This window comes from Contarinia nasturtii, unplaced genomic scaffold (assembly GCF_009176525.2).
Source record: "Contarinia nasturtii isolate CC-2019 unplaced genomic scaffold, AAFC_CNas_1.1 Cnas_scaffold_928, whole genome shotgun sequence".
Classification (NCBI taxonomy): Eukaryota; Metazoa; Arthropoda; class Insecta; order Diptera; family Cecidomyiidae; genus Contarinia; species Contarinia nasturtii.
This window is the reverse complement of record NW_022198275.1, coordinates 4,109,706-4,398,063: the sequence shown is the minus strand read 5'-3', so window position 1 is coordinate 4,398,063 and position 288,358 is coordinate 4,109,706. Positions and strand designations below refer to the sequence as shown.

The window sequence follows — 288,358 nt, the reverse complement described above, 5'->3', positions numbered from 1 at the left end:
TTCGAACACGCTGTGGCCAATTCGAACCTATTTCATTTCATGTTGTTGTTTTTTTTGCACAAAATAAAATTAAAAAAAAAAACAATGGCAATAAACTGAAAAGAAAGAAAGGCAGTAAATACAATTCCAGGCCAATAAAAACAGAAGCATATCACTTTGGTTTGATCTATGAAGACTTGAGTTGATTCGCGTATGTTGTCCCAATGAGATGAAAGAAATGTGTGTATGTATTTGACACATAAAATCGAGTAACATTCATGCAAATTTCATTTTCACGGCACCATTCTCTATTATAACGTATATTTCCCGTGTTTGTCGAATTACGATGGACAGCAAAGAAAAAAAAAAGTATATGATAAACGATCAAATAACAGCAAATCGCGCTGTTTTTCTTTTCAAAATACAATATGAAGTTTTATCATCATTTTTTATTACCAAAACTATTGCCGGCATTTTACTAATCTTCAAGATTACCGTATGATTCTTGGTGTGAATAAAAAATAAAATTTTCAACATATAAAATTTCATTCTCTCTCATAAAATGTGTAAGCAATGATAAAAAATAAATAAATATGAGGTGCGATTTCAAGATTTAGTGTTTTTTCGCCTCATGACCTTTCTTCCGTTCTCCATTTTTGTAATAATTTCAGCGGTTTTTATTGTTTTGTTTGTTTGTTTATTTGTTTATTTGAAATTTGATACTGTCCGTTCCGTCTACAATCGATTTCGTCGGGTTTTACGACTTTTTCCATTAACATTTTCTATTTATTTGAAACGGAACACAAAAAAGTATGCTTATTTAGTCTATCGATTCTATTCGTTGACGTCGCAAAAAAAACACATAAAATGTGTTAAATGAAGAAAAAAGACCCCCCAAAAATTCAAGGCTTTTGCTTCTTAGTATGAGTGTTTTTTTAAAATATCAAATGGAAACCAAGGAGTGAAATTAAGTGTGTCTCACACTCTACGATTCGACCTGCTGCTATTTAAAAATAATAATAGACAATAAAAATGGCATTAAAACGTCGGAATAATTGCGATCAGCGGAGGCGGTAAAATGATGTACCGTTCGAAATATTCTTTTAAACATAATCATTTTGCTAATTAGAAACCTTAAATTATTGTTGAAAATGTTGAGCAATAAAAAAATTTACGTCTTCGTCGGATTACGATTGCCACCAATCGACAAGTTAATTAAAGATAGTTTGCCGCTGCAACAAGAAAGCGAATAAGACAAACAAATAACTGAATGAATGTGCACGAAGGAAAAAAGTCCAAAACCCCATTGTTCAGAATCAAGTTTCCTTTGGTATGGAAAGACACACTTGGATAAAAAAAAAGAAATGTTGAAACACACGATTATGGCTTGAGCGATCGGCTTCCCAATCAAAAATGACATATGATTTGAATAATAAATTATTTCATTTGTAACCGCACAATGACATTCCGGGCCAATCCAAACAGTGTCGCATATATGCAAAAGGATCAAAAGCAAAATATAAAATTCTTTCTCATGTACAGACGTTCGTCTTCTCTTCTTGCTATCGTCAAATCAAACCAAACATTTCCATATGTGGGCTTATTAAATTTTGCTGCTTGCTTTTATTTTCGGCGGAATAAAAAAAATTGTTGTTCTACTTTTCGTCTGGGAAAATTTGGATTGTTGATTTGAAACCACCAAGCTTTAAGGAATTTCCTAATAACTTCTTGAATTTGATTAAGAAAAAATGAACGAATCACGCGACCTGCAAACCATTTGGTTACTTTGGACAAAAGACTGTGAAAGGAAGACTATACGTTACATTTAGCATTGGTATCTGATAAATCGTAACACAAACAAAATAATGCATTCGTTAGTTATGTACGAAAAAAAGCTAGTGATTTATTCAAATATTTAATGCGGTAATAATGCAAAACGAAGTAAAAATGCGTATAAACCATGCTTGATTGTTTGTTTCGTTATTCGTTTTGTATACACGTATGTCGCGTGCATGTATCAAAATTCATGTGAGTGTGTATGTGTGTGTTTTTTTTTGCCGGCGGAATATTGAGTGAGGACAATAACTAAACGTAACTCAAAATGGAAAATGGATGTATTAATTGAAACATTGAATATGTAATAAAATATAATTTATAAAATAACGACAACCGCCAAATGGAATAAAATGCGATATTTGTGTCTTTATTTTGGTAACAGTTCACATTCGGTTAAATCTATCTTCGAACGAATATTGCAGAAAAAACAAGTTGTGTGCAAAACAGACAGAGAAAAATTTGAAATGGCTTCTTTGCACACGACGACGCTGATAAACAATTTTTGTCGTTGTTGTTGTTACTTGCATTATAAGCAATTCCTTCGTAATCATAAAAATATTTCATTTATAAAATTATGATATGACATGGACCTAAGAACAATAACGATGCCGGAAAAATGGCCATAAATTATCCACAATGGCAATCACACATATCATGCAAGCTAAACCGCCACCATTCAGACTTCATTTCGTGTGATGTGTTTTTGACATTGTAAAATGTGAATTCTGCGTATTTGAAATGACGGCATTATTTTTCTAGTGCACATGCTATGTTGTTGTTGTTTTTATTTAAATACTAATTCCCATCAAGTCGGTTTAATTATGATTTGCGCAATGGGAAGTGGATTTGATGGAACTTAGAAATGAAGTGAGAAATAATGTGCTCATTGTGCTTCGTTTTAAAACGGGCGATGCAATCGGATTTTCTTTTAGTGTTTGCACATTTCTTTTTATTCGACCATAAAATAAAAGCGTTGCACTTTGCATAAGTTTAAACTCCGTCTGACAACAAGTGAAATTGAGTGAGTTGAACGGTTTCGATTCGGTTAAAAATAGTCATAAATAAATCATTCTAAATTTGGCGAAGTAACGGGAAGCTCGAGGCTTCATCGCACTGACATAAATTCAATAGACTTTAGCGTTACCGAAGCATGGTGGAAAGGTGGATCATTTTCTGCAATACCATTAACTCTTATCATTGAATTTCATCGAAATGTTTTTTTTTTTGCTTCACTCTCACTTTGCGCGTACCATTTTATTTATTGACCTTTCTTCCATTGTTTCAACTCACCGGTGTGTGTGTTTTTTTGGCAGTTTTGCGAAAGTTGTTCGCTTGAGCACCCGAAAAAGAAATACACATTCAATTAACAACTTGAAAACATTGTGCCTGCTCAGCTAACGCTAGTTTCGTTTCAAATAATAATTAATGCACGCGTGTACAATTCCTCATGTCTAGTCTATTTTATGCAACTTTTATTTTCTTTACTTTTGCCGTATGCTGTTTGTGTAGTTGTTGTTGTTTTTCTTCACATCGTCTCTTTTCCTATTCAAATTAATTAGGCTAATTTGCATTTTTGAAATCATGGTTTTTCTTCAAACGCGTGTGGCGTGTGTACATTTTTGTAACTTATGTGATGTTGAGCGTTTGCTGCCGTATACCATGTGTGATTGCCACAAAACACGAATATGTGTGCCATTTTGGTTAGAAGAATTTTGTCGGAAGACAACCATTTGTGTCTTTGTGGGTTCAACACCTTTAAATTTTTGTTCCCAAAAACTACAACAAAAACAGTTGTTTCCTTCTGTGCTGATTCGGATTAGATTTCGAACATGCCGATTAGAGCAACAACAACAATAAAAACACGCACACTCTTCTTTTTTGGGGTCACCCATATTCACCTCGAAAACACTCGTTTTTTTGCTTATTAAAGTCGCTTAAATTTGTTTTCAACCGAAATTACAATGAACATGATTGTGTCTCTGGTTTATATAATACCATGGATTGTTTGCCGAATTTAATTACGTTGAATGTGAATAAACAACGTGTTATATCTATTTGCAGTGTGTGAACAATTACGTAAAAATCGACTTATCGCCAACGCTGGTGCAAACAATAAACGACCAAATGACAACATTTTGAATCAAATCGATTCAACTTTTCTGGTGATATTTACTTGCTAAATACGATGCATGTGACCAGCACAAAATTTAACCAAACAAACACAGGGTATTAGAAACGATTGAAATCTAAATTTCTTTGCTTGGTTTTAAAAGCGAAAATTCTTTGTAAATTCGTCTAATTATTCGCAATCGCAATCTCTTTGGTGAGTTGAACATTATAAACGAGAATGATTGTTTAACGCTATAAAATTAAGTCATTGTGCATATCTTAACTGGGTGTTGAGATGATTAAATTAAAGTTCCAACCATATGAAATTGAAATACAACTCAAATTAACTCATTTTGCTTAAGCTTGCGATTGAGTAATTTTGCAAAAAAAAAAAATTACCCAAGATTTGAGGTGTTGATTCTATGCTCATTAAGAAAAAGGAGATCAACGAAGTAAAAAATACGGTGTTTCGGTTAACTAATGCTCAACAGGGGGAAATTTTTTTCTTAGGAAAAATGAAATGAACTTCGAAAACTATCGAGTCAGTTTACATCGATTTATCATAAATGAGACGATTTATCATCGCCAAAAACTTTGTTATTCGCACTTGTCTTACAAAAATGCGGAAATGTTCTAACACTTCAACATAATCGTTGTGTGTTCTCCCCCTTTCCGTCCCTCTGTTTCACTTGTATGAAAAATGATTGGTCATAAGCATGAAAGTGACATCAAATTTACAATATAATCAAAGTACTTGAACATCAACTTGAAATATCATTTATTTGCGTTTCTCTCTTTTTTTTTCTCTGAAAGAAGATGAAAATCATTTAATATTTTTCTGTGTATTTATTAGTTTTTCGTATTCATTTATCTTGTTGCTTTTGTCATGTTGACGAACATCCGCTCTTCAAATGCGAATGCAAGAGAAAAAAGCACATAATAATTATTATGAGTTTTGTTGCTGTTGCGGTTGCTGTTGCTCTGTTTTTATTCCATCCAAATCGACTTTTATTTTATTATTTTTTTGTTTGTTTTTGTCATTGTTTGAATGTGTGTGTGTGTGTCGTGATTCTTGACCATTGTATTGACCAACACACAATTAAAGCTGGAATGTAATAGAGTAAAATGTCATTTTTGCGATGGTTTTCTTGGTATAATTAATGTACTTTAATGCGATAGCAAAAATGATGACTTTCGTTTAATTTGTGCAATAGAAAGTTCAACAAAATATGAATGCGATGTTAAAGTGAAACGCAACACTGTTGTACAATAAACATATGCCCTCCGGCGCAGCATGAATTCGCATATCTTGAAACAGTTTAGTTTAATGGGTTTAGATATCGATCATGAGTGCATTTGTTTAATTTTCTAATCCATTAAAAGGGCCATTATGTGTGTGTGAATGAAAATTGACACAGTCATCAAAAACCAACGACATTTTTCGATAAATGTCATTTACTCAAATCGAAAATCAACATTTCAACATGCATTAGATTGAACAAAAAAAAAAAAGAAAAAGGTTCTACCAAGCAAGTGCGCGCGCATTTGCATCGTTCATTGTAAAGTTCTTTTGTTTTGAGAAACCATATAATGATTATTATTTTCGTTAAACGAATGTGAGGCAAGCGTAATTAAATCGTACATCCAAGTAGAATCAATCGTAGTGAATGCCGGTAAATTAATACACTTGCCGTTCGTTCGCTCATTTGTTCGCGCGAACTAAATAACTGAAGCGTACAAACCGAGAGAGAATGAAAAGAAAACGCCAAGCGCTACGAGAAATAGAATCCAATGCGCTGCATTTAAACTTAAAAAAAAAGAGGCAACAGTATAAACTAACAATGTTTTTGATCTTATGCTTTGCATAGCGGCAAACGCATCGAACGGCAGCTCCCACATTGTGCTACCATTTTTTTTTTTCTAGTTCGTTCATTCGTTTGTTTGTTCCAAAGATGACGATGTGTACATGGCATGTGTGTGCGCGCGCGCCATCGTCGTAGTAATTTGTACATAGAATGGTTGAAAAACATTAACATTTACTAAGTAGAATAATAAAGTAATATAGCATCGGCAGAATCAAGTTGATTCCGAAATGATTTTCATCCAGCTTAGTACCCAGTAAACGGGGCCGTAATGATATTGCACGACATAAACTTGATGAGCGTGCTCGTTCGTTCGTTCGCTCGCTGGCGCGTTGCACATGCACAGACACACTCACATAAACACAAATACACACATTGAAAAATTATATGAATCAAAGTAATTTCTTATTCGCATTTTAATGCTGTGAGCGCGAAGCAAGTGTACACTTAATCATTGCTTTGAGTCGCCATTAAAGCGGTCTTTGAATGGTTCACATCATGGAAATAGTCTATGTCTTGTATGTGTATGTGTGCTTGTTTGTTTTGTTTCAATTGTGGTTATATCTTGATTTCTTTGCTCGCTTGACCTTTTTTCAACAATTAAAACCGATGCATTGAACCTCGGGCAAGAGAATGCGAACACTTTGTCATATGCGAACTTTATCGATGTTTTGTCGTAATCAAGGCCGATATAAAGCTGTGTGTGTGTGTGTGTGTGAGTGTGTTGCAATTCGGATATTTACTTATTATCACTTATCATCATCAACAGCAAAAGAAACAACATCATATTGGTCGTCATGCTGTGCAAAGAATGTATACGGTATTTAACATCCATATTAGGGCAACAACCGAGAGAGCGCGAAGCATCGCAAATCAATTTCAACATTTTTATGTTGTGTTTGAAAACCAGTGTGTGTTTCTACTCGCCATCATACATTATTCACATAATGTGCTGAAAACAAGAATTGGCATGTGGCGCACTGCAAGCCATTTCCATTCTGTTTGGTTAATTTAAAAGACTTATTGCATCTCTTGAGAGATATGCTGAATCCAACACCATATTTGGTTTGGTTGGACGCGTGTTCAAGAAAATGATTGATGGAAAATTATTCAATTATTGTTGTCAAATCATACAAACACACAGATAGACTAAGAAAAAGGAATCCATCTCAAATCAAATAATAAAGTGAATGAAACCACACTAATACTTTGCACACATTTACAATTGCATACACAAGAGTGAAGAATGGAAATCAAGATCGTATTTTGAACGCTGGTTTTTACACACATTCACAACATCTGTTCTGCCTACAACTTTGATTCGAAGATTGAAGTTTATTATTCGGTTTTTTTTATTACGTTTTAATGTGTGTTCATTGCATTCATTAAGCACATAATACATATGTTTCAACGAGATGATTATTTATCGTTTTTTTAGTTTTGTTTGTAAAATTCTTTAACTGAATTTTGCAATTCACCCTTTGATACAGTAACGACAATTTTTCTTTTTCTCGCTCTTTCCTTCTATCCCTCGAGTATTGTGAATGCATTTCACTATCATCATCGCATATATATATAAATTCATTGAAAAAAAAGTACTTTAAAACCATAGCTATAGCATGTCGACTGGTGATTCGAATTCACAAGCCAATTTGATTTTAGTATAAGTTCAAGGACAATTTAATTACTCTTCGTATGTATATCTGTAGTTATTTTCAGTTGATTGCGTTCGTCACGAATGCCAAGGGTTCACGATCTCTTCGCTACCGACGTCTTTTTCCGTGTGAGTAAACGTTTTATTTCACATTTTATGACAGTTTTTTGTACGGTGCTCAATGATGATTGAAATCAACAGTAAAAATTATTTTAATCATCGCAAATTCTTCGGCAAAGTTATTTTATATATGCTACTTAAAGTTGTCAGTAAAGTTTGTCCAAACAAGATATACAAAAAAATGTTTCAAACAAAGACATCTTGATTTGCATTCGACTTTTCGACCAAATCGATCAAATTCGAATGAAAAATGCATAACATGAAATTAAATGTTTAAATCGCTTTAAATAAATCAATTCAGTTGATTACAGAAAATAAATTGTATGCAAACAACTTGAAATTAGGACGATCGATTTGTGTTTTAAAATTAAATACAAAATCGTACCAGGCAGCTACAAATTCCATTAGGAAATATGTTATTGGGACTGCAAAAATATAAATAAATTGATGAAACATCGTGTTTTCACTACAAAATCGAATCCGAAATTAGAACTCACGAAATCACTTGGTATCGAATTAAAAATTGCATGCAAGCGACACACATGCTGCGATGCACGTCAATTGAATGTGTTGCAAAAACAAAAATCGTTGCTACACATTGCAATTCGTTTAATTATAGTCAACTGAATTTGTCGCATTTTATTGATGAAATTGAATGTGGAACGCAACCCATAACCAGGAGAAACAAGAGGAAGTGTATCACACTTTCAATCATTGGCCCATTTTTCGCCCAAAACAATGAAAAAAATGTGAACGTTTAAATGTGCCGTATTTTCGCGGCTTCCGTTAACGTGATTTCATGAATGGAACTTTAAGCATGAAACATTTTTTTTCTTTGATAAAAATGCATATCGTCTTCGGGCGTCGTCTGAATCCAGTGTGTGAATGAACAAATATTGTTCTTTATTTTGCTCTCTTACATTGTCGGGCTAGAGTGACGTGCACGAAAAATCATGTTATTGCTGCTCCTTTGCTTGTAACACATTTTTTTTTTGTGAATGAAAAGCCGTGGAGCCCTTAAGCACAACGTGACCATAGTGAACCAAATTTTCGGTCGTTGTGATCATTTTTCGCTCTCATATTCCCCTTCGATCATCATCCTTTGTGTGTTTACGGCATTTTTGACAGTCGGAAAACATTTATCAATCGAATACTAAAACATTTCAAATTTGCCACATGCTACTAACCAATTAACCAAAATAACTAAGAGAATCGACAAACAGGGAGACATTTTTTATGACGTGGAAGAGAAGTTACACCGCACCAATGACAATCAATCAATCACATCGAATTTGAACATTCCACGGTGAGCTAATTGTCATCGTTGTTTGTGACTGTCTGTGCGGCAAATTGAACATTTTTTTCTTTTGGTGGATGCGATGATTCATTTGTGTTCATTGAAATGGAAGTTGGCACGTTTCATTGCAAGAAATTTGCATAAAAACTTATTTCGAAACAAATTGAGCCGGCCGATAGTCGCCAGTCGAGGGTCAATATGACGATTTCTTTTATTTTACACTCAATGCACATTTATGAGTGGACAACAAAAAGGATGACTTCTTTTATATTTGTTGAAGTGCGTTTCCTTTGTGGCACTGCCTCAAAAAGTGTATGTCTCTTGAACCTCAACACATACGCCATTCACTGAAGCTATTGAAGTATTTTAACGAAAAAAAGAAAACAAATGTATAAAATTTTGTCACAAGAGCTAAATTGTGATGCACAACACGTGCAGCCATAATAAGAATTCGTTTTTAATGATTAGTACTAGAGTTGCAAATAACGAGGGTCAGTGTAATTTACAAATTGGCGTCATACATGCACATTTAATTTTGTTTCTCTTCTCAATTGTGGCTTTGAAAGTGATCGCAGTGCAAAAGATCAATGTTTAACAATGTTGCTGCCGCGCCATTATAGGCGCGGTTCTAATTTAATAATAAACAACAGCCATTCTCTTTGAGAAGACACAAAGACTCTGTAATAATTTTGTAAATAGTAATTTGAAAAATTTACATATTCGATTGACTACTGAATGTTGAGCATCGAAATTATTATGAATCTACCATTTTTTGACTGCATAATTATAGTCAGACAGAAAGAAATAATATGAGCTATTCTTAAAAGCCGACAACAACAACAAAAATCGAAGCGTGCATTTAATTTTCGGTTCTTTGAACCATTCAATCGATGCACGGACAAAGATATGTGATGAAGGCGATGTTGGAAAAAAGATGTTGCAGCAGATGTGCGTGTTGAATCGAACGATGCACACGTGCGTGATTTGCAAGTGAAAATATTTAGAACGATTTCGTGTGGGTTTTTAGCATTCCGGTTTTCTATGATTATGATGCACCAAATAATGGTTGAATTTTGTTTGCGTTTGCTTCTCTTTTTTTATAAGAAGAGCATAACATACTTTGTCTTCAAATCCGAGATGCATGGGTACGACCATTGACATTTGTCGCGTATTGGCATCAGGTGCGCCAATATTTACTATATTTTTTCCATCCGCTGCACTGCGGTCACTCAATATACGCTTTACACACAACCATCAACCGCAACATGTCTAGCATTTGCGGTTGACAATCGAAAAACGTGCAGCAACTAATGTACAAATTTCTATAGTTCTTTCAATATATTTCTTATCAAAAAGAAGAGTCGTCTGCTATTGTTGACATTTGAATTGAAACCGATAGATTTTTGAATGTAAAAAGATCAAATAAAAACGTGAAAAAAAGTATGACATTTAACTTACCTGATACACCGGCTAATGTGAATAATACAAATATTGGTATAAAAATTGCTATTTTATGAAGCCGCGTGCCCATATGTCGTCGTCGGCCTGTAATGAAACAAAACGAAAACATACCGATTAAACATTGTCATTGACTCATTATTTTGTATTCAATAAGGGACAACAACGAGTGTTAAAACTACCTCCCAAATTTGCGGCCATTCAAACAATCACATTTCATATGATCGTCGAATCATATTATTTGAATGAATAACCAAAATTATGGAATATATTAACAGGAGCTTAATAAAATGGTAATCTAGTGTCATTTTTTTCGGGTAGTTGTTGGCATGAAGCATGTGTTAAACAAGCATCTCGACACAACAACAACTCGAACATACCGAAGCCAAAGTAAATAAATTTCAATTTTCAAACTTGTACACATTTCTTAACATATACTGAACTGTGCTTCCCCAAAGACTGTAGTGTCATTGCTATTAATCTCTTATACATACTGAAAAAAATATAGGCGCGCGCGAGCCGTTTAAAACCAAAGTGGCAACCGATGTGATACTCATTTTTTCTCTTATGTTCGTTTAGACGAATCATTTTAATATGCACGACAGCATACGTACACCCAACGCTTTTTCCGTTCAAGCGCAGTCAATACGCTTGAAAGAAAAAAAAATCGTTTACCAAATAATTATTCGGATTATTACCATTTTTTTTCTATATTTGAATTTCATTTATTCAAGGCGCATTTCTCACACTCACACTCATTTCAGTGTGGCGTGGTGTTTGTTTTTTTTTTTTTCGTCATAGTTTCCTGATTACGGAGAATTTCGGGGGATTCAATTTCACATTCTCTTTTCATTACTATATCATCCGTAGTATATGATCCACGACCGAAATTTATTGTCTGATGTGGGAATGTTTCTCATCTTCAATTTCATTATGAGAAGAATTTCTGGAATTTCATTAAAATGAATAAAACCATAAAAGTGCATTTGTGTAAATTAAAATCGAATGATGAATGCGTTTTAACGGTGAAATTGTTGAACTACAATAAAATTGTGCTAAGATGGTTTGTCAATTGCCACGCGAATTTCTGCATATGTTAGTGACGAATTTCTTCTTCAGCATGAGCTCATTTCTTAAATATTCAGTATTTATGACTTTGTTGAATGTGGCCCATTCTTGTTATGACTGAAGAAGGGTGTTTGTTCTCTTTTATGTTTTGCGCCGTCATCAATAACAAACAGAAGTCTTTACGAAACATTTACAAACAAGAAGTGATTTGAAGTACCAATTATATATGAACCACTTTAAATTAATTTCTGTCAACCCCATCGATTCACAGTCATAGCGCAATTTGTATGCATGTACTACTCAATTTTATGATACCCTTAATATTGGTGAGTGCAAACAATATGCAGATGGTTGTTTGTAATAAATTTGGTGAATAAGTGTTTTAACCTTTCCAATGGATATGCGTCATTAAGACACTCGCCTGCGATACATTTTACACAATGTACTCGTGGTGTACACCAATTTGACAAAAATGACTTTTTATGCTGTCAATCAATTTTCGACGAACCCCTGGCTGCAACGAGAATTTGTCAAAATAGAATTCAAGTGTTTCCCAATATTTTGTGTCTATGGATTTTACTTCGCATTTGTATATGTCGTATTAGAAAACAATTATTTCAATATCCAAATAGAAATCCATTTTGGTTATTCAATTCAATTGGTTGTTCGATTCATATCGCATATGTGTATTGGAATATTAAGTCGGAATTCGTCGATGTATTTTTGGTACTGGGCACAAAGAAAATGAAATCCGACATATCAAAAAAAGGAAGAGAAATGAAATGAAAAGTGAATAGATTTCGATATACATATAAATTTTGTCGGTCGACAAGAGAGAGAAATGTATACTCAATAAAAAGAACGAGCGGAACAAGGAACTAAATGTTTTGTTTGGAACAAATACAGGACCAAATCAAATGAAACGAAGAAGAAATGGCAGACAACAAGAAAATGCGTGACCGATAGCAGCATATGTGTTACGGGACGTGTTGGTAATGTTTGCCTATGTGGTGCTGTTCCGTTGAATTTTGATTATAGATCTTTTGGGAATGATTTTTCGACGTTCATCCTCTTTTTTTTTGTTTATGTATGTATTTTTATTTTCTATGATGATTTCTTGGCCGAAATCGCTACCCGGCTGCCGTTTCATTTCCCTTTCATTTTTGGACTTATCTCATTATTACCTCGGATTAATGTGCGATGAACTAAAGGCACATATGCGCCTATTATAACCACAAATATTAGTAGATATCGAACTAATGGCTGTATACAATGACTCTCACAGGTCGGACAGAAAAAAATGCAAAGATTAAATTTTATAAGACACATTCACACGACCAAGAAGGAATCGCTCCCCCCAAAAAATCGCGACGTCGACAAATCGAAAGTAAAACCAAGTTCGCATAATCATTTACAAAAAAATAATCATATTTTGTTTGTAAGTAATCCGTTGTTGTGTATTCACGAAATGTATGTAGAGGCGCGCGCGACAGATGCGATTTTGTCGACACAGACACACAACCAATTTCTTCTTCTTCTCGTCTTAACCACGATGAACATTGAAAAATCATATGCATTCAGTATATGTGTGTGTTTTTTCCTCCTTTTAACTTGGTATTCCATTCGTCAATCATCTTCTTAGAAAATGTTCAATGCATTCGTGTTGAATTTTTGTCGCCGCTTAGGGAACTGGCGCTCTTCCATCTCCGCACAGCATGACAGATCAGTATTCAAACCGACAAAACGGACTTTATTTCTTCTTTATTTTAGAGTCTTAAACAAGTTATCATATTTATTTTCAAATAAAACACCAAATATTTGCCAGCGATTAAGCCAAAAATCGCACAGCATGAAAAGTGTTTTAAGACGTTGCCAAAAAAAGAGCCGAAGAAGAACAAAAAATTGGGGTTCCTCGAAATAAGTATTCGACTGGTTTCAAGATTTGTTGCTTTCCGTTCGGAAATCGGTCGGTTATTCAATAGTTCATGACCTCACATGACTTATTTTTTTTCTACCGAAATTCAGCTGTGTGAGAACGATCCAAATGAAATGCCACTGCAGACATCCACAGCCGTGTATGCAGATGATGAATCAACGAAATGCAGAGGAATAATGAATATTATCAATGTACTAAAAATAAGCAAAATAACGGGGCTGGTTTTCAAATTGAATTTTCGTCGAAAACGCAAACTTGAACGTTGCGCGCAAAGAGATGTGTTTTTTTCTTCTTTCATTCGTAAACCACATCAAATTAAAATAAACGTAACGATTTTTACACTTTGTATTTTGCGCCGGCATAAACCGCAAAACTGTTTCAAATTTGACACTATTAGTTGTGTGCGGAACGTTTTCATTACATGAGCTTCTTCATCATTTTGTATTGTGGATATACATTGTGGAGAGAAGGTTTTCGGCAAACGATTTTCAACTGAAAATGATGTGCTCATTTTTATTTCAATGGAACTGATTGTCCGTGGTTTTGTTAAAAGTATCCTTCTGTGAGGCGAGGTGTGCATGTGAATTTTCTGTATTGAAATGCTTTTTTAAAGTACAATGAGTAAATATGTTCATTAAAATGTTTCGAATGTTTTTTTCGCTCTTTTCGATGACGGTCATAAGTTAAATAGTTATAGCTTGTAACTAAAGATGTGAAGCCATTTTCATATACACACATAATTTCACCCGAAGCAAATAGTTTCAACCTTCCAATGACAGTATGTATCTGTGATACACGGAATAAGGGCCGGAAGTATTTGACATTTATTTTTAGAAAATTAGAGTTCAAATATGCATTATTGACTGTTAATATTGGATAAGTATTTGGTTCGGCTCATTTTCCTTTCCGTTCATCCATACACACACACACACCGGCTGATGATCGACTGACGTAAAAACACACATTTTTTTATTTTTTCATGATGTTTTTTCAATAAATATAGGATGTTTCTATGTTCACGAATGTTAATGGGCGCAAAAGGTACATTCATAAATGTGTGTACATAGGATACTTTTCTCTCTTTCTCTCTATTTTTTCTTTTTTGAACGCTACCGTTGAAAATCTATACACTCATAATGTGCATGGAATTTGATACTTTATATCGTGTTGTCTAATAACCGAATGTTGAATGGAGAATAAGAACGTGCTACTCTGAATTCCATTCGGAAGCTACCAAATGTGTGTGTGTGCATTTTTTGGGAAATTTTGGCTTGAAGATCATGGATGATCAGGATGATGGGTGCTGTATAAGTAAGGGTCAAACAATTACAATTGACCGATTTCATGGTAGTGTGCTTTGTTTGGCCCGCAAATGGATTAGACACAAAGCCGACTAAATGGCCAAAGACATTCAGAGATAGAGAACGAATCGCAGCAAAAACTGCATTACGATGTAATGCAAGAAGTATTAAATGGTAAATACACTCGCACACGGATACACAATGCAGAATGGCGTCGTAGTGTGAGAGCGCTAGCGACAACGAGAGATGGAAAAAGAAAGACGATCAAAGCTAAGGCACAACAAAAACCTACTCAACATAAATGCAACGAAGAAATAATTCAGTTATGTGCGGTGCACATAAATTTTATCCAATTCTTGTACCACCTGCTCATCTGTTATGTCTCTTCTAACTAAGTGTATTCTCAATATATATAAAATGCGTTCGTTGCATTCGACAAAAATTCCAATCGCATCGTCGTTTACCGATACCATGCTGGACTCTTGCTCGCTCCATTGTACATTACACACATATATATTAATACACACATTTTCCATTCTCGATACATTTACAAATTACACACGATGACTCTTTCTAGCCGATCTGACGGTGTATACCTCTTCTTCTTAGGCTGGTATTTCTGTAGTTTTCACTCTTTCTCTATCTCGTTCTCTATCTGTCTTCTCGTATGTACGCGCATTTTCGTCATCATTATCGTGTCGTCTTTTTTAGTTATTTCATATTCAGAGACACTGTAGCCGCACGGGAATCCAATTCGAATGGTGATTTTATGCTCAAAGTGACTTTATTCTGTCAGAAGTGGTTTTATTTTCTTTTTCATTTTATTTCAATGATCATCAGCAACAACAACAGCAGCATCGACAAGAACAACAGTTCAGTTTCAAAATGTGCAATTCTCTTCATCATCATCAACATGCTCATCGTACTCCAGAAATGTTTATCCAGTTTTGTGATTCGCACACATGCCCGACAATGATTCATTTGGTCACAGATTGCAAGCACACACAAATATTTAGCTCTCGCTCTCGCTTGCTCTGGATTCGAATGCGTCTTTTTTTGCGTTCGCATTTTGTTTGGTTAGATTCGTGAAATCCACGGCACAAAGTATATACACTTTATATTTGCGTTTTCCGCCGAATAAATCAGCCAAGCGAACGCAGATTTTCTTTTTGTCTGTTTTTAGTACTTAGCAGGAATTTCAATTGAATCATTACATTTTTCGCCGTTTGTACATACAAAGTGTTCCGAAATGAAAATAGCACGAGAAAAATTTCATATTGAGAGAAAGAGAGAGAGAGAGCGGGAGCGGGGAGAGAGAAGAAAGAGATTTGCATCTATGAAAATAGCAGAAAAATCCATTATTTTAAATAGGAATGTTCATTTCACAATGCTTGACACTTGCCCACAGAAAAGCAATGTGAATTTTGTTTTCTAACGTGAGAATGGGCCGTAAAATATGATCATAAGTGCAGGCGCAGCAAAAAAAGACAGAAGAATATCTTCCAAATCAAAATGAAATCAAAGCAGTGAAAAAGAAGATATGTATTCTTTCTTTTTGTTTTCGGTATTTTGCGCCTCTTCAAAAAAAATCACTGCTGCTTTAAATAGAGTCTTGGCTCATCACTCGAATGTATATCAAGAAAAGCAGCCCCATATAATTGTTAATGATATAGTTTACAGCCCGTTTTATTTGAATACCAAATGCAGAATGCAAAATCATGCAAACACACTAAGAAAGCACAAACATTCCAATGCGTTGATTTGATTTTCGTTTCTGGTTCGCTCTTCGTCGTCGTCATCGTCTTTTTTTTTTCATTCTTCTTTGTTATTTTTTTTTTCTCTGTTGAATAATAATTCTTTCACGTGCAAAACGATCACTGTGTTGTCGTCGTGTGGCAACACTTGAGCCCAATGATCGAACGATATTCAAGCGAAACAAATAAATTCATCAACAACAGAGCAAAAAAAAAAAAATGCAGAGCGCAGGCAAAAAATTCCAATGCAAGATGCAAGTAAACGTATAAAAAAAGAATGAAATGCGTAGAACGTATAATATCGATATTAAACGATTCGTTTTTCGGGCATTGTGGAAGATAGTGCGATTTCTCAATATTATGAATGTATAATTAGAATTTTATTACTTTATGTAATGAATTTAGCGAGCGAGAAAAAAAGCGCAAGCATACGTTTAGTGTGATCCTGGCTCTATTCTTTCATGTAGACTTCTTCATCAGCATGTGTATAGAAAGGAATAATAACGATGATGGCAAGCGGAACGATTAAGAAAAATGCAACCGTCTCAATGAGTGGAGAAAAAAATGAATATAAAGAAGGATACAAAATTAAAACTGATTTGGAAACAATCAGTGCACATATATATGCATAGATTTATGGATGCCGTCGCATAAAGATCCACCATTTCAGTTGATTCGAAAAATCATTACCTGCACACCAACCAGAAAAATGCTTTGCAGAAATAGCAATTTGTGTTTGTGTGCGGTGCGCGGTGCGTTAATATGGTAAATGCTTTATGAATATTGCCTCGTTGGTTTTTGCATCACAGAATGTAGATCAATAAAATTGCGAGCCAAACTCAGCTCTCTCTCTCTCTCTCTCTCTCTCTCTCTCTACGTGTGCATCCCCAGACAAAAATACCATTTCTGTGCATGGACATGCACACAATCATTCGAGCAATTTTATTTATGTTTATGAATCTTAAACGCCAAAAATCAAATGCAATTTGAAAGAAATCTCTTGGTTTCGTGTTATCTTCATTTTTTTTAAGAGAGAGAAAAAATGAACGCTACACATCTTTGAAATCGGCTTTTTTACAGTATGTGTACCGAAATTGATATTCTTCTTTTTCGGCCAAACAACACAAGAAATGTATTGGGCACGCGAAATTAAATGCTTTTTTTATTTTTATTTTTTTCTGTCGGATCTTAATTTGCCGTCTGCTCATATATATTCGTAGAGAATCGAAAGGTGATTTTGTTTTTACTTAGCAAATTAAGCTGACAGAAAGATAAATTACACTGGGAATGAAGAGAGAGAAACCGAAAAACATGCAGACAGAAGGAGCTGAATTACAAATAGAAAATTTCAGGCAATTTTCCGAAATGCGGGCCCAGTGATTACGTGTTGAAGAATTGTTTTCGCATATATATATTTTCAATAGAAATGTTTGTTATCGGACGTGAAAAAGTCATGTTCTATTAGAGTTTTAGCATTTAACTAGCAATTGAAAACAGAAGGTCCAATGAACGGTGTGCATTTGTGAAAGAGACATAAAAAAGGAACTTGCAATGAGAAGAATGAAGAGAGATCGAGCGAGGGAGAATGAAAGAGAGGGAGAGAGAACACAAGCCGAACCAAAACAAACGAACAAACGACATGACGACCGCACGCAGTGCAACAAGACATGTTGTTAACAATGAATGAAAAACATTGCTTGAGCTATACGTTTGTGTGTATGATTTGCTTTCTTTAATAAATAACACGGCGTGCAGAGAGTATTGTATTACTTTCGGTGTATTTTTTTTTTTTGGTGAACGTTCTTAAAACACTGCAGAAAAACTGCACGACAATCAAACACCAGAAGAAGTGAAAAAAACGGTCCGTAATGTGTATAAATAGCTGTGCGCGCATATACAAAATCTTGAACGCAATCCGAGAATACTATATATGCGTGCTTGGGACAAAAGCCAAAGCGAATGAAATTGTTATGTATGCATACAAATCTCACATACTGTGTGACACTAAATAATGCCAAATCAACAACACAACGGTGTAAGAGAAAAAAAAACCGTGAAAAAAATAATCAACGTGCGAAATGGGAACGAGCTGGCAAACAGCAGAGAATACGACGACAACAACAAAAAGCAAACACACACCAAGAACTGCATTCATATATCAACATCTTAAACGTAAACAATAATACTAATGTAATAATACAGTTTATTGAAGGAGCAAAATGATGATGGTGATGATGAAGATGGAAAGAGAGCCCATAACAGAGCAACGACCATAAGCAGCAGCCGCAGCATCAACAGCATAATAATCAACGGCTTTCGAACCGTGTGTGCATAAATTCGCACAAAATTTCGCGGTGACAAGCTTTCTTTTCTCTTTCTCTCTCGCTCTTTCATTTTATCACTCAACCAAAGCGAAGAAAATCACACACATAATAATTGTGAAAATGATGTTTTCTGTGGCGTTAGCCACATATAATCCCAATCAGTAAATCTTTCACTAGATTGCATTGAAAAGGCAATGAATACACCGAATTTGTATTTACTTTCGCCAATAATTTCGTTTACCATTTTCGTTGGTGTTGGTTATTATTGTGCAGCGCTGTCATTGCGTTTTCGGAATTTATTTTCGCAAATACGGTTTTTTTTTCTGGTTGGTGTGCAGGTAATGATTTTTCGTTGAATAGAAGGCATTGACAGAATGAATTTGTTACTTGATTGGACTAAATGCACAAATTAAATGGAAAGCGATTAATTTCTTAGTCGAATGCATTATGAAGAGAGCAAAAAAAGGGAAAATTCCGATGATCAACGCATTTTGAAATGAAAACCGAAGTTGAAGAAAAATTAATAATTTTTTTTTTCATCTGAAACGTGATTGCATGCTTTTTCTTTGGACGATTTGTTGTTGATGTCGATGAGTGTAGAATTTGAATGCAAACTAAAAGCGCAACGAACGTTATTAGACTGTGTATACCATGGTGGAAGTAAATTGAGTGCGATGCACCGAAATGCATGATTGCACTATATTAAATCACTTCGAACCTGCTGTTGACCGTTGCCGAGTGTGTATTATGTGTAACAGTTTGTTTGGACTGTTGCGCGCACTTTGGAAAAAATGCCGCAGGCATAGTTATTAAATGGTTTTTAGCTATATGTTATAAGAAATTTCGCCTTCGGGCCAAATAAATGTTTGTGTATGTATCGTTTTGTTTGGTTCGGTGCTTTGCATTCTGTTGTTGTTGTTGTTGTTGATTTTTTTTTCTCTGCACTTTGATGCTACGTTCCGTTCAGTCACAATCTAAACGGGGCACGTACGGTGTATTTGTGTGTATGAGATAGAGAACGTGTGTATTGGTCGCGCGTATATGGATTTTTGCATTCGACGCGACAATGGTACCAAGCTATCTGGCAACTGCCATTGTCTGATTGTTTTGTGCATGTGAATTTTTTTTTGTATTCCATCGTATTATAACACATATAACATGAAAAATAATAGTTTGGGCGGTCACCAGATTGCACAAATCTCCACATCTCCAACAACAATAACGTGCTGGGCTGGCATTTTTAGTTCTTTGCTGTTATTTGGTTGGCATCTTATAAGCATACAAATTGGAATACGCACCGAAAAAAAGGAGAGTCGCTCGCACATTCAATGCGAGAGAGTGCATGCATAAAATTGAGAACGACAGCCTGCAATCTGGACGAAATGAATTGGTTTTTTATAGACCAGTAAAAGAAAAATCTCGAATAATAATTTTTCGTTGGTGCGAGAGACAAACCAAGTAATCAAGTGAAAAGTACATGCGTATTAGATTGCTTTGTGCATTCTTTACCTCTCTTTATTTATTTTCTGCAAATGCAATTCATGAGTTCGAGTTCCAGAACCGTAGTACTTAATGAACGCATGGATCGTTACACCACTTGGGAAAATTACTTCAATTTTAATAACATGTCGTTCGGATTCCTTTGTTTGTGCGCGCATTGCATACCACAGCATTTGCCAAGTGCGTCTTTTTATAAAAACTAGTTCTGGTGGTAATTTCGAACGACAGCAAGAAGATGAGAATGCTGCATGCAGCAGCAGAACAAAAAATGTATGGTGCACACACTTGAGATTTCATGTCATCTTGTGGTATTTACGTTCAACACGGACATTTTCATAAGGATCAATCCCGAGACCGTGTGATTTTGTTAAAGCCCAAAAGAATGTATTCAGCATCGGTCGAAACCAATAATTCCATGGTGAAACCCATAATTGGCCATGTGATTGGCCACAAATTAAATGCTTATGATTTGACATTCAAAGCGTTTGTGCTGCGCTTTCGTTCTTTATTCGTTGGATATCTGGTTGTGTCACATTTGAAATCTATGGCAATTTTATATCACCCCGGTCTTTATTTAACGCTCCTGTCCATAATAATCATCATTGATTATCATTGTAATTTGTACATCAGTACCGAAAATCGATTGTGACGATAACGATGAACACGTTGACTATATTGTTGAACATAAAAACAAAAATGTTTACCATAGACATGTAGCAGCATTCTTTTCATTTCACTGTGAACAATTTAAGGGCGGATTCAATCGGTGTAGAAGCAAAGCACTTATCTACAGATTGCATACGCACCACAACAAAATGGCAATGATCATTTACGGATGCATATTAAACAAACGAAATGCACGAAATTGGTTTCGAGATAAATACTACTAAAATAGCCTCCGGCACCGATGTTGTGTACTGTTCGAAAAATAAGCACATTCAATAATAATGAAATTAAGAAAATTATCGTTGATGACTTTTGAGTGTATTTATAGTTTATAGCGGTGTGTATCTGTGTATGATGCGCCATGGGAAACGGATCGCTACAGTCACTTCCACACACAAACACACAAAATCCATTCACCGATGACGTATGGCTTTGCAAAAATAATTCACAATATTAAGATTATCTTTTTAAAATCCAAAACGATCACCATATTTTTTATTAGTGCTTACAGCTATTCCCACCATTTGGTCTCATACGGTGATCGGTTGTGTAATCTGACTTGTTTTATTTAGTAGCTCGTCGAAAATACATTATATTTATTTTTCATTACCCGCGGCAAAAGAAGCAAGACCATTTTCCAAGTGGAAATGCTTTGGATATATCGCTGTTCGATGTTAACTTTAATTAATTTTTCATTTCGATTGGTTTTCATTTGTTGGCTGGTTTATGGAAGCGACAGCATTTATAAAATCTTTCGTGCAATTCAAAGCAAATATCGTTGTAATCTAGCGCGTGTGTCTGGTTTTATGTTCTAAACGGTCATTACCGTCATAAGCTTGAATTCAAATGCGTTCATCAGTGAATTTATTTCTATTTGTTTTTTTCCGTTGCTTTTTCGATTCTATCTTTCACACAAATTGTGTTCTGGCAAAAAGAAATTGAAAATTTATTTCGTCGAAAGCAACGTCCAGGCCCAGGCATTAGCAGCGCACTTCATTTTATACGTGTTTATGAGAGTTTTGAATGTGAGAACAAAAGAGATGAACAATTGTAATACGGTGTAAGTAGTAGGTTCATTACACTGAAAATTTAACGTAATTCCGTTGCGCACACTAAATGTATCTCTCTTGAATGATGTGTCGAAATGTGGCTTCGAAAAGAGAAAGGTTATTACGAAAAAAAGAAGAAAAAACAATTTTCAGGGAAAAAAACAACAACATAGAAAATGAACAATGAAAAAGTCTGCATCGCGACACACAATATAATCAAATCATTGATTCGATCGCCGATGAAGACGACGACACAGAGATGAAAAACCAACGACATGGTTAGATCAGAGCAATGGACTTTTGCGACACTTGTGGCACACTAGTGAGCAAACAATTGTCAATTGTATTTTTTTTTACTATGTTAGCGTCCCATGTTGTATTGTGTCTATTTCGACAGTTTGGTCGTTGCTCACAAATAAATTTACTCGTAGACAATGCCAAACGAGTAAACTTATTAGAACAAAACCACACACACATAAAATGCTGCGATATTTCCCAGTTAAATGACTCTTGAACAATAATCATTTTCAAAATGGTTGATTAAGTTCACCTGTCGCTATGCGCGCGCACTTCGCGGTTTTTCTTACAATCGACTAGTATTCGATTTATTCTTTTTTTGTTTCTCTCCTTCCTTCTCTGTGTGTGTGTGTTTCATCACAACATTTTCAATTTACATGTAATCGTTTTTGAATGATTTCTATCGTTTGTTATTTATCTTTCTTTAATTTTTGGGGGAGCAAACTGACCGCTCAACCTTACACGTGCAACATGAGCTTCAATCGTGAAAATCACAAGGTGGAAATCTTCATATTGTACACATGGTATTGTAAGTGTGTCGTTTATTTCGAATTTCTCGTTTAAATAGAAAATCACGAATGTGCAACAGACCTTTACTCGCCGGCATTCATCGTATCACTTTGTTGAAATTGATTTACTTTTTGTTGTCTTCGTTTTCGACAGTCAAGTGCAATCAATGTGTGGAATTCAACAAGAAATAATAGCAATTTGTTTAGTTTAACCATTCCAAATTCCTCGAAGTGTGAACAAATTGAATATAACGAGAGAGAGAGAAATAAAGAAACGCCACAAGTGAATGGTGTGTGGCTTTGTAACCGGACTGCGATGTTGTTGTTATTTTTGTTTTTCTTGATATTTTATCTATGGCTAATTTTGCATGATTCATTTTGCACATTCGTGATTATGGCCAATAACGACGCTTGCAATAAATGTGTATCAAACACATTGCACATGTTGGATTTAAATTACGCAATATAATTGCTATTATGGTTGGCCAAAGCAAAATATGCGACCTTTTCAAACCAAAATTGACCATATTTAATTGGATTGTTCTTGATTCATGCTCAGGTGATTTATAATTTGACCGCCATTCCCTTTTTCGATGCAAACGATACAACAAAAATGGATTTGATTGAAAGTCGCATTGAAAAATAAGAATCAAGCCATTTAAATAAAAATCGATTTAAATGTGAAGGATTTGAGATCATTTGTTTGTATGTGAACAATAAACTGATGATCAAATCATGATCTAAGGCACCCACTTGATTGAAATACATTGCCAATATAGGAATACGAATCCATTTCCTTAATACATCTCATGTTTCGCTGCTGATTAAAAAAAAACATTTTGGTCTATTTACTTGACTATTTGCAAGCATACGAATGAGATTACGCAACATCCTCTACCCACCGGCTTTTTACGTCCATGAATATTTCATTCAATGGTTTACAGTCTTTTTCTGCCAATGGAACAATGGATGCGTTTGTCTAAAAAGCGATTTCTACGGGCGTACGTTTATGTATCGAAATAACAAAGAACTCAGATGACTGAAAAAGGAAAGCAGCTATAAACATGTAAACGCAGCAATGGAATTGCCACTGAAGTAGCTTCAAGTATCTATTCAATTCACTGTATGTGTATCCGCCTGTAAATGGGCGATTAAAAACACTATGAATATCGCAGCAATATTGTATGGGTGCTTTTGTTTTGTTTTCAGTCATATTTTTAATTATAAAATTTTAATTAAGCCATATTTCACATTTATCGTGGTGTAAATGATAAGTGATTTTTCAATTAAAAACCGATTAAATTCATTTATGGCTAATCTTCTCCGATGCATAACGACAATTGTAATTTGTAATTATTTTATTGTACCATCGATGTGATTTTCCATCTTCTTCTTTATCCACTTTTGTTTACAACATTGAGAATTTCACACAAAATGTTACAAACTTGGTACGCTGTGTGATAATGAATAGATCACATTCGTGTATGAATTTCAATTCGTATAGACTTTTAATGCTTGCACATTTCTAACCAATGTGTGAGAATCAATGGTTTTCTGTTGAATTCTGTGTGTGGGTTTCATTTACATGCAAAAAGACACATTTATTAATCGAACCGAGACTCCTTTGACTATATTCTTATCATAAATCTCAGATAATTACATACACATACACACCAATTCTGATAATATATTCATGCAAACGACAACCAACCACACACACACACACACCAACGAACTACGAACCGGATTTACTACACGGAAAATAATTGCGGAAATGTTGTTGCGGAAAAATGCTTAGACACTGAATCATCTGCAATGTGATGCAGACACAATGTATGTCATCGCGCTGCTCGATAAAACCAATTTAATTGTCAGCTACGAAAATATGATCGTAAAGTTTCATAAAAAAATGAAGAATATTCATCGAAGGCGTAATGTCGTCTGCATTGCACACACAACGCCATACATTTCTACAATTTGGCGTCAACTTTGAATGCGAGTTTTTTTCCATTTCAGTGTATGTGCAAAACTGGAACTTACGAAAAACACAATGAAAATAACCGCCTCAATTTAATCATAACAGAATTGTAGAGAGACGCAACAATAAGACACCACCGATATACTCTTGCAATCATATATGCTCATTTTGATGCTATTTTGTTGCATCTCTTGCCTCGTCTTTGTTGTTTGTTTTGTTCAGTTGCATTGCATTTTTGATGTGTAAAATTAAACGTTTCCGCTTGAGTGATAATTATGACATGATGTTATGTGCTCGCGCTCTAGTAATGAATTTTTGCATTTTTTTTTGTTCACTAGCCGGAGTCTCAATTTCTTTACTGGCAAAAACATACAACGGTGTGCGGAATGTGCCATGAGTATTTTTGACGTATTTAGAGTATTAGTCCAAACTGTATTTTGTTACTATTATGAGATCGATTTATTTATCTAACCGAAAAAAAATGATCAAGTAACACTGTATTTACATTTTTGAGTACATTTTTAGTATCCAAACATGTTTGTTTGTTTGACGGTGAATTTCGATTTAATATCGAAAACACAGATGGTAAAAAAAGTAAACTGTTCATTTATTAGAAATCATCGATTTTTTGTTTACATATTTCGAGTGATTCCAAGAATATCGCTCTGTCAACTTTTCTCACACCGATGCGAGTCCGCCGTTTCGGCATGAAGAACGTAAGAATACAAGCGATATATGAAAAAAATGGATCGATTAAAAGAATTTTATTTACGTATTTTAAACAAACTACTGTTCAGAGAGTGTCTGGTACGGCGTGTGAAATGATGTTCAGTTGAATAAAGTGCAAGAGAGAGTGAACGAAGTGACTTGAGTAAACACAGTGAGAAAAAAGGAATGTCAAAACGGTAGAGACACTAGGCTCCGTGTAACATAAATAAAGGAAAAGACGAAGAAAAAAAACCTGTAAAAACACTAAAGAATTTCAGAAAAACACAAAAAAATGTCACCTAATCGAAACGATCACAATTTTAAATGTGTGTACACTGCACAGCATATGAAATTCCATGGAGTTATTAGTAAATTGATCAAGGGACAAATAAATGGAGATGAAGAAAAAGAAAGAATGCTGCAAAAGACAGCACAATCGAAGTGCATGGCCACAGAAAATGCACAAGCGAGACAGACTAAAAGAGACTTTGAAAAGTTGAACGTGTGGGCGTCGATGTCTTGCATAAGTAAATATCACAATAATATTATAGCCCAACGAATAGTGTCGCTTTTTTTCTTTCTTCAATCGAATTTTTTTTTAATTCAGAAGAATCACACACACACAACGAAAATATACACAAGACATCATTTCGATCGCTGATCGCAACTCGAGCTAAACACCAAACCTGTAAAAGTCTCTTTTAAAAATACAATCACAATGAAAACGATGAGTGCGATCAAAATGAGTTCGCTGCTCTAAGTCTATAATACAACCGAGTGCAACTTGCTTGTTGGGTGTTCGAATAAAAAAAAAGAAAATCTCGACGTGTCACAATGAACATTGTTCTATGCAATTGCGACTATGAACTTTTTATCCTTTGCATCATTTTGTTCGTCTTTTTTTGTGGCTCAGTAGAGTTTATGTTGAAATATGATTTCTGCATTTGTTTGATTTGTGCGAGCCATTTCAGAATCGATTACACACGAACGTCAGGGATGTGCTTGTTCAATTGGTTTGATATTTACAGCAATGTTGCATCTCATTTGGACGAGTGAACGAGAGACGGAAAGAGAGAGATTTGCATATGAATGACAGAAAGCGCACAACTAATTCCGGCTGAACTAACATTGCGGTTGCATAAATGTTTTTTTATTATGATCACATGTGAAAATAAACACGAAAAGAAGAGCACAATTTGAATTACAATGTGAAATACAAACAGTAGACATTGTAGATAAACAGTAAAGTGAGAAGTAATGTGTATATTTTTCGTCTAAGCTAAAGAGAATTTCATGCCATGCCAATGACATCGTCGATCGAAAAAGTCATACAATGGCCACTTATTTGACCTCTCAATTGTATATTTTCCGATGCATTCGAATGAAAATGTATCAAACCGAATTCTTGGCGCTCAAACCAAAAATTGCTCGACATTTTCGTCGCTTTTGATTGCTTAAGCATATTCTTTTTGGTTCGTGTATTTGTTTAACTTTTTTTCTGTCTCCTCTGTTTGCATATAAACAAATGTACATAATCAAACGAAAGTGAGGAGAAAAACCATCCGAAAAGAATTGAACAGACAATCAATAGATGGGAAAATATTGGAAATTTATAACATGGTTAAACATTTTACACGGGTATCTTCATTGTATCACACAAAATGATGCTTTCACACACACACATATATACACAGTGGCTGACAATTAGCCCGAAGAATCTTCAATGAAAATAGATAGCACAAAAAATAAAGAAGAAGAATGCCAAGCAAATGAAATAGTTTCTGTTTACTGACAACGATGGATATATATATATAAATTTTCTGCTTAAATATGTTTTGTGTGTCTTTTCACGTTGTTGGCATTTGTTTTGTCATGTTTATGAGGTGATTTTTTTGTGTTCATTTTCTTTCTCTTAAGCGCCCGCGTTGTTTGCATTTTTCTCTCTCTTCCACTTGATACATTTTGAGCCACAGTAGATGCACACAGCAGTTTGTTTGATTATCTCATGCTATATTTACAGTTTTTTTTATTCGATGTGTGTGTGTGTGTACTATTCTTCTGTGATACAGTATTCGAAAAGAAGAACATTTCCATGTGGCATGGAAAAAATGGAAATAAATAAAAAGACACGAACGAGGGAAAAAAGTGCACAATTTTAAATGAAATGAATACTTATAACTGGCGTCAATGTGACTTGGGAAATGAGCCATTTTTTACCTTTATTTACAACAAATTAGATACCTTTTGAAACCAATACCGAAGGTTTTGCATTAGAAATGCAGTTTCACTGGGAATTTCAATTGAGTTTTGAATTTTTTACAAAACAAAAAAAAAACAGGCAAAATAAATCATTTTATTCATCAATATTGTAGTGGCTGTCAGAAAATCAAATATATTTGTTTGATCGATTTTCTGTCAAAACAACCGCCTCGATTTCGTTTGGGGTAATTTTATTGCTTTGGAATTATTATTGGGTAATTATATTCAGATGCGTCTTCTTCCGAAAGAAAATAACAATGCCGTCATTTGAATTTCCGCCGATGACAGCCAAATATTGGGGGTTGACACCGTTCACGTCTGTATCAAATGATATATGATTAATTTGTCAGCTAATGCCTGATGGTAAGAAACAAACAAAACAAAAAAAAAACGCAACCGATTGAACAATTTTTTGTTATAAACGATTATCCGCGGCACATTCTCGAATCGACGCGTAAAAAATCGATTTATGAATGAGCGCATTTCATGTAGCATTTAAAAATAAAACGATTCGATATAATTGGTGCTTTATGCGAAAACAAGCAACCGAATCATCGGGAATTCGTGTTTAAATTAATAACTTTATATGCATGGTAATAAATGGTTTGTGAAAGTATTGCCTGATGGTTTTTTCCTTGCTAAAATATTCATTGTAATTGATAATTTTATGATGGTTTAATAGTATATAATTCCATTGTCAAAGAATCTTTTATGAACATTGAAATGTGCCGATTATTACTTCAATTGTCTTTCGTTGCAATTTGGTGAAAGTAGCGATCAATGATAACACAAAACAAAAAAATAAATTCGTCCATTTCGAATGTGTGTGACGCGAATACAAAAAAAAACCTCCACTTGATTACCCCAAGAGTGTCTAGCAAAATGGTAAAACGTTCAATGGTCACACCGCATGCAAACAAACTGTTAAAATTTTAATTTTCCGATTTGATGAAGGTCAAAATCGTAATTAATTCAATGTTTTTATTCTTTTTGTGGTTCTTTTTCTATTCGCATGTCGTTATTTTTTGCGCTGAGCCGAATCGATGTGTAAACTGAATTGCACTTACTATCTATCATGCGACTGCATGAGCTATAGTGTACTACAATGTTCCAGTATCCAGTGAATATTGCATTATCATGTTTTGTTACGGGTTATTCACGCCAAAACTCTATGAATTATAAATTCGTTGATATTTTCCGTCGTTTTTTTTTTATTTCGGTTTATTGTGAAATTGCATGCCTGCCAGTAATTAAATTCATGCAATGAAAAACGTGGATCGGAGCAGCGTAAGATTCGAGCCAGAGAAAAATAAATTTGTCTGCATTTTCTGATAGTAAGTAAAGCACGTCTTTGGTGCGTGCGCGAATAAAGTGCGATCGATTATAGAAACGTGTGCCGACACATTCTTTTTCTGTTTCGAGAACTCGAATGAGCAGCAAAAGAAGTCATTACACAAATATAATTTGTTTTAAGAGGCGTTGTTTTCCATTGGTTCGCACTTAATTAACACGTTTATTTCGACTAATATGTTAATGAATCGACATCAAAGGCAAATAGATTATGTTTCTCTTTCGCTTTCAGAGAATTGTGGATAAGACGAAACAAAATCTATTTATTGATCTAATTGTCGGTAATCGTTTTGTAATAAAAAGCAAAGATTTTCCATTTAGTTTGCGATCGTTGCTATTGCTGTTCATTTCAAGACGCGTAAACTGATAGGCGCCATATAGAAGCGATTCAGCGAAGACGATAACGCTGACGACGACGTTGTCGACGATGACTGCGACCACCACCAATGCCATTAAGTAGATATTGTTAATGTGCAATACTAGTATGTATCCGTTACACAAAACAATCGAAACATAAACAACAAATCGAATTGGACTTGAAATCTATGGTTAACAACAAGAAGCAAAAAATATCAGAACAAAAAAAAAACAACAACAACAATGTTCACCAGTTTCGTTCGAATGGAATTGCATATGCGAATACTCATAGACTTCAACAGATTCACAAATTCAGTTGTAAAATTAAGCTAGGCAACAAACAACAGTTCTAATTACAATGTAAAATGCCTAGTTTGTGCAGTGCTCTTTTCGCACTGTTCATTTTTTTTCTGTTCGCCTTCTTCGTTTTGTTTTTCTCTCACTTCTTCAGCTTCTATGCTCAAAATATGATGTTGATATGTGAGTATGTGTGTGTGTGCGCTATAATAACGTCAAATAAACAATATCAGTTTATGAATAGAGTTGGCGCGCGAGAGATTGCTTTGCTGCGCTTCGGTAATGCTCACTTTGTTTCGTGCGCAAACCATATTATTTGTCCGTTCGCTGTGCTGTGCCAATGCTTGCAAATGTGCGACGGTATATATATATTTATTTCATTCTTTCCATCTTCATTTCAACATTATTTAATTAGATTTTGATGTTATTGTTGTTGTCTGGCTGGCTAATTCCGCCGTGCCTCGTCTTTAATTTCATTCATTCACACAAATATTCATGCGGCAAAATGAAATCGAAGCGCAGCGATGATGTGGTTGTTGGAATGGCGCAACTGATAAAATGTTAGTGAACTATATCACGTATATGTGGTCTCCCATTTCATCTCGATCATAATGTTTGCGATATACGATAGGTGTGTGTATGTTTGTGTGTATCTTTTCGCTCACAGTTCCTCTTACTACAATCGCATTCGGAAGAAATGTAAACACTGAATCATGCACATTTAATTCGATATTAATATGTATGGTAGCCGCGCTCTTTATATCATATGTTTCTCTCCTTCCACATACGATATTTTCCAAACGAACAAACAAAAATTGTATTTCTTTTTCTGCTTTACTTGATATATATTTTTTTTCTCCATTTGATGTTATCTCTTTAATTAGTGTAATTTTACAAATTAATCATTTCTTCTTTTCCCTTTACAATATTGGTATGAAATGTGTGTGCCGTAAGCAACACCATACCGCCGACATTGATTATCATCTTGCACTAAATTCCGTAATACATTTCATTTCATGATGAGCCGATCAAATCAATATAAGAACCATTTTCACATTTTAAGCTACTCATTTATTCTTCTGTGGCCAGATTAATTTCTTTCAATTTAATTGCGATTTTTCACAACACAATCAAAAGTAGCCCAATTAAGTCACTCCCATAGACACATTTAAATCGGATTAATTCAGTAGTGCAATTGAAAACATTTTTCATTGATTTTCTCTTCTACGCGTACGCCTTTTGTACGTCAAATTGCATTTTTAATTGTAATTTTTGTGCTGTGAGTAAGTGAATGTTTCTTGTGTTCCACTTGAGATGTTCGGGAATTGGAATTGCACTAATGATCATGTTTGTCAAGTAGATGACAATTGCATGTGAACGGCTTTTGTTTCGTGCAGTATATCATTTTGGATATGGTGCGATGCATTGCAAATCAGCCTAGTGGAATAAGAAATCATCAACAAATTCAATGGCAACCATGCATTTCGAATTTTTGTACAAATAATCTTGAGTATGCAACGAAACTGTTAAGACAAAGTGTGTGACCAAATTTCACACCAAAATTCATGTGACTTATACATTCACCTGTCACATTGCGTGAAATGAGAATATTATGCCTATCAAAATATTTTATCAAAATAAAAATAAGGACATTGTTAATCGCTTATGACCAAAACGTAATTCTATATCAGAAATTCCCATTTTGAATGCTCCCGAAGAACAATGCGTCATTCAATTTTGCACTTTGTCACATACAAACAAAACTGGTTCGCCAAGCGACCGAAAAAAAACAACAACAACAATAAAACTCGAAAAGATATTGGAAATGAAACAACAAGTTGTGTATGGGTCGAATACTTTTTATGGACAGAACACGAATGAATGATACATGCATACATGCTATGGTCGCACTCATTTAGCATTATCTCACAAAATGTGTTCTTTTCTCATTTTTACACATTCGCTTTGTTCTAAGCACTTTAAAAGATAAAAAAAGACCAAATCGATTGTTCAGCTTGCTTACGCGTTCGCACGGTTTCCCGCATTCACGATACCACAGTATTTTGAATAAAAGGTGTTATTTGCTTATCGCTGACTATTTATTTGGCTTTGCGATAAAGGAATTGATAGCACTGACACAAATTTAATAAGATCGTTTTTCTGCCTTTTCGCACGCCGACCGTGTGTGCCTTATCCAATACAGATAATTTGATTCAATGGCTATTTTTTTTTTCTTCACACAGTAAATGTGTATTAAGTGACTAAATCAAGTCTTATGACAAATCAAGTTCAGTAATGGACACATTTTTCCATTGGAAATATGACGTTTACGTGATTCATTTTACAAAAGTCTGTATTTTTGAAGGTATCAAAGAACTGATGTGTTTTTTTTTGCTTTTGTTGAGAATCTTTCGTGTTCCCAAGTAATCAACTTACAGACGGAAAAAAGATGAGAATGTATTATTTTCCATTGAGTGCCGTTTAAAAATAGAAGAAGAAAAAAACAAGCAGAGATTCAATTTCAATTGTGCATGAATATTCATTGGGAATGATTGCATAATATAATTGAAATCGGTGCATGTGTGTGTGTTATGGTCTACTTCAATTAGTTAAGTTTCCAAAGAATGCACTTCGGTGCATATTTTACCGTAGATAAGCGGCTAATGCAATTTCGGTTCGTGTCCATCAAAATCAGGAGATAGCCGGAGTTTTGAAAGCATCACGCGACCAATTTCATCCAACGAAAAAGAAATAACAAATTTAATCCAATTTTAATAAAACACCTGAATGCTTCTTGCGTTTTTTCCATTCTCTCCCTCTATCGTAACTTCATTTTTTTTTAAATACCAAATCTGTTCAGAATAAGAAGCGACTTAATTCTGCTTTTTTTGATAAGCGGTTTTATGGTTCGCTAAGTAAGCTCTTTCGAAACGTGTCGATTAGTTTGCAAAAAGTCAAAAAATGACACTCTTTATCTCAACGCAAACAGCTGATAGAATCCTATCATTTAGTGTTATGAATAGATTATGACGGTGTAATGCCGTAGAAATTCACATGGTTTGAAGTTTACGGTGTTTTTTTTTTTAAACCGAATGCTTTAATTGGCAATTGGAACAGGTGAGAAAGAGAGGGGTAAAATAGCTGAAAGGAAGTTATCTTAATTTCAAGCATCATAAACATCGCTTTAGTTTCTTTTATTCAAGTCAATAAATAAAATTTGTAATCTACAAAATGGGCTCGTGAAAACATCAACATTTTTCGGGGTTTTTTATGTTTTACAAAAAATAATAATAATGATAAAGTGAACATTTTCACGTCGTTCAATCCGTTGGTTACTTTTGAATAAAATGTATGAATGGATTTTTTAGTTTCATTCATACATTCGCTCATTCATTTAAAAAATATATCAAAGAGTTTTTTTTTTCGTCAAGCACTGATCCAGTTCATTATCACTAAATGGATGTATCAGTATAAAATGAATTGGCTTTGTTTCGAATTTCTCTGTTCAATTCCCATTTTTTTTATATTCTCTGTAACTATACATGCTTTTAAAATAAATTCAATCCGGCTATTACATTCGTTAATGAAAAAAACTGCATGCAATTTCGACAAAAAATGAGCATTTTTTTAAGTTGAAAGAAATTTCTTTGGACTTAATGCAGTAAAGCCATCAACATAAAAATGAAACAATTGCAACTGCATCGCTGAACCAAAAAGAAAACGAAAATGCGAAGCGATTTTTGTGTTCTGGCCACTTAATATAATATGACGTTTTTAATTAGTTTGACATGGTCGGTATTGTTTCGAAGTGTTAACCGGCACCGGTGATTAATGGCAATTGAAGTCATGAGAGAAGGGAACAAAAAGTTGCACAGTAATGGTGTGACCACACATCAACGTGTCGGCTTATCAATAGAGCTAGAGTAGTGGCTGAATGTATGGATTCAAAAATGAAGAAAAAATATCATTGAAGCGTATAGACACATTTGGTATGATGGTATTTTCTATTTTTGTTTTGGCCTTAATGTTGGATGATTGGCCAAAATGCCGGAAAATCGTGCACATGTTTCGATGCATTCAATGTATTTCGATGTATTCAATTTCTGTTATTTCGGCTTCGGATTTTTCAATTTAAATTTTCGAAAAGCGTTAAATTTTGTTGTTACATCGAGGCGTTATGCATGGAAGTTGCACGGCATCAGGTGGTACAGTTGCATGTAAGAAAAATAATGTGAACCGAAATGTTCACAGTGAGTGGAATCGAAAGAGAGAGAGAGAGAGAGAGAGAGAGAGAGAGAGAGAGAAAGAGAGAGATAGAAAAAAATCGCTCAAACACCTCGCTTTCTTCCCTTGTCGATTCTACGGGTTTTATTTTTCGGCACGGTCACTTCGCCGAATGCTCTAGTGTCAGTGTGTATGTAGTTTATTGTACATTTTCCATTTGGTGCGATCGGCACCGTCTTAGATGATAATTTATTATATTATTTTTCGGTTACTCTTTGGATCTTGTTTTCGTATTGTTTTCATATTAATTTACCAAACGAAAATTATTACAATCCGAACACCAACGAATAATGCTGGCCAAAATACCGAAACTGTAACAACCAACTAATGCGTAATAAATACTGTCGACGCCGAAAATGCACACAAATTTTAACCAAGAAGAATAAGAAACGAAGTGATGAATGCAACGGATAATTTATTTTTATTACATTATTAATTGACGCCCTCTCACGTTATTATGTGTCGGAATCACAATGCAATGGCAATCCATTTCTTGTGGCAGTGGCAGTGGCAGTATATTTTATTTGTTGATGTTGTTTGCTGTTGTTGTTTGTGGTCATGTTTGCAGCTTGGTTCCGCGCTCACTCTTCAAAAACGTACCAAAGTGCTAGAAAAATCAATTGGCCCAAAGTTGAATGGCGGAAAACACACTTCAGCTGATATGGTCATTTGAATTTTATTTTAAAATAATTGGTTATTCTTGAAATGTTTATGTCTGCAGAATTGTTGAAATAATCTATTTTGACATTGAATTGTATTTTTAGCATTTTGAAAATATCCAAAATAGAGTGTCGCATACAAATCAAAGCAAACCCTTGCCATACATTGTCGTTTCTTTTTTGTCCATGTGTCGTCGCTTCTTTTGGTAGTCTATTTTGAATGAAACGAAATAAAAAAAGAAGGTGAACCAATGAGAAAAGAAACTGAAAAGTTATTTTTTCGTTAATCGACATTCCTTTCCAGCTAGTGCACAGTTGCACACAATATTTGGTTCTAGCTCATTAACTCCCCTTCTTCGTCGGGGGAAAAAACACTCAAAATACCAAATAATTTTTGTGTATAAAATTTGTTTGTCATAAATTGTGATGCATTCGATTCCAAAAATATCATACCAAATTATAATGGTAAATTGCGATTACATTGGCGGTCAAAATAAAAACTCATTTGGAAGTGGTGTTATTTTAATGATTTTCTTTTTTGTTGAGCTTATGTCTTCGTTCTATTGGTTATACACCGTAAAGCAAACAATCAAAACCATTTGTAATGGCATGCAAGTAGACAAGCTTTTACTCGGATAGAGTGTTGAGTTTAAGCGACCACAACAAATCTAACGGTTATCGCAAATATGTAATTTCACTTTTTAAATAAATATTTCTATCTTAATAGAAAATCGATTTTAATGTGTTTTTTTTTTTATTTCAATGTATAAAAAAATGTATATGTGTTTGTTCGTGCACAAATTTCAAGAACATTTCCGTGTATTCGTTGACCCAATCATTCAAGTTTCACGGTTTGAATGTACCGATAATTGAAAATGCGTAAATAATATATCAACAAAATCAATCGAGTGTACGACCATCTCATAAAATGAATGTATTAGTTTCACATTGATGATATGTGAGCGTTTGAGTTGTTTCATTCTACATGTTCAAAATGGCCAATCCATTCAGCATTGTTCGGTCGGCTTCTTAATCTATAATATGATATGTATGCATGTTTCAGCCGACAATTTGTAAGAATTTTACGCTTTCATTAGTCCGTGGAGCCCATAAGAAAAACGCCGACAACATCCACTGAAAATGTATACGTGAGAACCCAATCAAAGTGAACTGATACGAGAAATTCATTCTTGGAATAATAACATAATTCTAAAAAAAAAAAACAATTTACGTAAAGCATAAAAAACTAGAGTAAAACAAAGATAAAGACAAACAGCCAATGGCATCGATATCAAAATGAGCGGGCTGTGAGAAAAGTTGACGATTCCATAACGGTTTTTGGAATAATTTTTATTTGTTAAATTCACGTTGACTGCGACACATTACCGTTGCTTTGTGCTGTTCAAATTCTGTTGACTGTAATCACATTTATTAGTGTGGCATTTGTTTCACTGTGAGCCAATTTTTTCCCCGTAGACAAACACACCGTTTTTTTTCTGCCGCCTACGCCGCCGCCACCATCATTGCTGCCATACAACTCCGTTCAGTACGTGCGTACATGTGGCGTATTTGCTTTTAGTTATCGTTTATTCAATTGGTACATATTCGATAATTCAATATTGTTTCAGCGATAAGTTATCGCATTCATAGAGCAAAACAAGCACTTTGTTGTTTCAATAACAACTAACACTTCTATATGACTTGGCCCCAAATATGTATACATAATGGATTGTAATAAAGAAATACTCGTGAACAATTTTTAATTGTATTCGCTAGAATTTTCAATGCGTAGTGCATCTAATGTTTGAACAGCAAAACAACAAAAAGAACGAACCAAATGAAGGGAAAAAAATGAACATTACGAAAAGTGACAAAATCATACAAAAAAATATAGAGATATGTATTTCTTTGAAATACCTGCTCAAAAGAGTCACTCTTTGTTAAAAAAAAAAAAAAAAAAAATTTACGTAATTGTCACTATTTGTTTATATTGGCTGATTGTATTTTGCACTTGCTATGACCATGCTTAAAAAGTGACTACTTTGGATGTCACTGGTCTTGTGCTTACGTCATGTTTTCTGACATCTATTACAAAGTGACGACATTGAACTCTCTCTCTGCTATTTTCTAAAAATATGAAAGCAGTGAAATCATAAATTTACTCAAATTGCACAAAATATATTGAAATTTAAACGAAGCAAATAGTTATACGATGCGTTTGAAATAAGCAAGAAAAAAATGCCGTGCATTTTCGAGAACTCAGTCATGTGGAAGATCCCGACTTGATGTGCCATTGAATATTGCATGGGCCACTTTGAAGATAGTTTTTCCAAGTTGTCGACAGTGACGAATCTGATGTTGCTGCTATCAAAATGCAGATCTAGTAATATTTACTTTGTTACACTGCTTCCAATCATAAACGCTAGTAAATGTACAATTTTCATCAGCTTGATTCTATCTTTCGCTCGTTCGCGCACCAAATAAAATTCCTAAAATATACTCATGGCAATTTTATGTATGGATTCCGACAGGAAAATCTCCAGATTAACCGAAAATAGCAGTCGTATTGATATTGTTGTTGTTGCTGTTATACATGCATCCAAAACATCAATACATTGCCCCTGCCTTGAACCGTAAAAAAAGGCACTTAACAACAGCGCACCCGAAGAATAAAGACACATGCAACATTCATACTTTGATATGACTAGTTATGGTGAAATAAAATTTGAATATGCTATTTTGGTGTTTTAAAACGAAGATGCGATAGATTGTCATACAGCATAAATGCCAGTAAATTTACTGCCACAAGCCTGCTGCTAGTAATTTATGTCTATATAAAAGTGTGTGTGTGTGTGTGTGTGTATGTGGAAATTAGTGAACCGAGAAAGTGTCAGTATTTTTAGTTGAATAGTTTTGATACATGGTCGTTGGGTGGAGAGCACAATTTCGCGTTTTACAAACACTTTTCTATATATCGGCTGGTTAATTTTAACGTGACAAGTGCCATATCGTATTATTTTTTTTTTAATCGATTTCTATGGCAATGAAGGTCAATGAATTTTAGTTGCCTTTTCAAATTATATTCCCTTAGAAAATCGAAACGTTTCATGAATTATTCAAGAAATAGACGTGAATTTTGGTAGTTCTCTTCGAGACATGGAAACATTACACCCATAAATGAAAATCGATCGATCGATAAAATTCTACTCAAACATCGATCTAACACATCACAATACGAATTTTTTTACGCTCAATTGTTATTTAATTCGTTCAAACATTCGATTTGTGAATAAAAAGAGAAATCCAAGTCGGCGAATGAAAAAGAGAAATGAACAAAAACGATTGTTTGCTGCGTTTTCTTCTTCGTTACGTGCTCGAGCATTGCGAAATCTAGTGAATGCTCAAAGAAAGTTCTTAAAATTGCAACAAGCATAAACATATGCACAGAAACACTGGTGAATGACACTCGGAGAATGTTTGCGCACATAAAATTGAATGAACGGAAAATGAAACGGGAGCTGATTTGTTTTATGGCTTGTACGGCGTCGAACGTTTTAGACAATATTTAGCAATATGATGTAATATTTTTGTAATGTAAACTGAGGCAGAGAGAGAGAGAGAAAGAGAGAAAGAATTTCAAAAAAATAAACATAATGTTACAATAAATGTCGACTTTTTTATGATCTGGCCTACTTTGTGCCATTTATTAGTTGTAGCTATTTAAAATTTTCGCATTATATTTGTAATTTGACGAGGAAAACCATAAAATTCATGTGAGAAACTTACCGTCGAAATTGGCTTCATAATTTGATCACTCGAAATTCAATCAACAAATATGCCGGAGCGAGCATTGCGTATGTATTTGAGGCGCCAATTCAAGTATGATGTATGGTCAATAGGCATTTATATGATCTTTTGACCTGCGAGTGAGAAACATTTGCGAGCATCGTTCTCATTTTATTTACTAATTGACTGTATCATTTGCTTGAACACTGCTTACGTACATTCATTTTTTCGTGGGTGGTTATTATACGGTATTCGCGAATTGATCATGTTTTTTCAAGCCTCGAGTGTTACTGCTTTGGTCGAATTTAATCAAATTCTCACTATCGATTTGGTTTTTATTTGGATTGGATTTTTTGAAAAATTTGCATTCATTTTTGGCCATTGTTTATGAATAAAAATGGTTTTTTTAGCCAATTTTGTTACCGCTGGCAACAGTTTCAATTCAAATTTATTTGAACAGAAAAAAAATGCATGACTGAAAATTACGTGATCATTCTATTCTGGCCAAAATTAAAAACTGAGCTTCTTGCCAATCTCCATATTATGTGAAATTATACGGTTCTCCATTTTTAGTGTTGCAGTCATTTTGCGAACGATCATGTATAGAGCTCGATCGCTTGAATGTGTTGACATCATAAGAAGCTGTTTTGTTAATTGGATCATATTTTTTTATATAAATCCACCAAATTAAAATTTATTTGATTGTAGCTACCAATTAATTTTCAATTAATTTGATTACTTTAAAAAAAACTAGACTTAAAAGTTATGCAAAAAAGAAAAACGTTAATTGAAACCCATCACCACTTAAAAATAAAATCCATCACCATTTTAAGACTCAATGAAGAGTACGAGAACTTTCAAAAATTGATTGAGTTGATTCTTTGCTTTGTTCTGGACATTTGAAATCGATATCTCACCTGAAAACCGTGCCAGGAACTTCAACAGTCCGTTTCTGTTTGATTTAAATATAGATGGTCGTTCCATCGTAAAGTGCTGCCTAGTATTTGTTTTAATCGGCTGATAACAACTGCAGCTGCTATCATCCATGGAACTGTCTTTATATGTGTAACTAATTTACGCTGTCCAAATCAAGTCTCTCTTTACGAGACACTTGTGCACTTTTTATTACGTGTTTATGTTTTTACAGTCGAACGGTACTTTTTCTTTTGGTCAAAGAGTTTTTATGTTTTTTTCAACATTTTCGTATTGACTTTTAATTTGGATAATCGTACAATTTTACGAGTATTGTACTGATTTCGTCGGATTTCGAAATGAATCTTCGTCGCTTGGGTTATATACGGATGATACAAACATTGTTCGTCCGTTTCGGCACCTGTGTAAAAGATGTAAAAAGGAAATTGTTAATTTTCATAAAATATAATCAATAATGAATTTTTCGAATTTCGAATGATTTTTTGATTTGTCAAATGATTTGATCTCAAATTTCACAACTTCAGATTATTACTCAGGCAAAATAAATGGGAAAAAATGCAATTTATTTGATATATTTAGTCGAATCACGTTAATCTGATATCGCTGAATTTTCTCTTTTTTGACGGTATAAATCGTGCCGTATATTCAATTCAACTTTCAAACAATGTATGATTCATTGCTTAAGACTTCTTTTTAAAACCTGCTACTGCCGCCAGCACAATAAACCGTAATGAACAACTAGAGAATATTAAACGATTTGTTTTATGGAGAAAAATGTCAAATGACCATCATGCGACAACCATCTGGTGCGAGACATTATCATTGAATTTAAAGGGTTTCAGTTGTGTTCGTCAAATTATCCGAACATTTATAACCCGATATCTCTGAACACACACGCACACACACACTACAAATGTTCAGCTTTAAGGGTCGATGGCACTTTAAAATGATATAAATTCAAAATTGGATAAATGTAATTTCATCGAAAGCAAAAAGAAAATCAATGCATGAACAATATTGATTGATGTGTGTGTGCGTGTATTTGTAATGCTATAAACATATATGGCACGCATTCATTCGTGTCTGTAAACTACATATATGTATCTCATAAAATATGAATGAAGTAATAAGATCAACAACAAACAGCGTGTAAAACCTTAATCAACCGATTGTAAGGTGTTTGGGATTTTTGAAATGAAAGCAACAGCGTAAAACAGTCGGTCCAGTTGAAAAAAAAAATACAACACCGATATTAAATTGCGGACATATGTTAAAGCCGCCAGAAATTTGAAAGTACTCTGACTTTTGCGTCAACGGAATGCAGAGCCGAGTTGTTGCGATGTGAGCGTTGTTTTTTTTTGCTTGCAAAATAAAACATGCGTTTTGTTTCGGTCAAAAACTCACAGTGAAATTTTCGGCACACGAAAAAAAAGACCAAAACCGATAAAACAACTGTTTGAAAAGGACTGAAGGCGAAAAAACCGACAACTTCGAAAGAAACAATAAATTCATTGTACGGGTTTATTTTGTTATTCCATAATGTTTTGGTTTGAAAATCGAGTAAAGAAGATAAATGAAATGGGAGGGAGAGTACGCACACCATTGCCGTCATTGTATGAAGAAAGAAAAATAACATCAACAACATTGCCGTTCGAACCCCAGTCAATGCAATAAGATACGATTCATCGTTGCAATATGCGCGCAGCAAGTGAAGTAAAGTGAATTATGCACATATGCGAATTACAGTCAGTTTTCGATTGTTGAGTTTTCATTAATTGAATAAAAAAAAATATACACACACAAACGATCAATGGTATATTTCCAGACAGTGACGCAAACGAATGTACAAAACACGAAAAAGGAAACCTACGAAAAACTACGCCGTTGCCGCACACCGACACATACAATTTCTAGTGGCTTGAGCCGTTAAATATAGATATTGGCAAAGCGACACCGACGAACCAAACAAGATCGAGTGTGTTTTTTTTCTCTTCTGTTTATATCTGTGTAGTCAAACCCGAACAATGTGCGTATGGTTTGTCTCTTTGAAAATTGTACAGGTTCTTGAGTTGAGCGATTTTTTTGTTGGTTTTTATGACTCGAGTTTGTGAGCGGTAATCGAGCGACCGTCGTTGCTGTTATTTCTGTTGTTGTCGTCTTGAGTTTTGGTGTTGTTGCTTTTGTTTATATGCAATCGCAATGGCACGTTGTATTTTTGCAGTGTAGACACCCGTTAACAGTGTGAAATCATCGGGACGGTGTTTGCGTCGATTAAGTAGCGTTTTAGCCATTAATGTCTTGTCAACGACACTCGGTTACATGGAAACATTTTCACGTTTCCTAACGAAACAAAAAAAATGGCGATTGACGAAGCTATTTAAGTGCAAATCCATTGCAATGATGCCGTTCTTGATTCTTTTTATGTGTTTCAAAATACGCGCGCTCACTCATTGAGCATTCACTAGCGCCAACCATAATATTTAACTTTTCGGCCCGAAAAATAACACTTGTCAAGATTCTTTTTTTTTTATTTGAAAGCGCTCGTGATAAGCTGCGATTATTAACTCATTGCCAAAAAAAATACGCTGTGCGCATACAAATAAAACCGTTTTTTATTAGCCAACCTGCCATAAATTTTGCGATTAAACATAAATATCATGAGGATTAATTTGCTTCGAGCAAATTTCAAACTGGCAAATGAGTGCAGCCCAATTCATGCTTGAAACACAAGGAAGTTAAAAACTGTTTGATGGGTTTCGGTTTTCATTTCGCTCCAGTTGGTGCTTCATTATGTACGATGTGTATACAAATGAGTGATTGCACTGCTTTTATTTTTTTTATATATTTTTTTTTCAGAGCCTGCGGTGGTATCGGAAGTGAATAATGGAACACAAACAAAACACACATGAACACCAAAACAATATCTATATCATATCCAATATCGAGTCAATGTCTTTTTGGTCTGCATACAAACACATTTATGGATTTATTTTATGTGTCATGTATGCGATGCATACAAGAAGAAGAAGAAATAGTCATAAATTCAAATCAAATCGAAAATGTTCGGCACGACGAACAAATTGTATTCGGTCGCGTGAATGTCAATATTACAATAATAATTTAAACCGTTCGGCTGAACAATTTTTGACACTTGAAAAACCAAATGCATGACACTCAAAACAATTGAAACATATGAGTGCGGTACTTTTCTTAATTTCGATTGAACAAAACAAATAAATGTTCATTTTAAATTGATTTAAAGATTCTTTTTATTCCGATATGTTCAAATGTATACAACGAATTCTTTTTTTTATCGAATGGATCCCATCGAATCGTTTGTAGAATTTGTAATACTCACAGTCTACAAGTTTATACTTCCGCAATTCATTTCTGGTAAAAATATTTTTTTGATTGTTTTGTATGGTCACTTATAAAAACTCAATATAAAACTTTTTATTTGTCAACAAAATAAAATGCTTCAGATATCGTCGTTGAATAAAATTCTGAACATTTAATTCGCTTGGTCAAAGTTGATTTATTAAATGCGTCATTTCCACTTCCTTTTTATTTTTGCACTGAAATTGGTGTTGCCTGTAACTTCAACATTGTAACGGAATGTGTACAATCCATCTATTGTAGAGTTTTTGATGTCAAGCAAATTGAAATATAAACACAAAGTGACATGCGATTTGTGCGTGTGTGTGAATTTGAACTGAATGCTTCAATTTGAACAAAACGTGCTAATCAGTTTTCATTTTTGGCAATATTGAAAGTGGCCGTGAGAAGAAAAGTGTGACCATAACGAAATCATCAACGGCTAAGCATAACTTAACCCAATAAAATGTTTCGTTTCGATTTCGAAGAAACGCCGATTCTGAATTTCAGTTCTCTTTTTTTTCAATTGCGTTTGTGTGCTCGTCAAATTACTTCGGTACGGGTCAACGTATAGTAACCACACATTTCGAATACAATTGATCTGTTGCTCTCTCACATTGATCACCAATTCGATTCGGTGTGTTGTAAGTTTTACAAATGTTTACGTAGTAAATTTTAAACGCACAACTTCTATTCCATTAATATTAGTGGCCATTGCTTCTTAGTTCTTTCTCGCTCTCTTGCCCTCTCTGTGTCGTATTACCTTACGACTATTTCGAAAGCTCATAAAAAATTAAATGATTTCTCAATTTTCATTCTATCTTTTGGTCTTTTGTTTGTATTTTTTGTGTATTGTAACTGAAATACATTTAAATTCTCGAATACATTTAGTTTGGGTATTGAATTTCGTTCTACATTCATTGCAGTGATTCGTTTTCGGTGGAATGAAAAAAAAACTGCACGAATTTTGTTGAGGTTAAAAAGATGCACGAAAAATGCATATTTGCCAAAAAAAAAAAAAATCGTTTGGAGCAAAAAGTTAAAGGGATCGGCACGATTCGTCTTCAAAGGTTGGAACAATAGGTTGAAGGTGTTTCGGTTTTTTTACGTTGAGCCAAACAATAAACTAATTGCGGTGATGATCGTTTGCACTTTATCCAGATTTCAATTAAAGAAAACTTTTCAGTCGAAATAATTCACACGGACACACGTGCAATTGGTTTTAATTCATTGTTTCCATTGAATTTCATCGGTTTGTTGGATTCCCATGTAAGAGAACGAAAAATTCAATTGAATCGATGATGATCGGTGTGTTGTGGTCGGCATTTTAATTAACGTGAAAATTCGGTAAAGTGAGAAATGTCTATATGTTCTTTTTTTATTTGGTTTCGCATTTGATTTCAATTGCGTATTCCATTGAAATGATGGAGTACATATATTTGTTTGAGTATTTGGCTGATTTTGGGATTATGGATTATAAAAGGTTTTTGACAATTCTTAGAAATATATTTAATTAACTCACCATTTACAATTTAAGTGTAATGATTTAATTCTCGATGGTATCGATGCGTGCGTATGGTTGAGATGTGTATTTGCACAAATCGGTGAATTGAGAGAGGAAAAAAAAATTATAAGCGTTTATTTAATCGGTTTTTATTTGTTTCGGCTTCAGTCTTTGTTTCTTTTCCTTCTTCTTCTGCCCGGTTTTCTACTGTCAATTCCACACTCTTTCAATAACTTTCTTCAATGAAACGCACAAACACGCATGAGTTTTTTATTCTGTTTGAATGGTACAGATTATCGCCAACCGAAAACTACAATACATTCGGTTACTTTACTACTAATTTGTAACTAAACCACGTACAATTAATTTTATTTCATACAAAAATATTGTGTATGACTTGTTTTTTTTTTCTTCAGCAGTGTTCAGGTGGCTTTTTTTCTCTCTCTTAGCTGAGTTGCGTTTGCTGGTGCTGCTGATGCTTCAGTTTGTATGTTGTTGTTTTTTATTCATTTGTCTTCTGTTTTGTTTTAGCTGTTTAGTTTATGTTTTTCTCACACAACGAAAATGCACATCACTTGCTTTGCGCTGTTATTTCATTACGCGCTTCTCTCGTAGTTTTTTTTTGTAATTTCAAACAGAAATATCTATGTGTGTTGTTGTTATGTATTTTTTTTTACTCTTCTGCGGTTATTTCGTTTTTATTTCGAATATTTTTCTATGCATACTGAATTTGTTTTTTTTTTCCTCTGCATACGTTCGTATTTTCTTCGGGAACTTTTTCCTCTGAATGTTTGATGCAAACACATAAATATAGCAACAAAAACATGAAGGAGATGAAAAAAAAACTACACAAATAATGTATCTTTCTCTCTTAGTAATAAATCGAATAGATGCTTTTTTCGCTTGTTCTCTTCACTTACAAATTACACAGTAACTTCAAGGCGCACAACTTGCCTCAACTTGCTGAGATAAATCGGCTGGTGAATTGTAAAACACTGGCGGCACACGAAGTCAATGAGAGATAGTATATATGTTTGTGTCTGTCTTTTTTGTTTTGGTTTTTTACGGATCTTTTTTGTTTTTTCGTTGCTCCGTACGTGTATTTTTTTTTCTGTACTAATAATCGATGGTGGATAGTAAACAGTATTGAGTGTGCACAAACAGTGGTGATCTGAATTCAAAAGGTTCACTACAACAAACGCACTAAAACGGCAAGTTTTTCTCTTTCAACAGTTTGTGCCTACACATGTGACTAAATTCCAAGACACATTTTTTTCTCGCTCTCGATTTTGCAAAAAAGGGGCGATGATGATAAAAGAAACGGCCAATTTTGAATCATTCAATTATCAATGTTATTGTTCACGTTGTCAGTTTTTTGTAACTTTTTATTTGAACTTTTGGTCTTTTTGTCTCTTTTTTATATGAAGAATTTCAAATTCTTGAAGCTGATTTCGATTCGAATTCACACTGGTTTTGCGAAAGAAATATACATATATAACAGCACAAAAAACACATGCACAAATAATAACACAATAAAAAAACGAACTATTTCATTAAAGAAATCAAATGCACATGAGGCAATTCATCAAGATTTTTTTATTTAATTGAAATGTCAATTCAAAATTTCGAAGTATCGAAGAGTTTATTAATTTTCGTTCGATGTATGAAACTCGAAATGAAATGAATTAAGCGAATACTATGAATTGTAAAGAGGAGACGCACTATAAATGAGACGACGTTAGTTGCGACGATTCAACGATGTTACCGTTCATAATAATACTGACGTTCTGTTGCACGATTCCAACCAAAAACCTCCATCAACTATCGGAGCACACCAGCACAAGAAGCGAAAAGCAAAGCAGCAGCAGCAGGCAATCAACTATTTCGTTTTGCACCGTTCGCACATGTAGCTTATGAAATCGCTTTGTCTCTGTTCCGTACGTGTTTGAATTGTTGTATTTCATACCAATACCAGTACGCATACATACATGTTTCACTTCTCTGTCACACTCAAGTTGTGTACCATGTGTTAGCACATTTCATTCTTCCACTCCTGTGTGTCGCACTCTATCATTCCATTCAATTGGCTTTTTTCGGTGCGATTACATTAAAATACATACGGTCGACAGCGACAACAGCAGCGGCGGCAGCAACAACGACAGTAGTAACAATACATTCAAACAACATTCCATGCCAAATATACGGCATATTCGGTCTATTGCTTTATTTGGTTCATTCGGACTGGCTTTATTCGGAGTGAGAGTGAGTTAGTGTTTGTATTTGTATGTGTGTACGATGTTTTGTGCGCTTAGTAGTTTCGTTGATGGCGTGAATTCGTAATACTATTAGTAGTAGTAGGCGAATGCATACTGAAATGAGTGGCAGCGTAAAGTGTGCTGCTCTGTCTTTCGCTTGTATTTGTACCGCACACATTCTGGCGCTATAATTTCTTCTCTTTCTTTCTCTCTTTTTCTGTCTTGCTCTTCCGTGCACATATATATTGTCGTTTGTAAAAGAAATGTGTTTTATTTTATTCTTCGTAAGTTTGTTTCGTTGATGGAAACAGAAGAATTATCGGAAGACGACAAACCAAATGAAAATCGTCTCTCTTTCTAGCCTCGTAAACCATATGCGAATGTGCGATGGATAGCAACAACTTCAAAGCCGTTTATTTTTCTTATGCGATGCATTTCATCTTTTGAACCGGGTACGGTCCCAATGTAAACGCACACCAAAGTAAAACTTACAAACGGAAAAGATGTATTCATTTCTTTTTCGGGCAAGATTTTTGTTTTTATGTTTCACGGCATCATACGGTGTATGCTTGCGTGCATGTATGTGCTATGCGTATGCTGCTTTGAAATTGCATTGGCTATATATACAAAAGACAAAATTCGATTCATAGGTGAGGAAGCCTTGTTCATTGGTATTTGTGTGGAAGTACTTTATTACTACGTTTTACGTGTAAAACAATGAACGAACGAAAGAGCATTAAACATTACGAGAGACGATGAAAAAAAATCAAAGGAATGCTGTATATTTATGCGCTGTCACTGTCTTTATATACCAGTGCACTTCACACGCAATACATTGCACATTATGAGCTCATATATCGTTTTTCAATATTATACACCATAAATCCACAACACATGTAACCGATTGTCTCTCTCTATCTCTGTCTGTCTGTGCATTTCTCTTTCTTTTACAACCTAAAAAGAACCTCAATGAATTCAAATGCAAATTAATGAAAATGATCGTCCTTTTCTGGACACAATTGGCTTATTTCGAGATGACGACCTGAATAAAATCAATCTCATTGACGACTTTAAATATATGTGTGCTTAATCCCATTAATCTCCGATTTTATTCAGGAATTATTTAACCAGAACAACAAGAGACGACGAAGCATGTTCGAGGATCGAACAAGTCACATTTCCATGCAGTGATCATGAGTAAACACATTTGTGTTCATTTGAACAGTGCATTACACATACTCATACATTGCACATGTCAGAATGTTTCGATGGTAATAACAGCAGCAATTATAAAATTCCATCAGTACATTCTGTGTGCACGAAGCGAAGTGTCAGCATTTAATAAATGCGCTCACTTAAGCAACATTGTGGCTCATATGATGACCAACTAAAAAGAGCATATCATGCACAAGAGATGAGAACAGGGATTGAAAGTGCTTGCAAGAAGGAAACAAAGAGTGCAAAGACAAAAACAGCGCAACCAATAAGACAAATCGCAATCGTATGTGTTCGAATGTATTCTTTCCGGCAAAAAAAAAAACAGAACTGAGCAAGTACTTTGCAAGTCAGCATACCAAAATAAAACTTCAGACTGGGAAATGAGACTTTGATTTTATGAGTGTTTTCTTTCGAAACCACATTCCTTGCAACATTTTAACTGGATCAATGTCGAAAATAGCCCCATATGCTCCAAAGAAAAATAGAGGGTGGCATTTCTGAGAAATCGACACATTTTCTGGATAAAGCATTATCTCGAAGATTCGTGGCGACAATAAAAAGATATCGTCACGCATCGACATGATTTATTATTGATGTGCTTGTTTCATTCATAAAATGCAAGACGACTACAACGACAAAAAATCGATATATTTTTGTTTTCAAGCGAAGACCGAATCTTCAATTAATTGAAAAATAAAAAAACTGCAATCAAAATTCAACTGGTAGTAATAATTTCTTGCATGAATCAAAGTTCGAGCATCTTGGTTAACTGTGACCAGTTGGTGCATTGTGGCGAGTGAGACTCATTCATATATTCGCTTGTACAATTGATTGTGAACTTGTAAAGGTGCACACACACAATGACTGACTGAGTGACACACACACATACGTACACCGTTTGAAATTTACAAATTCCCCCCAAACACTGAAGAGATTCAGATATAAATGGTGATATGTGAGAATAGAATCAAATAAAAACATTTTTGACAGAGTGCATTGCATGAAATTGTGTTTTGCCGACGATGGCTCAATACAACGATGCGCATAGAGAAAAGAAGAATTAGAAATGAAAAACCGAACGAATTGAAAGAAAGGAAAACCCATCGAACTATACTCCTACACGTATACCATTTGATTTAGCTTTATTTCAAATACATTTAAAAGAAACGCATTGAATAAGAAACAACTACATCGATACACGATTCGAACAATTAAAAAAAATTCTTTACAAATAGGAAAACGAAGAAGAAGACGATTAACATGAAAGGTATGAGCATGTGTGTGTGTGTATTTTTTGACATCTCTTTCTCTCTGTCCATCTCGTTTTTCACCTTTGATTCATAACTCGACGTGCACATATTCAGTTTAATGCACGATCAGCGACCAACCACACAGAGCAGCACCGAAACAGAGACTGAATTACTACGATTCCACCTAATGCCATTCAAACTTCGATATTTTTTTTAATTATTGACGTTGTGTACAAATCGACTACTCATTCACTCTCCAAAATGCATAGCGAACACACACACACATGTAGACATGGAAGAACGTCACCAAGAAATGAACGTTAGATTTCCTTTTCAGTTTTTCTAATATACTCTTTGTAAAGTTGCATATTATGCTTGTTTGTTGTTGCTGCTTTTTTTCTTCTTCTCTTCATTCGATTCTATGGCGAACCATTCTGCGGCCATTCTTTTCCATTGTTGTACATCGACGGTTAACTTCTTGTGTGTGCGACATCATATATAATTCATATTTGTTTTTCCATCTATGTCTTCGTTTTGGTTATGCACATTATACACGATGTTGGTTTTTTTTCTTCTTCGTATACTTTTTCTCTTTAAGATTCCCTTGAATACTTTTACTTTGTCCGTGTGTGTTTTTGTGCACATTAAATTAGTATTTGGCTTTGTTCGGCCGGTGTGTTTGTGTGTGTGAGAGAGAGTATTTGGTTTTTATTTCGGTTTATGTCAACGTTGAATAACTAATCGTCATATGGACGAGACATAGGCGTTCAATGAAAGTATAAAAACCAATACACACACTCCTCTCCCTCTCTTTCTCTCTCTCTCTCAATCACATTGATTGGAGGGTTTAATGCCGTGCCGTGGGCTAAGCAATCGCCACAATCACGCCATTAATATGCATTTCTTTCGTCGAACGGGGCATATTACTGAAATAGAAACATCGCCAAATAATTGTAAATAAACGCGCATACACCGTCTGCATAGTAAGTCTAGTGCAAGGACATCAATACAACAAATAACCACAAATCACATGCAACGTGAACAATGAAATGAATAGAAAGAAAAACGTACATTATACAATTTCTGCAATGCAGTCACCGGACCTGTGCTACACACAAGCGTAGCAGCAGAAAGAAAAAGAATAGTCGGCGCTTTGCACTGGTTCCGTTTTTCGTTGCCTTCAAATGGATTAGAATGTTGATAAGAGAATTATAAAACATAGGGTTCAATGCTGTTTATGGCTCTTGTTACGACTCACACTTGATTTATTTCGAGACGATCGAGGATTATATTATTCCTTACATAATAGATTGAATGATTTTTATTAACGGTGCAATTTTTATTTTGTGATTTCAAGCACGGAATTGCATTCAATTGAATTGAGTTGAAATTTAATTGAACGTTAAATATCAAACGCATTCCGGATATTAAACCGTTAGAGGTGTATGGATACCTGATCAGAAGTATTTATATAATGATTAAAACGTAATACGTTTTCACCAATGCTTGCTATTTAATCAAACAAAATTGTGCGCTATTGAGTCATGTAACCGTATTCGGTCGATGAATTGGTAAAATCTATTGCATTTCCTATGTATCATGGGATACGCATGCACAAGTTCCGATTTCAACTTATGTACCTCTTTCTCTGTCGTCGATCATACCGAAGGACGAGTGTGAAATAAGGACGAGAGAAGTGGTGATAGACACAGCTCCAATCAAATACAACTGAACACCGGGTAGATTTCTTGGAATTGATACAGCGTGTAGACTCTTTTTTTCAAACTCGATTTCATATATGATTCACTTTTCATGCATTTGCCGGCTAAATGTGCTCTCACTCAAAACCAATATTGTATTGAATCTGTGTCATCCATATCGACTTAACAAAAAAAGAGAACCTTTTCAATCCCTGATGTTAGTAAAACATTGGTAAAATGGAAAATAAAATCTTTAATATTTTTCGGATTGGTTTTGGTCTTCGATGCCATCCACACTGCTAGATCCCATCAAACTGATGTTACTTTTTTTTATATGACATTCTATGTTTGACTAACGATCGCAGTAAATAATATTGTTCGGAAACAAGATATCACAAAGTGAATAAAAATGTTCACAAGAGAATCAAGGAAAAAAAATTTATATATTGTGAAAGAATGACGATAAAATGAGTGAAAGAGAGCGAGAAATGATGAGGATAAGAAAGAGGAATGCCATTGAGAACAAAATATTCATGTGTAAATGTAATACACAGCCAAGCATCCGAATTGAATAGATGAATGGCCGTAGACACGCATCCAAGGAAGAAAAAGAAGAGGAGCCTACAAAGTGTGGAAAGAAATGAATCGATGAATAAACAAACCGAGAAGAGCTCAAGAGAAGAAAAAATAAATGTTTATTGAAAAGAACATTTTTTTAAAATAGAATAAAGAAGAAAAGAGACTTCTTTTGATTGTTGTGTGCACATAAACATATTGCATTTTCTTGTATGCGATTTCCAGCCGAGGATATGAATGGTACATGATCGGAACTAATATAGAGAGAAGAAGAAACAAACAAAAAATGAAAATTTATTCGTCAATAAAAGGAAGTTTCACCTGAATAGAAAATGCGTTTGCATCTTTCTCTCCTACGTTTTAAACGCTTTGTCTCTTTCCCATCCATGTGTGTGTCTGTGCGTTCAGCGGCCACTTTGATAATTTGTGCATTGTAAGTGTCTCAAGTTTTGTGGAATTCAGAACGGATACAACTATAGAGACGGAACAATGGATCAGTTCCGATTCATCATACTCAACATTTTCGAAAGTAGATATTTTTGACAATAAATACGCGCCTTTTTCAAAACGCATTTTTTTTGCACACTTTCGATGAATGAACGTGTGAAATGGTTTAAATTTATTTGTAAAGCCCTTTTCTGATCGCAATTTTGCTATTTCTTTCTCTTGCTCGAGATTTTTTTTTTTTCAAATGCAGAAACAATGCAGCACAAAGCATTGGTTTGAAGAACTCCCAAAATGAGAAAAAGTAAAATAAAACAACAGCAGTGTATATTGCAATAAACGTGTTAAATCTTGAACATTTGTTATTGTTTCAAAGAAAAATGCATTTGTAATGTACGGACAAACGCTAACAGGTTCTTAGAATTGAACTCATTTCCGAAATTCACGGAAAAACAAGTTTGGAACGTGTTTGAACCAAAATGCTAAAATAATGGACCATTCATCTTGTGCGTTCCGATTGAAGTGACAAATTCAAACAGATTAACGAGAAATCGACCATTTTAAACGATATTCGTCATTGCAAAAGCCTTTTGTCAATTTGCCGCACAATCAAAACATTCAATATGAACATCAATCTTTCGATTTAATGTCTATGCATGGAACGAATTAAAATTATGTATATCCAATATAATCCAATGGAGGATCAAAACATCTGGTTTCGTATATGGATCGAATTGCTCTAAACCCAAAAAATAAAACATTGACATTAACCGATTATTACACTAGAGACTTGAGACTTTGATTTGATTACGTTTCAAACATAAAGTTGTTTCATTGGATTGAAGTATCGGTTAGAAACCGAAACGCTTTATTAACTTGAATTTACGCGTTTTTCATTTGAATTAATGTTTCAGGTTGTTCCATTAACAAATAAATTATTAAGGCTACTTCATTCATTGATGTGTGGGCATCAAATGTGATGCGCGCGCACTTTTTTCTTTTCTTTCGATCTTTTTTTTTCTTTCTCTTAATATTTTACGAAGCTTAACATTAATTTCAGTTTCGTTTCAGAAAGCATAGAGCTCAAAATTGGATGAATAAAAACAGTTTGGCATTTTGATGAAATCAAGTCAAATCAAATTGATCGGAATTGGTTAGAAACAGAATTTTTGATTACACCATCATTTAAATGAAATATTTCATTGTAATTGTTCGTTTACATGCTGGGGTCAATATCTAAATTGAATATAATTAACACACACTGACCGAATAAAATCGAATCAAGCGTTCAACGTTTATTTTGGCTGGTATTCGACAAATTAATCTCATTTTTGAGCACACAGAAAAGCTACATCATGTTTGTTCATCGACTGAACAACTGAATCAACTGTAATAACAACAATCCTTCGTTCGTTCTCAATATCTCATTTAGTGTATTTTGGACGAGCAAATGAGGTCATTTTTCATTCAGTTCACTTGAGATTTTCATTTTTTTTTAAAGAAATATGAAAAATATCCGACGGCATCGGAATTTTTCCACATATTTACGATGTACTATGTGTTAAAGGCGTCAAATTCCGCCACTAATGCAATTGAAAAATTGATTCGAAAAGAGGAAAAATTGATTGAAGAAAACATTCTTAATTCGTTTCAGTTGCACCGCCACTAGAAATCGGTTGGAGTTTTGTGTTCGATTGCCAAAATGTAGAGAAAAAAAATAATAATGCCAGAATTAAAATTAACGATCGTATCGAGAGTTGTGTTGTTTGTTTAACCGTCGAAATTTTCAACGCTCCTTAATTTTCGAATCATGTTTTTGTTTCTATCTTAATTGCCTTTGTCATGGTATCTTTCTTAATGGTGTCTTTTTTGTCTCATGGCGATGTCCGAGTGTTTTTTTTGTCTGTACGCTTTTTTTTCTTGGTCTTTTTCTTTTACCATATCGTTCATTTGGTGTATTTACCGCACGGAGGATTCTTCGATATTATAAGGTGTCGTTCAATCACATGCCTGAATACCTGTATTCAGATTGCCTGCTATGCTATGGGAATGATTGGGAATGGCACGGCACGCTAAAAAAGACATAAAAAAGTGTTCAAGAATTTTCGGTATGTCCTAAACGTCACATACATACACACAGATGCGCGTGTTATTCAACTGATGTATGCAGAACTTTTCATTTGCTCCCTTTGTCCCCGTTTTACCTTTTACTCTGGTCATTTACGCTGAACGTATTTTATCCATTTCATGGTGTCTGTTTTTATTAGGCCGATTCGTTAGCCGATTCGAAATATAGTATGTGAAATCACTTTAAGACATTTAAAAATGAATTTACATTTTTGTTTTCGTTCTCAACGCGATTGAGAGAACAACAAGGGAGAGAAATATGTGTATGTGAGTGCACCAACGACAGAATCAGATAAAAGTATACAGACACAATATCGAAAATAAAAAACAGAGATATGCAGAATAATCACGCTATGGTTGTGGCTCTTTACTTATGCTTCTTTATGGCAATCAAATGACGACCATATTGACATCATTATATATCATTATTAATCCATTATTTTTGGATCGCATTCATTTCGGATTAAAATGATCCATCCAGTGAGATAGAGATTATTTTTATCGGTGCTGGTGTGACACATCGTAAAGATACATGTGATCGAAATTGAAAAATCATATTTTTTCATTTACCAACGACATCGATAAATTCATAACACAAACTCCAAAAAGACGAGATAAAAATCCCAAACGAAAAATGTCTAGTTTAGCCACAGAATCATATTCAATATTACGAACAAAAAAGAATACATTTCAATAAATTCTAAACTGATTGTTCTCTTATTCTTATTGGGTGACTCGATTTGTGTGTGTGTGTGTGTGTGTGTGTGTGTGTGTGTGTGAGAGAAAGGGATGGACTACGTAAGATAAAGTCATCGACTGACCGAGAACGATATGCGCGATGTTAATTTGAATCTGTGAACAACATGCATATACATTGATGATGAGTTCAAATATACCTTGATGATGTTGTTGTGTCCACTTCATTTTCTCATTTCGTTTCGGAATTAATAATATATCGATTTGATTTTTCCTTTTGAAGATGTGCTCTGTGCTATGTTCTATACTGAGTTCGCGTCGTTCAAACGATGGGAATACATTAAAAAATGCGCGCACACGGTGCAAGAGCTCACTTTAAATAACTGTTTGGGTGGTACACAATCGTAGAACAACAAGAAGAGAAAAAAATAAGCGCATCGTCAAAAAACGACACTGAACCAACGAACAAATGAAAGAGCGAGTGAGCAAATGCTGTCGATACGACACACGACACAAAAAAAATAATATTATTAAAATCGGTTAGTTCTTAAAGTGTGTGATTTATAGTTCAAGAATGGAAGTCGCGCGTCGGCATCGATGCATTCAATTTAGTAATATCATTACCACACAATATTCTATCTTCAATATTTTTTTTTTCATATCGTTCATGTGATTAGAAGTGAGCGAAGAGAATGCTCACAAAAAAGGCGACCGAATGATTAAAAAAGACGATATGAAACACCAAAAGCGACAGCTAACCGCAACACAAACCATATAAAATCGCCAAAAAAAGCACATCAACGACGAGCAAAACGTATGAAATGCCGAGACACGAACTTTAGAATCATCGCTGAAGCAACAAAAAAAAACGCAAATAAACATTTTATTTGTGGATTTTATGGTGGTGGCTTGTTTACAAACATTTATATGTCGATTTGAATGTGCGTGTATGTCTGCGAATATATTGGCGAAGGATGCCATTGTCTGTTGAAATGTACATAATTTCTTCCTTTTTCGCGTCTTTCTCTCTATGTTCCGGTCTTGTGTGTGTGTGTTATGTGTCGGATCTGTTATAGAAAGTACATTTTTGTCTTGAGAGAATAAGATGTTTCCCGTGGAAAAAAAGGAACACACAGAGCTAATCGGCAAAATGATTGGACGGCGCTGAGCAACACCTATTAAAAGTAACAGCGGCATCGCAGAAAAAAAAGAACCATCGACAAACAAAAATACAACGAACACACAGCAGAAAAAAATAATAATAATGAAATAATAATAATAATTGTATTGATGGTCGGAAGATATCTAAAGCTGTTTGAATCGCATTTTATTCCCGAGCATCAACAGACAGCCGATCGTGTGTATCTGCTTGTGTGTGATTTCAATTCGCTGATTTGCTACGTGATTTATTTACTATTTAATTTTTTTATTCGGTCATTATTTGTTATTGATGTAAGCCGTTTAGACACACTGGTTATAATATTATAAAGACGGCTCTCTCTCTTTCTGTTTCTCTTTGGGCGAATTAAAGATTGCAAGCGAATGATTAAAGCTATGATGAGCTTATACTGTGTGTTTTTCATCACCCAAATACGATCGATATAATTGGGCAAAATCAGCATCAAGTTATTTTGTGTGTGTTCGGTTTTGTTCGACGCCATCTATCATATCATAAGGCGGTGAGCATCCCTTGCATGTACTATAATTCTCTAATGATTGTAAATTTTATATAATACACATGGACATCGGTAATTGTTCCTTTCTCCGATTTGTTCAAAGGGAAGCGGCTCAAAATCAACACACATACGTACTCACACCAAACCGAATCATTGCCGATAATTTTACGATGCAATTTATACCCTCGAAACCGCTATTTAGACACCATTTATTTTGGCATTTCTGATCTTTTGTGTCGGCATTTCAGTGATGAACGAATCATTCGGCGGATTCTGATTAAATAAAAAGACGAAATAAATTATATCAGTTGTGAATAAAACAAATATACCGATGGAATTTAAGCAAAAAACCCCACACACAGCGAGACACAACACATCGAATTGGTTTGCTGTCAAAGTCAAAACGATGAAATATCACCGGTCAATTTATTTTTAGGTAAAGAAAAAAAAACATTTTTATAAAACAAATCGTTCTCAAATCGCTAGGTTAACTTTCATCAAAGCTTCTATTTAGGCCATTGCAAAGGCTTTTTAGCATTCTTTTATGATGTGTCGCAACTGAGATTTAACATCCTTGCCGGCTAGTAATTTTCGACCAGGAAATATTACCACTTACTCTTTTGTGTGCGCATTTTGTTTGCACAACGCCCGAAACTCGGAACAAAAACAACAACGATTCAGCGAAGAAGCAAAAAAAAAAAAAAGAACCGAAAAATCATGAAATGAATTAACAACAACAAACCATTTCTATGATGCGATAGCATGTGGTTCATCGGCATGTTTTCGGAGGTGTGTGGCCGAATGCAACGAACGATTTTTTGAGTGCATCAGAAAAGGATGGAATGAAAAAGAGAACAAAACACTAGTTGACTAGTGCTATACAGAACTTCGAACACCCATAAACACGTCTTCCACTAAAGAGACATAAAAGGGCGGCCAAATACAAACGCACAAATTGAAAGACCTTTAATTACAAATCGTTAGAAAATCATATCATCGGCAAATGGAAACTAAACCAAGATAAGTCAGAATGAGATGGATACTGAACATGAAACGAGAAAGAATCAAATAAAACGCCTCCAAACACACAAGATAACGATTACCAGCAGTCGAAAACCAACGTACGATGACGATTGAAATTATTAGCTGCGCTCATTCTCGCTCACTCATTGAAAATGTTCATTTGATGAGATACCCGATGAATGGCTTTCAACGAAAATAACGAGCCATAAACATAAAAAAATGACAGAACTCCATTCCCAAATCTCTTGTTAATTGATTTGTCAAAAACAAAGAGAAGTTTCACATTTCAAAATTGAAATGTATTTTTATTTATACACATTAATGATGTTCATAATGCGTTGGAATTTAAAAGGCAGGGGTGGCGAAAATGCCCGCCGTCGTGGCTCTTATCGAATGTATATCTCGATCGATGATGGTGCGAACGATGATCGCGGTATTTATTTGTTTATTTTCTCTCTCTCCCTCTCTCCATCCTTTTCTATTATCGTGATCAATGAAATTCGTCAGAAATTGCAAGATTTACCCAACAAATTCGACGTTTCTCTCGCTCACTCTTTCTCTGTATAATCTTAATTGGCAATCGGTTGTTGGTATCGATTTCGTTTTTGGCAGCTCTTTTTCAACGCGTTGTGCAAAATGCCAAATTACATTTTCGATGTGTTGAAAAATTCTCGAATTCTTTGTCTTAATCGGCATCGTTGGCGTCGAATATCAGGTAGTTGGTGTGATTTGTTTTTTTTTCTCTTGCGATTCAATGCACAAAAATTCGTCAAGTTTGGTTCATTCTCTCTCTTATTTCATTTCGTTTTTACACACAGACGATATCGGAGTCTACCTTTTTTTTTTGTTTTTTTTTTTTTTATGTTTTTGCTCGTTTTTTGTTTTTTTTTTAATGTTTGCTGTTTTATTCGTTGGCTCGATTCTGCAATTTATCAAATGTGAAAAGTGACTAAAACTCCGAATGTTCAAAGAGAAGAACATTGTTATTATGCGGTTCACATCTTCTGGCCCATATAATTAGGAGTTATTCTTGGCCGGTACCAAGTAGAATTGGTATTTACCAATACGGCGCTCATTTTCCTCCCTTATTTTGTACGAATTTGCTGAAATTTCTCCCATTAAAAATCGGAAAGAGAGAGAGACTACGAGAAAAAAAGTAATTTTATCGCAAGTTAAAATCAGTAGTTTGTATACTTTCGTCTACTTGGTAAACGAGTCCTGCTAATGAGTCAGACAATTTTACCGCACAAAATGTTGATGCTGGAAATGAAATGGCAACAAAAGAGAGAAGAAAAGAAAGAAATTTGTAGATTTCAACTGATAGATAAATATTGGACATAAAAAAATCTCTTGTTAAATTTAATATCACTGTTACAAACAGAAGGAAAGTTATGTTAGAAAAATTCTGATTTTGCAGCTTGTTGTATTGTTTGCGTATTGACGATAACCATCGATATTTTGAAATCAGTCACAAAATTGATATATACCATGTTCGGGGTGATTTGTGTATCATTTGTCTGCGATCGCGTCTGCCAATTGCATAACATTTCATTTTCTCTTTTCTACAATTGGACTATAAATTAAACGTTGTCTCCCGTCCAAAAATTGCCAACTATTTTTCTCAGATCGTAAATTGTTTTCATATCGAGATAAACATGTCAAACACAATCGTGGCTCACATTAAAAAACCGCGGTTCAACCAAGACTCTCTCGCCAACTGTTAAGCCACTTTTCAATTTTTCACTTCAAATAAATAAAACAAAACCCAAAAGAATCAATCCAATTGATTGCTACATTTTCAGACGATTATTCAGAAATCTCAATTACCAATAATGATTGCTTTCGATTGAAAAATCATCATTTTTCGAATTTGTTAAACAATTATTTTGTTGTTCCACGTTGCAACATTGTATTTTTGCCTTTTATTTCGAACTAGTTATTTATTTAACGAATTATGGGCATTATATTGTGTGGAAGCAGAAGAGAAAAATAGAGAAAATGTATCTGTGGTGGTAATGATGATGTGCCGAAGAATGTTCAATTGAGAAGAATGAAATTCTTTCACGTAGGCGGCAAACAACAAACGCATGTAACGCATTGAAAAGCAAAAAAAATCGTAACAATGATAAACAAACTTAAAAGTCAAAGAATTGCGCGCATTGCCGATGGTCGATCATCGAGCGCAAGCGAGATGGATGAGGAAGAAAAGGAAATGAACACCGACAGCAAAGTGGGAAGAAAATCGTCCAAAAGGAAAATCGCCATACAATTGTGCAGCGTCATGTCAAAGTCGATTTATTTAGACCGTTTAACTATAGATTATTTTGTGCATAATCATTTTTGTTTTGAGAACATCAACCACTTTACTCGATATTCGGGATTTGAGTTTTCACAGTCATTTTTGTTATTTTTTCATTGCCGCCAAAAACTGCTTCGAAATTGATTGAAATAAAAATGAGTGGCAAATCGTTTTTGTTTGATGTGAAAATTGGGTGTCGACCAATGGCCAATGAAAGGCATCGTCAGAGTTATTTTTTCACATCCCGATCGTTAAAAAAAATACTTGATTATGTTTTCTTCACATTTTCCGTTGAACTACTAAAACAAATTTCTTATCCTTTGGAATTTCTCCAATCGACTTTTCTCCAACACCAAATCAAAACACAATTAATGTTTTCATTTTTTATCGACATTTTAATATGATGATTTTCAACCACACAACAGATAGTAGTAAATATTCTGAATTGTAAACAAAAGTGTTTTTCAACTAAAATGCTTATTTTATTAACATCCAAATGGCTCAAATCAATGTATGTAAGCCATATCACACATTGCAATGAAATTACTTGGAATGCGGTGCATCGATGCTGTCGCGGTTATAATCTCGTCGTGAAATGCACTGTAATAGATGTGTATTTTGATTGCATTGAAAACACGGTTTTTTTTCTCTCTTGTCGAACACATTATGGAAAACACATTGTAAACACATATATTTGAAATAAACATAGGCGCACGCACACGCAGAATCAATATAACATCTTGTGTAGCCGAATTTTTTTTTTTTCGAAAGAGACAGAATGAGAAAAAAAACGGCAGATGTGTTAAATGCGATGCATCACCGTTAACGGCAAAACAACCAAACGGTAAGTGATCCTTTTCTCGTCCATTCTTTTCTCGTCTCTATTCCTCGACACACGAATCAATGCTATTTTACATGAATTTCCATGTTAATCAACTGTGTATATTGTTGCGCTATTTTCAGCTTTTTCCAACCAAAAAAAATCTCTCTAATAAGATAGGAAAGTTCACAAATATAATTGTAAATAACCCAGTGTATTGAGTAACTAATCAACACTACTTCACACTCTGCACATCATAAATATGCGTAAATAAGTTGATGACTTTTCTTCTTTTCTCCGGCTCTCTCTATCTTCGTTTAATGAATTTTATGTGTGCTCCGGTAAAAGATCAGTAACCGTTTTGTGTTCCATATTGGAATAAATGGCACCAATACACCATAAACTAACCAATATCCTTCTCGTGCCCGAATATTAACACAGATCGCGTTCATGCATCGGGTTGAGCGATGTCAAACGAAATTAATTGCTCAAACGACACATTTGAAAACTTCAAAGAATTTCCACGCAGTTTTTTTTATAAATATACTCAAATTCAGTGGAGCTTTGAATTTGTGTGGTGCGCATTCGTATCATTTCAAAATTTGAATGTTTTGTGACTATTTGTCAGTTTTTTAATCGCTGACAATTATTCACAATTGAGCGCGTTTCGAATTCGTTCCATTTTGATGAATCAATCAAAATGCTCTGCATATAATAAAATGCACCATATGCAATTGCGGCAAAGTTAAATCTTATGGAAAATAATGCGTTACAATTCCGTCATCCTTATGGCCGGATAAACCTTTTTGATTTTGATTAATTTCTGTCGACGAACAGATGATTAACCACAGAGAAAAAAAAAGAATTCATCGATCTAAATAAAAGCCAAGCGTTGAAAGTGCTAAGGTGAACATATTGGAATTGAGTTGTCGATTCATGTCTGTTTTTCGATCAATCGAGTGCACAATATGATGAATCGATGAAATTTCACGATGCTTCAAGTGAAACGAAATGCACTCAAACAACAATGTCGTCAGCCACACAACAGATGTTTTCAAACCAAGATTTTGCTTGGAGTTTACTTACCACCAAATCTCAAGGGTAATTTTCATCTTTTCTAAAACGCAGCCTTGAAACAACTTTGTTTTAAATACATTACACCAGAAACAATTTACTCAACGAAATGTTATTGTTTCAGCTAAAGAGAATGCGTAAATTTCAGGAAAAAAAAGAGAAAGACATGAATGTTTGCACTATTCATTGAAAAGTGTCAATAGTAGGAGCGTGAGAACTCAATCCTCAAGTTTTTCATTTTCCTCAATTTCCGAATTTTATGTGAAAAACGTAACGTAAAAAAACTAAGTCCTGGGAATTTGTTTAATATTTATTTGCACCAAGTGCAAGAGAAAAAGAGATTCGTACTGTGCGTGAGAACCAAACCAAAGTTGTAGAGATACATTTTTACGATTGTTTCTATATTATCTCACCCACCGATGTACACAAAAGAAAGTTTCGAGTTACAGCCATCAACAAGTGCGTAGCTGCAGCAGTAACAACGAAAACAAATAAAATAGAAATGGGCAAAGAATCATTGGTGATTCTTTTCTGTGTGTATGTGCATAAAATTATTATTAAAAAACAATAACACGAACACAGGTATTTCAGGTTCATTTGTATCGGGGAATTTCCCCATTCAATTCAAAGGTGGCATATTTTTATGATGCTGTTGTCGAACGAAAAGAAGAGATTTTAAGGGTGGCAAATCGCAAAATCGGTTTGTCAAAGTCACTTCGATGTGTTTCTTCTTCTATTTTTTTTGTCTACATTTTTTTCGTCTTAGTATTTAACCATTTCACCGGCGTTGCTGCTTTGCTTCAATGGAATCAATCGAAAATATTTCTTTTCTATTGAATTCTCATATTTCGAGTTAGGCTTTTTTCATGTGCATGTTATTTGTTTATTTGACTGTTGAGTCCTTTGAATGATATTTTCGAAAACACCAAGATTCTCACGTTCAGTGTTCTTTTTTTGTTATGTGTTGATCGGCTGAGTTGTACGATAAACTACGTTCAAATGCCCAAAATTGTGTGTCGGTGATTGAAGATTTATACTTTATATGCACATCAACGGCAGAGTAGTTCTATTTTTTTTGCTAGATAGTTCATGTTGTTCAGTTAAAAGGCCATCATAAATTTCGTCTTTGCTTAGCTCTCTATTGCTCAAAGGCGATGAGAAAATTCCGTTCCGAAAAAATATTGTTTTTTTTTTTTGTACCGAATTTCGGAATTTCAAAACGGAACAAAAAAGGAATGTTTAATAATATCCTTACAATTTCGAAACAATTGAAGAATGAACGCTTGTTTTGGGGTGGATTGAAAATAAATTCAAAGCCAATTTCAAATCCAGAGAAATATAATTCCATTGTGATAATCACGTTCAATCGAAATAACACAAATGCATACTGAACACTCGCTGACTGGATAAATTCTTGTTAATATGCTCTATTGTACATTCCGAAAAATTGGCCGACATGAACGTGAACCCTCTTAAGATGATAGTTTTGACGATGACGACGATGGCGGTAGCACGTTTTTCTCTTTCCACCGTCGCCGACTCGTGCATATGTTGATGCAAACGGTGAATTTTTCCTCGCCTCAACGATGGCACGACTAATAAATAAATCTCGTGACGTGATATAAATACCGGCAAAATACCAATGGAAAATTTATTCGTCGAAAACCATTTTTGATGAGACCATAAATAAATGCTTCATGACGTTGCAATATTCTAATTTTAGCCATGAGCATTGCATTCCAATTCGCAGCCGACTCCTGTTGAGTTATTTCTCGTAAAAAAATATTATGTTTGCTAACATTTTTCCACAATTTTGTTGCTTTTTAATGTTTACGGCAAATATTCGGTGTCTTATGAAATCGAATCACCTTTTAAATGATCAGAATCGTTCCTTGAAAACTATTTGGTTAACTAAATACTGCTGACATCTGGTTAATTCAACCAATTGCTTGTATATTGAATGATTTAAAGCATTACATTTCAATTTGTAAAGTTGTTGCCTTTTTTACACACAAAGTCGTTTGTCGTAAATTTCTTTGCATCAAATTAGGTGATTATCTCTTACATGCCTGACATTGGGTTTATTTATTATTGGCAAATATTTTCTTTCCGCGAAATGAGATAATAAGCTCATCGTTTGTTTTTCGATTTGTCGGATTACCTCAAAATCCCAATCTCAGCAGCAGCACTTAAATCACAAAAGTGATATTTCTATTTCCAGTGAAGAACGACGGTTAACAATGGACAACATTTTTACAAAAAATAATTTGTACCATAAAATACAATGAGATCAATGTAATACAAACAAAAAATGAAACTGTAGAAGAAGAAGAAGGAAAGAAAATCGGTTCCAAACTCATTATTTCTATTCATTCATGGTCTGCACAAATCAACCATTCATGAGAATGAAACAAAAATACTCACCTGAGTCGAGGCATTGCACGTTTTGTCATTTTACCCGTTTATTTTTGCTTGTTATGGACAGTGCTATTTTTTTTCTTCGTTCGTTTTTCCCTTTAGATTGAGATCCGTGACCAATAGGATAGGTGCAAAATTTTGGATTTATCTGATTTTCAGCAAACAACCCAAATTTTCTAATATTCGAATATACACAATGGACAAATTGCCAAATATACCTGTTCTTGTTTTTTAACCACTTTGAGGCCTTTTTTATTCATTGTATTTCAAGTACATTTTGAAGGGAGAAAAATGAAAATTGATTCTATTGAAATTGATCTTGTTGATTGACCTAATAAATAAATAAACATTTTCACTTGAGAAATTCTTTTATTTATTCGAAGAGAGATTATTAATTATAATTTTATTTTCATTTCCAATCAAAAACAGACATAAACGAACTTTGCTCCGTCTGTTTGAAGTGGCGCCATCTCTGTCGCGCTTTTCAAATTCCATTTAGAGTCGAAATGAATTCGATTGTGGCAATACTATTGGTGAAACTCACAAATTCATTTCTGATTGGTTGTGACAATTGCATTCCGAAGATTCGAAACACAAAAAAAAATCCATTGGAAGTCAGAGTGAAGCTTTTCGTGTTACAACCCAACAGAATTCCATCGCCGTGCATTTTTCGACATTGTTCACAGTTGTCACAATGTACTGTCATCAGTTGAAGTCTATAAGTACGAAATGAATTGTGTATAGTGTATGGCGTGTTATATATATTTTCTTTCATTAAATTTATGCGATAAAAAAAGAAAAGAAAGACGGCAACAAAAACTTTCGCAATCTGTGTAACCGGAAGCGAACGAAACCAAATAAGTGAATTTAGTATTGAGTGCATCATTGAGTCAGAAACAATAAAAATCTGTGTAAAAAAATATGTCGAATTTTGATGACAATCCATTTGGAGAGCCAGCGGTCGATAATCCGTTCGCTGTAAAGTGTCATTTTTTTCTATTTTTCTCTTTCATGTTTCCATATTGTGTGTTTGTGCAGTATTTCTTTTTAGTTCGTCTCTGTCACACTAGTTGCTTGTAATGTGATCAGTATTATCTGAATCATTTATACGGCTTAACTATTTGTTGTTTCTAATTACGTTGTCATTTTTTCTTATCGCATATTGTTTGTCATATTTTCAATTAAAAATAGGATCCTGCTGTTCAGCAAGCCGCTCGAATCGCCCCAAAATCAAATATTTTAGAAGAATACAATCCATTCGAGGATGATAACCCTCATACAACAATTCCAATCGGTCAACAACAACAACCGCAACAGCAACCATTTCCAGCCTACAATCAAAATAGTCAAACGAATTCGGCATATGGAAAACAAGCACCACAAATTTCAACAGAAGAGCTTCAGGTGTTGTCACAATTTTTGATTTGATTTTATTCAATATTTAAGACGACATAAGACAAACATTTACATTTTACTTAAAATTTCTTTGAACAGAGAAGACAAGAGGAATTGGAACGAAAAGCACAAGACCTTGAACGGCGAGAGGAACAATTGCGAAATAATGCGGCTGGTATTCGGCGCAACAATTGGCCACCATTGCCAGAGCAATGTTGTTTTCAGCCATGCTTTTATCAAGATATAAATGTTGAAATTCCACCCGAATTTCAGCGCATTGTTCGACATTTATACTATTTATGGGGTTTTTATGCCCTTGTCTTGTGCTGTAATGCATTGGTCGCATTACTTTTGGTACTATTCCATGGCACGGACTATATTGGTCATTTTACATTAGGCCTAATCTATGGCACACTCTTTACACCAGCTTCATTCATGTGTTGGTGAGTCATCCGTTTCTTTTTACTGTCAATATTTCATTATCTTTTTTATTTGGAATCGTATCAAAGAAAAATGGAACTGCCATTTCATAGTATGATAAGATTTTTTTAAAACAAACAAATTAATCGAAAATTGTATGTTTCCAATAGGTACCGTCCGGCGTACAAAGCCTTCCGAAGCGATTCAAGTTTCAATTTTATGGTGTTTTTCTTAATTTTCTTTTTCCAATTTCTAATGTTGATTTTACAATCGATTGGTATCACCGGAAGCGGTTACTGTGGCTTCTTAACGGCAATTAGACAATTCAATGGAACTTTGAGTGGAATTTTCACCGGAGTACTCGCATTGGCCGTGGCCACTTCGTTTGCTATTTGTGCCGCTGGTAGCTTTCTCCTTTTGACAAAGGTATTTTAAATTCGATTATTCAGCTTTGATTTCATTCAGTTTGCCATTCATTATTCATTAACAACAATTACGCGCTGCACTGTCTGTGACGTCATTCAAGCCATAAAAAATTGATAATAATGGTTTTTTTTTTGTTTGTAAATAGGTGCACGCGATCTATCGTTCATCGGATAAGGTCAGTATGGATAAGGCTCAGGCAGAATTTGCAAATGAATTTATGCGTAATCAAGGCGTTCGACGAGCGGCAGCAACAGCTGCACAAGCTGCAATGTCATCACAATTTAATAATCAAGCACAAAATGCAAATCGATACTAGAACTTATCGATAGATGATTTAATTGATCCACCATCTAAAAAGAAAAGAATTAATTAACATCAACAACAGATGCTAATCGAAGACATAAACAAATTCATGCAAATTAACACAGAGCGTATGGCAAAAAAAGAAACAGAGGATTGATAAAATACGCTGAAACGAAGAAATTTCATTTGTATAAAATAAACAACAACAATAACAAACAAAAAAAAACACAAAGAAGAATTAATGGTGGTTAGCATTAAGTGAAACAAAATGTGAAAACAAAATAAAATGGAAATCAAGTATATTTTTTATTTAGTTAAAAAAAAAATATGTCAAAAATTCAGATTAAATTCGCTGCTAAATCCGAAATAATAATCGTGCTTTAACGCTAACATATGTTGTCCAAGTGGGAAAATTACAAGTGAACTATGTAAAGTAAAAGAATATATACGAAATGTTTTCAAAAGTCAACTATCGAGATTCTATTTGCCAGATACAGAAAAAATGTCGAAAACAAACACAATACAATATAATTTCTACACACTCTCTAGTGATTAATCAAAATGCCAGTTCGAATGTCATAGAAATCGATAAATTCAAATCAATTTCAATCTTTTTATATGTACGAACGCCCTCCTGTCCGTATCGAGTCACTCATGACTCATACACATACACCGAAATTCAATTAAACTTCATTCGATTAAACACAAAATATTAAGCGGTTCCCTTCTGTTTCGCAAAATGCTTAAGGCAACAACAAAAAAAAAAAGAATTATTTTCGCAAATATCAGTAACACTGGTGATATGAATCCAATTTAGAACTTTTGTGTTACGGCACGTCGACCGTGTGTTGAAGTCAATTGAACTGATTTATTTTTTAATTATGATATCATTTTGTACTATTTATTTGCGTTGATTTGCATGAGAATGTCTTAATCTAGAAACCAAAATCTAAAAATAATTTTGATAGTTATAATAGTTTCAGTTTTCTTTGTAGATGTTATCACACTCAACTCTTATGTTTATTATTCTTCATGATAATTTGTATCACACACATTATAATGATATCACACTGCAACAAATTTCATGACATGATGTTCAAGCATAGGTTCTGACAATAGTAAATTTAGGAGGGGGTCACGTCCGAAAATCGACGGGGGTGCCCCGCTCTGAAAAACCCTAGCAAAATGTAATGTTTTTGAAATTATGAAAATCTCTAGTAAAATGGAATGATTTTATTCCTTGTGAAAATCGAGTATTTTCTCAAAATTCTGGGGGCCTCAATGCGACCTATGCGAACTATGTCAGAACCTATGTGTTCAAGTCACTCAACATTTTTGGCACTTTTTGACAGATTTCGATGGCGAAAGGAAAGGTAGTTCCTACCTACATTCTTGCGTTTGATCGTGAATTTAAATGTGTTGCAGTGTGTTAATTATATGTTAAAAAATGTGGCTTTATTGATTGATAATTTTGATTGAAATGAAAACAAAAACGTCCGTTTGAAAAGAAACTTAGCTTTTTTGTAAAAAAGTGTATTTTATTTTGAGAAATGAGTATATCAATTGCACATATTTCATGCAAAACGTTCATCATTTGCGGCTGATGTTTCACATTATGATTTACAATGTAATTAACAATGTGATTAAGCACGCGTACGAAAGATGAAGCAAAACAAATTTCTATTCCAATTTGAATGCGTCAAGCCAACATTTTTTAGTTAAAACAATTAAATACGATTTATGATAATCTATTATCGTTCCATTAGCCTAATCATTCATTAACACAACAACAATAAAAAAAAATTATTTAGAAATGGAAAGAGAAATGTACGAAAAATAAAAAAATAAAAAAATAAAAATTCTAAACTATGTTAACAAATGCATTTTTATATACACTATTTAAACTCTGTGTACGAATAATAGTACTTATCGCATGTAGAGTTATTTTTTTATTCAATTGCAATTTGTGCATTGCTTACTTTCATCAATAACAAGCACGTATTTCAACTAATTAAATAAATCATACACAATATAGTAAATCAGAACAAATATTATTTTACCATTCAAAATCGACTTCATGAAGTGGCGTGTATCTGTATATATTTATATACAGGGTGACGCATATAATAGGGCCACTCTTAGGGGGTGGAAATTTTGAAAAACCCTTTGGGGGGTATGTTGGGGAGTAAAAAATAGAAAAGAAGCCATAAGAAAACCATAGATTTATTGCCTAAAACGGTAAAAAAATAAAATTCACATATAGTTGGCGCTGCATTCTATGCAAACTTGTTTTCCGTTGCAACGGACTAAGTGGAAAGTATACGCTTATTACATAGAATGTAGCGCCAACTATACGTGAATTTTAATTTTTTTATCATTTTGGGCAGTAATCTTATCGCTTCTTTCCATCTGAGCAGAATTTTGAATTTTTCTCCAGGGGGTGGGTATGCCCCCAATATTGCAAAATTCATGGGATGAAAAAATAATGTACTACAAAGTTGTTCAGAATGACGAGAGAAATATTTTAGGTACCCTGCCCTCCAAGTCCCCCACCCCTTAAGTGGGTCGGGGGGTAAAAAACCCCCAATATGTGATTTTTTTACCTGAAACCCCGAAATTCGGAATCAGCATGCAAAAATAACCCCAAAGGGTTTTTCAAAATTGCCACCCCCTAAGAGTGGCCCAATTATATGCGCCACCCTGTATATATAAACAGAAATCTTCATTTTAATCAATTTCACAAATATATACGGCAAATGCAGTAGTTATTAGATAGTAATGAAATGAACACAGAGAAGGCAATACCACATGCATATTTGAAATGCATGTCTATATTATGTATGTGATTCGTGAATTGAATTATTCAAGAATCGATAGCTTTAAAATATACACACACATTTATCGATTTATAGAACGGATTACATCGGTATGCCGATGAAATAATACTTGTTGTAATTTTAAACAAAAACACTGTCTTCGTTAAAAAAAACTGGATATTTGATATTTGAAACCGTATATCATGATTATGGTATAACTTATTGCATTTGACTGATGAAGTTCAAATGAATTGCATGAAGCGTTCCTCTTCATGTTGCCATTGGAATCGATAAATTTTATGACAGCTCTTGCTTAGCAACCGATAACAAGAACCACAAAGAAAAAAAATCACATGAATTACCGTAGAATTTCGTTGAAACAAACATTTCTGAAAATTTGTGTGCAAACATTTCAAATCCTCATTTTTTATTATTTAATCATAAAAAATGTTCAAAAAAAGACCAATTGCTACACTGGTGGCAAATATAAATGGCAGTTCTATCTTTAGACGCTCCAAAAACCAAAATAAAAATTACATGTAAGTATTTGTTGTGCATTTAGATTTGTCTGTTCTTGTTTTACGTTAAATTATTGATAGAGTCGAGCCAGAATGGGACGTACAACCAGTCGATAACATTATAATGTCAAAAGTTTTGAGCGATCGTAAAAATGCTGAAGTTATAGAACAACAGGAGAGAATGCGTGAGGAAGTAAAAGATAAAGGACGACGAAACAAGAAACGCCTCAAAGAAATCAGAAAGATGCAGAAGGAACTACGACAAAAATTCATCGAAACAAATGATTTCATCAATGAATGTGAGCATAAAGAGGCTGAAGCTGACAAAAAAATCGCAGCTGAAGTGAAACTTCAAAACAAATTAAAAAATGATATCGATGATTATGAAGAACGCATAAGAAAATTGACGGAATATCATGAAGATGAACTTAAACCAGCCATAAAAGAGTTGAGCGTATACGAAAACGTACTGCAAGAAGTTGTCGATGATATGGATCTATTCGATAGCAAAGAAGATTTTCTTGATCGAGTCGAGGCACTATGTAAGTCTAACATATGATATGATTTTTCACCTGCTATTAACAGAGCATACCGCACAATAAATTCATCCGATATATTTCAAGCTCCAAAGAAACAAATTTCAATGGAGTACTGGAAGATTTCACGATTCCGTCAAAAAATTATGCCTTGATGTGGTAGTGCAAGTGAATTAAATCTATCTGGTGATGAATTCATCCGTGGGATAGGCACTGTTGTCTAAAGATTTTTTTAAATGTCTCACATTATCACTTTCTGTAGTGCTCGCTCAAGATGAGGTATCTGAAAATGATTCAGTATGTTTGGAGAAAATCGAAAAGATGCAAGGTGATATTGTAAAAACATCGAATGAAGCGACCTTAATGATTGCCGGTTTGGAAAATCGATTAATTGAACTTGAGGTAAATTCTACTAGAGGATAGAGGAAAATATAATGTTATACATTTTACGTTTGATTCACAATGTAGAAAAATTATGAAAATGTAAAAAGCGAATGCTTGAAATTCGAAAATGTATTACATCCAGCAAAAGAAATCATCACGGAAAAAGAAAAGGAAATGTTTATGTTGCTGGATCAAATTCAACAAATGTATCTATTGCTCTGTGCCCGAAATTGCGAAGAGCCCAAATTTAAGCGTGAACAAATCGATGAGCAATTGGCGGGGTATACTTACTTTAAAAATTACTATTCCATTATTGAAGAATGCTATCCATTCTTTCGATTATTTTTCCATTACGTTCCATTACATATTGATTAATTTCCATTATTTCGATTCTTTTCTTTGTGATTAACCCTAGGCAATTGGACTATATCAAAAGAGAGATTGAAATGATTTTGGAAACAATTGACTTAGCCCGAGAAATGGAAGCGCTTGAAATGAGATCTGACATTGCGTCATATGGATCGGGAAAAAGCGGAAAACCACGGAAATAAAATAAAAAATATTTTCTGTTTTCATTAAACACATTAAATGAACGCATATTATTCTTTAACATCAACACATGTTAATTTTTACAATAAAGTATACAAATAAAAATTATTCCCTTTTCAGTAATGAATTTCATTATTCAACGTATACTTTCTCTCTTTGAATAACAACAAGAAGTTTGTGCGTGGAAAAACAAAGTCATTTTGAAATTGACTATTCGCGAATGAACAAAATTTATTGGTTGTAGATAAAGTCGTCATTTTAGTAAGATAATTTAAGCAATTCGCAAACAATTCGCAAAAAGTTATCACAATTTGATACATACAAAACATACAAGTTTTGCGAATTGTCTCCATTTTATAGCGAATTGTTTTTTAAATCGCAACTTTACTGGCCCATCGCTTACAAGTCATTTCGCATAAAATTTGCAAAATATCGAATAATTCGCTATGTAGCGCTGATCGAGATCCGATCCCTTAGATGTAAAGAATCGAAAATTGAAGCAGTTGGATTAGTTTTTATTTTTCCAGAACTACATTTTATAATGCGATTGGTTTTGTACAGGGGCCGGAAAAACTATGTAATTTACATATAAACGAGTGAACCTGAAATATATGCTTCTTCCCAAACAATAGATACACACTAACAGTGAGACGGGACTAGGTTTCGACTTTCATATGTGCGGACTTTCGACTATACATCCAAATAAGTGGTGAATATACTACGGCCAGATTTCGGATATTTGATTTTCGATGTTGGCATTATTAATTTTATGATGCTATTAGCTTTTCTCATTAAAGCATAAAATGGAAATTTTGAAAGGCCAGCAATAAAATCTCCTTTTTCTTTTATTATTAATCAAGTAATAGTATTCAAATCAGACTAAATCTTCAATATATATTCGATAATAGCTGAACTAACTGTAACTAACCCATTTTTCTAATTAGAAATAGCCGGTATTTTCATTTTTCTAACTTTTTATTCATAAAAGGTTCTTTGAAATGGGCCAATACTACACAAAGAGCAAATATTCACTTTCATCAGTATCCATGTTCGATTCCCCTTTTATTCAAACTAATCCTCCAAGTAGATAATTTCGCTTGAAAAAGCCCTTACAATTAAAACTATAGCAAAATCATTTATTAAATTTGAATATGAAATTTGCGGTATATTTTCAAAAAAATTCAAACAAAAACGAAATAACGTCTTTCGGATGTTTTTATTAAGTATTTCTCGTTTGCGTATAATCAATGATGTGGCAACAGTTCAAAATTTAATACAAACATTTATAGAATAGATTTTGAAAACATGAAAGATTTTAACTTGGTGAAAAACCATATTCGTATAAAAAAATATTTCTCAAAAATATGATATAATTAAACATTTGTCTCTCTCAAAGATTTTTAGACCTGAATTTTCAAGACATCATCAACGGCTTTAACGATATGGCGAGCTGAAAGTCCGAATGCATCGATGAGGACATTTGGTGGTCCTGAGCGTGGTACATTTGGTACGGCCAAATGTTTGACAATGACACGTGGCTCTTCAGCAACGGCATGCATAACAGCCTCACCCAAACCGCCTTCTTTGTAGTGATCTTCCACAACGACGATGCGTCCACCAACAGCTTTAGCATTTGCAACAACAGTGGCTTGGTCCAATGGTTTGATTGTGAATGGATCAATAACACGAGCATGAACGCCAACCTTTTCCAATTCAGCGGCAGCAGCAAGGGCTTCGTACAAAGTAATACCGGCTCCGAGCAACAAAACTGTGTCCTTGTCTGATTGACGAACAACATGGGCCTTGCCAACTTCGAATTTCTGGGTGTTTGAATAGATAACAGCTGTGTTTGGACGTGAAGTACGAATGAAACAGACACCTTGTGTGTTGGCGGCCAATTCAACGGCACGCTCACAGCTCACAGCGTCTGATGGATAGAAAACAGTACTGCCTGGGATTGAACGGAACATAGCCAAATCTTCCAAAGCCATCTGACTTGGACCATCTAAAATAGTAAAAATGTGTAACCGGTTATAAGAATTTATTTTTTATTTAATACGAAAAAAGTAGTATATTACCTTCACCAATGCTGACACCACAATGTGAACCGACAAAGTTAACGTTGGTTTGTGAGATGGCACCCATACGGATTTGATCGAATGCCCGAGTGAAGAATGTGGCAAAGGTTGAAACGAATGCAACGGTACGGCTACGGCAAGCAGCACCAATTGCAACACCGCACAAATTCTGTTCAGCAATGAAGCATTCGATGTAACGGTCTGGGAATGCCTTCTTCAATTTGTCGGAGTAAGTTGAGTTCTTGGTGTCTCCATCGAGAGCAATGACACGACCATTGTTGGCAGCAATTTTAGCTAGAGCTGTTCCATAAGCAAAACGAGTGGCAACTTGTTCGCCCAATTTATATTCTGGCGGTGTGGCCAAACGAATGTTTGCAATGTGCACTTTAACTGCATCTTCAACTGGTTTTGGTGGTGCAATTTGGAGTTGACCTTTGTTGTGGATTAAACCGTTCAAGTTTTTGACGACAGCATCAGCTTTGTCACCCAATGGTTTGCCGTGCCAGTTGTCAGCGTCTTCGATTTCGGGGAAGAATTTTCCTTTGAATGTTTTGGCAATGATAGCTGTTGGTTTGTCTTTAGTAACGCTTGCTTCATGGAAGGCTTTGCATAACTCTTCAACATCATGCCCATCGACAACGATAGCATTAAAACCGAATGCATCCAAACGTTTGCGGTAAACTTCAAGATTGTGTTGCAATGAGGTTGCTTCTGATTGACCCAAACGGTTTACATCAAAAATAACGCACAAATTGTCCAAGTTATAGTGACTGGCGAAATGTAAAGATTCCCAGATTGAACCTTCAGCCGATTCACCATCACCAACAATAGCGTAAGTACTGTAAAGATACACAATTAAAATTCCATCAATTTTTTTTTTTCGATCAAGAACAAAAGAATAAAAAAATCAATTGTTCCGACCAAAGTTTTGAAAGTTTACTCACCGATAAGAGGCTTTGTCCATATATTTACCAATGTATGCCATACCAGCAGCAACCGCAACTCCTTGGCCTAATTACAGAATTTCGGAAATGTTTTATTATTAGTATTGAATAAAAAAGAAATCATAAAGCATTTACGTACCTAATGATCCGGTACCGACATCAATGAAGTTGAGTCGTGGAGTTGGATGACCCTCCAAATCCGAATCGAATTTACGCAAATTGTTCAAGTCTTCAATTGGGAACAAACCAGCCTCTGCCCAAGCGGCATACAAAATGGGGCAAGCATGTCCTTTCGACAAAATCAAACGGTCCGATGATGGATCACGTGGCTCTGACAGCTTGTAACGCATTGTGTTGAAAAACAACACCGACATTATTTCAGCGATTGAAGCACATGATGTTGGATGTCTGCAGAACAAAACAATATTATTCTTTTAACATTTGCCAACTATTCCATTTGAAAGTCTGTATGATTAATAAAATTTGATTAAGGACAAAACGACATTACATCAATAATGTTCAAGTTATCGTGTGATTAAGACACGTTTTAGCAATTCAATTATTCACAAATTATAAAAAAATACTCATACGTAAATACTCAAATATTGTATTTGTATGATGACTTGTTAGTTATTTTCATTGTTGTTATAATTGTGCGTTCTCGTATGTTCTCCTAGGTTTTATATTGCCTTCAGTAAGGCCATTGCTATCACGCATTCATGTCTACCTTTCTAAAATATTTTGCTATAAACATTATATTATCGTAATAAAAAAATACACATCAACAGCAGAAAAAAAACTGTATTGGGTCAATTCAAAGGCAATTTGAAGGAGTTCAATTTCAAAAAAAAAAAAAATGTGTGATTAAAACTTGGCGATTTTGGCATTAAATAAATCTTATCTGAAGGTAATAGGTGAAATTGATAAGAAGCGCTTACATAAGTGATCGCTAAAATCACGGTACTATCGACGCACGATTTGTTAAGTATATACCACAAATTAATTTCGCACGACACTTCTAACTTCCCTAAAATAAGTTTGATTTAAAATGAACTCCAATAATGAACCAATAGAATACAAAACCGGCTGAATATGACGTGTACGTATATCACTAACAAAGCATGCGGTTCTTCACAACTCTTATCGCAACTAACATGCATTATACTTGTGCAAGTTTTTAAGGTTGTAATTAGACATCATTTTGTGTATATGTGTGTTAACCATTCAAAAAAAGTCGTATTTTTTTGATTATACTTATTATATAATTGCACACGCATGCCAATTGTATGTATATTGTAACATCACTATGACACTCTTGTAAGAACAACAAGTATTCCATTAAATGTCTTTTTTGCAGGAAATTGTTGATGACTGATTGATATACTTGCAATAAAAGTGTTAGCGTCACACATCTTCAACTGAACAAAATGATGTGCAAAGAAATCTATAAAATATTTTTCGACTTAAGCGATATATATGTGTTAGGAGGAATCAGACTATTTCTACATATAATCGCGGTTCAACGCGACAAAGAAGACGAACAAGACTAAGAAGAAGGGAAAAAAGGTTCTTTGTACGAATGCAGCGTTATTTATTACAAATTCATCGAAGGTCAAAAAGGACACGAAGCCTATGATACACTTTTTTCTAATGCTCACAATACAAACTAATCAAATGCCTTTCGTTGACATTGACACCGATAATTAAAACATAGAAATCAAAATATGCCGATAGAATGATATATTTAAAATGAAGACCGCTTGGTTATTTTCCATTACAACTAATCATTTTTTGAAAAAAAAGAAGAAGAAAGCGATACCAATTCAATGAATGCTTACCCAGATTTTGATGCTTGAGTCGATGTAATTGAGTGAATACGCAAACGTTGAGCAATGTCACGCAATTCTTGAACAGTTTTCGTATCTACTTTATGATAGTTCACCATTTTTGATGTCTTTCTTTAACGTCTTCTACTTTAAAATATAAAAAGTGATCAAAAGTTGTGCCAAAATATTCGAAGAAAATTTCACTCCAAACTCTACGATGTATTAAAGCTGACTGAATGAATATCAAGTATCATGCGTTCATGGTACGATGTATAAGGGTTTCTCTTTCATCCAGTTGACACAACACGCGATAACACACGCAATGCGGAAAAGAGACAACTATCCAGTATCGTTCCAGTAATACGCACACTGTTATATTGTATATTTCAATTTCATTTCTGACCACACGGCCGGAGCTTCATTCGTTATTTGCTTTGCTCTCTCTCTCTCTCTCTCTCTCTCTCTCTCTCGCGCGCGCCTCGTATTCGTGTGTATATTAGCGGCTTTGAACAAGTGATCCAACGAACGAAACACTTTTTGCAACACATTGTCACGAAAGTCATTGTCACTGGAATGGTTGGAACGAATATTGTTTTAAGATAAATCTGTTGATTTGATGCTAAATTGAATATTTCAATTTTTTAAATTTAAAAATTATTCCATTAAGAATTAAAATGGAACATTATATAAAATATCACACGCAACGATTAAATTGAATGCAACCGAGTTGAATAATCCCTATTGAAAAAAATATATGTAAGATGTCAACTCCACTTGGAGCAAATGTCACGAATTCAAATGTATGATGGAGAAAACAAAACAGTCAAACGGTAGAGACAACGGCATTCGTACACTTTACTTGACTTGTGAAATTCTGTTCGACAATCTTACACTGACGACTGAATAAACAAAAAATCATAATAAACTTTTGAAAACAATTTGAATCGCATCATTTCAATTTCTATTCAACTTTATTCGTTCAATAGAATAGTTCAATGCTCGGTTAAATTGACCGCAACAGTTGCTCCAATAATTTCTTTTAAAAAAGTGAAATCAAACAATTGTTTTACATTTTGAAGCAGGTGAGCGTCAATTTTTTTGATTTTCGTTTTGGATGTTTTTTTTTTTCAATATTTGTAGACATTCATTTAATTCATCTTATTCTGCGTAAAAAATGTGCTTACGTTTTCGGAAATACTTATTCGCCATCATCAGGCGAAACTTAAAATTGATTTAATTTCACAATGGTTGCTTGTTGTGAAGGGTAATATTCTCCTGACGATTGAAAACGTTAGCATTTTTTTGTACAATCGTTGAATGGCCTGTGTAACTTTACATCATTAATTTTTGGACGCTATATTGGAATTTTCGCGTAATTTTTAGTAATTTTATACGTTTTTCTCATTGAAGTTTTCTTGAAAATTGAAAAATGCCGCGAAAATACGGAAAGAAACATCACAACAATGCAAGTCACAAGCGAAATAATCAACGACATCCAGTGGATTTGAACACACCTGTTTTAACTCTTTATTTTTTTCCACTTGATCATCCAGTAAGTTGAAGACTCATCGTCGCTTTTTTACGACGCAATTTTATTTAGAAAATCTCATTTATTTCATTGTATAGATGACACATTATTCGATTTATAAATACTTTCGTCAATTTGGTGATGTCGACTTGGTTAAGCTACACGATGTACAAGACCTCTTTTCCAAAGCTCCGAAATATGGTTTTGTGCAGTTCAAGGATACAGCAGCAGCATTGCTAGCTTTGTCACAACCTGAACATGAAATCGATGGCTTGAAAATTAAAGTTAATGCAGCGCACCGTAAGCATCAGCCACAACAATTGACTTTGAATGCACAACCACTCTCCACTGGATATGAAGCACCTGGCTCAGATTCGCTATCGAATATACTGAATGGTAAAAACGATTTTAAACTACTTTCAATTTAGTTATATTCACTGCTAACTTTGAATGAAATAATCTTTTACAGCCTTAAACGACGTTTGTCTTCGCAAAATTTTCTGGTATTTGACAGCAAAGGATCTGTGTGCCACTGCAAATGTTTGTGTGCGATTCAACGCAAACGCCAAGCAAGTGTTCGCAGTCGAATACGACGTGCTTGATTTCGAAGACGTGGTTGTTGAAGAAAATCTCACTTTTTGCGAACTGGAATCGCTGTTATGCACATTCAACAAAGAAATAAAGAGCGTGAATGTGGTAAGTATCAATGTGGTGAGATATGAAATATATTTTATATATAATGGTATAATATTTTAATCTAATTTTCTACAACAGGAAGGTCAATACAAGGAAACAATTGTTTTTCTATCTATGTTGAGCGAGCATTGCAAGAATGTCAAGGAAATCGAGTTGACAGCCTTGAATCTTGATAAGCAAGAATTTGAAATACTTCGTCCATTGTTGAAGCATTTGGAATCGCTCAGAATGTTTGATAACATGTGCTGGCCACCATCGCCGACAAACTTCATTAACGAAGCATCAAACTTGAAGATTTTTGAGTACGAAGGTTTGCCCAATCATTTTCGATTCCCGGAAAAAACGTTGCACAAATTGCATGAATTGAAATTGAATGGCATCGGAAATGCGACAGTGTCATCGTTGAATCGATTTTTCGAGTTGAATCCGAGCTTGGAAAAGGTTCACATTTTATCTGGTGATCCCATCGATACAAGTCGTATATTGCGCACAATTAGTGACGCGCTGACAAATCTGAAGGAATTGGTATTTTCAACTTACAAGTCCAAACAGTTCACCATTGAGAAAGACCTCTTGTTGCTCGCGAAATTGCCATCGTTGACAAAACTGGATTTGAGTTTTCACCAACTGTCGATTGCACCATTGATGAAAGCACTCCAGAAGACACCAATTCAGAGCTTGAAAATTGTCGAAGGATTGATTGACGACGCCGGTGTCGAGAATCTATCAAAATTGGTTGGCATCACCAGCATGGAATTCATACGCTGTCGTGATCTACAAAATGGACATTTGATCAAGATGGCAAAGAATCTTCCAAATTTGAGCACACTCAGCATTATGGACGCCAAACAAATAACAACATCTGCGATCAAGGAAATGGTGAAACATTCAACGAAAATGTCGTTCATATTCTTGCAACGCGTTCGCAAGGTGATCATTGGTTCAAACGATTACAAGGAGATTTTGAAAATGGTTAAAAATCAAACGAAGCTCACAATCGAAATCTATGGAAGTGGTGGTCAAGTTAAAGTTTCTGGTAAAGAAAATTAAAATTAAATCGGGAATGTGTCATTTATGAGATTTTTTTAAAATTTAGATGCGGTTCTCAGCGACTGGTTGATCATCGAGGAAAATTAAATTGTTTTGAACAGAGCAACTCAGCGTCAATCAAAGACGATTTGTAGTATTCAAACATTTTATTTTGTACCGACACCTGACATTTGAAACAAAAGCATGACAGCATGACAATTCAGCTTGAATTAAAAATAATGTCCTTCGTTTAATTAGTTTTTCGTTCATTTTTATTAGAATTTTTACAACTTTTACCTTATTCATAACATTTAAAAAACGTTTAGTTATTCAACATTATACTTATTACTTATCCGCATAATAAATAAAATATGAAATTTTAATTCTTTTTTTGTTAAAGGAACATACCGATTGATTTGTTCTCATTTAACAGAATTGTGTTTTTTTACCACGTCAGTTTTGGATGAACAAACATTTCAACGGAAGATTAGTTATTACCTTATTCGTACTAGAGGAATTTTAAATTGGTTACATATTTATATATAAAGTTATTACCAGGAAGAAATCCTTGTACATTTTGGATCCACTTTAACTGTTCCGAGAATCTTGCTCTTATTTCTGTGCTTATCCATATACTCTATGTTTAAAAAATGCATCGCATACTATGTTTGTGTAGTGCTGTGTTCTTACTTTTTTCAATGCTCTTACTTTTTTCAAGCGCGGTTGTATGTTACGGAATACATATTTGTATTCGTTAAATTTGTTAAAATGAATAAGGGATTTTATCATATTCACCCAATACTTGTTTGCAATTCAGTTAAATTCAATTTAATCATATGAAAGGAAGAAAAGACAAGATTACGCAATATATCAGATTATGAAATTTTATCATTTTCGTAAATTTTTGATAAGAGAATTCACAATAGGGTAATAGATTGAACTAACAATTCCCCATTAACCTATACATGTAAATTAAGAAGAAGTGATATTCCGAAATTCGCACTAATGTTGTCAAAAAATAATTGTTGATTATTCTTGTTGACGTTTCACGTAAAAACACGGATACCCACATTTGGCATATTGGACGCAACTTGTTTTTCTTTGCATTCTTGTTGTTATTCATTGATGCTGAGTCAGTTGTTTTGTCGCTGTTCGAGTGAATGGATGCGATTCAAGTAGTTTAAAAGTGAAATCTGTGATATTTGTGACTTTATAGAAAGTGTACAACGGTTTAAAATGATACACTTTGATTCGTACAGCATTTATTTGGTTCTTTTTTATTTTGTATCACAACAATTTTGTGTACATGGAGCACTAATTCCAAGTAATTCGATATATAAACTTTCAACAATAACTTTCAATTGTAAAACCTATTTTTGTTTAAGAAATGCAATCGGCGAATGGTATTACTTGTTTTCGAAAGATTTTAATAAACTTTCAACGAACTTCTAATTAAAACATTGACCTTTTCTGCAGATTTAATTGAGTAATCAAACTTTCAGTTATGTAAATTATCACACTGGAATTGCGATTGCACGATGATTACTTACGATAATTGAATGTCAATGTTATTCAAAGTCTGTAAATATCAATGAAATGTTTTTAAACCACAAGAACCGGTTCAATATTTTCATATCCATAAATGTGCATGAGCAAGTTGTGCTACAATCCGACAATACCACATTTACTCTCCGTATTGATAATAACATTAAGTCGTCAATCTTAGCGCAATTTAATCTCAAATATTTTTAAATTTCAATTTTTTAGATCCATCAAGTCAATCACCAAACTGTGGTGTGCAATTATTTGAAGATCGGGTAGTGTGAATTCATGAAGATTTCGATGAAATTTCAACTGAAACTTTTTTTTTATATTTTGAGTATAGATTGTAGGTGGAAATGTCACGTCTTTGTATGACTACCCCTGGAGCGCTATCATACGATACCATAACGCGAGGAAGCGATTCGATTCGTGGGTAAATAATAATAGATTTACTAATGGAAAACAAACAATGTTCGTCAATTTAAATCACAAATTTTCAATTTCCCATTTGAAATTTCAGGGTTGTAGTGGCTCGTACATTGGTAAAACAACAGACAAGATTGAGAAAAATTTGAAATGAACGAATTTTTATCGTCTTCAAATAGGTGGACGAACAGTAGTGACTGCAGCTCATTGTGTGGACAGCGCAAGCAAACGTGACTTGGGTGAAATGTAAGCTATTTTATTATTATTAATATAAATTCACTTACAGAAGAGTGTATTTTTAGAGTATTTTTAAGGTTAGGTGAATATGATACAGAGAACAATCCCGATTGCATTGGTTATGGAGATGATAAAGCTTGTAACGAGACACCATTTGATTCTCCTGTAACAAGCAAGTTTCATTTATTTTTTTCTACTGTTGAATGTGAATTCAATATACTTAAATGTGTACGTTCATTAGGAATTGTGATCCATCCAAAACGAAGCGATTCATCCAAAGAATACGACATTGCTATTATCATATTAGAAATAAAACCTCCATATACGGGTAAATCTATTACAGAACATCCAACTTGAGATAATTATAACATTTTTTTCTCGTCCAATAGATTTTATTCGTCCAATTTGTTTACCAGATTTAGCAGAAAAAGACCTAATCGATACCAATGAAATATTATATGTAACAGGATGGGGTTGGACAATTGGATGTAATTTTAACTTTATTTTTCTTATTTTAATACGTTCATTTATGAATGGATACAAAAAATTCGTTCTATACTCATTAGACGTCCGTAGTCCGAGCAATATAAAACGACACGTGCGAATTGAAGCTGTTCAGTATGACATCTGTCGACAACAGTATGAGAAAATTTTATTGAATCCTGTAAGTACTTACATTTTACAAACATTTAAGTTTTTGGCTAAATAATGGCTGTTTTAATCAGAACTCCCAGCTGTGCGCTGGAGGCCAGAGTGGAATGAATCCTTGTCGGGGTGACAGCGGTGGTCCACTAATGAGGCTTGTAAGAGGCATTTATTGGCAACTGATTGGCTTGGTGTCATTTGGACCGGGAGTATGTGCAATCGAGGGGGTGTCTGGCAAAGCGGCTGTTTTTACAAAAATCAATTATTTTATTCCGTTTATTGTTGAAAATTCCCTGTAGAAACATCCTATTTCTATAATCCAATAAAAATAATAATTTCGATTTTATTTATTCTGTCAAAAGAAATAAAATACGATCATTTCAATTTTTTTCCATTTTGATTTTATTTTGTTTTTAAAATTATAAAGAACTTTAACTTACATTCAAAGGTTTATAAATAAATTTAAGAAATTCAATAATCATCTCCATTTTTTATAAATTTATCTACATGCTCTTTTTTTGTCCGGTTGATAAATGTCAAAAATGGTGCAATCAATAATAATAATAATAACAATATGAATATTTGTTGTTTATTGGGTTTTTTTCTGCAGGAGAAACCATTCAATTATCGGCATCGCTACTATGTTTCCATTTTGTAATGGATTTCTCATTATTACTGGGAAGATTTGGGCTATTCATAGTTTTAATTGTGTAAAATTGTAAAACTGGTTGATTTTTATGTGTGGCAAAATACAGATTTTAACTCTGGCAAATTCCGTGCTATGGAATATTTAAAATGGATTCAACACGTTTGTAAAAATCGAGAAAAAAAATATTTCTATTGTCAATGTGTGAAAAATATGATAAACATTTGCATTAAATAAATTTCATTTCCTGAGCTTTGGTTATCTCTCGGTCGGTGATATGGTTCGGACAATATATAGTGTGTGTTTTTTTTACTTGGAAGAGTTGGACAATTCACATTCAGCAGGTTTATTGGCATTTCAGGCAATTTGTTTTTTTTTCTGGATTAATTATACGTGAAATGATCAACTTATCATAGAAGAACAATGTCTTTGAACTACGATTAGGCCATTTTAATTGTATTAAGCGGATAAATTTTTAACAGTGAATACTACACAATATTTTCGCATTTTCTTCGTTTGAAAATTGTTCAAAGAAATACGTTTTTTTTGTGGTGGTTTTGATGGCAGTTTTTCTCCAGCACAAATTGCCTTTGACATTAATTTTATTCTCTTTAAAACATTTTTTGTTGTTGCAGAAATACTAAATGATGGGCGAACGGGCGATATGTGTTAACTTTTATTGGCATATTTGTTTGTTTGACATTTAATTATTTAGCGAAAATTGCCCTGGTCATATACACACACATACTTAACAATGCAATAAAATTTGGAAATAGTTTTGTTTAAATATTATTTTCTATAGAATACATATATATAAAATCCAAAAATTCATAAATGACAATTCTCATGCAATTGGTTTGACTGGTCGCAACTTATTATCACGTTCACTTTATAAATGGAACTGATTACAATGAAATAATCGGAGACAAAGATATTCAGATAATTGTAATTATAGATTGATGTGATACACGATTGTTGGATACACGATTCAAAAGCCTTGCCATGGCAAAAATGGGAAAAACAAAATCGACAGACAAAGCGAATTGGATATTGTTCTTTATTTTCATTATTATTATTTATTTTATATATAAACGACAGGAGGATAAATCATTCGAAATAGAAATGTTTATCAGAAATTCTTGTGATATAGTTTAACTTAAAGATTAGGATTCAATCCATTGTTATCAATGCTTGCGTGTTGAAAAACTCAAAGGTCGCTTTATTTATATACAGCTATGGTCTATGGTAGTATATACATATACATAAGAGTTGAGCAAATAGAGTTGACTTTTATTAATATTCAACGCGCTATAAATATAAATATGATAGATAATAATAACAGTAATATGACCTTCTGGCGATACAATTCACTCCATCCATTTCGTTATTTCATGTTCAAGTGAACGAATTGAACTTGACACTTTGAATTTGTTTTCGAAGATTAATGAAAATGAATGCCGTCATTCAAGACATTTTAAATTCGGTAATTGGTTTTCGTTCGAAATCAGTTCTTTTGCCTTTTGCACGATGAAATTGGTTCACGAAAATGTTTGCCGTTGTTGATAGCTTTTGATGTAACACATCGTTGACAAGCCATCATGCAAGTCCATCGGTCCATTAATATTTTATTAATATAATCATCATGAGTGGGGGAGAGAGAATAATAGTAATACACCGAGTGGTTTTTGAGCATGCTCTTGCACTCGTTCACCCTCACTCGAAATAAGTAATACTTGATTTGAAATATGTACGAAATCAATTCGTAGAGTGACATAAATGATAATCGTATTATCTGATTTGTGACAAAAGTCACAGCATTTATTCTTTCGAATGAAGAATTTCTTTTTATTAAAGTTTTATTTTGATTGATTTGTTGATTCAAAATCGAAATTCACAAGAAAAGTGATCGAATTAATAATTAATCATGATTGATACAAATGAATGCAGAAAAAATACTATCCAAATTTGATATAGACCAGCTATAAAAATATATGGGCGATATAAATCAATATCAATCACTGGCTGCATTATATAACTTGTTCGGCTACGCAAAATGTCCGCTATTTTCAAACTTGCCACAAAAGTAGATGATTTGTACTATCTTCACGGCCAGCAATATCGCTCAGTGGATTCGATCCGGAATTTCGGAATTCTTCAAATCCATCGCCACCTGATATAATCAATAAACCACTGTGCTCCGATGACTTTGATGTCGATGCTTGTGATTTATTTGTTGAATTCTTTTTCTTATTAGATGTGCTATCGACTGTATCGCTTGAACTGTTGTTATTTGGAAGCTTTCCCAAATGATCGACGCATGTGATGAATCGCACATGTCCAGTGTGTCCGTATGGAATTCCTGAAATAGTAATTACAATATGATGGTCGAATATTAAATGATATGGTTGTCATTTGGTTTCTCTCTGTTTTTTTTTTTTTGCAAATTTGAAATGTTTGTGGTTTTTCACTTCAAAAACTCAAATTATGGATCCACAATCGATATTCAAAATACTGCAATGTGTCCATATCCATAATTTGAGTCATTTGGTTTCGAATATTTACCAGTGACAATCGGCTGATCGAGGCCGCTATTGTAAGTGGCATTGCCGGTTGTTTTGCACGTTAAAATCACACCGGCACTCGTACCAATCCAAATTAAATCTTTGCACGCAAGAAGCGATGTTACACGAAGACATGCTGCCTTATGCTGGCGAATGATATCATCACAATTGGAAAGCATTTTGTTAACTGAAGGCGCCAAATTCACTTCGAACAGAAGTGCAAGGCTAAAAGGAAATCGAAATACATTTATGAATTTTGGTATTATTAATTTATATTCGAAATAAATGCATACCTTTTGGAATGAAAACATTTGATTTGAGCGGAATTTTGCACCGATATCCATACTTGATTATTGTACACGGCCATATTTGTTATTGGTTTTATGTCAGATGAGATTTGCAGTTGATTTTCAATTTGCTGTGTTGAGCTGTTCATCACTTTAATTGTACCTTGTACGGAACACCATAATTTACCGTTGACATTTAACAATTTAGAAATTGGACTCGTCGCCGAACCCAATAGAATTGTTTGTGGAGATGTTGTATTCCATGTACCATCTGCCAAAAGAAAAATTCATTTAATTAAAAATCTAACATAAAATTCATGTCAAATCTGATAAATTACTTTGGTCTCTTGAATAAATGACTAGTTCACCATTTGCCAACGACACAAACACTCTGTTATCAAGATATCTATAGAAGAAAATAATTTTTTTAAATATCAAACTAAACAATTTCTTTTAATTTGTTTCGGCAACACTTACAATATTGAATATATTGCGCTGACAAGTTGTATTTTAATTTTATTCTTTTTGGTGCGAATGTTATCGGTACAATTGTATACATGAATGCATCCATCTTCAGTGCCTAACCACATTGTCGGTTGATGTTGTTGATTATCATTTGAACAATCGTCAACCGTTTGACTGTGGTCATTGCTTGAGTTTGGTGCCGACGTTGACAATTGTGGTGTTGAACTTGCTTTGGTTGAATTCAATCGACGTAATGGTTGATTTGGTTCTGTGTCGTCATCAGAATCATCATCCGAACTACTTGAATCAAGTTGAATATCACGTTCATTTCCACTGCTACTGTTCGTACCGCCGCTTGAATCATTCGAAGCAATTGATTTTGTGCTAACATTACTCGTTTTCTTTTCCAAATTTGAGCTACCGTGCGATTTTCGACTAGGTGACGATGATGCATTGCTACTCAACGATGCAATACTGTCGTTTAATTTTCGATTACATGCGGGCACCGATGCCAAACACAATATGCGCGCATTACAAACGCCATTACAACTTGTAACTGTTGGTTCAGGTGATAAGCTCAGCACACACACTTGACCCACGTATCCATCACTATTGCACACCCACACATCTTTTTGTGCGCCAAGCGTTGCCGCTGCGCACGTGAATGTAAGACCAGCACGCGTCTTTCGTATAGATACTTTATCTGAAATAGAATTCACAATATTGGTTTATCGAAATGCCCTTGGAATTTACACGTGCGTAAATTGAACGCGTATATTTTTCGTGTTCATGTTTATTACCAATAAATTCGGGAATCGGATGATGATCGAGGGCAGCTGTTATTTTCATTTTAACTTCGTTAAACATTTTTTCCCATTGCGTACGCTTTTCTGACTTCGGAAATACAACAGTTATGTGTTGCAATTGACCACCACTATTTACGGAGAACAAAAAAAAAATTCCGATTGAAAATGTCTTTAGTTTCACATTTAATTCGACTTACGATTGAGTCAGTCCCAATTCCAATAAACACAGTTGTGAGTCGTTTGATTGTCGTTCACTTAATTGTCGCTGCAATTCTTTCTGTAATTCTCGTACATTTTCTTCGATCGTTTGATGCTGACATCTAAATTCAAAAATGAAAATTCCAAACATTAATTTTAGGTTCGAGGGGAAATTTGATGATTTTAAAAAAAAGTGCTAACCGAAGACTCAATGTGATATCGAGCACCTGCTGCAATTTTGTGCAATCTTCTGTTAAATGTTCGATTTCTTTCATGATTTTTCGCACATTTTCATCTTTAGCTGCATGAAAAAAAATCAATTTTAAACATAAATTGTTATTTTTTTGATATAAAAATTGCGGTGTACGATAATTTCTTGAAACAAAATATATCTTACCCTTGATTATATCTAAATCCTCTATGCAAATTTTCATAAGCAGCTTATATTTATTTGTATCGAGAGTTGAAGCAACGCTCATGGGGCAGGTTCTAAAACAATGTTCATTTAATATTTATATAAAATGCAGCTTCAAAATAAAGTCAGTTTCTTTGCTTGCTTGCTTAAACACTTACGTGCTGGGTTTTTTAATCGTTCCACTGCGTCGTTTGATGCTAGTAATAATGAGCAAATCATTAAATAAAAAGAAACCACGTTCCTTGCGACCACCTTGAACGCCATGTGGCATTGAAACTAAATCAAACGATAAAAATTGTCGATCGCTTGACACCAAATCCGAAATGCCTTCGATGACACCCTGAGAGAAAATAAAAAAAAACGGCAAATGCAAATGACGATTTGATTCAATGTCAATAACGCATTTTCTTACTTCAAGTTCACGAAGAGCAGCCTCGCGTTGGTCATTTTCCAATGCTTCACGTTCTTTGCAATTCAAATGCAATAAAATGTCATGTACTAACTTCAAAGCTTCTTCCAATGTCTGTTGGTCGGGATGCTCTTTGTCTGTGTGCTTTATCAGTCTTTGAAACATCAATTCATAGCTGAACGAAATAGAAAAAGAAGTTTCATTTCTTTTTCACTCCACATTTATGTGGTTCTGTAGAATAAATTGAATTTTTTTACTCACTTTGGAAACTTTTGTACTGGTTTGATTAACAAATTGTCCAATGTTAATTTGCCTTTGTGTTCGCGTGCCATATTTTCGAGAAATCGTGCAAATGCTGGCCGATGATTGGATGCCGTTCGAATGGCAGATTTCGCACGATTTACATTATTTACAAATAACGTATATGTCTCCAGTACAGTTGACGTTGAGAACTAGAATGTAAATGAAATGCCATTAATTTCGGAATGGAATGCATATACAAACACTTGAGTTCACATACTACATGAACGAAAGCATCTCCAACACGTTGCAATGGTTCCCAGCTTTCCAACCTCCTTCGTAATGCGTCAAGAAATTGTTGATGAATGCCAAGAATGGTTGGAACCATGAGAAAAATCTCATCGACTGTTTGTGCTTCGATAAGCGATGCATTCTCCTGTGACTTCAGCGGATTTAGGTATTTCTATAGCAAAATGTAAAAAAAAGAAACCAACAACAAAATCGTTTCAATTTATTTTGTTTACAATGCATTAATGCGTTTATCGAGAGGAGTTTTAAAATTGCATTACCTTCACTACCGTTTCCAATGATTCCACGTATGATTTTTCTGTGTTGAATAGTTCGACAACGATGTGCGTTCGTGTATCCTGCCATGATAAAACAAAAAAAAATGAGCAAAAAACAGTTCGGACCATTAAGTTACTAGGCTTATTTTAATGGAATTTTGTGATTTCAGTATATTTATTGTCGAATTCAATTTTCTGTATAAAATGCGCTGAAACTTTAATCGGATTTAAATTCATGTGCGAAATGAAAAAGCCCATTGCGCTGAGAAAATTGCAGCCACATTCAATAGATTTCCCATTCAATTTAAATTGAAATTGCATAAAAAATTGACGATCGATAAAATTTTCCTATTTTCAATGCTCTTGTACACCCTACTTGAATTCTGCACGTTATACTATCAGAGTTATGCTCCCTCTTTTTGGATCATTTGAACTGTAACATGAACTGACATTATAGTTTTAATGCGCTTCGATTGTTTGCCACCGTAAATATGTGTTGGTTTACACCATCATGTACTACACGGCACTGAATCCATCCACTTTCATTTATTGTAGTCAGCAAAAGAGAATAATTGATGAGTGTGACAATAACTAAATATTCCGTATTTCCATCATCATATGCAACATTCACACTCTTTATTTCTATCTCGCTCTAGCGTTTGCTCATCATTCAAGTGGAAAATTTGTGAAAATTACTTATATGAACGAACGACAGAATATACAAAACAACCAGATCGACGATGTGGATAATAATAAAGATTCTGTATTTGCGCGTTTATGAGTAAAATAATGAACGTGAAACCCACAAACAGTGCCACGTTCGTATAAAACACGATTCATCCATCGCACGTACAAAATAACGAGGAAGCACATTGAAACACCAACAATAGAAGGCATCTTTTCGGGTTTTTTTTCTCTCTCGACATTTTCAATAGAATATTGTGAACAAAAATGATTTCATTTGCTCGAAGGAAGAGATTCAACGGCAAATGCATTTTATGTCATCCCAATCGAAATATTTATAACTTGAATACCAATTCTTTGGAATTGTTTTTCTTCATTTCTCTCTCTCTGCCTCTGAATGTGTCTCCCGCCATTTCTCGATCATTCTTTACATTTCAAATTGCGTTTCGCTTTGGTATTTTAGGTATTTGTTTGCGTTACTTGCTTTTACTGACGTAGAAAATGCGCGCTGGCCACGAAAGGATTTGCAGTAAAATTTATTCATGCCTTAATACACAAGTGAATGTGCATGCACACATTGTTTACACACTGCATATTCATTCGATGACGAGATAGAAATTTTATTTTATTTTCATCGTGAACAGAAAAAAAAAATAAAATGTCTTACATCCGTAAGATGAATTTTTCCGCACTGTGATCCACGACATGCATTTATTACAAATCTTTTACTCAAATAATTCACGAGAAAACTAAATCTGACATAAGTTTTAGATAAAAATAATTTTCGAAGCACTTTTCCTACAAAAACTACTAAAGATGGGAATTTTTGTATCGGAGCCATGCCTATATGATATCGTAATCATGTGAAAATTTGCAGAGGTTATTTTTTTCACAAAAAGTTAACATTCTGAAAGTTTGAAGAAATTTCAATGCATATTAAGAGCGAAAAATCCAAAATTTTGTTCGGGAGGTGCCCCTAATATTCGTTGAAGCGTCTTCAAACTCTCGGAATGGTATTTATGTGTGATAAAAATAACCTGTGCAAAGTTTCAGCTCATTACGATATCATACAGGCATGGCTTCCATACAAAAATCCAAATTTTTTGAATTTTTCGTATAAAAAGTGTGTCGAAAATGAATTGTATCGCAAAACTAACGTCATATTCGGTTTCCTCGTACCCAAAAACCCCCCAATACACATTTTTGAGTGTTTAAGAATACATTAAATATCACTTTTGGAAGAAAAATTGAATTTTTCCCATGGATGGACATGGGCATCACACCAGACATGACACTTTACCCTGTCAACCAAAGTCGCTCAAAATGTAATGGTTTCTATTCCTCGGCACCCCCAATCATCCTGTGAAGTCAGATTTTGAATTACTTTTCTTGTTTGAAAGTTATCGTGTTAACAAATTTTTGCGTACAGGGTACAGGGTACAGGGTACGCACATACATTCGGACATCGAAAAAACGCTAGATTCGTGTTCCCTGGCCCCAAAAACACCCAGAAAACACATTTTTTATGGGTGTTAATTTTTCGACCGATTCCAATACTTTACCTTACACACTAGGTGTGTGCGGAAAAGTAATATATATATAAAGACAATTCCCTCTGGTTTTCGAAATGGCGTTTGCTCCTCTCATGTCTATCGAGATTTTTATCACAATGTTTACGTCTTTATTGATTTATTTTTTGTTTTAATTTTAAATGTGCCTCAATAAAACTGGACGTGAAAAAACAATAATAGAGTTTGCCCTTTATCGATAAATGCAAGCTCATAAAGCCATGAATAAATGTACCATTTTGCTAGTTCAGTAGTAGATGATTACCATATTATTATAATAGAGTGCACATTTTCTTCACAAGTGTGTTCGGAAACCAAACAATCGCTTTTTTCAAAGTGGAACAACTTGTTCGATGGATGTGGACTTTTTAATTAACTTTATAAAATGTTGTATATACAAACAGTGAACGACTGAAGCTGAAACGTGATTTTTCGCTATATTGATGCTTTTGTGGTGTTTTATAATAACGTCATTATGTTTATTCGTTGAACATTTTTTCATTCGCGAACAAACAATTAGATCACAATGATGATGATATTTGTGTAGATTGCTTAAATTTCGTAAATGCTTGCTGATTTCGGATGGGGAAAATATTCAATTTTAATTTACCATTTTAAAAAAATCGATATCACATAAACAATGCGTCATTTTCAAACACCAAATCAACTTTTCATAGATACTTTGATTGATATATTAAAGGCATTTGGTCTTTAACGCAAAGTCTCTTGTGTAAATCCAGTGATAAGCTTTGAATGAAGCAATATCATTATAATCCATAATAATGTTTGTTAAAAAGGGAGAGAAAGAATTTGCGCAATTCTCTATTGCCGATGTAATTAAAAAAAAAAAATCGTGCATCAATTGATGTTGTACATTCCTAAAAATAGTTTATCGGATGACAAATGAAGCCATTTTACATTAATTGTGTGGGTCGAATCTATTCGTTATGTCGTCATAACAAGAGGAAATTATTCGATTTACACAGTTTATTTTACACGTAATATTTATTCAAACTGAATTCTGCCAATGACTTTGCTGGGATTCACACATTTTTCGGTTTATTTGGATTTTTTTCATTTTCTTATCGGCGCAAAAATTCTCTTTATACAAAGCAATATTAGCAACTGGTAGTCAATTAATGCGTTGAGCCACGCGATTTAACAATATAAAAAGTGTTCATTTCTTTTTCGATCGGTGGGGTGTACTTTTACAAAACATGGAAAACAAATCACCGTCTAGAATATACCTGTTGATTGAAAAAGAAGAATGAAATAAATTAAAACGCAAAACTCATACAAATACAAAATCGATACGAAGGCATTGTGTTGTAATTGTGTTTTTGCCACACTAGAAGCCAGTGCGTACTATAACAACATCATCACCATAACCGTTGTGCGTACATATACGATCCCGCGAAAACATGTCCATCAAAATCGATTTGATGGAAAACAGATGATATATGTATATTTCAGTTTTGTTTTGAAGATATATTATTACCGATATAAATGGTTGAGCTTTGTTTACAAAATACGAAGACGTTGTGTGTTTCAAGCACATTTGTTTTCCTTGTTGAACTCATTGAATATTTCACGCATCAAAATTTTCCAATAATTACATGTGAATGGTTTTAAAATGTATAAAATCAGTGAAGAACAGTATTGGGTGAATGGGAAAAATAAAAAAAATGGAAAACGAAACGAGAGAGGGAAAAAACACACACACACCGGAAAGACCAATAATTAATATTATCATCATTACACATTTTGTTCGGTGTAACGCTATTTTTAGAGGAAGATGGAAAAAATGCCATTTAATTATAAACCAACAGTTGCCTTTCTACCATCGACATCGCCTTTGTCCATCGAGAATGGCATTTAAATAAGTTAGTTTGTTAGTGTTTGGTCATGGATCGACTTCTATTCGTACACCGCTGATAAGAACGGATATTTCAATTTGTGTGTTTATATATATTTTCTTTTCTCTCTCTCTCTCGAATATTTCGGACATTCTAATTTAGGTCATTTGCCTTTAAAACCGTCAACTCCGTATATCGATTGGACGAAAGTTCAATATCCTACTTCTATCCCATTTTGTTTCAATTAGAAAAGGGAAAAAGAATCACATCAATCATAAAATCATGACATGAATATTTCATAAGCTTGAACGGAAAAATACGATTTTCAAATGAGCGTACAACGAAGCCAAGCCTCATTGCGTGCTGACTAATTAAAAGCAAATGCTTTTATTGTACCATAATTTTAATTTAGTCGTTTTTCGCAATTATTGCTGTTAACCGAATAACAGCTTAGTAGTTTTGATATTATTACATTTTTTTCTGTAATCATCATGTTTCGTTTTAGATCTGTGGGATATGATGTTGATTTTTTACGAGTCTATCGAACTTCACGAAATTGAATACACTGACTTAATTCAAACAGTTTTATTAATTAATTAACCGTAAAAGGATTAAATGATAATGAAACATGTGATGTTTTAGTTTCACAAAGCTTATGACGATTCGAAGACTTCAATGTTTCAGATACGCTATTTTTTGCCCACAGATTGACTTTCAATAATCATTTAATCTTCTATTCGAAATCATATATCATCGCATAGTTATTTAACGCATGATTTGTATCATGATGAACGACTGATATGGAAGTTTTTTTAACTTACAATATTGTTTCAGGTGTTGTTTATTCATCAATAAATAAAATATTTAATGAGCTTTAAAACGTAATCTAATGTGAGAACGATAACAAAAAATGAGATTATGTTATATGAATACGAAACGTGAAATGATCTGGTTTTGATTTGCTGCATTCAGTATAATAGTTTAATTTGTGAAGTGTACATCTTATATTTTCCAAAAAATGTTAAAAAATCGATATTTCTATGCCATATTGGCATTGGTTCTGGTTGTCTTGGGAGTCGTAATTATATTTAAATTCACAAGTGTGAGCAATGAGATTCATGCAAATGAAGTGCTTGGCACAACAGCAGAGGTGAATTCAAATATAGCTGATAATGTTAAAGATCAATGCGCCAGCTTAACACAGGAACTCATTGATGAAATCAAAGCATATCAACCACTTGTACATGAAATCGCAAACGCCATCGTCGCTGGAAAATATTCGGGGGATACATGGAATGCGTAAGAATAGAAATTTGAAGAAAAACATATTATTCTTATTGGTTGAGCATGATTTTTATGTAAATTATTTAGATTGGCTGAAATGACGGACAAATTTGGTGGTCGAATGTCGGGATCAAAGAGTTTGGAAAATGCAATTGATTACATGGTTGATGAAATGAAGAAAGCTGGATTAGACAATGTTCATACGGAGAATGCTACTGTGCCTCACTGGGAACGAGGTTATGAAAATTGTCAAATGTTAACACCGAGATGGACAAAAATTAATATCATTGGATTGGGTAGTTCTGTCGGTACTATAAGAGGCGGTTTGTTTGCTGATGTTGTTGTTGTCGAGAGTTTTGAAGAATTTGATAAATTGACCGAGGCGACTGTACGTGGAAAAATTGTACTATTCGTGCCAGAGTGGCAGGGATATTCCAAAACTATGCAGTATCGTTCACAAGCAGCCTCAGTTGCATCGAAAAAAGGAGCTGTGGCAGCTTTGGTTCGATCTATTACACCATATTCAATTGCATCATTACACACTGGCTCGCAAAAATATTCAAATGACGTTAAAAATAAAATTCCAGTGGCAGCAGTTACCGTTGAAGATGCATACATGATGCTTCGAATGTATCGTAGAGGTCAAAAAATAACCTTGCATCTGGAAATGGATGACACAAATCTGGAAGATTTTGTGTCACGCAATACAATTGCGGAATTAGCTGGCGAGAGAAAAGCTCCAGTTGTAGTTGTTTCGGGGCATTTGGATAGCTGGGACGTAGGTGTTGGTGCCATGGATGACGGTGGCGGTGCATTTATCGCATGGAAAGCATTACACTTATTGAAACGGCTCAATTTGAAACCAAAAAGAACAATTCGTGCAATTCTATGGACTGCTGAGGAGCAAGGTCTTCATGGCGCCAAAGCATATGAACGAGAACATAAGCCACATGAAAGAGAAGAATTTAATTTTTTCATTGAAAGTGATGTAGGCACATTCACGCCACTTGGTCTACAGTTCAAAGGCAATAAAGAGGCTGAGTGCATTTTCAAGGAAGTTTTAAAACTGATGTCGCCATTGAATGCAACCGAATTTGATACAGAATTTATGGGTCCAGATATTAGTCTATGGGTCAATCGTGGATTCCCAGGTGCAAGTCTTTTTAACAAAAATGAAAAATATTTTTACTATCATCATTCGGTCGGTGACAGTATGCTCGTCGAAAATCCAGATGATCTTGATAAAAACACTGCCTTGTTTGCTGCCGCCGCTTATGTTATAGCCGATTTAAGTGTTGATATGCCAAAAGATATCAAAGATTAAATTTTTAATAATAAAATAAGACATATGAATGACAATATTTTTAATTCTTTCAAGATGTAGATTAACTCAAAGATTAAACAAAATGTTGACACAGTTATCAGTTTGAAACAAAAGAAATTAAAAACTGGGAAATGATCAATAAAAATACATAATTATTATAACGATTGTGTTGTTTTTCTTTAAATTTTACGATCTTTCGAAGTGATGAAATTGGTTTGCAGTGTTGTTAAATTCTGAATTAATTTTAGTCCATTATATTTGAGTAGATATATGATTTTTTTCTGAAGAGAACTTCAGGAGAGAAAATCTTCTGCCTGCCCTCAATTGCTTTGTACTCTGTAAATGTGAACATTTTTCCGAATGATTTTTTTAATCAACTTTTCTAAGGTTCAAAACAAGCGAAATTTCCTCGTATTTCACAAATTCCACATGTAAATTCATTCATTCAAATATCGTTTGTATTGTAAGAAACACAAAAACGTTCATTTCATTTAATTTCAATTAAACGTGAAATTCTTTTTTCTTTGAAAAAACAAGTTGAATTCACTTACTTCTTTGTAATTGTTAAAGATCCATCTATGTGCGCCAAGATTTCGTGTGGTACGGTCGAAATCCTCTTCAGTATCTGAACATTGGTCAGACATTGAAAATGGCGCATTTGAATTCAGAACAGTAACCGTTGCAGTCATGGGATTGATATTGGGATTTGTTGCTGCTGGCATTGTAGTTGCTGTTGTTGTTATTGTTCTCGGCGTAAAATTTTCGTTTTTCTCTCGATTTTCACTAATCTTCGTCGTATCATTCGATTTTTTTTCGTTAGAAAGATTTTTACCAGCGTCAATTGTATTCAAAGAGTTTGTATTTAAAACCGACATTTTCCATCAATCGTCGAAGATTTTATTGAAATGTTCACCAATTAAAGGGACTTTTGTGGGCTTTGGTTTAATATACCATTTCTTTGTGATAGAAAAAAAAAACAATATTTTTTAAAAATGGATCATGTTGATAGAGAAAAGAGATTGCATAAAGATTTTACAAAATTCTTTTGAAAATATTTCGAAATTATGACATAATCGAAGGACGGAACTTTTAACTTCCGTACCGTAAATATTTTCGACGGCATAAAGGGTACAGAACTTTCAAGATCAAAAGAAGCCATGGAATTTGTATTACTAGAAAAGAGTTTCTTACGAAGAAAATATTCACAAAATTAATGTTCAGGGTCAAACATATATGTTCATAAAGTTTACAAGCTCTTAAACATCATCATTCACACTTAATATTCACACTCAGTTATAGAATAAAAAATAAATTTTGATAAATGGATCGTCTGAAAATGGCATTTTTGTCATTTTTTTCGAATTGGCATTAATTGCTACACTGAACCGATAACATTGCTGTATACGAATGTCATCGAATTTTCAGTTCAGCGGCTCACGCGCGCGTTCAAAGCCAATCTAAAAATAGGATTTATTTGGCAACTTCTTTAAGTAAAGTACCGACCGACACACATACACAACACAAGCGCACATTTGCAAATATTTTACAGCACACAATTCACATCATCACATCCAAATCGAACTGAATCGAGAACAGATGTTCTAAATAGTTCTTTTTTTATTATTTTCTTTTGACTGCTCACGAATTGTTTTTCTTCGTTCAAATTATTTTCGTTTTTCGCGGGACAACAATGAAAATGGTTTGTGTGTAAAACTAACGTGACATACTGATCATTTCAGAGTCATAAACCATTCAAAACATCATTAATCATAAAACTAATGCCAACAATGTTCAATTCTTGAAACGCAGTTATTTTTTAAAATATTGATGTGACATTTTCCAGTTTTCCATCTAATATTCTTCTATTATGATAGAATAAAATGAATAAACTTCAACGTGTTTGTCACATCAAAAGGTCACTATGAAATACGCAAAAAGGTAATAGATTCAAAACCAATACAATACAACTTAATTGACAGAATATTGGGTGTTTAATATGATTGAATGACCGAATCGAATTGTTCGTAGTTGTGGTTTGTTTGTGTATATGCTTGTTGCGTAGTTTTCGAAACCATACAAATTCACATAAAACGAATGATGGAAATGCCATTTTATGAAGTTACTTGAATGAAACAAACGCTTTTATCATAATATCGAATCGATGAATTTATTTTTCATATGCCAGATAAGACGGAAAAAGCACTCGAACCGAAGCGTAATTTAAAGCAATATTGAAATGTTTTTGTGTTATTGTGTGCGCGTTTTGAATTCAACGCAATAAATATAACGATTGATGGGTATTTTCCAAATGTTTTCTGTAAATGTATTGAAATTGGTGTTGTTGGTGCTGATGCTCGTTCGATTAATTTCCAATGAATATATTCAATTTACGTAAATACGATTGCTTAATATTATCACAGCTGATTGGTTTTTCCATCATATCGGAAGAGAATATCGCACAAAATAAATAAACCATTTAGATAAATACACCTTTCAGCCACGGTGTGAAAAAAGCCTCGGAAAATATCGAAGAAGAAAATTGTGGCTTATTTTAATGAAAGCAATTCGATTCCAAGTAGATGAACCGTTGTGTTGATTGACACACGTTCTCACTAGTGATTGCTTGTATTTAAAAAAAACATACGGCAGTATGTGTGACATTTTTCAACAAGATTATTTGTTTACTAAACATTAAATGTATACAAACGTTGTGCCTTAAAGTCTCACTTTAATCTCAGAAGTTTTTTCAATCATTTGAATGACAATGAGAAGATGGCGCATTCACAGTTTCAAGAGAAAATATTTACTGTTTTCTATAAATCCAATTGGGGATGAAAAGATTTATCACATTATAATCCCTTCTCATTGCGAATAGAATTCAATGAATACAGGTATAAAAAAAAACAAGTTAAAACGATCACAGCAAATCCAACGGATATACATTATTATTATGCGAGCCCATCAAATGGGAGAATCGAGACTAACAAACGGGAAACAAGCGTTCACATATATGAAAAACGTAACACGCGTGAAACATTTTCTAGGCCAAGCACCCACACGCGACATGGTAAATAGATACTAGATAGTAAAGCAAACGACACACAGCATACAGTCATATGCATTTATCGTAATATCCAACTCTACCCTCTATCTCTAGCTTTGTACGCGATACGTTGACTTGTGTTACTCATTTTATCTCTCTCTCACACACACTCTCAGTTCTTACTCTTGTTGTCGTTATTTGTGGCCTGACGTGACGCCGTTGGAGAGTCTCACTTGCAATGTATTTTATTCTAAGTTTGCACAACACACACATACAATACAAAATATAAAAAAATGATACACGCATCCAAAAGAAGAGAAGTGTGTAAATCGCAAAAGAAACATACAATTTCTTCACATATTCACATCGTGTCTATAGTAAAATATTTTATTTGAAATAAGCTCAAATCATTCACCATTAAATAATTCTTTTGCGTTTTAATATCGATTTATGTGTGTTTCTACTTGTGCTCTTCAGAAATCAAGAAAGAAAGGAGAAAAGTAAATGAAATGAATTACGAAGATTTCGTACATGCGACACATGAATCAAAATTATTGATTTTATGGCATTTTGCGTGTGCTGATCGAATACAGCTCACCAAAAAAAAAAAAAATGGAAAAGAGAGTGAGAGTAAACTCGATTGATGTAGAAACACGCGCGCACTGTTTCTTATTACATCTTCCATCCATTAAACACGAACAGCAGGCTTTCCATAAAACCACAGCATTTTGATAGTTTAAATGGAGATGAAGCAGACAATGTGAACTCAAGTTAAAAGAGATAGAAATTCGGTTTGGATTGTTCTTCATTATATTCATTTTATTCCTTTGGAAGATAGATATTGGAACATAACAGCCATTGAATATCGATATTATCAAAAACCACAAATCGATTAACGGGATAAAGAAGAACCAATTGACATTGGTAAGTAGAGCCATACACAACCGAAATTGCAGCACAATCATTTGCGTCACACGGGCATTTGTTGTTCAACAAATAAGTTTCATTGGAATAGCTAATCAATATAATGTGCGCATTTTCATCGAGAAAAAAACCGAACGAAAGCACTTTCACTGCTAAGACTTTCATCACATTCGTCGGTAACATGTAATAAATTTATGCAATCTCTTTGGTAATGATTTTCGTTGAAAATCTTCAACAACTCCTTCGCAATGCTATACCCGTACATTGTGCGAGGTATTCAAGTTTGGCAAAAGTGTATTATAGATTTTCTTTGCCAAGGCGTTTTTGTGCACATTCCAAATTATACAACGACTTTTTAATCACTTCACATATGTATACCACAAAACTGTGAATGAAACCAATGAATATTGCCACCGCAGAAATGAGCAATTTAAATCGGCAATAAAATGCTAGCCTTTCTGGGATATATTGAAGAAAAATGTTCACAAATTTCTATAATATTTCATCTTTGCAAAATTTTGATTTCTATTCATAGAACGTATTTAAATGAGAGTTTTTGTCACTTCACGAGAAAAATTCTGTTCTTTTTTATACATTCAATTTGATTTGCGAAATATTTTCACTGTTAGCAATCATTTGATATATGCTTATCGTTGATATAGACACTGTTTTTTGGATTCCATTGAACTCGCTCAATAACACAAACTATGAACGGGTGAATACATGAAATTATAAATGTTCTGTCGACGCGTAGTGATGCCCAACTGAATCCAATGTACGCTTCCTGCAAACTTTCTACTGATCTGGATGGTCGACATTTCCATTGAGTTAAATTCAGAAATAGAAGAAAGCTTCCCAGTCTTAGATTCAAGCATACAACAACAATAACAACATGAGTTTTCACTCATATTGAGTGAAAAATGGTCAATTTTCTAAACAAGATGCTTTTCAATTAGAAACACGTTTTTCCACTCATTTTGATTTGCTCGTTAAACGCACACGCATTGCGTGTCTCTTTTTATCAGCTTCAGCTACACGGAAAATGCTTATCATTTTTATAGAGTGTGCGTACACATGTTTTTTTTCTGGGCGCTTCTGAGCTCTGTTGGAAACGACTAATTTGAATTTTTCCCTTTAAAATCTACACGTAAACATGTCCCAAAAAAAGTTTTCATTATCAAATAAAATTGCAATTTTTGATAAAATTACGAATTTCTCTACCAACAAAAAAATATATTCCATAAATGTGGTAAGGTGAAAAAAGAGCATACACCTCAAGCACCCGCCAAGACATTTTTTAATGTGTTTATCAGCGTGAAAATAAAAGAAGTCATTCCACCAAAGGTCGAAGGCGCATGTGCCGAATGGAACGTTAGCATCTATTCCAATCGAAAAATTCAAATCTAAAATATTCACTCAGTTTTCCCGGCAATGAGTCAATTTGCTCAAGCCGTTGGCACGAATTAAGCCAAATTGTTACAATAATTTCGCTTAAATGCTAGTGTTTATTTATCGTTTCGGTTTCATTGCTTTTTTCGCGCAAACATTTTCATCACACATAAAATTGGCCCAAAAATCATCGATGACTCATTCTCATTGCATTTGCATGAAGAGCACACAAAATTTAAATGTTTAATGGTATACGTTTCACAACAGTTGCATCATATAAATGATATAATTTGCAATTCTCAATGCAATTTGATTTCACTAGCTATACAACTTTTTTTAAATATCAAAAGAATATGAACGAAATTCATACGAAACAATTTTAAAAAAAGACGTCCGCAGCCGAACAAGAAAACGTGTATGTCGATTCATATTTGCGAACGTAGAATAGGTCATATTTGTTTGTACTGATTTACAAACATTGACTATTCTATATTTATTTTTCTAAATGAAGGTTCAGCTGTGCACGCTTCGTACTATTGTAACTGGTTTTGTGCGCTCCGAAATGCGAACGAAATACACGAATTGAAATCGAATTCCAAACGATATTAAAACTATAGTAAATATATACATAGTGTAGCAGTAAACGCTTACCAAAAATTGTTGTACAGCCATTGGAAGCGCATATGCGTCGGTATGTACCATTTTTTTATTTCGTTCACGTTCGGATGTCGTCATTTTTTCACTGGAACCTCTTAATAATTCGGCCAAAAGTTCCGGACTCGCTTTGAGTGGCAATGATTGATTGTGTTTCATCGGTGATTTGCCACGGTCATCGTGGCGATGCGTCGATTTTTCATTGCCAACATTCAATAATGAAATGGCTGCCGGTGATGATGCATTTCTTTTGGTAATTTTATCTTTTATCTCGGATGTGGCACGTTTACTATGGCGATCGTCTGCATTTCGAACGCCATAACTATCGGTCGAGATTCTTTTCGTATCTTTTCGCGATGATGTTTCGACACAGCTTGGAAATCGTTTATGATATGCATGAACGGCTTCATTTCGTGGTGCCTCCATATGGGCTGGCGTTGACGCAGCTCGACAATGTACTGGAATCGGCAATGAATTTTCCGTTTCACTGGATTTTCGTGACGATATGGATTTACCCAGTGAAATGCTACGTTGCGTGAACGGTGGCACTAAATCATCGTACGCCAGTAGATTTGAATCGCGTTGCTTTGCTGACAACATATACGGACTGAAATGGAAAACATTCAAATCATTCATAATTAATTGCATAAATATTTGAAATTTATAGAGTTCAATTACCTTTCGGATCGATTCAATTCTTCTAATACACCGTCATAATTTTGTTTGGCCGGTTTTTTCATTTCGGCTTCGAGTAAAATACCATATGGACCTCTTAGTGGACGTTTTGAATATCGTTTTAAATCATGATCTGGAGCAGGACTTTGACTCGTTCGATCTCTTGGCGGCGGTGTCCTATCGCTCATTTCATTGTCTGATATTGAATCGGAACGTAGTAAAAATATTTTACTTCTCGGTTTTGATGGTGGTGGCGGTGATGCTAGTGAAAGTGATTCATCTTTTTCCTCGGAACTTTGTAGCGATAAGCTTTGACGTCGAGTTTGAGTCGTACCTCTTTGTGGCCACACAGGTTGTCTACCACAATCCGAATCAGGCGTAAACACATCACAAGAGGCCGATATTGGTTGAGTTTCATCACAACTAACGCATGGACTTTTGCCGGTACTATCCAAATGTGATCTTGACGACGTAAAAACTGATTCGGGTGAGGTTGGTTCGAGTGATGATAAACTATTTAAATTATTTTTACGCATCTTTTCTGGACCTTCAAGTTGTAAATGGTCCTTTCGATGATATGCACCAATGGGCCAAATTGGTTGACCATTACTATCGATTTCAGGCACAATTCGTTCACACAAATCATTTGAACTGTCGCCAACTGTCCACGAAACTGCATTTAATTCTTTATTGTGTTTGTCGAGAGTTGCCCATTGTATGTACATACCCTTTCGTCGTTTTGATTTGTCAATTCGACGCTTTTCATCGTGACTTTTTGGTGAATTTGTACCAGATGTTGATGTAGATGGATTACTATCGCTGCTCTTATCTTCATTGCTGTAACGCTTACGAACTTCAACTCCATAGTCGGATGCATAGTCTGATCGTGGTTGTTGCGATTGTGATTGTGTAGATGCATTATCTATTTCTTCAAATGAAGACCCACTTACGGTGCTAACACTCGAACCAGGCGTCACAGCAATCGCTGGTAATGTATCTATGTCCAATGTTGGACTTTGAGCTTTTTGTCGCAATCTATCTGATAGTTCGTCCACATTTGAATTTCTCTTACTATGTTCGTCTTTTTTAATATCATTATTGGCCGAACTCACACCCACATTTGATTTCATTTGTTCGGATTGTATTTCCAAAAAAGCCGGTATATCATCATCATTCGGCTCAACAATTAAAGTCTTGTTTGATAGTTCATTCACATTTTCACTGTCTACATCACATGTATTTATCCATTTATCACCAAGATGTGAACATTCAAATACGGGTATTGGGATCAAACATGGATTCACCGTTTCAAAATAGTTATCAACACCTTGCACGGCGGCACTTTCATCACGCGGTGAATCGACGGTCATTTGTGCGGCATTGATTGTATTGAATGGCAATGACGTTGGTGACCAATCACTCTTTTCCACCATCGATGTTTCGCTCTTACTTGAAATTGGTGAGTGTTCACATTCTTCTTCCAAAATCATATTGGCTGTGGCCGAAGCGTCTATTAAATCTAAATTCAGATCGTTTCGTTTATCAAAAGGTCCTTTCAATGGAATCCAAATGTCTTTGCATTCGTTCAGTTTTGCATCTTCTGGGCTTGAACTTTCGCTGCGTTCTTTTTTACATGAAAAACTCATTGGCGGCGATTTTGCTTTGCTTAACGACGCTTTCAATGCGCCCAATGCTGAACGAATGTATTTTCCCGACGAATAATCAATTTGCGAAAATGATGCACTACGAAATGGTTTTTGTGAATTTGTATTTGAGGCCGATCGATTTGTTTGCGTCACTTTTTCGGTTTCTTTGTGTGCATTTTCTTCGAGAAGTGGTAACATCGGTTTTTCTTTATCACGAATTTTCAAAATACTTTCAAGATTTGATAAACTCGTATTGGGACGAAGTTTATTGATTAATGAACTCGACGGAGGTGGTGGTAATGGCGGCGGTGTTGGAACATGAAACAAACTCTGACCGATCGATGTTGTATAGGATGGATCATTTTCAGTGGAATGATCGAATTTTGTGCTTATTATGGGGCTACTAGACTCTGATGCCGATGTATCGATGAACTTTTCAATGCTGCCACTGTTTCGATGCAGCGATATTCGAGGTTTACGTGGCGGCGGAATTGGTGGCACATGGTGACTTGATGCTTCACTTTTACCCACGGGGTTTTGTGCATTATTTCGTGGACCTTTTAATAACTCAGTTATTTCACGTAAACGTTCTAATTTATCACTTGAACGTTTGCTGGCCAATTCCAAATCGTGATTTGATACTTTTTTATCTTCTGGTGGATTTGATGCTGATCTTCGACCAAAACGTAAACGCTGCCAACGATCCAACGTATTATTACGCTTTTCCATATTTTGTTGCTGTTGACCAGAGAGAAACATTTAGAAAAGAACATTAAAGATTAAATCAATTCGATGTTGCTGAAAAATTTATTTAAATTCTTATTTTCTTCGATTTTCTTTGAAATATTCAGCAATTTAATTGCCAAAAAAAAGAACTTGTCTCGAAAAATGTTCAAACTGATTGAGATTCAATGAAAGGTATCGGTTTACAGCACAAGTGAATCACAAAAGAATATGAACATGACATGTTCAACAAGCACACAATGTTTCATTGATACAAAATTATTCAGGACGCGATTAGATAGATGTGTTCTCATATATTGTAATATATGCCAACAAAAACTTGTTTGTAAAATTATTCTAGTGTCTTGGTTGGTTGACCGACATTTTGTTCTGGTTTGTGTGTTATGTCGTATGTCATGATGATGATGATATGCGATGGTTGTTTCTTTGTGTGAATTTTTGGCTTAATCATCATCATTCGTCCCGATTGACAAGTGCACACGAGATTGACTTGTGTAATTTGTAAAATCGTTGTATCTTGTATCGGAACTTGTTGAGACAAATGAGAATTTGGCAAAATTGCAACCATGATGTTAGTCTGCGCAATTGGATTTTATTCTGTATCTCAGATTCAAATGAAAGTGAAAGAGCTGATTGTGGGAGTAGTAGCGCGTAAGCAATGATCACATTTCATTATGTCTACGCCAAACGAATTAGCAATATTTTTTTTCTTCAACTCGGACAGATGAAAGAAGAGCCTACATCAAAAGCCTCAATATTCATATACACGAAATCAGTCTGAATGTGTGAGCGCTGAGAATTTATGCGCGCGCATCACGTTCATTCGCTTCGTCATTTTGTTAAATGAAAAAATTTAAAAATAATTTTCATGAAGAAAAGATAAAAAAAACACACCGAATTCAAGTGAATGTTACGTGCCGCTTAACAAAATACTTTTAGTTCTGTTGAGTAAATGCTTTGCTTTTTTTTCCTTGAGTTTTGCTCAATAACCAAAAGAAACTTCTGTTTTTTCTCATCATCAAAATTTTCTTACATGAAAAAATGAAGCAGTTAAGTAAGAACACAAAAATCATGTCATTTTTTGGTGAATTAAGTATTACACTTTGGGCGATATCGATTCAATTTTCCATATTTTTCAGTCAACGAGCTGTCGAGTAATAATTTTGTGGAACACTGATTTTCCAGATATTTACTTTAACAATGTTTGTTTTTTTTTTTTTTTTTTTGGATGAAAACATCAGTTTTTGGCAAACACTTTTTGCTCAATGGAAAAATTCGATCGAGTATTTTTCGATTGATGCGGAAGAAAACTGTGAACTATTCATTCGAAAACAGACAAATAAAAAAACAAGATGATAAAAATGAGATGATTCCTTTGCTGTGGGAATGTTGTTTACTTTGAATCGCTCATAAAATGGAATAGATGCAAGATGAAAATCGTAAAACTGAGGAAAAACATTTGATTTCAATAAAAAAAAAATCTGGGAAAAATAATACACATAAATAATTATGTTATTATATTGGTAACTTACAGTATTTGGGGTCAAATAATGGGCATATCGATGATCAATATTTTGAATGTAACGAAATCGGTCCGAAATAGAGTCAATGTAACTGCGATTTAATTTCGATTGTCGGTCGAATGAATATCCTTCACCGCCGCTGCTGTTCGTTCGACGATGGTTCACAAAAATAGTAAGATCTTTTTCGATTGAATTATCAAATGAAGCGCGTCGATTAAAATTTCGATTTTGACCTGCGGACGACGATACAATGGGTTTATGTTCAAAAAGGATGCACTCTTCGTTTGAAATGTTCTCCGTTTTTGTATTCAACACCAAATTATCATCAAGTAATACATTTCCGTTTGAATTACGGTCCGTATTTTCATTATCACTTATATTCAATTCACACTGAAATTCGTGAGCGTTGCCACTCTTCACTGTATCTGAATTTGTTTCAAAAATATTGCACTGATCACTTGACGAAACTGCACTTTGATCCGTGCATGCAATCACGGTGTATTCACTATTTTGTTTTGATTTATCCGATTCGTATTCCACTGTTGTTAATGATGGAGCAGCTGTTGCGTGTGTTGTTATGGCGCCGTTGTCGTCTGGATACGTTGAAGAAATGTGTGTAATTTTTTGTTTAACTTGTTCAACGGTGGCTGCTGAATCAGTTGTATTGGCTAAATTTAATTTTTCCAAATGACACAAATAATCGTCGTCGACGTCGTCGTTGTTGTCGTTGTCACCGTTAACGCCTTCGTGTTTGTGTTGCTTCTTATTCACCAAATTCAACCGTTTATTCTCATCACAATCACTTTTCAAATGTTTATGCGTACGGCCAGAGCGAATTTTATAATTTATGTTTTGATTACAATCCGTATTTTTTGAATGAGATTCTTTAGCTGGCGAAATTGACGTCAATCGAATTTTACTGTCAATGGATTTATAGGAACCACCATTTATCGTTCTATTATATTGCGTTTTGAAATTGTTGTTATTATTATTCACTGAATTTTGGCACGTGTCGACTAAATCATCATCGTGCACAAGTTCCGATTTATCTTTAAATTTTGGTATGCTTCCAATTAATGTGGAGCTATCATTGCCAATCATAAAAAGTGTTGCCGTTTTTTTCTGAGCTGTGATATTTCTTGAGCAACAAACCAATTTGCTCTGTTGCACATCCTGCGCCAACCGAACGTTATCCGGAAAATGTGACGAACTTTTTGGACAATATTCAGTCGATTGAAGTCGCTTTATTTGCTTAATAAAACGTTTATCCAATTGTCCAATGCAATCACTGCAATTTTCGTTAATCGATTGAACACGCCGTAAGTAATTTAAATGAGATTGTTTTGGCGTTGGTATTGGATCGGTTTTTCGTTTTTGAATTTTTGCACATTTATCACTTTGAATGTTACAATTCGCTCGTATCGAATGATCGACATAAAATTGTGTCGAATTTTGATACGAATTATCATGTGTTAGACACTTTTTCGGGTCCAAAATATCCGTTTGCGTTGTTGTATCCGAATTACAAAATGAATTTTGATCATTATTTTGATTTTTATACAATTTACAATTATTATTCAAATGTGATGTGTTCACATTTGTATCACTACTACTGATGCAACGAAAATTCGAGGGATTCACTTGAAATTGAGCGCATTCAACTGATTGTTCATCACATTTATAATTGGCTTTAAATCGTGGGCCTTTTTTACAGTCACTGTAACAACAAAAACAACATTGATCACTGTGTTCGTAGTCCAAACAATGGAATTTCGATTTATTTACTTGAAAATCACTGGCATTAACACGATTTGCGTCAACCCGCGACTGATCTGCAATCGAATTAATAACATTGCTATTGAATTTATGGCCAACATTGATTATTTTTCGATTTTCAAGTGTGTGACACGGTTTTGCTGTGGCATTTTCATTTGATTTTCTCGCTTGCAACGAACACTCGCACTCGTTTTGCTGCTGCGGCTGCTGCTGTTGCTGATGATGTGTAGGCGATTGACGACGATTTTTACGTTTATTTTTCCCAACAACATCCAAATGTGCGGACGATTTTTGCTCGGTGGATGTGATTGATTTATGACTATTATCGATTTGATTTGCTGAAATATAACAGCAAATTGGCGTTGAAAACGATTGACGATTTTCGCCTATTTCTACCACAGAAATATCGTCAACAACACATGAATTCACCGATGTTGAATTTACGTTTGAAGATTTGTCACTGAATTTATTCGTTTCATAGTTGGAAAATGGCTGCTGAGATGAAACATTTGCACAGATGACCGATTCAGTCGGCTGATTTCGGTCGAAACCGATTCTATTCTTGGCTGGAAACAAAAATAAAGAAAATCATCAACGAAACACACAAAAAAGAAATGCTCCTTCGTGACTACACTACGGCGTAAGATATATGACGATGATGAATCAGATTCAGACCGCACACGCACACTCATTCGAAACGATGATCATAATGCACATTTTGTGAAAAGTTCAAGCATGCGCTGTGAACACAAGACAGATAAACATACATCATCAAGTCAACCGAAGAAGATGCTATACAATCACTGTGTGTGTGGATGTGTATTTTCCGCGCAAACGGAAAATCGACTTTGAGAAATGCCAAACGAAGTGTGAAAAAGAGAAAGCAAATTTATTTTTAAACAACCACACATCGTCTGCTATTGTGTTGAAATGTTTGGTGTGCATGTGTTTGCATATGTTTGTGTATGTGTGTGCGCAGATATGTTTATTATATTCACTGTTCCGTTTGCCGTTAAGTTAAATAAACATCTATCATTAAAATTATTTTTGATTCTACGATGTATATATCATAAAATGAGGTGATTTTTTTAACAAAACATTCGCTCAATTATTACTCAGACACACCCACTAACCCGAATAATTTTGATATGATTTTTGCATTTCAGTGGACTTACGTAAATCACTTGGTCTCGGATAGTCCACCTTGTTAATCCATGGTAATGAACATTTTGTTGTATTCAAACAGCAGGAACCATTTACCGATGTAACATCACTCAAACTATTATCACTGTCGCACACATTTGGCATTGACGTTGAAGAAATCGATGAATTGTCAATGTATTTCTGCAAACCGTTTACATTCCCTGGCTGTTGATCATGTTCGCTCCTCATTGTCGAATGTGCATTTAATGTGGATGGCGAAAATGTCCCCGAAATGGGATCGACTGTGCTAAGTGAAGACGACCGGAAATGTGTACAGTTGGATGGAAGGCAGCCCAATCTCACACCATATCGTATTGTGCCGAGTGTAATATAACCAGCCTCTGGTATTGCTCTACATGAATTTGAAATGAGAAAAACGCCGTAAATTAGGCAAACCATATAACATTTGAATAGTTTTCATTTTTTTTAAACGCAAAACGGTTGCTCTCTTTGCTTTTATTTACCTTTTCCATTCTTTGCCGTTGGAATCATTTATAGTGCTCGATTTGTTCGATGTAATGGCGATTGGTGATTTGGCAACTGTATCACTTTCATTGGTAGCCATGTGTGCTGTCGAATAGCCGTATGAAAAGTCCATTATAAATTCGAAACGTTTTTGCCAGAAAAGCGAATGAAATCCACTATCCCAATAATCATGTCAAGAACCTGTAATTTGCGAGAAAGAAAAAAATCAATTTGTAAAACTCCCATTGTATTGCGGATTGGTAGCGGCCTAAACGTGATCTGATTAAATATTATGGTTTCACAACACCGTTCGATAATATGAACATCAAACTTAGTGATTCTAAAAAGAGTGAACTCATTTTTGTGAATTTCAGTTTCCACCTTTGATGCGAAAATGAGTTCATATTTTCACAAATAAAAGAGCATATATTTTTGCGCGGTCATTTTGTTTTGACGCTTCATCCTTCTTTTAACTTTGGCGCAATTCATGCGTAAATTATAATAACAAACTCAATTGAATAAATTCCATTGTTATCTGAGGAATGCAAATCAAAACAGTACACAACTGATGGATGTGATAAATGGAGATAAGATAAGTTTGGAATATGGTACACGCTGCAAAAAGTGCAAAAAAGTTCTATAAACGGCTCTTCTCAGTAAAATTTCAAATGCAAAAATTCCATAGCACACAGATTAAGTTATTTTCGTGAATTACTCATTCATCGAGTATTTCTGCACAATGACAGGAAATAACATTGTAATTAACGGGTTTTAACATATCGAATACCTGGTGTGCACAATTAATATTTTGGAATTTATAAAAATTAAGCTTTATACTGAAATTTTGTGGAAGGAGCAAAACGAATTATGCATACTATAAATCTAATTGCTTTTCCTTTTTATTTCTATGCGCATTTTTGAAGTTTATTGCCTGAAAATCGTAAAAATATACGGCAGTAGTTCAGAGACGGCGGCATTTTTCAATCAGTTTTTCATTTTCTGTTTCACAATCAATACACCAATTACGTATATTTGGTAAATTAACATTATTTTCTATGTATGTGGGCATCAACTTTCCAAACCATTTGAATGTTTGATTCACAAAAAGCCCGATTTGAACAACACAGATTCCAAGCAATGAATGAAATCATTATAAATGTGCGAGTTGAAGATCAATGAAGAAAACCAATTTACAAAAGATCTATTTCTATATGCAAGAGTTTTTCAATAATCATCAATTTCGCAGACGCAAACAGTTGTGGTGTGTGCATGATAGTTGCAAAGAATACGGTAAAGTGTTAGTTTTTGTGCACAACGTGCATTCAACTTGAATTTAACAACGTACATTCAACTTGGTGGTAAAAATACGCTGTATTGATCTTGAGAAAATGTGTGCCAAATTTCGGTGAGCAATTTTAGTTTTATTCATTTTCTCGTATACAGTGAGTCGTGATAAATTGAATTGAAATTTCTTTTCACCACACGAGACTTTTATTGATTCGAACCAACGAATGAATTGTCAAACTGTAAAAATACAAGTGATTACATCGTCTTTCGCCTATTTACAGATGCAAAAATCAATAAAATAATGAGTACCAAACATCGATTTTTCTTGACCGTTGAATTAATGCCAAATACATTCCAATTAGGTGATGTGTGATTTTATTGCACGATGATAAATATTATCGAGAATTTTATTTAGACACTTTTCTATATGCGAAACGAATGTTTACTGGGAATTTTTTTTTCTGAACAAATTACTTTTTTTGTCGAAGAAGAAATGATTTTTTTATTTTATTAATTTTATCAGCATGCTAAAGCATACACCGCGAACGAAAAAGTTCTGTTGCAATGCGTAAGGTTGGACTTGATTATGACGTGAGACAATTACGTTGCCATAATTGACGTATTTTTGAGTTCATCAGCTATATCGTTTGCAAATCAAAGAATAATTTTACAAGCATGGAGGAAAAAAAAAGTACACAAAGTCTTTACTCAAGCGCAACACGCTTTTGCTGTTTAAAACTGATTGTTGAAGGTGCGAGAGTATGTTATTGTTCACGCAACGCATCAAAGAGTCCTCCATATATAATCACTTTCACGCACCAATCGAATGGCCAGCAACCAAACACTCAATTACATGTTTTGATTTTGTGTATAAGTTTTTTGTTTTGTTTTCGGTTCGGCCAGAGTAACATAATCTGCACAGACAATCTGTTCCTTTTCGATGGTCTTCTTTGTAATTTCTTTCGTTCTTAGCCTTCTTCATTTTGGCATTTTATCTTGCAATCGGCAATAACACTCTCTTTTAAACCGTATGAATATTATGCGAATATCATTGAGTTTGCAATGTTTTCATGACGACCAAAATCGAAACAACCAAAAAGGAACAAAACTTTTGTATCATTTGGTTTGGATGTTATTTGTTCATTCAATATAAATCAGGCACCGTCATTGTATCGACTTGCGTAACGTATTTTTTTTCTTCTTCATTTGCAACACTTCAGACAGCGCGAGAATCGTGCTTCTCTTCAAATGGTTTGCATCACATTTTTATGCGATATATTTGCTTCGTGCACGCATCAATACATGCAACATGGAAATTCATCTACAAATTTCCAAGAAATAACGTTCTTTTCACATTTTTTCCCCTCATATAATTGATTAATTGACATTAGGTGGATTTTATGGACTTTTTACATTTTAAAAAAATCGTTTAGTCTTCAACAATGCACGACTGATGACTCTTAAAAATTTGATACTTTCATCTTTTGCTGTTTTTGTGTGCAAATTTGCCTAAATATAACTTTTCAGCGAGTTTAATTAGTTGAAATTCGTTGAACAATCATTTTCGCTTTCCAGTGGCAGTCGAACCTTTATCGATATCATCGTTTACAAAGTGAAAGCAAAAAAAAAGAAGACTTATTGAGTGTTGATTTTGTTCACATATCGTAATGAAAAGAAAAGAAAAAATGATTTTTTAATCAACCGATGATTTAGAAGCACCTTTTGCATCTCTTGTCTTACCCATATAAACGAACCAAAAAGAAATTTCTCATTTCATTCGACAACAAAATTTAATAAGTATTTTTTTAGTTTTCGTCTCTTGCGAAATACCGAAAAAATCGCGTTTTTTCTTCTTTGGGACTAAGTATCAGATACAGCTCATAAATTTTCGTAACACAAACGAAACAAAAACGCCAGCAACAACAAAGTGTTTTATTTTTGTGTTTCATTGCACTTTTGTTTTCAGTATTAATCATACATGATATATATGCAGCTCTGTTTTTTATATGGTCATCAAACAGTTGAGTGCTGCCACAATTACTCGATTTATTGCATATCCGTGTCCCGAATATGAAATCGAACAAATGAAGAAGAAAAAAGCAACAAGCCCCACAGAAAAACGACACCAAATGAAATGCATTCAAGTCAATCTCAAATTCAATTCAATCTTTTTACACTGAAACTCCAAGTCACTTTGGCATCCAATTACTTCGTTTTCATCGTTCTTACACACACACACGCACACGTACACTGTTCATTCTGGGCGAGCGAAAAACAATCAAAAACATGAATTAAAGGAATACCATCGCAAATGCGCACACACTCTTCAAATTTACAATAATGATCAACGGTAAATTTTCAGATTTACTATATTAAATCCATACTCAACATGCATACTCAATGTTAAAACCACCTCTTGAGAACTGTTCTTTTTGGCTTTTACACCGAAAAAATGGCACCGAATGCAAAATTTCGAATAAAAGGAGAGAATAAACAGAGCAAAAGCATTGGAAAACTTGGATCATGCATTTTTAATTGCATCACGTTCATGAATGCCCAGTTGGCGCACCAAGATAAAACTGAAAAGAAGACGAAAAATATTCTCAAGTGGAAGTAAGTCATCACACGGTTCCATCCAAACATTTTCGGCTTGCCAAAATGTGTTGATTGCGTTTGTAACCAAAAAGAACGGCACTCCTTTTACTGCCAGCTAAAACGCTTTTGGCTCAAATGTGTTGAAAACACAGCAAAAAAAAATGGATACACATTGCACGTGCAAAAAATCGTTGAAACCATCGTCGCCTGACTTACATTGTTTAATGCTCTTTAGTTTATGCTTCCGGATACGCATCGATTTTAATTTTCACAAATTCAGAGTGACATCGCAAGACAAGCGGCAATGTAAACAAATAGATGTGCGATCAAAATGAATATACGAACATTTTCTTTACATTATGAGCTCGAAAAGAGTGGATGTTTATATTTATGACTCACCCGTTGCGAATTTATTGTGGCGTGAATTTTAATTGGTTTTTTTTTTATGAAAAAAATTCTTAATCATTTAAAGCACTTAAAACAGTATGAAACACCCCCACATACAACAATAATGTCCATTAAGGATAGTTATTGTTGATGAAAACAATAATAAAAAAACACATTGTGGCACTCATCAAAAACACACTCAACTGATAAAAGTTCTTAATTTTTGATCTTTGCTTGAACGAATGCCCGAGGTGTCCAGTCCACCGGAGGCCTCTTTTCGATCTGAGCAGTAAATTTATGATTACTTGCAATCACGTTATGTTGTCGCTGTGTTGACCAATTTGTGCGCATGTTTAATTAAAAGGATCGATGAAATTATTGTAATTATAATGTATGTTGAATGTTGTGGTTGTTATTTATTTTCTCAGCTCACCGATTTAAATACTGTTATTTCGCCACACACTTTAGGCACTCGGCTTTTCTGTTTGTGAAAATGTTAAGTATTATTTAGTATGTAACGGTAATTGATTGGCAATAAAAATATACGCAAATTGATAAACGTGATTGTGTTTTGTATGTGAAAAGATTTTTTTTTGTGTGTCACCGAATATGTGCATATCTGAAATGCAAATACGTGCAACATTTGGACATCGCGACATTTGTAATCGTTTTGTTACATCGCACGCAAAAAATGTCATGGATGTCATTTGGTAAGTTTGCGTGATTCGCCAAATTTTTGTTCTTCTCCTTTCCATTTGATAATCTCAACGGCACAATTCGTGGACATTGGACTTAAATCACATGCACATAAGTCGATATTAATTTGAATATACATCACATTTCGATGAAACCTTTCAAATCGAATCATTTACACAGCAACTACTTCCCATACTTTAAACATATCTGACTTTCAGCAATTGATCACAATTAAAGGTATATCTGTGTAAGTGTGTGTGTTTTTCTTCTGTTCACGCATCAAATGAATATATTATTGCATCCGATCTAGATTTCCTTTTAAAAGATTTATGGCGGTAATGAATTGAGAAATTTCCCCTATAAAATATTAACAAACTATAGCTTTGGGCCATACATGAGTCAGACTTCATCTCACGGCAGGCGGTCGTGAAAAAAAATACATCAAATCCCAAAAATTACACACATTGGCTTCAATGCGCCGATCCGACAACAGAGATACGCGATGTGCATCGTTGCTCGTCGATTTGACCGCTTCGAGGTCGTTTCGTATCTCAAAGGTGGCGTAATAGTAATAACTTTTTGCCAATGCACTTTCTTCTCAATCTCGCTGACATTGCCATTGCTCGCATTTGCGGCCAAAATGAGAGAAAGTCAAAATCAATAAACACCATGGATAATGAATGCACTTCTTTTTTTTGTGCTGCACTCAATCTTTGTCTGTCTGTCTTGCTTTTTTTAAAAAAAAATGTTTTTCCTTTTTTAAATCGGTTAATAGTTTTCCGATGCAAATGTGAATACAGCGTGCGCACATAATTTTTTTTTTATCAAGAACGATCAACACGCAAAAAAACACATCGTGTTATTTCGATCGATTTTATGTATCTTGTTGAGAGCATTTTTTGTCTGTACACTTTTTTATTGTTGAACGGCTTAAAAAACGAAATACATCGATTTTATCTGTGTTTTTTTTTGTTTCTTGTCTGCAATACACATAAATTTGTTATATCTTTAATTTCAATAAAATGGAGTCGAGAGCAGATTTTTACTTTTTTTATCATGTGTTTCAATCGATCATCAATTATGGCTGTGCGTGCGGTAAGAAAATTGAGCGTGAAATTCAAAGGTAAAACTGATGCATAAAGAGGAGAAAAGGATTTCGTTTCCAATGCAATACACTTTCAATTATCAGCGGAGGAGGTTTCACCATTTTTTCTTATAAATATTTGCCCACTGCTTCTAATAGCGACAACGAAGATTTGCAAACATACTTTTAATTGAGCAATAACATGCCTCATTTATTGTAAAATCGCCACCGGCTATGCGACAAACATGATTTTGACGATAGATACACGTATAATACATTAAAAAAAATAAGCGAGTCCAGAGTTGGAACCTGCGGAGAGTGAATTGCACGACTTGATTCATCATTGGACAGAAGCGTTTTATTATATTCATCAATTAGCAGCCTTTTCTTGGTTTGTTATTTATTACTTTCGCTAATTGCATTATTGTGGCTGGCTTTTCCGTTGTCCATGTTTCTCGGAAGTCTATCTGTCTGTGTTTCAAAAGCAATTGCACATTCGATTTTTATCGGTGTAAAATTTAATTGCAGAATAATGATGATGAAGATTTATTCTTTTTCTGTGATTTTTGCCTTTAAAATATGCTTTTTTTCGAGACAACCAAGGAGAGTGTGATCGAGAGAGAAAGAGAAAACCAAATGAAACAAAACCTATCTTCGTCGATTCAATTTACATTCAACTTAACGAATCAAACACTTTAGCAAAAGCCAAAGAAACGAAATACAAAAATATCCACATTAAATAAAAGACTATTATGAATGTTTATTGAAGCCTGTATGATTGGGCCGGCGATGATGACTGCCACTTTTTTTCAGACCTCTGAAGGAACAAATAGACAGCCGTTTTATAAATGATCCTGTGGCAATTTCAAATAGACTTTTTCTATAAAGCAGAAAAAAAACCGAAACAGTTTCGCGAACCATCAATCCATCGAATGATTTGTTTTCCCTTTTTTCTCATTGCGTTGCATTTATGGTCTATGTAAATGAATAGCCAGCCAACAACTGGCCAAATGAATAACAACAGCAAATATTTAACGAGTCTGATAAACGATCGAATGTATGCGATAACAATCGCAACCAAGCAAAAAACAAACTGGCAAAAATTCTATATGTATACGCACATATAGCATCAAGAGTTATTAATAGTTTGCGAATGTTGATCATTTATATGGCAGCATCTCCTTTGGCTTTGAATTTTGAGTATGTATACATTGCCAAGCATATATGTAGCGTAAACCACAGAACGTGAACGGAATGCGTACAGGAATGGAGGAACGACAGAAAATAGCATGCATTCATTGTCTATATTTAAAATTTCACTATCTGCTCCGGTTATTCACGGAACAACAACAATAACTAGCAAATTCATGCCAATAACACTTTTACTCGATCATATTTTAAGGAATTTTTTTGATCCCTAATGATCATTACGAGTTTTTCGTGGGAAATTTATATAATTGTCCACTTGACTAATATCGATGATAATACACACTGTTGACGCTTATATTCATTTTGCTAAAGGGTAACCGAAAAATCGGACGATTTCTTGCGAGTGGACAAAAGAAAAGTACCCGTTTTCAGCTCGTTAATTATATTAAAAAGAAAAACTACGCTGTATTCATTTCATTCATTGTGTTGACAGACAATTCATTAAGATTTTCGTATGTTTTTCTTTTAGTAAAAGCCACTAGACTTCTCGATTTTTTGCGCTCATTTCCGTTGGTGATGGTAACGCACTTTGTGTTTGTGAATTTTCGATGAACCGTTTGTACAGCCGCAGCACTCTAAAATCATATTTCATTCTTCAAGAAATTAATCGAAAAACAAACACCCTTCAGTTCACTTTGTGTTTACTTGTTTCAATTTCACACAACATAAATTTTATATAAATTTTTTTTCATTTGAAAAAACATAGGAAGAACATGAAAGTGCCAAAGAAAAGAGAAAAAAAATGTGTGTGCCTGTGTGTTATTATTCGGAAATGTTTCTGCGAACGAAAAAATTCGGAACTGTGAAGTTCTTTTCTTTGCCAAAGTGTGTTTACGTAAAATTCTTGTATGACGTGACATTGAGTTGGAATAAATATCGATATTAGAATTCAATTGTCATTCAATAAATTGGGTACAAATTTGATTGGGCGTAAACATCTCTATTTTTATTTGAGCTCGGATGACAATCATTCCATCACCATACACATCGAAAATGACATTCGAATCGATTTTCATTTCAAACAGCAACTATATCAAACGAAATAATGGTTGCCAGGCCCGTTCAAAAAACACAAACGATATCTTAGATTTGCGGCAAGTGAAAAACGAAAACCAGATTCATTGAAATTGTTGTCTTAAAATTATTATTATTGAAATTATTGTGCGTTATTATACATAGACTGTGGTTGCTGTGATGTTGAACATGTTTGTTGATTTTTATGTAATCGAATCGAATCTGTTGTGATAAAAGTTGTGTCACTTCATTTAATTATAATATATGAGCGCCGCAATGATTTGTTTTCTCTTTGCATATAGAATGGCAAACAGAACAGTTATTGCTTCGTTATTTAATGCATTCAATTATTTAACGCGCCTGATACTTCCCATTTAATATTTGAAACTAATTCATGTTGTCGCAACACAAACATTACGATTATTATAAGGGGCAACAAAATTGTGTGCGATTGATATGCGACAAAATTTTTAAAATTATTGCTCGACCCAAATTCAGTGTGCAATATGCATTTACTGAGAACCAGATGAGAGTGTTTAGCAATAGCCTGTTACGATGACTGCACTAAAACAGCAGCTGGCGCACACAAATTATGACACGCATCTTTAGCGTTTTGAATAGTTTGACTTGAATAGAAGTGATGACGAGATTAAAACAGAAAAAAGGCGTTTGCCAAAGTCAATTGTCGGGAGAAACGATTCCATCGCCGCCCGAATCAAATGAAATAGTGCTTGTCAACAATGAAACATTTTTTTATCTAAGTATTCTTATTAGATTGTTTGCCAGCCACCTCAAGGCACATTCAAAACAACAACCACATGTCTTTAGAATTGCTTCGTGCTTGTGTGTGTGTGTATTTAGTGCGGTGTAAATTTGAAATAGGATCTTTAAAAGGTTATTTTCAAGAGATAGAAAGAAAACACTTGCACGCAGTCAATTATAAACTACTGCACAAATATAAACACTGCATTTGATATCGATTTCAGTAATCGTGTGTGCACAATCTCGTGAATCTTTCAATTGACATTTTAATTTCGTCAGCAATAGAGATGAAGCTGTGAAACACCATTTGAATTGATTCAGACACTGATAACTTTTTCACTTCGTTGCTTTTTTTGTACAACTCTCTCGAGTGCTCGTTGCATGCTATTCATTCGATACAATAGAATGAAAACAATGCCATGGGCATTTTTTATAGACACCAAGCAATAAAGAAGAAAGTGCAAACAATTATTTCACTAGTTTTCGTTGTTCACCGTAATGAATATCCTAAATAATAAAATGCATCGTCGAGTTTTTGTTTTTTTTTTTTTAATTCAAGTGTCTACTTTTTATTGGCGTTGTTAAGGCTTTCGCTTAACATTTTCCTCGGAGTTTTCATTCAACACCTTATTCCCTTTCCGCGTGCAAAACAATGAAAGTTAGATTCATAGCAATGGCCATAAGTAAAACAAGTGAAATTGAATATACGACATATCAAGGGGTCCATATATAAACATAAACTAAAATAAAGCATAAAATGAGCAAAATGACTAGTTATGTAGCCAACAACGCAATGGGACTCCGATCCAACGAGAAATCAAATCCGATCATAGAAATGTTGGGTATGGCGGGTATCTGGCCGAATACTTCAGGTATTCGAATTTTTCGGGCGTTTGCCAATATTAATCAGTTTTTACTTGATTAAAAATAATATTTCGCAAAAGATTTCGGGCCAATTTTTCGACGTAAAAATAATAGTATCAACGTGAAATATCTGCCAATCTCCCAAAATCACTGTTACGCTTATTGCCTTAATTGTTTCCAATTGCGTTATAAAAGTGGCTTAAATATGATCGTTTTTCTTTTAAAATCGTAGTCAAAAAATCACCTTTTTTTCACTATCGATACACTCAATTTGAAATATAAATAGATTTTTAGTCAAACGCTGTAACAATCTCTTTTAATGTTGTAATTTTTCATGTTTTTATGTTCCCCTTACGCTACATGAAACCGTAAGCGGCTTAACAATGTTTTGTGAAAGAGGCGAAAAAAACGTAACAAGGAAATTTAACTGAATCAGGTGAAAAAGAATTAAAAAAAAATTCTCAAAGGTTTCCCTATGACAGTTTTTACGCTATGTTTGGCCAAACACAAGCACTACAAATTATAATGCAATAGCAATAGCTCTATAGATTGTCACGTTTAGCATCCGTATTGTATTGATTATTTTAAAACAGTAAAAAAGTCGACGACAACAAAGTAACATTTTTGCGATAGAATCATTGTGAACGGTTCTTCATGTACATTGGTTTGTATTTGTGCAAAAACATTGATATTTAAATTCAAAAACAAAATTACATCGATTTAAAATCACATGTAGATGATAAAGATAAGATGCAAGGAAAACAAATTGGTTGAGCCTTCACAAATTTAACGGTAAATTGAACTTTTCCAACTATAACAAAATCAGCATCGTGTTGATTGTTTATATAAACGCGCATAAATTCTATTCGAGTTCAATCGTCAGAACAATTAATGGAAATCATTACGAAAAACATATACCGTTTGATTTTCCTATAATATCGCACAAACAGTCAAAGTTCCGCCGCTTCATTTCTTCAAAGCGTTTTCATTAAACTTGATTGGAGTCACATGTACAAATTGTGGCCATGGAGTGTTTCCCATTTTAAATATTTTTCCGCTCCTTCTCTCTCTCCCCCCCTCTCTCTCTCTCTGTGTGTGTGTGTGTGTGTCTCAATTTGCTTTGAAGTGTGATCTCTGCCAGACCGAATATGAGGGCTGCATCGTTTCGATCAATATTATTTTAAAATAGTCGCATCATCAGCGTGAAAAATTAAATACTTGACTGGGTTAGACGAAGACCTCTCATATTGTACATTGAGACCGAATTCAAATCAATTTTACAACTGGGCAATGTGCTTTTGAACACTGTGTAGCGATAAATTATAAACAAAACGGCAATAAAACTCACTCCAAGATAGATATATACAAAGATAAAGCGAAAAAAAAATCGAAACAAAAGTCGCGTTGCGGCGGCGCTATCTCAAATTTCATCGGTCTGTTGTTTTGCGATGGTTTTATCTCTCCGTCGCTCATTTTCAATTTAATTTGTTCAGTCATTGCAGGAATATATGTATTTTTTTTTCTCTTCATTATTTTTGTTTTTATTTATTGTGATTTGTGCGAGGCATTAAGCATGTGTTCTTCGGTGTGTCTTTCTCGTCGCGGCATTATTCGGCCGTTAATGATACCTCTCAACACAATTGCGCTTCAAGCCGAAGCACACATTGCCGATCGCATTTAAAAACTCTCTCACTATCCAGTCAGTTTTTATTATTGTTATTAACCTGAGTTGATTTTACAACTATTTCGTCTCTCTCTCTCTCTCTCTCTCTCTCTCTCTCTCTCTCTCTATCACTCTATGCGCTCTTACGTTTGTCATTGCTATTTCATTGGGCATATTTTGCATAGATTAGATTATAGACAGTGTCCTATGGTAAAGTTACAGCGAAGAAAAGAAGTAAAAAAAATGTCAAAATACGATAAATAATGAAAAGCGTGGAGCTTTGTTTGCGAGCATGAAAGATCAGTGGCATTGAATTTGTTTGCATGGTGGATTTTATGGAGCAAAAATGTGACAAAATGCACGAGAAAAAATGTTCAAACAACTAAGATCATTTATATTGTACTCGATCACATGCTTTGCAAATACCATAAACAAGTTAAATAAACATAAAAGGGAACGCTCCGCTGTTCTATTGCAACAATATAAATAGATTTTGTAACATATATTTTTATTTTTGCATTTTATACGTCATAAATTCGCAACAGAAAAACCGTTTTTTTGTTTGGAAAAGTAATCGAAATGGATATAACTGCTCCTCCACCCGATTCGATTCCACTCACCGTCAAGAGGCAGTTTTTCAAACAGTGGTTGTGAGTCGAAATTAAATAAATAGTCAAGAAATGATATAAAACATCAATGAAACACTTTGAAGTGATAAAAAATAATGAGCTCAAGAAAGTTGGAAAAAAAAATGTTGAAAGGGCAAACGGTTCAAGTGTTACTGATCGCATTCAACTCAGAGTCAAAACATTTGAAATGAAAGGCAGAGAGAAAAAAAGATGCAATTTGAACGAGTCAAACTGCTCTCGATACGTTGGCACTGTGGCATATAACTGTTATCATAATGAAATTTGCATTTGGTCCAGCGTCTTTCAACTGAATTAAATAAAAAAAGAAACGGAGAAGAAAAAACGCATAACCAAGACATTTATTTACACCGTGTTCACACTACACAGGTATTATGGATGATAGCGATTGAGATACTTGAATTATTTAATGAACTGTACGACTGCAACCGTAGAGCAATCGTTGCAACATTTTTTTTTGTTAATATGCATATTCACAATCGTTCCATGGTTGGCAAATCGACTCTCTACATTTCTTCTGTCCCGATGGAATAACGCAGAAAAATAAATTAAATGCTTTAAAATGCAACAAAATAGACAATAATCGTGGACTTGAAATATGGAAATGAATGGTTGCGCGAATTTTGCTTGCAAACCCAACAGATCACATCTTTTAGTTTATGAAGAAAAAAACACACATCATGGAATGATCTCATTTATCCATACTTAATGAATCCACTTACAATCATACATTTTCATTTATTTTGAAGAAGAAAAAAAAGAGTATATATGCAAAAACACAAGAAAATTTGGCTGAAAACACGCTTGATTTGCTATTTATAACAAGACGATTTTCGATAGAGTCCTTTTTATTTTCACGGGACTTGTCATACCATCCATTTGGTCGTACAATTTGCGCACAATGAAAGATTTGCAACACAAATAAGCGTGAAATCGCACGATGTATTTGCCATCGTAGCTGCATGATGCATGCACCAATTTTATGAACTAGCCGCTAGTCTTCAAGATCAATTAAGTGATAACAGTGGCACATAAATACATTATCATTGCAGGTAACAAAAGGCGACTGTCGGCTTTGATGCGATCCACACTCTGTTACTATTGGTTTTTGAAAATACCCGATCAAAACTGAAGAAAAAAAGAAAATATTATTTCCAATGTGCATAGTAAATCTGCGTTGTTACACAGTCGCACAAACAAAGGAAGAGGAAAAACTTCCAGTCGAAGAAGATATATGATTATTGGAACAAACATTTTTCGGACTATGTTGTATCGCGCTTTATCTGCTATTGCAGAGTGCGCCGCGCGCAATGACTCAAGACAGAGACTCAAATGTGGCATTTATGCAGATTTCTAGTCGCTTTTTTTCCTGCTGCATTTACTTCAAAGTTTCTTTCATTGAGATTATCGAACCAAAAACACTGTGCACATATAGGTATATGCTAGCCACGCACAGACAAACAAGACTAAGACTGTTGATAATTACAGTCATCGTTTGCTCTCATAACATTACAAAACCAAATGAAACTTGTTTTTTGGTGCATCGCGCTGTCGCTTCTACCTTGCCTATAACAATTTTTTTCTTCTTCTTCTTCTGCGCTTCTTTCTATACAATAAAGATACAAAAAAAACCAAATGTACTATCAAAACGCGTGTTATTTCAATGTCGAAACAGGCTATTTGAGATATAAAACAGAGATTTGGACTTCTTGGCCAATGCAATATTATTCAAAGAACTACGTGCGTGTGCTCGACAAACGTTATTTAATGAGAATGGATTACATACATTGACGCAAAGTCGCAAAGACTATTCAAACAAAGATCGATGCAGAGAATATACAATTTCACACAGAAAATATTCAGAGCTTCAATCACATCAATTGATTAGGTTTCTACTTTGAGTTTCCATAAGATTTAATTTTCATTTTGAAATAAATAAATTAATTCAAATTTCACCTAAAAGATCGCTTGTTTCAAGTCAAATATTTAATTAAAAACAATTCACTATTCGCAGTGAAAGAGATTTTTGCATGAAATACGACCCATACGACCTTTCCTAGCTTGAGGAAGTTGACGGTTCTCACTGGTGTCGTTGTCACAGGTGAGAAATGGTGTAAGACCACTTTTTGTTCATTCTTTTCTCTATCGATATCGCGCCAAAACACACTTACGTCCATGTTAAATCCTAATTTTCATTGGCAATTACGTTAATGTTGGACATTTTCGATTAAATAAATTGAAAATTGTCATAAATAAATATTAAGAAGAAAAAAAAAACAAAAACAAAATATTGAGCAAGCGAAAGTACAAGACTGAAGTTTGAATTACATTTAACTGTATGTAAATATTTTAACGGTGATCTACGAACTGAGCGTTAAGAACTCGTATTTTTCAAATTCAAAGCCATTAATTTATGTTGTGCGCATTGCAATTTTTGTCTTCGCTCAGTTGTTGTTGTTGTTATTTTGTTGGTGTTTTTTTTTTCTCGCGCATGCAATTTACATGACAACGTACCGCAGCCGATGTAGTTTATGAATTTCGGTTGTTTTAATTCATGTTCTGTACACGTTTGTCTGAATCGCACCAACCGATTTACTTTATTCTTTGTGCGTTGTGTAACACTTGAAATCGACGTTGAACTTTTATTCTCTTTCATCCCATGTTTGGGTGATCGAGAAGTCCATTGGCGCTGGATAAAATAGCAAACGGTCATTCAATTTTGCATATCATCATGTATTAGATAAATCATTATCTAACAGCAAGATGTCATAAAAACTGATTCGACGAAGAGAAAAAAAGAGTCCATTTGACTCATTGGATTTCCGTTGCTGCAACCTGTTAGCGGTGATTTCAAACATTTATCGCGCACCAAACGTTTAACTCTTTAAATTATAAATCTGAATGCACTTTAATCGTCGATGTTATTACGTTAAGTGATCAAAATAATTATTACAAGCTGTGCGACTGTGCATTTCATTTGCTTTATATTTTCGATATTAATCGTGCAACTTCTGTTCTAACCATATATTCATATCATCCGCGGATTGTTTTCAGTTTTGGTTGTTGTGTGGCTGTTTCGTTGTTTTGTCAGTGAAAAGAAATGATCAACAACGATATATCCAACAGCGAAAATAAATTGCGAATCGTGTAACCATGCCACAATGTTAAGCATTGACTTCTCTTTTTTTTGTGGTTTTCGGTTGTTGTTTTTTTATGCGCGCTATGCAAATCAATATATGTAAAACAAACATGACAACAAGCAGTGCAATTCTTTATAGATTCCGTAAAAACGATAAAATTGAAAACTATACACGCCACCCAGAGACGACGAGAGCGAAAGAATGAGCCAAATTTACGTTTTTCGTCGCCTCATTGAAAGACAGCCAGGCATAAGAAGAAGAAGAAGCAGAAGCTAAAAAAATGAGAGAATGCCTTCTTTTGGAATTCAATTCTCAGTTTCACGATGCAATTGTATCAAATATTTTAGAATTGTGCAATTTTACAAGAATGAAAAAAATCAAAACAAACCAAATAATAAATAGTCTATGTTTCTAAACATTTTAGCAATTGTATGTTTATATTTCTATTCTGATCATTCACATCATCATGAGAATAAATTATGTATTACCTTTTCAGTATTCCGTTGCTGTCGTTTCGGAGCGAGTATCATAATTGTAACAGTTTCATTGCGATCGCTTGCACATGCATTCAGATGAAGAAGAGGAAGAAGAAGAAAAATTGGTATCACGTAAAAAACACTGTCCTTTTATTACACTGTTTATATTTATACAGTAAACTTCACTAGTTTGAGCACATTCAAGCGATTTCCGTACGACAGTTCATTATTATATGCTTTGTAATAGATATACAATTTAAAATTAAGCCGACAAAAAGCAAAAACAACCATTTAAAAAAAATCAACAACAAAACATTCACGCTAATTTGTTCTGCTTTGAATTCTTAAAATTTAATCGTGCTTTTGAATTTCTACTTTTTACACTTGATGACGACCATTTGGCACGATCTTTTCTTTTTTACATTTAAAGTTCGAAGGTTTTCACTGTCTATATCTAAATTTGGAACAAACAAAAAATACGTAATGTACGATAACCAAATTGGCTTTTACAAACAAAAGTAAGAGCACCCATAAAATACAAATGGTACACACGTTGAAAAAAAACAATTTTTAACTGAAGCACAAAAACAACGATGCGACTCCGTTCGTTACTCGTTTTCGACTGATACATTTTTCGCGCATGTGAGAGAAAACTGATTTGTTTCGATTATGGTGTGTTCGTACTTCGTTCCGCACACTGTACGGTAAGAGATTTTTCATAGCGCAAAACTCATTCGTCGCACATCCGTGACGCGTTTCAATCTGGAGAACTGCGTGAACGGCCTTGTGGCAGTGGCGCGCACACTGCATATATAACGACTGCATTTGCCGATTTGCTTAAAGGAGTTGTTTATCATTTCATTAAGCAAACTAATGAGGCTCGGAAGTCGATTTGGATGCGCTCGAAATAAAGTTTGCTTAACAAGCGCATTGATTTGATCGCACGGTATTCAGATTAACATCTATCTTATATATATAAGCCTTGGCATACCTCCAACATTCACTCTGAATATCAATTGTTGTTACCTGTTCAAGTGGAATAAAACTTCAATCATTTAAAATCGCTTTCGTTTATTTCGCATCAAAAAAAGAAGAAGAATCGTCTTCGGTGTAAATGCAATCAAAAACAAAATCTTACAAAAATTTTAAATTTACTTGTGTCTCTTTTTCTTCAGAAGCGGATTCTAAATTAAATATAAATATGGATAAATGATGAGATTTTGACAACAACAAAAAGCGACGATGTTAAATCGTTGGACGGAATTATCATTATAAGACCACGTATACTTTCTCTCCGGCTTGGTTGCATTAGGAATATAAATCGAAATATCAAATTCGATTGTTCGATATATAAAAAAATCATTTCTAAATGCCTATAATACAATGTAAATGGTTATTTGTTCAAGAGATTCACGCGAGTAAAAAAATAAAATTCTTACATAGATCTCGATGTGATAGCAATAATTCTTTAAAACTTATCAACTAATTGAATGTTTGTGTGATTTGAACGTAGTTGCCGTTTGCAATAGCAATTCATTGATCCGATTGCGTTTGCTGTAAAGCTTTAATTCTACTCTAATGGCTGTGTGAATGGATATGCATGTTTATGGCATCAACAGTTCAATGTTGGGTGATTGGATTTGGAGGTAAATTTGATATTGTGAGAACACACACAACCAACAGTATATCTGAAAATTCAATTGAAATCAATTCAAATTATTCGATTGATAAGGCAGTGAAGAAAGCAGTAAAGATACTTACATTATAGCCCATCCATAACCAATTTATGAAGCATGCATAGGTCGCTTCCAACTGAAAGAACATACCATATTTTCGCTCAATTCGAAGTAGATTCAATGTTTCAAATTTCTCATGAGGTTCAGTGACTTACATAAATATAGTATCCATACAAAAGCCAAATACCGAACAAGAACTGGAATATGCATCCACCTCCCCACAAGATGAGCCATGGCAACAACCATCCTCGAGTACTAAAAGATAGAAAGATTTTTGATATGTATAAAAGTCGTCGGAATAAGAAATAATAATAACATTTTTAGTCTTACCTGATCTTAATGCCAAAGCAAATCAAATAGGCCGACAATATCAGTGCAATAAAATACACAATCCAAAGTACACCATAGAATATCATCGAGTTCCGAATGTCTGTTTCAAATAATGGTGAATACAATTGGGAAGAATCGCCGCCGCTTAGTGCATACACCACCTGTTGAAATAAGAGATCAGTTTTTAATAGGTTCGGTCAGTTACAGTCAAGCATATAGAAACCACATGTGTATGTTATTATTTACCATTGTAATGAGAACAATAGACATTGCAACTGTATAGGCAGCAACGGCATAACTTCCATGTTTCAAACTGTTTGTCCAAATGCACGGTGACCAACACGAGCTAAGCCAAACCATTTTGAGTGTGCTTTTAAATTAAAGAAAAATGTTGAAATAAACTCGAGAGCGATCTGCGGATGTAATAAATAAATAAACACACATTCAATTAGCACATTTAATGGAAAACTTGATGCCAATTAAATAGTGATGACATGTTTAGGCGAAGTTTTTAGTCTTTCAGTGTTAACTTTAAAATTTATCATGAAATAAATAATTCGGTTGAATTTTACTCAAAAAATAATTCCAAACACTTTTTCTAATTTTTCAAAATTATAATTTCAACATAAATTGAACAGTGAATATGAACGACAACTGTCACGCATAGGCACGCCCAGGTATGCTTCACGATCAACAAACCACTTGCAACTATAACTTTACCTCACTTATTTACCTTTTTTAAAAGAAAACGTTTATTTTATTGTCCTTTTTGAGAACTCGTCTGTTTTATTAGCCAAATTTTAATGTAAAAAAGTGCTTACATTCAGGATGAAATCGAATTAAATCCTTTGATTACGAATTCGCCCGCTGCTTGTTATTTAAACAATAAACAAGTGGTATTTATTTGACGAGCGCAACACACACTCGTAATACACAAGTTAAGTTGGTTTGGAAAGAGAGCATACATAAGGAAATGTAAAACCAACTTCAGAATTGATAAAAACAGTTGAATAAAAAGTAATTGATTTGAATAAAAAGCGAGCTCATTTTTATTTAAAAATTAATTAAAAATTTTATTGAAAAAAAAAATATGTTTAGAAATTCGCTTCTTTAAGAAGAAATGTGAAAATGTTTGCTTTTTAAGTCAAAATCGAATTGAATGTATGATTCATCGAGACGACGATGTATCAATACGTGAATTCATTGTAATATGTGTTAGAGATCGCTGTTTCACGGCAAATTGAAAATGTGGTGGTGCCAGCGTTCGGGCAAAATATTTTGTGGTCATGACTTGTATTTAACATCGCTCAATACTAGTTCATCGCGCAATTCGTTCGCTCACCAATACACACAAATCGTTACCTCGCGAGTGTAAACGTTTATTGTTGTTATTGGTGTATATATTAACGCATACATAACCAGTAGCTGAACTCTCACAATCGACTATCTATCATCTACACAGCACAAGTCACAAAAAAATTGTACTTTTTGTGTGTCACAGAGTATTTGCTACTGCTGGTGCTGCTGAAAGTGTAAATTACCGTAAAATTATTAAAAAGTGATTTTTTCAATTCAAAACTAAAACCAACGATCAAAACTACCAGCCATAAGTTGCCAATTTTTTTCTTTTGCATAGAATAAAGTACGTAAGAATTGAAATGATGCAATTTTCGAGTTATTCAAATAGGATTTTTTTTTCTTCTACCGAAAGAGTGAGACAGTACAAAGTGATTGAAGTGGTGAAATGGATTCATTTTTTTTTGCAAATTTTAACATTCAAAATTGTTCGAATTGTTTATAAATTCAAATCTATTTGATTGAATAGTGTGAAATTTGTGATTGACTGTCATCAATTCTACCATTATAAAATCGAAACGACGAAATGACTAGTGGCACACAAAGTTCTACTATGAATTCGAAATTTCGATCACATACGTAGACAATGAACAAATTATTATTGGCACAATTCCAAAAAATATGTGCTCACAAACAAACGATCGACTTCCCAACATTTTAAAAAATCGAAAAAAAAAAAAAAAAAAAAATCTTGCAATGAAAGAATGGTTGAAACTAAAACAGATGACCAACATTGATTGCATTTTATATACACACACATTTATAAATTTATATATAAAAAAAGTTTGCATCCAATATAAAGAATAAAAGTTTCGTCTCATTTCAACAGTATTATTTCGTCTTGCCATGAAATTGATGAACCTGATTTTCTGTTCTTTTTCTTGAGCTATGACATATTTTATTCGAATATATGATATGATGTAAATGTATGCCTGTGCACACACATGAATCGCACATTTGTACACAGACCGTGTATCTGTTAATGTGTTTGCAAATTCGTTCTTTTATATTCTAAATGTTCATACATCTGAACGTAAATATATGTGTATTCTTTTTTTCGTCGTTTTATTCGAATACTTCTTTTTAATTAAAAAATAAATAAATCGAAAACTCATTTCATTTTCATCGCAATCAATGAATTAGCATTCAATTCAAATTAATCGAACCGAATTAGTGGCGATATATAAAATAATAATTTAAGCTGTATGAGTAATTTGTCATTCTTTTTCTCATATTTTCTCGAATTTGAAAGTCATCAGAATTTGATGACAGGTACATATGATCTGGACTGTGAGTGACTCAGTGTTTATTTGTTTGAAAATTGTGCACAAACCTCGAATTCAACTCTTCTCTTACTTGCAACTGATTTTGCCTCCCTAGAACTATATTATTTTCATTTATATCGTGAACAAAGAATCGATTTTTCGCTAACGTTGTTGTTGTTGTTTTCTTTGTTTCTCCTTTATTTCAAAAGCAAAAAAACGTAGTGTTATTTCAAGATGTCAACTCCAGCTCGGCGCCGTCTAATGCGTGATTTTAAAAGGTAAGCATAACATTTTTATTTTGAAACGGTATCAAATGTCGGAACGAATCTTAATGCGATTAAAATTGTCAAGTGAATGTTGGTATTGTTGTTGTTGAATCTTGCACAAGAAAATATTTATCGGATAAATTTGTGTGAATGTCAAGCGTAAAAAATAAACATATTCAAAAATCATTGCAAACTAATTGTCTCGATATCTAAGTAGTTCAATACAGTTTGCGAAATGTGCATAATGCGGCCATTGTCACAGCCGCATCAGTGCTGTATAAATACGACGCTTGCAATTCATATATCACTTATCCAATCATATGCTCGTTCGCGGCGCACCATTCATCGCGTACATTTAACGGAATCGATAAATTGATGAACACAAAGCAAAGAAGCAAAAGAGTTAAATAAACTCAATGTGCTTGTGTCGCTGAGGCTGTCTGTGATACACACAACAAACTAAAGACAACTAATCAAATTGAAAACGGACAGATCAGGTTCATTTAACAAACAATTGCGTAACGATTTCGTTTTATGAAGTGGAAAACACTTTTTGTGTTTTTCTCCATCGTTTTCGATCTTCGCTTTAACAAAAAACTGCCCGATACTATCGAAGCGAGAATTTTATGGGCAATTATAACGATAGCTATTTTTTTTTTTCTTCAAAGAGTTTTGATAGAATGCAATTTAAAATCGAAATGAATATACAATGCATGGTGCGCTTCAATGGACATCATGTGTATTTTTATAAAAAAAAATTGTATAGAAAATGCAGTGAATACACGCTAGATTACTATGCAATTAAATTATTATTGAATTGCAAACGTGAACGCCATTCGACGCATTGAATTCACATGAAAAGTGATAGATAGAAGAAAAAAGAGTAATACACAACCCATCAGGCTCATATATGTTTCTATTTTGGTGTGTTATAAAGACTCATGTGCTTTGAGCGAAGGCATTGCAACATGAATATACATTAATTGCAGCATAAGTAATAATACGAGTAATTATGTGCGAACGAGTGCGAAACGTGAAAACTTTCGCGTTAGTTGTTGGAAAGTGTTTTACAGAAAGCAAAATATAATAATCTTGCATATGTTTTCGCCTGTTTTGAATGCGCCCATTTTCTATCACACACTTTCTGCTATAATCGAATATGAAAATGAATTTTGCTGGTGATGGTGATCCAGCCGATACGGAAATCATATTGGAAATAAATTGCATTTCCGTTTTGAATGGAATGCTGAGCCATTTCAATGGAATTTCACCTTTTTCTCATTTATTGATTTCACTTTCATTTCATTTCTCAATCGATTGAGACAATTCGTTTTTATCGTCTTTTTTTCTACTTATCTAATCGTAATTTCTTGTTTTTCGTTGTGCACAGACTTCAAGAGGATCCACCAACCGGTGTTTCAGGCGCACCAACAGATAACAATATTATGATATGGAATGCAGTCATATTTGGTCCGCATGACACACCATTCGAAGATGGCACATTCAAATTAACGATAGAATTTACGGAAGAGTATCCAAATAAACCGCCAACAGTACGCTTTGTATCAAAAATGTTCCATCCAAATGTTTATGCCGATGGTGGCATCTGTTTGGACATTTTGCAAAATCGATGGAGTCCAACGTACGATGTGTCAGCGATTTTAACCTCAATACAGGTAACATTTTATAGCATTTTTTATTTCTTTATTTAAATCAAACATGATAAATGCATTGTTTTCATTTGTGTGATTTACAGTCGCTGCTTAGTGATCCGAATCCAAATTCGCCGGCCAATTCGATGGCTGCACAGCTGTATAAGGAAAATCGTCGTGAATATGAAAAACGAGTGAAAGCTTGTGTGGAACAAAGTTTTATAGATTAGCCCGAGTATGTACACATTCGCCGAATCAGTAGAGGCAAACGCAGCAATCTATTGAATCACATTGAACTCTTTGAATCAACAACAGAACATAAAAAACAACAACATTTAACATGGAGATCTTTAGTAATAATTACAAATCAATACATAATAATTTTAATTACACAAATCATATTGATACAAATGATTGAAATTCAAAATAAAAAAAATGTTCGAGAATCAAGATATTGTCCGATCGATAGATGAAAATACGATATTTAATGTATCATTGCTATTTGTTTATGGCACAAATATGATTTCAAAATACTCTCAATCGTTGTGTGAACTCCGTAAACTGTCATCGAAATTCAAATCAACATCGATGACAAGTGTAGCCATTTTTATGTATTTGATGCGGGTTGAGAGTTAATGTTCAAATTTAAAATCCCAAAAATTTTTTTCCAGTGTAACCTTTGAGAAAAAGAAAAAAAAATGTTTTTACCTAATATGTATACCAGAATAACCTTCGATTGGAAAGTTTTTTTTTTTAGAAAGAAAGAAAGAAAGAAAATGTGTTTTATTTGTTGTGTTGCATTTTTATAAAAGATGCACCGCTTAATGCTTTCAATTTTGTTTTCATGAATGTGTCATCGGTGTGTAAGAATCATTTCAACCAAGTAGCATTTGTTCTGATCAATTAACACATACAAAAATACCTTCACACACATATTTATATATCCTTTATACACGATTGGCTTCTCATAAATATGCCATAATGCTTCACAGAGGTTTTTTAGTACACATAGACAAAATAAATTGAAACATAAATGAAAACAAAAAAATCTATACCATTTTTGAATTGGAAATAAATGTAATGATCGTTTAGGATGCTAACGAGATCGAACGAATTCCTATTTGTCTACATAAATTTATGAATACTAATTTATGATTTTATTTAAAATAAAAAAAAGAGAACGTACATTCTATTGTACATGGAACAACTACAAAAAAAGAACAAGATAACGTGTTGAAGTGCATGTAGACATGAATGATTGAGGTGGTAAATAAATGAATTAAACAAATTTAAAAGCAAACAAACCTGCATTTTTCTTCATTTTTTCACGTTTTTATTTCAGAAAGCACCAGTTTCTTGAATAAGATAAAAGGTATATGGGTCTTAAATAAAAACGAAGTGTCTTTTTAATTTCATTAATAAGATTATTTTATTTATTCCATAGTTTTAAACCAAAATAAATGACAAAATTATGATGTTGGTTTTTTTTTGCAAAAAAATACGGTGTAATTTTTTCCTCGCCTAATCTTGTCGTGTCTTCAAGACTTTCTTTGTGATTTTGTCCTTTTCGATGATGTAGACAACGGCACCCCAACCCGAAATAGCATCACGATCGAATGCATTAACCATGGCTTGTGAAATGCATTCAAATAGTTGAGTTGGTTCCATATCAGGACGCCACAGTGTTTCGCACATACCATACAATTGTTCCGAACAAGTTCCGGCCACAACAAAATCGTCCGGATTATTTGGGCAACCAATTAAATCCATATTACAAATGAATGGTTCGAATGTTTTCGGATCGAGTCCAGCAATCACCGGTTCAATGAAATATGGACCAAAACGACGTTCATACAGGAAACTCGACAGCATTGCTCCAAATCGTTTTGGTGTAATTGCACGATTTTCACGAACTTCGTACAAATTTTTGCGGAACAATAGACGATCGTGTACCGTCAAAATATCCGATTGCAAACCAACCAAACCGAGAAACATATGCGGATTGAATTGAAACACTTTTTCAAAATCTGTGGTTATTGTTTGCGCTTGAACGCCAAAACGCAAATCACTGCCGATGGCCACACAATCCTTGCCTCGCATTGCTAATCGACAATAAATGAAAACAGATCACAAATTAGTATACGAATCATGACAATCAAAAATGCCGACGTAAAATTTAATTTTCATTGAAATAACTTACCCACAACACAGCCACCATTGTATGCTAAAATTGACATTTTCTAATCTATTCGCTTCTTTTAATATGAATTCAATACAAATTCGCAACTTTTTTGCGTGAAAATGAAAAGAAGAAAAATTGTTTGAATACTCTTGTGATTTGTTGTTAGCCAGTGACGGACTATGAATTTGTGGTTAGGATGACAGACACAAAATCTTAGTCTTATTTCTGACTTGTAATGGCGCTACGGCGAATTTGACCGAATTCGACACGAAACGTTCGCCACACACATCTTTCATCAAAGACTGCAATGTAGAAAGTCATTTGACATTTCGAATACGCAACAAACACAACCATTTGAAAGTACTTCGCATACACACAATAATTGCGTTGTTGTAATTGGTGAATGTGTATTTCAAATTTGAGTCATTTTATAATAATACGTTTAAACTATGTGTGGTCGTTCGTGTTTGTATGTTATAGAGAAATTGAATTTTTTCTTATTTCGTTTATCTTAAAATCTTATTTTGAAGATGTCAATAAATATGGAATGTGTTTTTGGTACTGTTTCAGAACACTTGCGCCTGACGAAATATGCAAGGCAACGACATACAAATCATTGGCAAAATCAGAAGATAAAATACCAAAATGGGAGCAACCAGAATATCGAAATGAGTATAATTGCGGCCGAGAATACAAGCCATCGTACAATCTAGCGCCCACAGACATTTCACCAGTTTTAATATCGTCTGCTCACTTTGACGATGATGAAGCAGACGATGTGACACAACACTTTCCGGATTTGGAAGGGTTTGACAGTGGTGATGAAAATAATGCAGATAGTTCGAAACAATTGCTTGTGCCAATGATGTGGGGAATGATACCATTTTGGCATCGTGGCGATTACAGCAAACATGGCCTAACCACAAACAATTGCCGACTGGAATCAATGCTCGAATCAAAACTGTACAAGCATGCGTTCAATAAAGGACAACGTTGTGTGGTTTTGTGTGAAGGTTTCTACGAATGGCAAACCACCGATCCAAAAGCAACAAAACCATCACAACGTGCCGCCTATTATATTTATATGCCACAACCGGATGGTATTCAAATTGAAATTCAAGATACATGGCAGAAATCGGTTGAGAAATTAAATCTGTTGAAAATGGCCGGATTATTTGATGTTTGGACAAATGATCAAGGTGAACAGATTTACAGTTACAGTGTGATTACATTCGAATCAGACGATACGCTTGGTTGGTTGCATCATCGAAGTCCGGCCATTCTTGAGACAGAGGAAGCTGTCGCCGATTGGATTGATTTCAAACGAGTTAGCGATACAAAACATTTACTCAGTTTATTAAAACCAGCAAAACATCTAAAATGGCATCGTGTATCCAATATTGTCAATAATGCCCGCAACAAATCCGATCAATGCAACAAACGAATGGAAAAAGTGGAAAAAGACAACACACCAAAAAGTCCAATGATGCAATCTTGGTTGATAAGAAAACGAAAATCCATCGATGAAAATGAGAGCGATGAAAAGAAAATTAAAACAGAGTCTAAAGATAAATGATAGCATATTAAGAGAAAATTCCGATGACATAAAACAAAAATAAAGAAAATGATTAAATTGTGTGTATAATTTATTTCGTAAATAAATGAAATTGCCGCCAATTTAGTGCTCATAAAGCACGAAACGGCGAATTGGCATCGGGCACCTCTTCAAAATGTGACGTCACATTTCAGGTTGGAATTGAACAGTCGTTCAACATATATTAAATGCATATGTTGATGTTGAATTGCATGTCTGTGTTGAAAGGCGACAAAAGTAGCAAAAGTAGAAAAAAATATATACATATATCATAGGCATTTGTGCACATCGGTAGCTTGCGAACAAAAGAAAAAGAAGGAAGAAATATTTTTACGCGCTACTTAAATATAATAAAATCCAACTAATTTGCGTTTATATTTTTGGTGCTTTTTTAATTCGTTTGTGTATTTTTTTTTAAATTACTGTCTGGCAAACCATTACATTATATTATCGATTTGACTGAATACTAATATCGAATGGGTAATATTACACATACGTTGAAAGAGAGATGAAAAAAAACATCCAATTGACAAGAGACAACCAACAATAGCGAGGAAAAAATTCCATTCGATTTCGGTCAAATTGTGAACATTCACGTGAGATATTGGTCACACGCTAGTAATAAATTAATTGTGCACAACAAACTTTCGACATAAAAACACAGACATTCATCGATCACATAGGCACAACAATTGTAGAGAGAAAAAATCCAACTAGAAAATTTCAGTGTTGTTGTCACAACCAAACGCAACCAATTTATATTTGAGTGACTGACATCGAAATCAAAAAGCCACAGAAAAAAAGGTGAAATAAATTTCTACGAAATAATAGAAATCTTAACAAATTCAAACAAAAAAAAAATTATTAATGACAAAGAGTTAAAACTATAAAATACTGTCATTTCGCTGTGTTTTTTTCTGTGGTGGGCAAGAAAGACAAGACGACCTATTGAATTGAAAGTAACACACCAAGAAAAAAAAAACATCTTAATTGTGACTGATTAATACAAGACAACCGTCGATCAATAATTTTTCGTTTGTCTGAATTAAAAGCATTGGATTGTCTTGGCCGTACAAAGTGCACCTTGATTGGGAAGATAAAAAAATTGAAATTGTTTTGTATTCTTGTTACTTTGGTTCCTTCGATGTTATCGAATCAGTCGCTGTGAAATAGCCGCATGCTCAAATCCAAAGGCAAAAAAAGAAGTGAATTGAAAAAGAGATTTAAAAAAATGCACTGAGAACATAGAGTACCATCGTAAAAATAATGAGAAAAAATACATTCAGTTGAATAGAAAGAACATCAAGTATAAAAATAGTCGGGCAGCTAAACGGCATTACACAGAAAAAAAACGAATACGCATATATGAAACGCGGGCCAAATAGTGAGTGAATCGAAAAGAGATAGCAAGAGAACGCGATTCAACGTTAAAGCAAAATAGAATTGAGAGTCAGTTGTGTGTGAGTGTGCGAAAAAAAAACCGAAGTTGAAATTGCTGTTATTTTTGTTGTTGATTCAATGAGAACCGAAAGCACAAACGCCACATTTTGCCCAATAGATTGATTAATATTACCGAAAAGAACACAAAGAAAACGCAACAAAAATTGAAAGACAGAAAAATAACGTGAATGTGCGATACGTTTTGTTGATTATTCGGTAGAAAGGTGAAGTCAATTTGTGAAATACAACTAACGTTTTTGACATAAACTCTGCTCGACTGAGATAAAGTAACGAAAGAAAAAAGTTGCTGAAGATATATCATAATCACCAAAAATAAGACGGAAAGACATACACACGAAATAGCAGCAAATTTAAGTTAGCATTGTTTCGAATTATAATGAGTCGTCATGAAGGTATGTGTAATTTTTGCTTAATTTTATTGTGGGTGTTTCAAATATCACTGAATCTTTTTTTAAAACATGGTTTTATGCATTTGCTTAGAACGAAGCATGACATTACATACAGCCGAATTGTGTCTCAGTAACTATTCTTTTCTCTCTCTCGCTCCCCCTCACTCTTTCGCATTGTTTCCGAAAACTTTTTTGTTTTGTTCATTGGGGCTACTCAATTTTCAAATGGTACGGAATTTGAGATTTATGTGCACCGTGTGTTTCATTATTCATTCGTTATTTAGTTGGTTGTAATCACTACAATTATATAATTGACAATTATTTCTAATTATATTTGAAATTTGAAGTGGTCCATTATCGTTAATGAAAATGTCAAGTTGCATTGATTTAGAAACTGTGCTCATGTCATCCACTGACACTTAATGAGCACCTGCTAACACGTCTATGTATTCGGTTGAGCACACATTTTTTCTATAAAAAAACGCACATTCTCAATGACCGTCTGAATTATCGATTTCAATTGTTAAATTTAGCGTCGCGCATACATCATCAATTTTAAACGCAAAAAATTAATAGCCATTCAATCGTGATGATCGAATCATGTCAACAGCATTTGCTGAACATTTTAAGCTATAAAAAAATAAAACGATGTCTGTAATGGATTGTTTGTTGACGATATTTAATATTTATTTCAAATATGTCGTGAAATTTGAGAACATACAGTTTATGTTCCCATTTTTATTTTTGAAAATAATTAATTATAAAATGCACGATCAAAAATGTAGTGATTATCATGCACCCTTGTACTCTCTCGTTTTTCGTCATTACTTTCATTTCCTGTGCACATTTGTTGAATTAACATTCATTTAACAGCCGTCAATTGTACACAAATTGTACGTCGTTTCGCAGATGATGTGTCTTAATATTTACATTAAATGTGTGCCATGTTTCGAAATTTGAAATAAATTTGGCACATTTTTTTTTTCGTAAATTCATCAAGGGCAGCACATTTTTAATACGTTGCGAATTATAGAATTTAAGGCGCACATTTTATTCCCAGGTTTTTAAGCAATACACACAGCTCTCTCAACACATCGTTGCAAAAAAAAAAACACATCATTTCAAAAAAAAAAAATTAATGTTCACACTAAAATCGTATTTTCGCAACTATTTTCGCGTTAAAATGACAATAAAAATATTTTATTGAACCAATTGAAAATTGAAAATCATCGTAATACCATTTATAGTTGATATTATATATAGATGCGTATTGATTGAAATATCGAAAAAGCAGAAAAATGATTCATCGAGTGAAAGGATATAAAATGAATTGGCGCATAAATGTGTTTCAATGGATGCGGCAAACTGTAAAGTTTTGATGATTTTACCGCTGTACAATGCACTCATTTTTCAGCAACCCGAGAGATCACTTCGAAAATTATTGGATGTGCTGGCATATTATTTTTGGCACTGTTTCACTGGAATTTATTTTATTTTTTACGACCAAATTGCAACAAAACGCAAAAATACGAGAGAACGCGCGAGGTAACGACCATATAATATATAACTTGACCGTTTTCACATCAGAAAGAGAAAAACCGAATCACTTATTTCATATTAAGAAAATACGAAAAATGTTCGCGAAATTTGGTGTCATACCATCTATTTTTATCGCTTTGTTTTGAATATTTAAATCAAATTTCGGATCAGAAAAGATGGGACCAAAAAAAAATAAAGATGAATATTAAAAGAAGTAATGATTTTATATACTGAGTTCTTGATAAAGTACTATATGTGCTTTTCGTCATATTCTCAAGTCCAAATTCTATTGATATGGTCACACGACGCAAAGCATTGCTCATTTGTAATCTTGTTGTTAAAATTACTTAATGGTGGCCAACAAGTATGAAAGAGAAAAATTATTGATGCGGTCAGCTGTTTAGTTGTGGTCACACTCGAACACTTGAATTAAATAAACTACTGTACACTACACTTTGCACAATCACTGCTCCCCCAACCATGAAAAAGAAACACTTACTTTTATAAGAAACTAAAACTTGTCGCTTCAAATACATATAAATTATGTATATTTGTATATAGACACCACTGCATGGTCGCATTGAATAAATAAATTTGGTCGAAAGGAAGTTTTGGCTTTTCTATTCCAATATTTATATCTTAATTTATTCGATTTTGACAAAACAACAATATATTATCGCAATATGTGGCTGTCGTGTTTTTAACGAGGATAAACTTATGTTCAAAAAGTTTTTTTTTCAACATTTTTCCATAGAAATGTTGGAGATATTACAATGCCAAAGTACCATGGTGGAATGATTTATTTTGGATGTACATGTTTTGTCAATTGGAAATGATCCGATTTAAATGACATTCGAGTGTCTTTGACGTATCTGTTTGTTGTGCAAGCGATATAAGTAGATAAATTTCATTTATTTTGCATACCAATACAAAACGAGGACACCAACAACAAATCCCATAACAATATACTTACAACCAAAAACCATAAACTTTTCTCTGTCGATCTCGTTTATTTTCATTGCTAATTTAATTTGTAAGTATCAAAAAAGTTTGTTCGTTCTGTTTTGCAACCGTCGCTAACAACCCCGAGGGTTTGACATTTGTATGAATATCGACTAAAATATAGTAGCGTATGGTCGATGTAGACGGAAGGAAAATTTTGCATTGTGACATTTTTTTTTTCTTTCGAATCGAATTTTCAGTGTGCAATTTGATTAATTTTGTATATAAATTACTTCTTCGATTATTTTATAACAACGTTAATGCATCCAACAATTTTTGGTATTGTGCAAAAAGGAAATTTAATACAAAAAAGACACGAATAACTTACTAATTTTTCTTGAAGATAACAAAATGACGCCAGGTGAACAGTTTTGAAATTAATTGCTACGAAGCAAAAAAAAAATACAGACCAAAATTACATGTCGATCGATTTTTCCTCGAGGAGAAAATGCGATTTTTCTCTTCTAAGAACGTCTACGGTGACATTTAGTTCAATTTATCAGAAAAGATTACAATTTTGTCTCCGTTTACGCTTGACATAAGCTGGCGACTAGCGATTATTTTGTCTTCTTTCCTAAATGTCAATGAGATTTAAGTGTCGTGTTTTACGTAATCAGTTCTCGCAGAAATGCATGCATGATTCATCGTCCAACGTTGTTTATCTGAGGATGTTTAGATTAAAATTGAACAGAGTCAAGTGACAAATTAACGCTTTAAAAACAACATTTCACAAAATCACACATTAAACAAATGAAATGTTTCGTTCTTTGCATTGTTCGCACTGTTTTTCATATGTTTTAAAAGAATGTAAATTTTTATTAATTTGTCTTTATCTCTCTCTCACACTTTTTCAATAGGTGTTAGCTGTGATGCTTGTCTAAAGGGTAATTTTCGGGGTCGACGCTACAAATGCTTGATTTGCTATGATTATGATTTGTGCGCTGCTTGCTATGAAGAAGGTGCGACAAGCACAAGTCATTCGGTCGAACATCCAATGCAATGTATTTTAACGCGTGCTGATTTCGAAATTTATTATGGCGGTGAACCATCGAATGGCGAACAGCCACAAAGCTTTACGTGTCCTTATTGCAAGAAAATGGGATTTAGTGATACAGGTTTATACGATCATGTAAGCGCCGAACATACAGACACTGGCCTAGAGGTGGTGTGTCCAGTTTGTGCTGCACTTCCTGGTGGCGATCCAAATCTAGTCACAGACGATTTTTCTGGTCATCTTACACTCGAACATCGGACCGGACCACGAGATTTAATCTCATTTCTGATATCCTTTTTCAATAGCCAATTTAAAAAAAAATCAATTTTTTTTCCCATTTCTAGATAGATTTAATCATATTTTGTTGTTCACATAGAAAATATATTTTCCTTAACCGAATAAATACGATGAACCATCTGCGATTCGTCATGGAGGCGTTCGTCGTATGCCACATTCAGGCCGTGCATTAGGTGGACCACGACCTCGACGCTCAAATATGCATTTAAGTTCGTCAAGCGGTTTGTCAACCCTATCGCCGTCCGGTCGTGAATCGGTTGATCCGATTGCAGAGCTTCTATCACAGTTGAGTGGTGTTCGCCGTGGCAATCCACCACCATCTCAATTGCAACAACTTCAGATGCAAATTCAATTGGAACGACAACAAGTATCGGTATGAAATTCATTTGCCTCAAAAAATGTAATCTAATCGAAATAAACTAATAATACGCTTTTTATTTTGTTCATTAGGCTGCACGTCAACAACTAGAAAGATTACCTCGTCGACCACAGCCAGTGTCATCGTCATCAGCTTCAAATGCTTTGAATAGCGGTTCGTCTGGAAATTCAAATGGAATTGGTTCGACAAGCCAGTCGAACAACAATAACAATGCCGGTCGTGATATAACAATAACATCAAATCCTCTATTATTGGCAGCTGCTGCGGCTGCCGCATCATCATCAAATTCAAACATTGGATCCGGTTCGAATGCAAACGGTATGATTGGATTTGGGTCGAATATTAACACAAACATTTTGGGTATGGGCTTTAAAACACCATGGCACTAAACTTTATCATCAACTCACTGATTCAATTGCGATTGCCCAATATTGAAAATATATTTCGATTATATTCTTTAAAAATTAGGTACGGCCATGCAAAACAATGCAACAAATCAATCGAATCCGAATAACCGATTCCTGTTGACCCGGTTCACTCAACCAACACTAGATGAATCAGATTTAGCTCAGCTCGAACGCAGTCGTACTGAAAGGTGAATATACTCACACTTATGTTTAATCGATCTACTTGGGCGTCAATAATAAACACGACACTTATTGAATTATTAATATTTTTTGTTTCGAATATAGATCGCAATTCGTGCAATCATTACTGTTGTCGACATTATCGATTGCTGATGAAACCGATGAACAAAACAATATACAGGATATTACTACGGATCCAGAACAAATATGTGATGATGATATGGCAAATACAGTATCCGATTCGGTAACATCGAACGCACCAATGGCACGCGCCAGTGAATACGAAGAGGCGAAAAAGAAGCAAGAATCCGCATCACACAGCGATTTGGATCCACATCCGCCACATTTGTCTGGTAAGAGAAATAAGATCGAAAAGTACCCCGATCGTAGACAATCAACTTTGTATTTTTTGTATTTTTTTTTGTAGCTCCACAACCGCAGCAACGTAGCAGCTCAAAACCGAAAACTGGTTCAAGTAAATCGAATCAATCACCACCAAATCCACAAACAACAAAACCAGCACGGGAAAAACCTGTAACAATGCCCAGCGACACACGGTAGTTTGCGCGAGACCAATGTCTCAACACCGATTAGCAAATGGATTGAACTACACAAACACGACACTACAATACAATTTTAATGAACCGTTTGCAACGCAAACTCACACACAGCTGCTTAAACAACATGTTATATCCTTAAACTGAAGTGTAAGAACAGAAAAAAACGGATTTAAAAGATTTAGTATCATCGAAATTTAACTGTATGAACATTATTCGGCGGGGGCGACATTATAATTCCTGTTGTCATCGTGCGTATATACATTTCTATTTTCTTCAAACGATTCTATTGAGGGACACAAACAAAGAGAGCAAACACCTACATTTAGCCCAAGTGATTATAATAAGAGATGAGGAAGAGCTGCGTGATTTGCTTGTAAGAATTCAATCCGTATAGATTGTATTTTTATATATTATTTCGTGGAAATGAACATTTGTGATATGTGTTCGGGCTAAACTAAAAACTTCAAGCATTTGACCTGCAATCACTTCACTATTTTGCTCGATATCGAAGATGTCTTGTGATCATTTTACTGCATGGCAAGGTCAATCACAAATCTTTCATATACATACATACACACAATTTAATTTAACTTGAAAACTCTCACATTTTATTGCGTATGATTTTTTTTTAAACTTTTTCTTTCATTTATGATATACTCTTATTATATTAAATTAAACAAAACAAAAACAAGAAACTCTTATTAACAAAATAGCCACAAATTTAGTTTGTTATTGAATTCCAAAGCCAAAATCTTCTACATATGAAAGAAATTGCAAAAAAATTATTTAACAATACAACAAAAAAAATGAAGAAAAAAAGATATAATGAAATTAAGTTTCTTTTTTCTAAAACAAAAATCATAGAAATTCACGAGCAAAATGATGTATGAGCTACTGATGAATTGTAAATTATTCTTAATAATAATCCGAAATAAACCTCAAAAGGATCTATGAAAAATATGTGAACATTGACGCATTTTTATCAAAATTATTATCACCTCTTTTATTGAAAGATAGTTTGTGAGCGAAAGAAAACAACGTGCAGGCGTGACGTTTTAAAAGATTTAAAAAAAACTCTTTATTAACGTACATGGTAAGATGTAACTTATGCATAATAAAAAACCCAATCACGAAATTATTGCATCAATAAATATAATATCTTATGTGATGACTTTAAGCTGTTTGAAAGTTTTTATTAAATGTTAGTTGTTTTTAGTTTTCTACATTTCTCCTACAATCAATAATGTCCTTCAGACGGGTAAATGTTTGCATATCGAAAACAACTTGAAATCAAATAATATTTAAATCAATTTCTTAAGAATTAAGCTTGGTATCAAAATAGCATAGTTTTGTCTTGAGATGATGGGTAAGTTGTGCAACAGAGACAAATGATAATCACAAGCGAAGATCTCTTATAAGCCAAAAAAGTGTTTACAAGCTTAAACAGCACTATCCATAACGTCTACAAGCCGCTTGATGTCTTTTCTGTAAAAAGAAATCACGAAAGATTATTAAAGGTATACCCTGAATTTATGAAAGCCACCAATTCTATTCAACTAACATTCTTGAGGCTAGTGCTTCTGTGTTTTTCATCTGGTTCGATAGCTCCTCAGTCTTTGCCATTACCGTGTACATTGTTTTGATGTTGGCATCCATGCAATCGGTCAATTTATTTACGGCATTTTTATAACAGTCAACATTATCAGCAGTTATTGAGGAAATCTACGGAGACGATAATAATATTTAAATGTGATATACTTCGGTTGAGCATTTGGGTAGTTTACCGAATGTAACAAATTGCCCAGATTTTCTGTGATTCCATCCAAATTGGCTGCTAAATATTGTGCTTCGATTTCAATATCGTTCAGTGCATTTGCGTCAATTTGTGGAAAAGCAGTGAAGAATTGTCGTTGAATCTGTTCTGTTGCTGTTTCAGTTGGTAGCACATCGTTTCTCGACATGTGTTTTCCTGTATTTACAACGTAATAGTCTCACATTACAGCCTGTACATTGAAAATTTAAGAAATATTGACCTACCATCTTTGGGACTTGCTGTTTTGATTTTATACTCTAAATTATCTGCAACAAAATGTGTCATATTGCCGTCATCAACACGAAGTGATCCATGGGGGAATGATGCTAAAAAAATTGAATGCATTGTCATTGTTTTTCCATTTTGCCATTATTAATTTAATAATAAACACTTACATTGACTAGAATGATGACGATTTAATGAAGATGGTCGTCGTCTTGGAATCACTATTGATGCATTTGATTCAATGGGCAGTTCATTTGTATGTGTAGTTGGTGAATTTAAAATTTCACTGTACGACTCTGTCATCGATGCTTTGGCCAGAAAATCGTCATTCTTTTTTGCTTCATCTTCCACATTTCCTGAACTTGAATCCTCCATTATCCCGTCTTTGTTTAGTTGTTGATCTGACATTGTTTTCACTTTTTTCTAAGCAACTAAACAATGGAGTAATATATATTGTAAACCTTCAACGATGTGTCAACATTGAATGACTTTTCTCGACAGATTGACAGATAGTTTTCAGTTGTGTGCTAGATGTCGACACTGACAACGTTAAACTCATTCACAATTCGATGATTCAAATAGACGATTTCTTCCAATTTTGTCCAAATAAAAATTTGAATATGAACACAATCAAAGGTGGTAGATAATTAAAAATGTGTCGCCGTTACTAATTATGTGTATTTAAAACTAGCTCCATTTTTGATATAGAAAATCCATTGATTTGATGTCCAAAATGAGTAGTTTTTGTCACAACACCATCTTAAGCTTGACCGTTGCTAAGTTCATCAAATGGTTTTTATTACAAATTTCGTTCGCCGCTTATGGTAATTGGCTATGCCGAATGGTCTAATGCACACCCACAAGCATGTCTCGCAAACATGTGCTGTGCCATTCATCGAAAACAGCGACTACGTTTATGCATGAAGCACAGCGCGAGCGGGAGTTTGAGGTGCAATTGCTTTATTTAGTTAATCAATAACACATTGATGCATTTCCATTCCATGCGTGTTTCGTGTGGTGCGGGGACCCTTTTCTCATGTTATTCACAATTTCTGCAGTTCCTTTCATTTTTCTACTGCTTCTTATTCAATCCAACAATCGAATACGACGATATTATTTGAACGATATAGTCGAAAAACTGTTGTTGATAGTTTTTTTTTGTGTACGTTTGTATTTGATTGTTGTTTGCTTTGTTGTTTTTATTTGATATTTTTTCTTTCTCCATTCTCGCCGTCAATACATAGCTACATCGTCACCTGGTAGTATAAGTATGTGTGCGTGTGTGAAAGGAAATCCAAGCACCGCTTTGTTTGGTGAAATTATTATTTATTTTTCCTTCTTCTCTCGTTCGTGTTGAAAGAGCACGATATCGATAGCACTACAAATATCTGTATACATTCACCGACATAAATGCACACACACACATTGAAACGAGGATCGTTTTAGGCATTGAACATAAGGCAAAATTAAAAATTCAAATGCGTGTGCATGTGTGAGTGTTGTTTTGTTATTATGCTAACAACAGGCAACGTTTCCATAAAACCGAAAGAGTCGCTTGATGTTTTGTGATCTAGTACATTGATGAAGAGAGAGAGAGATAGAAGAAGAAGAAAATGAAGCAGAGAAAAGTACGACCGTCTCTCTGTGCAGCACACACAACATAGAATCATCATTGGCAACAAAGCCAACAAATTATTTGGTTCGGTTGGTTTTAGTTTATATTGCAATGGCAAGCGAAGAGGACGAAGTTCGTGCGTTGTTGATGCGACATCGCAAACAAATCATACGAGATGTACATGAATCGGAATTGGTGACGGTTCTCACACAAAAAGGAGTGCTTAATGCAACAAATCAAAAGCAATTGAGTGAAATTCAATCGGAATATAAATATAGTAAATTTGGTTTGAATAACGGATCAACTCCGATTATAAAAAATTTATCGGACACAGCAAACGGTTATGCGACCAATGGCAGTGGCAATGTCAGTGAATCAAATAAATGTAATATCGACAGTGAAAACGAATTGGATGAGAAAAAGTGTACATTTTTGATAGATGTGATCGCACGAAACGGCTTCGAAAAATTCAAAGAATTTTGCTATGCCATTGAACGTGAGTGTCCAAAATTGATTGAGGATTTAATCGCCGATCGACTTAGTAGCGGTAAGTTATGTACAATCATTTGTTTACTTTATAATCGGATACGGTGCGAACGCTATTATAAATCACAACGAAAACAAATATTACTCGCACAATTTTCCAATGACATGAATTTAGATTACATTTTAAACAATGACTCACCAATCAATATTTTATCAAAGGTGTGCATGCGTTTCTTTCCTCTCTCTCTCTCCCCTCGAATCCAGTTTAATGCAAAAGAACAGTAAATCGTTTGTATCGTTGCTTACACATTTAGTGTTGTTTTTTTTTTGTTTTTGTATCTAAGTTAGTCGGTTAAGTAAGCGCCTCCAACGATAGGTACTATGTTAATAACATAGCAAGACATGGCAAATTGCTTTTGATTTCAATTAAAGTTAATAGAAACTCAAACGTCAACAAAGCAGTTTGTACAGATCAAACAAACTGCGAGATTATGTCAGTAACTTCTGGTATCAAAGAAACTGGATGTTGAATAATAAAACTGTGTGGTCTGTTTTTAAAAAATAATAATATAAAAACCATGCATGTTTACAAAACTACCGCCTTACTAAAGGTTATGCATAGCTCTTGAGTTAGTTGAACATTTTCCACTTCAACCATTTTAATTTTTCAATATATTTTTTTTTTGGCTCGTGAAAATCAAGTGAGTTTAATAGAGAAAATATAAAAAGAGAACGAATAAAAAAAGCTGGAGAAAGATTGTGCATTATTTTTTTGTATATAATATTTTGGGCACTCGAGTAATTCCACTGAAAGCGTGCATATGTAAAATGCCGAAATAAAAACAAAATTGTCTAAAATGCAATAAAAGACGTCAAGCCGTTCTTCAGTCATCGAGTGTCAGACAAGTATACATATAAACAACTACACACCATACAACAGCATTCCAGACACTGCAGTCTACAATCATGGTTCCCTCAAATTATATATTAATTCATGGGATTCATATTTAATGCTTTGTGTCTGTGTCTATGACTATAGTATAGACTCCAAACCATCTATACATACACTCGTGGATTATTTCGTAGCAGTGTAATAACATTGTGTCCTGTCAAAAGACACATTCCAAAAACAAAATCCGAATATGACAGAGTTGCTTCCATTTGAGCATTCAGTTACTTTTTCCATCAATCTCTCTATTTTTCACACACACATGTGTGTGTTTTGGTATTTCCTGAATGTGTGCTTCTAAATATAATTCTGGTATTTGGTCTTTTTTTTTCACTTGGATTTTGTTACGATACAACCAAACACAGAGAAACTGATGAAAAAAAATGCCGATTAAACCGATATGAATCAAACAACACCAACACAACTTTATGTACCGCAATGCGTCTCGGTTGATTTTTTTCTCTCTCTCTACCTGAACATAAATTGAATTATTGTCTGAGACCTTAAGTTGATTGTTACGTCTATTCCAAACAATTTTACTACACATTTTGAATAGTCAAACCAGAAAATACGAAATTAAAGAAAGTGACGTAAGTTACAATTTTGAAATAGAAACTCCATTCTTTCTTTTTCTTGTCGCAATGATTTGTAGACCAAAAAAGATCCTTAAATTTATTTAATATGGCTAATCGCTGGAATGATCAGAAAGAATCCGCGTTTCATTGCGGTCAAATTAAAAAAACCTTGAACTTCACGCATGATCAAGCTTATGAAGAAAAATAATACATTTCGAGCAGTCGGTGCCTTTATATTGTTCCCTTTTATTGCACCACATTATCACCAAACGGAAATAACTCTGAATGCTTTTATTCTATATGCCATTCTTATGCTCATAACACAAATATGTTTGGGTACAAGTACTCTTTTATGTTGACTCGAATGAACAATGAAAGATAAAAAGTGATATTATTGCATGTGAATCGTTTGAATGCTTGGAATATTTCATTTTTTCACAACACAAAGCGATGTGATAGAAATCGATTGTATCTAGTATGGCTTGATTATTAAATGTCATAAGACATCTAGATAGCTCGAAGTTTTTCATTCTACTTTATTATCAAGTTCGATTTAATTATCATCGAAAACCAGAAATAGACATTCAATCAATTGTATCTTTCGAACTTTTTGTTCGATTTTAACAGGAATTGTACTTGTGATACATGATTAATCTACATATATGATTGCTTTCCGATCAAAATTGAATTGAAACAACAATACACGCACAATTGTTGGTGTGTTTGAGGCGAGATCGAAGCCGAATCTATGCCTAACACATTGTTTTGATATGGAATGAAATGAAGTTCTCAGTCAGTTTAAGATCAGACAAGTAATTATGTAATTTCCATTAAAAAAATTTCAAAAAAAGAACATTGTGCTAAAAGAAACAACTGAACAGTAACATGGTGTATATTAATGAGTCATGCACGCTATGGTAATGTTCAATTTAGAGCGTCCATTTACTCGTTCTTGAGATGAATTGTTCTTGTATCGACCTCTTCTTCTTACCATTTTTTCTTGTTTCTCACAAAGTAGAAAATCACGCACCGGCAAAACCACATGATGAAGTGAAGAAAAATAAAACAAATTTAATCGTGGCAACGTTGTATGCGTTGAATGTGTGATCATGGATGTTTAAATTACGTAGTACGAGATGGAAAGAGAGAGCGAGAGAGAGAGAGAGCGAAAGAAACAAAGAAGAAAAAAAGTAGAAGATTTGTTGACCGAGTATTCATGAGAGCCAGTAACACTGTAACATGATCGAACGCCAAGATGATGGTTGGTGATGTAGGTCTGTCTAATGAATATGTGTTGTACTGCCCGCTTTTTTTTTTCTAAATCACATGAAACAAATCGAGTGTCGACGATAAGAAAGGAAAATGCATGATTTCGTGAAGAGAGAGTGTGTGTCTTTATACTCAATATTTCCCATCACTAACACAATAGACATTAATGATTCGGCAATGTAATGATGGCTCTGATTGATCCTTGAGAATTCCAAACTCAACTCTTTTTCAGCCGAACAAATAAGGTTTTTTTCTTTTTCTGTGTATTTCATTTCGTTTTTATTTATTCCATTCGGGTAATGTTCATGATATATTTTTTTATATTCAACTCCTTCGGTTGAATAATAATAATAATAGCCGAACGAATCAAAGCACGTAAGCGTGATGAATTATTGTTTTCAAAAGTATATGGTTGCTGGAGAAAAACGAGATGAATATATGGAATGAAAAATCGAAAACAAAACTCAAAAGCCGCACATGTTTATTTTCACATATTATTTTTTGAGGCTCTCTAATAATACCAACGAAAATAATTAGGCATATTATATCGAACAATGTAGGTACGTTTGCTGTTTATTTTCAGTGCGCTTCTGGTTTGTTGAAAATTGTTTGAATATTTAAATAATTCACACAAATAAATATAAATCAAAATGCCGCCGCCTTCGATAAAATTACACCCAAACAGTGCCGACAATTGTTCTAAAATTTTCGAACGAAAAATGACACAAACTGTCGTAATCAAACCGCTTCGCTCAGCAAAATTATATAAAATTTGATTTGAAATAAAATGCATCGCATTCAGAAGTAACGCCGTCACACATAAACAATAGTATGTAAGCCACATGAAATTCCGTAATCCATATTTGCTTCAAACCATCGACTACAATCTAAAATAGCATAACTGTTTTTTTCACGACCTATGCCAAAATCCATGGCTCGTGTATCGATATTGGCTCGTGTATCTATTGAACCAAATAATTATCGCTTTGTATTCGGTTATACCGTTAAAAAAAAGTACACTATCTCGTTTCACCACAAATGAGACAGTATGACATTTGGTGATCTCATTTAATTTGCGGTTATAACAAAGGGATTTGACAAAATGTCTGGCGTCATCAGATGACATACAATACTACAAAAAGCTACTCCACTACGGCATATAGAACATATTTAGCATTTAGTAACTAAAAACAGTAGTATGAGTTTTGGAAAATAATTCAAGTGTTTCGATTCCTGAAAACAAAGGCCTATTATCCAAACTATCTCAAATAGAAACAAATCCGTTGGTATTTAAACAAAGGGAATATAAACAAAACAGAGACACAGAGAGGGAGGAATATGTATACAAAGCGAATAATCGCTGAAATCGCGGTTCTCTTGCAGCATACAGAACAATTGCATATTATTATAAAATTGCTGGTGTATGCGTGTATCTTTCAAATATACAAGCGCATAATTGCTGCGCAATGACTGTAAATAGTGAAGTACGGTAGGCAGTAAGGCGAGTAAGTCGAACTCATGTTTATTTGGTGCTGACCATTAAAACCGAATGCAATTTATACGGTTTTTGGCTTGAAAATTTGTTTGTTGAATTCGTAAATCTGTTTCCAATATCACTTTTTTGTTATGGTTTACATAAAGAGGCATACAGAAAGAGAGAGAGAGAGAATCGCTTGATCAGCATTTTCTGTTAAAACAAGACAACTGAAAAACCGTATCGTTTGTAGCCGACCTCGAAACGACGCGGTTTCGTTGTGGATTTTCTAATGATCGTTTCGAGGTATATTTATGTATAATCGTTCCATATGCGGTACACATACTATGCGAAATTGCATTGGAAATTTTCTCTAGAAATGTCGTTGTTGTATTAGAAAAGTGTGTTAAGTATTCATGCGATTTTGCCGCATGTGCCAGTGCAACTGTCTAACAGTGAATTGGTTCAACCAATTTTCAAACTATTTTCTACTTCTTCTTTTTCTTATTACTATTCCACTTCTACATTTTTAAGGTATTGTTTTGGAAGAGAACAAATTTATCGAGAGAAAAAAGATCTACAAAACAACCGAAACTGTGTAAACCGAATCATTGACTCAAGCGAATATTTTATTTATTTACAAGCGTACACATATACATAATGGAAAAAAAATCTCTGCATTGTTTCAACGAAAGCGCGTTTTTGATGCGATCTTTCTGATTTCCTTCGTCAATAAGCCCATAATACACGCTCGCGCGTGAAATGAGAAAAAAACGAACAGATTCGAATCGCTTCTCTTTTAAACGCATGCTGTTTTTGTAGTATATTCATAATTCCGAGTAATGAATTTCATCGCGGTGTTGACTGTTTTCGCTTTTGATATTTCATGCGCACTGTGCATTACACATCACATAAATTTTTTAGTTATATATACTCAGCATAGTGTACGCGCCATGCATAATTTCTCATTCGAAGTCACATGGAACATTCAAAAGAGTTAAGAACAAAGTTCAACGAATCGTTTCTCTCTCTTGCTGCTCTTTTTCATTCTCGATATATATGCTACTTGAATTCAATCATCCAATTACAGCGTGTTTTGATTTGTATACTGAATCACTGATAAGCTCTGTACAAACAGAGAAAAAAAACTCTTAATTAAACATTGATAACTGCAGATCTTTATCGTTCGCTCCGTTCACTTTTTACCAACGTATAAGCGAACAGGCGTTAATTTGTCATCATACTAGTTTTCCGCGTATATTCTTAATTAGAAAAATTTATGATCAACCTTAATTTGAAGAAAAAAAAGAGAATCTATAGACCTGATTCCCTCGTCTCTCATACGTGAATATGTTAATCATCACTGAGACACGATCTTTTTTTGTCTCTTGAGAAATTAATAAAATTCCTATTTGGAAATTAAATCAATAGACATTTTTATGAGGCAAGTCCATCGGTCCATGAACTTGAACCCACGCCCAATTGCATGTTCTTCAAATCTATATAAAAAAAAATTCAAAAGTGTTTCGTTTCAATTCATAATTCATTTTGATATTCCTCCTCCTGAGACGTAAATTGCTCTCCCTCCCTGTACAGATACAGATTCCATAAACCACATGACACACGCACATTATATTCGAAAAAGAATATTTCTTTTTATATATGCATTTTCTACGCTGTTTTCTTTTTACATCTTCATTCATTAAGTCTTTTTTTTCTTGCGCTTGAACCAATATGATAAAAATAGAAATAGTTCTAATTAAATGGAACTAAGATTTAATTGACACTAACTGAACTGAAATCAATGAAGCTACTGAACGAAAACATTTTATAAAAATGCAGTGTGCGTAACTTGTGCGCCGGATGTGTATATGTTTATTGCGTTAAATCTTCATGTCATATTGAATTCATTTTTAATTGGTTTATTGTTAACATTTGTTTCCAGATGCAAACCCACAGAAAACAATGAGTGATGACAAAAAGGATGGACGCGTAACGGAAAGGTGAGTCGCTTCTTTTGATACATAATAAAAATGTGTGTGTTTTTTTCCATGTCATACATATGATTTAACAGCCCGGAAATGGTTCAGCTTTTGCACACAATGTGCAAATGACTGTGTATTAAGCGAATGAAACTATAGTGTATTCTAATTAATTGGCCAATTAAAATTGTGAATCTGTTCTATAGGATAAAACAACTCAGCGAGAGAGATGTCTTATCACAATTTGAAAATATAGTGAAATCAGTTAGGTTTCATGTGCAACAAAACAGTAGCCATAACATAAACACATGAATGTTACACATTCTATTGGATTCATTCGGTTGGAGACGGTCCAGGCTCATGCCGAGAATGTTGATCATATGAATTTCTGGTTTTATTTGAATCTTGTAACAGTGCATGTACGTTCACATCGTTTGTCGGGAATTTTTCGCTTTCGCACCGGAAGGAAATGGTTTCGAGCCCATCAGAGTTTACAATGCATTCAATTGCAACAATATTTCATAATAAGCCCATTCATGTTGATAAACTGTGACCGCTGCGACCAAGAATGAAATTTAAAACGAATAAAAAAATCCATTTAAGCCAAAGCCACATTTTTGAGGTTTTGCTTTGTGCTCATGGTCGCGATTTGTTTTGAAATTTGAAAGTTCACATAAGAAATATTTGATTTTAAAAGCAATCAAATTTATTGTTTGTCATTTCAACATTGTGAGCATACAAGACGTGAAAAGATATTAAGACATCAAAAAAATGTGTTATACTGATGAATGAAAATCCAAATTTGTTGTGGATCAACAGACGAGACTTGAAATAAATTTATATTTTATTGGAAAAGCATTATTTATCAAACTAATTTGGATAATGTCAATGCTTTACAGTTCGGTATAAATAATGATTGGGCACGCATCAGGAATGTAACATTCTGCACGTCAAACATGTATGCGTTAAGTGATGTGGTGAGAGTAGAATTTAAATATGAAAGAAATGATAATTTCTAATAAAAAAAATTATATATACTGTCAGCAGATATTCGTATATAAACAGTGTGCGCGTATTGAATACACACCGTTTATTTATATTGAGAAAATTACAAATTGGAAAATTGCTTCGAATGTGCGATTCAATATAGTCAAGCCTTTCTCCATCAGCACGTTGGCTAGAACTTGGTTGAATTCACATTTTTTTTCAGCTGCTTTAACTTTTTTTCAAACATAAATACTGCGTGTAATTGAATAAATGCTCTTACATTCGCAGTAAATCATATAGTTTTTGTATTTGATGTGACATGAATACAGCATTCCAAATATGAGCTGGGCAACAGTAAATCTAATTAAAGCAATCGCTCCATTTATAGTATAAAAACGAAGCAAAGACCATGTCAACACAACGGCAACAGTAAAACAGCAGACGTGGTGACATTTTCTTTAAATAAAAGCATCTTCTTCAGCAAAGATAAAGAAGAAAAAATGAATAGTTGAAAACATAAGTGTCTCGGCTGTCAAATGATTCATAGTAATTTACAATTCGTTCGTTGAAATAAAAAGAACAGAGAGAAACGTTACTTTTAACTTCGACAATTTCAAGAGAGTGTTTTATGCTCTGGAACCAGTAGTAGTAGTAGTATTTCTGTTTCTTTTTTCTACACAAAGAAGTGAAGGCAAAATGAAGAAATGCCAAAGAGCTAATTAAATTACGGATTTATGCCAGTTCAGAGTTCACTTATTAACACTTGTCTGCAACTTTCGAATCAAATGCTTGAAGAATATAAGTAATTCATTTCCATTTCAACCTACAGTATGCAAAATAATCAATGTAACGTTTTCAGAATGGATTTTTTTTTTCATTTGGTTTCTGTGCAGCGCCAATTCATAAACATGTAAACAATAGACGATATTTTTCTCTCCGTCTGTCTCGGCATATGATTAAATAAACATGCATACATTGTGTTTGTACTTCCTATTTCAAGTTCTTCTTTGACGCACCAGAAATGCAAAGAAATCATTTTTTTTCTGTTCGTTATGTCTTCAGAGAAAACTAACCGATTCCGTAATGAACGCATTTGCACCAGAAAATGAGGAAAAAACCCCATAGAATTAGGTGCATCTTAAGTGAAACTGCATCAATATTTATTATTGTTCAACGAACGAAAAATGGCGTCTACACAATCGCAGATGGCGAAAAAAACAACAACAACCGTCTAAAAACAATTATGACTTTTAATTCGCAATTGCAAGAGCACAGAGTGTATTGACATTGTTATTTCGTCGGCTAAACAACTAAAATTAGTTCCATTAACGATTCTCTGTCGAGGTTTTTTTTTGCCTCTCCCGAGCATTCATTTAATTGTTTCTTCTTCAAATAATATCATGATCGAAAAGCATGCTTGAAAACGTTACGTGCTCTTGTTCAAGGGACATAAATAGTAAAAACGACCACTTCTAATTCGTTAAGATCGACACACAGAGAAGTCTGGTCACGGTTTTCATTGATTTTTGCCATGAAATTAAAAATAAACCACTTTCACATATGCAATGATAACAGTGCAACTTTTAGTTTTGCAGCATTTTATTCATTTCAAGAAATAAAATCTGGTAAAAGTAACACTTTTGGTATTTTATATTTTTTGACAATTCAATTTATACAACAGCAGCACTTCTTGGTCGCAACGTGATAGCTAGTAGATTTGGTTGCTTCCTTTGTGTAGATTGTTTTGCTTCCATCAAACGTCTTATGCTGTTCTGTAGAAGAACTGGACTTGAAGTTCCATTGGATCCCACAACATTGGCCGGAATATGATTGCTTTCCTTCTTTATTTGTAGATAAAAAAGAGAAAAAACATCAAAATAATTGTAAAATAAAATTCATAATGATTGTTCTAAAAAATCAAAATTATACAATGAAAATACAAACCTGAGCTCATTATTCAAAAAGTGAATGTACTGTCCTTTCCTACTGATTTTACAAAAATGGTGTGATCTAGAACACACTGTGACTCTTTTATATCATCAGATTGTTTATTGGGCAGAACAATTTCATTCGAAAAACTGGTGATTCACAACATTCACAATTATACTTACTTTGCTCGTTGTCAGCATTTCGAATTGAAGTTTATTTTAAAATATAAATTTGTAATTGAATAAATATCAAAATAAACATAATCATAATAATAAAAGTCTGATCAATAAACATTTAATGAAATTTAAAAGATTTAAAGTACATATCACATCGCACATTATGCTTAAAGAAAAGATCAATTTGACACGAGTTTGATTTAAAAATGTATGGGTTATCCTTTGATTTCCTCTTGAATTTACAAAATTTTTATTTCGGCTGAAAAAATTGAAACTTCATTTTTTATGCAATTCGTTTGATTTTTTTTCATCTTGGAGACTGGAATTTGACTGGGTGAGTGCATTTTCCACTATATTGTGCATAACATCTGTATTAATTCTCCTCAGGTGATCCGTGACCATGATATTGTACGTACTCCAATGTACTCGATCGGATCTCGATTCTTTCGCATGAACATCTTTTTGATCTGTGAAGAAGAGAAAAATAATGAAAAAATACCGAAAATATTCCATGTTTAAATTTCCAAGATGAAACAAATCAAATAAGAAAATACCAACCTGAATTCATTTTCTTGAGACTGCCACACAGTTCTTTGCTATTGACTTTTCAAAGGGGTCTGATGAAGTAGAAGGATTTACTGAAGCTTTTTTATATCATTAAATTGTTTATTGTAAAGAAGAAAAAAGAACTCAGGCGAAAACGTGGTGATTCATAATCTTACTTTATTTTCTCGTATTCAGCATTTCTCTAGTCGACATTTCGAATTGGATTTATATTTTATACACAGATACTAACATAAATAAATATCGAGTCAAAAACAATAATAACAATATGACTCATTTCATAACTGAAGAAATTGAAAATGATAAATATTTAATTTTATCATAAGATACTTAAAACACAGAGATAAAGATATAAAAAGTCTGACGTGTGTTTAACAGTTTTGGAGTGTTTGTCAAGAATAGAAAGTGAATTAATTATAGCAAAAGGCAATAACTTTTGGCGCTTAATTTTTCTGAGTGTATATACTTCAATGTGTAAAGTGTCATTAACTTGAGTTCGATGAGAATATCTATTTCAATTCTTCAAGTTGAATGTATATTTTGTTGACGTGATGTGAGAGAATAAAATAGAAAATCTCACAGTCCACAGATTTTCGTATAAAACCAATGCCCAGGTTCAATCAAATGGTACATAGAATTCTTGATTTTGCAAAATACTTTTTCATTCGACTTACTAAATTAAAGAAAAACAATCAGACTAAAATGTTCGCAAACAAAATCACTATCGAGATAAAATAACAAAATAATCTCAATTGAAACATCCAATTAAATTAATGTTTAATAGACCAATGCCCGTATAAAGGAAATGACTTCGATTATAATCTAAAATCAAACTGTATTCGAAATATGTTTTCCGCATTTTATGGCCATACGGGCTTTGGTCGATTCTGAAGTAGGATTTTGTCTGCCCAGTTCAATAAATACTGTGCAATTAGATTAATTGCATTCAATCATTCAACCGTTTGAGTATTTTATGGATGCATTCCAAATTTAATCACTCACCATATAGCATACATTGTTGTTCATGGTAAAGGCATTGAGCTCGACTGCGTGAAAGTATACTAATGAAGACGAATGTCGGATATATCGTACATAATATGCGGACGCCAAAATTAGAATCGTAAAACAAAAAATCAAACGCACGACAAGTAGACATTCACAAATCACAGTTAAGGCACAGTAGGATTATCAAACAGATGTTGACACCTTGCGTACTACCTCATCGTTTGTGTGTCCATTTTGATAAATATATTGGCAATAATTTCTGAAGAGATTCGAGTTATAACGAGATAGTTTAACAGCTTTAATTTTTATGATGTCTGAGCTATTTCGTCAATGCTCATATTTGTTGAATGCCTGCCAAATGAATATGAAAGGTTTTTCATTTGAGTTAGCGTCCAAATGATTTTTGAATGGGTTTTCTTTCTTTTCCGTACAGAAAAACCAATAAATTTGAATTTTGATGATTGAAATGTACTGTAAAAGCCAAAAAGTAGGATGGTGATAAAAAGGAAATCAATAAAGACGAATCACCGTTGTAATATTTTCCATATGATTTAAAAATGCGTCGAATAAATGGCAAATGTGTCATGCGTTCAAATGCTTCTTCTTCTGTTTTGTATGAGTTGAACGCATCGCATTGAAATGAAAACAGAAATAAATAGTTGACGCAGGCGCGCAGACAGCTCATTTTTGAAGTGTTGTTTTGTTTATTTCAGTTGGTGGCCAGGCCATACAATGACGACAGTGTTGACATTTATGTCGGAAAATTTGAATTGGAAAATCGCATACGAAAAGTAAAAGATAAAAACAGGAAAATACAGCGATTATTATTCCGTTTCGTAAAATGTATTGAACTGAGAGTTGTGTATGTGTCAAATGAGAAAATTGTTGTCACAAACCCACGTAAAAAAATTCACACAAAATTTGCATCTTCGCATATCTTTAAAACATTTTCCCGAGAAATTCATTCTAAAAATATGGTGTTCCTCTGGTTGACCCGATCAAAATCAGTTTCAGTAGCATTTGATCGTCTTACCGAGATACGTTTCAATTTACATCAAGTGAATTTCTCTGTAGAACCAACAAAAAACGCGCTTGACGTACGACATTTTAAGTTGTCTAAGCTCCTTTTATTACACCAGACGATAGAATGTCATAAACGATAAAAAAAATGTTCACTTTTTTTTTTCCTCTTTCCTATCGCATTCTTGGTGCTTTAAATTGAAGTAATAAAACGACCAGTGGACATTTCATTCTCTTTCATTCACAATTCTAGTTAGAAAGTCAACCTTACCGCTGATAAGTGTATCTAAAGCTAGTTTTAGTTAATTTGAAAATCCCTATTCTCATTTGATGTTGTTTATTTTATCGCCAACATAATGAGCAACAAACGAACACAATGTAAAAGAAGCAACGAAAATATTTTCAAAACAATAAATCTTTCGGTGATCACATTTTTGTTTTCTAACACTGTGCTGTCAAACACTTTTCATGTTCATGTCATAGTCAACAACAATTTGTGCGTTCTGATTCTTCATTTTCAATTTTTTGTTTCGCTTGACCTTTGACACTTTTGACTTCATTCAAGAAAATGAAGGCGACTAAGTGCGGTTGTGAACCATCATAAATAGAACTGTAAATGAAAAGAGAATGAAATTAGTGGTAATGAAGTTAAATTGAATACTATCATAAGTATCATATGAAACCGCAACGAAAGCAGAAATGTAATGTCGTTTAGGTCTACAGTTGTTTGGCATACTTCAACGATGATCAAACAAAGTGTACACGTTCTCAGTGCGTTTGTGAATTTTTTTTCGTTTCAAAGATTTGTAGACTCAGCAAAATAGGCCAGTCAAACTGAATTTCATTGCTTAGTAGGACGTAATTCGCACACAAAAAATGGATTACTCGAAAGTACAGTTACGGGCACAGAGAGCGATAAATGATCGTATATTAGAACGATACCCAATGTCAAATAGTGATTTATTTAGCAGTGAAAGTAGTAGTGAAGACGATATATCGGATTTAGTGTATCGAAATCTTCGTTTTAAACCTTCCATGGAACTGCCATTTCGAATGGATAGTTTAGGTGACGGTGTGGTGCCCGCCGTATGTCGTCCTTTGTCTGAAAATCGACCACAATCGGCAAGTGCTTGCGCAAAATGCAATCAAATACGAACGAATCCAAGATTTCGACCAAATTCATTACATTGCTACGGCAAATTACCAAAAGAACATAAACATTGTGAATCCAGTGACGATTCAAGTGAGCATGAATCTCAAACACCACAGAGAAAACCATTTTCGATTAAGCGTCGACGTTCACGTCTCAAGTGTAATGCGAGGTAATCAATCAATAGACACGGAAAAATATACGATCTATATTGAAAGATGACCTACAGTAGTTTTGATTGTCGTGTCAAAAAATCAAATCTTATGGGTGCTAATGATTCGCCGTGAAATTTGAAAAATATACAAACTTTTGAGATATCTATTTTTAATCAAAATATATTGCTTCTGACTTGAAAGAAAAAAACTAATGGAAATGAAACAAAAGTCATTAAAAATCCAAATTTGTTTTGAATATCACAATTTATCATTTTGAGTTTGTGATCTTTTTGTTGAAAAAAAAAAAAACACTTCAAAGTTAAATTTAAACCTTCAAGTGAAAGCTTAATTTATGTTATTTTATTTTTTAAAAATTTCAGTGGAGGCGCAACACAGCAACCAACCGAAACGAATGGTCGAAGTACTGCTCCAATTGCACCGATACGTAAATCGTCGACGTTAAGTTCAGCAGCAACGCATACACCAGTAAATCAAACAGCTGTTGCATCTCCGCTAGTTTCGCCATTAAACAATAGCCTCAATAATATTTTAAACTATTCGCCTCCACAATATTTGGACAAAAACAATGTCACAAAATCAAATTCATCAATCATTTCGAATAGTAATGCAAACAATTTAAATGAATCAAATAACTTACATGCATCATCGTCGACGGGAAATGTGAGCGAAACGAAAACGAAATCAAGTTCAAGTAATGACAATGTTAATTCGGGTTCGACGCATAAGATTTATGGAAGCTCTTTGCTATGCTATCAAAATGTACCACCGCCATCGCCGACCAATTCACAAACCAATGATAATACCAAAACGAATGGAACCGCCAGTCAGAAATCGAGTGAGGACACTAAAAAAGAGATTAATTCATCGTCTGCAGCAACTTTGACCGCATTGTTGCCAATTGGCGATTCAACCACTTTACCAGTGAAAAAACGAAGTAAACTTCGCCATCGATTGAGCGATGTCGGAAGCTGGGGCCTGCGGCGAAAAGATCGCGCACATAAATATCGATCGATGAACATTGAATCGCTTGAAGTGCTCGGGGATCCAGTTATTGAGGACACATTTTTCGTAAGTACCATTTTTTTTATTTCAATTTATGTTCATTTAAGCAGCTTGAAAAAATATATATTATATATTATTAGCAGTATATTCAGTTTTCGAATGGGCGTTTATTTCGATATGATATCATTGATCTCGTAAAAAAAATGAGTTAGAAATCTGTGGCAGTATATTGTGGGTGATAAAATAGACATACTGTTACACAGCATTATAATGAAACAATACTCTGCTCAACAGTAACGGCTTACATTTTTGTCATGGAATGACACAGGAACCAAATATCATTATATTATAACTGTGTGTTTATGCGCATTGCGCAGCCTTTTCCGATTTCACTATGGATGGGCAATATCCGTGTTTATCCAATTATTAATGCTTTCGTTCTCACTCAGGCCTACAAACACATGCACCACTACCACCACACGCCAACTTATCACAACAAATATTCATTTTCCAACCGTTACCATAAAATGTTTTTAAAGTGCGGTATCTGGCCAAGTTTTTGTTGTTGCTTCATGATAATAATTCAATTGACAACTTGAAAATCAAATGCAATACATAACAAAACAATCAAATTGGAGTTGAATATGTTTCGTGATAAAATTGTAAAAATGAACACATACACAAAATCGTTTTATATTTAATAAAATAATGGTGGCTATGGCGTGTCGATGGCAAACATTTTTTTTCGGAGTATGCATTCGATGTGGAATGATTGCAGTGAGTTGATTGGAACGGGAGTTTCGTGTACGCATAAAATGTTCGTTCATTGAATAATTGTTGAGTGCGTTTTCATTGGCAAATTGCAACGAAAATTAAATTAATTGTGTCGTTCGTAAAAATATATAAAAAAATAAATGTGCTTAATAAAAATGTTGCATAATTTTCCGTGTGCGTGATCGATTTCTCAATAAAAATCTTGCAAATGTTTTTCCCATTCGAAATTATTGCAACGTGTCGAAAATTCTTTTAGTCCACACTACATAGAAATGCACTTGTTTTCATTGGCCGAATAAAGTGTTGAACATTTTGTTTTATATGCAAAATTCGCGAGCATAATAATAAAAACTACAGCAATTTTGTGAATTTCTAAAGATTCATAGTTTGGTGTGTCGACGGTTCTTCACATATTAATTGTGCACACCGAAACCGAATCATTTAACGTTGAAAATAGTGCATTCGTTGGTAGATTTTATATCGAATTACTAGCGGTAAAGAAAATATAATGAATTTGCAGAAAAATACAAACATAAAATCGAAAACCGACAAATGAATTTTGAAGCTACTGGTCTACCATACTCGATTGACTGCATATGCATATAGAAGAAGAAAAACGAAAGTGAGAAAAGAGCCCGAATGGAATTGCGCATGGAATAGGAAAAAAAATACAGTTGAATATACAGTTCGAATAGTAAACACGCACTTGTGGTGCTTCGACTCGGTCATCAATTGTGTCTTGCGTACATTGTTATTGTTATTGTGTTACTATTTTCGATATTCATTGCAAGCCCTAAGCCACGATTTATCGTAGAATTTTCATTCAGTATAACATTGCTTGCGCCGAAATAACGAAGCACATTTTATTTTGTCTAAGGGTTAACTACATCATCCATGTAAAAGTCAGTATTATTCAGCCCTCTTATAAAACGTAATCTGTTTGCATCGAGAAAAAAAGTGAAAATCTGCTTGAAAAGGGTCGTTCAGTGTCATTCAGCTCAGTACAAAATTCACGCAAAGGTCATTTCCACCGGAACATCACATAAATATTGAATTGGGGAAACAAGTAAAAAAAATTGGATGACATGAAATCATAAATAAAATAAAAATTAAATTATTGGTTGATTTGAAAGTGGAAAATGGTGCAAAAACAGTGAAGGTTTGCAAAAATTGATATACGACATAAAATAAATTCATTGAATTTATCACAAAATGCAAATGAACCATTTATCCAATTAAAATTTTAAATATTTACCATTAAAAAAACACTTTCAATTTAAGTGGAAAGCAACCAGATTAAATTGACAAAGCGTGTTGCAAACATATTTCATGCGAGTAAATTTATTGTGATGTGCAGAATTATGATAGAACACGAACGAAATGATTTGTGTGGTTCAATAGACATGTAGAGATGAATCACTCGCTATATTGCATTTTGCTAGTGTCCTAGTGTTATATGTGCGTGATAAAACGCCCCCTTTTTTCGTTAGCCAAATATTCAGAGACAGCGACAGCAGCCAAAAAACGTAGAAAACTCGAGGGGATATAACTAACATTGTGACGTTTCGGTTGTATATATGTGCATAAGTCGTCTATAACAATGAAATTGCCTACGTTTAGTCTTAACATATTCAAGCGACCGACGAAAAAGAAACGCATTATTACAACATTCGGAAAACGTGGTTCGTCGGCATCTTCGTCGGCACGCAAAAATCGACGTTCGTCTTCTTCGACCCGAAAATCGCGTAAACGCAGCATCACATACTATGCACCATCAAAATCAAAATTCTATCCAACCGAATATTTTCCATCATTGCAACAAACGTCTAGACAACAAGCAGCAACTGTTGAGACTACACCACTGGCAATTCAATCATATCCAACTGAACTGCCGCACACCGTCTCCACCGACAACGATTCGAAGCTCACTAGCTATTTAACAACGAATGGAACACTTCGATCGTATACGGCGAAACAAACATATTTGTGTGATAATGACTATGGTGACATCGTTTTACATCAACCGCCAGCATGGTATATGCAATCAAAACCACATCAAGACAACTACCAAACACAAACAACACTCACAAATAGTAAACATAATACGAGAGATGGTTCACATTTTACTCAACATCAGGTTAAATTGTACTCAAACGCCGCCATTGATTCGAATGGGAATTTACTTTATGATGACAATTGTTTGAATAATACGTATGGCCGTGCCGTGTATCCAAAAGAATGTATGCAAGGTGTGCCGTCGTCAATTCCATCAATGGCTAATGCCATTCCACTCAATGATTCGAATATTAAATACAATACATCTGAATTGCACAGACAATCTCAGCATAATTTATTACCATCGAGCGTGACAACCGCATACAATAACACGGTTTTTAGTTCGTCAAATAATACAACAAATGCCAAATGCCCACCAAATACAATCAATAGTTTTTATAATGCATACCAAACGAATGCCAATCAATTATCATCAATCAATTTACAGCGCATCAATTCGCCAAATTATAATGCCATTTTTCCATTTAAAAAGAAATCAGATCGACATCATCGTCGTCGAAAGGTAAGATTTTCGAATAAAATTTTGATCGATAATAAAATGTATATATTGTGAGATTCGACCCAGTCACATTTGACACATTTCTCATCGAATCGACATTCTTGCAAAAGAAAAAAAAACAGATCAATTGGCACCTTGAATTCCTCGAACTTACAATGAACTATATTCTAATCAGTTCAGCGAGCAAACAGCGATTGCACAAGTTCTTTTCAGAGTTTAAAAACACGCAAAGAAATAGACGAGGGATTGGTAAATGCATCTCTATAGGATCATGATGTAAAAACAAGTTTTACAGTGCATTTAGTCGTTTATTTATTGTACACTGTTGCGTCGTCAAGTTTCTGCTGTTTTTCCTTGATCATTCATTTACATCATTTTTTGCTCTCTATCTCTCTATCCCTGTCTCTCTCTCTTCTGTAGTGAATTTATTCGATTTTAATGAATTTTCAAATCAACGTTGATTTGTTTGCATGGAAAATTGAGGAGGTGCAGCAAACGATGTGTAAAAGAGTATTGCGGCAATGCTTACGCTTTCCTGTTTGAAAAAAAAAGATGATAAAGTGATTTAAGTATCACGTACAATAATATATGGAAAGACTCCCAACTGTTGCGACTGTTTCATGCAAGCATTGAGAATGAAACGCGTTGGTTCCTATTCTCTCTCTCTCTCTTTTTCTAGTATTGCTTGAAATACACGCATAACAATGGAAAAAAAGATGAACGAAATAAAAGTCTGTGCAAAGTGTGTGCGGCAGTGTGTACGGTGCTGACTGAAGGTTGAAATAACAATAATATATTTGTTTTGTGTTCGGTTGTATTTTTTTCATTTCAATTTTTATAATTCAAACCATGGTGCGGTGGAATGCCCGTACATTCCGAAGGAATGACAGTTTCGACTGGCTAAGGCGATAATGTGAAGCATGTTGCTTTCAAAGAATGCTCAGACGCAACGCATATACAATGGCATTTTCTGCATCAAAGCATAGTTTCATGGAAGCCAAACTGCCTTCTTATTATTTCTTTCAGTTGCTATTGTCGTTATTGTTTCGTTCGGGAGCCCACTCAAATATTTATGTGTTGGTGATCAACTTCAAACAAGCGCAGTTGATTGTAGAGTTTTGGTATCTTCAGCTGCAGCATCGATAAATTACCTTTCCTTTCCGCGTATTCAAACGAAGAATCAAGGAATTCCATCATAAAAATTCTTCATGTGTCTGCTTTGGCATCAATGTATTTGTATTCGATGTGGGTTGCGTGTAAATATTGGATTTTTGCTTAACGATAACAAACAAAAAAAAAGCAAAACATTCACAAAACCATACACAAAAAACTGCAACTGTACATTTTTTCTGCATAAAATTCCACGGTGATGATTGGGTTTGAAGTTTTTAGCAAAAGATGTTATGCGTTAAAGTTAGAGATGATTTATTTCAGAACCTCGGTCAATTTAAATTTTAACCTCAATTACCGAAGTCGACATCTGTTCGGTGCATCAGCTGATTTGATTGGAATTTGCACATTAACGACTTTTTTCATTACTTGCACAAATTTTTGACCCAACCAGCCAGGTTAACCGCAAACATTTCCGCTAACTGTAATATATGGTTTATTTTTCAGTCAATTGTAGTTTATGTATCTTAATATGGCAGTATGACCATTGGGATTCGTGCACGAAATGTAGAATTTTGGTGTGTCCCAAATCGAATGCTTAGCTTGTTAATCTCATTGATTGAGTAGCACACATTCAGCAAGTTATTTAATTGGATTACGTTTGACTCTATTGGACTTTCAGTGCCCAATTTTTATTTCCAAAGACCAGTTTTTCGCAGCAACAGCAAAAAAGCCGAATAATAAGACTAGTCTTTTTTGCTTAGACAAACAATTCTTTTCCATCGCATAGTTACGTGAATATTTTCTGCATGCATATCAATGCGATTGGAAAGATTGCGCCCGTCAAGTGGCTGTAGTATATATTTCGGTAAATTAGTGCCTATTTGAATGCAAAATGAGTGAATATCGAATCAAAAAATATAAATATTCTCTCGCTTGAATGTGATACGTCGAAATACATATATATCTGTTACTTTTCCTATGAAACGAACGTAGAGTCAGTCAATTGCAGGTATAAAATAATAAAGTGTTACGAAATTCCTGAATAAATATTTACCGATCTGCAGCATTCAACTTCAGAATGGTTTTGTTTATGTTGTATGTATAAAAAATGTATGTTGCGACGACGTTGTGACTTAAAATAGAAAAAAAAAACTATATAAGAGATATAGGTATGTAGCAAACTGTTGAAAGCATTCCAACTTACAATTAGTGTGCTTGAATCACTGCATAATGCGAACGATAAAATGTTTTGCAATGAGTAAACACATTCGCATAGTCCTTAATGTCTTAAGTCGTGCAGATATGCGCCAAACCAAACCGACCGAGAGTGAACGAACAACCGAATCAATAGTTCAGTCTTAAGGTATTCTCTCCCTCTCTGTCGCAACGTTGCAAACAAAACGAAAGTCAAAGCAACAAAGAAAACAGCAAAATGCAAAAAACCGAACCGAACCTACCTATAAACGATATGTGAAGGAGATAGATAATTTCAAAAGCAAAACGTACATGACTAACATACTTACGTGTAACATGCACACACATATTTCTATATTACTAAAGTATGTTCTGTGCGCACTTACACACACATACACACACACGCACACACACACCAAAGCGACAAGAACAATGTGTATATAGGAAAAGAGAGAATCGAATAGCATCGATGCTGTGAAGAAAAATTGAAACGACGGGCAGAAAGAAGTAACGAAAGACTTGTTTCGATGGCTAAATGTTGTTTTTGTGAGTTTTTGATTTTTGCCTACGTCTTTCTTGTAGTCGCTTGGTTCCCTCGTTTGTCCGGCATCCATTTTAGTTTGTGTTGTGCATTGTGATTGAATAGACTCAATCGCATAGCGCGAGTCTTTTTTACACACGCATTTCTTCAATTTAAAAAAAAATATATTTTTTCCTTTTGGTTTTGATCGTTTAAAATCGACGAGAAAATCCGTGATTTAGTGATTTCGTGCGTGGATATTCGATGTTTTGCATCGTACAACGTCGAAAACGTGTTTAAATTCAACAAACAAAACTCGGATCAATTGACGAGTAACTTGTTATTAATAGTGCTGAAATGGTGTGTTTTAATTTATTTTATTTGAAGAATTTTTCGTATTGTGAAACATTAAATTGAAATGGAACAACCACAAAATGGATATAAGTGTATATTAAAAAACGAAAGAAATTATCAAAATTGCGCAGAGAATTTTGACTAAACGATCAACATTTTATAAGTGTAAAATTTCATTCGCGCATATAAAAATGGCAAGAGAAAAAAAAATATAACCAATCGAACTGAACCGAACTGAAATCGAAGAAAATAAATACGAAAAAGCACGGGAAAAAAGTCTTAAAGAAACCCAAAAGAGAATGAAAAGAGCAAATAAAAAAGAGAGAAGAAAAAACGAATTACCGGTTTTCGGTTCGCATTTTTTGGTGTCTTTTTCGATACTTCGATGTGTTGTGTTTTTTTATCTCGGTTTCTGTGTTTTTCGTCCCTTTTTCTGCTTTCTTGCCTTTTAAGTACTCGCATATGTGTGTGTGTGTATGCGGGATTTTTTCTTCTCTCATTCGCTCTTTCTCTTTTAGCAAGAAGTCGCAAAAAGCATTCAATGCTTGCATGCACTGTGATTTGACTTTGCGTGCACACGGCTATTTTATTTTAAGTTTTGGCCTTTGTTCATGCCAATCATCGAATGCATTCACAAAACTTCTTGAAAATATAGCGTCTCCTTAAAATGAACATTATTCTATTCTCTACCAAATTACCATTTTTAAAATACTTTTGAAATGTTCTTCTTCACAGGAAGAGTATATTTGAATATTGAAGTCAGTATGTATGCATTGTGACATTGTGATTAGTGCAAGGCTTTTGCTTAAAGCAAAAGAAACAAGAATAAATGAGCTCAACTGAATGGAATTCATTAAGTTTTTTTTTACATGGAAAAACAAATCGAGAAATTTCAAAGAGATTGTTACAGATCTTTCCGGCGTTTACTTTGTAGATTGTTTGAATGAAATGGTTTCTCTTTACTGTGGATTACTTCGACATGTCTACCTAATCGACATGACATGTTCATTTTTATTATTGTTATTATTGGTTTTACACGTATTAAAAATATATATATATATCAGATGGTACCCTTCTTGTTTGTCAGAAATACGGTAACAATTATTCGATTATTCCCCTTCTGTATCTATAATATGTCTGTCGTGTGCGTTGTCGACGTCTTACCGACCTATTTCACTTTTATCGTTGCTCGCATAACCACGAGCAAAAATGCAATTTTCGCAATCGGCAATTGCTTTTGCTATTCCTAGGGCCATTCAGCGTTTCGTTTTTATCAGCTCGTTTCCATTCGAGTTAAATGCATAACACAGACACACACACACGCGCCTTCATATTTGTTATGTATTTTATTCTGAAAGAAGCAAACAAAGCAGCTTAATGATACGACACCAACTATACGAAATCCAATGCGGCAATGTAATCGTATGCCCTGCTGTTTTACAAGTCGTATGCACTTCTTGCAATCACCATCGCAAAAAAACCAATCGTTCGACTGGACTGTGGTTGTACTATGACCAGTTTTGCCTGTATATATTGCTTTTGGCCGAGAATACATAAATGCTATGTCATGCTTGAATAAATGTTTGAATGCGATCCTTCAGCGACGCAAGAAAAACCACAAAAACAAAATTATTTGCCGTTGCCAGCACAATTTCTTCGTTAATGCTTAATTTATTTCTGCATTCATTCCCTCTTTACAATTTCGGTTCATTTCAATCCAATAAATTACTCAACCCAACCAGACATATTCTAACCTAATAATTCCCCAATGCATACCAAATTTGATGGAAAAATATCTATGTTGAAAAACCGAAGTGTGCACTTACCATTCTCGATAATGAGCAAACGGTGTTGTGTTCGAATAAAATAAACTAAAACAAACCATTTCGATCGTTTTGTGCATTTCAGTGTGATTTTAAGGTGACAAATTTTACGCTACATTTGGAATGTGTTATGATAGAAACATTCGGTTAATGGTATACACTCATAAAAACCACATCTTTTTCTCGACATGTGTGAACAATTTTCAATTTGAACAGACATGACAAATAGTAAATGAATAATTAATACATCGAATATTCGACTTAACTTTTGTGAGTGTATAGTAGTGCAATTTTCAATAGAATACGATAAAATTTATGCAAACAAAAAAAATGAAAAGACAACAACGTTGTGCGTTCATGTAAAAAATAACAATTTTATCGAGAGGAAAACGAAATTTGTGAATGGAATTTAAATTAAAAGCACCGCCAACATGGAACTAAATTCAACAACAAATGGATTAATACATTTACCAAATAATCGCTATCGAAGCGATTCACAGGTACAGAATAATAATATGTTTACGAAACACAATTCATGATTCAGCTCTTAAGTTCGAGTCAAATTTAACACAATTTAGAGATAAATGGTAAAATTGAAACGGATTACCTCCAATCGACTGAAAAAGTGAAAAAAAATTTCTTTCGTAAAGTGAAAATTTTTCGAAGCCAAATTCGATCGATGATTAATTATGTTTGAATCGATTATCGAATGGAATAAATCGGATCCACTAAATGCGTTTCATGATAAATCTATATCGGCTCCACTTGACAATGGAATTGCTCAATAAAACCATAAAATCCGTTGAAATGAAACGTTCAACATTGCGAAAATCCATATTCTTAATCTGACCAAGTGGAAGAAAAAAGCTAAATATCTGAATGGTGTTTAAAAGTGATATGCATCGATCGTTTATGTGTGGCTTGAATATGCATAAATGTAAAAAAGATCGATGAACTCGATTAACATTATTAATATGAGTCCATTGGCTGTCGTTAACAAGTCATTTAACAAGGCATAGCAGAAAGACACACATACTCGACACGATCTATTCCGAGAAGCAACAATTTTCTTCTTCTTCTTCTTCTTTCAAATAACTCCGTCAAATATGTGTCGATGGAAACGTTCATTTTATATAATCAGGTCTGAAAAATATACGTTTTCTTTGTTGTCTAAATTCTAATTTAATTCGTTATATTGTAATAAAATTTGACGATAACATCTGTTATCACAATCCTAAGCTGCAAAGTGATTGAGTAGTTGTCGCAATTTTGCTTGGTAGGCACGTGTTTACGTAAATAAAAGAAAAATATCGATTCTGCTACAGCAGTTGATGCTTAGAAAAAGAGAAATCAATGAATATTGAGCCATTGGCTACGGAAAAAAGTATGTATTGAAAACAAAATCAACTCTCAAACTGGTGCTATTAACTTTCTATCATTTGGCCTTATAACTTGTTTGTGCGGTGTGCACATTATGAAAGTTATACCATCCGCGAATGAATTGCATCCGCAACAAGCCATATGATAACTAGTATATTGCATATAATACTTATTGCACTTTTGCAGCTTGTGGAATAATTTAAATAAATGACCATTGAAAGCACCACAGTCATTCGCATCGCAAATGTGTTTTTAATATTTTAATCAGCGCAAAGCGAATATATTAATCATTGTATGCTCTTTATTTCTATCGCATAAAATAAAATGTAACGAGAAAATGTGTTCAATGTGGAAATATGTATTTTTTTTATTAGAATCATAAAAAAGCATTGCCAGGAATGTTTTATGTATTATAATTTTCCCGAAATACCAAACTGGTTTCATTTCAAACCGTTCTAGGGTCTATACTAATCAAAACGAGCATTTTTTTATAATTCGTCTTTTTGCCGGAATTTATGCTTAGACCGGCCGATATGTATTATTTTGTAACTGTTTTTTTCTTCTGGTTTTTTCTTACTGCATTGAGTGTGTGTCTGAAATTTGTTTGATGTTAACACACAAAAAAGTGTCGCCTTACTGGTTGTTGTCCGTCAAAGTGGCACGCGCAAAGAATAAATAGCGCGACAAACCATAAAACACCATTCCATAACGTTCTATTTCAGTGAATTCAGACAAACTTTCGAATTTCAATCTGAAAACATTCATTGAATTGTGTTGTAGGGCTTCACTTTTCATACATATTTAAACAATCACTTTGCTTGTCACTGATTGCATACATTTTGTGGTCATTTCAATCATCATGCTGACAAATAAACGATTACAAATGTTTTATATTGCAATTGGCACCTCATAAAATTTACGCAGTCGAAACTCTAGATTAAGTTTCCGTTATTTTTCTGAAGAAGTACTTAAACTTATCATAATTAAAATCCATCGTGTCTGCCATAAAATACATAAAACGCCTGTTAACACTGAAACATATTCCCTGTTGATGGTCATTTTGAAAATTTATTCATTATGAAATGTAATAGCTTATAATTATGTGGGTTAAAGAACTTTTTTGGCCATTTTTTTTCCTCACTCTTTTACATAGGAAAAAAAAGTTTGAAGCAAAAACAACGATAATGGTCAACACAACAAAATATTAAACATAAATTCAAAATGATTTTCTTTTTATTTAGTTTTATGCTGGTCGAACGTTTTCAATCTAAACAATAACAATTTGCTGTTTACAGTCCACAATTCAGTGGCGAATCGAACAAAATGTAAATAAAGAAACACAATCTCTTCTCGATTTTGTAAAGACAATCGATTTGCGTGGACGATTTAAAATACACTTCATTATATTCTATCCGGTATGGCGTCTTAATAGTAGCCAGCAGTGTTGGGTAAAGATACTATCTAATCTTTAGATACAAGATAAGATGAATTTAAAATTTTCAAAATAGTATCTAGATAAGATACCAAATCTTATCTAGAAAAACGCAAAGATGAGATAATATCTTGGGTGTATCTGAGATATTTTAAAAGATATTTTAGCTCAGACATTTCTTTCGAATTTTGATACTCAAAGTATCTAGATAATTCTAAGTATCTAGATAATCAAAAGTATCTAGATGATTTCAAGTATCTAGATACTTTTCGATATCTAGATACACAAAGAGTATCTAGATACATCATTTTTTCATATAAATAATTTTATAAATAGAAAAAAATATTTTCAAAAAAAATTAGAAAATTTTCGAAAAAATTTCAAAATACCTCGAAAAAATTTGAAAACATCTTAAAAAGTATCTAGATATTGCTTAAAAGATGACGTTAAAAAAATTGTATCTAGATAAGATGAGATGTTTTACTGTAAGATTAAGATAAGATAAAAGATACAATCTTATCTGGAATCTTATCTGCATCTTATTAAATATCTGTATCTTAACCCAACACTGGTAGCCAGACATGACATGTAACATTTCAATTAAATGTAAATTAGCTATGAGCTGAATGAATCAAAGAAAACGCGCTCAGTAAGGTTTTTTTGTCAACAAACTATTATGTAGCATCAAAACAAACAAATGATTGTTTCATTCATTAGCATTAAAGTATCAATGAGATCGTGATTAAATTATGTATTTGATGGAAAAGATGATTATTTTAATGATGAAATTTTGCAACATATACGACAACTTAAATGTGTAACACACGCATTGAGTTTGCTTCACTTTAATTTTTCAAAGAATATTTCAATACATAATTTCTTCCCAGAAAATGTGTAAATTGACCGTCTCTGTATTGATGTGAAAATTGACAAAAATTTCAATATTTAAAGATGTGAAATAGATGACTAATTCACTCATCAGCACCACGAAAGATTGAAAGTTGATATTCGTGTATATTTAATTCACCATTGGTTTGCAACACGAAAATTTAACTTTTTCAAGATTTTGCCCAATTTGTGTGTGTATTCATTTTCGGCGATCTGCCTCACATACTTCTTCGTTATTGATGATGTGTGCTCCAGTCTGTTTTTGTTTTTGTAAACTCGTCGTACGTGTGTCTGTTTGGCAACATTCTTGTTCTTTTTTAATGCAGCTACGTTTTATCACATACTCTGTAGTGCGGCGTTCTGAGATATGTGTACGTGTATGTATGCGTAAAAATCACCACAAAACAAAGCATACGAAACAAGAAGAGAGTAAATAATTTCATACATAGACGTGTCATCTCACACGTGCATGTGTATTTCATCGTCTTTGCAAAGCTATTCTTCGATCACTGTTCACAGGCATTCAGTATGTTTGAGTGGTCGACGACGATATCATTCATTGTGTCTCACTAAAATACAAATCGTAATAATATTACAATCGCCAATTTGAAAAAACGTTAAAGAAAGAACAAATTATTATCAACAATTTCACTTTCGTAGATATTTATTTTAGTGATTTCTTCATGAATAAAAAGTGTGTAGTGTAAATTTTGTTGGAAAGGACTTTGACATGCAAAAACACGTTTGTGCCTGTTTTCTTCAATGCATTTCATTACATGTTTCACTTTATTTATGGATGTTGCGATTTCTATGCCATTAAACAAGTTTTGAATTGGACAAAGATTAAATTGATTTGTTTCTTTTGAGATAATTTTTCGGTCATTTTATTTTGGTGCGCATTTTTGTTGTTAGTTGGAAGATTCTGTGTGTTGGAAATTTTCTCATCGTTTAATTATATATTACGTGTTCTGTTATAAGGATTGTGTTTCATTAAATTCTTTAGAATTTTTATTGTAAAAAACGGTGATTTAGTTTGTCAAAACAACTGTTTTCATGCTTTTATTTGAAGAAATATAATCGTTTGATATTCGTCTTTAATAAGTGTGTGTGACATAAAAGAGATAATAAACAAAAAAAAACATCATCATTTGTGAAAGCAATGAAATGTCTGAAAAGTAGAATGTAAAAAAAGATGATTATCACTATTAAATTGATTTAAAAAAACTAATATGCGAAGCTTATTTGTTTAAATAAACGGATGTGACTTCCCAAATCGGTCTGAGACCTTTCAGAAATCTGTTGGAATACCTCATTAATAAAATCGGCGAAGAATGCGAATTTATAAATCAATACCCAATAATTTATTGGTAAGAAACTAATGTGGATATTATTAAGCCAGTCTAGTGTTTGTTGCTATTTTTTAAGTTTTAAAATGAGGAATCCTCGTTTTGAAATAAACCGAATGACATTTGAACTTGAGCTCTTTGTTTAGATGAAGAAATCTATAAAAGTATTTAAACGAAACCTAAATGTTTTGAAAACATTTTTTTTTTGAAAATTTATGAGATTATTTCATTCGAGAAACTAGCCTAAAATTTGTTTTTAACTATACAAATTTATGAGGTAACTCACCAGAAGCGCTGAATAAGATATAGTTCAAGAGTTGAAAACACAATTTTCACAACATAATGATGGATGAATCCGCTCATGGTTTTTAAAAGTGAAAACTCCAATAAGTATCAACACCATAAAATCTATTCAGATCCATCTGTTCTAAAGAAAAATCGATTGTGAAATTAATCGGATTTTCACTTTAAAGAGCAAAATACTCGTCATGAATCCAAAATACCATTTATGTTGATCAAAAGAAGAAGAAAAGATTTTATCTAGTTTACTGTCAGTCACTGATTTAGCCATATTCGAAAACAATATGTCAGTTTAAAGTCTTAATATTTACACAAACATCTGATATTTTCATTGACATTTTCTATGAATATCACTTACGAGACTCTATCGCCTACGCAATCGTTTTGTATCGTCATCAATCTGCTAATTTTCCTATCTACCGATTTCTCACTTCGAATCATATCGTTATATTCAAAATAAATATTTAAAAATTGAAATGATTATGTGTCGTTTTAAGGCGTGTGATTGAATGTGAAAGGGCGAGTTGACTACAAATCATGCGTAGAAACGAAGTGAAAAAGAGACGAAAAAAAAAACATTATTAGAATGAAAACCGGTTAGAAAATAGGTGATAATAATCCGGAACAGTAGGTTCTTGAAATGGGAGAAAAATTTAAATCGAAAATTTAATCAACGCTGAATACATGTTTTTTTCTTCATCATCAAAATCAAGCTGCGTTAAACGAAAAATATTTCGATCTAGTGCATCTTATCATAATCAAATTCATTAAATCTGATGATTTTTTATGTTTTCAGGGTGATCGAACAACATGGGAATATCACACTGTATCTGTGACTCGTGTAACCGGCTATGGATTTGGTATGTATATCAAAATGTACCACATGAATAAGTAATTTTTGGAGAATTTTATGGTTATTTTTCGTTTTTCGAACGTTCATTAGGCATTGCGGTTAGCGGAGGCCGTGATAATCCACACTTTGTCACCGGCGATCCAGCGATAGCCGTTAGTGATGTTTTGAAAGGTGGACCAGCAGAAGATAAATTATTGTAAGTCGAAATTCAATTAGAACATGTGACAGAAAAAAAAACTCATAAAATACAAATAAATCATTAATCAATGAAATGATCATTTTTCATACGCACAGAGAAAATGACCGAATAATATCAGTGAATGGTGTATCGTTGGAGAATGTTGATTATGCAACGGCTGTTCAAGTTTTGCGCGACAGTGGAAATACGGTAACATTGGTTATAAAACGGCGTGTAACTAATATGGGTCTATTAACCAGTGCAAGTACGGGACCACCATTAAACAGCAGTGCAACACACAATCATCAGCATTCAAACAGTTTGGTTAGTTCGACTGGTCTCAGTGGTGGCAACATTGGCAATAATAGTTCTGGTCAAGCCATTAAATTGGTATTGACAAAGCCAAATAAAAAAGAGGATTTTGGCATTGTTCTGGGATGTCGACTATTTATCAAAGAAATTTCGGCAAAAGCTCGTGATCAACTCATTGCAAATGGTTATACATTGCAAGAGGGCGATATCGTTACTCGAATTCACAATACAAACACAAATGATGCGATGAGTTTAAAAGAAGCGCGTAAAGTTATCGACAGTTGTAAAGAGCGTTTGAATTTAGTGGTTTTACGTGATTTGAATACACCAACAGTTGCGCCCAACAATACAACGTATGGTCATACGGCTCAAGTGTCAAGCTGCAGTAATCCAGAGGAAACATTTTATAATGGAAATACAAGCGGTTATTCAACACAAAATCTATATGTTCAACCGCCAACACGACCATCTGCCACTTCGCCACTTTCGACAAATTCCAATGCATCGCCCGACGATAAAAACAATCTAACGCCACGCGGACGTTCACGCGGTCCAATCGTTGATGGGCCAATGATGCAATTGGACAAACCAAATTCACCACAAGTATTACATTCACGAAATCGCAGCATTAGCGGTGACAATACATCCGAAGATTTTTACAGTTCACGACGTCAACTGTATCAGGAGGATCCATTACAAAGAACAAAACAACCAAGCGAGCCTCGATTCATTTCATTCCAAAAAGAAGGAAGCGTTGGCATTCGATTGACAGGCGGCAATGAGGCCGGTATATTTGTTACAGCCGTGCAACCCGGGTCAGCAGCATCAATGCAAGGCTTGACGCCTGGCGATAAAATTCTCAAAGTCAACGATATGGATATGGCCGGCGTGACACGTGAAGAGGCCGTTTTATTTTTACTCAGTTTACAAGATCAAATCGATTTAATAGTGCAACATTGCAAAGATGAATATGAAAATGTGGTTTCAAGTCAACGAGGCGATTCGTTTCATATAAAAACACATTTTCATTGTGATACACCGACGAAAGGAGAAATGGCATTTAAAGCTGGTGACGTGTTTCGTGTCGTTGATACATTGCACAATGGTGTGGTCGGTTCATGGCAAGTGTTACGCATCGGTCGAGGTCATCAAGAAATGCAACGTGGTGTCATTCCGAATAAATCGCGTGCGGAAGAGTTGGCAACGGCACAATTCAATGCATCAAAGAAAGAAATGAACGCCAGCGAATCAAGAACCAGCTTCTTCCGACGACGACGTTCATCCTCACATCGACGATCAAAATCATTGTCACGCGAAAATTGGGATGATGTCGTATTCTCCGATTCAATTTCGAAATTCCCGGCCTATGAACGTGTTGTTCTACGACATCCAGGCTTTGTGCGACCGGTCGTTTTGTTCGGTGCAGTCAGTGATATCGCTAGAGAACGATTGATTAAAGATTTTCCAGATAAATTCACAGCACCATTGCAAGCAGACGATAAATCATCGACGGGAAAGAGTGGCATTATTCGATTGTCAAATATACGAGATATTATGGATCGTGGCAAACATGCACTGCTCGATATAACACCGAATGCTGTTGATCGTTTGAATTATGCACAGTTCTATCCGATTGTCATTTTCTTGAAAGCAGACACAAAGCATACAATCAAACAATTGCGTCACGGATTACCGAAATCAGCTCACAAAAGCTCCAAAAAATTATTTGAACAATGTAACCCAGCCTTTTTAATGTCAAAAGTGTTTGCATCTTGAATAACGTTTACAATCTTTTTTCAGCACAAAAATTAGATCGCATTTGGTCCCATGTATTTAGCAATACAATCGGTTTAACCGACACTGACACATGGTATCGTAAATTACGAGACAGCATCGATCAACTGCAAAGCGGAGCCGCTTGGATGAGCGAAAACAAGGTAACAATTTTGTTTTGATTTTTCGTTGAAACTTTACACACAATAATTCACACATTTACATGTTAAATGGTCGATGGAATAAATTAAACATTAATTGTCGTGAAAGAAGGTGATGCTTTCGATGGTGTAGGTTTTATAATAAACGCATTTAAATGTTCTATGAATCTGAATCTTTGGGTATGAATGTTGTCAAAAAAGGTAACAAAAACTGGTGACAGGCGATAACATAACACAACATCTTTTTTTTTCTTTGGAAAACATAAAAAACAACAATTGACGAACAATTCATTTTGAACGGGTATACTTTTTGGCTTGGGAATTTAATATCCCGATTTTTGTATATAAATACTTCTTGTGGGGCTCACTTTCCTTACCGACACTGTCAAAATTTCTTTTCATATTATCCAAATCAATTTTTTAAGAATTTTTTTTATCAAAATTTTTAGATCATCAACCAAGATGTGAAATTAAAAAGTTTTTTTTTGTTTGTTTTCTTTTTTTTTCATCAATTTTCTTTGTAAACGCTCAAAATATTAGCCCAATGTATTTACATCCGATATATACCTACCCGCAATGATTCCAATGCCAAAATGCAATTGTCGTTCTTGCAAACCCTTATTTCAAATGCATGCAAATCAAATGTTATATAATCAATGTCGTTATCAATCACGTGCTTTGTCTGCTTCGCCATCACCTCCGCCAATACCTCCACAACCAAATCACATTCAATATACGCAACAATTGCCAACGTCATTTGATGCTCCACCACCGCCTCCACGTTGTTATCACTTGGTTCCGATACGGAATAAAAGTCAAATTTCCACACAATCGCCACGATTGTACTCGTTTGGCAATTCACCATTCGATCGAAACTCATTCAGTCGAAATAATTACGAAAATGTTCAAGAATTAAAAAAGCCATCGTTTGTGGTTAAAGATCCGCGCAGAAAACCATATTATTATAATGAATTGAGTCAAAATTTGGATGCGAACGAGCCAATCGAAAATTTGGACATACAAACTGCGCAAGATTCGAATAACAACAAGTCTGAGTTAATTGAGAATATATCAAGCAATGATGACATTATTCGAAATTCAAATGTGCGAGCAAGTTTAGTAAATGCATATGGTTCCGGTGGAAGTTTGGATCACATCTTTTGAAGTGGTGCATTTGTTCGCGTTTTGAATATATGTATCATTTGGCACACAGCTCTATTAACACCACACATTTTTCCATTAAGCATTTAAAACGAAATATAAATAGAAAAAAGATATTCAAAGTGTACAGGACAATTTTACGGAAAATCCGAGCCGAGAAACATACTTTTTACGCTTCGAAAAGTATCCATTTCTCAGCCAACATTTTGGAGTAATTTTTTTTTAATATTGCTGTTGTTTCGATCAAAAAGTAATGACCGATTTTCCGTGAAAGAAATATAATTTTTATGTACAAGCGACCGATCGAGAAAATGGCAAATAATTTTGAAATTTAAAATAGATATAAAACTCAGGTTAAAAGAGTCATAAAGTATTCGCAGTTAAACTGTTTGCAATTTATCATAAATGTATATAAGACAATTATGTGCCATTTTAAGTTTCGGGTGCATTCATTTTATGGAACTTACTTAAAATATGAAATTAATATGTCAATTAGTTCATCTCTAGAATATGTTAACCAAAGTGTGTTTGTTTTTTTTTCTCTCTTTATTTTCATGCGTATCTGTACCGCTTGTGAATTCATCAAACCCAAAAAATAAATCAACACAAAAAAAACTGTTACTAAACTGTTTTAACAAAATGCATTTCATCTCAATTCAAATCATTATAATCAACAATCCAATGGTGATTTAAACTAAACCGAATATTTTCCAATTATAATTTTCTTTTTGGTATCATCTTTACTGCATTCTACTGTTTATATTTCCTTTCAACTGAAACAAAAAAAAACAAAAACTGCACGCTTGCGTGGCCGCTGTATTTAAATTGCTCACTATCATCAAACATTCAAAACTCTGAACCAAATATCTCCTCATGCCACCCCTCATCATTTTCCAATATCCAAATAAAATAGCCCCTTGAATCCTTGTCCGATGATTTCCTATTCCCAATGAATACGTCTCGCTTATCATATGCATCGAGCCCAGAGTCTGATATTGAAATGAGCTCTGGCCCAACCAATTCCCTATCTATGGGCAATTTACCGCAATTGGTGAAAGCTAGTTCTGATCCATCAATCGCCACTAATCAGGAAAATTTGGAACGTGATGTTGAGCTGAATAATTTGGGTGATGGATTGATGCCGCCTCCATACACGGTAAGATTAACGATCTGTGAGCATGCTTGGGATATTATATTTTCATGGAGTTATGCTTCATATTTCTTAAAATTAAAAGAAAATAACAACTAATAAATTTATTTTACTGCAGAATCCATACAATAAATTCAACTTCAGCGGAACCGAAGAATTAACAACCGAAGCAGTTGCAACGCACGATAATGCACTGATGGCAAATAGTCGTGATTCAACACTTTTACTTGGTAACGCTCCCGATCTACCGCCTCGAATCGATCGAGCATCGAAGCCACCCAACAATATAACACCATCATCTACACTCCTGACAACGGCTGGTGCCCGAAATTCGATGGGCCTAAATACAAGCAATAGCCGAAATGGTACTTATGGCCGATCAGCGCACGAACAATTATTTGGTGATGCAAACTCACCGTTGACAACGGCATTGTCGGATGCAGCACCAGTCTATGAAGACGAATACAGTACACGAATCAATCCACCAACTGATAAACGTGGCAGTTTGAATGCCAGTTCACTCGATCGCAAACAGAGCAATCAATTATTGGAAAAGAGTCATCGATCGTCGTCGAACTCAACGACACCAGCAAATGGTAAAACAAATGGTTCATCTTATGACAGCGTTTCAAGCTATGATTCATGCAATGCTGCCATGCAAAGTCTTCGACTGGGTCCCAACGCTCCTGACGACTTGAAATCTGTACCAAACGTTGCGTAAGTAGTCTGACATGCACAACTTTAAATTTTACCCACCGAGATTGACATTTACAATGATATTCTTTTTACATTGACATTTGTTTAGCGTTCGAAATGTATTGCCATCATCAAATGAAACACCAGTCACATCACCACGCCATAGCATTCATCATTCGGATTCAATAAATAGTCGTTCACCGCATGATCATTCGAGAAATATGTCCAACACAAACGATCTTAATAAACAAAACAGTACAGCAAGACAACTGTACAGCGATACACGGAACATGGGTATGTGCTGAATAATGGCCCGTTCGAAAGAAATGAACATATTTTTCATAATTGCTTTTTTTGGATTTATAGGTGCGGATCCAAGAACATTATCAGCTGAAAGACGGCCGGGAAATATTCCGTTGCCACATCGACCAATGAATCTTGGTCTTGACATGGCACCGCCAAGAAAATTACCACAACCTTTGCTAGAAACAAAAACTGATTACGGCAAATACAGGTAACCGATCGTTTATAAGCACGGTGATAACGTGAACTTTGAAAATTTTATTAATTTTATGAAAACAATAGCATTTCAAATACATTTGATTGAATTTTGTTTTATGCAAGCCTTTGACCAACGCAATTTAAAGCCAATATTTTAATGTGACTCTTTTTTGTAATACATTTTTCTTGTTCAAATATTCACTAAACACCAAAATCTATGAACTTTTGTGTTAAAAAGAGAGTACAAAACATTTGTACGGAAAGAGGATTGGTTGAAAATGATGTCACCAATTCGGAAAATTGATCGACGAATAAATTCATGTCCTCGACATTCACCCATGTACATTTTGCTGCCGATGAAACCAAACGCGAACCACAATCATTACATTAGATCCTCACTATATGACACACTCGTTTAAATGCCCCCGCTTTTTTCAAACTTTAGTTACTATTGTTTTCGATATTGGAATTTCTCACTTCTAAAAAAGAAATGTAGAATTTTTGTAATTGATTTTAATCATTTTTTTTCTTCAATTTTTCATTTTATGTTACTTTTGTGTCTCCCTCGCTTTTGTTTGTCATTCTGCAAAATCAAAACACTTACACATCAAATACTTAAAACATCATCATGCAGTCGAAATCATTCAATGTCACAAGCCGATTATGATCGTACACCGAAATCTCCATTACAACACCATCATTCGTCGGTACAAAATGGAAATATGCCATTCAAACCGGTACCACCGCCGAAACCCAAAAACTATCGACCAATGGTTCCAAGCAATGGAAATGGAACCAATGGAAATATGCCATCAAATCAATGGGACACAACGGTTTGTGTTATTGTTGCACTACTACGTGCTAGTGATATGCTCTCTTTCACATTGATTTTTAAACATATTTCATTTTTATATTATAGGATGGTTCACGAAATCAAAATGGATACTACTATCCACCGTCACAATCTCATTATCATCAACAACAGTCTCAACCTCCGCATTTGCCTCAACCGCCAATTCCATCGAATCATGGACCACCAATTCATGCTTACAATCACAGTTCATATCCATATGGCAGTATGGCAAGGTATTACCTTCAATTCACGATTTAACTTCATTACGGAATGCCATGGTGATTTTTAATTTAAATTTAATTTCGGTATTCTCTTCTTGTTACAGTGCAAATGGAAATGGCCATTACTCGAGTCAGCAAATGCAACAACCACAATCACCCTACATGGGTGTACCAAGCGGTGGATACAATAAAGGCCAATATAATGCCGGTCCACATATTCAACGCGCACCAATTTATGACGGTAAGTGCCTTAAACTAAAACGCATAAAAATTCATTGACTTATGCTGTTTGTTTTTCGTGAATTGCAGGAAATATGCAACCACCAACACATCAATCGTTGGACTTGGCTGGAAGTCGCGAACAACGAGGTTCTGCGTTTGAATTGTACAGAAAACCTCAAATAGGAAATATGCCAATCCATCATCATAATATTCGGTAAGCAATCCATATTCCACATTGAAAAAAAAAATAGATCTATAATAACATAATATTGAAACACGGTCTTATGAGGCGTCTTCAAAAATTGTAAGCGTTTCATTAGGGTTCCTAATTTCCAATGTTATTTTTTATTATTATTTGCTTTCCGGCAATAAGAACTTCACAACTTCCTTGCATGCTTTTAATTTTTTTTAAAATTACTTATTAAATTCGAATTGAAAATTGGTCATTTCTGAGCGGAAAAGAGGAAATAAGCGCTAACTAACTTAATTCACAGTCGATTTTTTCCTTTAAATAAAATAAAAAACTCAGATGCTCTTGCGCACAACACTCATTTAGTTTGCTTATTCTTCTCTACTAACCAATAGATAGGATAAAACATTTGTAATTTATAGATGAATCGGTTGTTTAAGACAATTTGTACGACTTTTTCGCACACAGCATGTATACATGTTAAGAAAGCCATAGCAATTACCTGCAATTAGCTAAAAAAAACACATCGCACTGATATTGCAATCAGCTAATAATATGTATACATGCTATGCTTTTCCGCTGTCACACATTAACGACATGCTATGTTATGCATTCTTGTCTTCGATGTGATCACAGCGTTTGAAATATGCTTGAAAAGGTCACACATTTCGTTTTAAACTTAATAGTGTGATAGATGGTTTGGCGTTGAAGTCCGGGTGAAGGCTTTTGTGAAAAATAACACCATTATTAACAATTTCACAATTGAAAGGCGTACATCTTGTTCGAAAAAAGAGCCAAACATGTATGGATAAAAACGCGGTATCGGTTTCGATTATACTCCATGAAGATTTATGCGGTATATTTATTTTTGGACACACATAGTAGATATAGCAGTATTCCATAGATTGTTTTTACAAACGCATTTCAAAATCGAAATTTTGTTCAATTCAAAAAGTGTCCAATTTTACACGTTAATCCGTAGTCGATGTGTAAAAATATCAATCAATTGAATACTGTTATATTTAAAAATGAATGACGTCGAGAGCATCTTGGTTCCGGAAGATCAAATTCACCCCGATGATGATTCTTAGTACAGGAGTTTTAAACACATATAAGATAATGTATCGATCGGGAGTTATTTTAGATTTTAGTTTTACTCTAACTTTTTTGGTTGTGGATGTTGAATTGCAATGAATGAGTGTGCGTGTGCATGTCATCAACAATGAATTATTTTTCTTCACAAACAATTTCATTTTCTTACCAAAACAAAAAAACCAATTCACTTTAATTCCGCATTTTCCATATTACAAAAACACAATATCATTGAAATGTCCAAACGTATCATTGTTCCAATTACACACACTTTCCTCCAGAAAAAAAAAAGATTTTTTTTTATTTCGTTTAAAAAAGTGAACCAGCAAAATTCTCTCTGCCAGCACCAATCCGATAAAATATTTTGCACTCTTCACATTTTAATCAAGACCTGTTTGCTGATTTATTTTCGCATCATTTACATAATTTTCCATAAAATTACGATGAAATTGATTTTTGCTCGAAATATTCACAATTAATTCAATGAACATTGTAGAAACGAAATAAGAAAATGAAACTAAATACAATCAAAAACCAACTTTTCACATTAGCGAATGGCAACAACACGAGCAACAACGATATCCAACGCATCAACAGTATCAATATCCGTATGGAAGATATCCAATGGAAGAGGATGCCTATGGCCCACCGAAATTGCCGCCAAAATCATTTAAAAAGAAATACATTAAGGCGCCATTGGCAGCAATTAAAAATGCTTTAGTAAAAACAAAAAAACAATTACAACGACAGGGTAGTATGAGTGAACATGATGGCAGCCCAAAAATGTCATCAGGTTTACGGCGTCAACATTCGATGATCGAACAAAGATCGTCAACAAGATGGAGATCACCAGAATTTGAGTATCAACAACAATATTATGATCAAGGACAACGGCCATATGATGATCAATATTACGATGAACGCGGTGGTTATGCGAATCATCAACAAATTTACGACGATTATGCGAATAAACAGCGAAACTATTATGAACAAGAAAATTTATATGCCAATCGAGCTTTGATTGAATTTGAGAGAAAAGCGTCTGAAAATCAAATGCCATACTCAACAAATACCGGAACTCGCATTGTGAGACGACACAGTATGGCCGATCGAACGGCTCGTGGTACAGCACGTTATCCAATGCAACGTCCGGGTCGAATGACACCAAATCCAGCCGATGATAGAATTGAACGAGAAGAAATTTATCAAACTCGTAGCGGCGCATTTATGATGCAACAGACAAATTTACCATCAAATCGAGCACCATCACGTATGTCGCAGGGTCGTGATGAGGAGGCAATTTATCAGAGTCGCCGTGAAATGCATTTGGATCATTTGTATCAGAGTAAACGTGAAATGCAACAGCGTATACATCAAGGTCGCATGGAAGTTGAACGAACGGCACATTCAGAGTCACCGTCATCGTCATCAACACCCACAACTCCGGTGCATTCCGATCATTTATCATCACCATCAAGAGATATGATCTATCAAAGTCGACGTGAATTGAAAGAAAAAGGATTCAAAACAAGAACACAATTACGTGATCGAATCTATCAATCGCGACAGGAGGCTATGGAATCAATGTCAGAACCGATTTATTTGAAACGTGTGGAAGTTCAACGACATCAGGAGCCAATCATTTATGAAGGCAAAGAGAGTGAACACATCGATCAAACTCCTGAAGAGATAAATCGATCAACTCCCCAATCTCAATCGCAAATTCAAAATGATTCCGTTGATGTCGTAACACCAAAAGATCCACAAATTCAACGCATTGCACATACGTTGATTGCACCGGTTATTGCAAATCAAAATAGTTGTAACTCAAGCGGTTTAGATGACGACGATACAGTAAATAGTTCAAATCAATCTGGTTTACAAAAAACAGTCATACCGTCTGAAACCGTTCAATGCGAAGAGAAAATTGTGAAAGACGAAACAAAATCCATTGATACAGAGGTTCAAATTCATTCACCGAAACCACCACGAGGTGACCCAACTCACATTTCGAATGTTATGAAAAGAGTCGGTCCAATGACAAAAGATTCGCAGAAAACAAAAACAATCGGTGGACCATCATCACATGAAAATGTTTTAGCCAGTCGAACTTCGATCGAAACACAGTATACATCGTCGATGGCTAGTTTACCAACTGGTCCACCGGTCGCACAGAGTACGCCGTATGCTAGCGAAGCAGCTCTTGAAAGTCATACATTTTATCCACCGGTACGCGAACAAACTACCACTCGCGGCATTTTCGATGAAAATGGTGGCATACTTTCCGATCAAATATGGAATGTTTCGATTGATATTCCGCCCGGAGCACTTCCCAAAGGCATCAAACAAGAAATTTATTTCACTGTCACTGATCCACGAATGAGCCAATCCGTCGGTGGTCCTCCGCTCGATGAATTGAACGGTTCGTGTTTAACATTCAAATTATGTAGATTTGTTTTTTTTTTTGGTTTCTGTTATGTGACGACTTGTGTGTGTTTTCTTTTTATCAAATTAAAATGAACTTTTTTCTTTTTGCATTCTATTTGTGTTCGAATGTTATATTTGCACATGACATATCAGAAATGTAGTCACATTCTTTTTTGGAAAATGCACTTCAACACGAAATTTGGCCATCCAATGGAAATTCTTCGTTGTACATTTTCCCTTATTATTTGTTCGATTCCACAATTTTCGTATTGTTTTTAAATACATAACCACTTCAATTTTGTTTGTGTTTGATTTATAATTGAGTGTGTGAACGTGATTTTTGTAGCTTAAGACTAACAAACAATTTTATTTCAATTGCTGCATGTTTTTAGTGGTGGCTTAGAATCTTATTTTTTGGATGTATATGTTTGGTTTTTGGTTTTTTCGTATAATTTATTTTTGCATGTGACTATTGAAAGAAAAAAAATAGACTTGATTGCAAAATATCACATATCTAGGTTGTATTTTTTATTTGAATTTATCGTAATATTTAGAATTTATCAAAAATAATTTCTGAATGTAAATTATTTTCACATTAATTTATTAACTGCACATTAATTCGAACTATATTCATTATGAAACCAGATATCTAATCGCAATTTATTTGTTGTCTCTTCTCTTTATTTTAGGTGAAACGATGCTTTCTCCTCTTGGTTAGTATAATTTTATATTTTTCATTATATTTCTCAAATTACCTGTTTTAAACTTCTTTTTTTTACATTCCGCCCCTACAGTGATGTGTGGTCCTCAGGCATTAGAATTCCTTGTTCCAGTTACGTTGAATATTCCTCATTACGCTAACAAAACAGCATCGTTAGGATTATCGTTGAAAGCAACGGATAGCGAAAAGAATTTAGAAACCAATTGGGATAATATTGAATTGCCAAGCAATACGGCCGCTCACACTGTATCTGTCAAAATTGACCACTTTTAAATGCTTCAATACATTTGTAAAATTTAATTTTATTTAAACAAACACTGATTTCAACATTATTATTGGCAACAAAAAATTACATAATTATTTCGTATGTATTTTGTTATTATTCATTTATATTGTAATTATAAAAATGGACGAGCCTTCTTTCGTCGCTAGATTATAAGCAAACGAATTCGAGCAAACACTTATTCAATGTATCATTATCGTTTAACTTTTTTTGAGTATTTGAACTGTGTATTATTGTATTAGTTAATCGAAAATCGAAAAAAATATATATTTAAATTGGAATCGAAAGAAAAAAAATGTATCAAAACGTTGGAGATAATAATCGAAATGACTAAATAATATATGTATCTTTGCATTGTTTTAATAAAAATAAGTGTGCCCAAGAATATATCATGTAACAAAAATAGCATTTTTATTCACATCGTCAATTTTTATTTTTATCTGAAATTTTTAGTGTTCTTTAGGAAATGGCTAAGTCTCTGGATTATGAAAAAATGTAAGTTTAATTCAACAATAAAATGGGAAGGTAATCATTTTTAGTTTGAATCTATGTCCTACAGGATAAATTAATACCTCACATTGTCCATTTAATAATGAGTTGAAAAATTTGAAGGTGTTTTTTGATTTTATGGTCCTCTGGACCAGACATTATATTGAGATATTTTCAGGCAGAAATGGAGTGAATAGAAGTGATTATGGCAATGTAAATGTTTTCATAACCATAACAATAACTTCTATTCTTTTCGCTCTATTTCAGTGATTGGATAAAACTTGACTGATTATCATATTTCCTTATTTTTTCCTTTTGATTGGAAGAGATATTCCACCATATGTTTAACCTCGGAATTAATTAAATTATTTCTGAAAATGTTATTTAAATGGCCAAAAACTGATTTTGATTTATTTAATGCATAGTCGATTTGTCTATAGAAATTTAAATCACAGGTGAATTTCAGCCCCAGATATTTATCTCCTTTTTTTGGTGATCAATTGATTGTCCAATGTAAACTGACAATCGAATGCATTTTTTCTACTCTTTATACTTTTGATATACAAGTGTATGTAAAGAAAAAACACTTTTATCTAGTTCTTTTTGTATTATAACATGAAATTATTTATTTAAAAAAAAAAATACAGATTCAATCATGTTATCGTCTATATATTTTTGATTTGACTATTCCATTTGTCGGCTAGTTATTGTGACCGTACAGCCGCTCCATCCATAGTTATCATCGCAAGTGTTAACTGAACATTTGGCATACGAACCTTTTCCAAACTCAACCCAATACTTTTGACCACCTCCATGAGCTGTCAAGACCAAGAAGATCAACAAAAGAATAAAATACGCATTCAATCAAATATAATTATTTAAATTATGATCGCCTCTTTCCACACCATGTAAGCGAGAAAATCTGGCATACACTAACAATACGTAAAGTTCATATGAAATTAAACGTGACGAGAATATGGTGAAAAATAAACAATTTAAAATTACCGCTATATTTTGATCCTAATGTTTCACTACCCATTGCGTACATTGTCTTTCCCTTCTTGATACATTTCACATGCTCCTAATTAAAATGATGAAAATTAGCGAAATTAACATTTAAAACGCATCAATCACGAAAAATTATCTTGTGAAATTGAATAAATTATATTCTTCTCATAAACTTACCCAACCAGCAGTCACCATACCCGAACAGAGCAATGAAGTAATTGCCAAACAAAGAATAGCGCGATTAAAAAGCATCTTGACACCTCTAACAGTTCGTATGAAAAAAATAGTACCTTTTGTGATATCAATTGTAGAATAAATCAATGGGAATAACCTATCTCTTATATAGCTAAAATTTCGCTGTAAATTGTTTTTATTCATTTGATAAAAAAATCTCTCGAAAAAAAATTACTGACGCAAAGCAATTTTGAAACAATTAATTTCAGGTGAGTAATTTTTGTTTACTATTTTCAGTACAAACAACATCAATATTTGAAATGACTTTCTTATATACGTACCAAAAAAAAGTATTACCTACTGTTTTAATCTAAACAAAATCCTTTGGAGCTTTTTAATTACAAATTCCACTTTATTGATGCAATTTATTGACGTAAACTATTACTCATATGTTTCTTGGCAATGCTTTTTATAAAATAATGTCTTGAACTTGAATTGCCATAATTTATAAACAAGTTTTTTTTTAATTGAATTCTTCTGGAGCTTTTTTTTTATTATTTCCTTTAACTCTCTTCGGGAGCTTGGAATAACAAAAAAAAAGTTTCGCATAACTCATGCATTATTAGAAATTTATTTCAAGAAATTCTACATTTTCAGACGAAATATTTTGTAATGTTTATTACAACGAGAATTTCTCTTTATTTTTCATTTTCGAATATTAAATAAATGTAAGAATCTTCTAATTGAAAAGAAGAAGAAGGAGTATATACTTGCGTATGGACTTCGTAATCCGTAGAAGTATCGACTTTCTTCCGTCTTCCATTTAAATAACTAAAATGTAAGAATAAATTATTTTTCCGAGGAGCTGCTGACTTATACGCACATGGATGCGTATGATAATTACCATTGATGAGCATGTTTTATACTTATTTTATTAATGGTGCATATGAAAAACCATATATTGATAAATGTTTAATGAACTGATTGATAAATATGTGATATATTTATTTTTTCAAACCTCGAAATCGAAAAATTTGAAATTTGTTTGCCTTTCACTTGTTCGGAACGAATTTACCCTGTGTGATTTTATTTAATGAGTTTTTAGAATTCAAGGGCAAAATCTCAGGCTATGGAAAATGTAAGTTTATTCCAATAGTAACATTCAAAGGGAAATTTTATTACTGGCTTATGGCTTGAAAGCAACACGTAATGATTGACACGATTGGTTTTATACTCGTCATCGCTTATAACCAGACAATATCTTGAACTAACTGGTCAGTTGAGCTGACAGTACGTTAGCCAGCTAAATGGACTTAAACAATAGAAGTTATTGTTATAATGAACAATCACTTCTATTAAAACAAGAAAAGTGATTCATCATTAAAACAATAACGTCTATTGTTTTAGCCCATTTAGCTGGCTAACGTAATGTCAGCTCAACTGACCAGTTAATTCAATATATTATCTGCTTATAACATTGTCCAATTGACATAAATGCATCGGTGTAAATACTTTGAAGGACACTCTCAATTGCCAACACATTTTATAATGGATATTAACAAGAAGCTTTGATTGATTTTTATTACTTTTATATACGTTGCTTTGGATCAAAATTGTTCGATGATTTCAAGAATTTCAATACCTAGCTAGCACTACATTCAACCGTTAATAAAGTATTCACACCATATAAGATAATTATAGAATGCAATTTAGTCATAAAATGTTGAAATTACAAATAATGGATTAGTAAGCCTTCACATTGTCTTTGTTGTCATCGAACACTCTTTAGTTTGACACCGTTATCTGTGACTTTTCAAAAGTTAGTTTCCATTTGTCATCATTCAAAATGAGATGGCCGACATTTTTTTATCGTTTTGCATTTTTAAAAAGAAAATGGGCATGGTCAAACAAGTATATGGATAAAGATGGATTCGTTTATACATTGCGACCGATTTACATGTTCTCTCGAATCTTTGGTGCGATGCCATTTTCAATAATCAACAATGCAAACGGTGAAATTCAAAGAGCCAGAGTCAGTGTTTTTGATTTAATTTGGTTCATGGCATCAGTCTTTTTGTATCTTGCCATAATGTTTGTTTCCTTTAAAAACTTTAAACTCGCACAAGAATCAAAAGAATCAAATATTTTGATGATGGGAAATCGTGTACGTTTATTTTCTGGTTTAACTTTTGGTGTTATAATAGTTGTAATGGATATGCACAATCGCTCTAGGTTCATTCGTATTTTCAAGAAATTCATATTTTTCGACAAGGAGGTAAGATCAAAGACAATTGTTATCAAGAGGATTTGTTCAATGTTACTTTGTTCTCATTTCATGTAGGTTGCAAAATTTCCAGTCACTTTAAACAATAAAAAATGGCATCGTTGTATTTTGTGTTACTACACATTGACCACAATTGCTTTCGTATCGTTGGCAATATTATCGTTTATTAATCGAAAAAGTTTACATGACAAATTTTCTGTATTCGACATTGTCATTTACATGGCATCACAATTGATGCGTAACAAAATTGCAGCCACAGCACTATCAGCATACACCATACTGTTATTTGACATTTGTAGACGATTCGATGTTTTAAACTCCCTATTACGGTTTGTGATCACTAATAAGAAAAAAAAAAACAATCCTCAATGATTTTTTTCTTCATTAAGTGTAGAAGTAAATTGATGAAGGGTGATGAAGAGCAAATATCGGTCTGCTTAAGAAAAGAGGAAGGTGTACATTTTGTGAAATTAATTGGACGTTTATATTCTGTACTAAGTGAAATAGTGGAGCAGCTTAATACCTGTTTTTCTGTACAGGTTCGTTCACATGACATTCTAAAGAACACCTTTAAACAAATGCACGAATCACCAGAATTATTCAATAATTTATTTATAAAGGTGACGTTCATAACTGCATACATATATATGTATTGTGTGTTAACATTCTATTCCATATATCGGTATGTTCAAGTAGGAATATACGAAGAAATGACATATCATTATGCACAATATTTACCAATTCATTTGACGATGTTGCTACTGCTTATTCACGCTGGCAATCAGATACATTCAAAGGTAAATGCTTACGACTGACGTGTTTCATCTTAACTTTAAATCATTTCAAATTTTAAAGAATAAACAAACTGCTGAAATAGTTCACAACATTTTAAATCACTTGAACGATCCAGATATTAATGCTACGGTAAGAACGCAAATGCTTACAATTTTAATGGTATTAAAACTGCTTATGATTTATAAACAGTTAACACACCTTTCTCAGCAAATACTTACCCAACATCCCGAAGCATCTTGTCACTTGTTTGTTTTCAACTGGACACTATTATATAATGTAAGAGCGACCACAAAAACCACACGGTTAAAAAACTAAGTCATTTTCTTTTACATATTCATCAGATGATTGCAGCTCTAGCTAGCTATCTTACAATTCTGATTCAATTTGACACATCGACCACGGAAAACTTCAAACCTGAGCTTAATGCCCAATTCAATTTTACAATGACAGGATGTGAAGACTTCAAGTCTCATTGAGCCGACGGTGGCGCCACCAATTTCAAAGGGGACGTCAATGTAATTTAACAACTCAAATCGAAACTAAACAGCGCGCCAATTTTAAAATTTGCTGTCATTTCCTCCCATTGCAATTTTATCTAGAATTTACATATTTTTTAGTAAAATATTGTGTATTGTTATGTCGTAGTGAAATAAAATTCAACAAGCTCGTGTTTTGCATTTCCTTCTATTTAATTAACCAGAGCATATACTAAGCATAGATATATATCCTGGATATTTTGTCAGTATCCGATATTCATTGGAGCCAGACTTTGAAATAGAGTAAAAACAATAGAAGTTATTGTTATAGTGATTGTAGTAATGTAAATGGTTTTATACTTAGACCTATAACAATCACTTCTATTGTTTTCACTCCATTATAATGTTTGGCTGCGATAAATATCGGATACTCACAAAATATCCCGGATATATATCTATGCTCAGTATATGCTCTGTAATTAACCATCTGGTCTTGAGGAGGCTACTTTTTTATGCGGGACCAACTTGGAACAATCAATGAGAAATTACTGAATTTACTAAAAACAATTCATTGTGCATGGTGTTAATTTGAAGTCTCGTTTCAGCCATAAAAAATTCTTGTTGTCCAGCAAATATAATTACGTCAATACCATGGCAAATGAATGAATGAATCTATAGACGCGGAGATTCCCATCGACATTGCATAGAATTATAAAAAAGGAAATTGACTGATTAATCAATAATTGACTTTCTATTCAAAATGCGTAGTCAGAGGAATATTTTTATTATATCTTCATTACAATTAGATTAATATTACAGCTTTTATGCTAGATATGGGATAGATGTATGATAAGAGGAGCACACGGAATGAAGTAATCAAAAATACTGAAGCACTTGGAACTTATTAAGTGAAGCTAAATTAGACTAAAATTCATTTATACAATTTCAGTTGATATTAAAGTCTTTTGAATAGTAGACGTAGGGATATTCCTAGACTTTTTTCTGATGAACATTGAGAGAAAAAATATCGGTAGAGTTATACCAATATCAACAGTGATAATGTCACGTTTTACAGAAATTGAACATTCCAATGTTTTAGAAAAAGTGAAATATTCAAAAAAGTTTAATTTTGCTGATACTATGCGGCCAATTTACTATTTTTCACGTACTTTTGGTTTACTGCCTTTCTCGGTTGTTTATGACTTAAATGGTGATATTCAAGGGATGCGTGTCACTTTATTTGATTTACTTTGGTTCCTGATTTCGATTGGCATATATTTAGTATTGGCGGTTTATAATTACTCCAACATCAAAATATCGCACGAATTAAATGTGTCGTATGTGCTGATCATTGGCGACAACTTTCTTCAAATAGTGGGCTTAATTTTCGGCGCTATTTGTATTTTGGCGGATATGTACAATCGGTTTCATCTAATTGATATCGTACAGGGCCTTGCAAACTTTGATAAAGAAGTAAGTGTTCTTCACTTCAAAATTTCATTTTTGATAAAAAAAATAATTGAATTTTTTTTTGTTTTATAACATTTATGTTAATTTAGGTTTCAAAAATGGGTTCCCGTATAGATTATAAAAAGATATTTAAGACTATGTTATTCTTTTATGTAGCAAATACGATTATATCAATCGCTTTAGCTATTTCAACATTTATGATTTACAAAACTATTGGAGAAAATTATTTATCCATAGAGACTGTGCTTTATTTTGGCTCTTATGTGCTTCAGCATTTTTTGGCATCGACTGTCTTAACAACATATGCATGTTTTATAATTCGCATCAAAAGACGGCTTAATATTTTGCTGTTTCTTCTAAGGTGAAAATGTGTTTTTTTCTGAAATAATCACTTTTAATCAGACATTGGATCGATTATGAATATGAGTTTGAGTATATTGCATAAGCTTGCTACACACACAGACATTAGGTTTGAGCTATGGATATAGCGGCTGCTATTTCATAGCCGCTATTCATAGGCGCTATTTATCTCGTTTTAATGCATTCAGACAATATATTTAGCTGCCGTCATCTGGATATTTCAGCTCATCTGGATGCCGTCAGCAGATGATGCGAAGTGAAAACAATAGAAGTGATTATTATAGTAATACCAGTATATAACAAGCTTATATACCTATAACAATCACTTCTATTGTTTTCACTTCTGACGATATCCAGATGAGCTGTAATATCCAGATGACGACAGCTAAATATATTGTCTGAATGCATTTATGCATATTGTGCGTTATTTTCTACATCTCTCTCGTACTCACATTCAAATGTACAAAAGAATAGTAGGCTATGATATTCCTACTCGGTGTTACACACAGCACACGAATTAAATAGCGCCTATGAATAGCACCTATAAAATAGCAGCCGCTATATGCATAGCTCGAGCCTAATGTCTGTACACACAGTTCGGCATACAAGACACTCAAACTCATATTATGAATATATTGGACATCGATATAAATTAGAAATTATAATCGATCCAATGTCTGTTATTAATTTTCGATTTTATTTTGATCGATTCAACACAGAAATGAGATTTTAAATAAAAACGCACCCCACAATCATGTTCGTAAGCAAGAAATAATTGCTCTTATAAAGTTTGCGGGAAGATTATATGGATCGCTCACTGGAATTATGCAAAAACTTAATAAATGCTATGCATTACAGGTAATATGTTTAATTGTTTATGTTATGTGAACATTGCCAAGACTAATATGCATGTCTATCCATCTAGGCAATGGTCAATATCGCAAATACATTCGTATTTGGTATTCTAACAATGTACACCTTTTATCGATACGTTATCGAACAAAATGAGTCCTTCCGTGAAATGTACATGATACACTTCCACTGGCAATTATTTTATTCGATTTATGCAAACTTCATTATTTATTCTGGAAGTACATTAACCTCAAAGGTACATTTTTATGGATAAAATCTAAAAGTGAGTATGTTTTTTCAATAAAAAAAAGTGGAAAATAATCTTTAGAGAGATGTCCATCTCCATAATTCACGAATAAATATGAAAAAACATACTATACATTATAGCCAATCATGATTTATGCATCTCAAATATAAAATATTATAATTGAATCTTTTAAATCATTTTCAAATGTACAACAGGCCAAAGATTTTTCAGAACTCTTGCACAATATTATTAACAATTGTAATGATGTTGAAATTGCTCTGTCGGTAAGTTTTTTTTATTTTATTTAATATACTTCTGAATACACAGAGTTTTTTTAATCACTTTTTAAACAGTTGAGCCAACTATCACAACAAATACAAAATCGAAGTCTTGTTGCTACTTGTGGATTGTTCGTATTTGATTGGACTTTACTCTACAGTGTAATAACTCTTTAATATAAAATGAAAATTATCGTTTTGACTTTAATTTGATTCATTTATTCACAGATTATCGGTTCAACAGCAACATATCTCACGATACTCGTTCAATTTGAAAAACCGTATGGAATTCAAAAGAAAAACAACTAAATTTCTTGCATATTTTGCATCCTATTTAATACCATGACACTAAGAAACATGATTACTCTCTACTACTAACACTGAATTTCATTCTTTTACAAATGCAAAAATTCTTCAACAAATGGATTTTTTTTTAAATTTTGAAAGTGACCATAGTATAATTCAGAGATTCCACCAGAAAACCTTCAAAGTTGGTGTGCGTTAACTGAAAGGTTGTTCAGTCTCCACTGAAAACCATACAACGTTCATTCGAGTCGACTGTGCAGATTACTTCTCCACTTGGCATAGAAATATTGAGTATTCAATCTTGAAGCTTGAGTGAAATTTTACTTGATTATTTAAAAAAATGCGTCAAAGCTCCGTAGTAATTGTTGAATAAGCAAAAGAAAAAAATTTCATGACTGATTGTATCTAAAATGTACCTTCAAAATAACATCATCATCATAAAGTCATTATTTCGATGGTGTTCTTCTGCAGAGCATGTCCTTCAAAATTCTCGAGGGTTTCCCACAAAAATGGCAAAAATGAAAATCAACGATATTTTTATAATTTTTATGGCTGACAATAATTGTACCTAAAATGTAATCTTCGTAAATCCAATATGTACGTCAACACGAATGGAAAATTTTGTGCAAATTGTGTTTGACATTAGAGTAGGAGTCCCGTTAAGTCTCCTATGTGCATAGGTTGACATTTTTTATTTTGTTTATGTAGCGCAATAAACGCCTGAATTTAGTCTCAATATTTTCTATACATATGTTATTGAGATTTTTGTATGGGAGCCATACTTATTTTTTATCCGATCGTCTTGAAAATTTCAGGAAGTTATTATCTATCGGAAAAAATAAGGCATGCTAAATTTCAAGAAATTCCGACTATAACTAAAAAATTTCATTTTTACATAATTCGCGGTTTTTTGAAAAATTATTTTACTTTAGAAATTAGAACTTTTATATGGGAGTTATACATATTTTCTATTCGATCGTCTTGAAACTTTCACGAAGTAAAGTACATTTTAGGTACAATTATTATCAACCAAGAAAATTAAAAAAATATCACCGAGTTTTATTTTTGTCATTCTATGGCAATATTCAGATGCCCCGAATGTGAGCTCCAAATATTATTCAAACGAGTATGGTACACTTTAAAATAAATTTAAATACAGTTAAGTTAAGTATTATCGTTTCAATAAATTCCCGACCGATTGACTGTTGGTTGGCAATATTGCATTTGTTACAATATAGACATCTTACTCACTCTACAATGCTATTAAGAAGCATGTGATGATAAACAAATAAAAATGTAAACAAGCCACACGCGACTGCGAAATGCCGAATATGGACTTATGTGTATTCGTGCGCGCGTCTCTCTCACTCATATGCATTCATGCTTAAACATAATATTGCGCAGTATAGATTTCCCAATCATAGGCAATACGTGTGTCGAGTGAGAACTTTATTCCGAATGTGAACCAATACATACACACGCATGTTTAGCATGTCGCTTGTTTACTTTTTCATTGGTTTGTCATTAATGCGTCGCATAAAATAAGTAAATGTATTCAGGGCTGTATAATACTTATTATCCAATTCCTTTCAGGACTACATTTTTAAAATGAATTGCATCTATTTATTTTGTCAATGTTGAAATAAATATACAGGGTGCGCCATAATAACTGTCCCTTTTTTTCAATCGTTTGTTTTAATACTCAAATGTCTTGCGATTCACTCTGTCGTTTACCGTTATGTTTATTGGTGTTTACTCTAACTCTAACGATACTGCGCATTTTTGTACAGTGTTTGTTTAGCTTGCAATAAGAATGGATGTGAAACGTCAACTGGTACTAAATTTGCACAAACGGGGCTTGAGACAAATTGATATTTTTCGACAGCTACAAAATGAAAATATCAACTTGAAATTTTTAAAGCGCACAATAAAACGATACAAAGAACGGGGCAGCGTTGATATATTGAAGAAAACTGGACGAAAAAGATCTGTTCGTGCCAAAAATCTCATCAAACGTGTGAGAGAGAAAATTCGCCGAGAACCTCGAAGAAGTGGACGAAAGTTGGCTCATGAGCACAAAATCAGTGAAACTTCAATGCAACGAGTTTTGGCAGAAGACCTGAATATGAATCCATTCAAAAAATGTCGACGACATGGTCTCACAATCAAAAATAAACAAGCCAGAAAGCAAAGATGCAAAGAGTTGTTGCGCCGGCACGCAAACTCAAACATTGTTTTTTCAGATGAAAAATTGTTCCTTTTACAGCCAAGCCTCAATTCGCAAAATGATCGTGTGTACGCAACATCAATCCTTGATATTCCCGAAGATAAAAAAACCATCGAACGATTTCAAAATGTTCCACAATTGATGGTTTGAGCCGCCATGTCGGCCGACCACAAATTTCCACTGGTTTTCGTCGAAGAAGGCGTAAAAATCAATGCCAGAGTATATATTCGAGAAATATTGCGTAAAAACTTATTGCCACAGTCTCAAAGACTATTCAGAGGTGAACCATGGGTATTTCAACAAGATGGTGCACCCGCACATCGTGCAAATACGACACAACAATGGCTACGCACGAATTTGCCTGATTTCATTGACAGAGACTCATGGCCGCCATCGTCTCCTGACTTGAACCCGCTCGATTTTTTTGCTTGGGGATACATGTCGTCGAAGCTCAATGATCTGAAAATTTCGAAACGAACCACTTTGGATGCATTCAAAAAGAAAATAATAAAAATTTGGAACGAAATTCCCATTTATATGGTGCGTGCCGCGTGTCAATCGTTTTCGAAACGTTTGCGTTTGGTAATCCGAGAAAAGGGGGGAAGAATTAAAGTCAAAGGCTGAATCATAATCTCTATACCTCAATCTTATATCGAATAAAATTATATCTCGATTTGATTCAAATTTCTGTGTTTTTTGGCTAGAAATAAAAGGGACAGTTATTATGGCGCACCCTGTATTTAATTTTTTTGAATGGCTAGAATGTTGAGAATGAATTAAGTATAAATTGTAATACAAACAGTCGGTTTTTCTCGCTTTTCCAATTTGAAAAACTACCAATCGATTTTTCTCGCTTTTCCGATGTAAATATCGAAAAAATAAAATAAATTGGCTGGGCATCTTACTCCCATATGTGCTCAACACCCAGAACACTTTGGACCAGGTCGGGTCCACCTGCTCCTCAAGATTCACTTCCAGCTCATGTCATCAAAAAAAAAAAAACTCCCGATCGATCTTTTACGCATTTCGGTTCATTGCATATAGATATGAATTAAACGGCTTTAGATGTGATAACTCATGAATTCTTATCGATTCCAGCAAAAAATTATGATTTGAAAATAATTGAATGGCAATTTTGGTTCTTTATAAAATGATTCATTTTATATTGCGAGTTGAAAAAATTCCTTTACATCGGCCAGTATAACCATGCGCAAATCAGGCTAGACCGCACTCAATCAGCATGGATGCTGTTCATGAGATCAAAACTGACCGAATTCAGTCGTTTAAATAGACATATAAGTGACTTTTAGTGCGGATATACCATGATCCATATTCATATTTTGGCCCCACGTTCTTTGCTCACAATTTGCTATGCTAATGACAGTGTTCAAGCTATACGATGCTTTCAAATGGGTGTATACCAAAGTGGAATCACATTAATTTTGCTCTGAAAGTATTCTAGCTTCAAATGAGATTAATTTGTGAAGGTTTGTCAAATCTTTGGTACAAAACCTTCATTTTTGGTCGAAAATTTTGCCTGAAAATGTATTTTATTTTCATCCACATCACTTGAAAATTCTCCAGTCGTTAGTTTATAGTCGAAAATTATGACCTCAATTCATTTTGAGTCGATGTGGTTGATTGAAGTTGTATTTAAATTAATCAAAAGTGTTTTTTTTAAGAAATTCACATAATGACCGATAGAGGAATTGGGCTCGACTTAACGTGGAGATATCATCGTGAAACTTTGCACACGTAGTATTCACAACAAATAGAAAAGATCCACAATGCGAATCAAGTTGAATTTCATAAAAGTTGTTTTCGCGGCCACTCTAATCTCCATACAATTATAAACGTTATTGAAAATCCAAGAAAATCAAATTCGTTACAACAATGTGATAATTATGTGATCATTCGGTTATATAATACATCTTGATACGAAATAGGATTTCATTTGTGTCAGATAACAGCTAAAAAATGTTTGTCACTGTGACTAGAATAATTTTGAATGTATACTGATAAGTTATTGTCGGCTATTTGAAATCAATGTCATTTATTCTTATCAAGAATGATTTACAGTTTTCAATGTTCAATCAGTTGTGATTCTGTATGTTTAAAAAGTTTCTTTCACTTTATAAAGGATTGTTGGAGGTTTGAGGAGGAAATCATTTGAACAGGTGCTTTTATCTCGTTAAAATGTTGATTCGACTTGCTTTTTTCATTGTTTGCAATATTTTATTTGTGAATGGAGCAAACATACTGTTTCTGGCCACATTATCATCACCAAGTCATCATTTTTGGTATGTTTATTTGAGCTCTTTTGTGTGCAAAATGGGTATTGATTTTTGATTTTTGATTCTTATACAACAGGATTGGAGCAATAACCAGTGAATTGGTCGGACATGGACATAATATTACTGTGATTTCACCAGATATTGAAAAAAATCCACCGCCTGGAATACACTACATTTTAATCGAAAATCAGTATAGCGATGATAGCAGGCAATTTATAAAAGATATGCTTTCGGCGCCAGGCCCAACTAATTTAATTGATGATGCTTTGACTATGCTTAAAGTTTGCACCGGCATTTGTGAAGGTATTACATCAATCAGTTTACATAAAATGTATATAACACATTTTTTTATATAGCACAAGTCCAAACAAATGGTTTTAAAACATTGCTCAACTATCCGGACAATTTCAAATTCGACCTAATTATTCATGATTACACCTGCGGTCCATGTCATTTACCATTTGCCCATAAATTCAAAAATCCACCACTGTTGGGTGTCACCGGATACAGCAATCCATCTTTTATGCCAATGATGATGGGGGGACACCAATATACTGCATATATTCCACACAATGCACTTTTGTCGGATGAAAATATGAACTTTTTGGAAAGAGTCAAGAATTTTCTAATTTATGGCCTGGAAAATATGTAAGTAACTGTTTTAAATCTTGAAAACTGCATCAACATCGAAATATAGATAATTTTAAATCGTGGATCTTCCATTCTCCACATCAGATATCGACAGCAATTTTTTATTCCGGCAATTGACACTTATGCCCAAAAAGGTTTTGGCACCAATATTCCATCAGTCAGTGAATTGGAGAAAAGAACGGCACTTGCATTTGTTAATACAAATCCGGCCTTGGATTATCCAGCACCACTTTCAGAAAATATAATTCCAGGTAATTTGCCATCAAATGAATTATATTTTATTTTGTGATGATGTTTGAGGACTTTATATTTTGCAGTCGCTGGCCTACATATCAAAGATCCAAAACCGATACCAAATGTAATTTTTATGTCTTTATGAATTCTCAACGCGTTTGTGATAACGAAACAGTTAACAATTGCTGATAAATTAAATGTTTGTCTGTTTTAGGATTTGAAAGCATTCGTTGATTCGTCAAATAAAGGGATAGTTATATTCTCACTCGGAACTAACTTCCGAAGTGAGTTTCTGCCGGAAGCGAAACAAAAACTTTTCTTGGAAGTTTTTCGAGAATTTCCGGATTATCATTTTCTGTGGAAATTTGAGAGCAATCTTCCTGCATCAGATTTACCGAAAAATGTTTTAATTCGGCCGTGGTTGCCCATCTCAAATATTTTGGCTGATTCTAAAACAAAAGCGATTTTCTTTCATGGCGGTTTGTTAACAACCCAAGAAGCCCTTTGGCGAGGCGTTCCAATGATTATAATGCCACTGGGATTCGATCAGAAACAAGTATGTTTTTGTTGATTTCTACATTGTATTCTACACAACTCTAATCATAACACTATTTTAGAATTTGGTGAAAACAAAACGACAAGGGATATCTGAAGGTGTTGATTATTATTCACTTTCAAAAGCTGAATTAAAAAAGACTCTTCATAAAGTACTTGAAGATCCATCATATTCGATAAACGCTTTGAAATGGTCGGCCAAATTCAGAGATCAAAAAGAGAAACCGTTAGATCGAGCTGTCTGGTGGATCGAATGGTTACTTCGGAATCCAGATTGCGATCACTTGAAATCGCCTGTTCTTCAACTTGGATTTATCGTCGGAAATTCATACGATGTTATCGCTTTCATATTTATGATTTTTATAGCAATAGTCACTATTTTAATCACATTGTTATGCATTTGTGCTAGCAAAGTTATGAGAAAACAACATTCTCACAATAATTGTCCTGAAAAAAAACACAAATAACGAAAAAACGTAATGTAATCGATATTAAATTTTCTTATCACTTTATAGCAGACAAAATATTGAGCTGAATATTCATTTGAAATGAAACGAAATAGAACGTACCAACGTAAGTGTTTTATATTCACAACAATCACCTCTATTGTTTTATCAAAAATAGCGTGCTATTTCGTTTCATTTCAAATGAATATTCAGCTCAATATATTGTCTGCTTTATAGCTTGATAAGATAATGTGTTTCTGATTTTTTTCTCATATGTACAGAACGTACTGTAATTGTAAACGAGTGAAATATTTACGCTCAATGCGTTAGTTGAATTTTAAATTCGACAGAAAATATTTTGTATTTACAGAAATAAATCAATGTTCAAAATGAAGTGTGTTTCGATATATATGGTTGTTTTGATCAGAGTTCCAGCGCCCTGGAAAGCATTTAAACTTAAGCACGCATCATTCGTGTTGAAAGTAATGTTTGAACAGAAAAAGTGACATCAATCAATTCAAGTGCTTCCATAGTGAAAACTGTTTTCTTTGTTTGAGGTTCCTATGCACACACACACACACGACGTAAGAATAGACACGACAATATATGAGTTTTAGCCGCAGTCGACGGCTGCAATCATGCGAATAGGTAGTACACACACATTCGAAGAGGGAATGAAAAAGACCCGGTGCTTGAAATCACTTGAATGATGATTCCATTGTATGTGTTTAACGGTGAGTGCAGTTAACTATACAAACTCGACAGAACGATGCACTTTTAATTTATATTGTGCCGATGTGCTACCTGCAGCTAAGCTATGTGCAAAGCTTTCCGACATAGTCTATGCGAGAGTGTAACCGCTTTTGAATGAATGGATGGAAAAGTCGACGTCGTCTACGTCGGTTTTTTGTTAGCAATATGTGTGAGAGTTGATGATGCGGAAATGTTCGTTTCACTGTTAAAACATTACATTCACTTGCACACTGTTGTACATTGAACGCACGTCTCGTAAATCGAAAACATCAATGGCCCATAAATCAAGCGAAGGATGGCAAAGATTAGCTGCGATTATCGATAGAAAAATCATGTAAAATGCATTTGCATACCTTAAATGCTACCATGATATCATTAGTCGTTGTTGTTTTTTGGATGCTTTTCATGTAGTACTATGATGTCTGCTTATTAAGTATCAATCATTCGTAACCTGTATCATGGAAAATATGCATAAAACCAAATCTGTAAAGATTCCGTGCTAATTCTATGGTAAGGAAGCGATAAAATTACTGCCTAAAACGATAAAAAATAAAACTCACATATAGTTGGCGCTGCATTCTATGCAAACTTGTTTTCCGTTGCAACGGACCAAGTGGAAAGTATACGCTTATTAGTAATACGTTATTACATAGAATGTAGCGCCAACTATATGTGAGTTTTATTTTTTATCGTTTTAGGCAATGAATCTATGGTTTTCTTATGGCTTCTTTGAAGATTCAAAAGAATGCAATTCGGGGTTAATTTATTGAAGACCTTTTCCTTAATTGAATTTATTTTGTACATATCCCTGCACAAATAAATAATCTATTTGGTAATTTGTCACGAATAGAAATTAGATGTTTATCAATACAAATTATGCATAAATTAATAGAATGATGAATAGTTCAAATGAATTCTTATTAATACGCCAGAATGTCAATGAAGAGTCAAATATTTTTCGCTTTTGTGTATGATTATGCAGTTTTAATACAAAACGGATGTGGTAATCGTTTTTGCTACTTTCCCACATAAATTTAACACTTACATCAATATTTACAACAACCTTTTTGATATGGTAAGTCATGACAAGTCATTTATAAAATTTCGATTTACTGGGTATTTTTGTCTAGTCATTAATAACATGTTGAAAAATTGGCTTTATTAAATGTTGATGTTCATAAACATGGTGACACAACCAATAAACGACAATATACGTATATATATATATAAAATTATTTCTAAAATATGATTTTTATTTCGTACCAGGAAGTATTTAACCGGAATTAATACAGAAAATGTAAATATCTGAACTGAATTCATGACTTTTGGCTCAATCTAACGCGAAAAAAATTGAAAAATCATTATTACGATTGATTATTATCAATTCTAATTGATCCAACAAAATGTCTAGCTGTTGCTCAACCAAATCAAATGCATTTAAAAATGATATGACAATTGTCAAAACTGGATTTGTCGCGTTCATTCTGGTATGTACTATTTGTTCGACGATGATAATGTGCATATTGCTGCACATAGGAAAGTAATTGTGTTCAACAATAACAAGTAATTGAAATGCATTCGACCCGAAGAGAAGATATACCGTAAATAGGTAAGTAATGTATCCAGTGTAAGGAATTAATTGAACAATTATCCAGTTCATTTAAATCGCGCGCAATCATGTTACCGTTTGGTAAACCGGTGTCGTATATAAAATACGTACATATATAAACTCTGGATTATTATACTTCTTTCTTTATCGCTATCGATGGTGTTTGGTTCCATTGTGAATAGTTTTCCGCACAAATTATACTAACAAAAATTTCAATAAAGTGGTCACTGGTCGGCAAGTAGCCCAAAAACCGCATGTATTTATACACATTATAAAGCATTGATACTTTTTTTTTAAATTCCAAGTAGATATGGTGGAAAAAAATCAAAAGTAATTTTGTCCGTTTACCATTTCAACGAAACACGACCTCGTCGAAGTTCTTTCAATAAGTTTTTAAATACACTTTGTTACTAATACAATTGGCTTTTAAATTGCTTATACTCATGTGTTTTATAAGTTAATGATATGCAAATGCGTTTTTCTTTCACTCCCAACATTTACCGACGACAAATTTTACTATAAATAGTGAACGCTCGATTAATCGCGTAATTGTTGCTGAAAATTTCTGGTGAATATAAGTATATTGAAGGAGACGGTGCTATCGTCGTGCTTATGTTTAGTGGTATATTCGCAGTTATTGAGATATATTGTGTATCTTAAAATAGATATTACTTTTAGGTGGAATGTGAATTGTGAATGTGCTTGGCAAAAATTCGCATAACAAGTTGTTCAAAATACAAGGTTCAAAAAAAAGTTTTCGAACTGCTTAAAGCTAGAAATACACAAATTTTACACAGAATTACGCAAAAATGAGCGAAATTGCAAAGTGGTTTAGTAATAAAAGTGTGTTTGTGACGGGCGCGACTGGATTTATTGGAAAATGTTTGGTAATAAAATTGCTTCGGGATTGTCCGGACATCGACACCATTTACATAGTAATACGATCGAAAAAGAATATGACATTTGAACAACGAAAAAATGAGTATAAAAGTCATGTTGCATTTAGCCATTTAAAAAATACAAATCCAAGTGCACTAGATAAAATTCACATTATTGAAGGGGATATTTGTGAACCAAATCTTGGAATGTCCGAATCCAATCGGAAACTAATCACCGAAAGGGTATCAGTAATTGTGCACAGTGCAGCGGATGTACGTTTTGATCGACGATTAATTGAAGCATACAAAACAAATGTAGATGGTTCGAAAAATGTTCTCGATTTTGCCACCGAATTCAAAAGATTGCTTGTGAGTGAGAAATTCAACTTCCGATTTAAAAAAAAAGAGCAAACAAGTATCGTCATTTTATTTTCTCCAAATTTTAGGCGTTCGTTCTTGTTTCAACGGCTTTTTCACAAGTACATGATATGAAACTCGAAGAAAAGCCATACAAATCACCCATATGTCCGGAATTGTTGAATAGAATCATTGAAAACGTTGACGAAGACATTTTAGATATTCTAACTCCAAAGTATTTTAACGCATATGTTTAATGTAGAGAATTTATGACTTATTGATTTTTGTGCATCTGATTTTAGATTGCTGGGTCAGTATCCGAATACATATGGATACACAAAAAGCATTATCGAACAATTGGTTTATAACTATTCGGACAAACTACCAACAGCAATCGCACGACCACCAATCGGTAAGCGCACATTTATATTTTTTCAGTTTTCCCATCACTTGAATTGAAGAAAGTATAATCGATATTCGAGACGAATCCATATTTCAAAATCAAAATCAATTTGGTATGAGAATCAATTGAAACATCATTGAAAACATTTCCAGTTATAAGTGCGTGGAAAGAGCCACTCATCGGTTATACAGAGGGTATTCATGGAATAAATGGTTGGTGCTTGGCAAGCGGAAGCGGGGTGTTGCGGTAAATATAACAAAATAAATTTCGATCAAACCATTGCAAAACTAACAACGGTGTAAACTTTTAGTTCAATGCTTTGTCAACATAATTTGCCATGTAACGTTATGCCGGCTGACATATGCGGTAAGTGTAAAATGTTCCACCAACAAATCACGATAAAATATGTTAAATTGCTGCAAATCAAAAGCAAATGTTGTTTTGTAGCAAATTAATGTACTAAACCAAATATTATTACTGTAGCAAATGGTATTATTGTATTGGCCTTCGAATGTGGTAAACGACAACAAAAAAGGTAAGTGTCTGAATGTCGTCATTATCTCAATGTCATTGGTAAAGTTTTAAATGTGGTCAACCACACAAAATTACTGTTTATTTCACGCTTTATTTAATTTCGAACTAGATTTGATGAACAAAATGAAAGTAAAACCGAAGAAAACACATTGCAGACAGCCAAACAATTCGAAGAACCAATCTATTTTAATATAACCGAAGAGAATCCATTGACTTGGGAACAATATGTTGAGTTTTTAGGTATGCGCAATGAATTTCGAGTTTTGTACTTTGTAGTATTGCGACTATATATCAAGGGTCATTCTCGTAACATTTTCTACTTTTTTCATTTACAAAATTTAATGTAATTCCGAATGGGTCTCATGTTTTTGTGACATAAAGTTTTCATTATATTTATGTGACTATGCTAATTTGATTGGCATTATCAATATATATGCGAGTACGTGTGTGTGAGAGAGTGTGTTTATAGTGGCTGAATTGTGGTAGCAAAAAAGCAGTGCACATTTTTCCATTTCAATCAATTGGATTTTAATTATTGCAACCAATTTAATTTACATTCAAATCGATCGAGTATTGTGTAATATGTATATTCGTTATCCTCCTTTTTTGATGGTTCTTATTATATTCTCAACAGTGTGTCCCTCACTTGAGCATGTGGAATTTCATTTGAATTCTCATTTCATGCAGTAATTTTAATTCATTTAAAATGCAACACCGCGTGTGTTGTTTGGTTTTCATTGTCTTATTCAATTGAACAAATACATACACCGTTATTTTAATTCTGACCATGAGAAATATATATAATTTTTTCATTTTAGTGAAACCCAACAACGCCAAGGTTCCGTATAATCTAGCACTTTGGCATCCAGGCGGAAGTTTCAAGAAAAATCGATTTTATAACTATATTTGCATAGTTCTGTTTCAAATTTTACCCGCATTGCTTGTGGATTTGCTATTGATTTTAGTACGACATCCACCATTGTAAGTATTAATTATGTGCTAATTGGATTCATTTGTTCTACTCATTTAATTGTTCTTTTGATCAAAGATCCAAAATACAAACGAAATATTGTATTTAAAGCAGAATTCGCTTATGTGTACAACTGTACATTTTAATTTGCACAATCATGGAGATAATAGATTCAAAACCATACTTAATTAAAACACACGAAACAACAATGAAATTGGCCACATGGTTTCAGCTGATTTTCAAACTGCAATTAACTCATTTACATGTATTTTTCTTTCATTTTCAATTTCATCCTGGATTCATGTCTGGATCGATACCATTTTCACCTCAAGTTTGCTGAGAGTCCAGCGGACCATTATCCAAGCTGCCAACGTTTTGGAGTATTATATGAACGAAAAGTTTGTATTTGTGTCAGATAACTACAATTCGGTATGCGGTGCATTGAACAAAATCGACCGAGAAATATATTATGACCGAACGACGGTAAATTGTGCAATCGATACAATTCTTCATCCTTTTTTTTTGCACTATTCTGTATATTGTTTCTGAACGCAATGAATTTTTTTATTGACGCGTATAACGTGGAAATTTACAGATGGATGTTGACAACTACTGCTACAATGCGGCATTCGGAACTAAATTGTATTTGGTAAAAGAAAAAGTTGAAGACATACCAACAGCATTAGCATTTCACAGACGTTTATGGTTCTTGGATGTATTTACAAAATCATTTTTTACCTATTGGATCGTGCAAAAGCTGTTATCCTATTTCAATGTATCGATTTATTGATCAGTACGAATATTTTTTACACCCATAAAAATCTGCCTTATTTCAAAGTAATAAAATACACATTTTAAATGTAAAAAAAATACCAATAAAATGCATTTATCACATATACGCTCCAAACATTGAAGGAATTTCATTACATTAAACGGCGGCAAGTGGAAGTATTTTTTATGCGTTGGTAAATAAAACACGTTTGAATGCGAACAACCAACACATTTATTGATTTTCTCTATAATAATACGGAACACATGGTTCACGCCGGCAAACCATAACATTAACACACATTAGGTGATTTAATGAACAATGTCTATAAAATACTGTAATCATACAGCACGTTTGTTTGGTAAACATGGTGCGCAGAAAACCCAGACTAATTTTAATAACGTATTCGAGCAATTAACACATTTGAATATATTGAAAACAAATTCATTCAGTCGATTGATTGGGTTCTGGAGGGAAATTCTTTATTCCGTGGAATTTATTTCATTCATTTTAATTTACATATAAACAATTGAAAATACCAATTTTTGATTATTAATTTCGTGTTTTTCAATTATATTCCTGCAAAATTTGTATATTCTAATAATCAACTTTTTTTCTGGCAGGTAAATTGCTAATTTCTATGGTAAACCATGCCATTTTTTTAATATTGCCGTCATACATGGGTACGGAAAAAAATTAAGGGGGTTGGGGTCGATTGGCCAATCAAATGACAATTTAAAGAGCGAAAAAACCTAGCAAATTAAAATTTTAAGGGAGGTTATCCGTGCTTACACCATCGATGCTCATTTATGATTGTGGAACATATTAGATTGAGCGAATAAATATGAAACCAAATGAATTCTGTCAATAAAACAGATTTAAATCTTGAATATACCGTACAAACTCGAAAATCCGCCAGGAGCGAGTACAACTTTCTTACATACAATAAAAAATACACTTGAGCATTTTTTAAACATTTGTGTTGACACCGAATTGAAAATGATTGCGAAAGAGTTATGATTTTTTTCTGAAATTATACAATTAAAGTCATCGAAAAGTTAGATTCGTAGTAAGTATCATACAGTATGATTCATACTTATTCAGCCTTTTAGAATGACGATTGCAAATAATCGTACAATTGAATTCGTGTATACAACACATATTAAACACATGTTATTAATTTTCATCATTTTAATTAAAGTATTTCTCCTTGACTGAACGTAATATTTTAAATGAAGAATGTAATCAAGTTTTTATTATCAAAGGTAGTGACTACTAGGATACGAGTGCAACGTATTCATTTAGCTCGAGGCGATGACTTCATCAATCAAAAAAGTTTTGAACTCATTAATTAAAAACATATTTTGGTGTAAAAAATGCCAATATCAATTTCAGCCTAAGGGGCTTAATTCAAAAGTTCAACGACTGAATTCTATAATAATATCTAAATTAACTGAATTTTTCAGCAAACGAATGAATTCCAGTGAATTCTACGGCGATTTCATTCAAATATATGAGATAGTGGTGAATAGTTTCTGCTGGCAATTACTGCAATATTTATATTTTGTGTAACGAAATTGTAAATGTTTTTTATATTTTTTTAATAAAAATTAATTTTATTTTCAATTTTGAGCGATTTTCTATCGAAAACAATCTGAAATATTGAAAAAATAATAAATTAAAAAATATTGCGGTTATCATAACCTCACTTTATTACTTTGACACATTTCATTCTATTCACACGAATTCACCGAACTCATCAATAACCACTCGATTCAAAAGTGTGAATTTACGTGAATTCCTGTGATTTTTTTTGCCGTATTAAGCCCCTAATTTCAGCCCATATATAAAAAGAGAGTGTGAATTAAAATATTAATCGGTATCATTTTAATAAAACGTATAATTGGTTTGTATAATATATGTATTATTTTTAATTATGCATTTGATTTTTTCCATTCGTTACGAGATGGTGGATCATATAATCTATTTGATGCATTTACCAAGCAAGATTTTTGTACCCACCATTGAAGGTTTCATGAATAATGAGTTTTTTTTAATGAATTTCGCCATCCTTACTAACGGAAAATTATAGCAAATTTTCACTTACCGAATCCACAGAAACATGGTTTAATACCTTATCTTCCACAACCAATTGAATTTCTTTATGAATGTTAAAGTTAAATATATGTTGATCTGTGCATAACGATTGCTTTTATTTGATTGATTTTAATTAATTTCATATCAATAGGTTTTCGTTATGTTTATAATTTTTCGAGATTTAAATCTAATTTATCATGTAACTGGTAAATGTCAACCACAAGTGCTCGAAGTTCGGCATCAACTACATCACCGCCTTTATCCAAAGCAAATCTAATTGTTTCTTTAATAGGGCTCTTTTGTTCAAAATTCGGCGTTTCTTTATCGTGCAAAAATTGTAAAAATGCCGATGCTATACCCAGTCCAAACGGTAGATAACAAGCATATTCTTTCAACATATTATCATATCTAAATGAAAAACGTTATATCGTAAAAAAAATATTCATAAAAAAACCATCAACAAAATTAAAACTAACTTCAAATATTCTGGAATCTTGCTTTCTTCCCATTTTGATGCTTGTATAAAACTGCCGATCAGCGATTCATGATAGGCAGAAAATATCTCTGAAAAGTGTTTATTCCGTACTTTCCATCCCGTGGAATTTGCTATAAACGTGGTTAAATCGATCATCGGAGATGAATAGCACATAGTTTGAAAATCAAACATCATCGCTTCAATCGCTTTTCCATCGACATCATATCGGAATGCAATGTTGTTTCGCAGATAGTCACCGTGACAAATGATGGCAATGGGCTCAATCGGCCGATTACGCTTGCCCAAATAATCGTACACTCCATACATTACTTCCTCTAAGCGTTTCAAAAATGTCTCCGGAACGATTTCACGTGATTCTATCGATGTGCGAACACTATATGTCGCTCTTCTTATACCAAGCTCCAAACATATGTTCCATTCGTCGGTAACTTCGCCAAATCGGGAATTCAACAATCTGCTTTTCATCGACTGAAAGGCATCCGCGTCTGTTAATTTCAGTGCATACATTTGGCCATGAAAGCGTCCAAGTTCCTTAACTGAATAATAATCGATTCAATGGCATTAAAAAATGCTTTCTGGTTATTAATTTCTAATATTAAATTGTGTACCAGCAACAATGATATGATCAAGGGGTAAATTGACCTTTAGCTTTGACATTTTCCATCCATCATTGGAGAAGTCAGATAAGACGATAACAGCATCTGAAGGCTCATTGTGTGAATACAAACACCTGATGAAAGATAAAGGCCATGATAAAATAACGAACACAATATTTAACATCGGAATATAAATACTTGGGTGATTTGGACAATGATTCAATCTTCGGTGCAATATGCTCGTAGGTGGTTATTTCATTACCAAACTTTTCTTGCATGCCCCAAATCTCATATAAATCTGGTTCCACGTCAGGTGCAAACTACATATTATTTTATTTTTTTCAAAAGATATTTAAGGTTTATATATTAAGCTCATTTAATTTAAATGATGTAATCCAACAATTTTAATATTATTTTCAGAATGAAATTTGCCATTTCTATTTGTTTCTTTTGAATTTCATTTTCCAAATAAATGCCCACACTTGAATTGCAAAATAATCTAAAACTTATAAGTTACAATTTTTGAAATTTACATCCCCTCCCTCCACGAATCGCGACCAGAAGCTATGGTTACTCATTTGATAAATTTATTCCAAAAATTTAAATCGCATGCAAATTGATATAAAAAAAAAACGAAAAAAGTGTATGTACTTCTATTCTTTATGATCATAACCTAAATTTTACCTTCACCACAATATCAAAAAGGGTTTCATCGTAACCGTCCTCGCCTTCACATTGCTCATGTTCTGTTCGAATTTTAATGGAAATTTTCACAAAATAGCAAACCGTTAGCATAAAAGCCACTTCGAGCGACATTTCTTTTATTTCAATTGCTTCAATTTCAATATGTTCTTTTGGATTTTTGCAGGTGATTAATTTTTGATTTTCGACTAAATTCGGCGTCAAAAACTCTTTTATCCAAGTCTTGTGTTTTTTACGTAATTCTGCCATTTTAATTTATTTCTAATTTCTTGGCGAATATTATTTTATTATTTATGTTTTTTTAAATGCAGTTATGACATCTAAGTAGTTAATGACTTCAATCAGAACTGAATCGTTCATTTTTGTCACGATTCCAGAGTACTTTTGATCGCAATAAAAAAATATTGATAATGACTACGAAAATTGCCACTCATGATGATTGCAAAAAGTTCATGTATTTTGATATCTAAAGATAAGATACTTGGAAGGCAAGCCGATTTTAACAAGGAAGACAATTTATTATATAGTTGCAAACTGCAATAAAAATAAAAATCGATAAACTACTGCATTTTTGTGACGCACTAATGAATAACAGAATGATAATTGTGAAGTTCAAACAATATCATTTTACTTTGCACAAAAGTAACTATTTACATAACAAACTCGTTTCAAGAGGTGCTTACTTTGCGTCGACATTGACTGATTTCAGGTCATTACTTCACATATTTATATCTGTGCATTTTACAATCTTTAATAGAATCGAGAAAAAAAGTTATCGTTTGAAATTGACTTTTAATTAAGCACATGTATATGAATGGTGCCCAAATTGAGTTGATGATTGAAAGTCGATTCGTGACGTCAATGTCTGAAAATTAAACAACTATGTACTCTTGGTTTGAGTCATCTCAACTGAAAATGCGAATGATATTGATGGAAACAAATGATCTATAAATATAGAGTTGATTTGGTTTTTTTTTGTTTAAATAACATTTTCGTCAGTTCCATGACACGTGTATGATAGATGACAGACGATCAAATAATGTGAACGAACGAATTCAGAAAAAAAGGTGAATGAATGATGTCACGAAAACACGAAAAACGGCATGAATGCCGCGTGTTTATTGAACCTTGTTTCACATTTCGAAGTGCACTTAAGTAATTTTCTCTTGGAATGCACCCACGTCGATGAACATCCATTGGTTTCGTCATTCACTTGTCACCCAACACCCATTCTTCTCCGCTTCCATCTCCGTCTTTCTCTCTGCTATAAGTCATTCTCTCTCCGCCTTATTCTGTTCCGTAACATACAATTTGACAACTCTTCTTGCATACAATCGCATACGTTTAGCTCCTTTCATATCACGAAATATAGTGCAATTTTGTTTTTTTTTTCTCCTCCCGTTTTCTTTTCCATTTCCTCTCGTTGCAGTTCGTTTTTTTATATTCGTTTCGCTTCGCTTGGATACAATGGTGATGATTGAATACACGTTGCTTGAAGTGAAGTTTATGTCAGCAACAGCAGCCAAACATCATTAATATAAATGTCGATTATTCGTTGATGGTTGTTCACTTTGTGCGACGTTCTCGACATTCTTTCATTGCCGTTTATCATGGAATAAAACCCCCCATTTTTCCATTCACCGTTAGCATAACGTTTTATCGAAACGATTGCATCTAGTTATGGAAATTTATGTTTAATTTTCAGAGAAAAATGATTTTCATGTCTTTGCCCACGTAACTGTGAAAAGTATTGTGTATAAACTGTTTAAATATAGATTGACATACAAACCGTACGAGCTTAAGTGCTTCATATCGTCAAACTTGAGAAACTTCACTTAAAATTTTATTCCCATGCAAGATAACGTTGTTTCAGTAGTTTGTTCCTGAAATAGTACAGCAGTATGTGCCCCGCCTGCAGCAAAATATTTAAATAAAAAAATTCCATTGAAATTATATCGTACAGTTTAATATATATTTATTTCATAGTTTCATTTTCTCCATTTCTTTGCTTAAAATTCTGTTTCTTTTAAATCATATCAACAAATTCATTAAATAAATTTACTTAATTTGGTTTCTCTATCTCTTTATTTTCTCCTCTTTCGCTCTTTTTTTGCTTACCTATTACAGTGAACTTATAATATTTTTTTTCATTTGTATTTATTAATTTGTGGTATTTGTTTTTTTAAGTATGCATGTCACATTGTTTTTTCATCTCCGTTTTTTTATTTATTTGGATAACATTACAATAATTCTTTAAAACAGCATTTCACACACTAGTATTTGGTGTGTTCCCTCGATATTTTTGTTTGTTTGTTCATCATCAGCTCATTCACTATTATCATCATCGTAATCGCGGTTTGCATTCTAAAACATTTATTATCTATTAATCCATCGTCATTCTATACACAGTAGAGTAGATTTCTTCTTTTTTTTTGGTTTTGTATTGTATTGTATATTCTTTATAATTTATATTACATTTACATTGACATATAAAAACTCAATTTACAGTTGATCAGTTTGTTTGGTTTGGATTATTGTTTGTTGATTAGCTGCATCTCTACAGAACAATGCGTGGTCTAAATTCATGACATGATCGATATTATTTGCATCAGTTTTGATAAATAATTCAGTATCGCCATTGAATGCAAATGCATTTGGTTTGATTGGCTGTGGTGTTGTCATTGTTACAACTGCAGTTGCTCCATCTGGTAGTACAGATGCCACAGCATATGCAAACGATGTGCAATTCAAATAAATAATTTGAATAAATAATTGCATCGAATATTTTAACGAAATGAATACAGTTGACCACTGAAATAAATATTGAATGCGAAACCAAAAATATTGCATCGTAAAAAATCGATCTAGAATGATTGTTGTCAATAATACTGATGGTTGCTGCTGCTGTGGTGGCTCTTCTTCTCCTTCCATCTGTCGTATTGACTCCAATTTTACCACAATAAAATCAATCATATCGCCAACATATCGACGCCATTCGAACAATTTAAACCAGAAACTGCACTGGATAAATATTATATTGATAAATATTGTAATAAGTAAATAAAAACTAAGAGATGATAATTTGTTCCTCGCTGATGATGAAGATGATCCGCGGACTGCATTGCTGTTAGGGTTTTCCCTGGAAACAGAGTGTGAAACGCCTATTTTTTAGTTTAATTTCACTACTGTCCTCTCAACATATTGATTCAAATTATAGTCAATGATTCAATTGCAATTTGCGTCTCATGTCCATAATGAACACCAAACCAATGATCAAATTACATTCATTGTGCACATATTGTTGTATAAATAAACTCAATCCATTAATTCGAATGTTATATATTTTTTTTCATCTACCATCATTTTTTTCATCAGAGGTGATATCAATCGGTCAATTTTGTAATCCTTTTCATATTGGTTGCAGCCGTTTAATTATATATATCAAAGAAAATGAAACCAAATGAACAATAATAAAAAACAGCATTTTACACAACCAAAAAAGCCTCGAGCAAAAAAAAATTCATTGAAGAACTCAAACAAAAAAAAATTGAAATAAATAAAGAACAAACATTCAACAAACATATCCACCAAAGCATCTTAATCGTCGTATTTTTTGTGTTTGTAATAACACAATAATACGTGCACACAATGCACTTTGTTCAAATAAATTTTTTACCGTTGAAAATCTATCATAAATTCAATTCATACAGGGCCTTTGTTATCATTGCGCTGAAAGCCTGAGATTTGTACAATAATAAACGTATTTGAAGTGATTCATTGTTATTAAATGTTTTAGCTTGAGGCATGAATATGTGTATGCATAATGTCAACACAAACGCGAAATAAAAAAAAATGCTTCAAATCCGCAACTTAAAACAAACATTTCATTTGAAATCTTCATTAAAATAGATTGATCTTTTGCAACGTTTTTTATTTAAAAATTTCAAATTGATATGAAATATTCGAGAAAATTTTCATGTGAAAATGCAATCGATCAAATGTAATGGGTGATTTAAAGTGTACATTTTAATGAGATTCACTTTGGTGGTGTACGAATTTCGGGTAAACATTTTCCGGGTTTTGATATTTTCAATTTAAAAAATGCCAAATAAAAAAAAAAAATATTGTTACATATTCATGATAATTTGGATTGACCGGAATTTGACTACCCATCTGATTTCTTGCGATGGCAAGTGCAATGATGATTGATTTTTTTCCATTTATATAATCCGAGGATAGATTCCGTTACTTTTTTTCAACTAAAGCTTTAGCCGGATTTGCATAGGACATGGCTGTTCATTTAATTCGGCTTAAAAAATTGACTTCAGCTGTCACTTTTTGAAATCGATGGACGAGAGACGATAATTGCAATTCAGGTCATTGTTTTTCATTGAAAATGGATAAATACGGAAGAAATAACTTATTTGTATGGATTTCAATAACGTTACCGTTTAACACATGCACCGTGACACTTTTACTTTTGGCATTGGATGGATTGCATTGATACACTCCAGAATCAGATGGTTGGGCATTCTCAATTAGCAGAAACGATGTAGATGCCTCATCTTTCCTCGTTGTTACTCGTATTCCGCCACGGGGTGAATCGTATGTCACAATCTAGTTTTTTTTTTTTTTTAATCAAATAAACGTATAAATAAATTAGTGAGATCAATCAAAACATTATTCACCCAAAAATTAAACTTAAGCACTAAACCTTCAATATATATGGTTAAATGTTGGATTGATAAATTATGTAACTCTTTTTCGTTGATTTTGTTCGAATTTCAGTGATGTGGGATATTGGGCTTATCACAAATTGGTCATAGCGTGATTCAATCACTTAAATAGACAACAAGCCTAAACACTTTTTGTACGTTAATATTTTATTAGCAATATTCATTTGAGAATAAGCTTACAACGTCTTGAAATACATTCGTTATCGAACAGTCACAGTTTTGAACACCGAAGAAATACTAATGTGGGACGAATCTTGGAAAACCAAAAAGACTTGATAAAATTAGCTTGAACATGTCTTAAAAGGATCAGTATTTCGTTTAGGCTCTCCGCCAACGCATGAAGAACGTGCAAACAATCAAAGTATTACCATTACGATCTGTTAATTTGTCAATATTCTGATACGTTGAACATTATTATTAACTGCTGTCAAAAATTGAATTTGATTTTCGCTCAAATTGCTGCCGAACTGCTCAATAATTCACAAAGAGCTTTTTCATTACTCAACGTCAATTAAACCAACGAAATAATTAATTGCACGCAATGACCATTTTTAATTACAGCTCTTTGCCGCCTCCGAATCTACATCTAAATATAAACATTCGACGATAATATGGTTTTACGACTGGAGCATATTTTAAATATAATACATAATCATTTATCATGCGGCAATACTAAGAAAAACGAATGATAGAGGTAGTAATTTGCTTCAAGCGTGAATTTCAATAAAGCGTACTCACACACACAATACAAAGTTGAAAGTGATTATTTTTCTTGGGTTATTATTAAGAAAATCAATTAAGCGTAAATGCACAAATCAGAATGTCAATCAAATCAATTGGAACAGTCGTTTTAGTTATTCATACAAATTATGATAAAATAATGTGCCAACGCGATAATTTCCACGGCTGCCATAGATGATTGTGCCAGCATTCAAGCGGCAAATATTTAAACACAATTTTATTGTTCAGCTTAATATTTTTAAGTCTCGAAACTACATCATCAGCAACAGACCAGTTAATTTATATATCTACGCTATTGAATAACAAATATAAAGCACAATCAAGATTCAATCACTTTCATAAGAGTGTGAAAATGTTTGTGATGGTATTTTATTGCATCCATTTTAACTTGTTGTAATTTATGAAATTGGAATTGAACGGACATCATTTTCAGGCGCAGCGTTCCGCATTCAATAAAAATTCAATTAGAAACGAAAATCGTACGAGAATAATGTGGAAAGTGACCCGGAATCAAAGAGAGAGAAGAAAAAAACACTTAAAACACAAAATGCTTGTTTAATTGCTGTGAAGTATGTAAAAAGGCTATGGAGTTCGTGCATAAGTCGCATTGCCAATTCGTTTCCATATAAATGAATCATGAACGATATTATTGTGTTTGCGAGTGTTTCAAATTGAAATTGCACGAACCACTCTATGCGATTGACGTATGAACTTTTCACTTTTTTACCATCCATTTGATTTATTCTCGATCGAATTTAAATTGAATCACTAATGAATTGTTATGGTCAAAGACTGTATGACTAAAAAAAGTAAACCCCAGTCGGTATGCTCACGAATTGATTGAACACTGGAAATTGTTTTATGTGCCATCGAATATGGACCGAACCAACATTATACATAAATATACAAACAAATCTCGTCTCGGATATAAAACCACGGCAAATCGGATTCAGATTTTATTAATTGCCAACAAATTTTTTTTCTTCAACCATGAACATAAACAAATTAGACATTTTGAAGCACATAAATAGTAAACTTTTTTGTACTTACGGCATTGTTGTGATTCCAAAAGATATACGCCGGTGGCTCAGGTGAATCCTCAATCACGCACGTTAAATTTATGGTTGACCCGCTTTCGATATACATATCGCTCGCACCAATTATTACGGTCGATGGTTCTGATGTTATTTCGTATATATTTTATATACATTTATATATGATGATATGACGATGCAGTGTTACCGTCATGAAGTACATAAAAATGAGAATAAAACCCGCAATCCCAATCCGGATAAAAAATATATAATTGAAACGTCGTTGTTTAACCACATCCCGTTCAACATTTCGCGAAAAAAGCGAGAGAATAAAAAAAAGAAATAAAATCGTGTGTGAATTAAAATGGCTTGGGAAAATTGAAATTTTCTTGATTTGAATTTTGTGCGCTGGCTGAAAAGGTTTCAAGACGTCTGTTAAATGAAAAAAACCAATGAGAAAAATTATTTACTCCAAAGAATGTTTTTTTTTTTTTTCATTTTTGTAACAGACTTTGCAAATAGACATTTTTATTACAAAACCTTACATTGATTCGTGTTTATGAACTTATTAAGTTTGAACAAAAAATGACCAAACCAAAAGATTTAGGTCCGAAAAAAGAAATGAAAAAGTACACCACTGAGAAATAAACTGATATTTCAACTACTCAAACAAAGGTGAGCAAAAAAATTATGTCGAGTATTTCAAGCTCTAGTTGCATCGCTTTCGGTTTTACGAGTAGAAAAACCAAATAAAATTATTGTTCAGTTAATTAGCATACTGTTTGTGATGCTACTTGTCATTACCTCATTTTTTATTCATAAATGGCACATAAAATAAGTTAAAGGCAGCGTATATATACTTTTTTCCTGCTATAATTGCTCGAGTAATTAGAGGGGACATAAATGTGAATGACGAAAAAAATCGTATACTATGTTTCCCATGGTTTCTGCGTTACGAAACACCTTACAAAACTAACGCCTGATGATAGAATGGTGACAGAGAGAGAGAGAGAGAGAGAGAGAGAATGAAAGTGGAAGAGAATGGTTATGTGCATATTCTACATAGCGATCGTATTTTCCGGTTGAAGGACAAACCATGTCGTAAATCTGCGAATTTTATTTAAATTAAATTTTGAAACTCTCTGACTTGAGCACTTTTTACGAGGATGGGAAAATTTGATAGAATGCAAATATCTCCGACCGGATTTCCTTTACGAAATCGTATCTCTTACACCATAATGGTTGACAAGAAGTGTCTTCGAATCACCATGCAAATTATCTTTTGATGTAAAATCGTAAGTGCCACGTATTTTTTAAACGGCGAATCACATTTTTCATTGTAAACAAATTCCATTCTCGAAGAATTCGCTTTGAAAAATTATGGTGACTCGTTTCCGATAAACGTATTCCTTGGTCAAGTAATGAAATGATAATTTTGCCTAGGTCTAAAAATAAATGCTACAAATGATTCTCGGAAATTGTTTTTTTTTTTTCAAAACCTTTCCAATAGGTTTGAAGACTCGAATGTCTATTAAAAACCACTACTTGGACATATTTCATTGTCATGTCGTTTGACGTGACTTTGGTGGACTATACAAAGTCAAGTATCTCATAATAATACGCATATTTAGATTATTTATCAAAATTTTTTGCTTATCAGCGTTGAAAAGTTTTTTTATAGGCCTACCGGTCCTACCAGCCGGTGTATATTTGTATGAGATTGGAGACTTTTTTTTGCGAATCTCGCTAATGAGCGCCATCTGATTTTAGTGTGAATTAGATGCAAAAACTGAATTTAATTCTGTAGCATTGAAATGAAAAAGTGAAAAAACAACAACAATAGCACGGCCACACAGAGCTGTACATCTATGCGTGCTGATGCATACATACACATATACGCTTTCTTCATTCTTTCATTCCATTGCTATACGTATCTCACTGGTCAACAGATCTATGTAGCCATGTTACTGTTGTTGTTTTTTTTCTCTTTTTCGATTCAATTCATTGTAACTAAATTGAGTTCAACTATGGAATACAAGATGGCACAGATGAGGGGAATTCGCATTTTGTCTCTTCATAGGCTTAGCCGGTTGGGTCCTACTGATTGTAGGAAAAAAAATTACTCGAAAAATAAGACGAAAAATGTCATCATTATTATCATTAACCACGGCAGATACTCTCATTTATATGCCGAAAAATTGCCAGTCATGAAAATTCATGCGATGCTAAAATGATATTTAAATATCAGATGAACTTTCTTTTCTGCAAAAAAATAACAGTATTTTCATTGCATAAAAGTTGACAATGTTTGTCTTTTACCATACGTACTAAAATGGCCAACGAAAATGAAATGTGCTGCATGGAGAGGATACATTCTATGTTGAGTTGGTCTGATATACGTTGTATTTTCATGGCCAACCATCATTTTTTATGCGAATTTATGGAAATTGCAACAAAGAGGCGGGGAATCACGGGAAATTCCCACGTGTTGTTGAAAAGAATACAACGACGTCGCTCTTTCCCCCATCATTTTTACCTGCTTGATATCAGTAAAAACCAAAAAAAATGTGTGCGGCAACAATATGCGGCTTCTGATGTTGATTCAAAAATAATTCAAAAAATGTGATTTTAATTGAAAATTATGGCGTCGCATAATACGATTTTCGAAAGTTACATTCGCATGAATTCGATTTGAAAATGTGTACGCAAATGTGTCGCGGCACACAATAAAACTTGAAATGCTTATTTGAATGACATTGAAAGTTGTGCGTCTTTACTTTGAATTTTTAATTTGGCCACGACCATATACGTCTTCATACCAAATTTCTTGTTTATAATTTAATTGGTTCAAATTTCCCGCAGCCATTAAAACAAAAAGAAACCATTAAAACATATGAACTTTTAATTAAAATTGGATGCATGTCATTATCATTAAATTATCATGAAAGTGACGAGCATAACGAAATTTTATCCGCTGTCAATGTTGTCGACTCGTTGATTGAGCTTTGCATGAACCACAGCCACCACTCCCAGCTTGTCAAAAATAAATCCATCGCAATGCTACTACCATTACTTACCGATAACATTCAAGTGAATGTAATGCGACATGTGTGGCGTTGTCGAAACCTGAAACATGGAATTTTTTTATGAATGAGAGTCGAAAAACACACACACTATATTAATATTGGTGTAGGTTTCAGTTACAACGTGGTGGTTAACTGGCAATACAGTAACTACATTATTAATGCTTCAAACAAAAAAAGTCCCATTGGCTTCAGGCATCCCGTTGCAAGCGAGATCAAATAGGCATTCATTAAAATTTCATTGGATAAATCCAACCGAAATGAACGGTGTTTGTTACGTTTTTGCTTCACATCGATGATGTTTGATTCGATGCCAATAAGCCAATATTACCTCGTGTTTGTTGACTTTTCCAGTACAAATGTGCATAAGTCTTGTGTAATATATACAAACCTGGCACTGTAAATGAAATACAAGAGAAACATTTTTAATTGGTCACAGAAATTGATAGAATTTAAACCTGAAAGAGAATAAAAAAAGAAAATGAAACTCACCTCATAGATCCCGGAATCGCGATGCTGTGGATACTTTACTTGTAGTATCCAATCTTCCGAATGTGGATGATGTATCGCACGAAAACGTTGATCTGATGTGTAACTGCATGCGCAATATATTATACATATTTATGAATTACGTGTTATTTGTTATGGTATTAATAGCATTCAGACTTACGTGTATCGGCCTACTGTCAGGAGGTGTATATCGCGATGTCTCACCCAACTTACTTGAAGCAATGACTGAAATGAAAATACAATCAAACGTATCCAATAAATTATTGCGTTTTTATTATTATTTAAAAGAGCTTCAAATTTTCAATTTTCGTTGTTAGTGGATATACCGTTCGAAAAACGATTGAGCTTGATCAGAATTTGTATGCAATAGGTGCTCGTAAAATTAATAATTTAAACTGGTTTGCCAATGGAGACCCAAATGGGATTGCATTCGCCACCATTTTGATCTCCAGCAATAATAGCTGAACCAATACACATTCGACTATTTCGATGTAATCTCTTTTTCAATTATGAAATGTGAACGAAGCAAGAGAGTGAAATAAAAAAAAGAGAAACACAACAGCGGCTCGACGATAATTTACAAAAATCGCCCATGCCTGATTTGAATTGAAAGTATATGATGATGGGAGTAGCTTTTAGCCATGCTCTCGAATCTCTTTATCTCCCTCTCTCCTCTTCTACTGGGTTTAACCCTTTCATTCATTGCCATTCAATGTTGTTGAATGAACGCAACACATAAATAATTTAACATTCAATTTAAATGTAAATTATGTTGCAAATGCTACGGGCTTGTTTGGTTTTTTGTATTTACCACTACAGACACAACATTAGCGCGATGTCAGTTTTTACAGGTACAGAATATTTCCAACCATTTCGACTGCATACGACTATAACATTTTTTGTGTTGTACCAAACATCTCTGGAAAGGTCGCCATTGAGAGGATCATAATACAATCAGAGCCTCGAACACTCATTCATATGTCTAATACAAAAAAAATCGCGGCTATTCTTAGCGTTTTATTCATCTTCATCAAACATTTATTTTAACACAAATGAGCGATTTGTCTGTGAGCGTTTTTTTTTTTAGTAGATTTTTTCCCCAATGATGTGAAACATGATCGAAAAAAATAACCGATTGATAAGAGAGACTTTATTGTGATGTCGTTTTCATTCCAAATTGTTTCAACAATTACACGCAATCGTTGTATGGTTGATTTTGATGCATCGAATATTTACATCGATTTAATATTCTATATTGGCCATTTGACTGTGCACGTGCTCATTCACTATCGCCGACGCCATTTATCGCGATCAAGCCCAAAGGCTGTACACGCACCCATCGAACATGACGCTAATAATTCAAAACGATTATTGATTTATTTTTATTATTATTTTCCATTTGCGTACACGATTTCCATTGCAAGCGTTCACCCCAGCGCTCAAAAACCAAAAGTTACAATGAATGTTTGACGTTTTCGGCAGGACAATATGTTAAAAAGTCAACGATATCACAAAATGGTAAATTGACATGAGTGAAGCAAGCTCAGCATAAGCGTTTCAATGTAGTATTTTTCATGGTCGAAAACATTCTGTAACAAAAGTGTTTCCATTGAACCGCTGACGCAAAAACTAAATAAAATAAACACGTAAATCCACATGTAAATTCTTTTGTATTTCGACGACCACAGACGAACACGCGCGCGTCTAATGTCGATAAATAATCGAAAAACTGATTGAAAGTAAAATACCCCGAAAGTGGAGGAAACTTGAAAAAAGTACGAAATAATTTGTAATGTTCAAAATCTATTTAAAACGGAGTAGAAATAATGCCATGCATCTTTTATGTGGTAATTTAAATACTAAATATAGTTACGATTGAGAGGCGTACATGAATAACATGCACGCTTGTGTTGTGTTGTATCTCGATGCCTGCCAAATTCGGCAAAAGTATGTACGAAACATGTGCCTCAACCGATATATGCTTTCAAATATTATCCGAAGAGTTGAACATGCCTACACATTGATAACGACTCGATACATAGCCTACGGCATGAGTCTGTATATATTCACATGATTTTGGTGTTTGTCGTTTTTTGCTTTCGTTGAATTTATCATCGTTCAACATCAAACAATCTTTTGGCACACGAAACATATAAATAAATGATATGTGTATATCATACTTGTTTGAGCGTGTGTGTGTGTATGTGGCAAACACTGTTCATTTTGGTCTGTTTCATTGAAAAATCTCTTCAGATTTTCTTTTGGCATGGATTTTGTGTATTTATTTGTTCAATTTTTGGTATTGATGCGGTAAATGTGGTCTATGCAGTGTGCCATTCCGAATGACATTCCGTTGTGATGCCAGTCATTTTTTTCCAGTCAAACAGAGTGAAAAGAACGCAAATGAAACCTAATAAAGAATGCTTGAAAAACGTGTAAAACAATAACAATACAAATTGGATGCATGTGTGTGATGGCAAGTGTTGCGGTTGATTCATATTAAAGACATTGATCACGTTCAGTGTGTCCGTACTGTTTCGACTTTCTTTTGTTTATCGACATCATGCCATAGTTATTTATCACAGAGTACTGTCTTCGTCGGCATTTCTTTATTACGGCCATATCAATGAATTTGAATGTCTCATCAAATGAAATGTCGACAATTTTTTTCCCTATCCTCTCCATCATTTGTTGTGTATCGCAGCGTACGTCAACATTCGAAATGGCAAAATAAATGCAATACAATGTATTTCTTGTGTTCAGCATAATGTTTATATGACATTGACAAAGTCGATCGCATGCATAATCCTCTTTCTTTCATTCTCAAGCAATCTCTCATGCAAAGTGCCAAACATTAGAATAACCAACCTCCCTCCCGACAAAAATATGTATATTACCCCACAAATGTAGAGTATTGGGTTTGTAATTTTCGGCGTAAACACTAGAATTAACCGACATCAAAAATAAAATCGATGCCACAAGCGAATAGAAAACCAGTACAACAATAGAAAAAGATCCGCACAATTTCTGTGGTTTTATTATAAATGTGTACACCTAAAAAGAGAGAAAAACGAACGGCGAAAACAATCAACAAACGCGTCAACAGCAAAGATTTTCGTGCTGAAACTACATTGCTGTAATGAATGTCGTGTGCATCGAAATGGCCGTAAAGAGTTTTTTTTGGACGACGACAAAACATAGGAAAACACGCAAACGCTTTTCTTTTACGAGACTCGAAATTGTTTTCGTGCTTTATTTTTAGTAGATTTTTTCTCTATGGCATGTTTGCGGTTCGGTCGTTTTTTTAGAGGTAGTACATTTCACTTGCTCGAACCCATGCGCGGTCATCGTCGATGCTTGTGTTTTTCATTTGATTTTATTTTCGTCAGGTTTTTTCCCTTTAAAAGAAACATGGCCGATTTACAGTTTAATTATCGACCCCGATAACACCAATCCGATGTTATATCGAGGCAAGCAAATAATTACGTTGTTGAAGCCAAAAATGAAACGGTGTAGTAAATTAAATTTAACGAAAAACAACCTTTACTGCAAAAATAAAGCACTTTTACACCAAAAATGCTACTAATTTGCTTCTATGTAATTGTCGTGAAGAAGGAAAAAAAAGAAGGAAAAAAGCACCGAAACTGCAGCTGCGACCACATAATATTTTCTCAGTATTTTATTGGCTTGCAAAAAATACATCGGATACTTGGCATTGTTCAGAATGAACAGCACCATTTCTTTCGCTACCGGAAATGTGTTTTATTTTCAGCCGTCAAGTGTCAAGAGCGTCTTTTTTCTCCCGATTTTTACTTTAAAACTGCAATTTATTCTCGATATACAAAGAAAAGCTTTCATTCACTTCCACCACCATACTTTCTCTCGACAATTCAAACTTTCGCTTCAGTGAATGATAAATGATCTACATGAATTGAGGCTATTAATGGTATTGTGATGAAATGGAACATGTTGTACTACATAACTTTGAAATTGTTCATCCATTTCAAAACAATGACAGCTCTATTTAATTTTATTTTCCAAAATTCCGGAATTGAAATCAATTAATAAAGTGTTTATAAGGTTCTTTCTGCCATCATATTTATGTTATAATTGCTTCCGATGCTGTCATGTGTTATAAACTCATAAAAATGAAATCAGCCAAGTTCTCTAAGCCATTTTCACAAGTTTGCATGAATAAAACAAATCAAAATGTCATTCAAACACGTGATTTTCAACCTCTCTGAATAATATTATATAATTAAGTTGTATTGTGGATTGTCGACAATGTGCACTTAATTTAGAAAAAGAAAAATTATTTTGTGGAAAATTATAACTACAAAAGATTGTATTCTAAGAATAGTACGTGTTTTTTAGATGAAAAATTGCGAACGTAATTATTATTTGATAAAAATAAATTTAACCCTCCGTTGTACACATAGGTCTGGCCAGACCTTTTTTGATTTTAATTGTAATTTAAATATATTTTTAAATAAGCTAGCGACTTGAAATTCCGTGTAGCTTCCTAAAATTTTATTGGCTACCATTCTATGAAAAAAATCAGGACGAAAAAGGACACAAGGATTTTTTATAAGGATGTGTTGGTGTAAACATCGTATTAGTAACACATGAGTCTGGCCAGACCCACATACATTTTATATGAAAAATGATGTAATTTGCATTCTCTTATGAGTAAACATCCGCGGATTGGCCAGATTTTTTATTTCAAAATGCTGCATGTGGTAGAGGGGTTGACGATATGACATTTGGAACAAAAAAAATTTCCCAGATTGATATGGTGCTAGATATGATCCTTGGTAGCTCCAATGACCCCATTATTTGGGTGATATAATATGACATAAATCATCCCCATAGGGGATGAAATCCCTCGAGCACTCGACTTCCTCCTACTCTCACGTATAAATGTAGTTTACCCATGGGAGCGACGTGAAAAAACTTGACATCAGCGCCAGTCCCTCATAACTAAAAATGGTACAAATTCGCAATAGATGGCGCTTATAAATCGACTTATAAACACGCTTACATTTTATTAGAAGAAAAATGAAAAATATTGAAATATTTTTAAATTAGTTAATTTAAGGGTTTCAATTTAATTCAAGTTAAAAGATGTGATTCTACAACGGAGGGTTAAAATGAATTTGAATTTTCCAACCATTTTTGACAACTTAACTTTTGTTGCATTTATTACAACTATTGTTTAAGCTGATGATCGAATTTTCAACATATCGCCGTTTCAATTTTAATAGAGAGTCAGAACGAGACGTGTACCCAAAATATAAACAAAATTAGATTGCACGGATCTATAGCACTACGAGCAAACTGAGGGAGTAACAATTTAAGAACTAGCTGAAAAACTTATGTCATATTCCATTGTATATCGTTATTACTACTTATTACCTTACTCAGACAGTCTCAATCGATATATATGTCACAACATGTCTGTTTTTGTATTATTTATTTGACTTGATTTTGAATAAAATTTGTGTGAAGTCGTCATACAAAGGAATTGTCATAAGAAATTCATTCGACATGGCTGTATTTTCACAGCATCAAATCATTTCAATTATTCATGAACTCTATGAATAATTTTTTCTTCTAATTTTTCATTCACATTTTGCTGATTGCTAATTTTACCACTGTTTCATCTTTTTCAAGATGAAACAAATCACTTTGAATGTCGTGTTTGTGTGATATTCCTTCAAGAGGGATTGCTTTTCTTCTCGAATATTATCCAAGGCCGAAGACGAATAAAACGTGGGACGTTGGCTTATATCCGGATGCCAAGTTAGAAAAACAACCGTTAAATAAAGTGAGAAATAAAAAAGTGTATCGAAACCATGCTAGGATAGATATACTTCTGTTGGTGCTGGGGAAATGTGTTCTCGTATTTAAATTATGATTGATGACACACCTAAAACTCCATGCAATCTTGTGTGCTTTTTTAAAACACAACAACGGAATGAAACGATTTCTTTTTCTGCTTTCATTTTTACTCAGAAAAAAGATGAAAAATTGATCGAGTGCAATATGAGATCAGTTATATCCCGGATTTTTGTGCTTTATTTTGCACCAAACATTCTCAATTTCATTCCCGTACTTTTTTCCATTCATTTATCTCTATTTTGTTTTTGTTGAATCGTCACATCTTTCGTCTCCATTTCTAATTTGCTTGTGTGAGCCTTTTTTTTGTTACACAGAAGAAATCACCCATTTTTCGTGTGTTAGCGAAAGATGCCATTTTAACGAAATGAATATATGAGCCCAACGTATATATTTCTGACATGTTTCATTTAATTTTATGTCATTCTTCAACGGTTCCCATATTTCAAGACCGGGCACCAACGGCAATCTGATGACAGTTATATGTTGGAGTATAGTTACAACGAACCGGAAAAAAATTTGTGTTGACGTCGGCATTGTCATCATATGTGCATTTCTTTTTTGTTGTGCAAAAACTTAATATTTGAACGAATTGATATGAAAACAATTGAGTCCATTTATGAGATGTTTTTGGTGAATAGGTTTCGTTTTTAGTTTCCGCCTTCAATATGCCAGAAATAACAATTGAAAAAAAGAACGTACATACACACGCATCTGTTTGAAAGTAACACCAGAGGCTTTTGAAACAATGACTCCTTTAGTTGTTTCGTATAAATGAAATTCTATGTGAATGCCAGCCACTGATACAGATAATTCTTTTATTTGCCGTTTTTTCTATTGATGTGCAGGGGTTGAAGCACACATGCATGGGATGTGTGTCTTGAGTTGGTATCATGTGAGAAAATCGACGCTAGAACAATAGCACTAAAATAGAATCTTATGAATGCTTAGCAATCATGTTAGCAATCATATTACACGAGAAAAGCGTCAACCGAATACCGTGCCATGATATCAGGCAACAACATCAGTACCACTACCAACACCCAATAATATGATGATCGATGAAAGACGTACATGATTTCGGTGGTGAATGGAAGCTAGATGATGACGATGGGTATGTATAAGTGAGAACTAGCAATGCCAGCAAATCGAAAGTGTACCTACAACTGACAACGTGATATCCATGATTGTTAGCAACTCAGCTCGATACGAGTCAACGGAAAATAGTAACGATAAATGATGTATCCTAACTGACTGCAAGCACGAAAATCCCATAACATATTTTATTGTCGCATTGACCGATTTCCCGAACGGTCGCGTTTCGAGAATTTCCTCGTTTTATTTTATTTTATGCCGAAATGTCGTCTCCATCTGTGTGCATGTGTGTGTGAGCGTGGTTTTTTGGGTTTAGCCTTTCAAGCACATAGCATTTTCGCTATTTCGATGGCGCTTCCGTTTCCATATAGTTTTTATGATTCTTTGATTTCTTTTTCGTTGTTGTTGTTATTATCTGGCCCCGAATCGTTAAATTGTGCCGAGTTGCTTGAGCTTCATAAAAATGATTTCAATGAGCAACGGCAGAAAATTAGACATTTTTATTGAAGAGCTTGTTGACTTGCAAGAAATTCAACACCAAATACAAGAACGGAAAATTTGATAACAAAAGAACAAAACGAAATAATTGAGTTGACAGTGTGAAGGACTCACGGTTTTAAGTAAAACCCTCAAGAAGAGATACTATTCGCATTTTGTTGTTGAAGGAACATCAAGATATAAAATTACCTGATCAACGGATTCACTTTCAGGTTTTAAGCCATTTACAAATAAAATGTACATAATGTTAAAAACCTTACAAAAAAGGCAACATCGTGCGTCCTTTTTTTCTCTCATTTCGATACCTTCTACATTTTACCTTGTAACCCTAATTTTCACCGTGAATGAGTTTACACGAACGTGTTTCATGGTTTTCCTTTCCTCAATTTTCATTGGGATTAATTCCCATTTTTTTCTCTAATGATTCTCGGAATGGGTTTTTATTCTTTTGGCCGGTGTATGATTTGCGAAGCCAATTTTGTCGCCATACAGTCGGATGCAATGAGACCGACAAAAAGGTACACCTACACAGCATTACATATATACAATTCGAAGCGGAATCGCTTCGATTTACAAAACTTGTATCGTTTGCAAAGATTTCTTCTGTTATATATCAAGTTGTTAGCAAAAAGAATGAATTATGTTGCTTGGCTTTGAGAAATATAAATCGTTTGTTATCGTTTAGGCTTTTTCTTGTTCATGTCAACCGCACCACCAATAAGAAATCGAGGTCAATCTAACGTAATATTTTTAAATCAGCCAACACAATCGGCTACCAGAAATACTATACGAGACACTCAATGAAGCGAGCATATATAACGTTTATAGAGATAGCAAAAAAACGCTCAAAGGGTCCGAATGACTCGTTTTTAGCATGTGGCGAATGGAAGTGATTAAATACTTCGGCAAGAGAACATGAGTGTAAGCATTCTATTTCAACTGTGTTGAAAATGATGATTTATTATTTACGTCGATTCTCTGCGTAAAATAGATACTGGGGAGAAGAAATCTGAACAATGCCAAGATGAAACACAAGAACAAGTGATGGGCCACAACAAAACTTATCACAGCAACAACTCATCCATTCAACTTTTTGCGTTGCTCAATTTCATCCTTCAATCTCCATTGCGATGCGGAGGAAGCCAGAAACAAAAAGTAGTGACACCAGTGAGCCAAAGAAAAATCAACAAAAAAGAAAGAAAACAGACATGATAGAGAAACTTCGACACGACTTTTTTCTACGACATCATCGACTTTTAACTGTTGAATTATTATAATGTGCAGCCTTTCCATCAGACCAATTTCTCAAAGAATGTGGCATTAATGTCACTGAATACAGTTTATGATATGGCAACAGTAAAACTGTTCGTTCGCTATTAATTGTTCGATTTTGTTCGCTTAACGTAAACGCCGTCAAATGTGATGATCGAAAATTAAATGTTGGTCATAGATTTAAATGCCATTTCTGTGCGCAGATGCGGTCAAGTGCTCTATTAAAAAAGTAATTGATTTTACACAAAGTGTATCATGCTATCAATAGACATTTCATAACCAAGCAAAATTTCAACGTCAATATTACGAATGCAGTTCTTTTCATGCTCTTGACGTCATGCTTTACGTTTTCCAATTTGATTCAATATTTATTTGACATCGAATTTCAAGATATTCTATTTGATTTTCTGATTTCATCTCTTGCTTGAGAAACTATTTGGCATGTTCGACATTGAAATGGGTTTGAAATTTTCAATTTGATTTTGCTCATCTTCACTTATTTATGTATTAATATTTGGTAGATTTTTAAAATAAGGTTCTAGATAACTTACCGTTTTATTTCCTAAATTCTTCACTCTACAATTTAAATATGCCGTTTTGCCCAACAATGCTGTGACATTTTTCGAGGCTGCTTTATCAAAATACGGTCCCACTTTGAATGCGTCCAAATCGAGAGCATTTTGTTTGTTTGAACCATATGCACCGGGATTATTATCTTTTGAGCTGGATGAATCACGCTGCGATGCGGAAGCTGCAAAGATAACAAAAAAAAATGAATGGATCAAAAGTTAGTCGACATAATTTCAATAGAAAGTTCATTTTTTGTTCTATTCGTCGTGTAAAAATTTTGTTGAAAAGGTAAAAGTCTTTCAAGCAAAAGGTTGACCAAGAACTCTGTCGGGGTATTAATACTGTTGAAAGTAATTTAGCGAAAAGCTTCTTTCTGTTCCATTTCACAAATGAAATCGATTACATCTCGGAAGTTTGCATTGAATTGAAGACAAAAACACAGCGACGCAGAAAAAACGGAGAATGGCTAGATAAAAGATCCGTATCCTTTGTCACAACTTTAATTATTGTAAAACAGCGCCTGAAAACAAACTCATCGACACAATTCCAAATGGAATTCACAGTATTTTTCTTTTTGATTAAACTACTTGGCAATTACATAGCTATTTAATTTTTCAAGGGATATTAGAAAATGGGTCGAACAATGAATGAAAAGAACGGTTGGAAGGAAGAACAATAAAATCGAATCAAAGCGAGACAATTCTAGCGTTGTTCCGTTTTGTCAGCGATTGGAGTGTCATCACATAATGAAGTTATTTGTTGTCGTTCACACTCACACGCACACACCCAGTGGCATATAAAAATTGAAGATGTCCGTGGGAATACGATGAGTCAACAGAAAATTAAAAACAACGGCAAAATCGCTCATTTCGATTTGCTTTGTACGCTTTACGAATACAAATAAAAATAGAAAAAAAAACAACAACACTGGTGCGTCTTGAAATTAATGACCGTCACGTTGAGATTTCTTTTTCTGTTCAATTCACTTTTGCCATTTGAAACATTGGCTGTCAAAATGGCCAAAGGAAATTGTAAAAACAGAATCAAATGAAGTGCAAACTTAAAGCTCTCGTAAAAAACGATTCAACGGCTGAAAAAATCGCATTAAAAGGCGACAATTTTAACTTTAATACTCGACGAAATACCAAAAAAGCGAGCCACATAAATTCCGATTTAGTTCAGTTGAATTTGCCTTGATCCGTAATTAGTAATGTGTTCATTTCGAATTTAAATTTTTCCGCAATAAATCCAATACGCGCCAAACACTCAACTTAATTAAAGTCGATTCTACAATTTCGCCCGCTTTAATTTTCTCACAGTTTTACTCTCGAGAATATCGCTGACGTATGTACGCATTTTACGGTCAAACGAATGCGAATCGTATGTGCTAAACTTTTTATCCTGCGTCTATTTATGTCCCAATAAAATTTCTAATATATAGAATGCATAAGACAAATCATCATCAAATGAAATGCACAAACCTTGCGATAAAAGAAAATGTCTCTAGCATGTTATGTAAATGCCATTTAGCTTGGTAATTTTTGTTCATGTATTGACTGTACCCCAAGCTGATTTGTGTTTGCCATGTAATCGAAAACGATGGTGGGTTCTAGTCAATCAGTCGATTGTGTGATAATTATAGTGTTTGAAATGTAATTACGTCCTCACCATTAATTGATTAATGGGAAAATAATAGAGTAATTGAGATGCATCAGGCAACAGACGTACAAACTACGACGTACGTGGCTTTTCTCGCATTTAAAGAAATGATCCTTTTGCGTTGGTGTTCCTCGATTTACGATAAACGATTGATAGTGGATAGGACCAGGAAAAAAAACACCAAGTAAGGTGCTGTTCAGTGGTCGCATAGGATGGGAGTTCTGATAAAGAATATAATTAATCGTTCATCTTTGGAGAAATGCGTATGTACACACACACACACAAATGTGAAAGTGTCTCGGTTATTGGTCCTCCTTAATTTATGGGCTGTCAATGAACGATGAAAACCATTAGCAGTATGTGTCGTATTTCAATGGATTTTGGAAGATCGTCAAAAAATGTGGCCACACGATAAAGCAAACATAATTCAAGCAATGTCGACGATTCTAGCGGGTATTACACACTCAATTAATTTATACAACGAATTACAATGTCGAAAATTGATAAATTAGCGCACAAACAAAACGCCTTCTTACATCCACATCAATAAACTTCTTCATTGAAAGCCAAAACAAATTACGGCGTTCTGTCGAGTTATCGCTTTGCCGAAAGTGGGCATTTAAAACACAACATGTTTTGTAAATAAAATACAATCTTAAAATTGGCGGGCGTTCATAAAACATTGTCGAAAGTTTATTTTTCCAAGTGAATGACTTTAACTTTGAAACAATAAATTTACCATTAGCCGTTTTCCGGTTCACATTTTATCCCATTTAATTTTATCCGTTGAAATTTTATTGGCCATTACAATTTCTCTCTCTCTCTTTTACTTTTGCAAATCTCTTTTCACATTTGAATGCGCTTGCATTATGAATGGAGCGTGGGTTGCTGCATCAAATCGATAATATAACAGACAAATTGAAACGTGTTAATCCCACTCACACAGAACATTTGGCTGAATAATTGATTAGTAATTTTAAATTTTTTACATTCGCCAGCATAATTTATTACCGCCGAAGCATTTTATTCAATTTTGATAATAAGCCCGTTTTCAATTAAAACTCGTTGAACCAAAAAGATATCGGTTTTATGTATGTAAAACTCGTTTCACTCACAATAGCTGACTCGTTTAACGGCATTGAGGTATTTTTAATTTGTTTAGAATAAACTATTTAATTTCAGCAGCTATGAATTGTTGGTGTAAACTATTTAATGCACATATAATACACAATAAAATTGATCATGGTAAATCGAACATTTTGCTTTCAAATTGTGTAAAATACACTTATCAATAATTAATTAAAATTTGAGTAGTCCAACAACACCACCATGATAGCACCAGCTTTTAGCTGCTATACATTTTTAATCAATTTCGGACATTTCACCATGATACTTCAGCTCAAATATGCTTTTATAATTCAAAATTTGAAGAAATCGTTACTTGTGAGGCTATACAAAAAAAACAGAGTGATATAACTAAACTTGTGTGTAATTATTTTTTTTCCAAGAAAATTTTCCATATAAAATGAGAACTTTTTTTCCAGAGTTTTGCTCAGCGTTGCTGCCATTCACAGCATATTAAAATATCTTGCTGAGAATGCGTCGTCCGTCGCATGCGAAGGTACGTAGCTGTTTTTACATCACAGCGAACAACAATACATGCATTGTTCTCTATACAATCGTTTGAATGTTTTAAGTCACATAATCGTGAAGAGAACAATGCATGCATTCTTGTTCGCTGTGATGTATAAACTGCTACGTACATTCGCATGCGACGGACGACCCATTCTCAGCAAGATATTTTAATATGCTGTGGATGGCAGCAGCGCCGAGCAATACACTGCTTTTTTCTATTACTCATTGAAAGTGGGTGACCAAATGTCAGATATTGCTTATTACATTGTTGCCATTTACGAGAGAAATCGAAACATAATACAGGTTTAGTATATCATAAAGATCCATGTGTCGACTGATGACAAGTGTAATGCAAATATGGCAGTTTAGTGGATTTGATTAAAAAACAATTGTGCTAGTTTCCCATTTGATACGACGTTCATTCGAACAGCAATCAACTTATTTTATGGCAAGTGTATTTGTTTGTAAAATCGATTCGATCGTATAAATTAAATGCAATTTAATATGGACAGTTCTTCTTTAAGAATTCAATTGAATTACAAATCGAAGAATGCTAACTTAAGTATTAATCAATGACAAACTGGGAAATATCAGTTGTTTTCGACGACACACTATAATCGATGTAATACTTTCATGGCATTTCAATTTCCGGTGAAAATGATTCCATTTTTTCTTGTTTCTATTTGTTATTCAATTCGGGTATGGTATCGCCTTTGGGAATTATACGGACATAAGAAAGCGAATATGAAACAGAATGAAAGAAATTGAAAACATCAACAGCAATAGCATCAGCGGTACCAGTTCAGCATATTAGCACAATGATTGAATGGACGTGCATCATATTCAATATAATTTTGTAATTGGATGGTGAACAAGTTGAGTGTAGGTTTTGTTCAACGTTACATAAGAACGACGATGCTCAAAACGATGTGTATGAACGCTTCCGTTACTAAAAATATATTTAATCAAAATTACAATTTCCTTGTGAATGATTCATGATCATTCATCATAAATAGAATTGGGAGAAAATAAACAAGACACGCTCAAAAGATAAGGCGAGAAATAAAATTACAAATATTTTTGCACATGCTTTTGTCACTGTCCAAACCAAAAAAAAGAAGTTTGGTGTCGTATTGATTGAAGCAAAACAAAATGAGAAAAAAAGTAATCGCAACAAGAGTTGTTGTACATGAACAAAGCGGACTGCAAATCTGTCAGAGTGAAAATGAAATTATGTCAAAACGATAGAATCTGGCCGTTTCCATTCATCAAATGAATGTTTTATCATGGTTAAACAAAAATTCGATATTAACTGAGACAACATGGCGCCTGGAATGGATACTGACACAAGAAAAATTATGGTGCCATATTCCAATTCATTTTTTATTATGTTGTTCATGAGCTGGAAAATGCATAGGCATTATTTAAAAAGAAGAAACTACTGAACATAAGTGGTAAAATAAATGTGCATGTAAAGTGGTTGATCAAAAATTATGCCAACGGACTGAAAATCCATTCAAACGCGATATAATGTGTCAGTTTCAAATTGGAATCGGGTTCTTTCTCTTTCGATTATTTACTAAAAACAAAATGTGAAATTTTATGAAGATAAATCGAATCCTAATGCAATCAATTTAAATGCTGTTGTAATGTGCAAATGGTTCAAGTATCTCGACAGACAAGCGATACAATGCGAAACAAGCATCACTTTTGCACAGGGACTGATTTTGGAAAGAAATATTGACTAGCAAATGTTCAAACACTGCTTTTTCGAGTAAATATATTATGCCCTTCATTGGACTCGTTCACTTTGGTTCTCGTTTGGTGATGAGGAATAGTCCCTGCCTTTTGGCATTATTATATCAAAGGGATTCACGTTTTGTTTTATAGCTCGTATCTCGCTCTTATTCTCTTCACTTCAAATTTTTTTCTTCTTCATTTTGTTAACATTAAATTATGTTTCGACTCTCGATCTTTTGATAAAACAAATGGGAAAAAGCTTGAACTGCAGAGAAAATCGCTCGAAATCTATCGCCAGTCAAAGAGATTCAACTGCCAACTTTAGCTGTTGAAAGCAGTCGAGTCATTGCACCACGAAAATATAACCAGAGAAAGAGAGAGAATAAAAAGAAACATGTGAAAACAGTTGAGTGCAAAAAGCAACAGTCACTGGAGTTGAAAGCGAAACATCGTATTCATCTTTATCAAGTGCTTTTCAAATTTTCTCCATTTTCTTTGATTGTTATATGGTTTTGTGTGTGCGTGTAAAGGTTTGTATGCTTGTGCCACTTTCATAGTTAATATTTAGCTATTGCTTGCGCGCGCGAACTACTCGTTTCATTCTGTATGCGACGAGATAAAAGCGGTCGTTTCATCTTTCGTCTCTCTAATAATAATATATGAATGTGTTTTCGTAATGAAAATATATGAAATAAATGGCTTTGCGATACAACAGCAATTGGGATGTGCGCGCAAAGGGAACGAATCGAGAATGGGATAAAAAGATACAGAAAGAGAGAGAAAAAAGAGAGAATATTTCATCAAGTTGTGGGAGCAGTGCTCTTCATCAAAATCAAAGAGCTTCATTCATTTATTTCTTGTTAGTTTATTTTTCCCATGCATTTTCGACGGAATTCTTAGTAAACCGTCGCTCCGTTGAACGCTTTATAAGCGTTAAGCTGCACCATCATAATATGTATCTATAGAATTTTCGGTTGGTGGCATGCTGCATAAAACGAGCTGAACATGTTGAACATATACAATGTATACATATATATATAAAAATATTAGATCCAACACTGATTAAGCATTATAAATAAATGCGAGCACATTTTTCGCAAACACAAAACGACGACGTAACTATGTACAACGAACGATGCAAAACTGTCAATTCAATTATCGATCGAGCACGCAACATCAACAAAATAATCGGAGTTGAGTGCGCTACAATGGCAAAGACGACGAAGACAGAAAAAAAAAATGCTGAAGAGAGTGAGAAAAGGGGAAAACTCGCTTGCTTGAACAAGTCATGGTTTTGGCTTTGGACGGAGTAAGTGACAAGCACACTTTTCTGAAGAAAATAAATACTCACACACATAGGATGAAAAACCAATCCATAAACTCGTAGCCAATAAAGACTTGCGACACATGAATTGATTGAGATATGTTCTATTGTACAAACAACCGTTGAAAACATTGTCGAAATTTGCACGTATTGTTGCTAGAATGCGTATATGGAATTTATGCACAAGTCACTGCCACAACGACTAAACTTTTTCGCAAAAACCCATATCGATAGAGATAGCAAACGACAGTTTTCGATATGACTTGATCGGAGTACATAAAATTGTATGCGATAATATGCAACAAACTGGAAAATAAAGGAGCAGATGAGAAAAATTGGAATAATCTCACTCTCTCTGTGATGGTATGTGGTGCGCGTTAAAATAACCAGACTATTGCGAGGCATTGATGAAGCATTTTAAGAGAAAAAGTTGCCACTTTGTGCCAACGATGATCAGAGCTACTGATTTGTTTTCTTTTTCGTTCTCGATTTGTGATATCGATTGGAAATGGCATAAATAAGCGTAAAAATTGCAAGCACAAATGAATGTGGCAAACGAAGACGATAACCGAAGCAAAAACCAATTGACGACAAGACACTTTTACTCTGTATACCTCTCTGCCTCTTTCTCTCAAACGCACATCCATTTCGTCCTTCATCGCCTCTCCTATTCGCATTTCTTTTCGCGTAATTTTGATAGAAAAATTGGAGATATAGATTCACATTTTGCTTGCGTTTAGATTTAACATCGCTGAGTGATACTGTACGTCTTATTGCTTTTAACTTTGCACGTTAAACGAGATATGCTCAATAGCAAAGGAAATTCAGCCCAAGTTATTTAAACGAAGTCAATAAAGATGAATTTTGCTCCGTTTGTGTTTGTATAATTTTATGTTTGCTCTTTAGAAAACACTATTATTTCGATATGGACATGGTTTTGTTTGTTTTGTCTCTTTGAGCTAAATTATGGTTGTGACGATGAAAAAGACGCCGTTGACAAACAAACGAAAGAAAACCAAATAGAGAAAGTGTATGTGTGTGTGTGTGCGACACGTTATAGAGCGGACTCCGTACAAAAGTAAAGACTCGGTTCAGTTCGTTCCCCATTATGTTCGTATATATTCTCATTATTATCGTTATTGTTGTTTGCATTTTATATGCTCTTCATTCTCTAAATTACATTAGGTTATTTGCTTCGTTATTTATGCACTGCACAAGAGCACAGAACACATACTCTTGTACTCGCACATTGTCGCACAAGAAAAATCGTCTGTGGAAAAGTAATGTTTTTAAATGAGATTGTTATGCTCTCTCTTTCGAAGGAAAATGAATGAAAACGGACGCAATTTGTACTTTCTGCAAACTCACCGAAAGACCGAATGCATATACTGAACACAATTTTATGTGTGACAATCGAATAACGATAGTAGTAGTGGAACGGGCGTGTAACAATCTTGAGATAGCAAATAGCACGTATTTAACACAATTTATTCGATGGAATTTTGCGCTTGGTTTACCATATTCTGCAAGAAATTCTTTGAATAGTTTTACTTCGCTGCAGAATGCCATTTACATTATGACATGCTCACAAACACACAGGCAATTGTGTAAAAACTTTGCTACCAACGAAAATTGGATTAAATCGAAAGGACTGTATATCTTATTAAAATATCACATCATTTTGATCAGCTTTGCCAAAAACTAAAAATAAAGTACGTCAAATTAATTGATTTTGAAATGTGCTGTCAACAATGGAAAAGTGGAATCGACGAACGCCACTTGAAAATTGATTAAGACAATAAGCCGAACGTGAGCAAGATTCTCAAACCATTGGGTTTGAATATAATCTTTAGCTGACGAAAATGTCAATGACGAGAACGATTACTATTCTTGATTATTTTTCAATACGCTAACATCAATAAAAATTGAATGAAAATTCAATTTGAAGCGACAACATTTACGATGGATTTCTTAATAAATTCGGAGATGGAAGCAAAGCTCGTTTGCATAACAATCAAAAAGTTTTCAATTCAAATAAAATGAATGGGATTTTCTTGCGTTCGAAAACGATTTAAAATTAATTCCATGCATTTGCTTTATACACAAAAACTGTACATACTAATGTACATCATACTTACGCCCACCCCTAAAAACGCACTCAACGCAAAGTCAATTTCAGAGGGAACGAGTCTTTAATTAGCACAACCAATTTTTGCCAATTTCATTTTGAAGAAGATGGTTTTATGCGCGCAGCAAATTAAAATGTTCGGTCTCATTGAAATCATTAGGCCGTGAAATGAAATTCGCGTGCACAACATAAATTGGTATCTTTACAAACTAAATGTGACAGTATATTGTGCGGTATGGTGTACGCGTCAGCCGGAATATATGTATGTATATATAAATTTTAAATACATAAACAGTCGCAATAGTATAATTCGAAATAAAAGTTTCGTGTGAGAATTTCTCGTCTTGTTTGCATATATGATTTTCACTCATTTGCCACATAATTTTCCAAGGCAACGCTTCCAACAAACAGACATTTGTGATCGTCTAATGTATTAAATATGCACCGGCAAAATTCTGTTTCATCGTCGGTAAAAACTTTAGCGTATTTCAGCTGCGTCACGAAATGTTGAGACATATTTAATTCATTCAAAATAAAATGAAATACAGTACCATTTACGTGCCTCTCTCTCTCTCTCTCTCTCTCTCTCTCTCTCTGCCTGTCTCTGACACATACGAAGAGTCACACAGAGCGAAAGAGACGCGGGCGTAACGAAGCAAAAAATTTATTGAAAATCTACGCCATAAATTTGTAACAATTTTTCGTCGTTCACATTGTTTATGTGAAACATAGCTTTATGCTTTTTTTCCCTTTTGATGCCTTTTTGTTTATTATTATTATTGCCAATGTGACATTGTTGTTGTTGTTGCGTCTGCTGTTAGCGGCGGTTTTGAGTTGTTCATAATTTTCTTAAAGCAGCTGCCAACAGAAAAAGAGCGAATCCATTTTTTTGTTGTTGTTGTATTTGTCAGTTAACTCTTGTTTGTCATTGTTTACGTTATGTATATGTATACATTTGCATGTATTCAGTCTCATTGCATTTGTGCCCATTAATGTGGGCAAAAAAAGGCTCCAACAACTAACAATTCAGTTGGTTGATTCCACAGTCTCTCGTGCATATTTAATGCCGTTAGCCGTATTGTGTGTTGTTGTTTTCTTCTGACAAAAACTGAAAAATCAACATTTTCACGTTTTGGTTCGTATACCGGATCGCTTTCGATAAAAACTGAGTGTCAACGCAAAATTGAATGCGAACAAAAATAAAACGCGAACGATATGACCGTCAACCATAATAATCTACAACGAAATGAAAGTATGGCGTAAACGGAACAAAGAAAAATTGTTCATGTTCATTTCCAGTTGTTGTTTTTCATGCTAGTTGTTGGATTGCATAATATTTCGATGAAAATATTTTAGCCTGATTACGTTGTGTGGTAACATAATCCCAGTCAACGTGTTTTATATTGTGCACGCTTGACATGCGCTCCCTTTTACGTTTCAAATCTTCATGTCAAATCATTTTCTGATTTTTAATGTGTGATAATGGCTTAACTTCACTTGACTTTTTTTTCCTGTTCACAAGCACTTTGAATAATGCCACCGGTAACGACACCAACCACACGGTTCGCATTGTGAACATCTCACAATATGTTTTATGTAGAAAGAAAAAATCAAATGCGACACGAAAAAAAGGATGAGATCATATTTGTGGTGGCCGCATTAAATTTCAAATGAAACAGCCGTCGTTTCGAAATGTACATTTAGAAAATTGGCGAAAAGACAACAGCAGCGCGCATTAAAGAGAAAAAAAAAACTATGGTTTTTCAGTGGTTTTTTTTTAGGTTGATGCCATTCGCAATAATGCGGCAAAGTTTTAATTATTCAGTGGAAGCAGTTCTTTTTGTTTGTTGTGTGTCACTTTCGGTTGTGCTTAGAACATATCTGCTCTCATTTGTCAATGTGAACAAATGACAAAAAGCATTCAATCATTGCTCAGTTGGGCCTGTCACCAGCCAAACAATGCTAAATGCCGAATGCAGAATGCAAAAGAAACAAATGTCTCTGTGGGAAAAAAAGACTTTCAATTCAAACAAATCTCTTTCTCAACGGCGTCAGCACAATTATATGAATCTTCAACCGTTGACATATACATGCTGTGTGCGTATTTGCACGGAAAGGAAACAAAAAATAAATAATGAACCAAAGCTTTTTTTGTGATGTGGACGTGTTATCATTTTGAATGTTGAAATCGTTAGGGTAGACCAAATAATGAAAAAAACTTCAGTTTCTTTTTCCATTTTCTTATTTTTTTGGAAAATACAAATCTCTGCTGCACCACTCTGTTGGGTACAGATTACCACAACTTGAACTAAATGTTGCGATAAATATATCGAAAGAGAGTCTGTCCCCGGTAACTTGGTATAACAGCTTTATTTTGCGATTTTATGATATATTTATTTAGATGAAATTGGACCGAATTTATTTCACATTGAAAAAGGATGATTGGATTCATCCTATTCATATAGCATTTTGGACGTGTACTATTATTTGCACAACAGTTTGGTTGTAAAACAAATTTTGAGCTGAATACGTGAATGAAAGGAAGCGAGCACACAAAAGGAAAACAACTTGAATCGCATTCAACATTTTTTTGTTTTTTTTTTTCTCTTTTCATCTGCCCGTTTCATTTATAATTATCCGAGCTTTTCGCCCACAGTAGCTCACCGCAATGAACCGTCTTACTTTCTCCCCCAGAATTGTCTGGATCGTAGTACGATGCGTATTTTCTATCTATTTTGAAGAAAAAGACTTTGTAAACAATTTCTTACGATGACAATCTAAACAAGAATTTAAGCTTTTATGTGTTCGTTATGTGTTGGTGTTTTTTCTGCGGCCTTTCTATAATTGCATGTTGCGGTAAAGAAGAATGGTTCATATTTCTATGATGTGGTTAGCATTTTTGACGCTGTTGGTGACGTACATTAACCAAATAACTGTTATGGTTGGTTTAATAAAAAACCACGGCGAACGGCGAACGGCTCAACATCAGCTCCAACATTCAATGTAAATCTCGAAGAGCGTCTTTAATATGATATTCTGAAAATTTCATATTGTGTTGGAAACGAAAAACATAAGTATATATTATGAAAGTAGCAACACTTTCTACTTTCATGTGCTTTCCGAAGAATGAAAGAAAACAACAACGGGAAATTGGAGCACCGTTAAATTTGCGGTGTAAATGGCATCAGGCAAGAAATGAGAAATGATAGTTGAATCGGGGTTTGTGTGCTATATGTAACGGAGATGCATAATTTGGCATCTCTTAAACAGATGTGCCAAGTTTTTGTTCATCAGCCACCACCGTTGATTTTTCATCAACGCATTTATGTGCGACCGTGCGCTCATTTTTCCAAACGACCGAAAGTGTGTGTTGCGCTTGCTTTTGTCATTTTCACTTGCACAAATCTGTGTATCACTCTCTGTGTGTTGTTTCCATTGTCACGTTGAATGAGAGGGTTTTTCGCACGAGCGCTTTTCTGTAAATGCTATTCCATGAGTTTAATTGCTAAAAACTCATTAAAACCAAGAAGCGAAGATACTTTATAATCAGCTGAAGAGAACACGAAGATAGAGAAGAAAGTGTGATTTTTGACTTTTTTAAGTGACAGCTGGAGAATTTTCAAACGTTCAAAAAGCACTTTAAACGTAATACCATCTCATTTACTTTTCTATCCTTCTCAAGCATTGTTGGCGATGTTACTGCTACTGTTGCTGCATTCATACATAACAACTTTCATCCAAATCAAGTATTATGACAGTTTTATATCGAAATAATTGTATCAAATTGAGAACATGAACCAGATTTACACAAAACAATAAGAAATTTCAAGTGCAGATGAATGGATTTTGGATTTCGTAGCGTTTCGATGACATTTGGGACTTGAAATTATACGAACGCAAAATCTTGCATCGAATGACAATGATGACTAAAGGGAGTCTCGCATTGACGTAATCTATTTAGAATCGATCCAATGTGACACACAGAAATACATTTCGCCGTATAACGTTGGAAAAGGTCATGGACGAATGACTCCATTGGGAATATCCCGCAACCATTCTTACTTCCATACCACAGCCGTTTTTCAAAAATATTTGCTTTTCATAACACAAGAGGTATACCGTCCTGAGAAAACATACACAATTTTTTTTTCTTGGTACACAGTGGGAAAAATAACGATAATGGAATTTTACTTACCAAAGTAATACGTTCCGCATAAAATTAAAACCGATAATGTGAATATAACGTTAGTGCGCACCGAAATCGCCATCCTAAAATCGTGACGTAAGCGTCTTGAGTTGAATTTTTCTCTTTAAAATTGTTGGACTTTCCGTGAAATGTAACCGATTCGATGGTTTTTTTAAAACTTTAAAATGTATGTGATTAAAATGATTGGCTCTAGTCTTATTCAATAAGCTAAACGATTATTTCTATCACATTCAATATGGATGTTTAAACACACATTTACACATTAGTCACATGAAAACATTTAATTTAAGCGCGAAAAAATGTTTACATAAAATTTTATATGATTGCAATATTTGTATGTATATTTATGTATTTAATTATGTGTGTTTTTTTTAAATGTAATTAGAGTAGTTTAGCTTGGCTTATATTAATTTACTGTGTCATTCATTACTAGACATTCAGATCGCGAGAGTATTTATTCTAAGAATGTGTTTCGATTCAGTTCTATGCGTTGCTATAACGTTTGGATTATGGTTAGCGCGGTTAGCAAAGTATAGATTGAATTTTGTTTTTATGTTTGTTTTGCCTTGATTTTTATTTGTCTTTTACGTTAAATGTAATTTATACAGAATTTACTTTGACTGCGTCGATGTTGTTCGATGGATAAATTCGATTGGCAGCATTTAATGTGGCAAAAGTTTTGGCTGTATCAACAAATATTGTTGCTGTTGTTGATGCTGATTTTGAGTGCGTTGAAATTTCTGGTGGTTCAATTTCAAATGGAATCGAATGGCTTTCGGAAATTGTCGATTCAAATAAGAATAATAAATGAAGCATGTTTCCGGTTCTCTTGTGTTGACAGAAGATTTTTGTTTGCGTTTATTATTCGTCTAAATTGAAATTATTCTCATCCAATCATTTGGTTGCGATGAAATGTAAATATTTTTCGATTTCGTGATGAACAAACGGAACGGGAATCCAACAGTTTTAGCTTTATGTTACAGACGTTTTGACGCACCAATGCTATACAATCGACGACAGCAATTCACTCTCTCGGGAATGTGACCTGCAACAAAAATAAATCGAATGTAAGTAATTGTATAACTTTTATTTCTCTTATTTCACAGAGCACATCATTCACTTCTGCTCAATGAGTACTTTGCTATTTATTTTTGGAAAGAACAAAAGAAAAAAGAAGAAAAATAAATGTTCTCGGTTTTTATTCGATATCGCCAAAAGTCAAATCAATAATAATCTTTTACACTCAAACACGACTTTTCCATACAATTTCATGTACAGATGTATATATGCTTATCGATTCGAACCTTCGAAAATCACAGCCAATGCACAATTCATTTTGAATTCATGTGTCCCAATAGATTCGATTGCCAGCCAGGTTAACGAGAAAAGGTTCAATTGCAATTGAAATCGGTAGATTGTAGCAAATGTATATTGAAACAAGCTTAAGTTTCAATTATTAATCATGTGTTTGATTTTTTTTTTTGTGAGCAGGGGAATTCCATTTCTAAAGTGAAATGAAATTTTCGAATGACCTTAAGCTTAACTCGTTTTCTTTCAATGCAATTTCGATGGATGTTTAATTAAATCCACCAAACTTTAACCGATAGATTTAGCTTTTTCATATTTAAAATGTTATTGTAAAGGTCAGAGGCGGACCAGACGAAATTCTTTACTGTCACGTGTTTTCTACATTAAAAACGAGGCCGTTTCTCATACATCAAGCTTTTTTTATTGAGCTCAATAAAAAATATATATGGTAGATCTTATAATCACCGTTATTCGACTCAATAATTAAATAAAAACAAATAATTTTTGCATTCGAAATATGTAATGATGTTTCAAGATAAATCAAATCTACATCTGAGTGGATTTAAATTTTCTGTATGAGAGAAAAATGCCACGTGATGCAATCAATTTTTCAAGCTTTTCAACAATTATGTATATATGTGATACAAGGATACGAACTCAAATGCCAGTAAATCAATACAAAGTAATCATCGTTTTGATCGTAAAAGGTGAATTTCATTGAATTTTCATGACAATAAAAAATGTGGCCAATTATTCAGATGGTCTATTATTTGTTTCTCTTGGTGACAGCGCAGACTACAAATTGCTTCGAATTATAATTATTGCTATATCAATTGTTCAAGCCAGTCTGCAATTACATCATACCGGACACTTAAAGTCGTCCGACATTCATTCTACTTTTTTGTGTCTAGCTTGAATGGAATGAATATAAAGAATGTGAATGTGTGTGCGACGAATGAATGAAAACGAACAAAGAAATTATTGTTGATTCGAATGGGTCTCATTACAGTTGCAGAATAGACCCGGTCAAAATACAATACAGCAAATAGACAGCACAATCAAATCAAATTTAATTAGATATAAACCGTTTGAGGATTACATGCATTTTATTTTCGAAATGGTTTTTTTTATACTCATTTCATTATCGGTGTCGACCTGAATGACAGACAAAATGATAAGAGGCGAGAAACGAACAAACCCAAACAATCTACATTCTTGAGATAGCTAGCCTGCATGAACAGAAAATAATCACGGAAAACAAGGCCAACAATGAATGAAAAACTAAAAACACACGACGGTAGAATAAGGAAGAAAGATAGTGCAAGCTACAATGTAGCGAGAATTGAGATCCAACAGAGTTAATAGAACACATTTTATACGTATAGTATATATTCCGAAGTGGTCATGTACAATGCTCATTTATAACTGTCGCTTAATATTACATTATGGCCTTATTACACACATTCTATAATCTAAACGGTCTGATGGAACGGTGGCATGAGATGCGGAATACCAGTTCTTTTTTTTCTTCTCCCACTCATTCGCTTAAAGTGCACGCACAACATTCATTACATAAAGTAACCAAATCCAAAATGAAGCACTACATTGTCATTATTATCACCTAAGTTAGGTTGATGGTTACGAAACATATTTGGCCCTAATAAGCTTCAAAATTAATGAATTTACATTGAAACGAGAAAACACAATGACATCGTCGTCGTTGATGACAACAGCGACGACAGAAAGCGGCCGATAACAACGTCGACAAAAAAGGGAATTCAAATTGATGCAAAGTCAAGCAGAACAACTGAATCATCGTCGAAAACGAGAGAAAATGTAGCTTTACACCATCGTCACTTTTCATCGTTGAGCTCTTTTTGTACATTTTTCGCAACAATTTCCGGCGCAGTTCTTTTCACCGAGCAAAATTTCATTTCTCATTGTGGCAATAACAACACTTCGCTTAATGCTGCTCGACACAAACGTTTATTATAATTACAAAATATGGTCGTAATTTGAAAACGTAAGCGGAAAGTACCGACATCATTTAGCTGTACGCGGATGGTGAATATGATACAATTTTGCAATGTACCACTCTGCCGTACATTTCGCGTAGAAAATGAAAAAGTTATTTTGTTGTACGACAACAACAGAAAAAGAAAAAAAACACACAAACTGTAGACAATGCCAGGCGAACGGATTTAATTCTTTAACGTGCAAAAGAGCATAGTCCGGCCACAAAATTGAGTGGATAGCAACATTTCGCAAATAAAATTAACAGAATTCACTCCAGCCCGACAAATAACTATAACCAAAAGTTGAACAAAAGAAAGAATTCGTGTGTCGCCGTTAAATCTCATGCTTAACTGTGTGTGTGTGTATTTTTTTCCTCAATCGCTTTTATTTTATTTTGTTCGACTTTTGCATGACTATTTGTATAATTATTAGCCGCTAGTTGCATGTTTTGTTAAGACAAAAGAAAAGCAAGCAACACGAAACAAATAAAAGGGAACAAAAAAACCGAACGCGAAAACCCATTATAATAATATAATGGAATAAAAATCTGATCAGAATGTTATTTAGCTGTTTTGTTCGTTGATGTTGTTATTTTATATACCGTTAACGGTTCGTCAAGGACATTGTTTTATAATAATGTTGCGCTGAGTTGGTCGTAAAAAGACATGCAGGCATGTATCGTGTCTTTTTTGAACTTTGTTGGATTGGTCTTTTCTCCTTTCTTTATTTGTTTGTGCGTCTTCCGGTTCTGGTGACATTTTTCGTGCCATAAAAACTTTTTATGTGGATATTTTTCCCGTAGCCATAATACGCTATATGTAGCAGGGATTTGTTGTGATCATTTGGTAGGAAACATGTTTAATGTGTATGGGATTGTACATAAGCATTTATTCGTTGCGAATCAAGCGATTAAAAATTCGTTTGATAAAAAGACACAGTTCGTCAAGCCATCTCAAAATCAAAGAGATTTCACAATGACTATAACGAATACCATATTCTCTGTGTGTGTACTACAAAGTGTACGGAGATTCTAATTACCTGCGGCCATACACTCAGTTGTTTAATGTAACAAAAATTATCTGCTAAGTGAGTTTCGCAACAAATAATAAACTCATTGTACACGTGTTGGTTCCAAACACAGCATGGTAACCGTAGAGACATACACAGAGAAGGGAGATTGAAAATAGGTTTTCGTGTGGTCGATCCAACCACAGATTTCGTTTAAACTCGAATTATTAAAAATGACCGAATGATTTGAAACCAAATAAACCATGTCGAACCCAGCAGAAACCTTGTTATGGTCGTTAGAGAATTACACAAGCCATCCATATGCCGAATATATAAGCTGCGGAGCTTATTTTTGAAGGGAAAATCGACGACATTAAACGAACACATACATCCTGTGTGATAAATGAATGGATTTGCCAGCGAGTCACAACGAAACAACGATAATAACGACATCACATTGAGTCGAAAACAATTTTTCCAAAAGGCTTCCGGTTCGAATGGTAGATTATGCCAATTTTCCGCACTGATTTAATAGATTTAAAATTTAAATTAGATTTTTGGCATATTCGACGGATCACGATGGTTTCGTATATTCAACGAAAGCAAACAATCGGTCTGTATTTTAATTTAATTTTTCCGGGAACTTTTAGTACACCTTTTGCATATGGATGCATCGGTAGACGCACTTTTTACCCTAATTGCATAAATTTGCGTAAACATGTGGACGCTTAAAATGCGAAAACAAACGTCCCATCAGCGAACATGAAATTAGTCGCATATTTAGATGGACCAAATGGACAAAGCCCATTCAATGTTTTTCATGGTAAATTATCGTATCGTGATGCAAAGATAATAACATTACACCAATGCTATGCAATAAATGAAACAATAAATATGCAAAATCAACGCAATATCGTCTAATTTTGGTTTGAAAAACATTGTTTGCAACCGATGCGACAAAAAGCAATTTTGGCTAACTTTACAGTTTAACATTTGCTACGCGATGATTTCAGCATTGTTGCTGGTTCACACATAGGTCGTCCATGCTCTATTCATCGTCCATAAATTGTATCGGTTGATGTGTATGTGTGTTTGTTGTTTTTTTAAACTGAAATTACTGTTCACAGAGTTTACTGTCAGGTGGTTCGAAGGTAACGTACATATTACATTACGTCAGTTATGTATACTTTATATGTACCGTATTGTTCAGTTGACTGAATTGCTCACATTTTCTTTGTTGTGAGAACATTTTACATTTAAGGTTCATGAATTGAACTAATCCGAACCAAATTATCCGAAATGCTTTCCATGATAAAATCAGTCATTCGAAGTAAATGTAAACACAGAAGTGCAATCGAAATTTTACATTTGGTTCAGTGCTGAATGAATAATAAACATTCAATTGACTTTTTTTCTCTCTTTCATTCTTCTTCGGATTTTCATTCTGTTTTCAAATGGACGAGGATGAAAGAAACGAATGTATAACCTCGAAAAGGAAAAAAAAGTGGGTAAGGGCATAACCATGACAAAGACCAGCGGATTTGAATGAATAGAAAGGAAAAAAGATTGCAATGAAGTGGTTAAAAACGAATTTCTCGTTGCATATGAAAAGTCCCAGATGATAGTCCCCATTCAATTGATATAAATGTCTAAACAAAATATTTCCTTCACACACATCTGTGGTTTCGTTACACCATCAATGTTGCTAAAAATGTGTCTGTGTGCTTTTCGGTTATTGCTATGTGGCTCAGTGATTTGTTTTACCTTTCAATCTTGTATCACACAAACAAAACATATGGAAGTTTTATTTTAGGTAAAGCTTAGGTAAAGGTACCAAATTCGCAGGAAAAATTTCAATATTCTGAAAGGTTTTTATGATTCGTTGACGCGGCATGTTGGCAAATGTTTCATCGTGATGCAAAAGAAAGTTTGGCTTTTTTATGTACTTGTGATACTGGAAATAAATTTTCGTGCAACGAAAGATAAATTTTTGTAACCGAATACATTATTTTAATATTTTTACGCTGCGGGAATTGATTTTTCACCCATAGCATTCACAGCAACGTGGTCTGCTATTCATTTTGTGATTCCTTGTTGTTTTTTTTACTTTCCACTTCTCTATCTCGCTCTACTCTTCTCTCTCTCTCTCTTTCTCTCGGAGATGATTCAACAAGATATTATATAAAGACAAGCATGTAACGAGCTTCAAACCAATGTAGCAATATATACCAAATGCCATGCAAATGGCGTGTGTATTTTTCCTGGTTTGCAGCAGAAGAAACGTTGGCTGAATAATAAAGTTGAATTGGAGATGAAAACGAAATACTTTTCGTATTCATAGACATTGAATCAGATTTTTTGTTCGCTTTTGCTCGCTTTTAATGTTCATATGAGAATAATTTTGTACGTTTCATGACTTCAGGAAAAAAAAGTGCACATTTCATACCGCGCAAACGGAAAAAGAGACTAAATGGAACCAACTGTACTCTTTGAATTGGTCGAATGAGAAAAAAAAGTGAAACTGCTCTAGATGAAAATCCAGCATTTTCATATTTAATTTGAATTATAAATAAACCGAATGAAGAAGAAGGTATCTGCTCGCAAAATGTGATATTTTCACGTTGCAGTCATTTTTGGAATTTCAATTATTCATGCCATAACTTTTGCACGTTGAAAAAAGTGCGATCGAGGCTGCCTTCAAATATGCTCACTTCACTACAATTTTCGGACGATGGCTATGGCGGTTCGGAAAATGTGCGCAAACATTGAAATGATACGGTTCGTGGGACGAAGAGGAATAAAAATGGAAAAACATAACCCAAAAACTAAATCATTTACTTTTGCCCGTAGATTTTCGTTGCATTTGATGTAATTTAATTACATACGTCTCGCTTACACGAACTGAGATATAAAAGAAAATACCATACCTACGGGCTGTTTGCATTGCATTTGCTTGCCTTCTACGCGATTCGTCTGTCAACTGTAACGATGCGGAAAATTTCAATTTATTACCGTATTTCGCAATTGCATTTTGCCTTCGCAATTTCAAGAGGTCAAAAATTGGATTCAAAATATCCAGGTATTCATTTAGTTTACACTTTGCACAGGTTTACTAAGTGCGACGCACCCAAATGTGGTTAGCCATGTTACGTGCTAAATTGCAGCTAGCAAAATTGCTTCAGGTTGAATTTTATTCTCGAAGAACTGAATAGTTGTAAACGCTCATTTCGTTATTTTATCGACTTCTCTAAAATATTTTGCGTTTTACAGACATTCAACTTTTGGCTTAAAGGTACTTGTCACATCATAAGTTTAAACGAAAATTTGATTTTTTTTTTACTATCGACCGCCTTAATTTAATTGTTAATTTGATTCACTAGATAGATAGGAAAGAGAGATTGAGTGGGTGGGTGAAAGAAAGAAAAACTTCGTTCGTCATTGTTTTTAGAAACATTTGAAATTGGGATGTCAATGAATCACCTCAAATTTCAGCTGGTCGTGGGTGTTTATATTTTTACTTTTTTCCTTCCGATGAAGCGGAAATAAATTGTCTTTTTGGGGACGGATTTTTTTTTTGATATTAATAAATTATTGCGTACCAAGTACCATACCACCGAAACCAAATCTTTTTTCGATTATCCTGAGTCTATGATTAAAAAACAACAAGTACGACGAAGTAAAAAGTGTCAAACTTTTTTTCTGGTCTCTTTTTCGTAAGTCTCTGTTTTTCAGGATGACAAACATCGAAAAAACATTTCATTTTTATTGACATGATTCAGTTACACAACAAGAAACTCACTTAAATCGATTTCATCAGTTTGAAAAAAAGAAATTGAAATCAAATCGATGCAAGAAAGTGAAAGCTGTGGGCGGTTTTTGAGTGGATTTGATTTCTGCTTAAATTACATTTCCAGGTCAAGAGTATTTATAGCATGTGTTTTTTCCATTTCAAAATAAAAAAATTGAAGATTGTTTTCGATTGAAACTCGTTGATTCAAATGTGAAAAAACTGAATATTTTTTTACTCTTTTTTATAAAAGAAAGAAATGCCAATAAATACTTTATATTTCTTTTATGTGTCAACTTCATGTGAAGTTTTCTTTGTCATTTTCCAAAGAAATGCTGAACGGCAAACAAAAACAAAAGAGAAAATAATCCACAACAACAAAGACACAATGTGAAAGACTTATATGTTTGAACACATGCAATCGAGTGAGTAAACACCTTTCATTGGTGATCGATTGACTGAATGATTTTTTTACCAATTCTCATATAAAATTGCCGATTTGTATGTTTGTTTAGTCATGCTTTTGAATTGAAATAGAGACATTTTCACGCGAGGCTTCAAGATGGAGTTTTCGATTGAACTCGTTACCTGGCACATTGATCAAAGTAATCTCTCAACTTTCAAAAGGAAATTTCCCAGAACTTCGGAATTATACACATGCATTGAAATGTTATTTATTCAACTTGATAAATACACAACCGATATTCATTTGAAAATACCCCATTGGCAATGGATTTCATTATTTTTCTGACGTTAATTTTAATAACATTTCAATTTTATGAGGCAAAACACTGAATAATAATTAAAAGCTATACTCGAACGGATGGAATTCGATAAATCTCATCATATTATTATTTATTCAAATGAGTGTTGTGTTCATAAACTGTAAATAAATGAAATTTGGAATAATTTTCATTTATACACTAATTCAATACTCATTCGATGCTCTAAATATAACAAAATTTAAACAAACATGTTATTATGTGACCGGAAATATGTCATGAACATTTATTTGATTAGAAGCGATTAATATTCTAAATATTTATATCGATTCGACAGTTGTAAGCATGAAATTCCCAACACTACAATTACCATCAAAATCGGATAAATTCATGAATCTCTTTGATTTACAGAGAATGGCATAGAAATAACCATAATAATAAATTAAACACTTAATGGTGAAAATCTAACGCAGTAGTAACAAATAGGCTCCGGAATGTATGGAAAAAAAAGTTTTACATTAACCAAATAGCAGCGCTCTCCAGTTGTGGTGAACAAATGCGAAAAAGTACTTTTATCTCGTAGATAAATTTATAATTTGTTTTCTATTTAAATTGATGTATGTTTCATATTTTTCCGTCCAGTCGTAAGTGCATGTGTGGATGAAATTAATGGGTATATGAGTTAATAGGAACCGCAATTGCGCTTGCGTTTCTACATTCAAATCTACCATGGTTTATAGCTCGGTAATTTATTGCATCTAATCTTGCCGAGCATATAGCCAAGATCAAAACTCTCTAAAATATTTGCAAAGTTTCGTTTCTCTTCTCTTAATTCAAAATATGGAACACAAACAAACCCATGGATTATATATTCTAAATGTGCTTTTTGCGTGACACAAACCTCATTTCATCCACATAAATTGCAAGCGTCAAAAGAGAACCTAACAAATAGACAGGCTTTGGCGAATGGGTCAGTTTAAATCAATGGAGAACGGTAATTGGTTTGTTTGGTTGTTCTTTGTTACTGTTTTATTTCAAAGTTGATTGGTTCGTGTATGAAAGTTGATTGGTTCAGCATGTGGTGAAAAAAAAAACAATGTTTGTGTACTGATGCATGTGAATGAAACACACTTTCTGTCATGGAGAAAGAAAGAAAATTGAAAAGAAAAAACGATAAATTGACTGACGAGAAACGCTTCAATGCACACACACACACACTTTGTTGCACGAATGTTTGAGCAAAGTCAATCTTTTTATACAATCGCTTTTACATTGAATGCGTATGCCAAAATCCATTCAAACTATCAATCATATATTCAACAAATTCCAAATTCACTGCTTCCTTTTTCAAAAGTGTATACGAAAAAGTATCGAACGGGGAATTGCGTCAAGAATCACTCACAACAGGCATAAACAATTTCTAATCCCAACGCAGAAAGGAGCAACTTCAAGAATGAATTGAATGTGCTTGAAAGTTGAGACACACATCAATTTCGAAACGGATATACAGCACAGCAGGGACTGAAAATTGAAATTAGTTTGAAGAAATTTATATATAGTGAATTTGATTTCATGTAGATGATAGTTTTACATACAATTTGCGTTTGATGAAGTTTTTATATGCTGTTGCTGTGACTATTTTGGTGTCGCACACAAACGATAATTACAATTTGCTTTTACTCAATTTTCACTATATTTTTGTGGTTTTTCTGCTTTTGAGCCATTTTAACGATTTGGTTTTCATCCAGTATGTAGCATGCTACGACTATATCGTGTTATAAAACTATAAAAATAAAATTTATAATCGTTCCCGGGCGAAAGCGACGATTGAATGTAATGGAAGAAAATGCTGGTTAATAAATAATGCTCACGCATTTATCGATTCAAGTCATGGACTACAAATATTTTGTAATTTTCAAGCAAAACAAAAATAAAAACATTCCCATTCGAGATTTCCATTGCTAAAGCATTAGAATACATAGTCTATCGGCAAATGGATTTATTTTGGGTCCTTATTTTTTATGATTTCTAATAACAATAAACGAAAATGAAAACAAAAACCAAGGATTTTTCCGACCGAAAAAGCGATCACAAATTGCCAAATATGAAAAATTAATCGCAAATGGTGTTGTTGTTTCTGTATACGTATGTAAGCATTGTAATGAAGCGCCAAATTCAATGGAATTTTGATCCGAGACGCATGCATTAATGTTTTCTGTAGAAAATTACTGGCATTTTTTGTAAGAAACAAAAAAAAAAACAAGTTATACCAATATTATTTCCGCATTTCGTTTGCAATTGTAAACAAATGTATATACAGTGGTGTCTGTGTGTATTAACTACGGGCTGTTTAGCAGCGCCCTTTAATGTTCATAATTCCATGAATTCAGGCACAAATAATAAACATCGTTTGCCGCTGAGCGATTACACAAACTATACAGACAATTAAGTTTTATCGGAGCGATTTCTCCCATCACACCAATAACCATTTGCAAACGCTTCGACCGATCTCTTTTCTCGGCCCACTGAACGAACAACCGACTAAGGAAGTAAATGAGTGAGCGAATGAGCGCGAGCGCACGCAACGTGTCGCTTAAAATTGACATATTCACTTATTTATTTGTGTGAATTAAGTGTAGCTGTGTACAGTGTAAGTGTGTTGCTGTCATTTTGGATCATTTCTGAAATAAATGAGAATTCATAATCAACGCTTGTGTTTTGGCTGCGGTGCCAATATTAGGCAACGCGTAGTGAAGGGGAGATGAAAGTGAAAACGATAAAATTTCCCGCTTTGAACATACACACCACACAGCCAAATCAGGAACTCTTGTTTTTTTGCGTTCAAACGTTGAATGACTTCCAGGCGAACACTCATTATGGTGTAAATTTTTTTCGCTTGAAAAGAAACCACCAAACAGCGTATAAATTTAATATAATTCCTTTCAGTTTTGGAACTGCCATTGCCAAAACTGATGCGAGAATTTTTTTTTTTCACTTTCTTCTTTTGCTCCTGTGTGAATACATATTTTTGGCCATAATCATAATCGTAAAAAATTATGGAAAGTTGCATTTACATAGTTTGTTTACGTTGTATTTTGTTTGTTGTTGAATTTTGGCTACTGGCACACACAAAGTTTAATGGTGGCCATTTTGTATTACGCAAAAGAAATAAGAAGAAGGAGCTAGAATTACCATCTAATGGATGACCGAATGTATGTATACACATAACATCGGCAACTATGTCGAATATAAAAAATAATAATGACGAATGAAAGGAATGTAGACACTGGTGGTCAAAAAAATACATAGAAAAATTCGAAGAAAAATTCGATGAAGAAAAACTCGAAAGTGAGTAGGTTTATGCGATTAAACGGTTGCCGCTTACAAACGCACGCTACTAACACCGATTTACTATGCTCACTAATGATGTTGCCAAATTGGCAGAATGTACACAAACATAGAGTGAAACGTAACATTTTGATGAAATTGAAGAACGTAAACAAAAATTATATTGTCAAAGGCAGCAGTGGGCGCAATATATCCAACTACATTGATGACGACCAAGTCATCGTCAGTTCCAACGTCAAAGGTGCGACTGAATCTAGTAATTGATGGTTAAGAGTATTGAACGGAGAGCGGCTAACAAGCATTGAAGCCATGTTGGTTTGATTAATGAAAGGAAAAATGTAATGAGCAAAGCGGGAAATTATTGCCGCCGTTTTTTTTTCTTTTGTTACCCCCATCCAGATTCAACTGAATCGATAAGACATGCTCCAAATAATCTTTTTTTTTTCTTCTACATTATGCATTTACATAATAGAACATGTCGAATGGTTGTATGTTCAAATGGCTTAAGTATACAATCAATAAAATATAAATGGAACAAAAGCGATCAAATGAAAAAAGAAACATGTGTTGAAGATACGTAGTGCGAAAGGATGAAAAAAATGAAGACATAAATCAAATTGCAGAATGAATTACTTACGTCAACATAATGGCATCAATTACAATGCTATATGAAATAAGTGTAAGTTGTACACATGCTTGAGCATGCTTTTTCAACACTTACTACATAATGCATAAAGCTCATTGAATCAGATGTGGCTTCACACACACACAGGCGCGCGCGCACAGATACATATGTTCAGTGCAATTCAAAATGTTTGCTCAAAAGATTCAATTGTCACAGTTTATTTCCAATCTAATTAAATGGATTTTCAATGGGTTCAAGTGGTTTGTATTCCTTTTTGTCAAAGTAACAATGCTGAAAACCACATGAGCTAAGCATACTACTACTACCCAAAGACAATTGGGTGAATATGTTGTGCTTTTATTTCGCAATAATATTCGTAAAGCAGCTTATCACAAATATCCTTTAAATAGAACAATTCGGTGTGGTTTTGATGCTACCATACGGTACTCAAAGGCAATAATGATATGTAATGAATGTAAAACACCACAAGAATTGAAATTGTGAAAATGATACGATTTGCAAAATATAAAGTGGCTGTGTATTGAAGCATTGAATTTACCATTTATGAGACCCATTTTCATAAGCAATTATCGGTAAGAGCATATTCAATGAAATCCAATTCAAAGCAATTGCGTTTATTCCACATTTAAAATACTCATTTCTACTTTTTAGAAGTCAGGGTATGAATAACAAATAAATTATGAGTGTCTCAATTTCAGTCGAATAGACTCGCACAATTGAATATCGCGTACTCAATTCTTTGTAATAAATAAAAATATTGAACATTCCATATAAAGTGAAAACCGTGACAATTTGCGTACAAATCAATCAATATAAGTTTCGATTGGCCAACAATAAAAAAATTGACACTGAAGCTGAATAAAAAAAGACGTATTTGGTGTAGCAGGCGTCATTTTCATGCCATCGGGACCAATGGTGGCTTTCACAAGAAACTGTTCAAACAAAAAAATCAACAACAAAAGCAAGCATCACGTTTTTTTTAGCGCAAACACAATACCAAACGGAAACGGCAAAAGATTCAACAAAATCGATTCAATTCAATATTGAAAATTTAGCGAAGAATGCGATAGCTTTTTCCAACCATCATCTATGCTGCTTTTTCAGCATACAATTCTTTTTTTTTTGCTGTCTCCCTCAATTCTCTATCAAATAATTTTTTGTTCGTCCTACTAACTACGAATGCTTTTTTGTGAAAAGTAATCTCAAAATGGATGAAAATGGTGGCAATGTGAACAGTTGAACGGCGTCTGGTCACTGAACGTAATTTCAAATGGCTTTCGCAGAATTTTTCAATCTCACAAGTAGCTTGTTCCGCGTGGGTGCGTATGCTTCAAATATTGCTTGCTGTTGGATTTAATATTGGGTTAGGCAATTTGATGCTAATATATGTTTATGCAACCGAATACACTTCGCAGCTTGGAATTTCATCATTTTTTTTTTCCTTCGCCCCAAATACCAGATCGTATGTTTCAATTTCGTGCGAAATTGTTACATCTTTTTTTTCACTTTTTCCAAAGCACGCAAATTCAAATTGTGTTTCTTTTCTGTACATGGCAACATCTCTGATAAAATTGAAATCCTTTTGCAACCATGGTTTTTCTCTGCTGATTCTATTGTATTTTGATAACTGGAAAATACAGGTAGTCACAGATCAAAATAAATAATACCAAACAAATGATAAACCAGAATCCATTTTCATTTTTTTTTTTTTGCTCCATTCACTCATTTCAATTCAATTCTCTAACAACCAAATACAAAGTTATTGGCATAAAAACCCGAACCAAACATACTCATGTATTCACGTGTGTTCATGTCTATTTTTGGTGTAGTTATTTAATTATTTATCTGAAGTAGTGTTATTTTGTCTAATTTGTTGATTTCCAATTTTCAAACGAAGTAAATGGGGCTAAATATTGAATGAGTTTACTCCAATTTAACCGGATCGAAAATGCCGAGAAAGTTTATTTAATGCAATTTGAAAACTTTGCTACTGAATGATTTCAATCAATAATTAAATGTGTTAATGTGCCTAATTTCGAAAATTCCAATTCCATCAGCTACAGAGAGGGAATGAATTTATTTGCTGCATGCTTCTGCATCGGAAAACATTGTGCAATTCAACTCAAAAATATTTTCCAAAAATATTACCGTTGACCTAAATCTCTGATGCACTCTTCTTTCGCGCTCTCACTTGTTTTCTCTCTTTTTTTGTGGGTTTTAATTTTCCGGCTTTCGTTTAATTCAATTTATTTCAACCAATATTTCATCGACACACAACAGAAGACAAGCGATGTTCAATTTTTCTGCTTGTCAATTGATTTTCTGTGTCGAATTGCATGCTGCTCAATTTCACTTGTTTTCTCTCTATCTCCCTACTTTGCTCTCTCTCTGCTATAATTTATAGTGGCTTAATGCTTGCGGAATATAACAACATCTCGTTTCGAATCATAAATTATTTTGCTCAGTCCGACATATATCGATTTGTTCTAGCGTCCGAATGAAACGAAACGAACGAAATGCCAAAGCACGTACAAAACATTCTCAACGTGCATTCATTTTGGCTTTGCCTGAGTGACATACTAAATAGTAGTGAATTTTCCCGATCAGGCTGAAAATTTTTCGCATTGTGATGCCAATGAAATTTAACAAAAAAATACATCCAAAATAGATAGGGATAAAAAAAATGTGAATAGAAAACGGTGCAGTGAATAGTGAATTCGTTGACGCTAAGCTAAAAATACTTGAGCGAAAAAGGATATTAAAAATCACCAAAACGGAACAGATCGAGTTGAAAACGCATCAAATGCAGACCAAATGAAAAATTCGGGCAAGAATTTATCGTACAGTGAATCAGATGCAGCCATAAATAATATTTTTTTCTGTTCACTGGCCCGTAGATGGGGAATGATAAAAACAAAAGAAGAATATCCATTTTCACAACGAGCTGCAACGATTTCAACAAGCAAATGCGTGTACTCGGCATGAGAAATGCACACAACGAAAATACGCCAATGGACAATATCCAGTCGTAATAAATAGAAAAATCGCGTCAGCAAATTTCTCGTTCTTTTTTTTGTTATTTATTTGATACGCTAGAGATAATCCCCGGATTGAATTTGTTGTCCGCATCTCATTTTGTTCAGCTCAGAGCCGATATTTTACATCAATCGTTACATTCAGCATTCGTGGTGCAGAGACATAAAAAATATTATTCGTATCACAAAATCGATAGGATTTTACATTGATTTTAATCGATTTGGATCCAGCCGCTATGAAAACAACTTTAGCTATCATCATCACCCAAAAATATTCTAAATCACTTTTTTGTTCGATATTTAAATCCATATTTCTCTCTTTGAAATATTCTATGTCGATATTGTGTTGTGTCATTTCATTTTTACGCTGTAAATAGATCGGTTTTTTTGACCGTAATTTTTATTTTTATTTCAAACTCGTTCGAAGTTTGATGTAAAAAACGCAATTTTATTTAGGCACAATCTCATTGATGCATGTTTTTTTTTAAATTTTACATATAAATTATTCACGATGGCCACCATGTAAATCCGAGTTTTTTTATGCTTGTTTGATGAGCGTTCATATCTTTAGCTATGTCCAAACATGTTCTCAACCATTTTTTTTAATGGTTATGTCACAGAAAAAAGTGTTTTCGTCGGTGTGCTAAACGAGAAAGCCGTTCATTTTTTGTTGTTGTTGCAAGGTTTTGTATCAGTCATCCTGCCAAAGGTATGATAAAGCATGTATCAGTTGAAAAAAAATCATATATGATGAGAAAATTTGCTGAATAAATAAATAATGCGTTGGATTTTTTACCCATCAAAATAGCGTGGCAAATCTGGTTGACACGCATCCGAACACCGCAATTCATTCTCAATGTTATCCGTTCGCTATCATTCGATACTCATGTTACATGCGGTGATGCGTGCAAATATAAATTCACCAATAAAATAACACACAATAAAACATCGGCTCGTTTTATGTAACATCAAATCGATTTTTTATCTGAAATTTCTACCGGTTTTACCATAAATTTTGTAAATGTTTTTAAATCCACGGATAAAATAAATGAGATTTATGGCAGAGAGAGAGAGAAAAAAAGGGGTTCATCTCGAAACATATTTTACCAGATCGCATTTTGTTCATATGCATTTGATGGCCGATGTTGCATATTTATACCAATTACTAAAGCTATATGTCTGTCACATTGCTCAACGATATTGACTTTCAACCCCGGCATTTTGATAACTATAAAAACATTTCTAAACGACAAGCAAAAGCAATTTCAAGTGAAATAAAAAAAAACAAACCAGATACAGGCTTTAGTGGTATCAAATATACATAATTCGACGTAAAATACCAAAAGTGATATAAAATATCAAAGAATTTTATCGAATATCAAATGGTCGAATATACTAAAACACTACATTTTCATGCAGACATCGCTGTCAATCTTGGTTTTGACAATAAATTTTCACCGCAAATAGATTACTACGAGAGAAATGCCATAATGTGGTAAATCACTGGAAATGTATTATTAGTAAATTGTCGATTGTCAATTTAAATCATCGGAATGCTTTTGTCAAACATATGGATTTTGAATTCAAAATAAACCAAATAAATCCAAATGGTCTTTGTTCATGCTTTGTCGAATGAATATCGTTGAAATGTAATGTTGCTTTGTGTTTTTGTGCATGTTTTTGGTTTCTGCCCACATTCTGGCATATACAAAATATGTAGCTCAAAACATATCAAAATATACAAATGATATTGTTTCGAGGCGTGTTCTTCATTCCGAAAATGGCTTTAAGTCAGCATTGGCTCATTTTTCGGAAAATTTCATACATTACTTTGAATTGTATGCCATTTCATGAGTTTCCAATTTTACTTTATGCGAAATAGAGATATTTGGATAAACTAAACAATGCAGGCTTTTTTGCAGGCATTGCTTTCAAAATAAAACCGTGTGTTTTTGCGTATCAAACACTAAACAGTGCTGACAATGACACTATAAAAATTCTAAACGCACAAAATGCGTTTCAAGTGAAACGATCCACTATAATCGCTGCATTAAAGCAACTCACGTATCGATAGCAAGTGATTCGGAAGGCAACTCGTTTAAAAATCCTAATCTCTCGCATCAAAAACAAATCACAACGTCAATTTCCTCTGATTTTGTGCTATTAAATTATTTTCAGTCACGGCTAATGTCTGGTCATGATAGACAACGCTTTTTCTCATACAGTGTTTGTATATGCTTACTTATGCGAAAGCTCTTGGATTTAACTGAAATGTTTATATTTGATTTTTTTTCTATACATTTTTTTCTGTCCGAAAAGTTGGAAAAAAAGTCGACAAGAGATTGGTTGTAGAAAGTACTAACTCATGATGAACTAGTTCAAATAGCTCTTTTATACTATAGCGGATTTTCAGAAATAATCGATCTACTGTTTGGCAAATTTCTTTTTGTTGCGATCTGTCATTTGTGTGCTGAAATATTTCGCAATGGACGAGAATATATATCAAATGCAGTAAATGAGTAAGGCGAGGGAAAAAAATCCGGGCAATTTACTGTAATCAAAACTTAATGGATCGGCATAAAAAGTCGACTTTGGCTGACTCTGTCTCTCTTTCATTCTTTTTTTCGCTTCCTTTAATGTAATTTCACATCATAACTGCGGATATACTTACACATTTCGGTGTGTTTATTTTTCGGTTGGAAATATGTGCAATTTTTCCATTTTTTGCGCTGAATACCTCACATATACCGTATTGTAATACTGCAAAAGACGGGCAAAAAACAAAACAGCTAGCAGTGCGTTCATGTATCATGGAAGTGAAGAAAAAATTGCCTGAAAACATGACGATTTCTCATACAGATAGATGGAAAAAAACATAAACAAATGCAAAACAATATAAAATTGTACGCCGCATAAGCAAATTGAAGCCAAACACAAAATCGATGAATAAACACAAAAAAAATACGGTAGTGGAAGTGGCAACAATAACAGTTGGTGTGTCGGTTGGGACGGATAGAGTCGGGGCAAACGACTCGAGCACATATTACACAGCAAACAATAGCGTTGAAAAGCCTGAGCTAAAAAATACATTACGCAATACGTGCATCGTATACACAGGACAGCGCACGAACAAAAGGAAACACCGAACGTTTCGTGGCAAATATGCAGTAATAAAAAAAAATATTATGCGCGTTTATTCTTTGTTAAATATTTAGTTGATGTGATCAAATTTTCAGTAGGTTCACTTCGCGATTTTTGTTCGGTAACTCCATATAGCCAAATGCATATATATATGTATATAAAATAACATGATGACTTTTCCCCGGAGATGTACATCATGAGTGTCTGTGTGTACGCAGCTTTATCTCTCAAATAAATGCAAACACAAACATAGACGCGATTCAGCTACATTTTAACACACACAGTAAACAAGCTACATTCAAATCATCTCTTTACAACATCCAAAGTTGACATATGTACATATTTTGATGAAGATGCTAACTTACTATGGCAAACAGAAAAGAAAGTCCCGAAACAAACACTCAGTTTAACGATCTGACGACACAAGCGAGATGGAGAGAGGGAGAAATGAGTGCTGAAAAGAAACAATACATCCATAAGAGTATATGACACACATGAATGATCATTTCGGAAATATTTATGCTTTTCAGGCAAAGGCCAGAGAGAATATACAGATAAAAGCAAAATATACACAAGATACAAATTTGCAAAAGCTGTTGTTCGCCAGTCTAACTTGTTTTTCTCTCTTCCTATTACTCTTCAAGCCCATGAGGTAATGAAAATCAATTCGTGCGGTTCAATGAATAAATACACCGTAACTTTTTTTTTTGTATTCGTATTATCGTGCATTAAACAGTTTTTGTCAGTAGGCAAAAAAATAAGAAGTGACGTCGAAAGTTGAACGCTAGACTCTCTTCGCCATACCAGCGGCCAGCCGTTGCTGTTCTGAGACTTTGTCATAAATTTTGACGACGAATTTGAGTGCGCGTATGTTAACTCCATTTGTGTATTATATATGATGAAAAACCCCAAACAATTTCAGACAATTTACATATATCAACTCGTGGGCGCTTTCCTTCTCTTTTTGCTTTGAATCGACATGTACATACATTTGATTCTATGAAACGATTATGGTAAATGCAAATTCCCCAGAGCAATTGTCACGAAAGAGACATTCCCATGCTTTATGGTTTTCCTTAACGAAAAGCTACATTTTACTTTGATATTTGATTGGAAATTCGGCGAAAATTCTAATGTTTCTGAGCAGAAAGAGTGAGAGAAAGTGAAAGCATATTTTTTTTCTCGGGAACTAATCAAATTAATCAAAATCGAGTTCCTTGGGCGACAACCGTGTACATGTCAGTTGAGAAAAATGTTTTCATTTCCGGGGCAAAGAATCATGTCAAAATGCGTATTCATCAAAGAAACGTCAAATCAAGTATTATGATGTCTTCATTGATTTTCTCATTTTTCTTCTTCGAAACAAATAATAATTTCGTTTACCAAACATGTTTCTCTAGAGGATTATATGCTCTAAAATTGTTGTGTAAAATCTATATACTTCAAGTCGAATAATTTGGTTCATGCTCGTGAATTAACATCCCATTGTTTGAGAGCTTTAATGTGGATATAAATGACCGGTCGAATTTGTACAAACACGAACTAAATTAAATGAAGAATTATGGTTGCGGAAGAAATTAAAAAAAGAACAATTTTCAGCGTTGTACTCTAATGGAAGAAAAACATCGAAAGACATGGTTGCCTAAAAAACAATACGAAAATTTGTTGTTTATTAACTCAGAAGAATTGGCCATTCATTAAATTAAAATATTTGGGTTCGAAGCTCATAAAAATCTCTTTTTTTAGTTCTCAACACTACATATGAATCCATTTTAAAGTTTTTCCAAAGAAATGAAAAGGCCTAGAATATAAAGGACATACCCAGTCAAATTTTCTTTGCATGATAATGTATTGTTTAACTTTCATATAGTTCCCACAATCAACCGGAGAGTTAGTTACGAAAGCTGATAAAATATTATTTTAACAGCGAATATAAATAATATCCACATGTAAATTGTGTGCATGTTTTAGTGTGTGTACATTGTGTACATATGTGAATTTGCCTGAACCTGTTCACTGCATGTACTCAGCAAATTTGAAATTTTCTCTTTTTATTGCTGCTCTTTTTTCACAGTGTCACACATACAGAGAGAGAAAGAGAGAGATAGAGTTTCCGCTTTGGTGCCGTTTTATTTAATTCGCTGTTCATCGTCGTATAGTCATTATCCGTGGTTGCTTGCTTATTCACTAACGACGGTTTTATGCTGTGTCGCCTATGCATATATATTTCTTGGGATTTTCCGAATAAAGTCCTGCAAAAACGAAGAACGGATTATCGACCAATTTGCTGGATACACTCTCTATCGTTCCTGTATTTGCTTAGCTTTTCCACTCCATCACATGAGTTGTGTATCAGAGCACATATGTGTTCCGGGTTCGCTTGTTTGCTTATTTTTCTTTAATTATGTTTTATGGAATTATTGCTAGTTTCTGGATGCTTCTACAATATAACCCATTTACGAGGTAATACACAGTTCCGAAGGCATATCTTAAAACCAAACAGAGGAAAAAAAGCACACAACCACATACATTTACGAGAAGAGTAAACTAAAGCGAAAAAACACCATACAAAAGCAGTTCAAGTAAATAAATCTGAGCATAAAATGAACTCCAACGAACTACGACAATATTCTACCGAATAAACACATAAACAAAACGCCAAACAAACGCAAGCACGTAGGCAAAGAACAAATAAATAAATTATAAAATATGAAATATTGTCCATATCCCGTAAGGCGCACAATATTTGCTTATACATATATATAACGCTGAGGGATAGATGCTTAGCACTTACGAACATTTATCATAAAGTTTGAGCGTCGTTTTTTTTTTGTAAATGTTCTAAAAACTCTTGGTAGTTTTTGTGCACCCCGATAAAAGAAGATGTACGCTTTTGACGTATTTTTTCTGCCGTTATTTTATTTACACAACTAGTAAATTGTATGTGTGTATGTGTGTTTGCAAATAAATAGGCAAATATCGACCTCATTCACTACGTGCCCAATATTTGCCCCAGCTGATGGCAGGCTTCGAGACACTTTGTTTATGGGAATTTCGAGTGCTTAGCTCAGATTACATTACGTTCAACGAATGAATACAGCCAGCAAATAGACAAAGTTACTTTCTGTTTATTCAAACGCGGCCATGACAGCAAAAAAAAGTTTTATGTATGAATTCAAACAACTGAATCTTCAATGCGGCATGGCACTTTCTTAGCACAAACAAACGTAAATGTCTTGAAATCAAAGAAAAACTAGGTCTTGCAACAACAACAACAGAAAAGATTTCTTTGGGGCAAAAATGTATCTTCCGTTTTCCAAGTAAGAAATGGCTGAAATGCTTATATAGTGCATTAAATTTTCGACGGCATTTCAGTCACATTTGTAATTTTGATGCGCAAAACTTAAATTACAATGCCTGTGTAAAACTGTACAAAATAGAAAAGTTGAAACAACTAAAGCGTTCAAATGACGACATAAAACTGAGTTCAAATGTGAAACAATGAAAAGCTGACTTTTGCTATAAATAAAACTGCAGTAGCGCATTTAAAAGAAAAATTCGACTAAAAGTAAAAAAAGAAGAAATAAGAATTGCCATGAAAAGAAACTTACAAATTTTTTCTTCACATTTAGCTGATGTGTACTTTGACAATTGAAAGAAGAAAAACTTTCTTCTTCTGCGATTGTTTTGTAACTTTGTAAGATTAAATTCGATGAAACGAAAACAAAGGCAATGGATGATGGTAAAAACAAAATATAAAATAACTCAAGTTCTCTTTTTTGAGATTCTATCTATTCGCTACTTAAGATATCGGCAACATCATTTTTTCGCTGTTATCTTTTCGAGAAGCGCTTTCCGTTGGCATGCCATGATTCGCGCGAATCGAATTTTCACCGTAAACGTTAAAACGACCCGATTCCGTTGTACATACATTTTTTTGTGTGCTTTCTATCGAAAATTACATATTGATGGTATAACAGTGGTGATAGACGCTATGTTAAATCTTGGCTAAATTAGCTATAAAGTCGTCTACCGTCACTTATTTGTTGATATGCTTCCATGAATGAAACACAATTGCAAATCGTGCCAGGTTTCATGGCACATCAAGTAAAATGGCATTTTTGACTCTCTATCGAAATGGATGGAAATCAAAGATTGGGTAATACCTATCAAATGTTATATACCATTGCCCTTAATATAATGGGAATGCGCGTTTGTCGCTTCACAATCTAAGCACTGGTGTTGTGAATATATTTGCGACACTCCAAAATACATTTCATTTTTGCCACGATAAAGAAATCAACGCATGAAAAAGCATGACGGCGTTGAATATTAACTGTAGACAGATTCGAAGAAAAGGCCCTGAGAGAATAAAAATTGGGACATATAAATCCGAAATATAAAGCTTAAGAGCAATGCAGATGCAGAAGAGTAACAAAAACAAAATAGAATCCGCACGAGTTCTGATCGCTAGTGATTTACTTTAGTTGACTTTTATTGGGGTAAAAAGAAAACTTTACTTTTGTACTTTACGAATTGCTATTTTGCAAAGTTTTATTCTGTTTTTTTTTTCTCTTTCGTTTTTTCGCCTTTTTCTAGAACACATTTAACATTCGCTTCGTCGATATGTTATGTCTCTCAATGAATTTTATCTGATTTTGATGGAATCGAAGGTTATCGAAGCACAACAGCCAAAGTGCCTCGTAACTTTACGCTTTATGGACTCTTCGTTGGACCTTTTTTATGTGTGATTCCATTTTCATCTTCTTCTAAATTTCACTTCACTTAAAAACGGGAAAACAATGGCCGAAAACATTACGTGCTTTCGTCATGTTCGTTTTTATTTTGTTTTGACACATACACAAATTGGTATGAAGACTGCATGTGGCTCAACCCTTGATATATTGCGCGAGAGAAGGAAAATGATTTTCCAAATTATCCAATTTCAAGACCTGGGATCATGCAATGTGTGGCATTATTTATTTTGGTTCTTCGTTTTCGTTCAATTTCTTCATAAATTTCATGAGCCAAGCAATACTGATCGTTTTGGCCGGGCATTCCAAAAGTAGCATTCAATTCATCAATATTGAAGCTTGGGATTAGAAGTGTACATTATGAACGTAATCAATTTCTACATTTGTTTGCTATTTCACACTTGCGGGTTTACGTAATAGAGTAAGGGGCACTTGAATTGTTACGCCGTTTCGAAATGGAATGAAAACACACTGTGTCATCACGTACTATTTTGCTTACACGCTGGCCATGGGCGATGCATACATCGAAACCAAGATGTACACGATGCCCATGAATACGGTATACTCCATTCAATCATGTGCTCAAAACATGTGTATTTATTATGATAAAGTACGCTCCACACATCACACATCTACGTCTCACATTTTTTACACGCATAACATACCAACTCGGTACACTATTTGAAGCAAACATCAAACAAACACACCTGCCTGCCCATTCCTGCTATATGAGCTATGGCGTTGGCAGCGTTCGATGAATCGTGATGACTTTGGTACACAACGTATATTGGAGGCATACAAGTTCCATTAATCGTTCTGGATGATAAATGTAGAGTGAGAAATGGCATTTTTGCATAGTCGCTGTTTTCTCTCCTCATTTAACACCCACACGCTCTGCATCACAGTTGATGTTATAGCCAAAGTGTTGTGTATGCGAACAAACCTCTCGGCATGCACATAAAATTCTCAATTTGACAATATTTTTTTCTTCCTCGTGTTTGTTGGTAGTTTCAGTCTTTTGGGCTATGCAAAAATTGCTCTAAGTGAATGCTTATTTTTTTCAATAAACTCTAACATAGACAAACGACCCAATATTTTACGATGAATATCTCTATTCGACCACCCGCTATGCCAAAAATAGGCATTTTTATAAAATTTATAGTGACATATGCATGGGATTTGGCATTGATTCAAACTAGTTACATTTACAATGTTTCGCCGTTCTATGTGTGGTTTCCTATGACAATCTCAATCTCTATCCCTCTCTTTCCTTCTCCATCTCGCTCTCAGCAGGTCATGTAACAGTGTGATCCCGTTGCTATTTCTATTTGATTACAATGTCGAAATATAGGTCAAAAAGATTCAAATGCAAATTGAATGTCTTTTTTCAACAACAACAAAAATATTTTCTGATTATATGCTGAAGTGTTGAAAAAAACTTCGGTGGAAAAATGGTGATTTGCGTGCATTAAACAGTGCTGATTAATCCAAACGACATGGTTTAAAAAAAATTCTTGTTATATTCAATTATATTGAACCTCCTAGCCATGTTGCGTAATGAATGGATAACTTTGTTGCAAGCAATGACGGGAGAGAAAAAAAATTGGCAGAAAATTTAATTTTAGTATTCCCAACAGTATTGCTCTGATTATTTCTATTTGTTCAGACATGCAGACGATGCAAAATTCAAATAAAAAGTTAGCACACTGTCCAAACTTTTAATGACAAATTATATGCCTTTTTTGTAATTTCTTGTCATTTGAAAATTTGTTGCGTTTGCAATAGCAACATGTTAACCAAATATCACATTAATGTTGACGGTAAATTGACGACAACAGCAACATCAACAACATTTTCAATACGAAACGTTTTCCCTCAGAGAGTATGAATTCAGCAACTGAATTACATTAGCGTCAATTGTACCATCTAAAAGTCAGCTCACCTTAGCAACAGATTATGCACATTGAATGCATCCATTCGTCCCCATATTTAAAATATATTCTTTTGAAAAACACAAAAAAAGAATAATCCATGGTGACAGAAGAATGTTGAATTTTATTTGGTCGAAATACTAGGTCAGTACTTAGCAAACATACGAAAATTTGGTAAACATTGAACGAAAAAAAACTATTTCGGCATTTCAACAAACACACATGTAAATGTGACCAAGATGCAAAATTGGATTAAATTGAGCATAAAAATGCATTGGAAAATAGCAACCACACAAAAAGTCGAAATGAATTTTTTTAAGCCAACTCAAACATTGTAAAATACACACACATTGTGTGAGTTTCGCATGAATGTTCACATCGCAATACCAAACAGAAGACTGTTACATTCCTTGCAGTCAAACCAAATGTAGTAGTAAATTGCTCGAAAAAAAGAGAGAACAAATTTAATTGCTTGAAACTTTATCATTGTCCTTAAACACATTCGATGTGTACATTTGTGCCTGATTTGCTTTGGTCTCGCTTGTACACAGCACAGTTTGTGTATCGAAGGGTTTTTGATGTGTGTGTACACCGCCCGTGTTTGCCTGCCTGCACATCGGTGATATGTACATTACGCCTGCATAACAGCAAACTTTTTGCGCCTCTCGTACAAAATTGCAGAAGTGAAACAAAAAAAAATTAGAAACAATGGATCCATGGTTTGTGTGAAAGAGGCCCTCTTTTCACACATACATTTTAATCAATGCCATTATAAAGTTTTACTCTTATGCTCAAATTCAACGATGCACATATATTTTATTCATTTGCACAAACATGAAACACACAATGGTGTATTCAAATTGGAGATTGTTCTCAGGTGCTGTCGACCATGTCAAAATGCAATTGTTGAATGTTTTATTATGGTCATCAATTAGTACGTTCAGAAACAATGCTAATATTAACATGAACATTGGAATATCATGTAATTTAATGTGGTATACATTCCTCTTTAGTCTGCGGTTGTGAAACCGTATCCGCTCATTCGGAAATGGAATTAAATTTATTTTTCATAAGCAATGTATAATATCGATTTATATCCGAATCTTCCAAACTAATTGTATTTTTGAATGGACTTTCAATTGAATGCATATGTGTCAGCACGAGGCGGATAATTTCACTTCAAATCCAGTAGTGTCCTGGGTCGTATTTCAAAAGGAATGTGATTTCCAAAATCCGGTAAGCAAATTGAAAGAATTTTCAATGACCCCGAGGGTGGAAAACCTCCCCTCCCCTGTCGGAACTTACTGCTTTAAATCAAATAGAGCAAATCAAGATTTGATTCATAGTTTGCGATAGGGTATAGGACTTTCAGCTGCGACAATGTTTCATTTCGAAAAAGAATGTCCTGATATAGATATAGAGAAATTAACATTCTATTAAATTTATATGTTATAGCATGCAATAGCTTGCACAGCCAGCTGAAAATTCAGTCGGCGGGACTATTGTAGGCAGTGAATAAACCACTGGAGAAATTTTGAATAAAATATTTTCTGAATAGTATATTTGTGGGCGTAAAGTGTGCGCATACAAAAGCAAATTGTAAGCACAGGAAGCCGATTTCATGATGTGCTCCACATAGAAAGGAATAAATAAATTTATACACAATGACTTTGCACAAATTTTTTCCACCATCCGAAGAGTGAGCACAGTGAGTGCTGAGATTCAAATCCAGATGAAAAAACGGCGGGGTATAGTCAACGTAAATACAATGCGTCATTCCCACAAATATGTGAAAAACAGCATTTGTATGGTTGTGTCCGGAAAATGGAAAATCGTTTACTATTCATTACAAGGAAATTCAATTTCGTCTTTTGAGGGATGAAAAACGGAAAAAAAATGTTATCAATTATCCAATTTTAGCCCCTTGCATCAAAAAAATTGTTGATTGACGAAGAGAGAAAGCAAAATAGGAAAAATAGTTGCAAATTACTCTCAGCTGGATGTAATGCTCTCATCACAACATTTCGGCCGCAAGCAGCCTATATGCTATAGGCTTCTTTAATTATGTACAAATACATGAGTTGCAATCTAAAATTCATGCCAAAAACGATTTGTTACCAAATTATACTAAATCATGGATGGAACTGTAATTTTGTGCTTTTTTCTTTCTATACCTCGTCTTTGAAAGAGAGGATGAATGCGTATGTAACGCCAAGTTTCACAATTCATTTGCCATCAGGACCTGAATTTCCAGTTTTGCAGTTAAGTTAAGCGAACAATTCGATGAACATCAACCGCAAATCATTGTTGAAACACACAGCAAAGACAAATCACGGAATCGATTTGCTACATTTGCAATTTTTCGACTCATTTAGTTTCCCCAAACGATTTCTGTGAACACAATGCGTTTGCGTCTAGATTTTTTTCCGAAATCAATTGATTTTACTTGAATGAAGTCCAAAACAGACAATATATTGGGCTGAATATTCATTTGAAATGAAAAGAAATAGCACGCTATTTTTGATAAAATAATAGAAGTGATTGTTATAATTATTGTACCAACGTAAGTGTTTTATAACCAAAAAACCGTAGTTTTTTCTCTCATGCAATTGTATGTGATGTCTGCTTTTGGTTACTATAATTTTAATTTTTGACTACGTTTCATAACATTTAACTATGAACTGTACGAAAGATGAGAAATATATTCTCGTTAAAGAAAGTAAAAATTGTAAATATTCAAATAGATTAGATGAATTATCAATTTACAATTAATTTCGAATGTCATGCTGACATTTATTGCATTAAAATATACAAATATCTATATAGATTATACTATAGTATCAAAAATACAATTTATCTTCATCTCTTCATTAAATAATATTGTTATTAACAGGGTTTGAAAAATAAACATTTCACAGAATCAATAGTTCAAAACAGATGTTATTATTTTTCAGAAAAAAATACAATAATTTTTAGAAAAAAAACTTGTAATGGAGTTATCATTTTATAGTCATTGAATGTGATGTGAATTTTTTAACCCTCCTAGGTATAGTTCGAAATAAAAACAATATAGTATAGTTACGGTCTATTAGACCGTTCATACAAAATACAGGGAAATCAAACAAAAACCAAAACAAAATCACACATTTTTTCAAATTTTTGCATTTTTTTAAAATAAAAACATTGAAAAAGGTTTGAAAGTTAAAAATTGAAAAGATTTCAAGAAAATAATTAATTTGAATCATCATTTGAATTTACATGAGAGCGTTTTTTTCTCGCATTTTGCACACACAACAGTGATTTTCGAATGTTCGCCGCATACATTTTTATTGCATTTGTCGCAACATGTTTTGGTTTTACGATTGATTGAACTTGGACATAAATGACATGCACGTCGTTGTCGTGGTGTAACTGGCGCTTCTTGTTCCTCTTGACCCATCAAATACTCACGAACTTCTTTGAAAGCCAACTGATTATATGCATTCATGCCACGCGCTGTTCGCCGTGAGATATGATCGTAAACTAAACCTTCATACAATTCGATCAAAAATGTCTTGCGTTGAAATGCATACTGTTCATGCGTGATATCGTGACTTGTGTTGTAAAGAACAAATGCTGCAACACCACATACGTTGATGAGATTCATGAAGAATGGAAATGGCCATCGATTGGTTCCAAGTTGACATGAGTTTGAATGGCACATTTGATCCCTAGTTTGATCCAAAACATCCACACCGCCTTTTGTGCTATTGTAGACTTCAGATCGATTTTTTTTCTGACAGACATTTTGTTGAAATAATAATATTATGTACGCGATAAACAAGATTCAAATTGATTTTTCTTGAGAATTTCAACCTATCTTCTCGTTTTCCAATTTAGTTTTTCATTTTTATTAAACGGATATCATAAATTTTCACCAACTTGATTTGTGAAAATGCTTGATTATGTGTTTCCCATACATTTTGTATGGACGGTCTAAGAGACCGTAACTATACGATCAAGTTAGGATTTTCGTCTTTCTGGATTTTTTTTTTTACAGAACAGTTTCAGGATTTTAAATGTTATTTTCAATATTTATCCATTATTCTCGTAAAAAGGCGAAAATTTGATGCCAATCGGTCGACGCATTTCCATTTTATGATATTTTTTTTAAGTTTTCGGTCTAATAGACCGTTACTATACCTAGGAGGGTTAAGGCATTTTGAGACAAATTTGCTGTTCAAACACTAAATTCAAAGTCGTTATTATGTATATTATTATTTTATTATACTGAATATATTCGATTGACGTAAATTAATACAGTTTGAGCAAACAAAATAAGTTTATATTTTCAAAAATATATTTTCTTGTTTACGCCAAATAAAGCGTATATAAACCTATTTCATTCAATCGAAATATTCAGTAAGGTGTGAAAACATGGCAAATCGAAAAGTATTCGTATTATTTTTTATCGGAATAATAGCTTTCGAGGTGATTGTTAAAATGTTGATTTGGATTTTAGTTTAATTTTTACTATTTAGAATTTATATGTTATTCAACAGCTTCTAATTACAATGGTCCAATGCAATGGTGACCCGAAAGATGGACTTAGAAATAGAAAATTGAAGGAGAAGAAAATTCATGAGAGTATTAAAAGGGGAGGTGGCCGCTCATCTGGTAGTTCCGAGGGTAAATTCTTACAAAAATCTTCAGAAAAATAAAAAAATACTTTTTTTGCCCCAGGTACAGGAGGATTTCGTGGTATAGGTACTGGAGTAAATGCAAATAGTAAGTTTTCATAAGAAAATTATAGTGAATTAAAGATTACGTTAGCAAATCTACTCTTTTAGATGCAGGCAGGGTTTATGGTGGTAATTCAAATGATAACGATGATGATGATGATGGTTGGTTATGTTGTACAAACAATAAAAATAAAGGAGCGACTGCAACGCCAAAACATGTCGGCCGTCCTGTTTTTCCAGACGGTGGCCCACCGTATTACTATGACGGAAGCTACCACAACCTACCCCAGAGTGCTCAACCTCCGCAAATGAATGCTGATTCGCTACTATTTCAAGCACCCGCACCAGGCCCCGTCGGTGGATTTCCAGGCCTGCGATAAATTGACAATTATTTTTCCAAATATGTTATATATAACATCGTTATATGTTACCTTTCGTAAAATTATGACTTTGTAAACATTATTTTCCCAAAAAATGACAAATTTACTGATGGTATAATTTGTTTTTAATATATCACTTCCGAAATAATGGAAAAATAAAAATTCGAAGTACCAATATTACAACCTTTTGTTACATACCATATATGTATAGAAGTAAAAAATGGCTCATTTGAAAAATAGCAAACAATTTCTTGCCAACTCATGGATAGAACTGTAATTTTATGATTCTTTTTCTCTCTCTTGGTCATTGTATTTCAAAATTGCACAACCCATAAACTATTCAGGTTTTGCAGTTAAATTAAGCGAATAATTCAATCGTCATCAACATCAAGCGCAAATCGTTGTGGAAATACACAATAGGCTTGTCGCATTTCGTTTCTCCTTGGGAAGTTTTTATCCAATGACATAATTGAAAAATTGTGTGGATTTTCAATCAAAAACTTAAATTGAAGTAGTGTGGCTGCATCCATCATTTGAGTTTTTGAGAGCGAGAGAGAGAGAAACGAAATCCGACAAGCCTAATACACAACAAAGGCAAAGCCAAAGAATTTTCTCGGTATCGATTAGCTACAGACCAATCGACTCATTCATTTTCCCCAAATACAATGTGTTCGAGTCTAGATTTCTCCCTAAACCCATTAATTTCACTTAAACGAAGTCTGGAACGCATTGTAATTATTTGTGAGTGAGTTCATTATCATTACACACCATCATTAATAATTATCGTATACAAGTTTTGGCGGTGCGTATTTTTAATTCATTTTCAGTGAAAAAATGGTGATTTTTCTCTCATGTGAATTGTATGTGATGTCTGTTTTTGTTTACAATGATTCAACTTTTCGGTGTGTTATTTTCCGTTGTTTGCATCACATTTATTATTTATCCGATTGTCAGAGCTTGTAAATGTATAAAGAATTTCATTAAATTCTCGTACATCACAAAAATAATGGTTAATGCTATCGTACTTCAACATTGCAACGTGTGATCAATTTTCACCAAGGTAATGTTATCAACATTAAAATATCTTAAAAGAAATGATTTGACATATTTCCTTTTTTGCTCATCTGCCAAGTTTTTCCACATTTGAAATTGAGCAACGACTTTTTTTACAAGATGCTGTGCTAACCCAATTTGCGTGTGAAACGAATTTCAGAGTAGCATTAAATATTGCCGAAGCGGAAAATACGCAAGCATAACATAAAATAATCCATTGTTCGATCATAAGAAGCGTTTGATATAATAGGTTCGTGCCAAGTTTAATGGATGCAATTATTCTTGTTGGCATCGTCAATTTCAGCGTCGTCGTCGTTATTGTCGTTGTCATATTTTTTTTTTTTTCAACACATAACGATGTGTTGACTGAAAAGTTTTAGACGATATCAAAACGAATGGCACATGTGCTTGCCCTTGTCAACACGTAACCCAATATATTCTTTATGCGAGCATAGAAAAAAATGCGATAATAAAATATACTATCAAAAAAGTGTATGAGAAGAGAGGAAGATAGAGTGGGAGAGCAAAAAAGTAAACAAATACATTATGGTGTTGTGATGTATAATAATGTGCGAATGAAATGAATGGTGGCGAACAAAAGAAAATGTTTTTTCATGGAACAAAATCAAAGAGAATGGGGAAAAAGGAGGTGGGAAAAGACATTAAAATAAATGTGCGAATGCGTAATACTTCAATGTGTTTTTTTAGTCTCTCGTCTTTCTTCGCCATCAAACCGATAGCTTTTCGGCTGCATGCATAAGTAATTTAGGTGAATCGTTTAAGTGTGCACACCTTTTTTTTTCTTTTTGACATCTTGTGCCAGCCGAATAAATGAGCGACGAAAACCATGGCCAATTCCACCAATTCAACGGTGAATTATTGGCAAAAGTGCTTCGAAATGAACGCATATGGAATGTGATATTAATACGAAATGGTAAAAGTAAAAAGTGTCATCATTAATTTTTCGTTTCCCAACTTTCTTTTGGTTGAACCTTCTCTGAATTGAAGTGTGTTTTTTGTTGCATGTTCAAGAGCGGTGAACGAACATAAAAAAATATATTCTCACGTATTATTTGTTTTTTTTTTTGCTATGTTTTTGTCGAGACATACAGCTTCTTAAAAAATTCATTGGTACGAATTCGTTAAACAGTGTGCGTCAAGCATCCCCTCGTGTAAACTGTAATGCCATTCACCGATGCATTTTGACAATAAACGATTGCTTGTGATTTGTTGGGACTACATTTACTGTGTAGTGTGTACGCTTGACTTCAGCTGCAATAAATTTTCAGTTAAAATAAGATAAAAAGGCAAAAAACAAGCAGATAAACTTCAAATTGACAACGATTAATTATCACCATTTAAGATATGTATGGCATGTGTCTGCTGGTTTCATGTCTCTCTGTTGGCCACCATATTCATTCTCCATTTCATTCGCATTCTCGGTTGTATCACTTTTCACAATCTCTGAATGGCAAATGAGTTTTTCGAACCGACACGAACTCAATTAGATTTGTGTTTGTGAGAGAGAGAGAGAGAGAGAGAGAGAGTGAGCGAAATCACTACGAAGCATTTAGCATCTCAACATTCCATCTCTTGTTCCACTACAAATGCATTTCGATTAACTTTCTATAGCTTGAACAATTACTATGGCCACATATAGAGTTTCGATTTGTGTTTAAATTTGCCACACACAGTTCGCCGCCAATAAGTCACGTAGCGTACAACAACAACATATTCAATATTCCCTAACTAGAAAATAGGTTTCAGCATTGGTCTTTTTTGCCTTTTTCTGATTCCAGGAAAGGACCCTCATCAATGTCCATTTGTTGATGTTTGATTTTGCATTAGATCATTTGACTCGTGTTTTTTCTTCTTCTTGGCATCTATTGCCGATGTCAGAACAGCGGGAAAAATCCAAGGAGAAACAATATGAGGATATTTTTTATACCAAGCACTTTTCTGATTCGGTAATTTAGAAGAGGGAAAATAATCAAAACAAATTAAAATTGAGACTGGGGGCCTAACAATCAACATTCACATCCCACCGTGTTCACTTTTTTTATCAAAATCAAATTAGATTTGTTCTATGACGCACATGGAATGTATTCTTCTGTAATACAGTCTACTTTGATTAATTGAACATTTCTATAGTTAATTTTTTTCAAGCAGCACCAAGAAAAATGATGTTCGGGAAGAAAAGTTTTACATTTTCTTGAAATAATACTTTACTTAAATTAATGATCCAACTAATAATTTAGAATTTGCATAATATTAACAGAAATTCAGCATTTTTAACGGGTTTCAATTGAATTTACTTGTTTAACCTTTGCACTATAGCCAAACAACGCATTTATGCAATATATTAAACTGAATCTTCTTACGGCCACCATATGGTAACACCTAGAGATCTGAGCCTATAAATGTACAAAAAAATACGCTTTATATTGAAAAAAAAATTTAAATATTTATAATCGACGAGTTAAAAAATTCAGAAAAATCGGGTTATATTTCATTTATTTTGAATGAAAAACTTTTAATGAAAATATATTGTGTCGACTTTATGGTTTGAACTGTGCTGAAAATATTAAGTTAAAATGTTTCCTTATTATTTTCACATTTCCTTAAGAGTCAAAGTGAATCAACGAAAACGAAGACGATAACATATTCAAAACTTTCTTGTTTGTGTTTGTAAAAGTTTACCGTAATTTATCTTCTCTTAAATATTTAACTGTTTGTTTTTTTCAGTATCTTGTTTTCGACACAATCTCTCGAACATACACAGTCAATGTATAAAAAATAAACATATCCATGCACTCAATTTCTTTCGCTTATCTTGATTTAATTGTACAGTTGTGTTTTTCTTTTCGAAATTTCCGTACCGGAAAAAGAAGTGTCTTAAATTATGATGTTTTTTGTGCGCATGAAATGTTCAGTGCGTACAGGCACGTTTTTGTACGTACATCTCAATAAAAATACTATGTATCCGAGCCATCGACACGACTAATTTCGGCGTTAGTAGAATAATATTTTGAACCCAAAATTATAAGGATATACCGGACAATATCCGTACCCCAATTAAATTATCAACACTTTTAATTAAACACATTTTTTTGAAAAAAGAAAAAAAAACGTTCAACCTCATCTATAACTTTGTGTGGGTTAAATGAAGAAGCAAATACATATAACATGCTATTTTCAAATTTAGTCCGAATTTCGTATAGTAAACTATATTTATAAAAAAAAACTTCTATTTTCGACTCCTCCAACTACAATCCTATTTAAAAATGTCAACTGGTCAAACGTTTTTTTCGTTATTTGTTACACCGCCACCACATATTTTCAACTTTGAACCGAACAATGTCGTGACTTAAAAATGAACAAAAAATAAAATAAATTCGAAAACTAAAAATAAAACACGATTTGAAAGTACACGATTCGTTGACCATAGAAACAAAAATGATTGATTTATTTCAGTCGTGCATTGAGTGGTAAGATATTGACTACTTATATCAGTAATGTGCGAAGGGGGGGGGTTTACCCCCCCCTGTGATTTGGATGAGAAAAAATTTTTCGCGAAAATTATTCGAATTTGCTAGGGTTTTTCACGAAAAAAGTGAAGACCTTTTTTTTTTTTTTTTTTTTAGCTCTTTACTTTGTTTGGGTGAGAAAATTCTTCCGATTTGCTAGGGATTTTCGCCTCAAAAAGTGACTTCCAAAAAAAAAAACGATTTTATTGTAATTTCCTGAGGTTTTGCGCGGAGAAAATTCTTTCGATTTGCTAGGGATTTTCGCCAAAAAAGTGAAGAGCAAAAAAAAAAAAAAAAAAAAACGAAATTTGTTGTTCAGATGAGAGAATTTTTAGTTTTTGAAAAATCACCCCCCCCTGTAAAATGTAGCTCGCACATTACTGACTTATATAGAAACATGCATATAATTGTGATTATTTTTGAGTTTACAAAATAAAACAAAAAATCTCGTTCCACATTACCAGACATACCATTTAGTATAATTACATTTGAAAATGACGGCATAGAAATAGACGTGTTATAAGTTGTCCATAATGTTAGACGTTTCGTGAATTTCAACCGCATATTTCCGTATCGAGCAATTAAAGTTGTTCATTTTTGTGCACTGCTTTTTTAACACAGCGACTGAGATGCGGTTGAGCTGGCATCGAACATTTGTTCCAGTTAAATTTTATTTGTGTGGGCCGATATGAGACCAATATAACGCTTACCTCTCTATTGTGTTTCACATATTGAGTTTCGAATGCTTATTCATCTGGACAGAATAGACGCTTATGGTTTTTGCCAACCAATCGCATAATCCGTCAGCTTTATCGCATTAAGAAAGGATGAATGCATGCTCAACAATTTCCAGACGAACAAAAATAAAGAACACAAAAAATGTGAATGCTATTTTGTTCTCTTTTGTACGATCGATAGCTTATTGTTTTTGTGTTATAGCCACGTGAAAAGTGCTTCATTGACACGACGATTAAAAAAATATGAGAGACATATTCTCATGGCAGAGCCAACATTTTCGTCGGTCAATATAATCGATACGATCCGAGTCGTTCAGTCGAGAAAAATTCGATTGTAATGTAGAAAATAGAGAGAAGAGAATATACGATACATGTCAAACCGAACTGTGCGCGCTATGTTTAAATTGACTTTATTAAACGATTCAATCACTCGATCGAAAAAGAAGTTTAAATATCAAAAGAATCAAAATGACTCAATTATTAACGCTTCGTATTTTCATCCAACTAAACTGTCAAAGGGACCAAGTTCTTGTAAAGCCGTTTTCAATGTTACAATATTAGTAGAATGAATCAATGAAATGGGTCAGACAATTCAAACAAAATAAAATGTTACACACGAAGCTTAGTCAAACTAAGGACGAATTGGCATTGGTCGACTTAACTTCAATATAGATATTCCATCATTTGATGCATTTATTGTTCGTTTATCGACGCCATCGAAACAAAAACAAAAACTTGAACAAATAGAATTCCATAAATAAATGAGTGAGGCGTTGGTTAGAGAAAAGAAATATTAATCAGTGTATGCTTGTGTGTAATGTATCATGTTTTAATCAATCTGTATATACAATTTCAATTGCGTACAAAAGATTTCTATATTCAATGAATGATGTAACAAGCGATCGATAATAATATCGTAGAAAGGTTCGATTGGTGTTTGTTTTCATTGAATTGTTTCAATGATGACAAAGTTATCTGTTTCTCGTAAACATGTTTATCCATTTTTGCTCATCGTATGCAATTACATAACACTTAAAAGTTATCATCACTTAAATACCAGATGCCAAACAAATCGAAGGGAAAATTCTTTAAATCGAATACGATGAAAACTTCTTGACCATATTTTCTATACCAAAGACTGGTCGGTGTATTTGTGCAAATGGCACACCTTTTCGGAAAATCTAGAAACCTAAAACTCAGGTGAATGGGTTTCATAATACAACGGACATGTGAAATTGGCCGCAATGTTGCGAAATCAATCGATTTAGTAGCTTAAACGAGGATAAGTTCGGTTGGATTCAGAGCAATAAAAATAAGGCAAAAAACACAGAACAAAAACATAAAACCGAGCCCAATGTATAAAAATGAAAACAATGGAAGAAGAAAAAAAAGGAAATACACAACAATGTGATTGAATAACAAACCTCTTTATTCATATTGGAATTTAGTAGTCCACTTCAGTGCAGTTGGTCAGTTTACATTGGGATGATAAAGTTTGCCAAGTATGTGCGAATGTATGTTGTATTCGAAACTAGCACCATAAAGCAATAAGCTTCTATCTGCTTGAGACGCACTTGAGGCGAAAAGTATACGAGAACGTGTGAATAAGAATGGTAAGCACTCGAAATGAAATTCAACGTTTGGTCGAAATGTTCTTTGCTGGTTTTACTTTGTGCGTTTGTATTGCTGTTTGTTCATAATGTAATCCAGATTGTATTGATTTTAATCGGATTTCGTTTCAGTTTTCTTTTCTATTTTGAAAATGCACGAAACACCTAGATTTTTTGCGAAACCAAAAAGTACTACTGCAATTGTTAGCCTTCTATAGCACGCACCCACTTGTAATAAACCGAATTTGTTCGTATTTATTCGAAATTGTGGTAGTTTTTTTTCTCTTTTGCTGGTGTGCAATGTGTACTTTGGATTATCACTTCAACTTCACTTCTTACTTTGGTAAACAGTAAACATTTCTATTCAATGTTCTATTTATTGGTGTGTGTGTGTGTGTGCGTTTGTTTATTACTTCTTTTGTGACTGCAAGGTAAGTGTTTTGTGCCCCCTCAGTTCACTTATTTCACACTGTTAAACAGTTACACAAAAAGCGAACGCAAAATACTCTGTCACTTTTTTTCGTTTTGGGAATGGTTATCACACTGTTCAGCGATATTCATTTACCTAAATAAATGTTAGACGTTGGGATTAAGATTGTGCATGTAAGATGTGTACACGATATAAATGCGATGCGACATTCATTTGACGTGGTTGTGACAACACGTCTACTTTATTTCTTCTTTTGTTCTCTTGTATTTTATTATTTCACTTAACATTTTCTTTTATTTTCTATGTTTTCTTTGCTTCTTTGTTCATTTCTATTTCCGTGTGCTATTTTTCCTCAGCTGAGATACCAACAATTTGTATTTGCTAACGTAAAAGTACGGAAATCCAATTCAAGATTTGTGTATCTTATCAAGTTGATGTGTCTGTGCGTGTGTGTCGTTATTGTTCTTCGTTCAAAATTTTCGACAACAGTCGCTGACTGTTTGGCCGACGACAGTGCGTGTGTGCATGTATGAGCAGCACAATTTACACAATTACTGTGTAAACACTAATTGCTTTGTATCAATATTTATTTAACAAATGGAATAACAAGCATGATCGTTACAGTCATCGTCACCGATTCAATTTATCATCATTTTTGTCACTCAAAATTGGTTACACTACCACCACCACCACCACATTCGTATCGCTTAGCCACGTATATATTAAACGAGGGAAAATACTATTCTAGCGTAAAAGGGATGCTAACACGTTTGGGAGCAATTTCTTATCCTTATCACACCAATTTTCATAGATTAAATTTCTGACACTTTTTTGTTGTTCACACCAACAAAGCAACGGAAAAATTCGATAAATCGAAATTGATGCGAACCAATTTGTTATCAGGGGGGCTCGTTTCTCTTTTTTCTTTGAGGGTGACAACTTCACGAAATCTTTTCGTACGTTGTTGATTTTTTATATAAATACCACTTTTCTGCCTTTCGACACAAGAAAATAAAAAAGGTTCTCAACGTATGATAGCGGTCGTTGTATGCGGCTGCTTTTTCATAGTTCGTTGCGAATATTTCTATTTGAGTTTAGTTGAGACGAGATATAAATTTTGCACTGAATTCTTGGTTGGTTTCACTTCAAGTGATTTATTTGACTTTGGTTCCTAGTTGAAGTCCCCTTTTTAAAATCACCAAAAAGAAACTTTCGATTTTTTCTTCTTTTAAGTCATAGATTATTTGCAAGTGTGTGTATATTCACAATGTCCTCAACAGTCAAAATTGTGCGATGAAAAACGATGGCAGTGTTTTTTTCGCTTTGATGGCGATTACATTTGAGTAATATATATATATGTGTATTTAATATATTCGTTTCGGTAGGTTTTCGAATTGTATGAATCGTATGATTCAATCAGTTTATGGTTGATAGGAAAAACGGTTTGACTTCGGTTTATTTAAATTGTATTTTTATCAATGACTTTTTGTTTGTTTTCCAAAGTCCGAAAATCCTCGAATTATAGTCACTTTTGATAAAATGGTTAAAAGGTTAACACTCAGCACGATATTTTATTTATAATTCAGATGGAAAATAATTTGCAATCAATAAAATTGTTTTATTTTTCTTTGATAAATGTAATAATTCCGTATTCCTCTTAAATGTTTATTTTAAAAATGTTCCACTAGAGAGAAAATGCTTCGTTATTATTTCAATTTTATTTAATTCTGAATGTTGTACATGATAACGATATTTAAATGTGGTATTGTTTTTTTTTTCTGTGCACTTTACATAAATCCATAAATTATATCTGTGTTGGCACGGTTTTAATTTACGAACACAGTATGAGATTATTATACGTGCGAATGATGATTAAATGTTTGTGTGTTTTTTTAAATTTGTTTTTTTTTTCTTCGGTTAAACAAATATTCACTTAAAATTGAGCATAATCATGGAACAGGATATAAATCAACAAAAAAAGGAAATATTTATATAACTGAATCCACTGTCGTTGCCTATGGGTAAAATGTTTTATTCCAATTCAGTGGTCAATCAGATATGAAGATACAGATAGAGATGATGATGAAATGATGTTGAATGGAAAAAAATCACTTGTTTAAAATTTGAATGTGTCAAACACAGACGACACAAACGTCCGAACGCAACGACTATCTTTGGAAAACTGTTCGTTACATTGTGCAACCGCGTTGAATTAAATCATATTCATCTGCTCTGGATAGAAGCAGTATAGTTTGTTGTTGTTGTTGTTGTTGAAGCAACGGCAACGATACCAATCCATGTACGCCTCTGCAGTATGTGAAGTACAACTGTGCATATTTCTCCTTCGTTGTGTGTAACCGCTATGCGTTCTATTGGTTGATACGAATACCGTGCGAATGAATAAACGAATTTCATTCATTCATGTTGATTTCCCCTATGTTTCGTTGAGTTATGGAAAAGCGGAGAAGTATAGCGGTGGAGTGTTGATACAGCTATTCGTTTGGTTCCTGTGACTTGGAACACTGAATATGTCATTGGGGACTTGATTCAATTCAACATCAAATTGGACTATCGCACCGCATATCAAAATACCAAATCGTTGCGTTGAATGTGAATGCTGTACACCAAACAAACTGAAACAATATATGAATGAACGAAGTCCGATGTGATTGGGTTAACGATTGAATTTGATGCAAAGCAACAAGAATTGTTTTTATTTTTCTTCTTACTCTTTGCCGCTGGTAAAACAGAAATGTTTTGGCGGTGAAATAAAACCATTTACTTTGTCACTGGGGATATTTTATTTCTAATTCAGAGAGAGTCATCGTTTATCACAATCTGTGATCAAAGAAACCCGTCGAAATAGTCTAAGAAAGTGGTGTGAGGCGTATATAAAATGCGTAGCACCATCATAAATACCAAAATGAAGAATCCCTATAAAACTTAAGCAATCAGAAGTGAGAAGTGACCAAAACGAACATTTCAAGCATCAAGGATACAAGAGCTCATCATATTCTTTGGACGTTTTGACGAAAGCACCGTGTATAATGCGAAATGTGAATAGCAATGTGATGGAATGTATGGATATATTGTATAATGCGCACGAGAGCCAACTTTTCTTATCACAATTTTTACTACGTGCATGTGTGATTACATAACCCATTTTTACGATTGCTGTTGACTTTGCATCTCGCTATGGATCCCTATCTTTCTCTTACCATGTTGATTCGTACCCGGCTAATATATACACAACGGCAACAATGTAACACACAAAAAAGACACATACACACACACACTCACACATTTACATTTTCTGATTCAAAAGAAAGAAAAATAGTTTTTCGCTCGAAGGTAAATTATTTTACTACCACACATTTGACTATCCCATGCAGTTTATCTCTGACACTCCGTATGTTCATTTCTGAAACAAATTGCGCTAACTGCTTGCCTGTTTTGAAGCACATAAAAAATCATAATCGTACCGCATAATATATATGCGCGGTGCGTGTTAAGCAGCAACGAGATGAATTGAAAATTAAACCAAACAAAAACATCCCGAGCAGCACAATTATGAAGAAAGAAAAACCATGTTTTGTTATAAGCAGAATAGCATGCCTGCACTATAACCACATACACGCCATCATTTCATTGATATTCATTTTCTCCAATAACTTTTTTAAATCGTGTTTTTCAACTCTCTCCCATTCCTTTTCTCCATTTCCCTCCTTTTATTCTTTCTTTTCTATTTTCCTCCATTTGCCGTGTGCTAAATATTTCAGTGTGTATTATCGATGAAATGTTATAGTTGTGGTGCGTGTCATGACACTTCAATACTTCCGTCGCATATAGATGATATTTTAAAATCGTTTAGTCGGATGGTAGTGTAGTTTTCCGTGCTGCAGATTCTTCGGTCGTCCCCATCTCTTCTTATGTTCATCTTTTCTTGAATCTCCCATCGTTTTTATCTGTATTTTCCATTTCGATTATGTTGCCCCAAGTTACGCATATTACGACTGTAAATTTGTAAATATAACTAAATGTAAATGGATGTAAATGTTTCAGTTTGGGGTCTTGTACTCTGATGCCGTTACTAGTGCTACTGATGTTGTGCCGCTGTTATTTGCCTGTAGAGCTCATAGTTTTGTTTTAACATTTTCTCCCTTGTTCGCTGTCGCTTTTTTGCTGTTTGTACTGTGTCAATAGAGAAGGCACAAAAAAATATCGATCCGATTAAATCTCCATATACACGCACAACACCTTCAACATGCAATTCAACATTTCGCCCAGACAATTTATTCAAAACACCATGGTATTTTGTCCTGTTCTCATGTTTGTTGCCATCATTTGTTACTCGATGAACACCACTTTGCAAATATTTTTCCATTTTTTCTTTCTTTTTGTTCGGTTATTGGCTGGCATTCGCAAAACGTGCAGTATCCTCGAGCAATTTGGTCTTCTATTGTGCGATCGTGTGCTTATATATTTGAAAATTTCTCAGCCGAATGAAAAATGCAAGAAATATTCGAACCAGTTGAACTCAATGTTCAAGTACATATTAAAGCCTATCAAAAAGAAGAGGCAACGTCATACACACAAACAGTCAACAAAAGCGGGAAAAAAAGAGATACACACTTTGGGGGCGAGTAAATTTTTTGTGTTTGTGTACGAGTACGTGTAAATGCCGACAAAAATGAGGCTTGCATACGTAAAAAATATTTCCAGCCACGAAGATGAACTCTCAAAGATGGAATCTCGTGCGGGCAGCACGTTGAATGTATGTTTGCTCTTGTGAAATGTCAGATAAATGCGCCGAAACGTAGAAAATATAAACGCATAAATCCGTGACAAGGCCATATACACATACAAAAAAATAGCATTGAATCGTGTCTTTAGCCTCTGTTGAAATTTATGAGTGATAAGCATAAAGAAGTAAACATATATTGCATGTTGTGAGCGATGTCTTAATACAAAAGCTCTTCATTTGGTAATATTTCATATTTTTATGCACGATATCAGTTAATTTTGCC

The 288,358-nt window shown here is 33.8% G+C and overlaps 20 protein-coding genes across 32 annotated transcripts in view; 12 read left to right on the top strand and 8 right to left on the bottom strand.

Moving 5' to 3' along the window:
- Positions 1 to 45,901, bottom strand: part of LOC116342894 (protein spitz-like) — a 77,160-nt gene extending 31,259 nt beyond the window's left edge. Inside the window, exons 1-3 of one of the 2 annotated variants that reach the window (XM_031770689.1) lie at positions 44,228 to 45,901; positions 39,315 to 39,730; positions 10,316 to 10,402 (exon numbers count right to left, since the gene is read on the bottom strand). In XM_031770689.1, the coding sequence (XP_031626549.1) occupies positions 10,316 to 10,402; positions 39,315 to 39,444 (217 nt within the window). In that variant the 5' untranslated portion in view covers positions 39,445 to 39,730; positions 44,228 to 45,901. Of the gene's footprint in view, positions 1 to 10,315; positions 10,403 to 39,314; positions 39,731 to 42,688; positions 42,889 to 44,227 lie in introns of those variants that run through there. The other variant, XM_031770690.1, reaches the window with a different exon arrangement.
- Positions 45,902 to 64,396: 18,495 nt separating this feature from the next.
- On the top strand, positions 64,397 to 67,507 carry LOC116342945 (secretory carrier-associated membrane protein 2). The gene is made up of 5 exons (XM_031770771.1): positions 64,397 to 64,763; positions 64,977 to 65,189; positions 65,280 to 65,623; positions 65,771 to 66,026; positions 66,172 to 67,507. Exons 1-5 carry the CDS (start codon positions 64,707 to 64,709, stop codon positions 66,340 to 66,342), a joined length of 1,041 nt encoding a protein of 346 aa, XP_031626631.1. The 5' UTR covers positions 64,397 to 64,706; the 3' UTR covers positions 66,343 to 67,507.
- Positions 67,508 to 68,758: 1,251 nt separating this feature from the next.
- Positions 68,759 to 71,171, top strand: LOC116342997 (structural maintenance of chromosomes protein 1A). Its single transcript, XM_031770854.1, has 5 exons — positions 68,759 to 69,684; positions 69,745 to 70,205; positions 70,462 to 70,601; positions 70,668 to 70,864; positions 70,999 to 71,171. The coding sequence occupies exons 1-5, from the start codon at positions 69,593 to 69,595 to the stop codon at positions 71,132 to 71,134; spliced, it is 1,026 nt and encodes a 341-aa protein (XP_031626714.1). The 5' UTR covers positions 68,759 to 69,592; the 3' UTR covers positions 71,135 to 71,171.
- A 1,158-nt stretch (positions 71,172 to 72,329) lies between these two features.
- Positions 72,330 to 76,233, bottom strand: LOC116342851 (transketolase-like protein 2). Its single transcript, XM_031770630.1, has 5 exons — positions 75,993 to 76,233; positions 74,294 to 74,562; positions 74,155 to 74,221; positions 73,211 to 74,049; positions 72,330 to 73,137 (listed from the first exon to the last, which is right to left on the bottom strand). The coding sequence occupies exons 1-5, from the start codon at positions 76,097 to 76,099 to the stop codon at positions 72,533 to 72,535; spliced, it is 1,887 nt and encodes a 628-aa protein (XP_031626490.1). The 5' UTR covers positions 76,100 to 76,233; the 3' UTR covers positions 72,330 to 72,532.
- A 590-nt stretch (positions 76,234 to 76,823) lies between these two features.
- On the top strand, positions 76,824 to 79,584 carry LOC116342951. Its single transcript, XM_031770782.1, has 6 exons — positions 76,824 to 77,062; positions 77,391 to 77,532; positions 77,607 to 77,904; positions 77,978 to 78,204; positions 78,283 to 79,240; positions 79,301 to 79,584. Exons 2-6 carry the CDS (start codon positions 77,410 to 77,412, stop codon positions 79,339 to 79,341), a joined length of 1,647 nt encoding a protein of 548 aa, XP_031626642.1. The 5' UTR covers positions 76,824 to 77,062; positions 77,391 to 77,409; the 3' UTR covers positions 79,342 to 79,584.
- A 786-nt stretch (positions 79,585 to 80,370) lies between these two features.
- LOC116343017 (serine protease 7-like) lies at positions 80,371 to 82,390 on the top strand. The gene is made up of 10 exons (XM_031770880.1): positions 80,371 to 80,557; positions 81,001 to 81,050; positions 81,119 to 81,208; positions 81,296 to 81,317; positions 81,381 to 81,447; positions 81,504 to 81,610; positions 81,680 to 81,766; positions 81,828 to 81,926; positions 82,005 to 82,102; positions 82,164 to 82,390. Exons 1-10 carry the CDS (start codon positions 80,470 to 80,472, stop codon positions 82,380 to 82,382), a joined length of 927 nt encoding a protein of 308 aa, XP_031626740.1. The 5' UTR covers positions 80,371 to 80,469; the 3' UTR covers positions 82,383 to 82,390.
- Positions 82,391 to 82,594: 204 nt separating this feature from the next.
- Positions 82,595 to 125,503, bottom strand: LOC116342734. The gene is made up of 20 exons (XM_031770452.1): positions 125,271 to 125,503; positions 109,434 to 109,635; positions 108,942 to 109,321; positions 106,000 to 108,332; positions 102,081 to 104,461; positions 101,400 to 102,009; positions 88,680 to 88,757; positions 88,391 to 88,573; positions 88,132 to 88,322; positions 87,874 to 88,045; positions 87,620 to 87,801; positions 87,444 to 87,535; positions 87,248 to 87,347; positions 87,046 to 87,168; positions 86,843 to 86,976; positions 86,055 to 86,745; positions 85,916 to 85,983; positions 85,584 to 85,848; positions 85,292 to 85,515; positions 82,595 to 85,088 (listed from the first exon to the last, which is right to left on the bottom strand). Exons 2-20 carry the CDS (start codon positions 109,565 to 109,567, stop codon positions 84,796 to 84,798), a joined length of 8,634 nt encoding a protein of 2,877 aa, XP_031626312.1. The 5' UTR covers positions 109,568 to 109,635; positions 125,271 to 125,503; the 3' UTR covers positions 82,595 to 84,795.
- Positions 93,742 to 95,504, top strand: LOC116342735 (carboxypeptidase Q-like). Its single transcript, XM_031770454.1, has 2 exons — positions 93,742 to 94,083; positions 94,156 to 95,504. Exons 1-2 carry the CDS (start codon positions 93,803 to 93,805, stop codon positions 95,390 to 95,392), a joined length of 1,518 nt encoding a protein of 505 aa, XP_031626314.1. The 5' UTR covers positions 93,742 to 93,802; the 3' UTR covers positions 95,393 to 95,504.
- Positions 125,504 to 126,312: 809 nt separating the features above from the next.
- Positions 126,313 to 128,230, bottom strand: LOC116342892. 4 transcript variants are annotated; one of them, XR_004201280.1, is made up of 7 exons: positions 128,058 to 128,225; positions 127,571 to 127,737; positions 127,325 to 127,485; positions 127,150 to 127,249; positions 127,020 to 127,070; positions 126,698 to 126,946; positions 126,313 to 126,631 (listed from the first exon to the last, which is right to left on the bottom strand). XR_004201280.1 is itself a non-coding variant. In XM_031770687.1 (6 exons), the coding sequence occupies exons 2-6, from the start codon at positions 127,682 to 127,684 to the stop codon at positions 126,863 to 126,865; spliced, it is 510 nt and encodes a 169-aa protein (XP_031626547.1). In that variant the 5' UTR covers positions 127,685 to 127,694; positions 128,146 to 128,230; the 3' UTR covers positions 126,313 to 126,862. The 4 variants fall into 4 exon arrangements, 3 of the variants coding, with proteins under 3 accessions (XP_031626547.1, XP_031626545.1, XP_031626546.1); XM_031770687.1 differs by having other exon boundaries at positions 126,313 to 126,946; positions 127,571 to 127,694; positions 128,146 to 128,230; XM_031770685.1 differs by having other exon boundaries at positions 126,313 to 126,946; positions 128,045 to 128,226.
- A 537-nt stretch (positions 128,231 to 128,767) lies between these two features.
- Positions 128,768 to 133,163, top strand: LOC116343025 (ubiquitin-conjugating enzyme E2-17 kDa). 2 transcript variants are annotated; one of them, XM_031770893.1, is made up of 4 exons: positions 128,768 to 128,966; positions 130,155 to 130,223; positions 131,602 to 131,887; positions 131,968 to 133,163. In XM_031770893.1, the coding sequence occupies exons 2-4, from the start codon at positions 130,180 to 130,182 to the stop codon at positions 132,091 to 132,093; spliced, it is 456 nt and encodes a 151-aa protein (XP_031626753.1). In that variant the 5' UTR covers positions 128,768 to 128,966; positions 130,155 to 130,179; the 3' UTR covers positions 132,094 to 133,163. The 2 variants fall into 2 exon arrangements, with proteins under 2 accessions (XP_031626753.1, XP_031626754.1); XM_031770894.1 differs by lacking the exon at positions 128,768 to 128,966 and adding an exon at positions 129,839 to 129,970.
- Positions 133,164 to 133,266: 103 nt separating this feature from the next.
- Positions 133,267 to 134,270, bottom strand: LOC116343120 (proteasome subunit beta type-3). The gene is made up of 2 exons (XM_031771026.1): positions 134,064 to 134,270; positions 133,267 to 133,965 (listed from the first exon to the last, which is right to left on the bottom strand). The coding sequence occupies exons 1-2, from the start codon at positions 134,098 to 134,100 to the stop codon at positions 133,385 to 133,387; spliced, it is 618 nt and encodes a 205-aa protein (XP_031626886.1). The 5' UTR covers positions 134,101 to 134,270; the 3' UTR covers positions 133,267 to 133,384.
- A 111-nt stretch (positions 134,271 to 134,381) lies between these two features.
- Positions 134,382 to 135,748, top strand: LOC116343118 (abasic site processing protein HMCES). The gene is made up of 2 exons (XM_031771024.1): positions 134,382 to 134,514; positions 134,616 to 135,748. The coding sequence occupies exons 1-2, from the start codon at positions 134,495 to 134,497 to the stop codon at positions 135,619 to 135,621; spliced, it is 1,026 nt and encodes a 341-aa protein (XP_031626884.1). The 5' UTR covers positions 134,382 to 134,494; the 3' UTR covers positions 135,622 to 135,748.
- A 292-nt stretch (positions 135,749 to 136,040) lies between these two features.
- Positions 136,041 to 143,813, top strand: LOC116343117 (E3 ubiquitin-protein ligase KCMF1). Of its 2 annotated transcripts, none has more exons than XM_031771022.1 (7): positions 136,041 to 137,492; positions 140,888 to 141,312; positions 141,431 to 141,694; positions 141,772 to 142,060; positions 142,169 to 142,295; positions 142,393 to 142,640; positions 142,715 to 143,813. In XM_031771022.1, the coding sequence occupies exons 1-7, from the start codon at positions 137,477 to 137,479 to the stop codon at positions 142,846 to 142,848; spliced, it is 1,503 nt and encodes a 500-aa protein (XP_031626882.1). In that variant the 5' UTR covers positions 136,041 to 137,476; the 3' UTR covers positions 142,849 to 143,813. The 2 variants fall into 2 exon arrangements, with proteins under 2 accessions (XP_031626882.1, XP_031626883.1); XM_031771023.1 differs by having other exon boundaries at positions 136,042 to 137,492; positions 141,772 to 142,018.
- A 194-nt stretch (positions 143,814 to 144,007) lies between these two features.
- On the bottom strand, positions 144,008 to 145,353 carry LOC116343119 (BLOC-1-related complex subunit 6). Its single transcript, XM_031771025.1, has 5 exons — positions 145,056 to 145,353; positions 144,885 to 144,986; positions 144,632 to 144,816; positions 144,409 to 144,569; positions 144,008 to 144,332 (listed from the first exon to the last, which is right to left on the bottom strand). The coding sequence occupies exons 1-5, from the start codon at positions 145,291 to 145,293 to the stop codon at positions 144,287 to 144,289; spliced, it is 732 nt and encodes a 243-aa protein (XP_031626885.1). The 5' UTR covers positions 145,294 to 145,353; the 3' UTR covers positions 144,008 to 144,286.
- A 1,266-nt stretch (positions 145,354 to 146,619) lies between these two features.
- Positions 146,620 to 188,114, top strand: LOC116343080 (tight junction protein ZO-1). Of its 5 annotated transcripts, XM_031770968.1 has the most exons (18): positions 146,620 to 147,047; positions 153,199 to 153,256; positions 160,602 to 161,310; positions 175,740 to 175,803; positions 175,887 to 175,992; positions 176,091 to 178,021; positions 178,087 to 178,223; positions 180,295 to 180,537; positions 180,650 to 181,248; positions 181,337 to 181,521; positions 181,594 to 181,741; positions 182,363 to 182,561; positions 182,648 to 182,814; positions 182,907 to 183,043; positions 183,112 to 183,238; positions 184,858 to 186,728; positions 187,423 to 187,446; positions 187,528 to 188,114. In XM_031770968.1, exons 1-18 carry the CDS (start codon positions 146,648 to 146,650, stop codon positions 187,725 to 187,727), a joined length of 7,305 nt encoding a protein of 2,434 aa, XP_031626828.1. In that variant the 5' UTR covers positions 146,620 to 146,647; the 3' UTR covers positions 187,728 to 188,114. The 5 variants fall into 5 exon arrangements, with proteins under 5 accessions (XP_031626828.1, XP_031626829.1, XP_031626830.1 ...); XM_031770969.1 differs by lacking the exons at positions 146,620 to 147,047; positions 153,199 to 153,256 and adding an exon at positions 159,680 to 160,238; XM_031770971.1 differs by lacking the exons at positions 146,620 to 147,047; positions 153,199 to 153,256; positions 160,602 to 161,310 and adding exons at positions 167,536 to 167,780; positions 169,683 to 170,097.
- Positions 188,115 to 200,804: 12,690 nt separating this feature from the next.
- On the top strand, positions 200,805 to 203,277 carry LOC116342950 (UDP-glucuronosyltransferase 2C1-like). Its single transcript, XM_031770781.1, has 7 exons — positions 200,805 to 201,003; positions 201,074 to 201,300; positions 201,354 to 201,645; positions 201,733 to 201,899; positions 201,966 to 202,006; positions 202,097 to 202,438; positions 202,500 to 203,277. The coding sequence occupies exons 1-7, from the start codon at positions 200,900 to 200,902 to the stop codon at positions 202,902 to 202,904; spliced, it is 1,578 nt and encodes a 525-aa protein (XP_031626641.1). The 5' UTR covers positions 200,805 to 200,899; the 3' UTR covers positions 202,905 to 203,277.
- Positions 203,278 to 205,400: 2,123 nt separating this feature from the next.
- On the top strand, positions 205,401 to 209,294 carry LOC116342842 (putative fatty acyl-CoA reductase CG5065). Of its 2 annotated transcripts, XM_031770609.1 has the most exons (11): positions 205,401 to 205,867; positions 205,924 to 206,492; positions 206,570 to 206,715; positions 206,783 to 206,892; positions 207,036 to 207,129; positions 207,194 to 207,249; positions 207,367 to 207,418; positions 207,527 to 207,657; positions 208,236 to 208,398; positions 208,720 to 208,870; positions 208,983 to 209,294. In XM_031770609.1, exons 2-11 carry the CDS (start codon positions 206,055 to 206,057, stop codon positions 209,175 to 209,177), a joined length of 1,536 nt encoding a protein of 511 aa, XP_031626469.1. In that variant the 5' UTR covers positions 205,401 to 205,867; positions 205,924 to 206,054; the 3' UTR covers positions 209,178 to 209,294. The 2 variants fall into 2 exon arrangements, with proteins under 2 accessions (XP_031626469.1, XP_031626468.1); XM_031770608.1 differs by having other exon boundaries at positions 205,401 to 206,492.
- Positions 209,295 to 211,340: 2,046 nt separating this feature from the next.
- On the bottom strand, positions 211,341 to 213,398 carry LOC116342918. The gene is made up of 5 exons (XM_031770723.1): positions 213,030 to 213,398; positions 212,544 to 212,665; positions 212,358 to 212,479; positions 211,730 to 212,285; positions 211,341 to 211,661 (listed from the first exon to the last, which is right to left on the bottom strand). Exons 1-5 carry the CDS (start codon positions 213,294 to 213,296, stop codon positions 211,418 to 211,420), a joined length of 1,311 nt encoding a protein of 436 aa, XP_031626583.1. The 5' UTR covers positions 213,297 to 213,398; the 3' UTR covers positions 211,341 to 211,417.
- A 1,792-nt stretch (positions 213,399 to 215,190) lies between these two features.
- LOC116342762 (zwei Ig domain protein zig-8-like) lies at positions 215,191 to 285,499 on the bottom strand. Of its 2 annotated transcripts, none has more exons than XM_031770495.1 (10): positions 282,716 to 285,499; positions 245,166 to 246,222; positions 232,466 to 232,665; positions 223,312 to 223,376; positions 223,134 to 223,236; positions 223,033 to 223,038; positions 222,636 to 222,684; positions 219,575 to 219,702; positions 217,496 to 217,664; positions 215,191 to 216,208 (listed from the first exon to the last, which is right to left on the bottom strand). In XM_031770495.1, exons 2-10 carry the CDS (start codon positions 245,236 to 245,238, stop codon positions 215,550 to 215,552), a joined length of 1,452 nt encoding a protein of 483 aa, XP_031626355.1. In that variant the 5' UTR covers positions 245,239 to 246,222; positions 282,716 to 285,499; the 3' UTR covers positions 215,191 to 215,549. The 2 variants fall into 2 exon arrangements, with proteins under 2 accessions (XP_031626355.1, XP_031626356.1); XM_031770496.1 differs by having other exon boundaries at positions 215,958 to 216,186.
- Positions 275,230 to 276,142, top strand: LOC116342763. The gene is made up of 4 exons (XM_031770497.1): positions 275,230 to 275,343; positions 275,415 to 275,529; positions 275,596 to 275,640; positions 275,703 to 276,142. Exons 1-4 carry the CDS (start codon positions 275,290 to 275,292, stop codon positions 275,972 to 275,974), a joined length of 486 nt encoding a protein of 161 aa, XP_031626357.1. The 5' UTR covers positions 275,230 to 275,289; the 3' UTR covers positions 275,975 to 276,142.
- Positions 285,500 to 288,358: the final 2,859 nt, after the last annotated feature.

Bases quoted from the DNA above. Each gene is read 5' to 3' on its own strand.
- LOC116342945 (XM_031770771.1), top strand. From the start codon at position 64,707: ATGTCGAATTTTGATGACAATCCATTTGGAGAGCCAGCGGTCGATAAT. The intron at 64,764-64,976 runs GTAAAGTGTCAT...AATTAAAAATAG, and splicing joins CGGTCGATAATCCGTTCGCT to GATCCTGCTGTTCAGCAAGC. The intron at 65,190-65,279 runs GTGTTGTCACAA...TTCTTTGAACAG, and splicing joins TTTCAACAGAAGAGCTTCAG to AGAAGACAAGAGGAATTGGA.
- LOC116342997 (XM_031770854.1), top strand. From the start codon at position 69,593: ATGTTCAAAAAAAGACCAATTGCTACACTGGTGGCAAATATAAATGGC. The intron at 70,206-70,461 runs GTAAGTCTAACA...CACTTTCTGTAG, and splicing joins TGATCGAGTCGAGGCACTAT to TGCTCGCTCAAGATGAGGTA. The intron at 70,865-70,998 runs GTATACTTACTT...GATTAACCCTAG, and splicing joins ATCGATGAGCAATTGGCGGG to GCAATTGGACTATATCAAAA.
- LOC116342851 (XM_031770630.1), bottom strand. From the start codon at position 76,099: ATGGTGAACTATCATAAAGTAGATACGAAAACTGTTCAAGAATTGCGT. The intron at 74,563-75,992 runs GTAAGCATTCAT...TTTGTTCTGCAG, and splicing joins ACTCAAGCATCAAAATCTGG to ACATCCAACATCATGTGCTT. The intron at 73,138-73,210 runs GTAATATACTAC...TTACTATTTTAG, and splicing joins TGGTGTCAGCATTGGTGAAG to ATGGTCCAAGTCAGATGGCT.
- LOC116342951 (XM_031770782.1), top strand. From the start codon at position 77,410: ATGCCGCGAAAATACGGAAAGAAACATCACAACAATGCAAGTCACAAG. The intron at 77,533-77,606 runs GTAAGTTGAAGA...TTCATTGTATAG, and splicing joins TTTTTCCACTTGATCATCCA to ATGACACATTATTCGATTTA. The intron at 77,905-77,977 runs GTAAAAACGATT...AATCTTTTACAG, and splicing joins GCTATCGAATATACTGAATG to CCTTAAACGACGTTTGTCTT.
- LOC116343017 (XM_031770880.1), top strand. From the start codon at position 80,470: ATGATACACTTTGATTCGTACAGCATTTATTTGGTTCTTTTTTATTTT. The intron at 81,051-81,118 runs GTAGTGTGAATT...TTTTGAGTATAG, and splicing joins TGCAATTATTTGAAGATCGG to ATTGTAGGTGGAAATGTCAC. The intron at 81,448-81,503 runs GTAAGCTATTTT...GTGTATTTTTAG, and splicing joins AAACGTGACTTGGGTGAAAT to AGTATTTTTAAGGTTAGGTG.
- LOC116342735 (XM_031770454.1), top strand. From the start codon at position 93,803: ATGTTAAAAAATCGATATTTCTATGCCATATTGGCATTGGTTCTGGTT. The intron at 94,084-94,155 runs GTAAGAATAGAA...TAAATTATTTAG, and splicing joins TCGGGGGATACATGGAATGC to ATTGGCTGAAATGACGGACA.
- LOC116342734 (XM_031770452.1), bottom strand. From the start codon at position 109,567: ATGGACTTTTCATACGGCTATTCGACAGCACACATGGCTACCAATGAA. The intron at 87,536-87,619 runs GTAAGTGTTTAA...ACATTGTTTTAG, and splicing joins ACGATTAAAAAACCCAGCAC to AACCTGCCCCATGAGCGTTG. The intron at 86,746-86,842 runs GTAATAAACATG...ATTCTATTTCAG, and splicing joins TCCGATTCCCGAATTTATTG to ATAAAGTATCTATACGAAAG.
- LOC116342892 (XM_031770687.1), bottom strand. From the start codon at position 127,684: ATGGTTTGGCTTAGCTCGTGTTGGTCACCGTGCATTTGGACAAACAGT. The intron at 127,486-127,570 runs GTAAATAATAAC...TTATTTCAACAG, and splicing joins CTATTGTTCTCATTACAATG to GTGGTGTATGCACTAAGCGG. The intron at 126,947-127,019 runs GTAAGTATCTTT...TTGAATTTTCAG, and splicing joins GGTTATGGATGGGCTATAAT to ATATACTGTTGGTTGTGTGT.
- LOC116343025 (XM_031770893.1), top strand. From the start codon at position 130,180: ATGTCAACTCCAGCTCGGCGCCGTCTAATGCGTGATTTTAAAAG. The intron at 130,224-131,601 runs GTAAGCATAACA...CGTTGTGCACAG, and splicing joins CTAATGCGTGATTTTAAAAG to ACTTCAAGAGGATCCACCAA. The intron at 131,888-131,967 runs GTAACATTTTAT...TGTGATTTACAG, and splicing joins CGATTTTAACCTCAATACAG to TCGCTGCTTAGTGATCCGAA.
- LOC116343120 (XM_031771026.1), bottom strand. From the start codon at position 134,100: ATGTCAATTTTAGCATACAATGGTGGCTGTGTTGTGG. The intron at 133,966-134,063 runs GTAAGTTATTTC...ATTGTCGATTAG, and splicing joins CAATGGTGGCTGTGTTGTGG to CAATGCGAGGCAAGGATTGT.
- LOC116343118 (XM_031771024.1), top strand. From the start codon at position 134,495: ATGTGTGGTCGTTCGTGTTT. The intron at 134,515-134,615 runs GTATGTTATAGA...GTACTGTTTCAG, and splicing joins ATGTGTGGTCGTTCGTGTTT to AACACTTGCGCCTGACGAAA.
- LOC116343117 (XM_031771022.1), top strand. The intron at 141,313-141,430 runs ATATCCTTTTTC...CCGAATAAATAC, and splicing joins GAGATTTAATCTCATTTCTG to GATGAACCATCTGCGATTCG. The intron at 141,695-141,771 runs GTATGAAATTCA...TTTGTTCATTAG, and splicing joins TGGAACGACAACAAGTATCG to GCTGCACGTCAACAACTAGA.
- LOC116343119 (XM_031771025.1), bottom strand. From the start codon at position 145,293: ATGTCAGATCAACAACTAAACAAAGACGGGATAATGGAGGATTCAAGT. The intron at 144,987-145,055 runs GTAAGTGTTTAT...CAATTTTTTTAG, and splicing joins TCGTCATCATTCTAGTCAAT to CATCATTCCCCCATGGATCA. The intron at 144,570-144,631 runs GTAAACTACCCA...TCGTCTCCGTAG, and splicing joins TGGGCAATTTGTTACATTCG to ATTTCCTCAATAACTGCTGA.
- LOC116343080 (XM_031770968.1), top strand. From the start codon at position 146,648: ATGCGACATCGCAAACAAATCATACGAGATGTACATGAATCGGAATTG. The intron at 147,048-153,198 runs GTAAGTTATGTA...ATTTGTTTCCAG, and splicing joins CGCCGATCGACTTAGTAGCG to ATGCAAACCCACAGAAAACA. The intron at 181,522-181,593 runs GTATGTGCTGAA...TTGGATTTATAG, and splicing joins CAGCGATACACGGAACATGG to GTGCGGATCCAAGAACATTA.
- LOC116342950 (XM_031770781.1), top strand. From the start codon at position 200,900: ATGTTGATTCGACTTGCTTTTTTCATTGTTTGCAATATTTTATTTGTG. The intron at 201,004-201,073 runs GTATGTTTATTT...CTTATACAACAG, and splicing joins TCACCAAGTCATCATTTTTG to GATTGGAGCAATAACCAGTG. The intron at 201,301-201,353 runs GTATTACATCAA...TTTTTTATATAG, and splicing joins TTGCACCGGCATTTGTGAAG to CACAAGTCCAAACAAATGGT.
- LOC116342842 (XM_031770609.1), top strand. From the start codon at position 206,055: ATGAGCGAAATTGCAAAGTGGTTTAGTAATAAAAGTGTGTTTGTGACG. The intron at 207,130-207,193 runs GTAAATATAACA...GTAAACTTTTAG, and splicing joins AGCGGAAGCGGGGTGTTGCG to TTCAATGCTTTGTCAACATA. The intron at 208,871-208,982 runs GTAAATTGTGCA...GGAAATTTACAG, and splicing joins TATATTATGACCGAACGACG to ATGGATGTTGACAACTACTG.
- LOC116342918 (XM_031770723.1), bottom strand. From the start codon at position 213,296: ATGGCAGAATTACGTAAAAAACACAAGACTTGGATAAAAGAGTTTTTG. The intron at 212,480-212,543 runs GTATTTATATTC...ATCTTTCATCAG, and splicing joins TCATTGTCCAAATCACCCAA to GTGTTTGTATTCACACAATG. The intron at 211,662-211,729 runs GTTAGTTTTAAT...TTTTTCATTTAG, and splicing joins AAGATTCCAGAATATTTGAA to ATATGATAATATGTTGAAAG.
- LOC116342762 (XM_031770495.1), bottom strand. From the start codon at position 245,238: ATGGCGATTTCGGTGCGCACTAACGTTATATTCACATTATCGGTTTTA. The intron at 232,666-245,165 runs GTAAGTAAAATT...TTATCTTTGCAG, and splicing joins ATGCGGAACGTATTACTTTG to CTTCCGCATCGCAGCGTGAT. The intron at 223,237-223,311 runs GTAAGTCTGAAT...TTGCGCATGCAG, and splicing joins CTGACAGTAGGCCGATACAC to TTACACATCAGATCAACGTT.
- LOC116342763 (XM_031770497.1), top strand. From the start codon at position 275,290: ATGGCAAATCGAAAAGTATTCGTATTATTTTTTATCGGAATAATAGCT. The intron at 275,344-275,414 runs GTGATTGTTAAA...GTTATTCAACAG, and splicing joins TCGGAATAATAGCTTTCGAG to CTTCTAATTACAATGGTCCA. The intron at 275,530-275,595 runs GTAGTTCCGAGG...TTTTTGCCCCAG, and splicing joins GGGAGGTGGCCGCTCATCTG to GTACAGGAGGATTTCGTGGT.